General features: G+C 41.2%; 14 protein-coding genes across 27 annotated transcripts; 7 read left to right on the top strand and 7 right to left on the bottom strand.

The window, feature by feature from the left end:
• The first annotated feature begins 712 nt into the window (after positions 1-712).
• On the top strand, positions 713-8506 carry LOC117478194 (delta-like protein 4). The gene is made up of 11 exons (XM_034125140.1): positions 713-1187; positions 1288-1539; positions 2052-2109; positions 2586-2849; positions 3604-3664; positions 4060-4190; positions 4292-4461; positions 4726-4945; positions 6075-6819; positions 6938-7040; positions 7170-8506. Exons 1-11 carry the CDS (start codon positions 1134-1136, stop codon positions 7173-7175), a joined length of 2064 nt encoding a protein of 687 aa, XP_033981031.1. The 5' UTR covers positions 713-1133; the 3' UTR covers positions 7176-8506.
• A 1182-nt stretch (positions 8507-9688) lies between these two features.
• LOC117476636 (glutathione-specific gamma-glutamylcyclotransferase 1-like) lies at positions 9689-11939 on the top strand. The gene is made up of 3 exons (XM_034123319.1): positions 9689-10070; positions 10245-10280; positions 10893-11939. Exons 1-3 carry the CDS (start codon positions 9900-9902, stop codon positions 11310-11312), a joined length of 627 nt encoding a protein of 208 aa, XP_033979210.1. The 5' UTR covers positions 9689-9899; the 3' UTR covers positions 11313-11939.
• A 15346-nt stretch (positions 11940-27285) lies between these two features.
• LOC117477977 (rho-related GTP-binding protein RhoV-like) lies at positions 27286-28372 on the top strand. Its single transcript, XM_034124820.1, has 3 exons — positions 27286-27529; positions 27600-27658; positions 27745-28372. The coding sequence occupies exons 1-3, from the start codon at positions 27370-27372 to the stop codon at positions 28192-28194; spliced, it is 669 nt and encodes a 222-aa protein (XP_033980711.1). The 5' UTR covers positions 27286-27369; the 3' UTR covers positions 28195-28372.
• Positions 28373-29798: 1426 nt separating this feature from the next.
• LOC117485817 (zinc finger FYVE domain-containing protein 1-like) lies at positions 29799-39335 on the top strand. The gene is made up of 11 exons (XM_034134554.1): positions 29799-31242; positions 31332-31836; positions 32650-32864; positions 33106-33212; positions 33316-33424; positions 33540-33637; positions 34132-34249; positions 34379-34549; positions 34779-34959; positions 35048-35161; positions 37162-39335. Exons 1-11 carry the CDS (start codon positions 30733-30735, stop codon positions 37392-37394), a joined length of 2361 nt encoding a protein of 786 aa, XP_033990445.1. The 5' UTR covers positions 29799-30732; the 3' UTR covers positions 37395-39335.
• Positions 39336-39786: 451 nt separating this feature from the next.
• Positions 39787-55862, top strand: LOC117485902 (zinc finger protein DPF3-like). The gene is made up of 11 exons (XM_034134641.1): positions 39787-39897; positions 46571-46731; positions 47205-47312; positions 49573-49700; positions 50147-50242; positions 50455-50515; positions 50912-50953; positions 51443-51586; positions 52258-52371; positions 52475-53243; positions 53776-55862. The coding sequence occupies exons 1-10, from the start codon at positions 39866-39868 to the stop codon at positions 52633-52635; spliced, it is 1047 nt and encodes a 348-aa protein (XP_033990532.1). The 5' UTR covers positions 39787-39865; the 3' UTR covers positions 52636-53243; positions 53776-55862.
• A 2538-nt stretch (positions 55863-58400) lies between these two features.
• Positions 58401-98329, bottom strand: LOC117478213 (regulator of G-protein signaling 6-like). 5 transcript variants are annotated; one of them, XM_034125178.1, is made up of 17 exons: positions 98013-98329; positions 95224-95319; positions 73647-73746; positions 72898-72948; positions 72669-72775; positions 71238-71289; positions 70702-70766; positions 68081-68157; positions 67228-67309; positions 66818-66892; positions 66010-66111; positions 65702-65874; positions 64826-64951; positions 63648-63834; positions 62205-62294; positions 60858-60914; positions 58401-60586 (listed from the first exon to the last, which is right to left on the bottom strand). In XM_034125178.1, exons 2-17 carry the CDS (start codon positions 95305-95307, stop codon positions 60536-60538), a joined length of 1479 nt encoding a protein of 492 aa, XP_033981069.1. In that variant the 5' UTR covers positions 95308-95319; positions 98013-98329; the 3' UTR covers positions 58401-60535. The 5 variants fall into 5 exon arrangements, with proteins under 5 accessions (XP_033981069.1, XP_033981052.1, XP_033981079.1 ...); XM_034125161.1 differs by having other exon boundaries at positions 60858-60917; XM_034125188.1 differs by lacking the exon at positions 60858-60914 and adding an exon at positions 61194-61199.
• A 3640-nt stretch (positions 98330-101969) lies between these two features.
• LOC117471979 (signal-induced proliferation-associated 1-like protein 1) lies at positions 101970-138475 on the bottom strand. 5 transcript variants are annotated; one of them, XM_034117376.1, is made up of 22 exons: positions 138206-138475; positions 121007-122670; positions 120750-120880; positions 119417-119605; positions 119160-119334; positions 117921-118024; positions 117535-117692; positions 111971-112550; positions 110106-110380; positions 109749-110012; positions 109049-109192; positions 108816-108952; positions 108631-108710; positions 107756-108174; positions 106697-106888; positions 105950-106112; positions 105508-105709; positions 105181-105330; positions 104867-104984; positions 104517-104595; positions 103809-103921; positions 101970-103700 (listed from the first exon to the last, which is right to left on the bottom strand). In XM_034117376.1, exons 2-22 carry the CDS (start codon positions 122457-122459, stop codon positions 103679-103681), a joined length of 5148 nt encoding a protein of 1715 aa, XP_033973267.1. In that variant the 5' UTR covers positions 122460-122670; positions 138206-138475; the 3' UTR covers positions 101970-103678. The 5 variants fall into 5 exon arrangements, 4 of the variants coding, with proteins under 4 accessions (XP_033973267.1, XP_033973124.1, XP_033973188.1 ...); XM_034117233.1 differs by having other exon boundaries at positions 101970-103921; positions 138320-138475; XM_034117297.1 differs by having other exon boundaries at positions 101970-103921; positions 105950-106109.
• A 1487-nt stretch (positions 138476-139962) lies between these two features.
• On the bottom strand, positions 139963-141706 carry gpx2 (glutathione peroxidase 2). The gene is made up of 2 exons (XM_034125864.1): positions 141262-141706; positions 139963-140721 (listed from the first exon to the last, which is right to left on the bottom strand). The coding sequence occupies exons 1-2, from the start codon at positions 141481-141483 to the stop codon at positions 140368-140370; spliced, it is 576 nt and encodes a 191-aa protein (XP_033981755.1). The 5' UTR covers positions 141484-141706; the 3' UTR covers positions 139963-140367.
• Positions 141707-142050: 344 nt separating this feature from the next.
• Positions 142051-147379, bottom strand: LOC117478904 (ras-related protein Rab-15-like). The gene is made up of 7 exons (XM_034125850.1): positions 147189-147379; positions 144428-144488; positions 144291-144351; positions 144130-144207; positions 143858-143947; positions 142973-143038; positions 142051-142855 (listed from the first exon to the last, which is right to left on the bottom strand). Exons 1-7 carry the CDS (start codon positions 147310-147312, stop codon positions 142697-142699), a joined length of 639 nt encoding a protein of 212 aa, XP_033981741.1. The 5' UTR covers positions 147313-147379; the 3' UTR covers positions 142051-142696.
• A 1192-nt stretch (positions 147380-148571) lies between these two features.
• On the bottom strand, positions 148572-155329 carry LOC117481798 (protein max-like). The gene is made up of 4 exons (XM_034129731.1): positions 155155-155329; positions 152725-152832; positions 149983-150121; positions 148572-149896 (listed from the first exon to the last, which is right to left on the bottom strand). Exons 1-4 carry the CDS (start codon positions 155188-155190, stop codon positions 149712-149714), a joined length of 468 nt encoding a protein of 155 aa, XP_033985622.1. The 5' UTR covers positions 155191-155329; the 3' UTR covers positions 148572-149711.
• A 1992-nt stretch (positions 155330-157321) lies between these two features.
• On the top strand, positions 157322-167109 carry slc10a1 (solute carrier family 10 member 1). Of its 3 annotated transcripts, none has more exons than XM_034129458.1 (7): positions 157322-157385; positions 163159-163310; positions 164653-165084; positions 165175-165379; positions 165719-165897; positions 166472-166671; positions 166787-167109. In XM_034129458.1, exons 3-7 carry the CDS (start codon positions 164681-164683, stop codon positions 166870-166872), a joined length of 1074 nt encoding a protein of 357 aa, XP_033985349.1. In that variant the 5' UTR covers positions 157322-157385; positions 163159-163310; positions 164653-164680; the 3' UTR covers positions 166873-167109. The 3 variants fall into 3 exon arrangements, with proteins under 3 accessions (XP_033985349.1, XP_033985512.1, XP_033985427.1); XM_034129536.1 differs by having other exon boundaries at positions 157340-157385; positions 163165-163310; XM_034129621.1 differs by lacking the exon at positions 163159-163310 and having other exon boundaries at positions 157330-157385.
• Positions 167110-167199: 90 nt separating this feature from the next.
• LOC117481885 (sushi domain-containing protein 4-like) lies at positions 167200-175651 on the bottom strand. 2 transcript variants are annotated; one of them, XM_034129908.1, is made up of 11 exons: positions 175409-175579; positions 174866-174954; positions 174632-174773; positions 173700-173891; positions 173318-173509; positions 172905-173096; positions 169727-169918; positions 169310-169504; positions 169084-169216; positions 168607-168998; positions 167200-168532 (listed from the first exon to the last, which is right to left on the bottom strand). In XM_034129908.1, the coding sequence occupies exons 3-11, from the start codon at positions 174747-174749 to the stop codon at positions 168507-168509; spliced, it is 1632 nt and encodes a 543-aa protein (XP_033985799.1). In that variant the 5' UTR covers positions 174750-174773; positions 174866-174954; positions 175409-175579; the 3' UTR covers positions 167200-168506. The 2 variants fall into 2 exon arrangements, with proteins under 2 accessions (XP_033985799.1, XP_033985735.1); XM_034129844.1 differs by lacking the exon at positions 174866-174954 and having other exon boundaries at positions 175409-175651.
• Positions 175652-175743: 92 nt separating this feature from the next.
• fsip1 (fibrous sheath interacting protein 1) lies at positions 175744-203841 on the top strand. 2 transcript variants are annotated; one of them, XM_034130106.1, is made up of 10 exons: positions 175744-175971; positions 176049-176106; positions 176198-176367; positions 176477-176558; positions 176646-176735; positions 177371-177510; positions 177716-177835; positions 180882-181043; positions 194017-194169; positions 203341-203841. In XM_034130106.1, the coding sequence occupies exons 1-10, from the start codon at positions 175810-175812 to the stop codon at positions 203446-203448; spliced, it is 1245 nt and encodes a 414-aa protein (XP_033985997.1). In that variant the 5' UTR covers positions 175744-175809; the 3' UTR covers positions 203449-203841. The 2 variants fall into 2 exon arrangements, with proteins under 2 accessions (XP_033985997.1, XP_033985913.1); XM_034130022.1 differs by having other exon boundaries at positions 176477-176735.
• A 9957-nt stretch (positions 203842-213798) lies between these two features.
• On the bottom strand, positions 213799-222464 carry LOC117476612 (thrombospondin-1-like). Of its 2 annotated transcripts, none has more exons than XM_034123287.1 (22): positions 222303-222464; positions 222122-222205; positions 221254-221813; positions 221049-221127; positions 220773-220862; positions 220568-220677; positions 220141-220266; positions 219625-219718; positions 219349-219519; positions 219078-219254; positions 218810-218983; positions 218438-218718; positions 218134-218352; positions 217921-218028; positions 217358-217517; positions 217143-217261; positions 216714-216948; positions 216355-216582; positions 215998-216269; positions 215800-215897; positions 215556-215695; positions 213799-215452 (listed from the first exon to the last, which is right to left on the bottom strand). In XM_034123287.1, the coding sequence occupies exons 2-22, from the start codon at positions 222183-222185 to the stop codon at positions 215445-215447; spliced, it is 3513 nt and encodes a 1170-aa protein (XP_033979178.1). In that variant the 5' UTR covers positions 222186-222205; positions 222303-222464; the 3' UTR covers positions 213799-215444. The 2 variants fall into 2 exon arrangements, with proteins under 2 accessions (XP_033979178.1, XP_033979169.1); XM_034123278.1 differs by having other exon boundaries at positions 219349-219522.
• Between the last annotated feature and the right edge of the window lie 30103 nt (positions 222465-252567).

Here is a 252567-nt window from a genome sequence, read left to right on the forward strand (position 1 = left end):
GCACAGGTGTCCATGTGTGTGCCTGTATACAGTATGCCTGTGTTTGTTTCTAACCTCTAATACATGTTACAAATGATAACTCTCCAAATATTTGTTTTAATCCAAATATTTAAAACATTTAATCAAATGTAATTATGGTATGTAAGACTGTTCTGTAAATATTTCCAAAGAAACATTGCTTTAATGTAAATGTGAAGCCTTATTGGACCTCCAATTTTACGTCATTTACGCACAGATCTTTTGCAGAACGCGGGTTTCTCAGCTGATTTATGAGTGTATTTGCAACAAGAATTTATGATCACACAGCTGAGGAGTTATCTCCCGCTCCTTCCTCTCTATCTAAAATAAACACAAGAAACAACAGAAGAGGCTGAGGCCACACTCCTAAAAGACAGAGTGCAATCATTAATCCCGAAAAAACAGAGTAAACTAAACGTGAATTTCACAAACGTGTTGACCAGAGGTTTTATAATATATTAAAACATAATTATAAACAATTATGTTATAGTTTTGTTTTGCAATTAACTGCATTTATTGTAACTGGATAAACAATCTTCATGCAAAGCGAATACAAAAGCATTTGTTTTTTTCTAGAAACGGTGAGAAAATATCTGCGAAATTACTATGAATGATGATAATCCAAGCAAGGGGAGAAGTAGGTGGATATGAGAGGGGGCGGTGTTTAGTGACTGACAGTGTGAGTAGTGGCACCACTCTGCGGTATATAAACTGGGTCGGACGTCAAACATCCCTCACTGGGAGTCACTATGCGCTGATGCTCCGCCACATGCACGCATCACTGTTGGCAATACAAGCCTCGCATCAGCACAGCAGACTCAAACCACATCTGACCGGCACGATGGATGGTCCACAGAAAGACCGCAGACAGTCTCACTTGTGGATATTGACGTTACTGACAATTGTCTAACATCTAGCACTGGATAACGCGGTCTCTTCCAACTTCTTCTTCTGGCTACGGATTGCTGAGCTGGATCTTGTTCTACGGGCTTTTGAAGAAGGATTTTATTTATTCTAATCTGTATTTGTCATCACGCCATCACCACTTGGAATAGGAGCGTTTTTGTTGGAAGACAAACTGATTTTTTAAGGATACGCACATCAAACTCTAAAGAATGGCCGTTTGGTTCACCGCTGTCCTTACAATAGTTGTAACATTATTCACTCAGGTAGACTGTTATTTTTATTTATCTTTGCAAATTGGGAAACAAATATTTAAGAATGAAAGGTTGCATTGTGTGGTTGTGCTCACTTCTTGTATCCTTTTAGGTTCTGGGATCAGGTGTGTTCGAGTTAGATCTCCATCACTTTCAGAATACTAAAGGTTTGCTGGCCAATGGACTTAGTTGCAGCATGACTGGCTGCACGACTTATTTCAGGGTTTGTTTGAAGAACTTCCAGACGGTGGTGTCTCCTGGAGACTGTATATTTGGCAAAGCCACCACACCTGTTCTGGGCACCGACTCCTTCAGCATCCAGCAGGACGCCAGGCTGCGTCTGCCGCTCAACTTCACCTGGCCGGTAAGAGCCCATGTCCTGCCTTGTGGACTACTAACTTTCAATAAAGGGAAAACCTTTAAACACCAAATATAACGTGATTTTCGTTATGAATTGCATGCATTTAAAAATCCTGCATAATGACATTTAAATATATACTTTGGGGAAATGTATTAAAATGATATGTTATCAGGCTGTGTTATTATCTACATCAAATAAACGCCAAACCACTTTCTGCACCATTGATTATGTCTTCCATTTATATTTTAAATGTCATAGAAAGTCATTTTAATTGTCAAACGCATGCAATTGAAGCCAATCGTTTAAGATTCAATGTTAAGTTGTTTACTGCATATGTGCACTGCGTGTAAAGAGTAGAGGACTGCAACTAAATCATTCATTCTCATATAATTTCATAATGTTGGAACCCAATTACATCAGTATTTAACTGAAACATTCAATAGCTAAGAAAATATGTCTTATTGTTTATAATCAATTATTTTTGGTGACATCTATTTCCTCATTTGTCCCCACAGGGTGCTTTCTCGTTAGTTATTGAAGCCCGGTATTCTCCTGCAGCGGACCTTCCTGGAGGTGAGCAGACCCGCCTGTCCACCACTAGAGGGAGACATGCCCTGTTTAGCCTCAATGCCTTTTACCTACTGTATACCACATTTCATCAATAACCCTCAGTTAACATGCTGCCAAATACATCTGGCATTTCCAGCGTCATGTATACGTGTGTGTTAGGATGCCTTATGAGTCACACGACAATTCTTCACAATCAAATCTCTCCAAACACAATTGCACTTCCCTTGTTTTATTTTTGGCGTGCATGGGAAAGTGTACAGGCTTGAGGCCCTGCCAAAAATCCCATGACAGCCTTTTCCTGGATTTTACACCTTTTTTTTGTTAGGTCCTTCTTATAATGGTCACATGTGAGAGGAAAGGGACATTTCAGTGTGCAGATTGTGTATTGTTTAATCTCTAAATGAAAAATAGTTTTTTCCACTACACAATAAACTGTTTATAAACTGATCTTTATATGTCTGATGTTCTGTTCCTTGCAGATACCACCAAGCCTGAATTCTTGATTAGTTCTTTTTCCATGAAAGGACATTTGGGAATAGGGCCTGAGTGGTCCCCGGATGTGAAGAAGGTGGCGCAGACGGAGCTAAGGTACTCATACCGGTTCATCTGCAATGAACATTACTACGGGGACACTTGTTCCAAAATATGCGCGCCGAGAGACGACCTTTTTGGCCACTACACCTGCAAGCCTGACGGGCAAATAGCCTGTCTACCGGGATGGAAGGGAGAATACTGCCAAGAACGTAAGCAAGAGTAAAGACACCATATGGACACTTTGTTTGTTTGTGATAAAAAGTCAGAAAGCACATTTTAGACGAGGATAACCTAAGCATTGCTACATGAGGGAGTCAAAATAAGTCTACAGGAGGAGATTTTTTTCAGTTAATTTACCTTTTTTATTTTAATATTCCGCAAAATTCGACATAATTAATATAAAATGCAAAGTAACATGACGCCTACATTTAATGTCTAAAATGACCCGTTACGTGATCACAGGTGTGTATTTTTGGATGTGAGGCAGGCAGCCAAACACAGTCTGAGAGCAGCTTTAAGGTGAAATTTGACGACAGAGAGCACTTTCTCTGTGGGCGCGTGCGGTTTAATCCAGGGCGGTGGTCGCCAAGCAGCGCGCGCCGGGGTTAATCGCGGCATTATCGCCCGCCACGCGCCACTAAATTGCGGGCTCTATTGTTGAAGCGGTGTAGGGCAGCAGCTGCAAACGGGGCTCGAACTGCCCACCGAAAACAATGGGGCAGCTGTCCTGCTTTTTTGTTTTGTTGAGAACAAGCATCTGCTGCTGCACTAACCAGCTTTTTAACACCGTAAAATCATAAGAAGTCATTGACACATCACTAGTGTTTTGCATTGAACAGGGCAGGTAACAGGTTTTATTGCGAAAAGATAAAAACAATTCAAAAGTGGTGCAAGTCTAATTAAAACCTTGTCATGAAAGCCAATGAGAAACCTAAATATCTGCCTTTGTTTTGTTTTTCTCAGCAATCTGTCTGGAAGGGTGCAACGAAAATAATGGAAACTGCACATTACCTGGAGAGTGCAAGTGAGTATTTGCTGATTTAGTTATTTATAACATTCTAATACAATATTCATTTATGTTAATTGGAAGCAGAGGATTCACAAACTGCTATATCACATTATTAAACATTTGCAATAACCAAATAAGAGAATAAATGAGCCATGGAATAATTTACGGTGCCTTATTATGCAACAAAACTGTAACATGTATTTGATTTCTAGTATGTATCTCTTTGTCTTTCTGATTTAATTCGTCTCTAAGATTATCTCTAGGATTATGATACAGTGGATAAAAAGATTAGTGTAAATATTGTATTTTGTCATGTCTTTGCTAGAGAGAGAGTGAGACTATGAGGGCAGATTATGACTGATCATTTGTGTGCGAGCCAACGGTCACATCTGTGTTTCATTTGTGAACAGATGCAGAGAGGGCTGGCAGGGACTCTTCTGTGATGTGTGTAAACTCCATCCATCCTGTAAACATGGTACCTGTAAAGAGCCGTGGCAGTGCACCTGCAAGGAGGGCTGGGGAGGAATCTTTTGTGACCAAGGTGTGTAACTGCCTCTTTGTTTTGTACATAAAAGAAGGCTGCCTCCAATGTGGTGCATCTATTTGGTTCCATTAGTAATTGTTCCACCTGTTTGTTTGCAGATCTGAACTACTGCACCCATCACAAACCCTGTGCCAACGGGGCCACGTGCATGAACACGGGTCAGGGCAGCTACACCTGCACCTGCATGCCTGGCTTCAACGGGGTTAACTGTGACTTGCAGGTCAGGGAGTGTGACAGCCAGCCCTGTCGCAACGGAGGCCACTGCCTGGTGAGTCCGGAAGTCTCTCTCTCTCCTTTCCCACAACACAGGCTTTCCTGTTTTTGTTTTTGCCTCACTCTATCTACTAGTCCAGGAGGATGCTATCGATTGTCAAGTCAGTAGATGACCCAGTTCACAGAGCTTGTACTGTAAATAGAACTCCAACTAAGGATAATGGGGTTCGTCGGGGCATTCGTGAACAGGATATGATAAAGAAAACATCTGACAGGGAGCTTTTTGATAAACTGTATATCTTCTTTTTTTTTCCTGCAGGACTCTGAGAATGGCTATAGGTGTGAGTGCCCACAAGGGTTTGAAGGGACACACTGTGAGAACAGGAAACTGACCTGCGCAGATACACCCTGCTTTCACGAGGGCAAATGCAAAGAAAGGGACAATGGAAACACTTACATATGCGACTGTCCAGCAAGCTACACTGGGCTCAACTGTGAGAAGAAAGTGGATAAATGTACCTCCCTGCAATGCACCAATGGTAATACATCCTTCTCTTTACATGAAACATAATTATTTCTGTATCTTTCTGCAAAGAGACAGGCTCATACTCACCTTCTCCGTCCGATCCTTTCGTATAGCACGTTAGCATGTGTTCATTAGTTTGAATAAGACGTACACATATATCACCAAAGGAAACCATACCTAAATATTTCAACATAACTGTAACTAATAACGTTAATTAACTCAACCTTTAGCAGAAGGTAAAGATAAAGATAAATTGCTCGTAAGTTTGCTAATGTCAGCTAGCTATGCTAATATGGTAAGCAACGAACATTAGTGTTAGCTGAAATGATCAGTTTAGGTGTTTTGTATTATTTCCCCTTAAAGTGGACCTATCATGCTATATTTGAATAATATAGTGTAGGACCATACCTATATAAGGCATATTTATACTTTTTTTTTTCAAAATACCAAACAGATCATGCATTTTAGCCATGCCTCATTTTGCTCAATTTGACATTTTTTAGATCTGTTTTAGCAAGGGCTGATTCTGTGAGAACAGCACCACCTACAGGCCTGGCATATGTACTACAGCGTCTCCAGCGCTTTCGAACGGCAATGGCCGTGGCTGTCTCCTCCTGATTGGTGGAGTTGGCCCAATAGCCGTAGCGCCACCGTCCTGACGTCAGGAAAGTGTTCAAATCTGGATCAGTTTTTATCAGATCCGTTGCAGCCCCTTTTTTAGAGATTTGGGTATGGAGGAAAATAGAGAGGGTTGTGTTTTCTGACACTTGGTGAGTTCCCTGGAACACCGGGGACACATATTCATGTATAAAAGACGTACAAAAGTGCATTTTGCATGATAGGTCCCCTTTAAGTCATTATGCTCACAATACGTTAGCCCAGTTGCAGTTATCACGAAACATTAGGTTTTATTGTCAACATTGGACAATGTATTAAATATATGATACAATAGGCTTTCTTAATTATTAAATGTAAGCGTGATTGTAATGTTTACCTTATGTATTGATGAGAAAGAACGGCGTTATGAACACATGTGATTTTACCCCATGGGTTCCAACGGTGAGGTGGGCCTGAGCCTAGAGCTCTGCAGCAGGATGCTATTGGTATAATGCTTCTATAATACTTGTATATCTTCTCCATAGGTGGACACTGTGTGAACCACGGTAACCTCCAATTGTGCAGCTGCCGCTCAGGCTTCTCAGGACTCCGCTGCGAGATCAACATCAACGAGTGTGCCCGGAGCCCGTGTGCAAACGGCTCCACCTGTATTGACGGCATCAACGGCTACACCTGCACCTGCGCCCCCGGGTACACAGGCCGCCACTGTGACAAGCTGACGGACAGCTGTGCCCTTCAACCCTGCCTGAACGGTGGCACCTGCACCACTGGAGCCAAAGGCCAGCCGACCTGTATCTGCCCCGCCCATCACAGCGGCCCCCAGTGCCAGTCCGACGAGGGGCCTTCCCCCAACACCCCCAGCCCCAACAAAGGCTGGGATTCTGGCAACAAGTTGACTTTGGCAGCCATCTGCTTGGGAGTGGTTCTGGTGGCTGTTCTGGTGCTTTTCTGCATGGTAGCAGTAGTCGTTCGTCATGTCAAGAGACAGAAAAGCAGGAAGAAGCAGGACTCTGAGACCATGAACAATCTCTTCAAGGCTGACTTTCAGAAAGAGAACCTCGTCTCTATACCGGAGCTCAAGAACAACAACAAAAAGGTTGATGTGAAGTTGGACAGTACCAAGGAAAAGTTAAATCACAAACACATCAACCACTATCACCAGGACTATAAAACCTCCATGGGGTACAAGGATGAACTGTCCCTTCTGGACAAAGATGAAAACTGTGAAAAGAGAATAGAAGAAAAAAAACATTTGAGTAGAATGTACAGGTGAGTTCACAGTAAGAGCTTTGTGATGTTGAATATATTGATACGAGGATCAGTTCAAGTCAAAATAAGACACTTTGTTTTTGTGCTCAGTAACTAACAAGATCTCTTTGCTCCGCAGGGAAAGACCAGAGTGTAAAATATCAACAATATGTTCTCCCAGAGATTCAATGTACCAGTCTGTCTTTTTGGAAGAGAAAAACGAATGCATCATTGCAACTGAGGTATATTGTTTTTCCTTATATATCTGTATATCTTCAAAGCATAACCCTTATTATTTGCAAGCAATTGCATCTTCATGTGTGTTATTTCAGATGTTCATACTAAGCTCTTTATATCTTCTTATTTTTCAGGTATAATTCACGACGGATATTTTCCACTGTCAACATTGGATTTCTTGTGGACTGTTTACAAATGTGGAGAGACTGGGATTTATTTAACTGCGAGTTGCTGCTCTTGAAAACTTGATAACTGGATGGAGCCGATGTGCTCCTCGAACTCGATAGAACTGAAGCTACTAATCTTCGTGGGAATGTAAAGACTGAAAAGACTATAAATAATGAGCAAACCCGACTTGCGGATGCGCCTTTGATGTTTTCGACACAAACCCTCGTCCGCTCCGTCCAAGTTCATCCAAGGGCAACAGGCCAACGTGTCTATGCCTGCGTGTTGATTAGAGGACTATCTTGATGTACTGCGGTAATTAGCAATCAACAAATCAACTTACTGCCAACAGGCCTGTGGAGGGAGCCAGCCTTTTCCAATTATGTGGCCTGCAATGCGCTATGCAAACAACAATCAGCATTGTGCTTAATCAGAAAGGGACAACAACTACTGAAAACGGTTCATATCAAGGATATTTAAGGTTTAATTGTTTTTTTAATAAAGAATGTATGCAGCCTAGATCACAAAGCCTTATAAATGTGTTTAAAAGCATTGTGCCCCGCCTTATCTTGAGTCCTTTGCACATCAAAATATACATAAAGGATCAAAAGATGCAATATGCTGTTATAGCGCCATGCAGGAAAACTCATGATAAGGCATTGTTCCACCTTATGCAAGATCACCCTTACATGAAGACAAAGAAATACATGAAGTGACTATCGTACCAAGGACGCCTTCAAAGAAAATTACTGAACCAATAATGTTATTTTGTAAGATTAGTATTTCATTAGTTAATTTAAGAATATGAAGCACTAATATTTCTCTTTCTGTGTTTTATAAAATTATTTTGTATATACTGTATATTTATATGTTGAGATTAGAAGTATGAATTGTCTTTAAGTTGATGCCCAGAAAAAAGTTGAATTTATTTTTTAAGTGTTGTTGGTGTTTAATTTGTATTATTTTTGTTATAAAAAGACACAATGAACACATATCTGGTACACTGTTTGTTTGTTGGTCGGGTGCACATTTGGTCAAATAGATCTCCTAATTTAAATGTTGGAATCATCTAGAAATTGTATTTGCTTCAGCCGGTGTGGAAGTGGCTATATTGTCTATAGATTCAATGCTATTTGGCCTTGTAGCATTTCTATTGGTTCCATGTCTATGTCTATGATGTCTGTGTCAGTGTAATGTGGAATCAATGTGCTAGCAATCAATCAGTGGACAGTCATGTCATAGGAAATACTCAAACAAAAATATATATATTTAAAAAAATAAAAAATGTATGTGATAATAAAGAATCTTGTCGTCTTCAAACGGTAACTGCTTCTCTGACCTGCTGCTCTATTTGACTGAGCTTAAAAGGGAGAGGGATGTGAGGAACTCAACAATATGCTTGTGCGGGTGTCAACGGAGAAATCTGCATATGCCCTTTTATTCGGAACACAGCAAACGGGGGCCCCACAGGCAAATTGTGCCAAGCCCCCATGAGGCAGAGCACCAGAACACGCCCTCTATTGACGCTGTTACCTTAAACATCTTCCTTTTTTCTTTTCACATGGATCACAAACAATTAAGTGCACATTTTAATACCTGAATTCAAATGCATCATACATAGGTATAGCTAAAAAGGGCTTCACCTGGGCTCCTGCAGCTGATAATGAAGAAATATATTGTAGCCTACTACCACTTGGTGGCAGTAAGCTGTGTGTAAAGTTAGAAGAAAACAGTCAAGTTCCCATCTTAGCCCAATAAATATCGTACTTGGTGACAGGCAGAGGACAGTATCTCAAGCTGTGTGTGTGTGTGTGTGTGTGTGTGTGTGTGTGTGTGTGTGTGTGTGTGTGTGTGTGTGTGTGTGTGTGTGTGTGTGTGTGTGTGTGTGTGTGTGTGTGTGTGTGTGTGTGTGTGTGTGTGTGTGTGTGTGTGTGTGTGTGTGTGTGTGTGTGTGTGTGTGTGTGTGTGTGTGTTGTGTGTGTGTTGTATATATATAAAAGTGTGTGCTGGTCCTCCTGAGCAGACACCAACACTTAATAAGCTAAAGAAACCACATAACAGTCACAGCTATTTAAAGGTTATGTGATTTCCTTCTGCACTTTCCATTGCTGTTTGACACCCAAGGTACAACTTTTTTTAAAGGAATAAAATAGTCACAATACAGGCTTGTAGGCCTTTGAGCATGATGTAAAAAGGTTTTATCTAAATCTGTCATATCACACGTGCATGTAAAAAGAGAGTCAAAAGAAAATAATCTCTACAAATGTGTTACCAGACCTTAATCGTCAGTTCAAACAGAAACTTGGGAGTTTTCCTAATATTACTTTAACTACTGGATGAGATATATCACCCTGGGTTGTTTTGTTCGAATTAAAATCACACTGATTGGCTTATCCGTTCTCTAAGCCCGCCTCTCCGGTGATTTAATTGGTCCTACCGTCTTGTTATGACGTTCACTGAAAACAAATACACGTGTTTTTACAAGACACTGGAAAAAGGATTTGTACAGAGAAACATACAATTTTTACGCAATTTCAAACCTGTTTTGACGTCATAGTAATACACTCGTGTTTTTCTTGTGAACTGCGGCCGTGGGATATATTGGGATGCATAGGACGAATGAATCAAGAGAGGAAACATCGCAGAGCAGTAACTTGACATACTAGCTCGCACTTTTTATACACAGCCGAACGATAACAATGACACCTCAAGACATTACTAAAGGAAAGAGTAACCTGTGGATATTTGGATATGGCTCCTTAGTGTGGAAACCTGATTTTGTGTACAAGAGTCGTGAAGTTGGCTTCATTCAAGGTTACAAGAGACGCTTCTGGCATGGAGATGATTTTCATCGAGGGGACAAGGAAAAGGTGAGATTTGTACACACATGCATTTAATATTGGAAGCTTTTGCTTTCCTATTGCTTTAATGTGTTCTGATTTTAGTTGTTTATTCATGTTTTTGGGGGGTTCTTTTGCATTACTTTAAGGTATTAAATTGTTTTTATGCTGAGCAATCACTGTCTGTGTCCTTGTTTTCCACAGCCAGGCAGAGTGGCCACATTAGTGAAGGACCATGAGGTAAGTGTCTATGCCTTTATAAAACTGGGTAAAACCATTTCTCTAACCTTTCCTTATGATATTGTATCAAGGTTCAAGGTTCAAGGTTCTTTATTGTCAATCTGACATAGCTACAGAGTAATTATGCAGTTGAAAATCTTATGTCACAGGCTTCTCCAACAATGCAACATAATAACATAACATAATAACAATAAGAGCAAGAGCAATACAAAAATAATAATAGTTATAAAAATGAAATAAAGTTATGATGTGGAATAGTGCAGTATGAGTCTATATACAAGTTATTGGAATGATATATATATATTAGGTATTAGATACATACTACTGAGTAGCAGTTGAATGTTTGAAGTTGTTTCAACAGTTCAATTTTTTAACAGTTATATAACAGTATCGTAATATCATTCACATCATATAGTAATATAACAGTATCGTTATATCATTCACATCAGTTTATACAAAGTACATACTTCTACTACAGTGATTTATTCAATAAAGTTATGTAATGAAACATTGATATAAAGCTGAAATTACTTTCCGTACATAAATGTTCTCTAATTCAACATCAAACTCCATGTGCCATTCATATTCCTCCTCCACTTGTTTTCCCTGCAGGCTTGCACATGGGGAGTGGCCTATGAGGTGACTGACTCCCAAATGGAAGATTCCCTTCAGTATCTGGAAAAGAGAGAGGTTGTGATGGGGGGTTACAAAACAGAGATGGTGGAGTTCATCCCTAAGGAGAAGGGTCACGGTGCTCAGTTGGCCCTCGTCTACATTGCTACTCCTGACAACCCCATGTACCTCGGCCTGGCCTCAGAAGAGGTGATCGCCGCCCGGATTGCCATCTGCAGAGGAAACACGGGCCACAATGTTGAATACCTGTTCCGTCTGGCAGAGTTTATGAGGCTCTACTGTCCCGAGGTAGAAGACGAGCACCTCTTCTCTATTGAGGCTGCTCTTCTGAACATTTTCCATAACTGCGAAGGGATCAGACCTCCAGACCAAAAGTATTTTCTTCACCGAGCTACATAAAAGACACTCCTCATCACAAAAATGACATGGAATTAAAGTCCTGCAACCTCTGTTTTAAGATTTTGGATGCTCTAAGAGGAATACTTGAATTTGTTTTAAATGACGTATACAAAATCCAGAAGAATGTGATGCTTTTTAAACTTAGGGACGACTTCTCACACATGATATATTACACCTTTCTGGTAAAAGGTTCTCAGAAGCAATTCTATACTGTGTACATTTAAAGAAAATATATATTTATTTTTAATTAAAAACACAAAAGTCTGTATGAATGATGTTTTTTCCACGTGACTAAGTTGCCTAGGGTTGTACCCCCCTGCGTCATGCTCCCACATCACATGGCAGAGGAATGTTCATGTACATGTGTGGCCCCCCTCACAGGAAATGCTGACTTTTCCTCAGAGACTTGTTAACTGCACAGATTTAGCTGCTTTCCGATATCTTTTGTGCAATTTAAACGTACGGTATACATTCAGTTACTCATTTATGTGTACAAAATATTACTCTGGATGGTTTGTGGGAATCAGGGCTGTTGTATTTCAACCAGCCAGATAGAAAATGTTTTTCATGGAATTAGAGAACTTTTCTTTTTGTCGCTGCTTTTAATTGAACTATTCATATCTTAAACTGCACTGTAACTTTTATCCATGTATTTTTTCTTTTAATGTTTCTTTTATTATCTTTTCTTTTTAATGACTGTTTTTAAATGCCATTTTCTTAATGTCTTTCATTTTTTGTAAAGCACTTTGAATTGCCTTGTGTTGAAAGGTGCTATATAAATAAACTTGCCTTGCCTTGCCTTGCCTTGCCTTCATCAAGACAAAATTAGGGCCGTGAACCTCTTGAATTCTGTCAGGCACAACGGTTGGGAAGCCAAGAATCCTTAAGCACATTTAACTTGACTTTTTAAAATGTCTCAGAGGCAGCAAATATGCATGCACACATCTAGAATATTTGCATTTGAAAATATGGTAATACCTAAAACCAGGCATTATTACGCACAGCAAATAGTGCACTCAATTAGCCAGGAGAAAGCACAGAGTGTGGATGATTGCCTGCATGCTCTTACAGTATAGACGCTATAGGGGCTCAGCTGGGAGGTGCAGATAGGGTTTCTCTCTCTGTCCGGACTTTGAACACGCTGCAATAATATGTACACATGCCACATGTCAGACTTCTTTATAAAAACAAAAAAGAATGTAGACAAGCTAGCATTTATGCCTATAAACTGCAAAGTTACAGTGTGGCACACTGTTCTGCTTTCCTAGAAATCCTCCCAAAACTAGGTCAAAGGTTTGAGAGAGGGCACAGGAACATACACTTCAGCAACAGCTCAGATGTACAGAACATGTACTGGACTGGAGAAAGACAGAATGTCTCGAGATATTTATATCACTGAAGTGTGTCATTGCATAACCAAAGCTCAGTGTCCAGTGGTCCATTTTAAACAATGATAAAATTGATATGTTGAAAAACAATTGATCGCTTATGCTGTTGCTGAAACACCCCTGAAGAATTGTTTACTATAGCAAAGCACACCATGCTATTTGTGCTGTCTGAGACACAGTATATTGTTTTCCATTAAATGAATGAGATCCTCTAGACAAAGTGGCAGACATCGATGACTCAACAGCACAAATGTATGTCACTGGTTTCTTCCAACATGACTAACTAGTAAATATTGTGCAAAACAAAAATATTTGATGATTCAGTGGTGTTAATCTGCCTCCCAGTACAAACCCTACCTTGTTTGTGCTTTAATCCATTCCTTTGTGTTTGTTTTGGCTTATGAATCACCATTCAATTCACAAATTACCTCACCTTGAATTTTAATAGTACATGATGTTCAGTTATTTTTAATTTAATATGTTTTTGTCTCCTCGCAACAACACCAAAGCTCATCCTGTCCATTCACACATTTTGGTACAAAGACAATATTCAGCGTCGTAACTCCAATGTTTAAATCTTTGTCAGCAGTATAGAAGAAAACGGCAGGGGCAAAAGTTCCTGCCGCTCTTTCAAGGCTGTTTTTATGATGATTGTCTGAAAGGAGAATTGTATTATCTATCTGCAATGAAACATCGGTAACACTTTATATTAAGGTACACAAATTAACCATCAACTAGTTGTTAATTAACATGCATATTAGCAGTATATTGGCTCTTTATTAGTCATTATAAAACACTTATTAATGCCTTATTCTACATGACCATATTCTACAAGTAATAGGCCATTAGTTGAGAGTTTTTCCTCAATAACCCTCTAATTAGTGCTTATTTATTGCAAGTAAGGAAGTTGTTGTACATGAGTTTAGGTCTTAATATGCGCTGCTCAATATGGGCCTAATAAGGCAGTAGTACCACAAGAATAGTAATTCTCCCATAATAACACTTAACAAATATGGGTACCACTTTACAATAAGACTACCCTTATAAAGGATTCATAAAGGGTTTATAATTAGGTTATTAATCATTAAGAACCATTTATAAACCAGATCTAACATAGTTTTCATACATCAACTCAAGCTCACTATTTGGCAAGATGACTAAGCCGGTACCACTTTACATGTACAATAAGAGTTTACGAATAGTTTGTAATTCATTTATTAATTAGGTTGTGAACACTTTATAAATCATGATTAAGCTTTTATAAGACATGAGATAAACAGGGCAACTGTGACCGGTTGCTTCCCAAATAGTGAGCCCACATTTATCTGTACTGCTAAGCCTTATATTGGCTTAGCTTACTTCGTCTTCTTTATCAGCCAGCATCCTTGGTGTCTGTTGATCACCGAGTTGATTCTCGCCAATGTAAGGCTTAGTCATCTTGCCAAATAGTGAGCTTGTGTTGATGTATGAAAACTATGTTAGATCTGGTTTATAAATGGTTCTTAATAATTAATAAAGTGTTTACAACCTAATTCATAACCTAATTATAAACCCTTTATGAATCCTTTATAAGGGTAGTCTTATTGTAAAGTGGTACCCATATTTGTTAAGTGTTATTATGGGAGAATTACTATTCTTGTGGTACTACTGCCTTATTAGGCCCATATTGAGCAGAGCATATTAAGACCTAAACTCATGTACAACAACTTCCTTACTTGCAATAAATAAGCACTAATTAGAGGGTTATTGAGGAAAAACTCTCAACTAATGGCTTATTTCTTGTAGAATATGGTCATGTAGAATAAGGCATTAATAAGTGTTTTATAATGACTAATAAAGAGCCAATATACTGCTAATATGCATGTTAATTAACAACTAGTTGATGGTTAATTTGTGTACCTTAATATAAAGTGTTACCGAAACATCAAATATAAGGCACTAAAGCACCATGATTTACCACTCACTCTGCCTCCACTCACAATATATCAATAAATGCCCCTTACCACAGTTAGGGCTCTTCAGAGACATGAAGAGGAAATATAAAACCCTTCAGGATCACCAGGTTAGAGGAAACTCAGAGAGTGAAAGGAGCCATACATGCCTGCCTTATTGTGTCTATTAGTTGTGCGTCCACAATGAATATACTCTGAAATCACATAAATTAACATATATTCTATTGCCCTCAAATGAGATGTCTTCAATACATATGCACTTTGCTCCTTGTGCAATTTAAACCCCTAATCAATAGTATTACCCTTCCTGGGGTCTTTTACTCTCCAGGAAAGGATGTCAGCCATTATGCTCTGAACAAAACGCACACTAATTATGAGGAACACACACAAAACAACCAAGTGGAGGTTGGGGTCACGTCCTTAGGATGTGTGTTTAGCCTATCACCACCCAGAATAGCAGTCGCACATCCCCAGAAACATTGGTGCTTTGTGTTGCCTCCACCTGCATGCTAATGTGTACCTAGCCTGAACCCTGACCCCTGACCTCGGCTTGGTCATTGGAGGGCTGAAGGTCACCCTGGAAGTATGTTAAAGAGAAAGTGATTGTGCCACTAATGGAGTCCATCCACTTTAGAGCCCCGGCCCTCTCCTATTGGGAGGTTAGCTCTGTCCACTGAGGGTCAGCTGCCCCCCCCCCGATGGGCTGCTGCCAGTGGACACGAGTGCTGCTGTGCGGTCATGGAGGCAGATTCACTTCAAGGGAAGGACTGTCCATTAAAAAAAAGCACAAACAAAGGCTAATGATATGGCAGTAAACCACCTGCCTTCTTTCAACCCTCTTATCAATCAACAAAAAAGAAACAGATACCAATTTCCCATTGTTAATTCTTAACTTTTGTGGCGTGTGCTGCTGCTCATCTTGTTCTATGACGCAAAAGAGAACGAACACAGTTCATCCATCATTGTACAATGATAAACACAATTCTTTAATCCATAAATCATCGCCAATGGTAATTGATATAAAAAGAGTTTCTTCTCATCTGAACAGAACATGACTCACACCCCCTATCTTTTTAATCCAATCTGTTTGGAGCAGGACTGAACCAGGCCTGACTAAATAAAATCTCCTCACAGAGAGCTGACGGACTGCTTCATTATCCTGCGCCATCCCCAAGGAATGGCTCTTTTTATGCTCTAAATTACATTTCCTTGATCTCTTTTTCCACTCAAATCTACCACAGCTAGCTCCACCTGGCCAAGGGGTGTCTGACCCTGAGGGGAAATGGCTTGTTAAATGTTTAAACTTACACAAAATATAATTGTATTCTATGTTAAACTATATGTATGAACATGCAGGGTCCAATTGGTGTCGATGTCACTGCATAGTTAAAATGTTGGATTATGTCCTTTTGTAATATTAAACATTGTTCTCAATGTTTTGGTAGCTGAGAGTCTAAAGACACACTAGCTGAGGCTTGAGCTTCATGCTAACATCAGCATGCTAATATGCTCATAGTGACAATGCAATCATGTTGATGTTTAGCAAGTATAATCTTTATCATGTTTCCCAATCTTTCGCTACAGTTATTTGTACAAAACAATCCATACACTAGTTGTCCAAACATTTCACTTGATCACTCGTTTTTACACTTTTTTTTACCGATTTCAAAATATAATGTTTAAATGTGTTAGCCTCAGAGTTGTCTTTTTCTTTGCACAGAGCAGGGCTGTTTTCCTTTTTTCGAATCTATGTCCTAAGCTATGCTAAACAGATGCTGGCTGTCGCTTCATATTTACAAACATTGCGAGTGATGTGGATATTCTAATCTAAATTTCAGCAATGAAACGTGTTTCCCAAAACGTTCTTGGATGCCAAGGTGTCAAAGTAGAGCAGCTTCCTGAGCCTGTGTGTACTAGCATTCATCATGATTTATCATGTTGGGCAACAGGGTTGAAAATAACCCCATGTGCTATGCTCTTGTTTCAGTTTTACTATGAGACCATCAAAACATTTTGTCCTATGACTATTTATTTTTTTATTAGGGGAAACAGGGATGATAATTCTCTCATGTGCTTAGTGGGTTTTTGTTTCTCTTTTACCATGGGGCTGAGTTTCTGTTTTCACTCAGGGGCTGAGAGGCAGGGTAGTGGGAGGCACCTACATTCCCAACAGGTGGCTCCACCCTCTCCCTACGTCACACACGTCAAACCAAAGGGGCATTAAAACGTACATTTTCGTTAAATAATACGGATAAATATGTGACGCTAACTAGCTAGCTGGATGTGCTGCACTGTTGGTTTACATTACATTACATTACATGTTACTTGTCAGACGCTTTTTTCCAAAGCGACTTACATATTCAATACTGTGGACAATCCCCACAGGAGAAATTTGGGGTGAAGTGTCTTGCCCAGGGACACAACGACATGCTGACTGCAGTGGGGTTTGAACCTGTGACCCCCTGATCCCAACACCAAGGCTTATCCACTGCGCCACACGCCTCCATAAGTTTACACTTATTCTTAATTCAATTCAGAAGTTTACTAAAGTCATACAGAGATCTTGGCTCTGTTATAGATAAGTTATACTTTATACTGTTTATACTTTATATTACATGGGGTGTTTGTGAAAACACCCCATGTAATATAACCCCACATGGGGTGTTTGTGAAAATGGAATTTTGTTGCCTCTGTTAGTACACATTTACTGACATAAACATTTGTACCATCTGTTGTAGACCCAAATAAATAAAATAAAATAAGAACTCATTCTCAAAAAAGATAAACGCCATTCTTAAAATGTATAAACGAACAATAGTTTGATTAATATTGATTAGAGTGCACAATAGAAATAAAATAATTGAGAGAAGAAAAATAGATATGTTATCTATCAAAACCCAGTTAGATTAACATTCATTGGATTGCACACTTAGTTTGTTTGTGTGGAAATGTAGCAAATTAACATTTTAATAGTACTTAATGACTGACTGAATGGAAATGACAATAAATGAAAATGTAAAACGAAAAAAGCGATCATGAAAATGTTTCCAATAAATGAATAAAATAATTTTTGACCACTTTGTTGTTCAGATATATCACATATTTGTAACTAAATTATACATTAATTGAAACAAAACACAGTATAAACTGAGTTGTGAGTCCCGTGAGTTTCATGTGTTTTCTTCACTCCGCTGGGAAACTGCTCTCATGTCAAGAAGCAACAGATCATTGCATGCGCTGCATCGTCCAATCAGTGAGCGATACACAGTAAGGGGGCGGGGCGAGTGTCTGAGGATTTCACCGGAGGATGGTCTGGTGGTTCCTCGATTATCGCTCCTCGATCCTCGATCCTTGGTCCTCCGGCACAAATAAGGCCACTGGGACACTACTCAAGATGGCGCAGACAAATCAACTTCCGGTGAGACCGAGATCGAGGAGCGAGGAAATGAAAAATAACCGAAGAGAGACGCAGCCCCGGTCTACGTGGGCTGCATCCTTCGTGGACCGCGTAGGCTGCGTCCTCCGAAGGATGCAGCCCCCAGTTTTGTGTGGCACATGGAGGGAGCAGGAGGCTCCCAGTGTAAGAACACGTTTTTGGTAAGCTGGTAAGTCGGTTAGCGGCCCGGCTACGTTAGCCTTTGTGTTTTGGCAGGTATTTTTGAGTTTGGTAGCAATAAAGCCTTCAAGAACAGTCAAGAAGTGTATCTTTAGTAGGGTCGCTGTCTTCGCTCCTGGCGATGGTCCCTCCTAACCTTCTTGCCGCCTGGTGGGCCGCCCATTCCTCGACCTCCTCTGCCACCCATCCGGTCCATGGGGGGTCCTTGCCACGATGCCAGGAATTTGTGTTCTGTGGTGGGGACCAGGACAAGCTTAATCCCCGGGCAGGAACTCACGCGGTTGTGTTCCCCTCTTCTCCAGACAATGAGGGGGCCGAAGTTCAATACGGTCCAGGGCTATCCAAAGCTCAATTACAGCAAACCAAGGAACTGGTTCAGCAGAGTTTGGATGTGTTCTCAGTACGACCTGGACGCACAACGATAGTGGAACATCAAATCCACACAGAGCCGGACCAAACGGTCTCCACACCTGCTCCCAATACTGCTAATTGAGAGAGGGTGGAGCCACCTGTTGGGAATGGAGGTGCCTCCCACTACCCTGCCTCTCAGCCCCTTACACATGAAATAAACATTTGTCAAAAGCATATTTGAGCTGACAAGTATTAGAGGAGGAGAGGCAGCAGGCTGTGCATATGCTTCCTGGTCTGCTTTGCAGGAATGCTAGGAGACATCTGAGTCAAATTCAGTTAGGCATCATAAAGATCTTTCACTTCTGCAGATGGCTCAGCATGAGCATCAGCAGGTGCTGAGTGTGTTGTTCGATGTTGGCCTGTTTCACTTTGGCAGCATACATGGTAGCAACCACAGTCGATCTAACATTGTGAAGCCAAATAAAACCTCTTACGGGGTTAACTTTGTGAAGGCGGAACGATTGGGTGAAGCAGGTGGGGGTGTTCTCAGTGCCTCGTGCAGTGCCACAGTGGCATTTGGAAAACTCACAACTGAGGATATGGTGTGCAATCGCCATTTAAAGGGGCCCTATCATGCAAAATGCACTTTTGTACGTCTTTTATACATGAATATGTGTCCCCGGTGTTCCAGGGAACTCACCAAGTGTCAGAAAACACAACCCTCTCTATTTTCCTCCATACCCAAATCTCTAAAAAAGGGGCTGCAACGGATCTGATAAAAACTGATCCAGATTTGAACACTGTCCTGACGTCAGGACGGTCGGCGCGACGGCTATTGGGCCAACTCCACCAATCAGGAGGAGACAGCCACGGCCATTGCCGTTCGAAAGCCCTGGAGACGCTGTAGTACATATGCCAGGCCTGTAAGTGGCGCTGTAGTCTGCCACAAAAGCAGCGAAGAAGACTTCCCGCGCATATGGTTACCATGGTTACCCTTCTGTTTATTCTCCGCTGTGGCTTTTTTTCTCCCTCCCCGAGGCAAGCGTTTGCTCCCGCTGCTTTAATTCAATGCAATCCCTCCCCGTCGAGGCAAGCACTGTAATTCTCTCCGGTTAGTCCACCAGCAGATGACAAACACCCACCTCTCCGCCTCTTCCAAGGAACGAGGGGACCGTGCGGCAGAGTTTCAGTTAGGTTTTCTTTCGCCGGTCAAGATGTCCGTTAAAGTTTAAATCTTCCGGACAAAATTAGAAAAGTGCCGGTCAAAGGTCTTCTTTGTTATTTATTGAGCTTTAAAACAAATGAATAACGACTCTATAGGCCTATAATAACACGGAGGACGGAGATCTATTTTTCTCCCCCTCTTCTGACTTCATCAGAGCACGGCTCCCCTCTCCTGCAGGGGGGCGTGGTCAGCTGCAGCTCACAGAATCAGCCCCGTAGACAGCAAACAGCAAATAGAGCGAAATGAGGCATGGCTAAAATGCATGATCTGTTTGGCATTTTGAAAACAGAAACGTATAAATATACCTTATATAGGTATGGCCCTACAATATATCATTTAAATATAGCATGATAGGTCCACTTTAAAGCAGCATTTTAATTTCCTATTTCTTCATTTGTTACCCCTTTAATCAGTCAGTTTATATTTTTTCTATGACATATTAAATGTAAAGTCAGAAGGGTAAGAGAGTTATTAAACACAATATCCTAACTGTGTACAGCATTAATTAGACTCTGCAGAGAGGAACAGGTTCATGTTTTGGTTAAAACAACACACTGTTTGCATAGCAGTCGGTGAAACAGAATGATTGACAAACTCAAACTTTGCTATGCTTACTTATTGAATGAGGCTACTCTTCTATCAGGATGCCAAAAATAAAATGATTGCGCAACACTTCCCTCTGCAGTAGGAGGCTGCTGAATGGAACAACAAGCGCGTCAAAATACTCTTAGGGAATATTAAAAAGGGTGATGTTTTGTAGATTCAGTGACATTTTTAATCTGTAATTGCTGTACATGCCTCAAAATATGCCCTACATTTTGATAGATTATTTTACACAATTAATTACGCTTAAGGATTAATATTTATAATATAACTAATGTGTTTTAGGCAGGATAAGGCCTTAAGTAGAAGCATCGCAAATGAGGGATAATGCTCTAGACGGCAGACACAAGCTGTAATAGAAGTTAATTAGAAGTTTAAAATGTGAAACTAAAACTGTACTATTTAGTTAGGGACTTTTTAAATGACCTTGTTGGACTTTCCTACCCACGGCTTGATATTTCCGTCCCCAGATGTCCCTGACATTATGAGGAGTCTAAGCTCAGGTACTCACTTTTTCAGCGTGAATCAAAAGGCCCTGGAGGCTTCCTGCCATTTTCCTCTGGAGTGTTTTCCCTCAAAGAACAGGAAAGGCAGCTCTGTTTCCCACACACTCACAGAGGTTGTTGGATATTCACTATGCCATTTTACAGTGAAACAAACAATCATGTCAGAGTCAAGACTGTGTGCTGCAATATCACACAAAAGCAATTATGCTGGTTTGTGTCTTGGGAATAGTGTATTTGCAGTATTGTTATTGTAGTATCTATCTGCTTGTAAGTGTCTTTTAGCACTGATTGTGAGATCAGTTTGTGTTGTTGATTCAACATCTGTGTTCTCACTTAATGTTTTCTTTAATTTGAGTGCTTTCAGACTGTGAAATTGGCCATAGACCTCTTTAATATTCTGCCAACTCTCTTTTTCTGGAACCTATTCATGGACCAAAACAAAAGCCTTTTGTGTAATTAATGAATTAACAATCTCATCCACATAACCATGTAAACTTTTCAAACTCTTTCTTTTTCATTTTCAATCTGAGTCCAAAGTGTTGTCCCTTTGAAAAGATTGTGTTCTCATGTAAATCAGCCAATTGGGACACAGTTTCCTGTTTAAATAGATGGTAATCGGGCTCTATGAGAACATATGCTGCTGTGAGGATTGATGTGGAGCCAATTGAAACTAAAAGAAATGAAAACATAGATTCTTCAAAGGCCAAAGGGTGAGACCTCTGGTGATATTGTTATCAGTTCCCTGTCATGCATCGGATCAAGCATTGAGATGTTCAGGGACTGATGTTGATTTGCTTGTGTATGTGCAATCATCATCATTGGATAGCTTATAAAGAACATGTAATTCAGGTAACCCATCCTTTAAAACACCACCCTTCTCAAGATTGTTACAGCATTACAAACCGTCACCACACCTGCCTGTTCAGAAACAACAAATGACAAATGTTCTTTTTAGGTGTTTCCTCTACACTGAAACTGAAACAGAAACTGTGAAAATCATAACAGAGATATACATACATAAACAAAGCATAAACATAAATCAGTTTAAAAGGATGTACAAAAGTACTTTCTTGGAAAGATATAGTGATAAGTGAAATGTAATTATAAATGTATGTGTAAATGTAATATATATTTTTGTTAATATATATCAAATATAATAGCAGTCATTTATACAGTAGAAATTATTTTATGGAATATCAGCAGTTGAGTAAGGGGTGGGAATTAATACGCATTATTATTTTTGTTAAATATATTTTTGATAAATATCATTGAATATATAAAAATTAAAAGTACTTAGTAAAAGTACTGGGTTTTTTTATCTGTTCAAAATAAAGATGGAATGAAATAAAATAAAATATAATATGTGGAAATCCACACTGGTTACCCATTGTGAAGACACACCTGATTGTGGTTCACTTCAAATTATATTGATAAAAAACAGCTTTGGAAGACTAAGAGTTAGATAAGAATATAGGAGTCCCTCTCATCTAACTCTTGGCAAGAAACAACAAATATTTCTTTACCAAAATGACAAACTGTGCGATAAAACTGTAAATACGATAGTGACGTTATCAGACTGAGTTATAATCTGAATGAGATGCGTCAAATATAACCCAAAGACTTAAATCCAAAGGAACTGTAAACCTATTTCCATTTAATACATATGCTGCCATCTGTCTTTACAAGCCACTAAACAAATGGTTTTAAAATCTTAGGAGTTTTTTTGTTTTCTTATTCATTCATCACTTAATTAAAACAATGAAAGTTGACAGTGACAGTTGGAGTTTTCTTCACCAAGGCAAGGCAAGTTTATTTATATAGCACCTTTCAACACAAGGCAATTCAAGGTGCTTTACAAAAAGCACCAGGCATGTTTATGCAGCCTTTGATCAGATTTGATAGGCAGTGGCATTGCAACATTTACAAACCAAGTAGTGACATACTTTAATTTTAATTAAGAACAGAAATATCAGATATATAGTCCACACTAGTCCTAAATTCAGAAGAACACAGATAAAGCCGCATACACAGAAATAACTGTGAAATTGTGAAATAATCATTAATAACGAGAACTGTTTTTGTTTGTGTCAATGGACCCGTCACTAAGAAGCTTATTGAGAAGATAAGTCTCAGGCCTTTGAAATGTGATTAAATGATTCAATTTATTAATTTAATTTGATTAATGGTCACAGTCACCGGGCAGATCAATTGAAGGTTTGGCTGTTTGGAGCAGGGTTACCATACCGTGGAGCACAGAGGACAAACCCCTGTCAGGATCTCTGGAGGGTAAAGTGGGATTAGTCGCTGCTTCTGCACTCATGCCAGGGTTTAATGGAGCAGGAGTAACTAAATTGACAGGTCTGCTTGCTGGCCAACAAAAGCCCCAAAACACTTAAGCTTTACTTAAAAATTGGGACATGCTGACTTAACCTAAGCTGGTCCAGATCAAAATGATACAATACTGGTTATAATATTAATTCAGATTAACTGTGAATGCACTGATCCAACAAAAAAGGGAAGGCATATACTGTATATCCTCATTCACACAATTACAATGTTTTCACAGACGAAGTTTATGCTTTCCTGCTGGCTACATGTCAAGAATGTGAACAACAGTATGAGGAGGTAGGGTTGGGTACACACAGGTCTGAATTCCCATGAATCACTTCATGCTGTGACCATGAGGTGATAACATTTGAGTTGTCCATGAAAGGATGATAATAATCTAGAGACACATGGTAGGAATCTGATGAACCCCACACATTAACACAATGCTTGGGGCAATAGCAGGACTTTAGCCTCAGACTGGAGAAGCTCAACAATTGGATGGATTGCCAAAAAGATCTAGTATTCATGGTCCACAGAGGATAAACTCTAATGGCCTGGCTATTGTTGTAGTACCACAATGAAGTTAACTTTGTGATTTGTTGGGGAAGTTTCAACAACAATTAGTTATTGTTTTGTTTTTTTAATCAACTAGGCTACATTTATAGTCCCCTCAGGATTAATTATAATGACTCTTGTGGAACCGTCATCAAGACAAAATGTTTTATTTGTACAAATAGTATACTTTTTTTTATCACTAATTTAACTGACATCCCCATGTCCATTATGTTTACTGCTAATGAGCAAATACATGCTAACATGTTAAACTAAGATAATGAACATGGTAAAGATTATACGCTAACTGCTCAACAGGGGAGACATGGGAAACTTTGCTCCTCTTAATAAGATATGAGCTCCCCTAAAGAAATGGACATTTTTGGAGGGTCTCTAAAATATTGACAATATGATATTGTCCCATACATTTTTATGTTTCTGTATGATGCAAAACATGTGTTTTTGTGCATCAGCAGAAGGGTTAAAAGCTCACCAAATTCTAACTGCGTGTCGTCCATGAACACAAGACAAGTTAATCCACTGCAGTCTATGTTTTGTGTCAAATTCAAGCAAGCATGTTTGACATGAAGTTGCAAACAGAGATTATGTTGAATGTATGTGTAGCAAGGGACAGAGTGTCCTGGTCCTGATCCTGAAGTCACACCTTGGAACTGAAGGAGAAGAGAGACAGTGTCTCCATTATGTGAGGTCTCAGTCTGATGGAAGCAGCCATCCTGCTCTAATTCTCACCACTTAAGAGCCTATATCTACTTAAAGAGACATTATGCAGGAAATGTTATGCAAATGGTTGTTTATCGGTTCATCTCTGTGTCAGCCACTTGTTTTCCCCCCCATCTACAGCGTGTGCCATGCTGATCTCTGGCTTAAGGAGGAGCCTAATCTTTTAACACCTATCTAGCAGATTTCTCTATTGTTGTCAGATTCGAGATGGGATAGTACAAATGAGTCAGTCACACTACATTTTGACCATCTATAGAGAATAGTTAAGTGAGACAGCTCATCTTAATGAATATATTTAAATGAATTCAAATGATTCAGTCAAAATGAGTGGAATACATTTTGAAGTGTGCATGTTGGGGTGATCCCTAAGCTGCACACATTGAGAGACCCTTACTAAACAGATTACCTCTATAAATCTATGTCAGGATACATTTCTGCATGTCATGCAAAGGGCAAGAGCGTGCGAATTCAGAACCAACAACATGTTCACAGTACAACATATCAGCACAGTGTTGACATCTGCTGCACAAGGTCAGATAAATGTGAACCTTGCAAAGCGCTGTGCATATACTGTGAGTGCACATCTATGCATTCGTAGCATTGAAGAGAAGCTTACAGGTTGATATGTGATCATAAATGTGGCTGTTACAGGAAATAGACTCTTTGGATGTGGAGATATTTAAAGACTGTTTCCTGTGTTAGACATTTACCTTGGATTAAGGAACAGGAGCATTGTGACTCACAGCTGCCAGAGGTGCAGCATGGGAGTCGAGATTGCGACATGACGTGTGTCGATGAGTGGGGGTGACCAGATGTTGTGCTCCTACCATGGGGAATAAACTCTATCACTCACAGCGCAGGTGGTGGGAAAAAGGGGGAGAGAAAGGGAGAAGGGAACAAGTGAGGGAGAAACAACGGCAAACAGGAAGCTGAGACCTTACAACACAATGCACACAGAGTTTCCTGCAGGCTCAGACAGATAAGGAACAACACTTTGTTTTAAGTTGTATTTTCACCCACAAACGTTTCCCGGTCTCCAAAACCACATCTTATAATGCTCTTGCAATTCATCTGCACTACAGCTGTAATAATGTTGAGTTTGGGTTTTAAATGTGTAGCCTCAAACTATACAGCTGCAGGCCCAACACACTTACACAACGTCTAATTATTTACTACCATTCAGACAATGAGTGCCTAGCTCATAAGGTCAGAGGATTGCTGTGTGATCATGATGTGAAGGCTTGATCAAAAGCATCATCACCAGCATATTTCTTATTTCCATAGCCCTACTGTTCAGCCATGCACCATAAGCAGTGCAAAGCAAATAATGTCAGTACAACTTGAAACAACATAATAATGTCAAACAATGCAAGACATGCAACACTTTGAGTACATTCTAAGGACTTGCACCATCCACATCATGATTCAGTGTGATATTAGCTTTGGATGCCAATGAAGCAGTCTTTGTTGAGCCAAAGACAAACAGAGTCAATGCTCAGATATGACATTCATAACTTTGGTGTGACTTGCAAAGACAGAACAATAATCTACACTTACACACTAGTACCACCATCAAGAGCACCAGTGCATCTTACAATGCCGCACATTATTTTCATTAAGATAGTATAACTATCATAAGTCGTAGTAATATCATAATTTTGCAATGTCATTTTGTGTATTTATGAACCCAATCACCCTGAAAGAGGCAGGATGAAACATGGCACATGAAGTTTCTGCTATAAACTGCAGCTGGTGACAGTCTAACAATGCACCCTCAGCTGTGCCCTTTGCCCCTTTGTCATAGGAGAATAAAGCTGCCTTCAGAAAATGGATTTATAGGTCGAAAACACATGAACAATATGACAAAGTGGCAACCAAGAAAAAATTAAGTGGGATGTGTGATGTGGTAGTGTGAGTGTGATGTGATGAAAAGCTGAACTGACAAAATGTTTACATTGATTATGAAATAAAAACAGTTATTTGGCGAAACATGACATTGCTTTCTCTCTTGAAGACGAGATATTTTGCACATAAAACTACTAATATGTGAAACTAATCGTGAATACAGTCGTCTGTTCAGAGGAAACTGAAAGCAGCATCTAACTTACTTACTTTAGAGTAAATTGGACGCCATCATGCCAAAGCCAATATTGGAGCAACACCGCCCTCTATGGATAAATAATGGTATTGCAGTTAAATATTGAGCACAGTCTGTGGTCAATGTTGTACATTACTGAACGACAGACACTGCGATACGCAAACGCTAATATATAGCACTACTTTTAAAAACATTTAGTCTACTTTTTCCAAGCCTTTTAACTAGAAACTACTCATCACAAATATATATCACACAAGATACACTTTTAAAGTTATGTTTGCTTTATAATATGTTACTCTCCTGCCCCAAGAGTTATCTACGGAGTAGGCTATAGCCTATACTAGCCTATATATTATAGATAGCACTACCAACATAAATTCTCATTATCAGTTGCTGTACTTTCATTACAGTAGGCATTCAAGGTCAAATCAGCTGACTTTTAGCATGATCCGGCCCGTTTAGGTGGGAGTGTCTATGTTAATCACCATCAAACGGAAACGGACAAAGTGCTGGGGAACATCTCATCTGATTGGGCGCCTTTTGTTCTTTCAAATCGAGGTGTCCCCTCTCCTTTATTGTCACCAACGGGCCCCTGGGGGAGAAGACGTCTTTTACAGTAATGCTTCACTCTTACTGTTACTGTCTCTGGACTTTCTAACTGCTTGGATAATGGAGTAGGCTGATACTGCAAAGAAAAATGGCTTGTCAGAGACATGATAAACCCATCAGATTGAGGGATGAGCTGAGCTGCATGCTGGTTGGTGATGGAGCTGTGGGGAAGACAAGCATGGTTATCAGTTACATCTTCAATGGATACAACAGTGATTACCGCCAAACAGCTTTTGATGTTTTCACTGGTGAGTAAAGGCATTTCTTTGAATGTTAATGGTTTTTTGAGTCAGCAATAACACTGATTTCTACTTCCAGGTTTGGTTCATGTAAATGGGATTCCAACTCGCATCAAACTGATAGATACAGCTGGACAGGTAAATGTTCCACACCACTTGTGACTGTGATGTATTTGCCAGAGTTAGTCCTTTTCCTCCTAATGTGTTATTATTTGATCTGACAGGAGGAGTTTGGCCATCTCCGCTCTCTGTGCTATGCCCATGTGGACGTCTTCATCCTCTGCTTCAGCCTGGTCAACCCTGTCTCCTTTGAAAACATCACCTCCAAATGGATCCCTCAGATACGAGCCGGAAACCCGACCTCTCCCATAGTCCTGGTTGGAACTCAGTTAGACCTTTGCACCAATGTGGACGTCCTGGTTCACCTGGACCAGCGAGGCACCAGCCCAGTGCTCTTTAACCGGGCAAGAAGGCTGGCACACAGGATCAGAGCTCTTGACTATCTGGAGTGTTCAGCCCTGACACAACATAACCTCAAAGATGTGTTTGACCGTGCTGTATCTGCTGCCATCAAGCACAAGCACACTGGCAACACATCTAAAAAGCACAGCCTGCTTAAACGTTTAAAGACTTTTTGTGATGGTCGATGGAGGAAAATCTTCAGATTCATCTGATGTGGAATCAAAGAGCGAATTTAATGTGCTCTGCTTGGTGGACACGGTCTGTTTGGGGACTCTTATGACAATTCATGCATTTCTATCTGAATATTTCTCTACAGGATGTGATTTGTGCACTAAAACACATGGAATGAAATGTGATAATCCTATAAAAAAATGTACTGCACAATGAACGTTGTAGATTCTGCTCTTTTTCTGTCTTCCCTTTTGTTTGTTTGATGATTTATTTGTTGTTCATATTTTTGTGTGCTGTGTCAACTGTTTGTAATAAAAGCACTAAGGTGTAACACATCTTTTATTGCCAGTTTCTGTATTTTTTAAGTATGAAGATCCTGCAGTAGAAGCTACTGTCAGGGAAGAAATGGAGGGAAACACAAAGTGTCATTTAAGACAAATGGTCACCTGCTGATGCTTTGAAGAGCTACTTTACGAGACAAAGGCCATTTAAATCCATTCTCTGTCTAAAAAGCTTATGCTGAGACTTGCTTACAATTGCCACACAATTACTTTGAAGCTGCCTTCCACATGGAATGTTTTGGTGATCAGATTTGTTTTATTTTATTGCAGTAATTAAGGTTTGCCAATAAAGGATTGTGATTATAAGGATACAATTCATCCAACTGTAATGCAACAATTTATTATTCCAACGATTATTTTACATTTTGTTTGCATTCATCAACACAAAAGAAAAAAACAACATATTCCCCGCATGCATTATCTTAAATATGGTTGTGCTTTTTGTTTCCATCTTGCAATATTGTTGGTGGTATTTTACTAGGTAGAATCAATATTATGCAATCCATATACGTCCAAGAGGTTAAACTGGTTGTGTGTGCCTAAAGCTAAGACTGGGTGTAAACACACAGACAGCTAAACCCTGCAGACCTACACAATACATTTTATAATCAGGTTTAATAGCAGTCATCATTTTGAAGATCAGTTCTTTGAGTTGAGTAGCAAACAAGTTGGATTTCGGGAGCACATAAAACCCTTTTGGAACATGTGGAAGAAGTACTCAGATCTTATACTTAAGTTAAAGAAGAAGTACCAGTGTAGGAATAAGCAGTTATATGTAAAAGTCCTGCAATCAAAATCTTACATAAGTAAAAGTAGCATCAGAATATAGAACCAACAGTAAATGTACTAATTGTGCATATTTCAGCCCATTTCAGAATAATATATATTACATGTTTCTGTTTCGATTATTGTGCATTAGAGTGTTATTAGGTGCAGTTAATTTTAATTACCTTGTATGCTGCAGAGAAGCTTGTGAATTTACTTCAGGTGTAACTAAAGTCTTATTTAAGTGTTGATTATATTTCACATCATTAATTACAATCTGTACAGTAACTAAAGGTACAACATTAACGTAGAAGGGTAGAAGTACAAAGCAAAATCATTTAAATAATCAAGTCTCTCAAAATTGTACAGTACTTGAGTATATCTACTTAGTTACTTTACACCAAATGTACACAAACATTCGTCTCAGCTGGGTCTGTCTGTAAGAACTACGTTTCCCATCATGCAACAGAGCGTTACCCTACACTGACCCTGTGACTGAAAATAATCTGATCAGCTGATCTGACCTGGCAACAAAATAACGTAGCTAGAGAAATCTGCCAGGGAGGGGGCTGAAGAACAAAACAATGACACTGCTCGGAAGGATCCAAATACAGTAACACTTTTTAAGACTTTTAAACGGAATAGCGCGGATTTCCCTCCCGTCTGAAAGCAAAACAGTCCGCTGATATCCGAGCTTTTGACATCGACTGGTAGTTGTTTTTGTTGATATGTTGTTACAGCTCTGTTGACAGACTGGAGGCTAGCTGCTTGTTTGCACGGCTATAAACTGCTGGGACTAGCTGGCCTTTAAATTACATATTTTCTCTGGAAAAAGTTACAACTATCCGTCGAAACCAACTAGCTGAAAGCTAAGCAACGCTGACGTTTTTGCTGCTTTGGTGCCAAATTATCTACCGAGTTTGCCAGCGAGCTACTGAGGGTCAGTTTCCAGCTAGCCTGTTGTTAGCATCAACATTTGCACATTCATCCTTTCAGGGAGAGCTCATTGTCTCGGTCGCTACTAGCTACCTGTAGGGCCTACATGTTTTTGTATTATTTTATTCGCCAACCTTTATTTTAACTTCTGTTATGCTGCAGCTAAATGCTAACTTTGGTTCATGAACAAGCTAACTATTAGTGGTGAAACCATATCAAGTGTAACTAAAGGACACGGCTGCTTCTGGTCCATTGCCTGACTGTTAGTTGCACTAAATAACATTATTTAAACAAGTGTTTGAAATTCATGCTGCCAAAACAAGTTTGATTTATTGTATTATTGTGTGAAAGTAAGTTGTTACAGTCAGGGAATCACCAGCCTTGTTCCCATGCAGCTGTTTTAAATTGATGTTTTCATTGTTTTTGGTAATTTAAGTTGTCACTTACATTTTTCAATTACTGCTATTGGAAATATCTGATTGTCAAAGCTATTCCAATAAGCACTCTTCTGAATTCAAGTTTAGCTTATAAGAAACGATGAGCGGGCATGGCTCATCTTCAGAAAAGGGAGTTAATACTAGCCTAATATGTCAAGAGAGTTATGTGTGTGGTGGCTCTGAGGAGGCTGCATTTGAGTGTAATGAATGCAAAAGCTTGCAATGTGTCCGTTGTGAGCTCGAGCTCCACAGTCAGGAGCGCCTGAAGAACCATGAGCGTGTTGAAATAGGACCTGGGCATGTCCCTTACTGTGAGAACTGCAAAGGAGGCAATGGAGACAATGGCAAATGCAATAGATCTGTGGTCCGCTGCCAGAACTGCAAAGTTAACTTGTGCCAAGAATGCCAGAAACGCACCCACAGTGGAGGCAACAAGAAGAAACACCAGCTGACATCTTACCCTCCACCACCCAAACCTGCGGAGGTCATCCCTGTCAAGACACCGGCCCCGCCCGCTGTCCAAATAGAAGATGAGGCCAAATCTCAAAGAGCAAAACTCCTGGAGAAGATTTTCAGTTTCCTCTTGGTAGATGAGAATGAGGAAATGCAGGTGAGTTGTGCACACTTGTATAGGAGCCTAATTCAAATACCTTTACTAACAAACATATTTTTAACTTCTTAACTGTTGTTTCTCCAAAGTTAAAAGATGAAGCTTCATTTGTGAAGAGCCTGAGCTGTAACCCTGACCAGCTGCTAAAGGTGGTGTCCATCTTTGGCAACACGGGAGAGGGCAAATCTCACACCCTGAACCACACGTTCTTCACTGGCAGAGAAGTGTTTAAAACTTCTCCCACTCAAGAATCCTGCACAGTGGGTGTGTGGGCGGCATTTGACCCATTCCGTAAAGTAGTAGTCATCGACACAGAGGGGCTGCTGGGGAACAGCTCCAAACAGGGCCAGAGAACCCGACTCTTGCTCAAGGTGCTCGCCATCTCCGACCTCATCATCTACCGCACCCATGCCGACCGTCTCCACGATGACCTGTTCAAGTTTCTCGGCGATGCCTCGGATGCTTACCTGAAGCATTTCACCAAGGAACTGAAGGCCACAACAGCCCGCTGTGGCCTGGATGTCCCTCTGTCCACCTTGGGCCCTGCAGTGGTCATCTTCCATGAGACAGTCCACACTAAGCTGCTTGGCTCAGGTACAAAATCTAAACACTTCTGCTTCTCTAAGGTCCAACTAGTAATGGATGGAGTTACAAATGGTTCCAAATGTATTAGACAACTCAGCCCTAAAGCATAATTTTACTAAAGAACGTCCATTAAACAATACATAGTGACTCTATCACAAAGAATGTAGGTCTGCATCACAGTAAGGGACGAGAGGCTGTGCCTTTTAAAGTAAACTAAGAGCAGATAATTATAGGTAAGCACATGTTTGCCTACAGCCTACCCCAACACCACTGGAGGTATCAATCTGCATTCCAACTTGTCTTCAAATGTGGAAAGCATACTTTTTGGAATCAAAAGAAAACTGCACTCTGTCAAGTTAGGTCAAAAGTGACAGTAGTAGTCACTTCAAAGAAAATGTCAGTTTCTTTTTTGATGCTAAAGTCCAGCTGCTACAACTCATACATTCCTGAAAACCTGTTTCTAATGTGTGAAATTCAATAAATCTAGTCACTGTTTATGAAGGAGAAAAAACACGATTAACATTTCTTGGCTATGGAGTTTCAAGTGCACGTGTTTTGTAGTAAATATTTATTTAACATGAGGGAACACTGATAAGCCTTACAGACTTGGGACAACACAGGTCATGTTTTTGTGTGAGCTTCATATTTGTTATTAGATATATTAACGATGTTTTAACAGTATTGTTCTCTCTTTTACCAGAATAAGGACAGAGAAATGCATCATTTTGAGATCAAGAGATGATGAGTTGTTGTTATATCTGATGTAAATGCTAAGGGATTTTCAACACATCATTCTGATTACACTCTGTGTCTTGTTTTTAGATAAGTCATTGGAGTCAGTAGATCGTCTGCTGTCTGAGCGCTTCAAGAAGCTTTCCCGTTTCCCAGAGGCCTTCAGCTCTGTGCAGTACTGGGGCACGCAGACTCTCACCCCCCCGACTGATTTCCGCGGCCTGCAGAATAAATTGGAGCAGCTCCTTGACAACAACGCCACCCGCTCCCCACGCACCCCCGTGGTGATCTTCAAAGCCCTGCAGGTAGGGCTGTATACAGTTTGGAAAGCAGTCAGCTTCCTGCCTTTTTCAGACTGGCTGGTTGGTGTTGTGAAGCCAGCACTGAACAGAATATAAACAACATTTACTGATAAACTGGTTCCTGAATCAGATAAAAAATAGTTTTGAATCAGAACAGCTAAAGCTCATAAGTCTCAGGTTCTGTTTGTAAAATACTGAACATGTCTGGTCGAGCTAAGATCCGTTGTCCTTGATTTTCCCGCAGGCATTAAGTGAGCGCTTTAATGGGGAAATTACAGGTGAGCTTGTAGCCCACAGCTGCTTCTTTCCCGATGAGTACTTCACCTGCTCCACCCTGTGCCTCAGCTGTGGGTCAGTACCTTCGTCTCTTAACAAGAAACACATTTATAATCTTACCTTCAATCGCTTGGTTTCCAGATTATTAAACATTTTTGACATTTCATTTTTATCCCAGATCTGGCTGCAAGAACAGCATGAACCACTTGGGAGAAGGAGTGTGCCATGAGGCGAAGCATCGCTGTCGTTATACTCTTCAGTATGATAATCGCATTTACACCTGCAAGGTACGCACAGTCGCTCATCACTTAGTATTAATCCTTCTCTCTATACAAATGACAGTGTGTTTCTCTTGTTCCATGACTGATGAGTATAAATACATTTTGTGGTGCATCTCTTTAGGCTTGCTATGAAGGAGGAAAGGAAGTGATTGTTATCCCTAAAACCTCCGCTTCCTCAGACTCTCCATGGTTGGGCCTCGCCAAATACGCCTGGTCTGGGTGAGTATTAGCTGAATGAACAGCAGGGTCATGTGTCACAGGCCAGGGTGAGGTCTTATTACTGTTTACTGAGCACTGGTGACTCATACTCTCACCTAATATCTCATTTTGGTATTGTCTAGGACGGCAGCTAATAATTATTTTCATTATCGATTAATAGACAAGTTGTTTGTTCTATTAAATGTCCACAGATAGTGAGATATTGATCCTAGTTCCCCGAAGTCCAAGGTGATGTCTTTTTAAATGGCTTGTTTTGTTCGTCCAAATCTTAAAGATAGGCAGTTTATTATGATGTCAAACAGAGAAAAGCAGGACATTTCAATATTGGCATGAGAAATTACCTTAACAGATAGTCAATCAGCAAATGTATTAAATTACTAATAATTGTAGATTTACCTTTCACATTATTTTACATGGTCCAAGTAATCCCTCAGATATTTTCCATTAATATTGTCACAAAGATTTGTACATTCATGTCTCTACTCTATGTTTAGGTACGTTATTGAATGTCCCAACTGTGGAGTGATATATCGGAGCCGTCAGTTCTGGTATGGGAACCAGGACCCTGTGGATACAGTGGTCCGCACTGAGATCCAGCATGTATGGCCGGGGGTAAGAGAAACAAGCTCTTTTATTAATTCATCTGATTATATTTTCTTAATTATCTGTCATTCTAGAGACCTAGAGATTTGGGTAGAGGGGACCTTATATCTACTTAAAAACATTGTCTGCTTTTTGCAGTCGGATGGCTTTTTAAAGGACAACAGCAACGCAGCGCAGCGTCTTCTGGATGGAGTCAACCTAGTGGCCCAGTCTGTGTCAGAGCTCAGTGTGAAGCCTGCCAAGGCCGTCACCTCCTGGCTGACGGATCAGATCGCCCCAGCCTACTGGAAACCCAACTCCCTCATCTTGGTGAGTGACACACACAGCCCCACCCTCTGCCGGCCACCACCAACAGCCAAGTCAACACTTTCCTCTCCAGAGCTGTGTTTACTGTCTGTGGCGCTCTGTGACTATTACACAATATATGTTTATGCTGGTCATAAGATAACGCTAAGATAAAAAAAGATTGTGTCCTCTTTCCACGAGCCGTTGGTCAATAACAGCTTCTGTTGTTTTTGTATTTTTTTCCCAATACGAGGTGTGCCATAAGTGTCAAATAGTCTTCCACGACAACGACACCAAGCATCACTGCCGTGCCTGTGGGGAGGGCTTCTGTGACTGCTGCTCCGCCAAAGCTGCCCCCGTCCCTGAGAGAGGCTGGGGTCTCGCCCCCGTCAGAGTCTGTGACGTTTGCTTTGAGCAGAGGGCTTCATACGCAGGTACACACACACTCTCGATAATGTCAAATGTTTTTTGTTTTTCCTCTTTTTTTGTGGCATTTGGGAGAAATATATTTTCTTTATCCAGAGATGCTTGAGAAAGAGCAGGAGGAGGAAGAAGGTGGAACTCTGGCCAGGAAGGTTGGAGAAGCGGTCACCAACACCTTTGGGGTCGTGGTCACTGCTATTGACATCCCACTTGGTGAGTGTTGTCCAAAACAACATCTGAACAGGAGTGTTAGGTAACAGGAAAAAATGACCCAGTAGATGTGAGTGAATGGACACAATGCCCTCTGGTGGCAGAGGCAGTGAGGTCTTGTTTATAGTTTGAACTCTCACAGATGATATGCAGGAGTCTGACTCCTAATAAGGAATATTAGATGCTGTTATGGCTTGGGTGTAGTAGAGCCTGTGCTGTTACCAACATCTCACAGTCCAAACTCAGGCGAATGATTCCCGGCCTGCTTAGTGTGTTCTGTTTCTTCAACTGGAGTTATTAGGCTGAGTGACTGTAATTTAAGCAGGAATTCAAATACTGACATTTGTCTCTACCTTCTTATTCTTTCCAATGAATACAAAAAAATCATGGACTACTTCCACCCACACATGCTCACTACTAAACCTAAAACTGCCTCTGACAATCTCCTCAGGACATGTCAGTGCAGTGCTTCCATGTTCTGTTACCTAATGTTTAATGATAAGTCTTAATCATTAGTGCAAAGGTGAGAGAAATAACCAGTTAACCTGTTTATTCATTACATGTTTAGGTTCATTATATAAGTGTAATGAGGTTTCTTGACCTGACATGCATACAGATTGCTCATCGACACCAATGTGTGGAATGCACTTTGGTTCGGTAACTCTGAGATGTTTTTATGACCTCACATGACACGTTTCTGTAAATATAATCCAATGTGTTTTGGATTTGGAAAACTGGCTTTGATACATGGGAAGAGATTGCAAAGAGTTGGCTAGAATAAATACGGTTCTTACTGAAACACACACCATAAATCATAGCCCTTTTTCCCCCTGCTAGATTGTTTGTTTTGCGCATGTCTTAAACATATTTGGAAAAACTATTTGTTTAATTTGAAACACAAGTTGTAGTTTATTATTGTTATTAAGCTGCCCACTGTAGACCTCTCTTAGTATGTAAAAAGCATATATGAATATAAATGTGCTAACCTGATATCCTGCTGAAAACGTCTCCACCCCAAAAAACCTCAAAGCAAGATCTTCTCCAACCTCAACAAAATACTTTTTTGCCAAATTCAAATATTTTTTACATGTTTCCATGGATACTGCCACCGAAGACAGCCAAGGACTTGAAATTGTGGTGCACTTCATACAGTAGTGAGGAAAAATAAGCATGGAAAAAGAGCTAAAGAAATGCAGTCAACCGTATTTAAATTAGAAAAAGGCCTCTAACTTAAAGGAATAGCCTGACTTCTTTGAGACAAATTCACATTTTATGTGGAGGTTATGAGCCGGATTATTTCTTGGCTGGAAGCAGTTGCCAGGCAACCAGTGGAAGTTCAAGAAAGTTATTGCTACCTGCCATGAAAATACCCTGGAAATAACCCCCCCTCCAAAAATGTAACCTTGCCACTTTTAAACTTCAGTGTTTGTACAGATAAAACAAACAATATATAACTAATAGGCAATATCAGTTTCCTTTCTGCAATGATAACTTGATATCCTCCACAGTGTCGCAGTGTTTTCCATCAGTTTGTCCATATCTGTTCTTCACCAATAGATATAGTGCAGGGCTGTGGTTGAATGGTCATTTTTGGTTATGAAGGTTAGGAAGGTTTCTAACTTAGTGAAATTACCTGGGAGCATCTTAGTCACTGGCATGATAAAAGCTGGTTGAATTTATTATATGCTAAAGCCACTGGCCTTCCCACAATTCCTTGCAGCAGCCTCACTTTTGGCAGGACATGTCGATAACATTCACTGTTGATTAATTACGTAGACTAGTTTGTGTGTGGTTCTCCTTAAACTCAACAGATTTACAGTGTGTAGATCTTCTCAGCAAGAAAGCCAATAGGCATATTTCTCAAAAGGTCGAGCAGTTAAATCTCAGAACTATAAAGTTACAACCATATGTTTTGCAAATGTAAAAGTGTTACCTTATACTATACCTGATCCGTGCTGGTGTACTGTACTGTGTGTGTATTTATGTTACTTGTGACCCTCCAGGCCTAGTGAAAGATGCGGCCCGTCCTGCCTACTGGGTGCCTGACCAGGACATCCTGTCCTGCCACAACTGCCAGCGCGACTTCACTGCCAAGCTGTCCAAGCACCACTGCCGCGCCTGTGGCCAAGGAGTGTGTGACGACTGCTCCCCCGAGCGCCGGGCGGTCCCTTCGCGCGGCTGGGACCACCCTGTGCGCGTGTGTGCCAACTGCAACCAGAAACCTGGAGAACTTTAACAGGGACGGCCTTCCTTCCTCAGACAACCGGAGAGAACCAACCACTCACTCACTCAGCTAGCAGTCTGTCACTGCTGTACCTCCGTTAATCAAATGGTTCTGTCTTACGTCTGTTGAAAGGAAGTTTTTAGGCATATATATATATAAAACTATATAGGACATTTAGCCTCAAGAGTTCCTGTGGCCTTTGTAGAACAGCCAGAACATGTGAGTTACTTGACTGAGTGCGAAATCTGCATTTCCACTCTGATTTATTCACAGAGTGAATATTTGGATTCTTATTGACACAAGTCCCTAACTTTATGTTACACAAGGCTATTTTTCTACTATCAGAAAATGTTACAAAAAAATATATAATTTACAGGATATTAGTTAGTTGAGAACCCTGTGGGGTTGGTGTGATTTTAGTTCCCAGCAATTCTTATTATCGAGCAATGTTTCTCTGATGTCGCACGTGTAATGGTAAGGAGATATTTTATATCCGTGCAGGTATAACTGCAGGTTCCATTGCATGCTGTATTGCAACATTTTAGTTTTTGCACTAAGCCTTTTTCAGCTGTTATAGGCTGTTGCTTACCATGGCCAAAATCCAGATATCCAGATGATCTTGTAGTACCCTAACTGGGCTGAAATCACCCACAGTTGGTCTAGATTGTGGATATCTGGTGTGCCAAAAATCATTCAGGTCACTGTGTCTGTGCTGGTATCATGTTTATATTTTATCATGTAATTTGTGGTTGTATGAAAACATAGAACTATGTTAGAGCGGTGTACATTTTAAGCTTTGAAAATTATTTATGTATTGAAGATAAAAAAACAAAAACAACGTATTAACACTCGACAACATGCATGACAGCCTGAGAGGTCCATGGCCTTTCTACTTGTTCAGAGGATGGTCTCTGAATCCAGCTCACTATGTCTTTTCCCAAGTGGCAATTTAGTGTATCCATAATATGTTGTGAAATGTATGTATATCATGTTCAAATTTGTTCTCTTGACACATTGATTTAAAAAAATGTTTTAATAATATTTACAGTTAGGGTCTGCTTTGGTGTACGGATATTGTTTTGCAGGACTGAAAACTATCTAAATGGGTCCTCAATCCAGTTTTACACTTGCGCCTCCACGTCTGACAACACATTTTTATTTCAGTTTTAGCTCTAATAAGCTTGTTTTTCTGTCATTATACATCCGTTATTGATATTTTGTATGTTATTTTTCCGTTTGACATTAGATACTGTATGGGTATTTATAAACTTTGTAGCAACTGTATGCGAACCACTTTTTCTCCCTATATTGTTTTTGTCTTTATTTTATTGTTTTCAAGCATTACACAGATAAATGTATGCTTTAATGTGGAAATGGTGCGATATTTAGTGACTGAGAGCTTTACATTTGGATGTCATTCAAAGCACAAGGTGATGCCTTTAACACATTTGCTTGTATTCTGTCGTTAAAAATGAGAAAAAAAAGGGTCTTTGTCGATTGTAAGCTTTGTAGATAAAGTGAATTCTTCCTTTGCTCCAACGTGGAACTTTTTGGTTCTGATGAGAAAATGTGTCTGCCTTGTCTGAAAATAGATATATCTGTCTGAATGTTGCATCACACACACACCCTCCTCTGAAATGCAAATATTGCACATAATAGAATAAGAAATACATCATGTCAGATTACTTGTTCTGGAGCTCATTCCCATGCAAAGTTGTGCAGTCTTTTGCTTCAGATGTCCTTTGCAATTTGTGATGTCTCGTTTTTTTAGATTAAGTCGGGTGATATCAACACTTCTGGCATAGAGACAACAACTGAAGCAGGAATGATTGATACATTTTAAATGATTGGAAACAAATTGATGCGATGATATGTGTGAACACTAAACTGATGGAGGATTTGCTTAAGATTAAAGTTGTAGCAGCAACCATCTGTCAAAAACACAATCTTGAATTGCCTCCTTGTCTTTAGTGTGTGTTTGTGTGTTTAAATCTCCCTGTGTCAAACCACTTACTGTACTGTATGTGGGAGGAATAGATCCTGTGCACGCCTATGTATTTAGGAGCCTTGCTTCTACTCCTCTAATGCTGCAGCTTCAGATAAAGTGAGGGAAATTATTTGCTTGGTGCTTATTGATGATGATGCATGATTTATTAATATTTTAATAAATAATTAAACACAAGCTTCCATGTTGATATTCTGTGCCTCTTGCACTGCATGGTGTCAGCATGCCATGAGGGAGTTGCATTTAATATGTATCCATGCTCTCCCTTTAAAAGTGCTGTTGTTCACTTGTGTACAATATTAAATACAAGGGAAAACCCTTTAAAATATTTTTGACAGTTTACCCCATAAAACCACGCCCCATCCGCGTATGCTGCAGATGTATTGGTCCACCATTTCACCCCGAGCTCTGATTGGTTCATTCCCCTAGGTTTCCCTCAGAACTGCAAGACGCCGATATTGCGTTACATTGTAGCAAAATGGCGGCTGTCATTCAGAATCCACTAAAAGCGTAAGTAATTTAGACATTTACGAAATTGTGACTTATTACTTTGTTGCCAACTTGTACAATCGAAGAGTTTGTTCGTGCATGTGTTTTCCAGCCGTGTGCATATGACGGATTTAGCTGTCCAAATTCATTTCTGTGTACTTCTTGCATTGCAAAGTAGCCTCGTATAGTTCTTTTATTACACCAGGTTTTAACATTTAGTCTCAAACATGTGCGTTAGGCTGCCTGACATTTTGTCTGCTCTAGAGGAGCTTTTTCCCCGTACGGCTATGCATTCAACACACGAGAGTGTCGTCTTTCGTGGGCAATACATTTATTTAAAAACTGTCGACAACGTGTCTTTGCTCTGCACCGAATAATTAAAAGCCGATTTTCTTCGTGCTCGTTTGGGCATAGCAGGGGAACATCGTCTGACATTCCGAAAGTCGTTTATACTTTGTGTGAATTGTCGACATGTCAACTTTGGCTCCTCGGAGCGCAGACGTGGTCAGGACCCGGTAAAGCAAGGGAGGAGGCATTTTGTATTTGCATGCTTGCTGGCGAAATGGACAAAAGTGACAGCAATTTGAGTTGGCCGTTACAAAAAGCTAGTCACTCAGTGTCCAAATAGCCTTTGCTATGGTCGTATTTATCCCCCAACTTCACAGAAATGCTCCACCTTTTTCTCCCATTTTCCCTTTGTTCTTCTACTGTTTCCTCAATTCCATTGGCTAACATATTACTGTAAATTAGACACATTATCCTCTTGCTTTTTGTCATTTTTACAAAGTAATATTTTAGCATTTGTTGACACGCACATTCAGCCCTGTTGACGTGACCAAGCGTTCAGCCTGTATTGATGTGCTATCAGCATCACGGCTCTCCGGGACTGTGGAGGTACAGTAGAGCTCCACTGTGCCTTTAAGTGGAGGAGTGCTGGAGATTAGCCTGGTCCAGGATCCTGGGCCCATCTGTCAGAGAGATGCTCCGACAGAGAGGAAGTGTTGGGCACAAGCAGGAGAACCATCTGCTCCTCCATAGAGGTACCCTGGCACCTCCGTGGACTGTAAGCAGGAGCAGTGGACCACACGTCACCCACACTGTTGCCATTGTTGTTGTGACATTGTTACTACATGTAAGGGAAGCATGCATAATTATTTTTTGATACCCGATTGTCCACTTCAAAATATCTATTTGCATTGGACATTTTCTGCTGGGGATATTTCTGCATGCGAGTTAGCTTTTAATAATTTAATAGGCTCAATACAGAGGCCATGGATCCTGTCAACAGACCTTTAGCAAGACAACCTCCGACCTGCACACTCATTGCATTATGCTCTGGATAGTGGCTTCATAAAAAAAAAAAAACAATACACGTTTTTTTAATGCACTTTACATTCAGTGCTTGGCTTGAGTTTTACAACCTCCCTTTTCTGGCACCTGTACAGCTCAGTAAAGCTCTGATAAAGTGCTTAATGTTCATTTTAAATGAATAATATGTCCTTGTAGCTCCTTTTTTAATTCCCTCATCACACATCTTTGTATCTTTCTTTCATAAGAGCAGGGATATTATTGGAAAGTACATTTCCATTATTACCTCGTTGGACTATTTCCTTCTCTTGTGTCCCAACAACGAGCTTCCGCGTGCGTCTTTTCTGTCAAGCTGCTGTTTCATCTCGGAGACGATTTAGCATTCTGATGTGGAATGTCTCCTTGCTATAAACTGTGCTTAATGAAGTGTTTCAATGTGCTATAATTAGCTTCTGTCTCGGGTTTCTGACTTCATTTCACACGTTTGTCAGATTATAATTAGTCACACTTGACACTAATTGGATGTCGCTCCTTTGGACCAGTTTGACCCTTTTTTTGTATTAAGATGATTCACTTTAGGGAAATGAAAGGCTGGGTTGACTTTGTAGAGAGATGAGGAGGATGAAGCTGCGCCGTGCAAGCCTGTGCACGCCTGTGTGAGGTCTGTCCCTCCTGTGAGCAGGGGAGGACAGTAATCTCCAGAATCTGCTGATTAAAATGGAGTCTGGAATATTTGATTAATAAAGAAGCTCATAAAGCTGCTCATTAATTTTTTAGCCACAGCTGGAGTTGGGCACATCTTCCAGCCACAGCTCCTCTGACATTACCTCTGTGAGATCCTTCCCTTCGTTGGAGTTGAGTAGGCTTTGAGTGAGTCAGGCCTGCTGTTTATTGGCACTGCAGTGTGGAGGTGTATGGTCTGGTTTTACTCTTGCCTTCACCCAGACTGAGCTGTTCTGATTGGTGTAATCAGCGGTTGTTGTCAGGATGCAGTCACTCTGTTGGCCCTCCTCCTCCTCCTCCCCCTCTCTTGTTATGTGGTAGCTCTAGCTTCCTGTGAAGGAGCAGTGCACCTGCAAATATAAGAAACCTCCCAGACAAAAGGCTCTGAAGTTGTGTTTTTAGATTAGGTTTCTGGTCTCATTTATTCTTAATGTCATTCAGATCCATTTTAATGTTGACACCGGAGTTTTTGTCATGACTGTCATGATCGCTTTTCCTCTGCAAACTGCTCCCCCTGCAAAACTTTGTCGTCAGATATGCAAAATGAGTGTTGACACATGCTCACATTACGGACGCAGCCGTGTGACACAGCGAACCGTTGACAGGAACACGCTGATAGCGGAGGCCCCACTGGCCACAAGATTTGCTTTTGTTCCTCGCCCTCATGCACACACTCACCTTCTCTACTCGACTGGAAGATATTGGGGATGTGTAGCACATACCTCTGAGGCACCTTCTTAAGCCCTGAAATACACATGTCCTAGTTCAGTTGGACTCCACACAATGTTTCCACTTTTAGGCATTGCTGGACTTCAAAGGATAATTATAGTTTATTTCAGACTTGGTCTTATATTTGTTGTGTCATTTCCATCAGTTTTGGTGGAACTGGATTCTCAAAACTAATTACTAAGATCTTGGGAACAAAGGAAACCAATACAAAAATGTCCAACAGTGTTAGTAATGATCTGCCAAGCAATCAGTCTTTGTTGTTTGTACACAAGATAGCAGATTATCTAAACCAGTGGCTTAAAATGTGGGGGTCTAGTCTCCTCTGCCAGTTAAAAGATACAGTTATGGCGTTAATAAGCATAGCAGCAAAGCAGATATATTTATGCTGCATAATGTCCTTCTAATTATTCCTCTAATTTCCTTAAATCTTAGCTTTTTCCCTTTTGAAATTACTTGATTGCTTTACCTCTTGTGGGTTATCAAAATGTAATGGGATGACAGTTTACAAGTAAATGTTAGATAGGACCATGTTTCGCGACTGAAACATTTTCTGTCTGTTGACCTTCATACGAGCAAGAAGATTGATTATACTATTCATATATTGTAAGCAACATGACTGCCCTGGCTAAGAGCTACTGTCCAACGTCAGAAGCAACTGAAAAAACCCAGAAGGACTTAAACCCAGATCTCAGTGCTATGATAAAGGCAGTAAAACACCCAGTAGTATTTAAGAATGCAGGTTTTGTTACATACTTATCTAGCATAGTAGAAAATAAAACATATTTTCTTATCACTCTCCCTCTTCTGTTTTATTGCCTCCTCTGTCTTACGCATGTTACCTCTTGGCGAAATGATCTCTGGTAGGCAGGGATGCCGTTTACATGTCTAGGGCTTATATTGTGATAGGGAGCTTACAGCCTGGAGGAAGACAGAATTGCATTGTTAAGCGAGGCCTTATAGGAGACCGATTTAAATGCTAATGGTATCATTATTCTGAAGCCATTACATTGTATAATAGACATTCACTTCATAATGATAAGTAAACGCAAATCTATTGCCTTTTTGTGGGGCTAAAAAGGTTGAGAACCACTGATCCAAACCACTGTATTTAAAGGTGAAAATGAAAGTGAGTTCACTTGAAGTGTTGGCTATAATCTGTACAGGAAACGGTGGTCCCACATCTGTCGAGAGTACGATAGGTCAAAGTAAACCAGGAAGCTGTTCTGTAAACCATGATGTTTACAACTGACAGTTAAGTGTAATAATTGAACTGTGTGCCTTTTAGTATTCTCTTCTGAGTAAGGGCTAGTACCTTTTATTATTGTCAGGTTGCCAATGTTTTTTTACACATCTTACTACTTTTTTAGTGATATATTTGTTAGCTCTTAAGTGCCATGAATGTCAAAGGACAGTGAAAAATAGAACCTTCAAAAAATGACAAAATTGGAGAAGTTGTGTGCTGATTGGAGTGGTCTGTGTGTGTGACACAACCCCCCTCCTGTGTCACTGGAGGTGTGGGTCTCGTCACTCATTACAAGTGTGAGAAAGATCTCTCACCATAGCCAGTGCACCTGCTGCTCGGGGCAGCGGGCCCTGATGGAGAGCGTGTCGATGCAGCACCCACCAGAACACTTCCACCACTTATTATGTGTTCTCCCTCACCAGTCCCCTCCGACCCTCCCTGCATGTTTCACATTTAGCCTGCCGTCTTGGTTTGTTTAACTCAAGTAATCTCTGGAGTGTCTTGGTACTCCACAGTGAGTGTACCTATGAAGCATGCACTCGTAGCTGACTTCAGGGAGCATTAAAAGACTCTATTATGCTTTTTGTGCCTTTTCCCCTTTTCTTTAGTGTGTTATAGGTTTTTGTGCATTTAAACCTCAAAGTTCATGCCACTGGGAGTTTCTCTCCCACACACTCCCCTTCCTGAAATGCCTTGATTTTAGTTAGTCTAAGCGGTTGACCAATCAGAGCAGACTGGGCTCTGGTTTCAGACAGAGGGTAAAAACGGTGCTGCAGCATGAGAAAAATAAAGAGCTTTCTGAACATTAGAACATGTAAACATGTCACAGTAGAGACACTAAATACGATTATGAAACCTGAAAATGAGCATAATAGGGCCCCTTCAACAGCTGATCTGCTCCATATCCAGGCATTGCCGTAAAGAAAACCGGTCAGTTTAAGTTACTGTTTGAGACAGCACACATGTTGTACTAGTCTGAGATATGTGTTATTATTACACAGCTGTTTGTTATTATTTTTTATGGGCCAAATACTTATCTTTAAAATAAATCCTCGAGCAAGCTACTGCTAAAGGTGTCAAACCTCTGATCTTGTATTTTCAGCTTTGTGGCCAATCTGTTTTGAGTATATCCCTGTGTGATTCCCCTCGTAAAAATTCCTGTATCTTGAAGGGTGAGAAAAGCTGGTTCATCTCAGAAATAGTGTTTTGCATGCACTAAGAAACACTGTGTGACATCTTTGCAAGACAAAGAGTAATAGTGATATTATCATTTGGTACATACAGCCTCAGTGTGATTGTTACACGAGGAAGGAAAAGTCCCATAGACGTTAGTCATGATCTGATGTTCGCATTTAACCTCCTTTTCTCACCATTTTCCCTTCTCGAACCCAGTTGTTTTTTATTTTTCCGCTTTCCGTCATCTGTTTTTTTCTCTTTCTCACACCTTTCATCTGATCCCTGCCCTCGCTCTGTACCTGTGACTGTTTACTCTTCTCAGTTACACAGACACGAAGCCCTCTCTTTCCCAGAAGCCTCACACACTGTGGCTTTGTCTGAGCCGCCGAGCAGTGGGCTTTTGTGCGGGACAGCATTCCTGACACGGCTGTTCATCTGCTGGACGTTGTCTCATCAAGGGTTAGGGGCAGAGACGGAGGGATCTGGAAGACGCTGACGAATCAGGCTCCCACCTCCTCCACCTCTAGTTTACGATTCCAGGCTCGACTCGCAGACTGCAGCTCATTAGTTTCATTCCAAAATGGCCGTCTTCCTAATGTTGTAATTGAGAACACGTGGAGGAACTTCATTATGCGAGAGAGGTTCATACTAGGAGAACCAGTAGCTTTAATGTGCCCTGTTGCCCCTTTGATATAGCAGCAGACTGGAAATCACATACAAAGTACCTTGCCGTGATTTCAGAGTCGCAGCATTTACCCCCATCTTTGATATAGTCAAATTAGAACCTGCCCTTGTGCTAGGCACTCTGCTGAGATTAATTAAGTAGGCTAATTACCATACTAGGCGTGTGGCAGCGATTGAGGGCTTGAATGTGAAATATCCTCCCCCATTTCACTCTGAATATTAACATTGAAACCCTGAGGGACTGCCAAAATCTCAGTGGCGCTATAAAAAGTGGAACTAAAGTGTGAGAGTCTTAGCTGCTTGTACATCGGAGGAGTAACTTCATATCAGAGCCTGGATTCAGTGTTGTTGTAATAATGTAACTGAGTCAACTCTGCCGTAGCTCAAATCTAAAATCAGATCAGACAAAGAGCCCACAGAGGTAATGTGTTTAACCTCGAGAGCCGGATCTGTGTTGTAACTGGGTTGCATTGTTTTCCCCTTTTCTCAAATTCTTCCCGATGGCAAGCTGGAAGAGGAGAGGGGAGCTCAGCTGTCAGTTTGAGACTCACAATGCACAACGCTGATTAGATGTTTGAGCAGACATTAACAGCATTATTATGGCTGCGAAGAGTTTCTGAGGGATACAAATCTTGTAGCTGCCTCAGCTCACTGATTTAATAATCCGCAGCCAGCAAGAGAACAGGCTATTATCAAGGCATTCATGCATGATACAAAACCTCATCTCCATATCAGAGATTCTGCAAATGTGATCACATTAAGGTAGTCTTCAAGCCAGCTGCCACATCGTGCAGTGTCACTGACCTTTGCTGATAACGTTTCCCTCCTCAGGTTGGGCGACCAGTTCTACAAGGACGCCATCGAGCAGTGCCGCAGCTACAATGCTCGCCTGTGCGCTGAACGCAGCGTCCGCCTGCCATTTCTGGACTCACAAACCGGCGTGGCCCAGAACAACTGCTACATCTGGATGGAGCGACACCACCGCAGCCCCGGTGGGTAAACATACACACACGCACACAGATACTCACAGATACTGTTTAAGTGTTTTAGTCCATTAAGCTTGCAGAATTGCTGTCTGCGTCTACATTATCTAAAGCTATTAACTAAGGTCGCATAACATTATTTTCTTTATTGTGAATCAGTTTTCGTTAATCGGTGAATCATTTAGTTAAAACACTTTCAGAAAAGAGTGAGAAATGCCTTTCATGATTTGAACACATCCCAAGGTGACATTTTCAAACTGCCTTTTTTTTGGTTAACAGTCTAAACCTGAAATATATTCAGTCCAAAAATTATGCAAAACAGATTGGCGAATCATATAATAGTTTTACAGTTACTAATGTTGAGTATATTAATCTCAGAAATGCCTGAAAACCGTTCTTCTTTCACATCTGTAAAGTGTAATCCGGTACTACATCAGATGGTATTTTTATTATCAATGTGTTTTACTGCTTTTACGATACAGGGGTCGCAGCCGGGCAGATGTACACATACCCCGCCCGTTGCTGGAGAAAGAAGAGACGGCTGCACAACGCCACGGACCCCGGCCTGGGCATCTACGGTCTGAAGATCGGTAAGATCCTGCAGCCTCTCCTCCACAGACCACCTGCCCGTTACTTCCTGCTCCCTTTAGTCTCTCCTCCCGCTCGTGCGCCTGCCTTCCCCGTCTCCCACCCACCTGCTTTAGCTCATGTGATTACTGGTGATGATGTGAAATAATCTGGCTAAAAGCATATCACTCTGTCTCAGTGCGCAGTCATTTTTCAGGGGATGAAATGTGGCTGTGTTCACCCCGGCTGGTAAACTTGTTTTGTGAGAAGGAGAACATGTAATTAGATTTACCGCTGCTGGGAACAGCGAGACGGAGTTCGACCACTGCAGACACTATTTAATAAATGTTATGGAATGAAGTTTGGCCATCTCTGGCTGCCACTTGAAACCAATCACTCAACACATCTACCCTCTCCTCTCCATCGTATTTTCTCCTTGACACCTCCCTCGCTGATTGGTTTTGTCCCTTTTTTCCTCTGACAAACTCTTTCATCCCTCCCTGTAGTCTGCCATGCAGTCTGCGAGTGATTTTCTAGCCAATGATCTCAAGTAACTGGCCCATTCTGTGCCTTAAAGCGTGCATACCCACTGGGATGTTACACTACCCTTAGGAATGAACAGGACAAAGGAGAGAATCTCACACAGAAACATGGCGTCGATCAGTAGTTTCTACAAAAACACAGAAATCCATTGTGTATTGACAGAAATCTCAACGATCACAAACTATTTATTTCTGCATTGCATTGTGGAGAATGTTGTTGGGAAGTTGTCAGAAAAAGGAGCAGGCCTACGAAGAGAAACCAAAATGGCATTATGAACCAAGCCTTTGTTTCCCACTGTAGACTATTGTTTTCCTCCGAGCTTACGCTGGACCCCAACACCACCACCATGCTGTCCCTTCCCTTCTCCAGCAACAGTGGAGTGCGCTGTCTGCCAGTGCCCAGCCGAGGGGAAGCGTAACCTGATTTAACCTGGCATCTCTTATCCGCTGTGCAGCTGGCCAGAGGTGGCTGGCACAGGGCCGCAGCCACAGTGTGTCTCGCTGCCTCGGCAGGCTGTCTCACTGATGCTGTGCTAGAGACGGGGGCTGCATGCAGAATCAGCTCGCTGCTGCAGGCTGCTGCCGGCTCTATTTTTAGCCCCCCAGCTCCCATGGGTTGGGAGGGAGGGGAGAAGGGGGGGGGGGGGGGTCTGTCTCGTCGCGGAGAGTTGAAAGTCAACGTGTGCAGACACAATGGTGAGGGGCTGCCGCCGCGTGGTGGAGGCGCCTGTTGATGCGTGTTGTGCATCCTATATCTGCCTCTTACCTATTCAGGCTTCTGTCGCCTCAGCACCTCATGCTTAATATTCTGCTAAAGTCTCTCTCGTGGGCCCAGTGGATGAGATGAAGGGCTGATAGAAAGCTGGAGTCAGGGGGCTTTGAAGTGTGCCCTCTTTTCAAACACCCGCAAAGCGACTGGATGATCATGTAGCCGTCTGCAGAGAAGACATTGTGTAAATAAGATCTGCAGACTGTCAAAGCTGTTGTTTGCTCTGCTTTGTCTGCTCAACCTGCTCGCCTCCTACACTGTTTGTTTGGATCTTCCGCTATAATGTAGGCGGAGATATCTGCATGATGTTTTCAGGTTAAAACGATAAGCCACTTATCTACATTGTACCTCAGAGATTCCTGAGGACAAAGTCAGCCTAGTGTCTGCATAGTGCCACATCATTAAGAGCTCAATGACAATGCATTTTCTTTCAGAAGGAAAAAATACATTTTCAGGAATATCGTGCTCTGTAAATAGTTGTGATGACACATTCTGAGGAGGCAGAGAAAGATGACAGGTACTCGAGCGAACAAAGGCTCCAGCAAATTGCCACATGCTTTTATTAAGTCTAGTGTGAGTGAAAGGGGAGAGACGCATGGAAATATGTTGATTTAAAAAGCTCCTCACACAGGTCAGACACTCTGATGCCTCTTCTCATAATAATAATAATAATAATAATAATAACAATAATAATAACAAGTTCTTGAAGGGATTTTGAGCAATACACACGCTCTACTGCTATGATTATACGCCTGTGGTTATGTATGCCTTAGCAACAGCCATGGCGAGACGCACTATGTTTTCAGTTTGTCCGTCAAACATCCCAAACTCTTAAAGCGATATCTCACGAAATCCTTGAGGGACTTTCTTCAATTCTGGCACAAATATCCAATTAGACTCAGGGGTGAACTGATTGGATTTTGTTAGACTACAAATGCCTCATCAAATGTACCTTTTTTTGTCTCCGTGCAGAAGGCGGCATCATGTCCAAGGACAGCCTGCCCGCCCAGAGCACCACGCTGGAGGCTCTGCTGCGAGGAGGGGGGCTAGAGAAGAGGAACAGCTCTAAGAACGACGAGGACAGCCTGCTGGAGATCCAGGTGGGATACACTCATGTTTAAAGTATGTGCAGTGATATCGCTCAAGTGATTGGGGGGTGACTGGAGTTGCTCCCCAACTGGTTGTCAAGGCAACATGCCCAGTTATTCCGTCTGACTTGCAGGTCTGATTATCTGACAGCTTCAACTTTAAATTCCCATTATTATACTGTAGATAATAATAATAACTTCATCCCAAAAAGGGCAACGAGAACCTCTCATTTAAAATCAGTAGCTCTGTTATTGCCCAACAGCTTTCATATAACAATGTCAAACCAAATGAAAGGACCTTTAAGTTCTGTACGACCTGTGAGCATTGTCAGGAACATCTCAATTATCTTGAGAACTAAACAAATGCTATATTTCTTTCCTGTCGGTTGTTGCTGCTAAGTGTTTTTTTTTTAGCAACCTGGTGCTAATAAACGGTCTTGTCTTTCTCTTTGTCTCAGAGGGTCCTGGAGGCCGACGCAGCAGAAGATGCTTTTAATGAAGATGACGACTTCGAGGTGGACACTCCCAAGAAAAGACATCGGGGCAAAGGAAGAGTAAGTACCCACAATACACTGGGTGTCCTGCGCTTAAATTGACATTGCATTGTAGATTGTTCGTTTAAGAAGAATTGTATTATCTTAAAAAACTATTTTCTTTGCATCAGTGTCTGCTGTATACAAACCTGCGGTGCTGATATCATATGTAGGAAAGCTCTGAACATGCATTTGATTGCAGATAGTGAAAGTATCTGGATGTTTTTCATCAGGGTCGGGGTTCAGGCCGCAAGAAGGCAGAAGTGGATGAAGACAAGCCATACGTCTGTGACAGTAAGTAGAGATGAATTCATAACATCATGAGGTTTGTTGTGGTCTCCTTTTTACTTGTGTTTTACAATATGTGTTATCTGTTCGTCTGCTGATCCAACAGGATTGTAACACAGGATTGAAAAATCTTATATATATATATTTTTAGTTATTAAAAATATCCAATAATGTTACTTGTGTCGCTGTTGTCATAAAGTCGACCCACTGTAACTCAATAGCCAACCGTTTGGAACCTCAGGATGAAGGTGAAGGGTCACTGTGGTCTCATGTAATCCTGTACATGCAAGTTGAATGTGGAAACTCCAGGTAGAGGGTATTGGATGTTTTGCCTCTACTTTAAAGACACATACTCATGCTGTTGTCTTTTCTCCTATCTGCCTTGTGTCTTCTCCGTTTCAGACAGATACAAACAGAAGCAGAACTCAAAGTCTTCGGCCGCAGGTATCTCTTTTCAAAAGTTTATCTGGATATTGGTTTTGTTAGTTTGTTGAGCTGTAGAAACGTTAGTGCTGTGAGGTTTTTCTTTAGCCCCTTGTTATCTTATATTATGTCTGGTCTGGGATTTCAGACATGATAGTTATGGTGTCTGTGTTTGATGATTATTGTAATCAGATCCTATTGTGCTTATTCCATTTGCGGAGTCAGAAGTGGAATAGTTACCATGCTCCTCTGCATTTAGTTGTTTTGCATATTGAAAAACTGCCTGTAGATATTGTTGGTTACGCTACTTCATAAGGTATTCTAAGCTCATCAGACACTTAGTGGGTGTTTAACTATACTTTTGTTAATGTCTCATTATCACTACAGCACATTGACACCTTTATCTTAAATACTAAACCTACATTTAGAAATGCTGTGTAGCAGTTATTTTTAGATGCTGAAATGCAAACGGTTGCAGTAGTGTGACTGAACATCTGCCCTGTGTCGCAGTGTGTGCAAACAAGCGCTATAGGAACCGTACGGGGCTCAGCTACCACTACACCAATTCCCACCTGGCAGAGGAGGGCAGGGCGGGGGAGAGGAGCTCGGTGGCGTCGAAATCCCCCGCTGCACAACAGACTGACAGACACAAACGTAAGGAGTCAAACTGCTGCACCTGATATAAAACTACCTACCGCTCACCATTACATACCATATGTACCATATGTACTGTATGTGTGTCCCATTAGATTACTTCAATCCAAGGCTGTGCTGACTGTCAGTATTGAAATATATAGATACAGTATATATTGCCTAATGCAAGAAGTCAGTGCTGATTGCTCTGTCATATTTAAGTCTGACTCTTCAGTTTTTGGGGGACATTTTGCTTTTTATTTTCTAGATCCTACGAGAAAAAAAAGGCATTTATACAAACTTAGTTAAAGCATGTCCATATAAATAACAAATCAAAAAGATCCAACCGGTAGAATACAGGACAGAAAAATCCATATAGACCTCTCGCATTGGCATACTTAGAAGAAAAGATCATGAATGGTGATATAAAGTTCAGATAAAGGAATATTTTGGATCTAAAGTCGGAGCAACAGGTGCTCCCTTTTTAAATGTCAACACTGAAATTTACATTCTTTGTTAAATGAAAAATGTTGTTTGCACAAAGTTTATATTGAGTTAGTAAGATTCAAAGATGAAAAAGTATTACTTTTGTAAAACAAACAGAACAAAAGTATTGCTGTGAAAAGTTTGACATTGTAAGCAGTACATCGGTGAACATCAACTGTCTAAAACTACATGTTTTTTCCTTGTAGGTCCCAAGGGTCCAAGTGGGACCAGCATTCCCAACAACTACTGTAATAAATGCCAGGGCTCCATCAAGAAAATGGGTAAATCCGGGTCCCCCTACTCAACCTGCCAATGCAAAAGTGAGTACCCCACAGTATGCTGGGAAGAGATGGATACTCTTGCCTCATGATGGCCGCTTGTTATCCGTCCCCTGTGCACTGACTGTGTTCCTCTGTGTGCCAGCTGACCGCGGAGCAGAGAAGGAAGACGGGACTTTCACTGGAGCGGAGGAGCTGTTCGGCACCACCTCGGAGAGCGACACCTCCACCTTTCACGGCTTCGAGGACGACGACCTGGAAGAGCCCGCCACAAACAGCAATGGAATATCAAAGCGACACAGATAGAGAGAACATTTCAGGATTCGAAGAGACACTTTTTTTATATGGATTAACCTCTGGCAAAAACCTGCTGCTTCTTTTTCAATGTTTTTTTGTTTGCAGAAAGCACAAAGTGATCATTTCAGGACAGAAATGCAAGTGGTATTTTATCTACTGAACATTGTTGAATAATTTATGAACACCTTTTTATATATAAATATATATTAACTTTCAAGGCTATGAACGACTGTCAGTGTTTCTGGACAAGTGTCTCCATGCAAAACTGAAGATTTGGAGGGCTCTTTTCCCCCTTCACTGGAGCAGAACACACGTTATGAACAAAAACAAAAAACACTGGAGAATTTGAACAATTGAAAAATGTAAAAGCATAAATGATTTACATTACGTTTGGGGAAATGACTGAATGTCATTGCAGACGCGTACTTGAGCTACTGGGTGTTTTTGAATCAGTCGTGTGACTTTGAAGGTCTCAGCTTTGCTCTAACTCTGGATTAAACTTGTGTGAAAATGAAGGAACCAATAAACGGACTGCTACCGGCCACTGGAGATGTTTGCAGATGAAGAATCCTTTAAAATATAGTCTTACAGATACAGAGGACATCAACATATGAAAGGTAAGCAACTGGGTTGTTTTATCTTGTTAGAAATATAGGAAACTCTGCATGTGTTTGATTAGTGTAAATGATACGTCTAAAAACATTGTTGTATCATTCAGTTGTCTTGTCTCATCATGCTAGCTGCTAAAAAAAAAATGTTCTCCGTCCTGTTGCTTAAAGCTGCTTTAAAGTAGCTCACAGTTTCCTCTTGGTGTTCATTTGTCGTCATGTTGTGACTCCTAACCATTCAGACATAATGTCAAGTTCTCAGTTTTGCTGAGCTGTCGTTATCGTGTTTAACTGTGATTGGCTCTGCTCTTTCAGTGCTATGTAATAATCTTCACACCTGCTGATCTATAATCACCTTCGGCAGCATAACACCTAGGGCGTCAGCTGTGCTTAGTGTTTAGTGCTAACGTTGTCATAGTGAGCATGCTGCCGTTAGCATTTAGCTCAAAGCCCTTTCGTGCTTAGGTGAGAGCTGTTGGTCAAATCTTGTCTAGACATATTAAGTGTGTTTCTTACCCATATTGTCTGTTCTATTCTGCAGGAGCACTCCGCACATTGGCTTGTGGCCCAGAGGCGGGGGTGACCAGTGAAGAAGAGGATTTAACTCTGGAAAAACTAATGAGCCTCGGTGTCCCTTCATATTTGGGCCTAAAATAACTGACTGAATCATGTGAACAGACATCCGGCACTGCTACAGGCCATGTGGCTCAATTAAAGCAACTGCTCCCTTGACCATATGTATCGATCCTTCTGGAAATTTGAAATGCGAGTAGATCCAGCTTCATTTCATCCTTTCCCTGCACTGTGCCGGAGCTCCACTGAGCTACGGGAACACTAAAGGCCCGGCCTCTGGACTGCGGGTGCATCTGGGGCCCAGCCGAGCCCCCCCCCCCCCCCTCTGTGTCTGCCGTGTGATCCGATGTGACACTAAGACGTCATTATCCTCATCACTGTGCCAGCCTGCCGCTCTGCACTGGAAACCAGCTCTGACAGCCATGACCCTCCAACCTGATTGGACCAGTGACCCCCTGACCCCCCCCCCCCCCCCCCCCCCCCCCCCCCCAGCCATAGACATGGTGCTCAAATCCACCACTATTACATGCAGACCTCTGGACTACTGTATTAATACCCTGACATGGACGCTAAGGCTTCTAATCTTTCTGCCTCGGTCTGTTGTTGCTCTATATTTCCTGGGCCTTTTCCAATCTCATTCTCAATCATTTAGCTCCTTTTTATTTTCATCTTTTCTCTGTTGTATAATATTTCTATGTTTTGAACTCTTTAAAGTTTGATTTAGAATGACTTCTGGGGTTTGTTCAGACTGTATTGATACCTCTGTCCTGATCAAGTGCACAATAGCCACAACTACTCAGGCATCTTTCATTTCCTCTGCTGTTGATTGTTCAGCCACTCTGCCCTGATGTATGTGATTGTATTCAGTCGGCATGGAAGGACCGCCACACAAAGATCCCATCGTGATCAACTCCCAGGATGCTGCAGTGTCATGCTATACAACAAATAATCCCAATAACATGCTTCAACTTGACTGCTCTCTACTGATGTTACCTGTCGTCACTCACCATGCAAAACCTCTTTTCTGTGTGATATCAACAGTCTCAGCAGATTGTGACAGCAGTGAGAATCATTCCTCAGATGAATTGAAATACATTATTGTTGCGAGAGAGACATTACTCAGCTCAGATCATAGCGAGTGAAAACTGTAAATCCAAGTTATGTGACATTTCCGTTGAGTGCTTGAGAGCGCCTAATTGCTTTATGACATTTAGAAGGTGCTTGCAGTGCTGTATCAAAAAGCCTTTTAGGTCCCTAGGTTGCACACACTGTGTAAGAGGTCTGTGTCCTTCCAAGTGATTATTCAGTATCGCTGCAATGTTTTAATAGCCGCTCCATTTTTTTAAGCTAACCATTAATCCTATGTGTCCGTTGTGACTTGCGTAAGTGCTCGTGCATTCAAACCATCTTTCTCCACTTCCCTCAGGGACCCTCCACACAACAGTGTATCTCCTCTGGACAAAGACAGGATCTGACATTATCTCTTCTCGTGTCAGTTATGTGGTGTTTCCACAGTTAAAATGGGTCATTGTGTCTTTTTATCTTCCAAAGTCATGCCAGTAAAAGTGAAAGCATGTGTTCATAAATCATAATCTGCTTAATGTTACCTACCGTATATGAACAGGCCGAGTGTGGTGCAGTTCTGAACAAAAGGAGAAGCTCCTAAATGCAAAAGTCAGTGATGTCGGCTTGGAAATACATGTCACCAATCATTGAATAGCCTGTATACCTCGTCAAAGACACAGCAATAGGCCCTGGTGCTCTGGCTGAAGAGGGAGGATCAGGGTGGGAACGGAGCCAAGAGGAGATGAAATGGACATGACTGGGCGTTTGTTTCATCTTCAGCTGTAAATACGAGTCGAAACGGAGAGAATGAAGAAGTCTTTGTTTGTTAAACTATTTTTATTGTTCTGAAAAAATAAAGAATGAATGATAATGCTCTGTGCTGGTTTTCTGAGAAAGACCAAGGGTCATTTAGGAAGTGCAGCTGATAAGCAGAAGAATCCTAGACTGGATCGATAGGTTGGAGTGACCCTCAGAATCTGTGAGCAGACAGAAAGAAAAAAAGCACTTGAGTTTGTGAGAGCTGAGGCACAATCAAGGAGTCCAGCACAGGGGCTCTTATTGATCCGTAGGTGCTGCTTGAGAAGTCACAATTCAGTCGGTAGAAGTAATATATGAGCCATAGTCTGCCTTCAGAGTGAGATATTTACTACAAGCAATTATAGTAAGATCTAATAATATCTAAATGTTAACTGCAGGTATAAAATAGAAAGGTTTGTAGTCTTGAAAATGATTTAAGGGAAGAACTGCTGTCGTGTTATGTGAGCAGATTCTATGAAATATGTCAAATGACTTCATTATAGAGTGGCAGTAACATTTACACAGGAGCAAGAAACCCATAAAGGTCAATGCAACAACCTCCTAAAGAGACTAGCTGTGATTCAACAATAACATATAACAAGCAAGGAACAATATTATGCCAACATATGTACATTCTTTTATGTATGAGTATTTGTATTCAGTATTCACCAGACAGCATATTCTATTCCATTTCTGGATGTATGTGTGACTTATTTTAAATGACATTCTATTCTATATTATGTTTTGTTATGAATTTGTTTATGGCATACTATTTTATGACCTCTTAAAATGCCTTTTTTTATGACATGTGTTATGGGAGACTATAATATGAATGACATTTTTCTAGCATATTTTACTATGATTGTTTGATGGCATCCTAAATTACATTTAATGTTTCTTTTATTTCATACAATGATACCATTTTTTTTACACACTATGCTATGATAATCTTTTTCGACATACTAAGCTAAGAATACCTTTTTCATACACTATACTTTGACATATAACTTTTTTTACGAAATGTTGGACATACTATACTATGGTTTTTTTTACTGATATTTTCTACATACTATACTATGACTTTTTAACTAATATTATTGACATATATACTACCAGTCAAAAGTTTGGACACCTTCTCATTCGAAGTTTTTTATTTATTTTAATTCTTTCTACATTGTAGATTTATACTGAAGACATCAAAACCATAAAAGAACACATATGGAATTATCTACTAAACAAAAAAGTGTCCAGAATATGATTTTATATTTTTCTGGCTACTGCAGAATGCTGTGGTAGTCTTGCTGGTTAAGTGTGACTTGAATTTTGAATAAATCACCAACAGTCACCAGCAAAGCCCCCACACACCCCCACACTTCCTCCTCCATGCGTCACGGTGGGAACCACACATGCAGAAACCATCCGCTCACCTTCTCTGCGTATCACAAAGACACAGCGGTTGGAACCAAACATCTCAAATTTGGACTCATCAGACCAAAGTACAAATTTCCACTGTCTAATGTCCAATCCTTGTGTTTCTTTGCCCAAACAATTCTCTTCTTCTTCTTGTTCATCCTCAGTAGTGGATTCTTTGCAGCAGTTGGACCATGAAGGCCTGATTCAGGCAGTCTACCCTGAACAGTGGATGTTGATATTTGTCTGCTACTTGAGCTCTGTGATCATTTATGTGGGCTCTAATAGGCTGGTAACTCTGATGTATTTATCCTCAGCAGCAGAGGTGTCTCTTGCTCTTCCTTCCCCAGGGGGGTCCTCATGAGAGCCAGTTTCATCATAGCGTTTGATGGTTTTTGCGACTACACTTGAGGATACATTCAAAGTTCTTGACATTTTCCAGATCGACTGGCCTTCTTTTCTTAAAGTGATGATGGACAGTCGTTTCTCTTTACTGAGTTGAGTGGTTCTTGCCATAATATGGATTACAACAGTATTCAAATAGGGATTTCCACTGTGCACTAACCTTACATCTGCACAACACAACTGATGGTCTCAAACACATTCAGAAGGCAAGTCATTCCACACATGGACTCTTGACAAGGCACACGTGTTGATAGAAAACCATTCCAGGCGACGACCTCATGAAGCTGACTGAGAGAAGCAAAGAGTGTGCAAAGCTGTCATCAAGGCCAAAGGGGGCTACTTTGAAGAATCTAAAATAAAAATCATATGCTGGATTTTTTTACACTTTTTTGTTAACTAGATAATTCCATATGTGTTTTTTCATAGTTTTGATGTCTTCAGTATTAATCTACAAAGTAGAAAAAAATAAAAATAAACAAAAACCATTGAATGAGGTGTGCCCAACTGCTATAGACATATAGACATGCTATACTATAACTTTTTTTCTGCTATTTTGGACATACTATACTATGTTGTTTTTCTGATATTTTCAACATACTACACTATGTCGTTTTTTTTCGATATACTATTCTATGACTTTTCTGAAAATCACATTATTTTGACATGCTACATTATGACATTATATAATATTTCGCATTTTCTTTTACATGATAAATATATTTAAATATTTACACATATGTATATACATATTATTTTTATGATTTTCTTTTTACATTAATACTTTAATATTTGTTATGACATACCATTCAGTTTTTGTATTTAGACATACTATTCCATGACATTTTAAATATTTTTGTGACATACAAATATATTTTTAAATACACAGAACAGCCAACACAAACAAAACACAGAGAAGACAGGTCCAGAGTTTTATTATTTGGTACCCATGAATAAACAGCAGGTGCTTGAGTGTTTTAGAGTGCCAGTAGTCATCTTGCTGATTGAGAAACTAAAAGCACAAAATGCCCTGAATATGTTACATGCATAGTAATGTGCCCATATCATAATAAAGTGTGCTTTAGGATAATGAAATTTAGCCAATTTACATCTACAATGCACCCTGTAGTCATTGTGCTTGTGCTGAGAATAACATTTGGTACATCGTCTCTTGATAAGCATTTCTCTCTACCTTATAATCAAGAGGTTATTGGGTTATGATGATTATTAATATGGCCTGTACAGTGCATTGCAACAACTTAAATAGAAAGTAATAAGTGATTCATTCATTCATTCATTCATTCAGCACTGCCACTGCAGCAGTCACTGGCCTCATGGGGGCGCTGTAGGACATCTTCTCAATCAGTTTGCAGCCGTCAGTTGAGCAGTTGCCTTAATGTTCAATGTTTGGAGCCCATTACATGTGCAACATCGTCCCAGATGCATTTCACGGCTTTCATTTTCGTCAACTGAGGAGTGTTGCTCCAGTTGAGGGCTTTTCCTCGACTGTGTGCCTTTGGAGAGTCGCACCATCTTCCCCTATCTTCATTACAGTCCAATAACATGCACCATATTCCCAATAGTCATTTAAACAAAAGATAATTATTAAATGAGTCTCGGCATACATGTTGCCAAACTAAAATGGGCAGGATTAATTGTTTTGACCAAACAAAAGATGAGATATTCATGCATTTAAAAAGCAAAAGAACAAAACTAATATGATCCCATATTGGGAGCAGGCCTGGAATATCTCCATGATTGGAAAACATGTTATAGTGTTGATATCATGATGTCCCTTGATTAACACCGTTGAATTAATACAGTATTGTAACACTCTGTTGCTGGTCCTGTGGTTTACCCACCACTAGATGGACCCATGGCACTGGAAATTGTAAAAACTACACATAGGAGCCCCCAAAACGGACATGGATGACACTTCACTTGTGGCTGTCCACACTACGACTGTGACTAAAGGAAGAGTAAAAGCTCAAATCTCTGCGGTCCACACAACCAGGGGGGCCGTGTTAGTAAGTCAAATGTCTCAGTTATTTACACAGACTTTTGGATTTTGCTTATTCGCCTGTGCAGCCTGAATTTTTTGGAACTTGAAGCCTCGAAATTCATTGACCCAATTTGCCAACTAGTTTAAGTTAATCTTTGCTTTAAGTCTCATTACAAAGCACTGTTGTAGAAACAAGAAATCCTCCACAAAGACATTGGATGAAACATGCAACGGTGCATTGTGAATGCTACATTAAGCCCTTTTGCCAGATTTTGGAATGTAATGAAGCATGGAAAGTTAAACCTTCAAACCTCTATTTTGTAGACATTGTTAAATATCATTTATGGGAAAAAAAACAAGTTTGTATGAACTATGTTCACTATTTAACTGACATTTCATGTGACTTATAAGTAACAGATATAATAGAAATTCTAAGGATATAAAAAGGATATATTTCTTAAAAATAAAAAGTGGTCTCACTTTTTTTTATTGCTGTCTGCCTTGTGAGTAGAGACTTATGCAAAATATTGTAGATTTGTGTTGATGTGCCTCTTTGGCCGCAGCTGTTTTAGGACAACTAAACCAATAATCGATTCATGGCAAATGCTGTGGAAAATAGCTTTTAAATGTTGTTTTTTATCAAAGAATATTGTTTTGACACCACCAATGTGCTTTTAATATCCAAATAAACACGTATATAAAACCAAATGAAAACAATACAAACTGATAAGCTCAGTCAACAAAGAGCCTAACAACCAGTTTGCCATCTAAGTGGTGAGAAGAGGGCAGCCCTAGTCTGAATGTGCTTATACTGTATGCTGCATGCCATGTGGAGTGTTGGCTGAGGTTCCTCTTGTCAGCATTGTCTCTTCTTCAGTGGTTCTGTTTGGGGCCCCCCCCCCCCCCTTCAGGCCCAGTGCTGCACTACCAGTACAGCAGCAGTCCTGGGAGCAGCCCTGTCCAGCCCAGCTTCACTGTCTGTGCCCCGGCCCCTGTGTGGCTGCCCCCCCCCCCGACAGGGTCTGGCTGTGCCCCTCCAGCACAGGCTGTGTCAGGACGACTGCATGAGGCCTGTCAGGCGCTTTCCCGTCAATGACTTGCCCTGAAAAGTCAATTAAAACAAATTGATAGACTGTAAACAGTACTTAATAAATGACAGAAGACATCAACGAAAAGGTGCTTCTTTCTATCTTTTAATGTAAAATGTTTAGTTGCAACCATTCATGTGACTAGCATGTTACGTGTTTCACAAATACACATCCTATCACAGGTATGAACAGCCACACTTGAGTGTATTATGGTTATAAAGTTGCAACAGCCACTGATATTGAGGCAGCCAGTGTGGTTGGTGATATGAACAGCCCCTGACTTACCACACTGCGCGTGAACTTCTCCAGGGAGGTGCGGCGGCCCTGTTCAGTGTCTGCTGGCTGCTGTTGTGGGAGGGGGGGAAGCAGGGTGAGTGTTTGGGTCAGGTTGACGGAGGGGGTCAGGGGGTGATGTAGTTAGTAAGGACAAAAAGGGGCCAGGCATTGCAAAAATGAGGGCCGAGGACAATGTTTGTTTTGGAAATGGAGTGGGGTCAGTGACGGGCCGGCCAAACAGGGGGGTGGGCAGAGAGGCTAGCATGAACAGCTGTGATTTGCTGAAAGCTCCATATTACAATACAACCGTTTGTTTAGCTGCATATGTCTTTTTTTAAATCACACCTTAACCTACAGGAGTTGAAAGAAAATTACATAAGAACAAAATCACCATCACGGTCAACAACTCATACACTGTGCTTTCCTGTCATTTCTATGTACAGTATGTTGCCTAATTTCTATTTACAGCACGACTGTTTTTCCTCTTTTACACAGCAGTGTGCTGTTGGCATATGATGTCATGTTTTTATTGAGACTGTTCTCTTGACATTTTACATAATGTATCCGTTTCCTTGCATCTGGGCACAGCTGATTTCCCTTCTTAGGGCTCTGTTAGTTGTTCCAGCCTAGGATGCAAACTGCTGATTTCCTTTATGAGCTGTCAGATGAAAAAGAAAATGCCCCAGCTACATGTCAGTGTTGAGTGCAATTCTTTGACCTCTTTAAGTCAAATAAACATTATCACTATCTAGATGTGGAAGAACTATTCAGATATTTTACTGAAGTAAAAGTAGCAAGTGTAGAAATGCTTCGTTCGTAGCACAACAAAATGTAATTTAGGTCAGCAAAGTAAGTAGAGACTAAAACGGTCATATAAATGTAGTGGACAGAAAAGTACAATTTATTTCTAAGTTCAGAACTGAGTTACTTAAGGCCCAAGCCGAGAATAGTATGTTGTAACAAATAAGAAATGTATTAAATGAAACAGTCTCCAGGCAGTAGATCTATTTAAATAGATTGAAATGACTGAGTCCTAGAGTCTCTGTTGTTCTTAGCTCATTTAAACCATATGAAGCTTCACTGTGGCATAGACCTGTGATGTGACTGGCTATTTATTTATCATTACACATCTGATTCATACAATTCCACTTTATCCCTCCTTTTGCACATATACTGTAGGAACCAAACAAAAAAAACAGCTCTATAGAGCAGCGATAGAAATTAATTTGGAATGTCTTTCATCATAATGGTAATGAATCACAAATAAATAGTCAAACCAATATGAGAAATGCAATGAGAGTGGCCAACTGTTATAAAAAGAAGCGGTGATGTACAGGGTCAGCGAGTGCAGCTCACCTTCTTTCTGGCTAACAGGAGGTCTTGGTAGATGTTGGATCGCAGAAAGCGTGCATAGCTGTCACTTTTCATTAGCTTGAATATGTGCTCCTGCAATAGAGAGAAAAAGTGATGAGTGTGTGTTGGTCTAGTTCAGGGGTGTCCAAACCTTTTTCACCGAGGGCCACATACAGAAAAATATTCGAAGGGCTGGGCCGCTCACTAGAGGTGAGGTATACTGCCTCATAAGTTAAGTTATAAGTTAGCAAAATCAATCAAAAGTAGGTAAATTATGCTTGATACTTGAATCTGCTTTAAGAAAAATAAACAGCCTACATCCCAGCTCTCCAGAGGGTTTCATTTAATTTGTTAGCAGCTCATCCCTTACAACAGGAGCCCCAGATTGATTATCATAAGAGGAAATAGGAAGGGTATATTTCAAGTTTGTTATGTATATAAGTTATTGGGCTTTTTTCTTATCGACTTAGAACATATTTTCAAATGTAATTGACTGAATTTATTGTAAATCGGGCTTATTAACACATGAACACTACTGTGTAATATATGTTTACAGATATATTTAATAAGTACAATACAAGAAAAGCTCAAGTTGGTAGTTTGGACACCCCTGGTCTAGGATAAAGGGAGCAAAAAAGGAGAAGAATAACAAGAAGTGGAGAGTAATAAAGGAGGTCTGATCATGGAGATGCGATGCATGTGTGCTTCAAAGTCGGTGCACGGCGGGCCTCGTTCACTGGCAGTAATTTCCTGCGGTCCGCGTCACAGCCCACTTCAAACCAGGGGAAACCATGGTGAGCCGAGCGGACAACCTATTCACGGCATTACTCGCCTCATTAGGGCCTGGCACACACACACTCCGTCATTCTTCTTCTCTCTGCGCGCCCTTTCATTCATTCACTTGTGTAACATGAGTGGGGTGGAAGGGTTCAATGTTTCTGCGGGTAAGTGGATGGAGAGGAAAGAAATGGTGTGTAGTGTGGGCGTGTGTTGTAAACAGGGATGATTTAAGGACCTTTTCAAAAGAATGTATACATATATAAAAATGTATATTCATTATTTTTCTTTATGGAGGCCTTTTAAAGTGGAGGAAATAATTATTTGATCCCTTGCCGATTTTGTAAGTTTACATGGTGGAGAGGTTGGGATCTGATTGATTGATTCTGTGGACAGGTGTCTTTTATACAGGGAACAAGTTGATTTTCTTTTTGATTTTGATTGCTCTCACTGTTAAAGTAAGCCTACCATTAATATTATAGACTGTTCATTTCTTTGTAAGTGGGCAAAAATCTGCAAGGGATCAAATAATGATTTCCTCCACTGTAGCGCTAGAGAAGTGTTGGTTGCATCAGGTGTTTCTGTTGTGTATTCAGACAGGTGTGAGTATTTGGGTGAACATGTTTAGTCATGTGCATTCATCCGTGAGGAAGAAACAACTGGGCCCACCTGAGCGTCCTCGTAGCTGTATCGTCCGGGGTCTTTGAGGTTCTGGCTGGTGCGCTCGTAGCTGTGGGAGTCCAGGTTGATAGAGCTGGGCGCTCCCTCCGCCAGGAACTCCTGCCAGATCTCCTGCGCCCTGGAGGACACTTCCTGGAGAGGCCGCCGCTTCAGATCCTGTACCGCCAACCAGAAGCTGCGACCGCATCACATTCATTATTAACTCCCCTCAAGAAATATAAAATATATAAAAGTCCATAAAAGGCACTGGTGGATTTTGTAAAATTCACACTGATGATGACTTTATCTTACTCTCAGTAAAGGTAAATGTAGCGGTATAGTAAAAATGTACCAGTTAAAATGATGATCTATGTAAAATGTGTGTGTCTGCAGTAGAAAAGTACTTATTGGTATTTTTATAATTATTCTTTTTATTATTATTACTAGTCAAATATGATTATATTTTGTAATGCTGCATGAAAATATGTCATTAGAATTTTAGCATTAAGCTAATTTGTAAATTTGATAACAATTGCATATACTTTATTAAAAAGAAAATGTGTAAGAAAATAAATATAATTATAGCTGTCAAAGAATCACATTCATTCCTTGTAGGTATAACGTTATGGAAATGATCATGAAAATACTTAAGTTAGATAGATGGATAGTTAGATAGATAGGTTTTTTATTGATCCCAAATTGGGAAATTATTTGTTTCAGCAGCAAAGTGTACAGGCTTTAAAATCTTCAAATCTTTAGAGGTGGAATAAAGTATCAACATAATAAAATGAACTAGAATACGAATAAAAACAATAAATAGCAGCAAGTATATGTACATATCTACAGTAGAAAGTACATTTTGGCACTTGTGTTCATGGTACTGTAGTTACAAGTTCCTCAAAAACTGAACTTAGATATTTTACTCTCATTCTTCCTTCCGTTCCAACACTGTGTATGCTATTACTTCAATCTGTGCAGCTTCAGGAATTAAGGACTCAAAGTAGTTATCATTAAAAAAAAACATGTTAAATAAGCAGAAAGTTGCCCAAATATAAATTGGATCATCAGATTAAAAGAAACCTGCATCATCATGAGTGTCCCATTACACATACGAGTCTCATGTGACTTGTTAATATCTAAATATTGATTATTGTGGCTGTACTGTATTACAAGGCATGTGAGCTCACCGCAGGTTCTCTGAGCTGAACTCTGACTCGAGGAACTTCAGGAACTGGTCTCGTCCTGCTGGATCTTTCAGCGCCTCCTCCAGAGAAAAGCCCCATTTCTTCACACGCTGCTGGTTGGGGTCACGACTGCTCAGAATAAAACAGATTAGAAAGGAACAGAAAAAATAGGTCATTTTTTTTCACGGTGTGCAGAGAGCAGAGACCAGGAAGTCAGAGCACAGTAAACCTTGGGGAAATGTCAGCATTGGTTCTTATTTGAGAAGAGATAGAAACCGACAGATCAACAAAAGTTCATCATCACCGAGACCTCCGCTCCACCTGACCTCGGGTCTGTTTAAAGCAGGGGTCGGCGGCAACCCCTGGCACCGTAACCAGTGGCACACTAGGAATAAGTGGAATAAGTGTGCAAAATATTAAAATTTTATTTTCGGATCCTGAACGAGACCACAGCCAGAGCGCGTCCCCCTGTTACCTGCAGAAGGAAGCCATGCACGCAACGCAGCCCCGCTCTCTTTAACTCCAGGCGACTTTCTGCCGCTTTCCTCCGTGGTGCAGGGCTGATCGTTTCACCACAGAGGAAAGCACTTCACAAATCTGCTCATCTCTCATCGAAATAATATGCTACAAAAGGGGCGGACTGGCCATCTGTGTGTTCTGGAGAATCACAGAAAGGACGATCGTCCTTATTATTATGCCGTTTAAACTAATTATTTTAATTGGTTTGTTAAATTCGGGATCATGTAAGTTGTGCTGACAGGTCCACACACTGCTTCCCCGCAGCGAGGCTCCCCCCGCCCTCCTGTTGACAGTTCACTTCATATCAAAAAGGTTGCCGACCCCTGGTTTAAAGCATCATCTGCCCACATCCAGCCTCACCTCGCCTCCAGGTCCCAGTAGGACGAGTCGTCACCGATCCAGGGGTTTGAAGGCTCCGTGGCCGACACGAAGGGGTCATATTCCATGAACTGCTCCGTGTAGCTCATCAGACTGTCGGCCACTTTGGAAACCTTCATACAGTGTCTGTCCAGCTGGATGTTCAAGAAGGAAATCTGATGGAGAGGGAGAATAATGAGGGAGCTAAATAAGGTAACAGCTCATCAGTCTGCAGCCCCAAATGTCGTGATGATGGATGGGCGCGGCCGACTGCTGGTAATGACCTCAGGAGAAGGCTCTCACTGATTTACCTCCTTCTGAATGTCCTCTTTGGTGGGCTTCCTGCTCGGCTGGGAGCTGATGTGGACCGGACTCGGCTGGCTCTGGCCGTCATCTGGAACCCCGTAGACCGACTGGAGACAACAAGAGAAGAGACATGTTGTTGTTGTTGCTATGATAAATCATGACAGATCAGGGACTCTGTAATGTAGCTGATGGATGCTAGCTAATAGGTGTGGGAGCAGCTAGCATCATGGCCTCAGTATTGTGTCTGGGGACTGGGGGGTCCCCAGTCCCCAGACACAATACTGATTACAATACTGATTACAATACTGATTAAGAATCATTAGATTGCTTTAGATATAAATATTTACACTTTTAAAAATTAGTAGTACTGTGTGACTTAATGCAAAATCTTTCCAACAGAAAAAAACAAACAAAAATATACTTTGACATTCTTCACAATATATATATATATATATATATATGAATTTAGATGAATGGCATTGTCCCAACACAAAAATGTCATGACATATTTGATCAATTAAATACAAATGTAGTAAAATATGTTTGAATGACTATATACAAATACAATTATCCTTAGGACTCAGCAAAAACTATGCATACCATTTTTGAATTTTTAAGTATTCAGGGGGGGTCAAATTTACAGTAAATGTTATTGAGAGGTCAAATGAATAAAACAAAGTAATGGGAGTTTTGGTGATTAGTCCAAGAAAACTATTGTGGTCATTTTTAGTAAACATTTGCTGATGAAAACCGTGTTTAAGTTAAAAAAAAAATTATACTAAGTTAAAAAGCTAACCCGTCATCGTCTCTTACCTTTTTTACCCTGTGTGGGTTCTTCTCTCTCCGGCACTTGCGGATGTCCATCTCTGTCGTGTTGACACAGCCTGGCTGCGCGAGGCGACAGGAGAAAGAGTGTGTTTCAGGGTCAGATAACAATGTTTCTGCTGCATGCATTATCTGCACCCGTCCTCCTCACACAATATGATGCTCTGTCTCTATTCAGCAATGCTACGCTAACAAAAGGCTTGTATGCAAAGTGACTGGCACCACATCTGATTCTGCTCCCAACGACAAACAGGGCTCTAAGCTGAACCATGTGGAGCTGAATCTGCTGTTTTCAGGCTTTAAATGCTAAAATTGTCTTCCAACATAATAGTCTTTTCTTTGTTCATTTGCATTTTTTACACAGTGTCCTTTTTCTTTTATTCATAGTGCCAACTCACCACTGGCCGATGGACGTCCCAGAATGCCCTCTCCTGGCTGTCCAGGATCTTCCTCTCTGCCTTGTCCTTCTTCCTGTCAATCCTGTCAACAGAGGAAACAGGACACTTAAAAATAGAACATGTTCCTCTGAAATACCAAGTCAAACACAATAAATCAGGCCCCATATTTAAGCCACGTTTATGTAAATACCACTTGCAGGACAGACTAGGGAGGAAAAGTCTAAAGAGTATAGGTTATGAACTGTCTGCTGCCTAACTAAGCAATGTCTGGTTTCGCCTCTGTTGGGCCCGATCTATTACATAACTGACATTTACTGATCGGCCCTCGCCAGATTATGGTTTGCTCCCCAGGCGTAAGGAGAGTTATTGCCTTCCATATCACCCTCACTTGAACTATAGATTTGCCGCTATACAATGACCATTTTTAACACATTTTTCTAGAAGAAGAAGGCTCTTTTCTCACTGAAATGCATGAGATATCAGTGCTGTGTTTACACATGCAAGCCACCAGATGGAAGTCTTGCTAAGAGATAGAAATTAGGCAGAAATGTGTGTGTTTAATTCCATAAGGAGGATGCTTGCTGTATTTAATGCATGAAACCCTGCAGTCAAAGCAGCGCATAAAAACAGTAAATGAAAAAAAGCATTTCCCCTAAGGACAATGCACACTGTGCAAACTGTTTCCATCCCTTGGGGAAATAACAAATAATGCATGCATCCAAAGGTTAGTATGAATGTAAACCTGATGTCACCAACATCTTTTTATATCCTGCTGTAAGTGTGTCATGTTAGCATGCCTCTGACGTCAGGAGGAAATGGGTTTATACCGACATGTACGCTCTCACATACTCACTTGACTTGAGCCTCAGCTTGCATGAAGATAAATTCCCACTTCCTGGCGAAAGCCCTCTGTAGCCGGGCGAGGTTCTCCTGGTGGAACCAATCAGCACAGCGTGAGGGGAGAGGGCTTTTTGAATTCAAGGCCTTAAGATGATTACATTATTTATTCAATGTGATGGCCAGCGCTGACGGCATGGGGCGACTTCTCACTAACGTGTCTCTGAGCGACTGATACTACACACTAATTCAAATGAAAAAAGTGTTCATAGGCACAAATACGCTATTGAGCTAATCATTGTACATTTTAGGAAATATGTCTTTTTCGCTGTCTTTTGGAGAGTTAAATAAGAAGATCGACACCACTTTACCTTCTGTACTGTAAATATGAAGCTACACCGCCAGTTAGCTTAGCATAAAGACTGGAAACAGGAAACAGCTATCCTGATTCTGCTTAAAGTTTCAAAGGAAAATCTGCTTGCTAACACTTTTAAAGCGAATCAACATTTTATATTTCATTAATTTAATCCTTACAGGGGTTAAAGGTCCCATGTCATGCTTTTCCGGTTATTACCCGTCCCCTTGTGTGTTATGAAGGTTTTTATGCATGTAAACGGTCTGCAAAGTCACAAACCCTCAAAGTACACCCTGTAGCGAGTACAACTCTAACACAGAGAAGACGTGTCTATGCTGCTCCAGAACCCCTCGTTGGAGATTTTTCTGTTTGTCATTACTGGTGTCATTTTCTGGTTGCTAACAAACGCCATTGTAACACATAATACACATTAAGGCTGTACGATATATCGTGTCGTGACGATAATCGCGATATGCGCATGCGCGATATTCACATCGCAGCACGTGCGATATTAAGTAGGCAAATTAACTCAAACACGTCATGTTACAATTCTTTTGCTGCTTGCTACAAAAGGAAAACTTGGGCGGCTCTCATGTCAGGGGTACTTGAGTGAGTGACATGCAGGCTCTGAATGCACAGCAAACCACCAATCACAATCAAATCTCCAAAGCAAACGGACCCCGTGATTAAAGGTAAAAACACTGAATAAAGTAGTTTCATGTGTTTCTCCAGGGCAGTTCGGCGCTGCTAACCGAGCTAGCTCAGCTTGTTGCTCTGATAACTTAAGATCCAGACGTCCGTGACTAAAATCCTTCATCAGGTTAAATATAGTTAGAAAAATACCAATTGTATAGCATTAAATTCAAGAAAGGATGGTTTGCGGACAAAAAAAAAATTATTTTCTTCAATTCCTGTATTTTTTCATATCGCAATATATATCGCAGGGGGGAAAAAATCGCAATGTCAGTTTTTCCCATTATCGTGCAGCCCTACTACACATACTATACAGAGATGCTGTATGAGAAAACCAATGTGATTTTGGAACATTGAACAATGTAAATCTATTCTAGTAGACCTCAACAATGGAATTATGTATTAGTAGAAATGGCCATGACATGGGACCTTTAAGTGCTTATTCAGTCAGGTACATTTTTGGAAATCATCTTGAATGTGAGGCGGATTACCAACAAATATTGTGACTCATATTACAAAGTCTTAATTGAGATGCATAGGACATACATGATACATACAGGAGAAAAATAAATAAAAGCTTCACACGCTCTCCACAAATCCATAATATACACCTCCATATGCGGAGGTGTGTGGCGCAGTGGATTGTGCGTAGGTGTTCGGATCAGGGGGTCACAGGTTCAAACCCCACTGCAGTCAGCATGTCGTTGTGTCCCTGGGCAAGACACTTCACCCCAAATTGCTCCTGTGGGGACTGCCCACAGTATTGAGCATGTGAGTCGCTTTAGATAAAAGCGTCCAACAAGTAACATGTAATGTATTATAATGTAATGTAATACACACATCAGAGCTGCATACCAACTCAAAGCTGTCATCAAATCAAATCAAGTTTTATTTATATAGCACATTTTTAAACGATTTTTGGTCGAGCCAAAGTGCTGTACATATAATAAAAATACCCTACAGTAAAGACACTTTACAGCAAATACAAACAGCACAGTTTGTGCAGAATATCAGTATGAGAAAACGACACCCTCATACACTGTACACGGCCTCATTATAAAGGGAAACAAATATTCGGAGTACAAAGTAGCATGATGTTAACAGTGAGAGCAATGAGGCCTGGAGGCATAAAGTGACCTGAATAGGAAGGGAAGGAAGTCTGCTGGACAATAGTTGCACAGTAATTGAGAATATCAAAGTGCGATGGATTGCTATTGTGGATCAGCAGGAGATCAGCAGTGCAGTAATGCCCCTCTTGGGGCTGTATTGATCTGCAAATGCCAAGTAGGTCATAGATATTTGTATTTGGGGCCAATGACTGCATTGAATTCTGTAAAATGGTGCTCCTGCAAAAATAAGAATGACCTTTGACAGATTTGATTTAATGTCTGTGATTCGATAATGGCTTTCTGCAGGGTTGAATTGATGTTGGCCTTTCGAGGCCCCAGAGGATATTGTTACAGCTCTTCTGTTTTTCAGCAAGAAAACAGGAAATTCAGAGTGTCATCAGAGTATGCTCCAGACACTGTAAGAGCACTGAACTGAGAGCTTCCCGGCAATCGCTAAACCAAAAACGAAAGTGTACTTACGGCTTCGTAGTCAGCTAGCTCGAGCCTGGCCTTATTCTGCATGGTGCGCTTGCACAGGTAAATGGCTGGAGGGGAGGAAAGGGAGAGAGAGTGAGACATGAAAAGCCCAACAGAGTTAATCAGATGGGTTATCTGCTTTGTAGCTGCAAAATAAAAAAGGAAAATCTCCAATGGATTTCTTTTTTTACTGTGGTCTCAGCTGTGCGAAGTACCACTAATGAATGTTTGGCTGGAGCAGGCAGCGGCGTGTTGCCTTCGGAAATAACAAGCCTTGAGTAAATGCCATGCAGACAGCCGGAGATGGTCATAGCAGCTCCTTTATTTTGTTTAGTCAATCTTATCCCGCAGGATTCTGTGTAGTGGGGGCTCCTCGAGGGCCAGATACGTTACAGGGAATGGCCCTCTGGATCAATACTCAGAGAGTGTCAACAACAGAACTACAGTGTGAGTTGTGTTTCAGAGAGACAGCTGAAGGCATTAGCGACAACTTACTAGTTTGTCGAAAGACAGAAAAACCGAGAGCGTGTGTGGCTCACCATAGTCTGTGTTCTCCGGCTCCCAGCAGTTTGAAGGCCAGAAGTAAGGAGACTGATGAAAACAGAATCAGAGTTTGTTTATTTACTCAAACAATCCAAATTACATTCTTTACTTGCCATAAGTGCCATAAGATAAACAATAATATTCTCCAATATGAATGTTGGATTCTCAGTCCTCCCACCACCCACGCTCCCTCTGCACTTCCACACGCCAAGTGGAAAGACGCCTCATTGTTTGATGATGATCCTTGACGTCCGTGTGCTGCACATTAACTATCTGGGGAGCAATGGTAGCTATTTTCTCTCTCTCCATATTTAATTGTCTATTGCAACTGATATTACACATTCAAAGTTCATTCCCGATTCTATTAATAATAGATCACTCACATCCAACATGCATTCTTAATAACGGGGCAGAATTAGAAGTTGGTGGTATTCAACCACATATATCATTCCAACTATTACTCATAACGGTAATTAGCCTAAGAGCAGACGCTAACGCTGATAAATGTGCTTGTTTAAGTGTAACGGACAAAAAGGTTAACATGCACTCATCAGCGTTATAATTTGCATAGAGGAGAGAGTTTAACTGTAAGCCTTCACTGCGTGCTCAAAAAAAGCTAATTTGTTATAAACAGAATACAGTTGTCATTAAATCTGGGTCTTCAGCCAGGATAGTATCTATTTATAGACCAGCAAATAAAACATCCCCCGTCACTACGCCTTACAGCCCGGCCACGGATATTAGCCGATGCATTTCGTATGCACCGTGGATTCTTTTTATGTTCTGATGACGTGGGCCTGTTGCATCACGACAACATCAGAGGGAATATTTTTAGCCCCCTCTGAATGAGCCAGTGTGACACACGCTGGCCTCTCTGCTCAGGCACAATAATGGCTTTTAATCCTGAGCAATAGAGGTGAAGATAAATGCATTCAGAGGTATATTGAGTGGGAGGAGTAGGGATGGGGGGGCTGGTGATGGTAAAAAAGTGCAGAGCCATCGTGGAGCAAACTCTGTGCTTTTCCCCATCCCCAGCCTGCCGAGTGTAGCTGGCCAGAATTAAGATCCTAATGTCCCGGTCACAGTATTGAGTCACCGTGGAGCCCGTTAGCCGTCAGAGGGATCTGTCAAAGTTCATGCTGGATAGGATGTAGCAAAATAAAAATAAAAAACACCCCTCTGAGAAGCTGCGCGGCGGCCTGCGGGCCCCGTTCTGCGGCTCACATCCTGCTCTGACGCAGCGTCCAGCAGGGATACACAATATCGACCTTGGTGGGGTGAGTAATAGGCTTAGCAAGGCTTGGTATCATTAGCATCAAGCTATAAACACATCCCTCTTGATTGAACTACCATCATCTGATAATTGGATATTTAAAAAGGCCTCCTTACACATACCAAGGGTTCGCCCACGGTGAGTGTTCCCGTACCTGAAAGCGATAAAGGGTTCCATCATCTTTAAGGGTCAGCACATGGTCAGAGATGGGGAAGATGTAGCCATGGGCAGCGACCAAACTCCCGAGGTGGATGGCTTCAGCTGTTGACATGAGAGAAAAGCACACAGATAGGAGGAAGTGGGGGGGGGTGTTCAAATTGCTTTCCTCTTCAATTGAGCTCTATTGTGATCGCATGTTATGAAACATTTCTCAGCGGGCTTACCTATGTCCTCAATGGAGAGGTTTTTCATCAGCCACGCAACAATGTCCGCTCCTGTATTCAAAGAATCAGTTAGAAGAAGTGACATCACAGTCCTACATGTGCAGTAGTTTCGACAAAAGCAGCAATCCAGAAACACAAATGAGCTTCGAGGAAGTCTTTGTGATCCGTCCCTGTTCAAGGCCGTGAGTGGAAGCTGTCTAAATGTAACATGATGTTCACAGGTTGGTAGTCCTGTCTCTCCCTGCTCCTGGACAGCACAATGTTTGGCCGGTTATCTGTGCTTTGGCAGAGGCTATTGAGCAAGATAGTGCAGCCATCGGGCCGGGGGGAGAAATGCGTAGCAGTGACTCCGAAAAACAACCTTTGGGAGAGCGGGAGCGACCTCGTCGTCCAACACTGGTGACTCATGTCATACACAAGCATACACATACACCAACACATGAAGGAGCACAGGGCATTCACACAGATGGACACAGGCGAGAGGAGAAGGAGAAGTGTGACAAGGGCAGCGTCACACCACAGGCCGTTTCCTCAGTGGCAGCCATTTCAATTAGCCCAAAAAGGTAATATTTGCTTTTCTGATCCTGAACAAAACACACACACACCTACATCAAGCACATCAAGTAAGGCAAACACTAATTTAGGAAGAAATACAAGATACTGCAGCATATGTTGATGTGGTATCACACGCAGCCACATACAGTAAACAGGCAAGTCCAGACACTATCTCTTCACAAACAAGTACTCACCTGACACCACGCTGGGGATCTTGGAGAGGAAGCTTTTGACAGTCCGGATGGCGACACCTCCTGCTTTCTCATCTTGTATTCGTGTAACAATGTCTTCAATCTGTGTGGAGGACAGAGGGAGATTTTTACAACTCATCATAGTGATAGAAGAGAAAAACACTCAATGTAAGGACACTTTTGCTACTGTAGTTTTCAAGGCAAAAATGTGATTCCATACTTCATTAAACTGCATCAACTGACATTTTGTTTTGCAACACGGGGAAAATGATGAAACATGACTGCTTTGATCAAATGGGATTTCAATTAATCAAATCACTTGATAATTTATCCTTCCATTTTCATTTCACATCTATTGTTAATGCTGCATTTTTTAATTAACGTGCATTTTCATCGCTTCCGTTTTTTAAATCAATTTATTTTAATACTTCCATCCTTCATATATATATATATATATATATATATATCTGTATGTTGCTAGCATTGTGCAGCTGCTGTTTGCTGCTCAGGAATGATGCAGTGGCTTCATCAGAGTATTTGTACTGAGAACAGCTTTGTGCCAAGGTTGATGAGCGCAGTGAGAGTAAATACAAAGATAGAGCCTGTAAAACCAAAACAAAGAGCTCGAAGATACTAAACCAGGGTAACTGCATATTTGGAGATTGTTCTTAAATCGCTTGTTGCTATGTATTACATATACTTCAAACCCATAAAGCTGCTATCTGTAAAAAAAAAAGTATTTTGTCCTACATACATATTTGGAGATTGTTCTTCAATGGTTTGTTGCTATGATGGAACTCTTCAGATTTCAAATTTAGGAGACCACTCAGGACAACATACTAGTTTCTTTATCTTTTTTTTACAGATATCAGCTTTATGGTTTTGAAATATATGTAATACAGAGTGGACACCTCACTAGTGAGTCTGGGAATAGACCTGAAGCCATTCTAATACTGGTGAAGATCCAAAACGAGGCCAAACACTTGAATTAAAACATACTGTTATGGTTTTGATAGTAATCTAAAGTGACACCATGTGCACTCTATGAAGCTCAGTCCTTAAATGGGTCACACACTCGCACAGTAATATAGCAACACATTGGGGTGATTTATTTATCTTTAACAAGGGCTTTTATCAGAAGCTTTGGTCAATTGAAAAAGGCTGTCAGAGCTATCCTCCAGAGGCAGGGATAAACATCACACCTCCGACACAGCCAGAGCCTCAAACACATCGCACATCACACATCACACACCTAAAATTAGGCCCAGCTCAGCACTGATCACCAGGGAGAGCACAAGCGAGAAAACAAGACAACATCAAGTCACTCAAAGACATGGACACACATGTACGAGGACATCCATTATTTGTTCATGTCGGTGCGGTTGTTTATAGAGGATAAGCAGTCAAGTCAGGTCCTGTATAGATGTGAGCGGTCAGTGCTCTGCTGTAGAAATCAATCCAAGTCAAAAAGATCCTTATTTTGCACACTTGCAGCCAACAATTCACAGAACAGTCGCTGCTAAGGAGGTTGTGCTGGCTATTAAATTCTTTATGGCTCCCTAAGCATCTGTCTAGTAAGTATTAGGCACACTCAGATGCTCTCACACATACACAATCAAACACACACGCTGCTACAGTATGACAGAGCTGATTAGGTGGATTTCAAGGGTTCATCTCACAGCCTCGGCACACTGAAAATTGTAAAAGGCCTTTTCTCTCATCAGGCTATAAAGCATGTTCCCTCCTTCTCACACCACATTTACAGTTCTTCTCAAGTCACGATCACAGGCGCACCGCATCCCGCTGTGCTCCAGTTCGTGCCACTTCTGGACCCTCTTCTCTCTTTCTTCTTCCCTTTCGCTGTTCATTCATCTTTCAACACTGCATACATACGAGTGAACACCCACCACTGTGGCGGAAAGACAGGCTCTAAAACATTTCATAGTTTTCAAATCGCACCTGTTTACAGTACGCGTTTGCTTTGTTTAAATTGCAAACCATGCTCGTCTCTATGAATGGTTAATGTTGGTTGGGAAGAATTACCTGTCAATTAGTATTTTACCTGTGAAATGTACTTTCTGGGTCTCTTGTCAACTTCATATTCAACCAACTTTTGGATTAAAGGTGGGGTAGGTAAGTTTGAGAAACCGGCTCGAGATACACTTTTTGTTATATTCCATGGAATGCTCTTAACATCCCGATAGCAATGAATATCTTAAGTGCTTTGACAAAAAATCCATTCAAAAATGTCATCTGTGGAAGCCGTAATACTGTAAAAAGCACGACCAATCATTTTAGCCGGCCCGGCTAAAATAACTGGATGGCCTACCTGCCTGTCAGCCTTCCATCGGGGCACACACTTATCTCGTGCCCTCATTGGTCATGTGCGCGTTCGTGTGTGTTGGAGGAGGGGCTCTGTAAGGAAGTGGCAGATTTTTTCCGGCTGTGTATTTTCAAATTCTAGCGCACTCGAGCTGGTTTCTCAAACTTACCTACCCTACCTTTAACTGTAGTCCTGCAACATTCTGTAACATTTACACAAAAAAAATCGACATTAATTTTGTAAAAGTAAGTAAGAAGTTGACGGCACATTTACTAAACCAACTTCACAAAAGGTAATCATCCTCCCAGCAAAGCATTAAATGGATGATTTATACACACGGCCCCATAAATCTACAACAAAGCATCAAGATGCATATGGATTTAATAAGACCCATAATGCAGAGGAGGCAAAGAGCCCTGCGTGGCAAGACAATTACCAATCTCTCACCGTGTCTTGGCATGAATTATTGAACATCCACTATGCAGAATGACTGCCTCAACTCTTTGGCAGAGGAGGGGAGGGAGATCTGCCCTTTGTGTTGTGAACAGAGCCTTGGTATTTCAGGCCTGTTTTCGCCTACATGTGAGCATCAACTGTTTTACATGAGCACAATGAGGGGCGCAACAGATTAGCATGGAAGAACATCACAATCCTGCCTATAAAAGACAAACCTTCCGAGCAAAAAAATATGGCAGAAAATCTTTGAAATCCCCTCGGCTCGGTCCAACTCTGAAGGACTCCTCAAATCCCCTGAGACCCAGCAACATGCAAAGGATTTAGTCATTTTGTTCTCATGCAATAATGGACTTTGGCCTGGGTATGGCACTATGGAAAAGGAGGACTCATTATCTCTCCATAGGATGACAGCCGACAAGAAGTACTTGGCGCAGCTACAGAAAGTGCACATCGTATCTCCTGCATGTACGAGCTAATGGTGTTTGCAGCTTGGTGTGGAGGGCTTTTGGAGGGATGAAAATTGCTGCTAGCATGCGATAACAGCACTTTGCCCCTCGCCACCAAGCTCTATAAATGATTATCAGGAGAACACTTGTGTATCTTGCCACTGTATGTTTGCATTTGCTGCACACGTGTGTACATTTGTACCATTGCATGACTGTGTCTGTGTATCTGTGTGTGTGTGCCGTCCATCTTATCTTTAATGGCTTTGAGGGCAGCAGTAGCACATAATGGTGCGTGTACGAGGGTAGGGACAATGGGAAAAAGCAGCTAGAGGTGAACACCAAAAAATGACGGTCATCAGTTGAGAAAAAAACCATTAAGTACACATTAATGTCAGGACAAGCTTAAGCGCTCTAATGTCTTAATCAAGATCATAGGACAAAAGGACCTAAATGACAGCAACGTTAATCATAAATCAATGAACTGAATGCTACGTGTTAGACTCTGGTATGTAGGCCGGATGTGAGGATACATTCACTTCTCCTACAATGTGAAACCCTGTGCCTCTTTTTCCAGAAATGGCCACAGATGAAGCTATTAAAAACCGGCTTTAGAAATGAGACAGCTGCTGTTTAAAGATGTATCAGGCGGTAATAGCGCCATTAATGATTAAGCAGTCATCAGTGAGGCTCAGGCACACTTGTCACAGTTGAAAGACATTGGGGTCTGTGAGGACACGTGTCCAGGTGACGGGAGAACAAAGAAATGTCTTGTCTGGAGTTACTTATTACCCGTCTGTGAGAGCTGAATGAAGATGGAAGAGTGATGAGGCCTGCAAAGTTTAAAGTCTGCTAAAGTTTGAAGGGCATTGTCAAACACCTAAAGCAGCCAGAATGCATTTACTAGTGTAAAAATAATTTAAACTGTTGTTTTCATTACTGCTTTAAGCATCCTAAGATTCATTTGCGTTTTAAATGTACTCAGAAGCCTTATATTAGTTTCTCATTATAACAGGAAATCCTGGGCTACTCCATATTCAAAGATTAGAACACAAACAACAACACAACCATATTTAAATGTATTAGGATTCATTAGAGGACTGTCTTACATTATGCATAATGCTATTATAAATGGGACAATCCGGCTGGATTTCATTGCTCAGTGGAAACACAGCAGCAGCATCACAAACTGTCCCGAAAAAATAAGATAAATAAAGCGAGCGCAGGATTTCTTCTTTTATTTATATCTGCAGAGAAATTAACATCCCCATTTATCTTAAATAAGTCTCAAATATCACAGTGACATTCAAAATCATTTCCAATTCTGGCACTGTAATCCTCCAGAGTCTGATTAAATATGAATAAATGCTAACTTAGTTAACCTTCAACCATAAATGGAGATACTGTAGTGAATGGTTATTCATCATCTGACCTTAGCGCAGAAACTGTTCATATTCACAGTTTAATGAGTCAGTTAAATCACTCTGAAGGTTTGATCAGTCCAGCTTCATTCCTATCCATATATCTATATTCAAAAAGGTTTTACAAAGGTTTATAGAATTTAAAGAATATTACATATTACATTTATAATGTTTTTGTTTCTAGTAACATATCATATTTATTATTTATGTCAACAAAATGAAAAAAATAAGTGAACCTTGATTCATCCAATGTTCAGATGTATCTTTTGCTGATGTATGCACATATAAGATAATGACTCATTTGCATATTCAAATGTACAATTCCAGAAAACTGGTAACATCTGTTGGTAAATGGTTTTCGTGTAGTGTATCCCATTAAACAAATATACTATATAAGTATATACATCTTTTATTGGCTTTGTTTGAGATGTGGAGAAGCCTCCATCTCCTGAAGCCTGGCTGGATTTAGTACTGTACCTTATTATAACGGTCTGAAGCAACTACTGTGCTTTGTCTCTGTTTCAAATTATGTCAAATGTTTTTACTTATCTCATTTGCCTCAAGTGAATTTCTGTGTCAATTGACTCAAAACCTTAATGAACTTCTTTATATACTTTAATTCTCTTATTATCTCAATTGCCCTTTCCTTTCTTTTTATTAACTCTAATGACAAATAAAAAAACATATAAAAAAATGTACTGATTCAACTTTCTTTCTATAATGACATTTTATTTGTCCAAAGATAACAGACTCAAATAAATGTCAGTTTTATTTCCTAAAACTGTGCATTGCTACATACCAAAAACTCTTTCTTATTCGTTGTTTTAACAAAACACATTTGACTTTGCATTCGTTGACTGTCGCTCTTCAACAGATAACAATAACCTGCTGTTATTTCTAGTTCTTTAAGTCCCTGTCATTGAAAATAAAATGGCATTAACGTTTCTCCTCATTCACTGTCAACCTAATGTACAAAAGAAGACCAGATTCTTCTCAGTTTCTCAATTCTTCTGAACTTATTTTGTCCTCAAGCCACTTTTCTTTGTATTACAAAGGTCACAACATCTTTAAAAGTAATTACATTGAGATTACATGCAGACATTATGTGCTGTTTTCCAGATATTATGAAAGAACTTCTTCAAAGTAAAACCTGTCCCACAGCACTTTCTTTGGGCGCCATATTGACCTCTGTGCCATGCTGTGCCCATAATTAAGCGAGTTCCAGCTGGTGTTGTGGAGCCTTGGGGAACAAGGTGAGAATAAAGCCTGCTGGAGAGAGAAGACCCGCCCCCCTCCTCCACCCAACTGCCACCACCATCCCACTTTCTTAGCATGCCGAGTCATGATGAGGGAGCTGCCTCTCAGCTGGAGCTGACACACGGGGGAGACGACACTGACAGGAGCGACACGGCAGAATGGAAAAGCCTTGCCAACCGAGCGTGATGTTTGAAAACTTATACTGCTCTGGAGACGTGTGAATGAATCACATTTGCACACGCTGACATGCACGTACAGTCATGTGTGCAGCATGGACACAAAGACATAAACACTTGCTCGAAGGCTCTTGGCATTTCCCTTTTTAAAAAAAAACGACTAATCACCTGCTATGTCTAATATTGCATTTCAGTGAGGCATCAACTATGTTCTGAAAGAGATACATCCACTGATCCATCTCTTCTCCAAATTGCCATCTCCACAGGAACGCCCTGCAGGGAAAGGCGTTTCTCGTCTGCAATAAACAACTGTTTTCCCATTATGTCCTGCGGCAGGAAACAAATTGCTTTTACACTCCAGTGGAGCCATTTTCCCTGTTGCCAATACCTTTCATATGTAATCCCAGTCATCATTAGTGGGGATGGATTGTGAATGCACTAATCTTAATTGTTTGAATGTGGGAAAAAAGGAATTAAATTCAATCAAATCTGGGCTCTTTGGGTTGAGTCACTTTTGAGAAAAGCCTGCTGAAGGTTAAATTAATGCCAGAGCGCATCTTTGAATTGTTCTGCTAAATGGCTTCTTCAGGTTTCCGTGAGGAGGAGGTAACACGTTGAGAGCATTAAGAAGCAACATGTGCTTCCTGTCAGTACATATGTGAACACTCCATTTGTAGTGATTAAGTTCACAGGATCACATTAGTCCTGTAAACCAGCCTCACAATTAAATCACAATTTGCAGTCACATTCTTCCCTCAGGTCAGGCTGTGGATTTGTGTTTCATTTAATCACTTACCACGCATTAATAGTAGCTCAAGCTAAAGTGGCCACAACACAGCAGAGACCCTGTCCTAACAAAGACACCCGGAGGTGTACAAAGAGTCCAATTAGCTGCAGCTTCATAGCCCAGCTGGGTGCCCTTTAGGGGAATATGCTGACATCCACAAACTGTGCTGCTTCACTTTGAGCCAACCACACCCATATGTTAGGACGCAGAGCGCTGATGAGTATCCCTTATGGTAACTGGCGTGGGCGAGATGTGGAGATTTCAGGTTGTTTTGCATGTAATCTTAGATTCTCAATTTCCATGGCAACACAGTAGCAAGAGGAGTTAAGCAATTAAAAGTTTGTCAAGTTAGGCTCCGGCACGGGCAAGAAGCCAGCCTGACTAAATTACAATAACAGATCGAGCTCTTCGGACAGGAGGGACAATCTTGTCGTCAGTGCTTTCTGGCAAAATAAAAATTCAAAGGGAGGAATTAATAAGCTGCTTTACGCTTTCCCAAATCAAAGAGAAGATACTTAAAATCAGAGCTTTTGATTTGGCACAGCTCTTGCACGCATAATGCAGATGGGAACGCTGCTTAGCTAAGACGGGCTACACTCAAGAGTATGAGCCTACCCACACACCAGCGTGACTCATCGGGTCACCTTGCTGTTGATGAGACTCGAGGAGGACCAAAAAAAGATCATCTCCTCTCTTGTAAAAGTCTGTTGTTAGATACTCAACGGGTTGCTAAGGGCTTGAGTACCAGGAAAACAGGAGTCTGCTCTGCCTCTGAATAGACAGTCCACTCTAGAACAAAGTGGTCTACGCAGATACAGGGGCTACTTTTGAAAAGAGACATGGTCTGAAATGAAGGGCATCAGCCGCCGCACATTCAAATGCTTTCATCCGCCAGTTTTCTTTGTATTTTACTACATGTCAAAAAATGAACCGCAGCTACAACAAAACCACAAAAGGTTATTGGCTCCGTAGAGACAGAATCACCTGCAGTTCACTCCGAAGTAAGATTTACCTTAGCGATCATTTACAAAAGGGGCAATTTACATGCAGGAAGGCAACTCTCCCTGCAAACACCACCTGCATTTGAAATGCCTGTGGGACCGTAAAGGTCCAGATTCTAATAAGGTTCAGTATCCTTTCAGCCACTACTCTGTAATTAGGGAAGAAAAGCAACGGAAGGCTATTTGCATGTGGAGTAATGAAAAAACAACAGCGAGGGAGAGGTAGGATGACAGCCCAGTGCGGAGAAAGTGAACAGATTGTGCCGGGGAAAAAAGCATCTGCTACTATCCGCCTGACTGTCAGTTTCAAAGTAGTTCTTTCGAAAGGGTTTTCTATCATTTATCAGCTTTCCCCCCCCCCCCAACCTAGTCTCTCAGTCACGGGAGGAATCTGAGTCTCGCCTCTCAGTCACAGCATGTTCGCTGTTATGCAACACAGGGGTAAGCTGCTAGAATGTAAAAGTGGAAATCAGCATTGGTGTGACAGTGTCGGGCGAGTGGCAGTGGATAACATTGTGCTATTCTGAGGGATGTGGGTGAGGATGTTTAGAGCCCCTACAGAGGCCTCAGACTGGGCACAGTCCAGCCTGCTGCTGCCAACTTAGGAGCTCAGAGGCTCAAGGAAGCTACTCTTACACAGCGGTGATCATGAATTTGAGTTTGGTTTAAATCCTTTCCACTTTCTTGATGGATATATCTTCACTCCGGCTTCATATCTGGGACACTGCAGCAGCTAATCGAGTAATATTATCTGCAGGAGATTGGTTTGAGGTGGTAAAACTTCAGGACCATCTGTCTATCTTTGATGTCGGCATCGTCCCCTGACGCGCCACTGCTGCCGGTCCCGTTCCTTAAGGCCTGGTGGTAATTGGGTTACAGAGAGAAGAGAGAGGAGAGAGGAGGCATTATCAAGCCCAGGTTTGCCTCGTCCCTCGCTGGGCTCACAAGCCTGTTCTTGATGTCTGAGACACAGGAGACAAACTCTGTCATTGCAGAGTTGAGTCATCTCAGAGGAGAAGAGAGAGGAGAGCTTTAGAAGTCAACATAACTCCTGCCTTTCAATATTTACACCCCTCGAATCAATGTGTCCTTCTATCGGAGCGTTAATGCATGATATTTGATGGCCTTGAAGCAAACTCCAATGACATGCAGACATCACCCGAGGCGGTTATTTGAGAGGGTGAGACCGTTCTGTAGTCAAATACAAGTGGAAGGCATGCCCATCTGCACTCAGCTCCATCCTTTACAAAGGCAAATGGTTATTTGGCCTGTCATTAGTGATTTGTTGAATGGGTAATGTGTGCACGTGTGTGTAGCATGTAAAGGCCCTTTACAGCCAAATGATGCATCACTTTTTAATCAGCTTAGCCGAGTTTTGATTTGTTTTCCTTTTTCCATGTCATCACTCTCTACATGCCATCTGCTCCTAATTCCTTCTCTCTCTCTCTGGTGATCTCTCGCTTTCTCCCTCAGGAGACAGTATGTTTCAATCCTCTGCACGTTTCATCCGTCAGCTCAAAATGATAGCGTTTTTTTCCCCCAGCTCTGTACTTCATGTGCTCACATGCAGTCGGTGAGTAAGAGAGGCCCTTGACCTTTCAAGATGCATGGATTTCCTGTCATGGCTCCCGGTATAAGAGAGTTTTTTATAGCTCCGCTGTGTATCATTAAGCTCCATCCTCTCCACCCTGTTATCCAACGAGGAACGACTGTCACTCAGCCACTGCTGTAACTCCAGACCTGACGTCCTTATTACCTGTGTTGGTTCTCCCCCGCGAGTGTGGGAATGCTGACAGGCTCTTAGGGGCAAGGAGTGTTACTGGGACAACAGAGGGTCTAAGTGAAAAGGGTTGTTATGAAGGAGAGAGGAGGCGTGGTGGAGGACAGGAGGGGGTCGGGGGGCAGATCTTTGGAAAGCCGAGAGTCTATGTGCGTAATACAGAGCACAAGCAGGATATTTTCTTCTCTTTGAGCGTCATTTCAAAGTCTGGCGATGTGCTATAAAAGCAACTGTGTTCTTGCTGGGTGACAGATTTCCAATGCTGGCAATAAAGCCTTGTTACTTCCAACTCGCAGGTACAGGTAATGAAATTCAGGCGGCTGGGCTGACATGTGGACGGAAAATCTCATCTCGCAATGCCACGGGGCAGCAGGCAGCGCCAAACACCTGCAATGTGCTCTGCTGCCTTCAGTCTGCGGGGGGGGGGGGGGTGACGCCTCTTCCTGAGAGGAACCTGCGCTGGCCTTTGACTCATTGTCATCCAATTGACATCCTCTAATCACCTTTTAATAAAACCAATTGAGGCCTGAGGTGCTCCTTCAATCGCATTAAAGGCAGATGAAATGTGTTGCATAACAGGAAATGTTTCAGAGCTGCATTACCTTAAAGCATGATTGATTGAGCAAATGATAGAATCGATAAGATAGTAAAGCTGAGCGCTGCCGTCTGTGTTTTACGGCATCAAATGCTTAGCCACTGCTGATTGATTATCCATGTCAACAGACCACCATCAGTACCAGCTAATGTATTGCCAGGCAGCGACCACATTTGCTCATAAATCTTGTATTCTTGCACCTCAGGGGAGTCAAAAATTAACCATCTATTATGTCTGCAAAGGCTAGAATTTGCAACTGAAACCATCGCACCCTACTTGAATGATTGAATAAGCTTCCTAGAAAGGGACTGGCCATGCTTTTTGATCTAATATCCGCTCAACATATTTCAAAGCGAAGTGGTGTCCTTTTCTGTTTTCATTTCCGGCTGAATGCTATCTGTGTGTGACAGCTGGATGTCATTTAGCAAGGGGTTTTGAAGGCAATGGGACTTACATCACTATTGTCTAGTTATTTCCTATGGTGAAAGCACTTCTCGGACCAGGGCTTAGGATATTCCAATCGTAACCTATGTATAAAATATCATACAGAAGTGTAAAGAATAATCATTAAAAAAAGAAGGGAACATCTTGCATTTACTGTCTCACCATCACACTGAAGTTTGCTGTTGTAAAACCTAGAAAATGAGGATTGTTTTTGAAAGGCAGGACCCTGATGACCTTGCATGATTGCGATAAAGCTCTAGAAAGCTTTAACATTGATTGCAAAAAAGGCCATGACCTGGTTTGTACAAACATTTGGCAACTGCAGTCTTCCTTGTAATGCAAGTGCATTTATAATGAATAGATACTGATGCGCAAAAAGTTAATGATAAAAACTAAAACCCTTTTTCCTGTCATTGAGCCTGAATGTCCTACTTTAGCTCAAGGAGATCATAGTTTAGCAACAACAGCATTATTTGGCCAGAAGAGAGGATTAAACTTATCACAGTGTGACCCCAAAGCTGATCTGGTGCTTTTCCCAAAAAGAATGTAATAGGACAGCCCTCTTTGAAAATGTAAACACATGACCAGTGTTGAGCAGGGATGCATTACTGAGTGCTATGTGATGGAGGAGTAATCACATGTTTGCCTTATTAGTAATACCACACTGTAAAATGATACTCCTGCACTCAAAATCATACTCAAGTTAAAGTATAAGTATCATCAAAATATAATACTCAAGTAAAACCCATTTGAGATTCATGTATTTCATAATACTATATTAAAATGAACAATGCATCACTTCAATGTTGTAGCTGATTATGGTGGCGACATTTTATTACGTTATTGCTGGGTAGCTTACCCTATAGTAGTCCGGCAGTGGCTCAGTCAGTAGGGACCTGGACTGTGAGCTCTAGGGTCGCTGGTTCAAGCCCCCGACCAGACCTAAATATTGAGTGTGGACTGGTACTTGGAGAGGTCCCAGTTCACCTGGTGCCCTTGAGCAAGGCTGTATTAATAGTCTAAATCTATCATAAGTTACCATATAAATGCAGTGGAGTGAAAAGTAAGATATTTTCCCCCCAAAATGTAATGGATAAGAAGTATTAAAATGCATATCATTCATGAACAAATATCTTAAAATGGTACTTAAGTAAATGTACTTAGTTACATGCCACATCTGCTATCTTATGTGACATTTTATGAGATGGATTGCTTTCTCTGACACTGAACATCTGATGTTGGCACTTCACTGATGATGAACACAGGCATTAAAGTGAGGCTCTCACAGGTTAACAGCAGACGGGTGTAAGCTGTTTGGTGCGGGGGCTGAAGCTCTGCAGGTGCACTGAGAGAATACTATTTTTCTCATAGGTGTACTGAAGAAAAGACATCAGTAATATATGCAATGTTCAGCATTTACAAAGAAGCATGAACCGATGATCCCCAAGCACAGGACAAATAAATATAGCGTTTCCAGGTCGATGCATTTGTTTGAAGTTCTGGCTCTAAAAGATCCAGGCTATATTCAAGCCTGCGCTCCTTACTGGAAACAAATCACACATATATGAATGTGTATGTGGTCCTTCCTTGCTGCCAGCTGTGCCTCCCCCAGCGTGGGAATAACCATGTTATCCCCTTCTCGTGTTACCACCCCACAGCGGCATCACCACCTCTTTGTCTGTGGCCGATGATTATTACAAACTTAAAAAGCTTCACCACTCTCTTCCTACTGTCATTTCCGTTAACGAAGACCAACTTCCAACTAATGCAAATGTAGCGGTGTGAAATTCAAAGCCGGGTGTATCGGATTGTCTTAATTAACTAGTCTCAAGCAACCTGACACGTGTAAGTGGTTGAGAAGGAAGGTGAGATTAATAAAGGTTTCACGCTCTGGTGGAGGATAGAGGATACGTGATTTAGAGGAGTGGAATCTGAACAACACAAACCACATAAACTGCTGATAGAACTCACCGCCAGACTGAAATGTAAATGCAGGTTCAATCTTCAATAAAATGAGCTAAGAAAAGACAAAAGTCCAAGTTCTGAGGTTTCCCTCTCACTTTGATGAAAGTAATCACGGCTTTGTTATGGATTTGTCCTCTCTGCCGTGTGAGTTATTGACAGAGCAATTGGAGTGGAAATGTCGGTACACAGCAAGGACTCCTGCAAGGACGTTGCTATTATTTCCAAGGCGAGGTAGAAGAAAGAGGAAAATGTGCCACTTGATTATCCAACTCACTCACGTAGTGTCAAACAGTCCGGCCTCCATAACGTCACAAATTCAGTATGAAATCTCCTGGCGCACCGGAGGATAACACTGTCACTTTTGACAAATGGCCTGCTTAGAACATTCACGACAGCAGCAGCGGCGGCGGCGGTGACTAAAGCAGACAAACACACAAGGGCATTGCAGTCATTTGTACAATTCATTTCTAAAGGTTGGGGAGTCGTAGTGACAGAGTAAAGCTCAACGATGGTCTCCTAAGAGTCAAGGGGGGGGCTCTGATGTAAAATAAGTGGTTCGGGGGTGCAGGTCCATGCTATGGAGTGGTCTGATCTCTCTCTCTGAGGGCTGTTCAGTTGGACTAGCTGACCGTAGTGATTACCATTGGAGGCCTTGGTGACTCATCCCAGCCTCAGCCTCAGCCCAGAGACAATTACAGCCCCACTCCACACACACACTCCATCATTACCTGTAGTTCAACAGTGCACAGCTGACACTCTCTATCTGTCTACCGCTCATCTGAGTCAGACCTTCTATTCCTATGAACCTATCAGACGGAACAAACGGGGGGGGTTGGCAGATGGGGCCACGATTACCGTACATTTGTTCATCAGCGTATTCTATTTACATTCTTCATTGTGTGACCATATGTACTACTGCTTTGTCTTTGTCAGAGGTAATTAAAAAAACGTTCGAATGTCATGTGTCTTTTGTTTTTCAATTTCCCTTTATATTCTAGAGTAGATAGAGAGAGCGGCCTAATGAGGCATTCAAAGATTAAAAAGTGAAATATCTTGTAATCGGGTAAGTGGCGCACAGCTTTTGTTCTTCAGAGAACCATACTTCCTCATCTGTATTCAGCATATTGAGGACATTTTCTTCACCGGCTGCCCGCCAACACTATGATAAACTGTACCACCAAGAAAAAGAAACTGTCAGCAATGACACAATACTCCTTTTTCTTTGATTAGCAGTGTAGTCAGAGGGAAAATGGGACAAGGGGAGGAACATTTCTAGACAAGATCCCCTGAGGTTTGAACATGTCGGAGTTGCAACAGAAATTGAAGCATGATGAAAATAGAGTTGTAACAGAGGGACATTTGAACAGATATGGCTCTGTTGTAAGATGTAGGCATGTATCTGAAAAGTGTCACTTCCCTAAAGGTGAAACATCTACAATGGGGATATTTGTCTCTGATCATAATTGTATTTCTTTTAAATGTTCCTTTTAAGTTGATGCGAGACAAATGAACCATTTGTCCCTGCATCCTTAATGTCAATCAACTATTATGATGTTATCAGCCTTATGACTCATTCTGAGCATACGCTGCACCCACAAATGATTTAGTTAGTCTTTTTAGTGACCTTTCCTCATCAGCCTTGGATCTTCTAGGTATCTACTAAGCAGATGTCACCTCTGATGTCGGGGTCATATTCAGTGGTTCTCTTTTCTCTGTTGGCAAAATCAATCCAGTCCAATTGTGGCTCAGTGTGAGCAAAGTCCATACATTGTAGGACTGCCCTTTGTGTCCCTTTCGAAACCCAAATGTCAACACGCTGACTTATTTTAACTAACGAACGTACGTTACATAACTTCAATAAGCATGATCTTTTCCTGAACCTAACCAAGTTGTTTTCTTTCAATTCACAACGTTATACACCGCTATGCCTTTCGACTACTTTCAACTTTGTTTAATCTTTAATATTACATTACATTGCATTTAGCGGACGCTTTTATCCAAAGCGACTTACAATAAGTGCATTCGACCAACAAGATACAAACTTGAAGAAAACAGAATCATATAAGTACATCAGGTTTCATAGAGCCAAAACATTTCAAGTGCTACTCAACTGGCTTTAGATAAGCCAGTCCTTTGTTAGTATATAAGTGCTTTGTTAGTCATTTTATTGCTCAAAGTGGAGTCGAAAGAGATGAGTTTTCAGTCTGCGCCGGAAGATGTGTAAACTTTCTGCTGTCCTGATGTCAATGGGGAGCTCATTCCACCATTTTGGAGCCAGGATAGCAAACCGACGTGTTTTTGCTGATGGGAACTTGGGTCCCACTCGCAGTGCGGGTGCAGCGAGCCGTTTGGCCGATGCAGAGTGGAGTGCACGTGCTGGGGTGTAATATCATCATTATATTTGCTTTAATCCCTTTTTTCTCTTCTTGTATTGATTCCCTTTTGACAGGAATTTTCAGAAAGGTGCTGTCTAGCTATATAAATATTGTTACAGTTAATGAATGAATTTAAGAAGTGCAACAACCAAGTGGGACAGTAAAAGCTTGTTCTCCAATTAGACCCAATTACTTATTGTGTGTGTCAGCAGTACCGCAGGGCTACAGTTTGATCAGAAAGTCACTGCTGTCAAATTGTCAGCGTGTCCCCGCAAGGCACCGGGGACAAGCGGCTTTTAACACACTAATGTCAAAGCTGCTTCCGATAACCCAGTAAATTAGTATTTACTGCGCATGATGACACAAGTTTATTCTTGATTAGCATCATCAGCAAACTTGGCACCAGTTTCCTGGATGATATCAGACATCATCCCGAAGATAGCTAATGGAAACTTTATCGGATGTGGAAATCCTCTTAGTAATTATATCCGTGTTTATAGTATTTTCAATCTGCTCGGTAGGAGTGAAGTGATGGTGAGGTTATTCAGAGTACAGTGGGAGGCATTTAAGGCGGACTCCATCCATGGTGAGATTTAAAGCAATCCTTTTCAGCATGCGATAAGTGGCAGGCTCAGAAGAGTTTGGAGGGCATTTAGAAACTGGACACACAGTGGAGGGACAAAGCCACCCATTAACATCACCCAATGCATGCATATGCCCCGTCAGTCTCAATATGAACAGCATGAAACACTGGCTGCATTATTAACAGTGCTCCTTTAAGAGCACACGGTCAGCAATGCCTAAACAGGGAGGCAGACCAGGAGAGGCACTGGCACAGGGAGGACTTTCCTCACTGGAGAAAAGCCTTTTATTTCAGACACAGCGATTCTCCATGGATGAGGTGAATAATCCTGTCAACACAGTGGGAGTGTGGGGCTGCCAAAAACACTGTGAATTATTATCCAATTATGATTTGTATTTCCGTGCACTTCCAGGGTTTTCATGTGTTGGTCCTTGTGCTGAACTGGAAAGAAGAGACAGGCCAACACATTAAAACACACAGGAGTTGGTTATATAAGAGATAGAGCGCTACACTGGTACTGTTGTTTTATCTTATTGACCCAACGAGGAAAAGCAACCCACACTGGCACTTAGCATACAGGCGCACACAGGCTTCAGCGTGACCCTGACAGTTCAGCCCATACCGTATAAAGGCTGCGGTGGTGCAAGTGGAGACGGTGTTGAAACGGTCATACATGATAAAGCACTGGGACAACTGGCCCCTACAGCTGCAGGAGTGCTTATCCAGAGCGTTCGGCTGGACTGCGCTATCTTAAGTGCACACAGGGAATGGCGAGTGGTGGCCCATAGACACCTCGGATGGGAGGTGAGTCTTACAAGGGGAGAGATAGACCCTCCATGGGCCCCAGGGGTGCTTCAGAACGTTAGGAGAGTGCGACTCTTGGGGCGTCAGCAGAAAAACAGCAGGCAGACTTCCTTTTGACCTGCAGAACTGGAGCGATTCAGTCCTCTCGGCCCTTTAGACCCGACCAGCTGTCAGTCCCTGCTGTGGCAGGCGAACGGATGATGTGGGAAGTTGCTGTTAACAGTCATTTCATCTTTTCCTGCCACTCAAGGGAGATGCTGTCCGGTAGTGTGATAGTTGTTATTTCATACATTTTGCCAGTATGTCCATATATCATCCGCACTCTAGGAGAGGAGGCAGCTCTGTCGGCGTCACGTCTTTAAATCATCATAAACCCAACCAGCTGACAGTTCCTGATGTGGACAGCGTGCGAGGTTAAGGTTGGCAGCGACAGTCATTTCTTCTTCTCCCATCACTCAGGCTGTGTAAGGTTCAACATCTATTCAGTCTGAAGGAATGATATGACCATAGGTGTGATAAGTTGTGTCAGTGGCCTCATAGCTTCTGCCAGAAATCACTGTCATCTATCACAGCCCTTTAATGTTAATGCAAAGGTCTGTCCTACTGCTTTAGAAGCTGTATTTAAATAAGGTCTTATAAGCCATGCAATCCATATCCCTTGTATCTTCCACCTTTAGTCCTCCTCTTTTAACCTTTAGTAGCAGATATATGGCTAAAAATACCAAGTGATGATAAAAAATGTGCTGGATATGAATACATTAATGGGGGAAATATGATGTCTCTGCGGACCAGATATTTTTCTAAAGATAGAAAGCTTGAAATGAGATTCAATTATTAATCGAGAAGAAGCAGACGTAAGAGTGAAAAAGGAAATAGTGCGGGGATAAAAAAAAAAAAGACAAAGTAATAAGAGATATTACTAATAAGACTAGCATCTCTACTTTTATCAGCATGCCAACATGCTAATAATAACAACATACCAATGTTGGATCGTATTTTCCCATAGTTTAGCATGTTGGCATGCTAGCATTTGCTAATTCACTTTACATAGAAAGCTCAGGAGGTTGGCCACTGATCAGAGGGCTGTGGGTTCAATGTCCTGCACACATGTTGAAGTGTCCTTGGGCAATTCACTGAAACCCAGATTGCTTAAAACAATTGCTGTGTAAAAACAAGCCATTTACAGTTGACCAATGATAAAGCACAATTGAACCACTCTATCCTACTACCACCATCAATGTAAGAAAGCATCTTGGGTTAGCCAAAGCGTGCAGATTTGATAAGAAAACAACAAGCATGTTCACAGTCACAAACAAATCCTCCCGTACAGCAACCCAAGCAGGACATAACACCTTGAACGTATGAAGTAAGAAAATGCCAGCCACCTTCAGAATATCAAAACAACAGACGCTGCCATCTCAAAATCCTTGACCATGGCTAAAATGTGATATATCTTACAGATTTTGCAAAAATAATTACCAACAGAGAAAATCTAGTGTGTTGAGCCAGAACTTAACACAATTGAAATTGTAAACCAATCTGTACTCTCTGCTAATAGAGTGCTGAAGCTTACAAACACCCAAATTGGCCGATGGCACCAAAAAAGCCTTTGAACCTCTTTGTAGGGTTTATGACTAATATTCACCCACTGATATCTGCTAAGACTTATCTCAATGAAAGTTTGTCTGACTGTACAGCTCATACTGTATTATGGCTGTAATACCAGCCTTCAGGTAGAGTTGACTGCTAAGAATTATCCAGTCAAACATTTAATGACCTGAATAAAAGGAAGAGGGTAAATTCTTATCTCTCCGTGGGTATGACTATGATGTGCTTTGGTCCTTCGGCAACAATTACCTGCGTGTGTCAAAAACCAGGCAACCATCGCTGCACGGAACAACCACATGTCTTGGCCCCCAAGTCATAGAGGGGAAGAGGGGGAAGAGACACACACACACTGAGGAATGCTAGTTGTTATCTATTAATAGTTTGTAAGCTTTAGCCCATAACAGCAGTGACTCTCTTCCGAGCTTAATTGCATTTCCCATTAAAGCAGTGCTACTCATTATGGTTTGAGCATATTTTGTATGTGTCCCTTGGTGCCAATCCAATTCATCTACAAGGCCATGTTTTGTCTGCCAAGCATGCCAACCATAACGAAGAAAAACACAACAACTGGAACAGCATTAAAGCAGCTTTAGGCTTGTGTATGAGTTCCTGTGTGCGTGAGTGCGTGCGTGCATGCGTGTGTGCATTTACATTCTGTGTGCATCCTACCTCTGCCGACCAAAAGTTCTTGAGGCAAAAAGACGTCCTGCAGGTATTGGATTGTTTTGCTTCACTTCCTCTTTTAGTGGGAGTAGAGAGACAAAGCAAGATAGTACTGCCCCCCCCCCCCCCCCCCCCCCCCTCCCTCTCTTCTCCCTGGCTCTCAGCCTCCCTAATGGCATCACATTCACATTCATCTAACTGCCCACACAGTTAACTTCTGCAACAGATATGGCAATAACAGTAAAGGTATTTTAACCCTTTACTCTATACGTTTAATAAAAGGTCCTGCCATCACGTTGAACATTGTTATACCTTGACTACACTTGCCTTTGTGTTCCTTGCAGTGCGCTGCTGATGTCTTCCAGCTGACAGCGGCTCAGGCCCTTGGGATGAAGCTGCCAGTGTTTTCCCAGGCGGCTGAGCATATTGGTGGCCATCTGCCTCTCTGCATGCAGCGCCTTCACACTGCGCCAGCCTGACCACCCACAGAGTCCAGAGGCGAGGGGCGCTCTACCCGCAAAGACCCAGCACCTCTTCAACGTTTGGCCTCTTTTACATCTTAGTGGGCAGCACTGAGGTTAAATATGAGAAACTACACCAAGGCTGTATAACAGGGGTGTCAAACTCAAGGCCCTCAAGAGCTTGCAAAGAATATAATATACACTACAATTGGCGTAATTGTTGAATATTTGCTTTCAATTATTTGCCCTAGACTTCTGCTTTCAGACGTAGTTATTTATGGAGTTATTACCAGAACTGATAACAATCCAATGCAGAGCCAATAATGTAATATAATACATTATTTTATATTTATTATATATTTATATAGTCTTAAAGATACAACCGGCCCTTTGAGTGCAACCATAATGCTGATGTGGCCCGCCATGAAATTGAGTTTGACACCCCTGCTGTATATTAAAGGTAGGGTAGGTAAGTTTGAGAAACCGGCTCGAGATCGCTAGAATACACAACCGGAGAAAATCTGCCACTTCCTTATAGAGCCCCTCCTCCAACACACACAAACGCGCACATGACCAATGAGGGCACGAGATAAGTTTGTGCACAGATGGAAGGCTGACAGGCAGGTAGGCCATCCAGTTATTTTAGCCGGGCCAGCTAAAATGATTGGTCGTGCTTTTTACAGTATTACGGCTTCCACAGATGACATTTTCTTATGGATTTTTTGTCAAAGCACTTAAGATATTCATTGCTATCGGGAAGTTAAGAGCATTCCATGGAATATAACAAAAAGTGTATCTCGAGCCGGTTTCTCAAACTACCTTTAAGGCAAATAGTTGGTGTCAAATAATGATTTCTTCGAAGATGAAAAAAGCTTTTGCTTAACAAGCTACACAGCCTACTCAGCTCTCTCCCTCAAAAGCTTTTGCAAAGCACAAAGGGTCAGGGAACTGCTGTCACTCTGAGAATCATCTGTCTGTTGTCACCGAGTATGACTAAATCATGAAATGATGAATATTTCCTCAGGCAACATCCTGACAAGCAGAAACTAGCCTCTTAAACGCATTGCCTCCAGGCATGTGTAGCGTTACATAATGAAGCTCTGCCATGAAACCTATGAATATACCCAGTTTTACATGCTGTGTGTTCTCTCTGCAGCCTGACAGCTTCTTACAATAGCCTACATGGAGGATAATGACAAAACTGAATAAACAATGAATGAATGTAGAACAGGCACAAAAAACAGACCCACAAGAAGAACAAAAATGACTTTGACAGCAATGTGACGCCTGTCATGAAATCAGAGCTTCAGTGAGAAAAGCCATTTGTCTCATGACGGACATACTTCATATTTGCTTATTGATTATTTTTCCTGGCAGAGACTTTAAGAGCCTGAAAATGCCCACTGCTACCTAACAACTTGAGTATTTACAGTAGGCAAGTGAATTGCTACTGGCAATGCACTTCCACTACATTTCATGCTGCCAACTGCTGACGTGTGACACTCACTTCAGGAGTAGGTGGAGAGACTTATCAAATCTCCTGAGTACAAAGATGGTCCCGACAGTTTTTCTGGGTCAGCTGCAGACTGGAGGTGTTTATTAGAAAGATGAAGGTTTAAAGGTTGTCAACAAGCTATACTCCACGGTGAAACAGAGTTAACGACATGCCTGAAAGAGACATTTTACCACTGACGCATTCGCTGTCAACAATTATTTCACATCCTCTTTTGCCCATCCCTTCACTAATCCGTTTACCTTGCTATATAAACGGACAATGATGAGAAGTAGGATGAAACAACACAATTGGGATCTGTCAACAGCAGCCTGCTTATAGAATATTTGTAAACCATGCTTGGGGATCGCAGTGGATCTGGTGGATTCATTCTAATCAAAAGAAGTTTCTTTTTAAAACTGAGCTGTCAGGGTATACTGGAAGAGAAATAACGAGCTATTCGTAAGTTGAGGAGGAATAACCGCCCCCTCATTGGCCATTCTCAATCCCGACCCTTGAGAACCAACCACTTCCTCCTAGCCGAACATCCACGTAATTAGCCACCAATACGGCTCCCTCTCGCCAATCAAACAGTAGCTATTGGAAGTGAGCGCCATGGGATGAGGTAATTACCCTCGACACTGAAAGGACCTCTCACTGCCCAAACCCTTTACTGAGGGTGAGAGCTTATTAAAACAGTCATTGGCTGGAGTTTTCCAGACTAGTGATGGTACAGCACAGTGGTTGGAATATGTCCTGAAGGACTGAGAGAGAGGAAGCTTGTTTAAATCCGGTTGAAAGAGAGGCTTCCTGACACCTGAGGTAGATACACACTGATGCGGACCAGTGAGCTGTCAGGAGCCTGTCTACGGGTCATTGCGCGCAGCCAATGTTTCTCCATTCATTGAGCCAAATACTGTATCACAAACGCACAGAGCAGCCTTACCTTTCTGTAGACGATCATATTGGGAGAGTCCTCCTCTGGATCGCTGGTGCCCACACCTCCCTGGTCTTTGGAACCCTCCGCCATTTTCACTCAGTCCTGTAGAAGAAATAGATGGAGCACATGAAAACAGCATCCATTGGACGGATGAACACAGAATGACGGTTCGATAAACATCAGTCAGCATTTCTATTTATCCCAGCAACTAAAATTGTTTCAGCTTTTATCATCATGACATTCATCTGCCAGAATGTGTGCTTCTGTCTCGGGAAGGAGACGCCTGTCACAGTCGGGACAGATAAGAGAGCTAAGGCAGGCCGGTGGAGGCTGAATATTAACTAAGCTGCAAAGTCAAATCTTGAACACACAATACAGCAGTGATGCCCAACCAGGAATACTTGTGAGGAGCAGTAACCATGAAATATTGTTGAGTAGCTTGAACTCTAAAATATATAGCTAAAACATATCACATTTTTAAGATAGCTGTAAAACCTGAACACTCAGTTTAAATGTGCTTGCATGGGAAGAGAAGTCTAAAGAGTTAGTAATAGAACAGTTGAAATATGGCTTAAAGTATGGCTAAATACATAGCTATATAACTAAACGGTTAGAATAGATCACTTTAGCAAAAAGTCATCCATGTAGTAAAAATAATTAATTGAGGCAGGTGGATAAAAAGTAATAGTCCAAATGCAAACTTGTCCAGAGTGACAGTTTATTAATGCATCAGAGATTAACCTTGACTGTTTAAAAAGAAATAGGATTTAATTTAAGAAAACAATTTTTAGAAAACGAAAACCACAACAACTGAAAGTGGACCTTGAGCGAGATCTACAAAAACAATCCCTCAATTGATTCAATTTTACAAGGCTTAACACACAACAGTACAGATCAACTCCAATACATAATAGGCTATTTGTTGCTACACCCTTCCACCAAGGTTCATGAGAAAAAGTTGTTTTTTCTTCACAATCAAACCAACGGTATATAGGTAATTATCAACTGTTATGACACTGACTTACTTGTAATGTAATCAGTGTCATAACACCCTATTTAAAATGACCTCAAATGAACACAGGTTGTGAAACACTGCAGAACATGACTGTATCGGCCCAGGGGAGTCGGGATGGCAGTAATTATGTATACAGGCACAGATGTGTGCCGACAACACAGAGTCCATGTGGCTGTGAGGAGATGAGTCATCCCTATTTACCAAAAGAAAAACTGATGTTAACATGAGTGAACCCCAACCCCCTAAATAGTTTAACTGTGGTCAATGCGAGCCACTGTGTTCTTTTTAAACTAAGCATTAGTAAGTGTTGACTCCATTAGCTGCAATCATATGATGGTAACCTCTGACCTGCCTGCACTCCCCACATTAACCCCACCCCAGGCTTCCTGCTCTGAAAGCTGCTGTTAAGGGATTTATTTACAACCCCTACAGTCCCCATCACTTTCCCTTGACTGTCTCCCCTCTGCCTCCCTCCCTCCCTCCCTCAATCTCTCAGGAGATTTAATTCTGCTTAACTAAGGATTTCCATAACCGACGCTGACGACTGGGCTTCAGACGCTTTAGCCCCAGCTACCCTTTGCAACCGAAGAATAAATGGGTTAAACCATTTATGAGTTCTTAAATCGTGCCGAGGAAAGATGGTTGAGGGGGTGGATTACACAGTTCGACACATTGATAATTTTCTCTACTTATAAAACATAAAGTGTGAGTAGATAATGCTGCCAAGAAAGAAATAATCACACGACTCACACTGGGCCTCACTCTTCACAGCTATTTGTGTTTGGGAATGAACCTTGATGAGCTATCGATGCCAGAAAGCACATAGGAAGCAGATAGCAATTTATGACAGGCACACATGAGCGGGCACAGAATGAAACCTTCATACATTAACTGAATTAGTAACACCGCATCTTGCCAAGGGTTGGCTTCTAGCAAGGGATTTGGAGTAGTTGAATTATGTAATTGCAGCCGTACAATGTTACAAGTCTGAACAACCGCAGATAATGGCTGTTTGAGGAGGGGAAATGAAAATGTGTTCAAATTCAGCGCACTACCGGCGTGAACGACATCAGACGTGTAAGGTGGCTTTGTCACCACAGTTGAACACTTTAATATATTAGAGCACGGAGCATGGTGATGCGCATGAGTGAATGAGTAATTATTGGCTCTCTCCTTACTGTTTGTTATTGCCACCAGAAGTGCGGAGGGCAGCACTCCCCATTGGCTAACACGTCTGTGCTCTTTTTAGAGTCTGAGCACATTAGACAGCTCTGTCCGTCTCAGGGGCTGCAAAGAACGGCGGGTGGTACAGATTGCATAGCACTTGCTTAAAGAAAACAATAGCGAGCCTACCCTTGTGGATAGGAAGCTGTAATTCTAGAGAACAACTTCCTCCCAAATGAGCTGCACAAGCATGCATAGCAAACTCCACAGAGAGGCCTGTCCGAGATGTTAATTGAAAGCTTGTGTCAAAGTGGAATGGATGGACAACCAGAGTGCAGTACAGGTGTGTGTGTGTGTGCACATGCACAACCTCAAATCCAAGCAAACACCAATTTACGAGGAGACAAACACAAAAGGACACTGCACACACACACACGTATTCACGGGACAGAACATCCAGCAACAGCTCAAATAAACAAGCAAATAGAGGCTTAGACAGACTGCCAAAGAGTTCACACACCCAGAGCCATGCTGTGATAGTCCCAACACCATGTTCAATCTGCTAGTGCGAGCCAAGTGCAATGCAACATCTGTGACACCTTGAAGCATTCATTACCTTAGATACAAAATAATGCCTGGTCCACTCGGCTCCCCCGGCTGGCTCCCCCTTAGCAACAAGCAGCAGGCAGGTTCATGGTATAATTGGCAGAGGGGAGAAAAGGGGATGAAGAAGACAGGGTGATGAAAGCAGTGAAGCAGCGAGAGAGAGTGAGAGAGAGAGGGAGAGAAGCTGGCCGATCACTGCAGTATTCCTCTATTCCTCCTCCTCTTCTTCCTCTTCTCTCTTCACCAGTCCTGCCTTGCCCCGGCAGTTCAGGAGATCCTCACATGTGTGCACCTCGTTCATCCCCCCTCTCCCTCTGTCTGCATGTGCTCGAGTCAGAGCGAGAGAGTGAGTGTGTGTGAGAGGGAAAGAGAGAGAGATAGAGAGGGAGAGAGGGAGGGAGACGCTGTGCAATAGGGAGGCAGATCAAGTTGGAAAAGGGGGAGGGATGAAGGAATTAGAGAGAATATAAAGAGATGTGTGTGTGTGTGTGTGTGTGTGTGTGTGTGTGTGTGTGTGTGTGTGTGTGAGTGAAAGAGAGCAGTGGATGCAGTGTGTAGAGGAAAGGAGGACAGAGAGATGCACACAGCAGCAGCGCCCACTGATGCTGAAAATGAGAAACATTTCATTACGAGGATATTGAAATTCTAATGTAACAACAAGTTACTGAACACACACAAATGCAGGCTATAAATATAATTTATTCCAAACGCTTTGAGCAAGCAACCTCAGAGATAACGCTTTTTCAATTTCCATTCAAAGCGTTTGTGTTTGAGGCTTGTTTTCTTAAGCAGGCTGTGATCCAAAGTTAGATTTCCACAACTTATGTTTGTATTTCTGAAGCTTTTCTCTTTTTTATCTCCTCACATTATTATATATTCCATTTTTGGGCTGGAGGATGGCAAAAATGCACTCTGTTTCTGTCTCCAGATGTTCCCCTCTCTTCATGGAAACTCTGGAATCAGTCAAGCTTAAATGGCAAACCAGAACGAATGAACCTTTTTTCTTCCACACAATAAATGAGATCCCAGAAGCCCCCGAGGAAGATACTGAAGAAATACATGGCATGGCCAATTTGTGAATGCATGCATGCAGAGAGAACACACACAGACACACACATTCAGATGGTTGTGTTGACAGAACCAGTTCACCAGTTTACAGAGAACCATCCAGCCTGCTTTTTTCCACCATGTGCTCATCTCTCTTTCAGCAGGGAGCCTTTATCAAAGCGAAAAGGTCCCGGCTATGTTAAGCCCCCTCTATATTTCTTTTGAAAATATTTGAGATGCTTCAAATATTCTTCACAAACATCAAAGACCTTGAATGAACAGCTTTTTATCGAGCTAAACAAAAGAAAATCCAATTTTTCTTCAGGCCAAATCTGATGAAGTTTGAAAATTGAAACGACAAAACTGCTGTTCTCAGTAAATGGGGGAAACTAAGGTCACACATATAGTGAGTGGCGGACCTATTAGAGTGGAAATCATTCAACCAGCCCACGGTTCTTACCTCACACATTCCTATCATTTTTTCTGCAGGTAAATTATGTTCTCCCATCCCCCATGTTATTAGAGCGCTGCTATCACAACTACACATATACTTTTCTGTAAATATAGCAACATACCCACCCACACCCATCCCCCCTGATTACAACAAGCCACACACACACACATAACCAACACATAGAGGCCTGCAATCGGCATCTCCTCCTGTCCCATGAGCTGCTCTGGCATTAAGAAGTGCCATCACCAACAAGAGATAGACTGACTGACACTTACAATCTAATCTGCTGTAAGGAGGGCCAGCCCTGCTATAATCTGCATTAATGCTAAATTATTGAGCAGCCTGAACACCACTGCCAGAGAGCCACACGACTGGCCACACACATAAAATATGGGGACATCCATTATTCAGAGATACATAAATGTTTTGTTTTCAAGTTTTAAGTGAAACAAAGTATTCCTCAATGGCATAATTTATTACTTAAAAAAGTATGACCACTTAAAATTGCTTAAATAATGGAAATAGTTTTGCCATTTGTTGTATAAGGCACCTTAAAATATAAAATATACAGAAGTTTGCATCAAAGAGACAATTAAAGAACTTCTATATTTGACTGAACAACGTGCGTGTCGTTTATCAACAGAACACAGAAGGAAAAAAAACTAGACAACCGTTGCTATGATATATTCTAATTTATCATAGCAACACTAACACTGTCCAACTTTTACTGATAGTTACACAGAAAAGGGAACATGAGATAAAAGCTTTTGTTGACCACATGTAATTAATTATGTTAGTAAAATCCGTAACAATATACATGTTTAATTCTTAATGGAATTTTGCTTAAATATTGAACAAATGGTGAACTTTGGGAACTCTCAGATCATGGCCTACAGGAATCCTGCTCTTGCTGATAATAACCCCTTCAAAATTAAACTGCAAAACATGGTTTTACTGCCCTTTAGTAACTTTTAGTCCTACTATTCTCCTGTTGCATGTTCGGTCCAGGAGATGGTAGAGATAACCCAGTCCCAGGTGCAGAAAGTGTCCTGAAGTTCAGCCAAAGCGAATGTGATGCACCAGCAGTCTGAGTTACACAAATCCAGTTGATCTTTTCCCAAGATACTGTCTTATTAATATGAAATCCCCTCGTTTTAGCCATGCTAGCAGCGTGGCTCTGGGGATAGCAATGTCGGTCAGTCAGCTGAAATATCTCATTAACTCTTGGCTGGCCGCCATGATGAAACTACAGCTACAGATCTCCCAGGCCTTTCGAGAATACATTTAATCCGCCATTCTAAGCACAATTTTAAAACTGTCCGACTACCTCAGCACAACTTTTTGGTAGTGCTAACTCGCTAACTTAAGCATGATGACGGTCTGAAAGTTTTGTTCATACATTTGTAACACTGTAGGCCTACACCAAAAAAAATCTCACTCCAAGCTGAACTCAAAGGTTGGCAGCCCTGCTGAAACTAAGATGGCAAACCCTGGCAATATAAAAACAATAAATCATCAGTAGGTTAGCATTGTCATTGTTAGCATGTGGAGGTTACCTTGTAGTTCAAAGTACACCCAGTTAGCATGTATAGACTCTGTGGTGTCAACAGAAGAAATTCTGTAATGAATGAGCTTCATTTTAAGAAGGCCTCCACTCAATTTATGTAACGTCTCAATAATTAGCTTCATCTTGAGTAATGCATTTTGTTACAAAACTCGAGTTTTGTCCACCTAATTTCTTCCATTATAATCACATTAGCAACCGGTAGCCTACCTTCTAAGATTAAATAAAAAATATTCTTGATTTTATTTTTTTACATAGAAAGAGCATAGGCCTACAGTCATAGCCCGCCCTCATAAGATATTCAGATAATTTTGTTGTTAGTAGGCTTCATTTGTGGCTGTCAGTATCATTATCAGTTTCACTAAATAATTTAAGACTGATCCCAGGAATTGTATAGCCTACATATATTTGTACTAAAATAATGTAGGCTATTTGATTTATTTCTCCAAAGCAAGCCATGATGCCATACCAGTGGAAACAGTTAGCTACCAGCACCTCCATAGATTTACATAGTAGGCCTATGGTCATGTGAGATTTATTTTAAGACAGACTACTAAACTTGTGAGCCTATCCTTCATTCTTATTGACCTAAAATCCCAAAACAGCTTTGCAGCAGTTTAGCCATGACATCCCATTTTCTTTGATCCAAAATGGTCCTCCTCTTCACCCTGGTGTCTCCCATGTCATCGTCATCCATCGATCTGTCTGATCGAGACTCATTTCTGTCAGGGTGAAGGCCTTGTGTAATCATGCCTAAGTGGAGAAAGCAGCTTCTCACTGTTAATCACAATAAATCAGCAGGCAACAACCTCCTGTCAAGCCTCTGACAGACATCCATTTACCTCACATGACAGTTAAATTACTTTTCTTGATTTTGACAAACAGTTGACTGTGAGACAAAGTGTAGTTCAACAAAATATCTTTAATAGATATAAACATTTTTTTACACATCACAGCTCAATGGAAACAGAATCACATGCTGTCACACATGTTAAGAATGAAGGTGCAGGGGCGATCTGCTGTGCTCGGGGCCCGGGGACTCATACGTCTGAGTCCGGCTCATCATGGTCTTTGTCCTGTCTTATGTCTCCCCAGTCAATCTTTTATATTGATCCTTTCACTCTCCACTATATCCTAGCCGGTAAAGCAGAAGTACATCAAAAAATAATCTTAAAAAATAAAAATGAAGGTGCAAATTTTGATGAATATCAAATTCTCCTTATATACAGTTGCACAGTATCCAAGTACAAAAGGAACAACTTATGAGGCTTAAATAAGGACTTTGTGTGGCCATCTACAAACCAAATTTAGGTCAGGCTTACGAGCAGATGACGCACTACAGAGAACTCTGTAGCTGAAAGATCAGGATTTGCACAATATCTTAATATGTAATCATATATTTAACAGTACCGATTAAATCTATGGAGAGATTTAAGGATCAGATTGAGGCCTTTTAGCATGCTATGGATGGAGGACATGTTGTCAACACTAGGTGGCACTGTCAATCAATCCACTGCAGAAACTGTAAGGACTTTCAAAAAACATAACAATAATTAGTATTTTGAATAAAAAGTTAGCTTTCTCCATTTGAAAACTCAACCAAAGTATATATATATTTATATATATATTTATTTTCTTGTAATAGACCGACCATAATAAGTTCATGCAGACCTTTTACTGCATATGGCTGATTTTTTTCTTTTCTTGGCCATCTTCTTTGTCATAAATAATCTTTACATATTCTATCAAGGGCAGATGTGAGAAAATAAATGTTAACATCGTATATTTACAATAATCTGAATCAGTGAACTGTCAATCTATATCTTTATGGCACCAATATTTTTACAATATATTTAGTTTTCATAAGCTTTTGACCAGTAGTCCTTTGTAGTTTTACTTGTTTTCAACTTTTTAGAAATAAAAAAATGACACAGCTTTTATTACGCAATATAGATTTGACCTTACAGTGTTTACGGTTGTGTGCTATGCAGAGGGTCTGTCTGTGTCTGCCTAACGACACTGCTACCAAAGGAGCATCATGGGGGACCATACCTCCCATGACCTCATATAGCTTCTTTTCTTTTGGTTAGTAATAAAGAATAATCAGTGTTATCACTGAATTGGGAAAATTAAATGGCAATTAATAAAAAAAACACTTAATTCTTAGAAAGTGTAAACCTCAATCAGAGGAATGTGGGACTATTTTCAGTCAGTCTTGCATGGAGGGAGTATATTTAAAATTGTGTTGGAGCATTTTAATTGGAATTCTGTGCGCTTGTAATTAGGTTAGCTGGGTAGGTAAATGGGGACAGTAACTGTAAATCCCTTTAGGTTAGTTTCGACATATTGCCGTCTCTGACATGCAGGGGTTCCAGCAATCCATTCGATAGCACACAAAGCATTAATTTGTGAAATTCTAAGGAAGGTAGTGCATGCTATTTAAAACAGACGCACAGTAGCACCGCTGCTCCTTTTCTTCTATCCTCCCGTTCTTCCCCCAAAAGTCTTTCACGGTGATTATACCACAGATCCACAAGGCTGAAGACGGTCCATGTTGGCACTGGTTTGTAAAAGCCCGAGAGAAACAGTTTATGTTGCGGGTTTGTATAAGTCATTCTGTTGTGTTTGCAGCACTGAAAAAAAAAACGAGTTTCATTACAGCTTGAGTAGTGGTCAAACTCCTAATGTAGCAGTCTGTAAGCTGTGTACATCAGTTCATGTCGATGGTGTTAAAGACCCACTCTGTGAACTTCTTAAGCTTGGCTGAGGCGCTGTAGGACTCCTCCACAAGACGCTGGTTATCCTCCCTCAGGCTCTGGATCTGAACCTGCAGCGACACCTTGGCATCCTTCTCCTGGAACACACAAAGACATGTTTGAGTAATGTGATTTCAGGATTGAATTACAAAAACAGATACTGGTTCCCTTATAAGAGATTTCATTTCATCAACAATGCTTAAAGTGCAAAAACCGCAAGAAAATAACTTGCATCCCTATTCTATACATATTTATTACAAAACCATGTCTTGAGAGCACCATTATCATGAAAATGTAATAGTCCTCCATCTTGTTTTATAGTAGAGCCGCCTATAGTTTAACAGTTATCTGATAATGTATGTTTAAGCCCCATCTCAATGATTCTTGACATCAAAACAATCAACAAATTGAATATACAGTGGAAACCTCTTATAGTGGAAGCGTCTGTCCGAGTCAAATTGATTACTTTAAGCGTTCGATTAATGTAAGCAATTTCTTTAATCGTTATTTTTTATGCGGCTTTTCATCTAGTTAGCATTACTATATTTATAACATGAGTATTTCAATGTAGTATTAGTATTGCTAGCACTGATTTTTATCGAGCGTTTCTAACGCTTTTCATAAACTGTAGTCATACTGGGTCTGTGTGTTTGTTGTTGGAAGAGCTGTAAATCAGATTGAAAGATGGCTCACCCTATTCAAGTCGTCCTGTAGTGTCTTTACCATTGTCTCCAGCTGACTGACCTTCCCCATCAGGCACGCTGGAGTCTCTCTGTGGAAAAAGGACCATCAGGGCATCAGCTGGAGCCCAAACTAAATCATTAGAGCAGAGTGTTTGTTTGTTGTTTTTAGCCATTTTCAAGTTTCGACATGTGGGTTTACTTTTATTTCTAACACAATAGTTGCTGATTCTACTATTGAGCAGGCAGAGGGAGGAATAATTAGTGACGTCAGCTACAGTAGTGTTTCACTGGAGTGAACTCTGACCATGCTAGTCACCAGTGACTTAAAGCAAACACTGGCCATGACCTGAGGCCCCTTACCCAGGCGAGGGCTGTCTCAGTGGGGCCGCCTGAGGCTCGGCCTGCTGGGGGCTGGTGGCTGCTGCGTTCTCAGCCATGGAGCTCTCCTCCTGGGCTGTTAGGTAGACCAGCCTCTGCTCTGAAGGAAAAAGCAGTTCAAAGATATACTATTAGACTTGTAAAGAGAACAAATACGGACTAACAGCGCCCTCTTCTGGTGAGGATAAAGAAGGCAGTTGCATTTTTTTTGCCACACCTTCTACTGACTAGTAATATAATTCTTGAACCTTTCATTTCAGTTATTTAGAAGAAACAAAAACATGACAGGTGCCTACCCTCAAAAGCTTTGGCGGCATCTACCAGGTGGGCCCAGTCCAGCGGGCTCTCCGCCCCGTTGTCAGGCAGGGGCATGAGGACCGCGTCCTGCAGCTGCTGCCTCTGCTTCTCCTGCTCCAGCTCCGAGAGCTCTGGGGCTGACAGGTCTCCTGGGAAGGAAGAACAGCAGATTAAAACAGTGGACGATTACGGTTACAATAACCAACCTTATCTGACGAGGAAGATGTTTTACTATTCACGTTATTAATGTAGTTCTAACTACAAAACAAAGGTCCTCAGGACAACAAGTCCTACGCTATGATCAGATATAAATACTGGACATTCACCCAGGGATTTGTGTGAGGCTCGCCGGCTTGGTCCTTGGCGAGTGGTGGGTGAGCGAGGTATTGTGGAGCAGCTGAACAGAAGGTCAGTAGGTGTGTCACGCTGTCCGCTGGAGGACGGCTCCCTCTGCCCGCTGTAAATACTCTCATCTGACAGGGTTCTCTGGAGGGAGCGCCGGGTGGGCAGCGGACCCGGAAACAAAGGCTACAGGGGGACGGAAACAAGAGACAGGACTCCAGTAAAACAAAATGAAAATATTTGAATGCAAATGTATAAGGTTAGGGGACTGATTATTGTCCTCTTGAACACAAATGTGTGGATATCTTTCTTGTTTTAAATTTTAATTTAACACCTTTTGTAAACCCCTAACAACTAACCCCTGGTCAATGATAGTTATACTATGTTGTCGGCATGAGTATAGACAATTAGAGCCCTTCTCAGTACCTTCTCTTCACTTGAGGTGGGTGGAGGGCTGTCAAGTGTAATGAGCTTCTTTAAGTCTTCCTCCAGGCTGGACTTGGCGGTGTGCCGCTGGGGCGACTGGGAGCCCCGGAGATTGGCCCTGAGCTGTGGCTGACCCCCCAGCAGACCATCGCTCTGGTGTCTTCTGGAGATAAAACCAAGAGTCAACTCAGAGAGATACCTCTTAAATCCAAATAACATACATTATATAGACAATAAGAGGTGGTGGTGGCCAGGAACACAACAGAGCATGCCTGTGATTAAAAGTCAGCCGTTTTAGTTTCGAGATTGTATGGAAATCTTTGAAGAAGAGCTACAACTACTCTCTGGGATGTTAACATGCCCTTGACAAGACACCACTTAATTGTTTCACCATGCATGAGGTTGTGTGTTGAACAGCTGTACAGTTTAGAAACAGCAGTCACCATCATCCGCAAATGATGCAATAGCCCTTGGGCCAAACAATGACACATGTGCCGCTTTGTACAAATGCAAAAAGGAGCACTTATGTTTAGTCGACCTTCCCTGGGAACCATAAGTGTGTGTTAAAAAAATAAGTTTCAAACCCAACTACACCACACGGTGGCAGTGTTGGTCAAGTTAACAAAAAAGTATTATTAGGTGTGCTGTCAGTGAGACAAAAAAGAACATATTCATTCCTTCTTCCTGCTGCTCTAACATCACCAGCGCGACTCACAACTACCCTGAATGATCCTTTTCCTATCTTACTTGCGCGTGTTGCCAAAGTCCACAGAGTTGACGGTACCCCCGGGTTTCCTCCAGCCAATCAGGTACTTGGAGGTCGCTCCCTGGCGAGGGTAGAAGCTCTTGGTCCCGGGGGATGTGGGTGAGGTGGCCGCAGCACCTGCCTCGTCCTGCCCCTGGTCCATCGGACTCCCTGAGTGGCCAGAACTGAGTGTGCTGGAGAACAAAGCAGGGAGGTGAGACGTGTTATAGGTAGAAAAGGCATCAAAGACCTTTTAAGCTTTATTTCATTTTCAAGCATACAAGCACAAATAGCAGATTGATTAGCTGTAGTATTGTTTCATTGTGGACCTGGTTCAATTAGAATGATTGATGTAGCACCAATAGATGATCACATGGTCACTTTCCTTCTAGTTCAAACAGTCAAACATATTTTAGCAGAACACTATTAGCATATATAAACAGATCATAAAAAGATTCTCCTGAGAAAAATAACCTAACCTGATCCATGTCTTACTTTCTTTGCAGATAGGATCAACTTAGGACTTTTATTCTAAAATATAAAAAATAGGACACAGTGTCCTTGCTCTTTCTCTCCAGCAACTTCAAATAATATATCTCTGTACTTTGACATAAAGGCTTGGATTTTCAAACAGCATGTTTTCGTCTGTGTGCTGGCGCTCATGTGCGTGCACATACTATTAAACAAAGTTGCCAATGTACAGGTCTGCTGGAGCTGAGTTATTTATGGCTGAGTGAAGAGGAGACGGAGGAAAGCTTCCGTTGATTCAAAAGGAAGTGGGATTTAGAAGAGGGGGATCGGTGCTGAGCTCACAGTCTGCATTTCTAGCAACTTCAAGCACTTCCTTTCTATCGTAGACATCGGGAGACAGAGATACATACACGTGCAAAACCACACACACACACCCATTTATTTCTTCTCTCCCTTTGTAAATGCCAAACCGCAGAGCTCCCAGGATATATCTGGACTACAATGAATCACTATCTGTTTAATGAAACATTGATGCAAGAGCACAAATTCCTCAGCTCTCTACAGCTGACTCAAACATTTCAGCAGCACACCTGGAGTGGGATGCGGCATCATTCGGGCTGTAGGAGCCACCATCAGGAGCTGGTGGAAAGGCCGATGCACTCTTCGCCAGGATCTCACTGCCTCCGATGGCGACAAGAGAGTCTGGTGTCGGAGGTGAAGAATTGGTGGCCCCCTGGCTGTCCGCTGGCTCATCCTGCCACAGGCTTTTGTCTTTGGCCCCGAAGGGCCCTGTGGAGGAGGCTGTGCTGCTTTGTGTGGCAGTGAAGGAGGTGGCATCGATGCCGCTGTCGGTGGAGGTGCCCTGCAGATATCCGTTGAGCTCCAGATCGCTCCGCACTCCTGAACGTGAGCCGACTTCATACCACTTCTCGTCGCTGTGTGCCGAGCTGGAGGCGTTGCTGGAGAGCGTGTTGCTGCTCGACTGGCTGGATGAATACGGAGCATCCGGCTTTTAAGAGAAGAAGAATCAAATCAGCAATCTTTATTATATGTATTTAACATTTTCACCCATAAGTATATTGCAAGCTCATTCTGTCAATATTTAATGCAACATAATTCAACTATTTTACCCTAATAAAAGTGCTTCTAAATACTGTTGATGCTATACTGACTGATATGAGAGGTGACTGTCATAAATAATGTAATCATCAGAAATGCATGTGTACAGCTGTCCACTTTCATATAATTACAAACTTGGTTTATAAGTAAACTGCATTCTAAAACTAAAACAGGCACCAACTTGTAAAGTTACCAATTCTTGCATAATGTTGGCCTGTGCTCAACGCAGGTTGTTGACAAATGTTGAAGCTCTCACTCAAAAGCACATGAACAGCAGTCCTCTGTTCCCACAGGGCCATCACATGGTAGAGAGGAGATTACACACAGTATGGTGCGTCCAGCTCACCTTAGTGCTTTTGTTAGGAGACATGTGGCCCTGCTCTGACAACTGGAGTCGAGGATTCACCGCCTTGGAAGCCACGGTATCTGCGGGAAGCAAAGACAAATGAGGACACGTGCATAGACATGTGCTGGCAAAGTGTTAGTCATGTTTCATTTGGTGCTATTGTTAACATGGAATGTGTCTCTTACCTGCACTAGTTTTGTCCCCCTCCCCAGGTCGGGACCATCCCACACCAGAACTAGAGCCCGCTTTCATCCCATTGACCCCTTCACCTGCCATCCGCCGCGCCGATGACCCAGGGGACGGGCAGTTGTTGTTATTACACCTGGAGGGGAGATGAGGAAGGTCACCTATGTTGCCATGTAGTGCAGAAGGCCAATTTAGCATATGTGACTCATGGTGAGGGGGCAGAGGTACTTACCCATCAGGCATTGACTTCTGCCTCCACTGGTTGGAGCTCGTGGTATCTGAGCAGGGGGGGCCGGGAGGGGAGTTTATGTTGTGCATTGTGCGGCCCATCACGATGGAGCAGGCCAGAGCGTAGTTGTCGTTCCCTGGGGAATATCTGTGACCAAGCATAAGTATGTTGTTAAAAACTAAATGCATTGTTTTATCCTTTTATTCAATTTATTTGTCCCCATGCTCCCGTTATCAGTACTATTATTATTATCCAATACTCATTTGTCACTATTAAGCTTGTCGATGTTGTTATCATTATCATATTGTTGTCATTCATACTAATGTTGTTGTTGATGCTATTCTGGGCTTAATTACTAATTTATTATTAAGTCTGGGCTTACTCCTTTAAGGTTTTTAAGGTCCTACTACTATTTACATTCCCTCCCCCAGGATACATGACTATTATATTGTTACTCTTATCATTTTAATTATAATTTTGTCATTTTTTACTCTTTTTTTTTTGTCTAATCTCTCAAACACACACATTTGATTTTGTCTTTTTTTGTGCCTTACTGTCTTCTTTGTATCTGTGACACTGTACTTGTATGCACTTGTCTTGTAACTCCTATATCCCTAAATACATTAAAAAAAAAATGCAGCTACAGAGTCTTGTGTTCAGGGTGTCTGCATGTTTGTAACATCGTCTTTATTTTTTTCGTTACCTTTTTGGGTGGACGGGTCGCCCGTCACTGGACACACTTCGGGGAATAACTGCAGAGTTAATGGCACTGAAGTCTGAAGGCGGGGCTTTGATCAGTGAGCCTGCGCCTGCAGCGCGTGTTTGAGGGCTGGATGAGGTGCGTGGCCACTTGGTGTTGTTGTTGTTGGTGGTGGTGGGGCGAAAGGGGAACTTTAACTCATAGGGCATACCCTCCTTGTGGTTCTTGTAATCCACGAGTGGCATGTGGTAGATTTCTGAGCAGCCTCTGTTGGCACATGAAGGGTACACAGTCAGAATGGGACAGCCTCAAAGCACAAAAACTGCATAAACTTCTAGAAATCATCTAAATCCACTCTACCTGCGCGGGGTGGAGTCCTCATGCGGGGGGATGATGACCACCTTCACAGTGACGGAGGTCCTGAGCAGGTCGATCATCTGCTCGTGAGACAGCGAGGCCACCGACACCTTGCAAATCTCCACCAATCGGCTGCCCTGCCTGAGCCCGGCCTGCCAGGCGTAGCCGTAGGGCTCCACCTCAGCTACGATGCCCTCAAAGTTAACGTGGAAGCCCAGCTGGCCCAGGGCGTTCCGCCGCAGGGTCATCTCTGTGGTCTGACTGCCCTTGGTCAACAGCTACAGAACAGAGTGAAGGAGGGAGTAGAAGACATGAATAATGTATAAAACGATTTCTTTAAAAAAATCTTTAGTCTTTTGCAGGTTAACTAATGTATCTTCTTCAAAGCAACCACATCTTTTAAAGTGCATATGACAGTAGCTTTGATCCCACTCCCGCTAAGGCATATATTTGAGACACATACTATGAATACAAATCATATGACTTTAAATCATTTGGTACACTTCCATGATAATGACTGACTACCATTAGAGAATTTCTATGATTCTAACTGTGAGAAGTTAACTGATCGTAAATATTATTTAGTAAACAGAAGAGTGATTAGTAGCACAGAAGTTCCAGTTAGCTGCAGTGCTGAAGCACTACGGCCCATCCACACAGCGGCTTTGGAAGCTTCTTCCAACGCTTCTGCCCATTCACTTTGAATGGGGTGACGTCACTTTTCGCCGAACTGCATTGTGGGAAGCAGAGCGGAGCTTTCCTGGCGTTTCAGGCTGCAAAAGTTGAGCAATGTTCAACTTTTGAAGCTTCTGAAGCTTTCGGTGGAAGCGTCAGCCAATCAAATCATATGCCAGTACAAGCTCTAGGCAATCAAACCGCTGCTTGTGTGTCAGGGGCGGGAGATTCATGTAATTTGTTGTTGGTCAAACTTCAGACACGCCCGCTGGCAAGCTTTTTCCAAAGCCGCTGTGTGGACGGGCCGTTAGTCATAATGCCAACCAAGGCCACAACCTGCTTTTCAGAGAAGAGTGCGTGCCAGTACTGGTAGCAGATACATTTAATTGCAATGTCAGCTAAATGATTCACATGTCCCATAAAAAAAAACTGCCTTACCTGCCCTGACCTTTGCACTCATTAACACAGGTTACAGGATTTAGAAAGAGCATATATATTTGACTGGTTCAGTCATTGTTATCTGTAGTGGATAAGCCTTGCAGTAGAAGTGCAACATATGATTTAAAGAATCCTATATTGTTGATGTAGAGTGGAAGCATCGATAAGCACCATGATCTTAAAGACACGCCTTTTATTTGGAAATTCCCAGGGCACTTCTGTGTCACCATTTCTGTGCAAGCACACCTCCCTCCAAATCATTCAGAGGGTTTTAACATAAGAAATGTGGCACTTTATATTTAAAAACAAAATGTCTATTTCTATAGGTTTCATACAAATAATAACATTGTTTTCATTTAGCCCGGAAATGAAATTGTTATATCATATTTTTGTTTTTTGTGGGTTGAAATAAAAGTTAAGTGGGCATAGCATATTGTCTCATATTGTTCACAGGCCATATATTTTAAAGTAAATTGTATTGTGGCAGCCTTTGTGATACAAGCAAACATATATAATAGTATTGTTGCCCGAAGAATAGATATAACTTTGTATTGTGATGGAACTTGTGATTTACATCCCTACTCTGCAGATTACTACATTAAATGTGTAATGTGACGATAAATATAGTTTCATATATTTATGAAGACTGCATGTGTTCATTAAAGCTGTGTTGCTCAGTGTAAGCTCCGCTGGCTAACAGCAGATGCTGAGTGCTAATGAAGTGTAGCATCATAAACAGGTAGTGCACCACTGACCTCCAGTCTCTTGACGACTTCTCCAAAGTCTTCTGTGTTGTTATTGATGGAGCGCAGTGAAACACTCTCACCGCGCTCATAGAAGATCTTCATGGAGGCGGGGCTCCCCGTTGACCAACCAATCACATCACGCGTGGCGCAGTTAAACACAACTGCCTTGGCCTCCTGATCCAACAGGATTATGAAGTCATTTGAAATGGCCAACAGGCATTCGCGTTCAGCACCGGCTACCTGGTCCTCAGCGTGGACCTGCCAGGTGACGGCGCCCAGGCTCCGCAGCTCCGCCCCGCTGTAGGGACGCACTTTCTCTCGTCGTTTGTGCGCCAGAGAGATGAAGGGGAACTTCCCTGTTGGTTCTACTGGAGTAGTAGTCACATGACGCTCTGCCAAGTCTCGAAGATACTCCTGCCGTGTCCGTGTTGCCATGGCACCAAACTTATCTGACTTGTGGGCTGCGTTCTCAGCGTTGATGACTTTGCCCAACAGGAAGTCCCTGAAAACAGTGGACTTTGGGAAGGTCACGCCCTTGGGAATTGGTGGGCCAAAGGAGGGAACGTCCTGGGAACGAGTGACAGCCACACTGCAGAAAGTAGAAAATAAAGGCGAAGGGTTTGAGGACACTGCTTCAGTATAAACAAACAATCATCATACCTAGTAAACCCTTTTTTTGTACTTTAAAACTATGTTTTATTTAAATCTGAAATAACTTAATATACAAAACTATAGCAAAAACTGTGCCAAAAAGAGTATTTCCTTTGTTAATGTGAAGAAAAATGCTTCAAAATTAAATAAATAAAATATAAATAACATAATCCACAACAAGAATGTATACATAGAATTAGAGCAGGAGACAAGAAAACAAACAAACACAAACATATATATCTATCTATAAAGGTCAAACAACAGGGAAATAAGTGACATTACAGGATTTAATAGCACGTTGTCTTGTAAATCAGCAAAGTGGAGGCATCTTTTCATAGTCCCCCCTCAGGTATTGTTGTCTTTGACTTGTTTCACTTGTGAGTATAAAAGGAGGGCGTAAAAACCTCTACTGCTCCTATTCCATCTGCACACAATGGTGTTTGATGACTATAAATTAGTGAACAGGTGTAGGTATTGTTGTCTCATACCTGTTGTTCATAAGAAATATTGGCTCAGTGTATTAGAAAATCTAGCAAAAGTACTTTGAAACATAAGGGGATTAATGTACCATTTTGGACAACATGCTTGGGTTATCAAATGTTTATACCCACTCTGGCTGCATACATAGAGCCTATAAATGTACACATACATGCAGTCAGTAGCATATACACTAAAACCTATTAGTGCGTGAAAAACTGAGACATGGTCTTGGATAAGCTGATGTGACAGTCCTGACAAGTCTGCATCCAGTCCATTCAACAGATAACACAGTTATAGCCTTTAGCAGAAATGCAGTAAACTATGCCTCACTACACCCAGCGTATAAATACTATACATCCAATAACATTTGACAAGCGGGCTCCCAGTACTGTCACCCTGCCACTCTCTGCTACATCATGGTATGGAGAAGCGGTGCTGCGGCTGGAGCTAGCACAAACAGCCTACGTTTTCCTAAACAAAGGTCTAGTTACGCAATCCGCTTTGCTGGCCCCGTGTGACTTTGAAGCAGCGGTTGAAAGCAGCAGATTAGCACCCCGCTGGCCCCGGGCCACTTACTCCTCTAATGCTCTGGTCTGGCTCAATATGACCTGAGCATTATCCAAAATCACTCCAGCAGGCAACAGGCTATTAATAACTGGATGACTCAACAAATCATAACATTCTTTTTACTTCTTTATCCTCTGTTAATAAAGACATATTGACATGGTCACAAGATATTAGGACACAGTCTTATGACATGATGACACAAATGTCTTAGCGGGAAATCACGTTTCCAGCTGGTATGTGTGTTAAAGGATCAGTGTTTAAGTTAGCGAATGTGTGACTAGCTAACTATCTGAATTCCATTAAGGTTGCTTTTCAATAATCAAAATCAATGTATCAACTCATCTGTATGATTTTAACAACACATCACATAAAACTGCAAGCATCTACACAAACACCAACATTATAACTTACCTCCTGGTGTCACCAGAAAGCAACCATGTTCTCCAGTATCAGAATTACTGCACAATATCCTTAATCTTTGTTGCAATCAATGTGAAGCGACATACACAATTCCAGAGGTCAATGATAACTAGATTCTGTTCCGTAGCTGCAATCCAACCCTCAACATATAGCACTTGGTGCAGTGTAGCAAATCTTTGTAGCCCGTGTTCTCTTGTCCCGATGAAGATTTCTTTCCGAACTGTCAGGGAAAGGCATCCGTGAAAAGGCTTGTGACAAACAGTCAGGAGTGAAGTTTTAACCTATAGTGCCGAAGGCTGGGAATGTGTGAGTTTCTCTGGGTGGGGTAGGACGTTTTTCCTCAAGGATTCTGTATCCCGCGCCTCTCCATTTCATTATGAAGCGCAACCAGGAGAACCAGCCGTTATCTTTTCCCAAAGTTTAAACGAAATGTCGCCTTAAGCTAAAAGTAAGCTTAATAAAAGGTGTCCAATGGAGTAGCTGGTCAAGAAAAAAGGACCTGAACAAGCAGGGGAAAAGAGAGGTCCAAATAAATTTGCCTAAATTTGACGCGGGTGCGAGCTGAGAAACAGAAGGCTGACTTGTCCGCTCCTGAGATGGAGTCTATGAGCTCTAAAGGACTCTGCTCTCAACAATCCTTCCAGCTCACATGCATGTCCGGGTGAAGAGAGCACTTCATGTGCATGGCGCTAACTCCTTCAGACCATTCCGGCTCACGCTGCCCAAAGGCAAAGTGGCAAGAAGGGAGGGAGGGGGAGAGGAGTACAGAAGAAGGGGGGGGGTCTTGTATTGTATGAGTGTGTGAAGAGTGAGCCTTTCAGTGAATTAGTGTGCACGGGAAGAAGTGCGTGCATGTGTGTGTAACTGTGCAAGTGAGCATGGGAAAGAGGTAAGAAGGAGATACGGGAGTAAGAGACAGCAATTATGTGCGTGAAAGATCTGTGTATGCATAGAACAGAAAGTGTCTGTGTGGTGAGGTAAGGGTGCATGAGTGTGATTGCAACAGAGATCCAGTCTGATCATCACGAGGCTAAGAGTCAGCCAGCCGAGGAGAAGAGGAGGAGGAGGAGGAGACCCATCAGTTGGACAGCTACTGCAGGGCCAATCTATTCCATTTGATCATAATCAAACTAATTTATACTTACGCAGACATACAGAAGCTAGAACATGCACAATCCAGAGAGACAGGACAGCCACGCAACAGGCTTTTATGTTTGACCCATGCCTTCCAGTCAATGCTTTTGTCTTAATGCTTTCTGTAGCTACCTGCATAAAAACAACACCGCTGGTAGCACTGACAGTTGTGGAGCTTTCCCATAAAAAGGGGCCAGTGCCGCACTGAGATGGGAAGACACAACCAGATTTTTATTCAACATTGCTATTGGCTTTGGTCAGTCTGGCCTAGTTCAAATTCTAATGAGTATCCTTAGTATCTAGATATAGTCATATATATTCCTAGCTGGTGGGCTAACCTTAAAGGTGGGGTAGGTAAGTTTGAGAAACCGGCTCGAGATCGCTAGAATTTGAAAATACACAACCGGAGAAAATCTGCCACTTCCTTATAGACAGTGGCGTTTTCTCCCGGAGGCCAAGGGAAGCCAGGCTTCCCCTGTTTTTTCGGATTGTAGTTATAATTTAAATAAATAAATAAAAACACTTTGTTTTGTTTCGATAATTCTCCTTTGCTGTGTGTTGCTGCCGGCCCGTCTCTCCCCCACTCTCATTGAGTATTTTACAAAGAGTGAAACAAACAGCGCCCCTCTAGATGTTATGGTGAAACAGTAGATTGCATTCACTGTTGCGAGAGGAGGCCAGCCGAATCGGGCTTCCCTTGGTGAAAAAAAATGGAGGGATTGACCAATCAGATGAGGCCCACGTGATGCCCCTGCCAACCTGTGATTGGTCAGGGCCATGCCTCTGGCTTCCCTTCAGAGGCGGCTGGCGAGTGGCGATTTGATTGGACACTGCCATCCAATCAAATCACATCAACATCAGTTTTACTACGTACTGTAGTAGCCTACTGTAACTGTCATCACCGCCGTTTGAAATTATCAAGCAAATGAAGCATTATGGAGGGTGGAGATTTGGCGTACTTAATCAAACATAACTTTACTAAACTTCCGCTACAGCAGCAACTAAAAATTAAATCAGATGACTAGTGGAGTACAGAGCTTCATGGCCGCGGAGCGTGTGAAGTGAACGTTGTGATCAGCTGTTTTAGCGCAGGGCTGCTGTACAGACCGACGTTAACAGCAGCCCTGTCTGTGCACACGGAGACCGTCCGGTGATCTAACCGCCTTCTGGAAAAGCTTCACAAGTACGTCGGTACGCAAATGCGCTTTGTGACACAAGTGACGGTACGCATTTCAGATCAGATTGTTACCTGCGTACCAGTTATGTGCACCCCTGCTTATAGAGCCCCTCCTCCAACACACACGAACGCGCACATGACCAATGAGGGCACGAGATAAGTTTGTGCACAGATGGAAGGCTGACAGGCAGGTAGGCCATCCAGTTATTTTAGCCGGGCCGGCTAAAATGATTGGTCGTACTTTTTACAGTATTACGGCTTCCACAGATGAATTTTTTTTATCGATTTTTTTCTTAAGATATTCATTGCTATCGGGATGTTAAGAGCATTCCATGGAATATAACAAAAAGTGTATCTCGAGCCGGTTTCTCAAACTTACCTACCCCACCTTTAAGGAGGACATATTACACTAATTTTCAGGTTCATATTCGTATTTTGTGCCTCTACGGCGACATGTTTACATGCTTTAATGTTCACAAAGCGCTTTATTTTTCTCAAACTGCCTGTGCTGAAGCACCTGTTTTCACCCTGGTCTGAAACCAGAGCCCAGTCTGCTCTGATTGGCCGGCTCTGTTGTGATTGGCCAATCGCTTTGAGATGTCCCATCCCTTAGCCTATCACCTACAATGTGTTGGAGCGCTAGCCAATATAAGCACATAGAGTAACACTATGTTGCAGAAGTAAACAAACGATGGCATTTCAGGCAGGGGGGGGGGGGGGGGAGTGTTTGGGAGAGAAATGTTGGATTTTAGCCTTTGCAGACCATTTGCATGCACAACAACCTATATAACACACTACTAGGGAAGGGAAAACCCAAAAATGCCTAAAAATGCCTCTTTAGACTACATTCTTTGAGATAGTGAGATGAAACGTTTTCATAGCTTTGGTATGTTGTCCGATTTACTAAAAACCTGAATTGATACAGGAAGAGGTTTTGTTCAACCCAAATGCCCCATACACCAGCCCTGCCTTTTTCTTCCTTCCTTCCTTCCTTCCTTTCTTTGACAAACCACATAGCATATACACATTTGCAAAAGAAAAAAAGGCTTGAGCATGTTTTCCTTGTGGTTCCCACACATTTACTGTACACAGTTTTCCTATTACCCAGTAGAGGAATTCCTGCTGGGCTAATAAATAGACCCACCTGTAGCATGTGTTGTCAGAGCAGGGATCGTGCACCCGTACGATGATGAAGACATGTTGAAAGTGAGAGCGAATGGCCTTCGGGGTGAAGGGGTGAGCGCCGGGCTCCTGGAACACGATAGTCACTATGTCGTTTCCTATGTGGCGCTTCCTCAGCAACTATTGAAAGCAACATAGTCTTAATTAGGGACTTGAATCTGAAAGCGTACCAACCATTCTGTGCATTCCATTTAATGACAATAAACAGTTCTTTTTAACAATAAAATAAGAAATCTGATACCAGTCTTAAGTAATAACAGGTGTTCCTCTTAATATATACATATACACCCTCCCTCTGGGTATACCATAACTAATGGTATACCAGAGGAATGGGCTCTCAATCTTTACCTGTTGTTTGTTGTTGGGGGTGTAAGGCAGCAGCGTCGTCACATGGAACATGATCTCATAGTCTTTGTAGGTCGTGTACAGGGAGTGAGTACCGGTGGAATCCGCTGCAGGGAAACATAGCAATACCGTGTTGAGCTCCATTTAACAACTGATGCCATCCATCTGTCTCGCATGTGTATCCTGTGTGTTTCTCTGGTTTCTGGTGCCAGACAGGATGCAATTTCACTGTAGCCCAAACAACTAGACAAAAGTGCATATCGGTGTCAGCCGAGATAAGATGACTGTCAAACCTGAAGCTGACTCTACTGTTTAACACAAGTGTAAGTTGCCTTTCTTTTGTGATATTACACTATCCAGAACAATGGACACTGTCGAAATGTCGAAATAATAACATGTTAATGGCCGGTGGGTAGAATTTAGTGGGGGATCTATTATCAGAATTGGAGAATAATATTCATAACTATGTTTTTATTAGTACTTAATCACATGTAATGAAGAAAGTTTTGTTAGCTTTGAATGAGGTCTACACATACATGTTTCGACAGAAATGTAGAACCGAAAAAACAAACTCTGGCTTTAAATAGAGCCTTTCACTTTTTTACATCAATGCAATTGCTTGTAAAACTGCGGCGACATCAGCCAACCAAAATGTTGTTGCTCCTAAAGTGGTGTTATGGTAAGGATGGGCTATGAGTTCAGCAGAAGGATACTCAGTTAGTTTCAATCTGAAACCACAACACTAGATGCCACCAAATCCTACACACTGTTGCTTTAATTCATTTAACTGGCCAACAAGACCATAAACTGGCAATCATAAACTTCTTAATCTGTTCACCAGACTATGCTGATTGTTAGCCAGGTTCTCTGAAGACTGATGCAGTTATCATCATTCATTCATTAGTACGACTGAGGGACTATTGTTGAAGATACACCAGAGAGACAATTATAGTTAAAAAGAGAGAGGAAAAGAAAAGTAATTTAGGCAAAAAATCAGATCCAGTGCAAGGAAACATTTGACCAAAAGCAAGATTAAGGACCAAAGTTCAAGCACTATAAAGTTATATAAAGCAATATAAAGCTAAAGTGAAACGAACTTATAGCAGGACTTCTAAGGATAAAAAGTTGAAGCCAAGAAAAAGTACATACAGTCTTCTATATGACCAGACATCCACTCAATTACAATAATGTGTTGCTGTAGAAATGCATCACAACCTGGGTCACTAAAGTAAGAAAGCGTACTTTTTGTATCCAGCTGGGCTCGGTACTTTGTGAAGCCCTTGAGGCGGACCTTGTCCCCCAACAGTTGGAGGAACTCTTCCAGGGCGGGGCCAGCCATCTCGTTGTTGTACATCTCCTCCTCGGTGCTCTGGCCCGCTCGGCAGTACATCACCCCCACCTTCACCTGGAAACTCAGCTGAGGGACACAATATTTCACGTGAGGACACAGTACAATGTTGAAACAAGTGTGTTCAAATAACTCTTGTTAATCAGCTCACCATTTGTTCATCCAGTTTCATCAGCTGCTCAGTGACTTTGGGTGTGTTGAGGGCCAGTCTGAGGCACGACAGATCGAGCTCAGGGAGAAGGTACTCCAGCACCTCCTTGACGGGGAGCCCCCGGGTGGTCCCGTGCTTAGAGGTGGAAGGCACTGCATCCTCAAGGATAGAACCTCTAAGAGTGGTCAGCTGAATGGAGGGAGATATAACATAGAGTGTGAGCAGAGGAAAAAAGCAACTTTGGAATCTTTTAGAGATGAAACACTGATAGCAAAACATGCCTGCACAAACAGCAGGAAAAAAACAGACAGGTCCCTGCGTATGTTTTAAGTAATACCACCCGCTCCCTTTACCCTTAAAGAAGGTGACATGGCACAGCAAGAGAATTATGACTCAAAGCCTTGTGTAAACAGAAAGTGGAACTGAGGAAGAAGAGGTGGGAGGGCTCGTACAAGCATTCTGTTTACACAAAGTCTGCATTGTGCTGGGATCTGGGAGTGTACTCAATCACTTCACTATCATAAGCGGCTGGAGAGGGGCTTCGACTCTCTCTCCTACGAGCTTGAGGCTGTGCTGTGCTTTGTTTACAATGGACCTGTGTTCCCCATGTCTGGAAGGTAGGGTAGTGGGCGGGGGTCCTGTGGTACCTCAGTCTAATGTGTGGGGGTTTAATCACATGCACCTGTTTTTACTTAAATCCACAACAAACATCCTCAGGCAAGTGCCTTAAACCTCTGTCTGTGAATGTACGTCCATATAATAAATACCATAACCTAAAATTGAAAAAAGTCAAACATCTCATAACACAAACACAAAAGACTTGGAGCCAACATTGCAACTCAATATGACAGGCTATTTTTACTGATCCACGCAGCGGTTTGAGGTTGTGGCGCACTGACAGGCCTGGGAGGCTGGAAGATGAGCACACATCCTCAGATTTCTTCACACATTGCGGATATTGGAAGACAGCTGAATAGCCCCAGGGTTGGTTGCATAATAAGAAACAAAGACTGAGACTGGTTTTACCTAAGGCTGGACCTCCTACTATGAAGCAGGCATAATAGGATTTGAACTAGGCACTCCTTTAATAGATATAGAAGGTGTATGAACTGGATATAAAATCCAAGCAAGCAACAAATGAAATTAATGTCTTTTCTCACAGTCAACCAAAACAGCCTCCCTAACTTTCCCAAATCTGTGAGTGCAAAACCAAAAATAATTGTCTGCCTCATTAAATCTTTTGGGCAGTTTCCCTCCTCAGCAGGAAGGATTGATGTGATGCGGTGCTGAGGTTGAGGTTAGGGTGTAGGAAGGCTGGGACACTATGGCTAACCTCGCTGGTTCTGAAGATGAGGCGGTAGCTATACTGCTGGCCGTGCTCCTTGTCCTCTTCCAGCTTCTCCCTGCGCAAGCTCACCGCCACTGGACCCAGCGCCTCGTCCATCCCAAAATAGTTCCAGTGCTCTGAGGAGGAGGAGGTAGCAGGGGAAAAGGGCAACATTTAAAAACATCTGTTGGGTAATATCAAACTTTACTGCTTTGAACAACACACTTATGAATACAAAATGAAAGCGGTTGAATTAAACGTACCCCTAAGGTAGAAGAACTTCCTGTAGTAGTAAGCTCCCAGGTCCACATGCTCCACAATGTATTGTTTGCCCTTTTCGCTGAGTGTGCTGGGGCCTTCCTTTGGCCCCTCTAGCACTGCAACTCCAGCATTTGTGCAGTGCGTGCTCACAGATGTTTCGTACACGTTTACTTCCTCGATCAGGGTCCCCGATCCACCGTTACCTGCTCCTGCACCATGATACCCTGGTCCCAATCTGCGCCTCACAATACCATCACCACCTATCTCGTTGCGGAAGCAGGGGCAACTTAACAGCATTTCGTTGCTCTGTTCGTCCCCCGCGTCCAGACCGGGACTGTCTCTGGAACAGAGATCCTCCTGGCTGCCGCTCGGGGAGCTGTAAGGCAGGCTGTGTGTGGACGACAGGGTGGAGGTAGCCGAGGCTACAGCGGCAGCAGATGCCCCCGTGGTGGTGTTTTTCCGCTTGCCTGCAATCTGCCGCAACTGAGTAACTTCGTTGAGGTCAAACAGCATGCTCTGAACATCATAGTGGGCAAAGCCTCTCTGACAAACCCAGGGGGGGCCCATGTCCTCTATCCGACTGTCCTCTGTATCAGATCCCGCTCTGGGGGAGTCGGACTCACCCCGTACATTTCGAAGTTTACGGAATATAGACTCGCCCCCTGTCTCAGATTTAGTCCGTCTCTTTGGGGGTTTATCTCTGGCTTTTGGAGGATTGCCGTCTATGACATCCTCCTGAATATCAACGCTGGTCTGCATGGCCCCCACATTCAGGATGTCCTCCAGTTTCTCTGGAGCGGGGCTACGCTGGTCAACTTTTTCCCCTTGATAGCCCCGAAGCATTTCAAAGAAGCTCTCTCCAGATGCTCCGTGCTGATCTATTGAGGAGGTGCTACCATATTCGCGATGAAGAGGAGAACATTTGGCTCCCGATGATGGACCCCATTCGTCTCCACTGTCACCGCTAGCTTCCATCTCGCTGATAGTCATGTCACTGTTGCTGCGCTGACGGATGCGTCTCTGTCTTCTATGTGCAGGACCCCTGTAGTCTCCGGGCACTAGGTAATGGGTGTCCAGGCTGTAGTTGTTGGACTGGACCTGTGTTCGATTCCTCAACGTATTGTGAATGTTCCGCAGCATTGACGAGTCCTGAGGGCTCATTACAGCACCTAACTTAATGTGACTTTTTCCAACAGAGGGCACACCAGAGTTATCGGGCTCTGTAGCTGACTGCCACATAATCCCTGCAAGGTCTCTCCTCGGGGGCCAGTCAGCCACCCGAGCCCGTACACCCATTTTGGGAACTCCTGTGCCCACAGGGGCATGAACATTGTCTGTGCGGGTTGCCACAGTCCCTCCATTGACCAAACGGAGGTGGCGTGTGTAAAACTCATCACTGGCGGGGACAGAACCCCCAACGGTGCGCTCCATGGGTGGGCCCTTCAGGCTGGTCATTACACCAGTGCAAAAGGCTTAAGGCACTCAGCAGGGAGACATGTCCGCCTCTGGGATGGGATGCTGCTCCCTGACGTCATGAGCAGGTTGATTGTCTGTGTCACCAGGTGAAGAAGCAGAAAAGAAGTGAGGGGGCAAGCCCACCTCTTCAGCATTCAGGCCTGCATACTCTGTCCACACTTGGCATTTGTCTTACTCCGAATAAAGTATCCTGAAAAGAAAAAAGAAAAAAATGTTAGTTCATACAGCAAGGGTTTGGAGAGAAGATAATCACAAACGCATCTGTTTCCTGACTCATACCACTCTTCACTCACACATACAAGACTAGAATTAAGAAGAACTAAGCTCTTGGGTCTTAAAGTGGACCTATCATGCTATATTTGAATCATATATTGTAGGGCCATACCTATATAAGGTATATTTATACGTTTTCTTTTTCAAAATACCAAACAGATCATGCATTTTAGCCATGCCTCATTTCGTTCTATTTTGCTCTCCTCCACCCTGTCTTTGCATGCGCTGCAGCTGACCACGCCCCCCTGCAAAGGAGGGGGCCGAGTTACGAGCGTCGTGTTACCATGCTGTTACCATGCCACGGCAACCTCTCATTCCCCTGATAGGTCAGCTCCTCCGTCCTGACATCAGAGAAATGTTCAAATCTGGATCAGTCTGTATCAGATCCGTTGCAGCCCCGTTTTTAGAGATTTGGGTATGGAGGAAAAGAGAGAGGGTTGTGTTTTCTGACACTTGGTGAGTTCCCTGACACACCGGGGACACATATTCATGTATAAAAGACGTACAAAAGTGCATTTTGCATGATAGGTCCCCTTTAAGTTAAAATGAAGTTGCTGAAAAAAGATCCTTAGTATAGGAAAACCAGACATCTTTTCAATGGATTGGCTGTGATCAATGCCCTCTTCTTGCAATGGGAAAAAGCACAATCGTAACTAAAATCTCACTTCTTAAGTTAAGCATGCACATCTCTATTTTTACTGGTTTACATCAGCGTTTTAGGGCATCTAGTAAAATAACTGTCCATCTTCATACAACAGGGGCATATTTTTGAGAAGTGAAAAAAAAAGTTCAAGCAAATGTATGTATAAAATAAGAAAGATATGTACAGTCGCCTCTTTGCATGCAGCTTTAAACCGCAACATTAGTGAATTGTAATGCAAGTTGCCGTTTTCTCGGTCAAATATCTAAAGCTGCACATCAAAAAGCAAAAGGGGCCCTTTGAAAGTCATCTGAGAAGTGGGTGATGATCCTCTGCCTGACAAATCGGGCCAATTTGGCAGAGAGACACTGGGAGAGATTAAGGCTCCACTCTCAGAAGTCAGCCCTGCCTGGCTGTGGCTGTGATCACATTAGCCTCTAGCAATCAGTGCAGTGTGACCGGCCTACAGCACCACCACCTTCACACTGCATCCAAAACCAAGTTAATGCTAACTAGAACATATTATTTATTTTTGTATTATTATTGGTATGATAAAGAAAACATTTTGCTTTATAAAGTACAATAAGTCAACTGGGTCAAATGTTCCCAAGTCAGTGCAGTTTGTCTGATAATATAAACTTCAATTTATAAATCAGGAAAAAAGTGCAGGTGTAAGTTGTATATGGCATGATTCATGATGCAAAGCACCCCAAGTCAGTGTTTCCTCTAAAAAAAATGTGTTTTCTGACAACAAATCTCTAAACATGTCAATATGACGCAGCAGAGAACCCTTCTGTTAGACCGAAATCGAGCAAACACAAGCAGCATGAAGGATTGGCGTGATTCCTGTTATAGTAAAACAGTGTATCAGTTATATTTCATATGTTCTCCTTTTTGAAGCAGAAACAAAAAGCATTCAAGAACAAGGTCCTCAAGCAATACAAATCATTATAGAGGGTTTGACATTGAGCCTAGCCATCTGATAATAAGCATAGCAAAGACCATCAAAGGAAATGGACAGGGTAATCTTCAGATTCAAACCCAGGATGAAACAGCTCTATGGTTACATGATAGGAAATCTTCAGCTAGAATAAAAAAAGTCAAATAAGATGAAAGAAAATATCGCCACTGTGATCTTTTATCTGCCAAAAAAGAAATGATCCCAACTATACATCCCTCTCATATACAGGCACTCATTCTTTGGGGCATTGGAGTAGAGTACAGTAAGTGTCTAAAGCAGATGAATGAAAACTCATTAACACATTTAAAAAAAAAACTCATTCCTGCCCTACTAACACCATAATTTGTCTGACAGAATGTGAGTGAAAATAGTTGTGAATGTACATTAGACAACAGGTCCAGTCCCAGAGTGCTGGGCCTCATTCCCAGATGCTGAGAAGCGTCCATAGGGACAGACAGAAGAAGAGAAGCACACGTCCCAGTAAACAGGCCGCTAATCTCCTGATGGATAGACCACTGACTTCATGGTCTTGTCAGATTAAAAGGAGTGTGGCATCGTGACTGAGGGAGTGTGTCTTGTAGTTGTTTGCGTGACAGAGAGACTAGGGCTGGGAGATTAAAATTCTGTTCAGCAATGATGCTCTGATTTTGCCTTGTGTTCAAAATCCATCACAACCTGACTATTCTTTACAGTGGTGAGGATCCCTACGAGAGATAGAGATTAAACAGATGATTTATTTATTTTGTAATCTCTGTGGGACTTGTCCAAACAGCCCGAGTCTGTTGACTAAATGAGGTTAACTTCTTGTAATTAGGGCTCTAACCTCACAGCTGGTCTGTCAGGCTGGTTGAGGGATGAGCAAAGCGGTGGTACAGATTCAGACGGAGGGGACACCTCTGAGGTGCTACAAAGTGTTGTTCCGGTTGTAGGGATGAGTCTAGACACAGAGGACTGCGCTCTGAGAGAGTAACATGCCCCTATAAAGACTCAGCCGGCATGTGTTACAGGTGACTCAGAGACGGGGCCTTTCACCGCACATACTACATGAAACTGGAAGACAGACAGCAGTCAGTCAGCAGGACTGTACTGCAATGAATCACAAATATTAACACAGAGTCTTTTTAAATCTGACTCACAGAAAATACAAGCAACTTGTAACTTGCAAAGACCTGAGTCATGATCAAGAAACAGCCTGCGGTGCTAGTAGAGATTATCAAAGCCAGGGCCCTCTGGAGGGAGGGGGGGGGGGTCTCTGTTGCTGAGCTGGCTTGTCTCGCTGTTGTCCTCGAGAGAAAAGGACCGCATGCTGGAGTTGAAAGACTCTTCGTACTGGGTCTCCAAACAGAGATGGAATGAAGTTTCCCAGTAGACTGGGAAAGTGTTTCCAAAGACGAGACAAAAGAGCCGAAGGATTGCCCTACAAGCTTGTAATTACTGCGTACTTGAAGGGGGCTAAGGGTCTGTTTGGCTGACACTATTGGCTCTCAGTCAGGCACCCTACCATTTAGCCCATTGGTTCGTCCTGTCCCCTAATCTTCCCCTGCTATAAGGGCTGACTGGGATGTTGGGCAGCAGGCACAAAGGTCCCTCTGTCCTGGGCGAGACTGGGGCCCCATTCCAACATAGTGAAGTCTTTGAAAATTGCCTGGCACAAGAATTCTAACTGTGGCTGGGTATATGAAGCCTGCCAGGAAATAAATTAGAATCAAGGGGGACTGGAGAAATAGAGATGAAGCAAACACTAATCCAAAATGTGGAAACAAGGGATGCATCAAAGAACGAAGAGGATACATTTGTGATGAGCAAAGGAAGGCGGAGGAAGGTCGCACCTGGCCAGAGAAATAGCAAAAAGGCCTTTAACAAAAAGGAGAAAATGAGTCAGAAACACTCATTGTGGCAACACATATGTAGTGACAGATGACTAAGATATGGGGAAGCAACATGGGAAAAACCTGATGAAAGCTACATAGTGGTTAAAGTCTTCCACAGTGAGCAAGCTTTCCCATAAGGTTCTGCTCCAGTCACACAGAGAATTGAAGCTTCAGAATAGAAAAACTCGGCAGCAATAAAAAAAAAGTCCACTGACTCCTACACAGCTTCATTTCCTGTCAACGATGGAGTTTTACAGGGGTAAGCTGAGGTCTCTACACATCCACTGAGCTGCAACCTAACCACGGCCGCCCATAGGGCACGGATGCACAGGAAGTAAAAAAGCATCTCCGCAGATTCCCTGATTCCCATCTGCGTGGCTCTTTAAAAAAAAGAAATTCAGTCTGCCGCGCCCCCCCCCCCCCCCCGTGCATCTGGCTGAGAACCAAGCACAAACCTGCCCGTCGGATTGAGCAAACCTGAAAACCTGACGCCTTCACAGAAAAACAGGCAGGCTTGCTGGCAGACACACGGTACTAACATCATCCAACCACGAGCCAGAATCCTGGAATTCCACCAATTTCAGTAGAGGAAGTGATGAACGTCTGCGAGTGGGGAGGGAGAAAAAAAAAAGGACATGTTTGGGCAAATTCTTAGAGAAGAGTGCAACACTGACTCTCACAGTGATAGTAAGTTATAAAATACTTTTAAGTCGGCCGTCATTTTACAACCACAGGCTTCTATCTTTGCAGTTGTACTGAGAGCTTTGATCTCTGAGTGAAGTGCAACGCCACATAGAAACGAGAACTTGAACCGACGAATTGTTCAACCGACCACACATGCAATGCAAACACAACGTGTCATTGGAGCACTTCAAAAACCGGTGGCAGTGTATCGACATTCATCATCGCTATTGTTCTGTGATGTGCTGCTGCTCGGCCCTATCTCTGGGCCCCTCGCTATCACTGCAGCACAGCTCACTGAGTAATGGGCATAGCGAACCACTGGCAAAGAGAATTTCACTCACAGCCTTACACAAGAAGACAGGTCTGGAGGAGCGCCAGGATATATTCATTGCCATTATCTCCAGCAGGGTGTCCTCGATCCTTCCTCTCTTCTTATCCAAAAAGTACTTCACAAGGGGTTTCACATTTTACATCGGGGAGACGGCAGGATAAATAGACACTTGAAACACTTGACATAGTTTGTATTTAGAAATGGTCAACCCCATCCTATTTCTAATGTCATTATCTGGGTGGGCCTTGAGTTTGACAATGAAGGCCTTTGTCCAACTCTTAGAGGGCAATTTACCTTAAAAAAAAAAACTAATTGCACTGCTAACAGCTTAGGTGGTCTGCTTGTACAGAGTAAAGAAAGATCATTACTACTTATATGCTAATCTGTTAGCTGCCCAGTCAAGACAGAAATATGAAAGAGTCCACAGTCTTACACAGGTTTGTATTCCATTAAAGTATGTACATCAACAGAAGCTTTACAACTTTATAAATACATTAAGAGCACAGAGACCAAGCCTGAGTAGGTTTAGTGCCTCATATTTGAAGTGGTTTTATAGTTGACTTGTCTTTATTGAGGAGGTTCACATTTAAGCTTGTCAGCTTTAAAAAAAAAAAAATACTATGCATTATAAAGAGGAATGGAGAGGAGGCAGTGGCTGCTGCCTGAAGAGGAATGTTAAACATTCTAATGAGGTGGTAGCCTGGCTGCTGCAGTATTTGGGAGCTGAGGTTTGGAAGTGGAAATCTGCTCTCGGCTGCACTTTCCCTCTCCATGCCTTCTTTGCCCACCTCCAACCTCAGGACTCCATTAGAGAGACAGTGGGCTCCTGATCCACATGGACAGGTACACGCACAGACAAAGGCTCTCGCACACGCATGACAAACCAAAACCCTGAAGATAAAACACCTCTAGAGGAACTAAAATATATACACAAGGCAATTTACCGCATAGGAATAAACCCATGGGACATTAGCTGCTTTCTGATTAAAGTATTTCCGAACTGCTTTTGTTTCAGCAAGCATCAAAGACCGCACTTTCCTGTCCGCTGCCAGCTAACAGACATGCTATTTCTGCAATACCTGTCTTAAACTAAGATGACCTTTTCTAGTAAATCACATGTTTACTTATGATCTATCTGTGTAGAGTGCAAAAAGGCTGCCTAGAACACAATGATCTGTCCAAGCTGTCTCCCTGATCTCTCTTAATATACAATAACATATACATTACTGGCTTGGGTGGGCACCTAATTGTACTCAACTAGTATGTAGCAAGTAGTGTTTGCCATTGGGCAGTAAGTGTGGTGAGGGGTTACAGAATGTTCTCTTTAGCTAACATACAGTTTATGGTTGTGAGTTGTAACCCTCTCAACTATAAATGTTTGTTCTTCACAATGTTTTTCTATGGTGGTGAAAAAAAAAGAAGAAAAAAAAGCTACATTCTCTTATCTTCCATATCTTATCTCGGTTTAAACTTTGCCATACCCCCGTGTCGTAAACTGAAAGTTAAACACAAACTACATTTTAATCATCTCTGGTACACTTCTAGAGTTAAGTAGTGTAGTAGTGGTGTGTGCGTGGATGATAAATGTAGTTAGACACACAGGTCTTTTACTGGTCTGGAATACATGGTTCAAACACCTGTTGATAATTATCAGGTTCATTGTTCAGCAACCAATGGGAATTGTGTGTGTTTAAGTTGGGCTGGACTGATGTAGCACCATAAAGTTGATTGTGGTTAACCTGGCCACGTGTGTTGGCATCGCGCCAGATGCTGATGAATAAAGCCCAAAGTTCGCCCTGTTAACTGCCACTCTGACAATACTCACACCTCAAAGCCCAAATCACTGCCATGTGGGGCTACTGCTACTGTGCAAAAACCTGGAAAGCCCCCTCAGATCATATTTTAAGTAATTATTCACCAAAGATGTTATTTTACCATTAATTAATTACTGTCTTTTCCTAGGAAAAAAATTGTAAATTAACAAATAAATGGAACAACTGCATCCCAGGTACATACTATGGGGAAAGGACAGAGTTGTAGATTAAAAACGAATATATTTCCCTCAAATGATGTCATACGTGTTTGTTTATTTAAATATCTGGTGATATATTAATCAGAAATTGGTTTTGCAACTTTTCTACCGTATACAGAATAATCCTTTGTGAACCCATCATGAAAAACAGACTGCCTAGATTCACTGAAACAGTACTTCAGATATCATAACCAACACAGGCGCTTCAAAAACATTCTTGAGAAATGTAAAATAAAACGTCTTCCTAAATCCTGCTCAACACAGGAAACATACTGGCATCTGTTCCAACACAGGCACGCTGCCAAAGCACACCAGTTCCTCCAGGTGAGAAAGACTTGTGATTTATATGGGAATTTCCGTCTGAGAGAAAGCTTTAGAAAGTGTCCTTCAACTACTCTTTCTACTGACAGCCACTATAAGAGGCTGTAAGGCAACCCCTGCCTTGGCAGTCATGCATTTGATTTTAACAACTGTGAGTTTATTGTCATTATATTGGAATGCTTCCACTTGTTACATTGCTGTAAATATGCAGCCATTATGTTGTTTCACAGCATTTTGCAGTGCACAACTGAGCATCCAGGTCACTTGTTTTAAACCCCAAAGGAATTGGAGCATTTCCCAGCACCGTGCCGGCGTGCTTTGTTAAACGGGGCACTGTGGGCTGGGGTAGAGAGGTGTAGGGGCACTGCATTCCCTCGAATCACCCAACAAAAGGTATGTATGCCCCACTTAATATCTGAAAAGCGATGATCCTATGTGTTACTAAACAAATAATCCCAGCTCAGCATGGGGCTGGCACATGCCTCGAGTGTGTGTTGGAAGGAAGCAGTTTCCATCAGTTGAGGATTAAAATAGAAGGTTTGCGAGAGTAGCAGCAGTATAATTAACAGTGTTGATGCGCGGAGGAGGGCTGAGTGAATAGTTTGTGTGCTTGCCGTCTATAATTCAGCCTCTCCACCAGAAGACGGGGTATGGGGCTCAGCCAGGGGGCCCGCCTAACACTTCTCAAGCCTGCTATTACTTCATTCCCTGATCAAAGGCAATCATGGGAAAAACAAATCAAGAGTTAGCCTGATGTGCTGCTCACACATCAGATGAATCCAGCATGTTCAGATGACTTTTGACTGCTCCACTGGATCGTTGTCACATCACTGCCAGTGACAGCACTAGAGTAATAGAGCTGTGAAACAGTAGGCACATTGGACCAGGGATTAACAGAGTGGGTCATCAAAATGTCAATTAGATCATGGTATTGTGATTCTTGTGCCGGAGATGAGGTGTTTCAGTGTGAAGCATGCACCACTGGCTGCTGGAGGGGAATCAAATGGTGGTCACACACACTGCATGCCAGATAAGCCTGCTGTTTGCATGTGTGTGTACATCAGTGAATATTGGTCACTTGCCCAGTGACAGCGCTAGCCAATACAGCCATTTACTCCTGTGGCCCATGGCTACTAAAATTGGATATAAAAGGAGGCAGTCAATAATATTCCTGAAAATCCTCTGGCTGGGAGCGTCCATCATGGCACGTTGCCCCATTCTACGGGTAAACAAATACCAATGTAAGAATTCCAGTCCTGCCAGTGAGGGCTTCGGGTTAATAAGATACTAATGTTCGCTTCTAGGGATGCTAAACTAGATATATTTCTTCTGACTGATTTCTGAACCTTCTTAACAAATTATTACAGTGGTGTTGTGTTTGAAGTGCATAAAAAGCTGCCCAGCTGTGACAATAACCCAATGAACAATGTTGAATTTATCATGTATTGCCAGCTGCAGTGTATTCGCAAAAACAGGTATCAGAGTTCCCAGTTCACCCGTCTGTAAGAGTTAGCACCCGTGATGTTGCGTGCATTGTCTTGGACACATGCAGTCAGATTTTCTGGAAGTCTCCATCGCATCAATTTAGTTCAGCTTAGAGGTTGTAAGATGTTGATCTGCCTGGCATAATGAGGGGGGTTTGCCCGAGGTAAGCAACAACTCCGAATCAGGCTGATTTAAGGTGGACAAAACCATTTTTCTTCCACTGTTTAAATTATAGCAATAATTGGTCAACATTTGTATTGTCAGTTAGACTTCTCTCTACTGACTTCCTGCTTGCTTTGGCTTGGTGAGCCTCCAGTTCCAAATAGCTTTTATACTTTCTTGCAAGGGTAGTAGTTTTATTTGTAATACTGTATTTTAAACTGCAACCGCAAGGTTTTATTCATGAGGATGTGTATGACGAGGACAGGGCCAGGGTGAGAGGACAACTGTGTATGAGCAGCACGGTCTTCGACAGTGGCCTGACAGATTCTCACGGCGGAGGTGTCAATGTGACAGATGCCTGCGATGTTTGGAAGTCATCCACTGCCTTGTCCGCTCACATCCTCTGCACGATTACACAGGTAGTAGCAAACAAGACAAATCACAAAGGACTACGACAGAATCCTGATTCGTCCAACTTTACCATAATGAAGGGAAGAACATTTTAATGAATGGCAAACCCAGTTTTGCAAGAGAAAATTATAGCTTATGCACTCATGCAACACCAACTTGTATTTGTTTTTAAACACACAGTCCTACTAACTGAAAGCTCAGATCAGATAACAGTCTGGCAGGAGAAAAGAATGAAAACAATGTCAGCAACAAAGGAAAAGATAGCTCACGAGGAACATGAAACCCACAATAGGAGCTCTTTGTGTTGCTGAAATGGCATTTTAAAAATGGAAGACTCTGGGAATGACATGTTGGTTTGCTCTTCCTTTTGACAGGGTTGTCTGGACAGGTTGTGGCATGGCGGTGTTATGAGAGAGGAGCAGTTGTGATGTTTTGATTAGGCAGTTTGGGAAGGGTCAGGACCCTGCTGAGCAAACACCAGAAACATGAGCTTCTTCACTGCAGCAACGGCAGCATTGACCACAGGCTTTAAAAAGGCCCCCAGAGCATGCTATCGAATCTATCATAAGATGCTCTAAAGATCCTTTGGAGTTCATTTTCATCAGTCAAACTCATCTATCAATCGATCAACAAGTACACCTCTGCAGCAGTCAGGGAAAAGCACAACAACTAATTTGATTTTAGAGATTAATAGGGGCAGCCATTACAGGATGCAACTGTACAAGGATTCCCCACAGACAGATCAGTGACATGCAGTAGGAGTATAACTGCTTACAAACAATTAGATCCTTAGCTTGGAGAGAAGCAGTCAAAAGGAGAACACAGCCAGCCATCGTGGAAGGCCAGAGTCAAGGTGAAAGCATGATTAATATCCCTTCACATTGGCCGAATAGCTGCTGCGCTGCCACGAGACATTAATTGTGTGCCTCGTGTACAAGATACCCTACAGTTTTGTTATCAACCCCTCTTTGGTTGGCAAGGATGAAGCGAGAAACGTAGGAATAGGATCTTGCCAGGGATGCAATTTAACAAAGTAACAACATGAGCTGCAGTGCAGGGGACAGGGGAAGAGCTTCGTGTTAGCTGACATGAGGACCAGCCCAGTAAAGAAGGGGGGGGGCAACAAAGGAAGGGCTTATTATCCTCACAGAAAAGCCTCGGGGAGATTCTCTGCCATGTCTCTGGAGAAGCCTAGCTGACTGTGCTGTCCCCTACACCTTGGAGGGCAGCCTAATTCCCCGACTGAGGACTCAGAGCAGCTCAGGTGTGGATCAGTAATCACCATTTTTTGTCAGACATGGTAAATAGTTTCTAAATGTTCAGTTCTGGACTTGGAAATGCTTGACGAGGACACAAAATCCACAACAACAGCGTAGCAAAGTTAAACACGCACGCCACTACGCCGACAGTCATTGATTTTGGCCCGTGTCCAGTGCATAGCCCAGTGCACTTCCAGTCCAATTATAAACAGTCAGGCCGCAGAGTTAATCAATTCATACAGAGTCATTTGGACTGCGATAAGTCAGCTAGTGTTGCATCACAGTGGTGCCCTGCTAAATCACAGTGTGTGCCAGGAAACCACAGTGCAGAGCTGCACAGCGTTTTACTGCTGGCTGCACTGCACTGCACTCACTGGGCACACTCCAGCTCTACATCTGTCATGTGGTTTATCATGCGTCTGAGCCAGGTCCATACAAGCCACATGTCATTAGAAACAGCAGCTAAGGGTTCAGTCTTCTCAACACTTTAGTTTCGAAAGCAAACCCCATCTGATTTTAAAATTCATGACAGCAAAAGGCAGGCAAATTAACATCTGTTCTATTAATCAGACAGTTGTCCCAGTCATTTTCTGTTTTAGTCTTGGTTCATGGATACAGGCTGATGCAGAATACAATTACCACGCCGCCGCCCCCCCCCCCCTTTATCCCCCCTGGCTGGCAATAATCAGGACTCTGCATCTCCTAAAGTCACAGAGGAGGAAAGCATGCAAGTTGTGACTGGAGCTCTCTGTGAGTGTAACACCTGGTTTTTAAGGTCTCTTAAAAATTAGGCAAAAATGCAACATTCAGGGCATAACAGCAAACACCCACTGCTGACTTCTTACTCGTCAGCATTTAAGGAAAGTATGAGAACCATGTCGACAAAAAAAAGGCAACAATACCCCCACCTTACCTCCTCTCTAACAATGACGGTAATCCCTGCTCAGCTAGAGGTGTCACCATATCACATTTTCAATACACGATTATCTAGGCCAAAATAATTCACAATAACAATATTATCTTATCATCATGATATCTATAGAAAATGCATCCTTATCTTTGTGTATTGTGCAAATCTGAAGGAAGAGACTTTAACCAAGCATACAACAAGAAAGTAAGGGAATTTATTTTATTTCGACGATGTTTTCAAAAGTGTAATGTCAACATAATATTAAAATCAGTTATTGTCAATATACGTTGCGACACCCCTAACTAAGCACAAGCCCTTTTATACCAATATTCAACTTCGAGAGCCTCGACATGCATGTATTGCAAATACATGCCGGCTTTTATATTAACAGGACAGCTTTCAGTTTCGAATATGCTTCTAATGTAGCAGAGCTGTAGACAGGGTATCCAGGAATACATCAATGATCCACACAGGAAACAGGCAGCGAGAGAGGAAAGACTGGGAAAGCAGCCATGTTTGTTATTAGCCAGCCCTATCTGCCCTTTGCACCTGGAGCAACAAGGGAAAAAAGACTATGGCGTAATTCATCAGACAATGTTCCGTTAAACACGGTATAGCCTAATCATATCAACATTAATATGGACTTTTTTTCTTTTTGTTAAAGAAGGTAATAATACATGGGCAAATGTACAAGATGCATGGGCAAGCTGTGTGAATAGTGACATTTTTAAACTTCTATTTGTTTAAAAAGTCAAAGTCATAGTGAGGCCTTTGCTTCACAGTGGTTTCATTATTCCCTCCTGGCTTTACTAAGAGAAAGCAGGAACTCGCAGGGTGGAAATGGACTCCCTGAGTCCAAAGCAAAGGATGTGGAATTTTGGAGCAATATGAGGAGGGATTTTTTTGAGTTCCTTGTTTTACTACACATCGCCCGCTGAAGGGGCTCCTCAAAGTAACAAAAACAGTTATAAGCATGCACAGGAATGAGAACAGACCTGTCTATGCATTGAGATCTGTTTTGAGCTCAGCCATGACCAAGCCCTCGCGCATTCCTGCCTGCTTCTCAGATTTCTGTCCACAGGAGGGACAACAGCAAAACCTCTGTGGTTTTTCAATGTGGAATTCTTTTTCCAACGCTGCTGCCCACATAGACTCTGCATGGGGCACGGGCCTGAAACTCTGCTGGATGTTTTGATTCTTCTCCGAGCAGAGTTCAGTAATCTGTTCCAGGGAGAGTGTGCACAAAGACAGTGTAGCAACAGTGCAGACATGTCCAGACAAATGCCGTGCACGTCATCTCCGTGTGGCAGTGGGGATAGCCTGCGGCATCATATCGACATCATTAGAATTCCACATTTCCTTATGGAAAGTTTTTCTTGTTTGTCAAACTTTAAATTTTTTCTTCTTCATCTTCTGATCTCTACGCCATGTCTGACTATTTTGGGTACGTTTAAGGTTTGATTGGAGCAGAAAAGGGGAATTACACAGTGTCTGATGTCTGCATGACTGTGGGTTTGGGTTTTGGGTTGAGAATTGGAAGCAGCGGGACGGGATCGAGTCACAAAGAGGTTGCTTTAGTTTAGTTAGGAGACCCAATTATCAATCAGGTTAAGTCGAGTCAGAGTTAATAGCAACACTTTACACCTGTTTCACTACTGAACTCCCTCAGGAGCCCCCAGAATCCCCGGCATGGATAATTACAGTGTCCGAGCTGCCGTGCATATTTCGGCGATGTAAAAATTCCCCGAACTTTGTGGCAGGTGGGGTGAAAAAGAGGGGGAATTTTCTTTTGTCTGCACGCATTTACTCTGTGACAGTGTGCTGAAAAGGGATTACATCATCACTATTGTAACTTCCGAGCCCTCTGCTCTCATCCATTGGCTGGAATACTGTGGACGGTCCGATCCAGACAAAGAGAGAGCATTCCAACAGTTTAGCAAGCAGGAAACGCAGACCCGTAGTCACACCTCATTACAATCAAACCCATCAACCCCTTCAGTCGCCAGTGAAAAGACACTCACACGGAAAAAGCGCTGGAGGCCATATTACTATCAAGTCATTTGATTTCTGACTATAGGCTGAGTAATACCGGCCAGACACATCACTCATGTTAAAACTGACAACGCTTCTGCTTTTTTTCCTAAGAATATATATATTTCAAGCGATTATTGAAGGTTGTGTCCGAACTCGTGAAGATATTACTCACTCTGGTGTCTGTCACAGAACAAACAAGCATTAGGAAATTGGCCTTGTAGCCGACAATGGCCACGCTGGTGCACCAGATCATCCAGGGTCACATCCGACGGTCTGTTTAGTTTGTTGTCTAGTGTGTCACCAGGACAGGGGTGCGGCTACATCCAATAGTTTGACAAATAATGCATCCTTAAAACTTTGTAAGTGTTACCAAGAAGCAGCACATCACTGTGAAAGACTATGGTCTAAATCTACTTCATACATTAAGTTCTTTAAACCAATAAAGAATAATGAACTTTGAATTTGAGAATCAATCATAACAATAATCTTGTTATTAAATGCATTATAAAATGTTAGCCGTTATTATAAGCATTTCGTGATGGCCACTTAGCATAATTGCAGCCCACACATTCCAGTGTGGCAAATTATAAAGCGGCACAAAGCTCCTCTTGTTGTTGTCTTTTATCTTTGCTCGCACTATTCCCTTCGAGCCAATGCACAAGAGACAATAGAAACATGAGCTGAACTTAGCAACAGGAAGCATCCCTCTGTGCACGTTAGAAAGACTCTACAAGAAATAATAACAATTGGAATTGTTGTGTGATAAGTATGATGCACAAAGTTAAAATAGAAACAGTGTCCTTTAGTATAAACCAGGGGGAGGAATATAAGCGAATAAGAAGCATGGGAAGCTAAAGCTTTTCTCTCATGGAACTATCACGTTTTGAGTTATCATGTAGATGCATTTTGATGAGAGCAAGCACAAAAAATGACTTATCTTGTCAACTGGCTGTTACTTATTTTGGCCTCTTGCACCAAAGTAGTCTCTCTAAATCATTTTTATTAAAGCCCACACAGTCATGTCTTATCTTAACCTTGAATGGTATTTTTGTCAGCAGTATAAAACCCAGACTTGTAGGCCCATTGTGGAAGATTAAAACAGAGCATGCATGCTTTCCCCAAGAGTGATATAAAGCTGCTGCTTTTGCATTAGATTATTTTTGCTACAAGAAATCCCATCAGAGAGAGCAAGAAGCAGTCCAGTGTGAATAATAGCTACGATTTAGACGGGACAAAGCTGAGATTAGAGACTCCCTGGTAAAAAATTGCGGTGGAGTGTATGATCAGTCATGCCCACCGCAGGTCAGCTAAGCCTATTAAGAATGCTAAAAATCCTCAATCCTTGCCAAAAGCTAAACTCCGAAGCTTCCTTTTTTCACCTGACTCATGCCAAGTTTTCCAACTCCAACAAGCTACTGGAGCAGACACTGAAGCCACTGTCTCCCTGCATCTTTGTAACTGGTTTCATACAGCTGATATGTGTATGCTCGTCTTGAACACAGTACAGCATATGTCTGAACTTTGAAAGGTTGGCACACTTCACTGATTGTGACTATTTAAACAAACCTCTGTTTGTGTTGTTGCCCTGCATTGCCAAGTGTTTCCTAATTTGTAATGTTGCCATGACCTGTATTATCTATCTATACCATCACTTTTATACCATGATGAAACCAAAAAGCATGGTTGTGTATATATATGACATAATACATTACTTAATCAGGAAAAAGGGGGTTAGATTTGGTATCATCTGATCAAATTGCCATGGGGGACCATGACTAGTGGACCCCATGTTGTACATATCTAACATTAACATGGTATATTGATTACCTATGCAATCAGATCTGTCTAGTCTATTCCACAACATAATGTACCAAGCAATGCTGTAAACAAATCAGAGCTCTTATTGCCAGGCAGATGAAGCAGGAAATCACCTGCCTGAAACCCCTCCTCATATGGCAAAAACACAGGGTACGACCATGCTGAAAAATGGGGTAGCAGGGGTGGTGACAGTTACACAAGGAGACATGCGATGTAGTGTCACGATGCCACCTGTACATCGTCTCCCCTAAAGCAGTGGGAACAATGCCCTTGACATGCAACGACACCGCAGATACATATGTTGACAGCCCCAGTGATAGAGACGTTTCTTCCCGAGTCCACTACCACCTTTAACGCTTTAGTTTAATGAAAACCCCTGGCACTGATTGCGCACTGGCTCCACACTGCACCTCCACACAGCACAACGATGTGCTTTGTCCACAGACAGCCGACAGATGTTGAGTGTAAGAGAGCACCATGTACCATTAACACAACTAGCACCCTATAAAGCTAGCACCACGTTCCCGACTCACCTTTTCTGCCTCAAGCTTTTGCATGTCACACAACACGAAGCGGGGTTTTCCTCCTTTTGTTTCTAACAAGGTCCTCTAAGTCCGACTCACAAACTGCGCAGCGCTCCTCCTTACCTTCACGGGAAACGTGTTCGCGCCAGTTCAAACCGAAAATGCCCTCCGGTGTCGCCCTCCGAAAGGCAACTTGGAAGTTTGATAGAAAGTTACGGGTTTGCCTCGCTGCGCTATGCAGCTGCTGGAGGGATGAGATCATTCAGGCAGCCTCCCTCTCTCCCCCCTCTCTCTCTCTCTCCTTCGCTCTCTGCCCCCGAGTCTCGCGAGAAGGCTTGGTGGGGAAAGCAAACGTTTCCGTGGCAACAGTGCTCACCTGTAGTGCTCAGACAAAGAAGAGGTTAATGGAGAGCTCTCACTCTGAGTTAAACTTTGCAAGCTATTGCGAGGTTAGTCCAGTTTTTACTCCAACATTTCATAATGTTCTCTCTTGGTCCAGTTACAACCATTAAGTATGGTCAAATTTGAGCAACGTGTATGTGCTTTATTTGCCCCATTTTGGATATTTCCACTGACAATAATGAAATATAACCACACACACTAGGATCTCCGGTGGAGGAACCTCTACGGGTGGCGTCATAGTTTAAAAAAAAAAGTCTATTGTTAATTGGGAACCAGCAAACTTTGACCTATGGCTGTAAATGATCAATCATTAATTTAAAAAGCATTAAACTATCTATGTTTTAGATGAGGTTGCTGCAGTTGCATGACGGGTTATTTGAAAACACAATGCATCCAAATGAAAGGTATAGAGAATACGTTGGAATATGTGTAACATTGGACACATGTGACATGATGGTAAGATTGTTCAACTATATTAGTTTAATGACACTCAATTTTCAAGACTTTTACTAGTGATGTATCGATATGGCATAAACGATCTTTGGTGGTATTATTCTGCAAGCTGTGTGTGCAGGGGAGCAGTGCAGGAGGAGAGGCCCTGGTATTCCTCCTTCAATATTTGCTGCCTCTAATAGCCAACATTACTTACCTGACTGTCAGCCGAGGACCAGGAGGCCTGTGGGATATATATTAATCAAATGTGCCCATGTATCACAACAACACAAATATTTAAATGTGATATGCAAAGACAGTGAGACAGGCTATCTGCAAACATTGTCAGGTGACTGAGTGTTTCACTGTTGTCCCTGCAGCAACCTGCCACATTAGAGCAGAGCCGAGCCTGTGTAGCCTGTAGCTCTGAAATCATCAGCTGATGTGGATGTGAGCGGATGTGCAGAACATCCACAGCTAATCTGTAGACCTTGCAAACAATGCTCACTGTGCATAGGAAATTAAGCTGCAAGAGCTTACAACGTGGCAAGGCTGATGCTCTTCTAGTTGCATGATTTAGGACTCTTGTCTTTTAGTGTCACTGTAAACTGTAAAGCATTCCTGCAGCTGTGTACGCTGGTGTCAGCAAATCTAGCTTGCATCATCGAGTGAATTGGTGGAGAAAGAAGATCTCAACAAATAAAGAAGGAATCAGCAGGCTAGACGGTGCTTTATGCAGGCCTATGATTTTTTTTGACACTGTGCATCATATAGTTCCACATCCTTCCCACTGTATTCCATGCCTCATTAATATGCCCACACAGAGCTGAAAACATCTATTTTTGTCAAAGCATTTGAGGCACATGCCTTCATAGCAGGTGCCTCACTGGTTATATGGTCCAATTAAAAAAAGACATCAGTGAGAGAGGATATAGGTTTGTAATGACTTTATTCCAGTGAAAACAATTTGTGAGAGTATGTGTGTGTGTAGTGAATGTTAATTCATAAAAGCATGACTGAAGTTATCTATTTGTCAGATCAAACCAGTAGCACCATCTGCTGGTTAGGCTAGGACAAGACACAATAGGACATGCCTAATAAAATACCTGGCTATATCATTCCTTTCTCACCCACATGTACTAAAACATTCATTATACATACATCTACATATGTAGAATTGATTCGTCCACTACTCTTAAGCACTTACAAGGCCTCAGGTAATATTCCCATGGATTTTCAGAACATCACCATCATTTAATAAGGCTTAACAGTGTGGAGCTCAGCATATCCGCTTTGAATGTGATGGATGAGAAGTCATTAAGAGGTGGGGGCTATTCTTAGGTCTTGGTTAATCTTAGCAGTCTGTGGATGTCAGGCTCTATGTCAATGGTGGGGAATGTTTTGCTGTATCTTTTGAAGGGCTCTCCCTCTGGCCCGATGAGGAATTTCTCAAAGTTCCAAGAGACGTCCGTCCTGCTGATAGGACTCCAAACCAGAAATTTGGGGTCCTTCATGAGAGAGATGGGGTCGTCATCGGGATAGGGGAGCTTGTCTTTAAGATAGGCAAAAACCGGATGTGTGTTGGTCCCATTGACATCACACTTCTCAAAGATGGTAAAGTTGGGCTGAAAGCCGCCGCCCGGACGCACATGCTGCAGGGAATTCATGATCTCACCATTGCTGCAGTTCTCCTGCAAAACACAAGTGTTCATTTAGGTATTGTCATATTCCATACTGTTGAGGACATGTTGGTCGTAGTTTGCATCTAAATGTGGATGATAACAGGAATCAACTGGATTAAACAGTAAGAATGTACGACAGATGTCTCAAAACAAAAATATGAGCTACAGTTTTCACACTATGCAATAATGTTGTAATTACTTTAATGGTGAATATAATTGGAATCATTCAAATTGGGTAAAGAATGTAATTTTTTTTAACTTTAAACATTAAAAGATTCAGTTTTTATTAATTACAAAAAATATACTTTTTACATTTTGTGAAATTCATGTTTAAAGCCATCTAAAAAAAAGAATATAATACCCAGAAGAGGCACTGAAATAGGGTGTTTTTATTGTTTTTTACAAGTTCACTGATAGGTCTATGACAGGTTCCACATGAATAATGAAACATCATCTGCATATAAAGTCTTTTTTTTATGAGCTTTATGGCCAACCAGTATACAAAGACCAAATATTGTAGGGTCAACCAAACCATGCTGCTCAACTGACCTGATATCCAAACTGGTTGCAGGGGAAACCCAGGACCACCAGCCGATGGGGGTACTTGCTCTGAAGCTGGCTGAGCTCGCTGTAGTCCCGGGTGGTGGTGCCTCAGAGCGAGGCCACATTCTCTATCAGGACCACCCGGCCCCGGAAGACGTTGAAGTCCACCGAGTCCCCCTCCACCGTGGTGGCCTTCAGGTCGTAGAAAGTCTTGGCGATGAACGTCATCTCGACTCCTGTGCTTCCTCACTGAGGCAGATGGGACCTCAACGTGTGACTGTATCCAAACTGCTTGGTCACCTGACTCAGCTAGTACAGAAAGCTGCCTTTCATGGGTGTCAAATGGCTCTGCAGGAAACTGATCTACAGCTGAAATACAATACCCTGACACGTTTTACATAGATGGATGTCAGTTATTGTAAACATCAGTCCATGAAGAAGATTTTGCATGATTTAAAATACAGTAATGTGCGTTATTGTATTTTGGATAAGCTTTGAAACATGTTTCCATTTTAGAATGTTATGAACCCAAATGTGCGGTTAATCATAGGCTTTTTTCAAATGTTATTATTATCCTTAGTTGGTTATTGACAAAAATGGGGAAAAAACATGTATTTTATCATGTATTAGGCTTCAAGGTATCTCTGACGTGTATCAATTTTCTCAATCATCAAAAATGTAACAGGTTTTTTACAGCAGTTGATGAAAAATGTATGAACTTCTCTCCAAGGACCTAACTTCCCTCTCAATCCAAAATGTAGTAACTCAGCAAGACTCAGGTACCCAATCAACTCATGTTAAATATGGCAGTTTTAATTTATTAACTTAGATAGGTTTTTGTTTGCAACATGAGTGGAGTTTCAAGTCTAACAATGGTATAATGACATATCTGTGGCACCAAAGCAGACCCCGAAAAATAATTGAACAAACATGCACTGCACTCGAATAGGTCATTAAACATGGCACTGTCTTCCCTGAGGAAATAAGTCTATCATGTAAAATAATCCACTCTGCTTGGTTTGAGTTTCGAGGTGTAAATAATTAAACTGTGTCCTCTGGCTACCTTGTGTGAGCATGTAGACTCTTTGCAACTTAACAAACTAATTTCTTAAATAAACACATTACCCATTCATTTATAGATGTAAGTGAATAGTGCACCAGAAGGAATAGAGCTTGTGCATTGATAGTTTTAGCTGGATACAGAGCTACATATATGTCCTGTATTTACTCTTCACTGGCTGTTGGGCATAGTGATAATGCAACAGAAAGCGCCCTCTGCTGGTTGCTGCTGCCAACATATGAAAAGTGAAACCAAATGAGCTCCCTCTTGACACACAGGTTACAGTATCTATAAAGAAGGCAGAGAAGAGTCGAGTCATGTCTCAGTCATGAGGAACAATTGTCTTTAGCTATGAGCCATGCTACAGTAATGGCCCTCTTCCTAACAGGCGCAGGTCCTATGAGTGTTGACGTCAGTGCCTTCACTTTCGTTCTCTTCTTCCAAAGCATGATTATCCAGATAATCATCCAGAGCTCCTAACAAGTTGTCCACATCTCTGTGGTGAGCCTGCAGCACCAGCTCTGTCAAACGAGTGAAGGCCTGAAGGAAGAAGGAAGTGAAAAATAAAAACACAAGATATTCAAAAAGAGTGATGCAGGGGATTCCCCCGAAGTATTTGTGCACAGACACTGACAGTTTCCTCACTCAGTGTCCTACCTCACTGATGTTGCTGCTGGTGGAGGCGCTGGTCTCAAAGAACTCCATCCCATAGGTTTCTGCTAGCTTCAATACCCAGGTGGATATGGTTAGAAATGAATACAACAAAAGGTCATTTTATAGGCAATTAAATTAAGCCCCTGGTAAGAGGACCATTATGTTAGTGGGTATTACTGGCCAATCAATATATTGTTAATGAGGACTACATACAAATTAGCTGATGGGCTGCCTCCACTTAATAATAATCTAAATTAAATAAAAACTCACATGTTATGAAGTGGTAATGAAAGCTACGTTAATAAAGAATTCCTGTACCATAGTTTGAAATAATTGCAAAAATAAAAAACTGTTTTAGCTGGCTTTAGAAATGTCTGCCTATTATTTAATCCTGGTCACTGATAATTTAATTGTATTTTATTTGATGCCATTTAACTTAGATCTAATAGAAAAATCTAACTGATTGTCCAAATTTAGATCTATAATGTGATATGGTGAGAATGGTGTTTTTTTATTATTCATCAGGTAAGAAGCTCTGGGGCTAGAGGTTAAATACTTGATATATAGCAAAACACTGTAAACGAACATTACTGGGTAAGAGGATTTTGAGTACCTTAAACATTCTATATGTTTCATGATTGTTTATTAATCAAATCAAATCAAATCAAATCAAAGTTTATTTATAAAGCACATTTAAAAGCGATTTTTGGTCGGGCCAAAGTGCTGTACATGTAATAACTACAATCACATAAAAACACATTTCTACAATCACAATAAAAGACAATAAATTACAACAGATATTTTTAAAAAAAACACAGGGAAAAGTCAGGAGTCTTTAAGTAAGTAATATGCAAAAGATTCAATCAATAGACACATTCCCAATCAAACCTTGCTTCCTTGGTCCTTGGTCACCTGCCTACTGAGCTCCTCATCAGACTTGTTTCCTATCAAGACCCTCTGCACCTTGTCTGGGGCAAACTGCAAAACAACAACAAGACAGAAAGGACAGATAGCACAGAGATAAGGGACTTCATCATCCTGTCACTCACACTAAGCCACTCGGTGTGCAGCGAGCATCAGCAGAGCACCGAGAGGTTAGTTTAAATACTGGGTCACTGTGAAGGGCGAGGGAGTGAAATGAAGAGTACTTATTTCCTTACCTCATCCACATCACCTGCCCACTTCATGAGGTGCTGAAAGGACGACTCGCTAGTGATGTCGTAAACAAAGATGATACCCTGGAGAGAAATGAATGAAGACAGATTAAACAATGAACGCCACAGTAAGGCATGGAGGTAACTTGTTCATGTGGAGGGATCACCTGTGCTCGCCTGTAGTACTGCTTGGTGATGGTCTGATAACGCTCCTGTCCCGCTGTGTCCCTGTACCCAAGACAACAACTAAATCAGCAGAAGATCGCACGATACGCACGGTGTGTCAATGCATTGGATGACTTACCATATCTGTACTCGCACCCTGATTCCATCTAGTTCTAGTGTTTTCATTTTAAAATCGACTCCTACAACAAAAAGAGGGAAATTATGTTTTATGTCACACACAAATGTAATCAACAGCACATAACAGAAGCAAGTTGAATCACTTTAGCAAAGGTAAAAGATTGGTGAGAAATCCTGCTTTCATTTAAAACGCTATTTTAAATGGGCGTTGGTGAGCACTTAAGGAGTGTGGCTCAGAAACACTATTATCCCTAATGAATAGTTTCTCGAGCACTGCAGAGTGACACCTTTTAAATCATTGTGTCTTTACAAGGGGCTTGAAACTGATGATAACTACGAATGTGCTTTTTTCTGCCGGGTAACAGGACAAGAAAGGTAAGAAATGTGACAGAAAGTCAGACAGTATAATGTGTTATCTTCTTAAAGGTCCCCTATTATACTCTTTTTCATCAATATATTATAGGTCTCAGATATATACAAAACATATCTCTGAAGTGTTTGGCTCGAAATACCAAACAGATCATGCATTGTAGCATCCCATAATCCCCTCTGTTTCAGCACTGTTTCAAAAGTGCTGATTCTCTGTCTTTTACTTTAGATGAAAATAAGGTGCCACTCCCCACGCCCCTCTGAGAGATGATTGGTTAAAAAAAACACAATGGTGCTCTAGGAGGAGATTCAGGTGATAAGGTGGGCGGGTGTTCCCTTAGACCACATGTGTCAAACTCAAGGCCCGGGGGCCAAATCAGGCCCTTGGTGGATTTAATTTCGGCCCGCAGGATAATTTTGAATTACTATTAGATCTGGCCCACCAGTATATTGCACGCACACCTTCACTCAATCCTGAGGATTTCCTCAGCTCAGAGCCTGACCCCAAACATTGATGAACTTGCACCCAAGATGAGATGCCAAGTATCTGGCTTGAACTAGCGTCACAGAGCAGCAAACTGAGTTTAATGGATGTTTCCTTCTGCATGTTTGTTTTTTTCTTTGAGGGAAATTGTTTTTTTGAAGCTGTTGTTGGTCTGTGGAAAAATGTAATCATAAGAAATGACTCCGGAAAATCTGCAGATAGAGCCATAAGAAATGAATGCAACTGATTATTTAATGTTTAATGTTGTTTTTATAGGCAATAATTTAAGCTTTGTTAGTTCCAGGTTTAATATGTGCAATAAGTTTTGCAATAAACATTGAACCAGTCCGGCCCTCGACTAGTAGCGATTTCTTTATTTTGGCCCACTGTGTATTTGAGTTTGACACCCCTGCCTTAGACGGTTATTGGCTAATGGTTACACAAGCCAAAAAAACATTATGGCATCACAAACTTTCAGAATCTCTTTACACAGATTTATGTATGAAAGACATGAAAAAGTGGATTTTGAATAATAGGTGACCTTAAAATGAATTGTATATATACAGATTCCATTCTATAAAAATATTGATTTCCATTTTCAGGCCACATAAACACAATATGACATTGGACAGTTTAATTTAGGAGCCTGCTATCAATATAAGACAATATGATTTGCCCATTTAACACAATCAGTTACATATAAACCAACTCACAAAAAGCAACTAAAATAGGTTGTGACAATTGAATTACCAGACACTAAAAGAAGAGTGTCAGCTTGTTTTGCCATCCAAATCCCAGAGGTTTACAGTCAACTGTCCCACTAAACAAAGTAAAGTAGAAAAGCCTTCCAGTAGAGAAGCTTAAACAAATATTTGGCTTTTTTTTAAAAAAACTGTTAATCTACAGCAGTCTTGTCAAAACGGCTGTTTTATTCTTGTGTCCCAGACAGTGAGCCAGGAAAGTGTGCAGATTCATTTCCTGAAACAAATATTTGAAACGCTGACACAAGCTTGTGATTAACACAGTTCCATTGTTGCTTTACGTGTGTGTGCTTATGTAACTGCAAAGCCGTGAATGCAACAGGTCTTTTCAACCTGTGTGTCAGTGTTCCCACAGACTGATGCCTAAGAGAAATAGGGAACAGATGAGGGAGACTAATGTTTACTGATAATCACGACATCATGAGTCTAAAAGAAAGGAGATTTCATGTGCCATACTTTCAAATGTCTGGGTATAATCCCATGTAAAGCTCTCCTGTGACCCAGCTCTCCAGCGTGCAGTTCACAAACCTCTCACCCTGAATTCACTCCACACACACCACTTTCTCTTGCAACAAACTAAAAGCCTACAAAGTAGAGTAAAATACTTGTTTTCTTTTCCTATGAAAACACCCCAAACATTATTCTTCATGTCATTAGTTTATCACACTAATGGGCTTATCAGTGTACAAGTGTCATTTTCTGAATACAAAACAGGATATAATATCAAACACTTTGAGGGCAGAGAGTGCTCTTTTCCTGTGGAAATTCCTTTCTATTGTTTTTGTCACATAACAGCTTTTTTAAGCCTCTCCTGCACCCTTCAGTATCTTTCTTTAGGGGCATATATCGGTTACAAAATGTAAATATTTTATGACTGTTAATGGAGCCTTCATAGCACTGACAGTTTGTTTCATCCAGTTAAAGGGCTAGTATGACCTGAGGCACTTGTTACTAACTTACTATACCACTAGCTAATTAGGCCTGTTTAAACACTTTTAAATAAAGGGAAAATGACAGTTTATTGTTACAAATTGCAGCCTCTCCATTCATTCTGTGACATTTTATCCGGTTTTAACCTGCGGTTAATGCGGACCCATATGATGAGTTTAGAAACAAGGGCGATTGAAAAACTTGTTGGATGTTCTTACCGATGGTGGAAATATGTGAAGGATCAAATTCACTCTCCGTGAACCTGCGCAACATGCACGTCTTCCCGACCCCCGAGTCCCCGAGCATGAGCAGCCTGAACAAGACATCGTACTGTTTAGCCATGACATAAAACTAAAACAGAAGAAAGCATGACTCCTCCATCGAGCTGTGTGCAGTGCAGTGCACTGTGGCTGCGTGCTGCGTTCAGGGACGCTCGGAAAATACCAACTTCTTAAATTGGCAGTGAGAACTCACAACTCATCTCATTTTAAAGAAGCCAGTTGCTTTGTAATATAGAACATTGTAGTTTAGCGACTAGGCTTGGTTTAAAACTATGGGGGAAAAAACGTAGAATAAAAAAATAAAACGTGGATTAAACATAGACGTATAGTTTTATACGTCTATGTTTAATCCACGTTTTTGTTTTTTTATATATATATATATATATATATATATATATATATATATATATATATATATATATATATAAAGGGATTAGCTCCACAGTTGTAATGCATAAGATTAGCTTCTTTTGTTTAGGTCTTCGAACTTCTCGTCCAGTCTCAAAACTGCGTAAAAAACTCATGACATTATGCATTATTTCCTACGGCTCCTGAAGGCAGCATATTACCTGTATCTCTAAAGAAGCCTCCTGTCAACTAGGTCCTAGGAGACATCAATGAGCTAATCCCAAACATCTATATTTGAACTATAATTTATACAGAGCTGTAGACAGGTATTAGCAACACGTAGGTAATGAGACCTAATACACACAACGTCTCTCCACCACCCCCCCCACCCAGAACAATTATACATCAGACAAAAGCCTTTTTCTATTTTGTAAGTGTTTTTGTTGTATTTTCACATTCTCTTTTTTATATTGTTCCTCTACACTAGCAAACATAAAACGTTTGTCAATAATATTCTGTTCTTCCTGGTTGTTAATGTTATTAATTTAGCAAAACCTTTTGTGTGTAAAGTATAAATTATGTGAAATCCAATGTCATTTAATTCCCCAAATTCCATGAAATATTACAAAGAATATTAGCGGTGTCTTCAGTAGTAGACTGAATACAGGCGCAAGTGTTCTGTTGCTCCTAATGTCAATTTAAAATCTGAAACTGCGTATAAAAACTAAGAAATCTGTTTCTTGACACCCCAATTAAAGTATAGTGTTCTAGAAATCTTTTATATCCTCTGATAGTCCACTAAATTATCCTTTTTGATTGCTTCCATTCTATAAGCAGTACGTTAAATATGACTAGACACAGGAATATTTTATAAACTGGGATTGGAAATTAGTTAAACCCCAAACGTGTTTAGCAATTAAGTAAGCTTAATAAGATCATAAGATGATAATTAAAAACATGTTGAGGCACAAATACATCCCAAAAGGATAAAATAGTTTTATTTATAGTCTCATAATAAAGGTATGCCTTAACTTGCAAGACAACCGTTGGCAGTATGTACAACATACCTGTAATTTCCATGGAATGGAACAAACAAATATTGATTACGTACACACTAAGTTACCTCTGCGTAAAGGAAAGAAAAGAAAGATAAACATTCCCAACACAGGCAAATATTTCAAGGGAAGGCTTTTCTTTGCAGAACTGACACCATTAAAGAGTATACAGTGTTATATACTACACACTGAAATGGACTTTCAATAACAAAAATAAAGGTTGCTGCCCTTGCGTAACATTCAGTATCCATTAGGGGATTTTTTTTCATATTGATATTTTATCTGATACTAATAAAAATAGAGGAAAATAAATAGTTGAACCTGTGGGAAATTCATTGAAACAGCAGGTCAACTCATTCATCCTCCTGTGCTCTCTGGGAAAACTCAAGCCAAACGTAAGGGAGATCAGACATGAGGGTAACACATCAATTTCCAAGCATTACTATAAATAGAGGGATTAATTCAATTACACAAACATCTTTTAAAGACAAAAACTTCAGCCACCTACACTGAGTGGAGGGTTGCATCTTTGTATAACAGACTTCTTTTTTTTTCAAAAGCAACTTCACATTCTTTTCTGGAAAAGTTTGATTATTAAAAAGGTAAACTATCCCTAATTACCCATTTCATTAAAGGTTGAAAAGTCTCACACTCTCACAGATTGCAGAGGTTGTCTAAAACAACCGAAAGAGAAAACAAAAACAAATGTATTATAATTTCTTTAGCTTTATCTAAGCCTCATACCTTGTTGTCTCCACATTTGCTTATGAATGGTTATCATGTGGTCTGAAAAAAAGCATATTGTTCTTCAAAACTGCAGAGCTGCCTCACTTTTGGGATTTAAAAGTTGTTGCTGGGCCACGAAACGGAGTGACAGGATGCTTGCCAGGAGGGAAAGGAAGGTAGAAGCGTTTTATACATAACAGCACCGCTCTCACACAGTCTCCACCTCGTCTCCTGGACTGCCGTTTGAAGGCAGGACAGTGTGGACAGGTGAGAGGAGTTGGGGCTGGTGGGCAAAAAGAGTCTGTTTGGAGAACCGGGAAACGACCCGGGTCTAGCTGGGCTCCACGCGCAGCTTCTTTCTGTTGGGAGGCTCGTCCGGCTCTGATTCAGAGCTGGAGTCGGAGCCGCCGTCGAAGGCCGACACCGCGCTGCCTTTCCGGTTTGTGTACATGCTGCTGTCAGAGGAGTAGTTCGTCTGGAGCTGAGTGTTCCCCTTCGCCTTCTCCAGAGCCCGAACTGCAGTAACCAGAGACAGAAAGACACATTAGATCCAGTCGAATACTGTCGTACAAATACACAAACAAAACCGTTCGTCCACGTACCCTGCTGCTCTAACAGTGCATTCTGCTTCTTTAAGTCATCGATGTCTTGCTGGTGGGTATGGTTTTTTCGCCTCATGTACTGGATGTACTCGGTGGCTTTGTCTAGAATCTGTGCTCGGGAAGCCTGTTTGACAGAACTCTGTCAGCAAAAATTCAGAGAGCCGTGGGAAAAGAGCTGCAGTGTCTGTTCAACAGAACAACATTAATTGTGCCAAAACAGTTATACAGTGATCAGTGTTACACATGTATGTTGCAACTGGGGATGGCAGGTTCAGCTCATTTTGCTTTCGATAGCCGACACGCATTAACAAATATTTGTATCGGTTGATTAAAAGAAAAATAATAATAAGGCAAAATTACGTGAAATAGAAAAGGCACTTTACATTTACTCCAGAGCTACATGAATCAATTACATTTGACGCGCTATATCTGTTTAGATGAGCTGAAATTTATTTTGCAATGTTAATTTAACACATCATCTGTAACCACTTTTTAAAAAACATTTGTATTTAAACATTGACATCCCCAGTTGCAATGACTTTTTAATAAGGATAATACAATAAGGATAGAAAAACATGACTATTCCAAAGGGTCAGCAACCTTTTGGCGCTAACAATGACATATTGCAGAATATTTCCTAGCACAAATACACACATTTCCTCCATGATAAAGCACCATCCCAACTGCACAATGAATTATGCCAATGTCTGCTGCACCTGCTAATAATGATTTACTGATAAAATGGACTATACCAACAAATGTCTCTTGGTTACGGTGGGCTAGGTGCTAAAAGGTTATAGAGCTGCTGCCTTCAGTCTGTAATAGTACACTGAGGACATGAGGCAATATTTCAGATCTCAGATTTCATCATTAAGGGGAAACTAGTGTGAGCTTATTTGACACATAGGTGGCTTTGCTGGCAAGCACTTTTCTAAAATAAGCCCCTGATTTACTGTTTGTCCTGTGCATGTTGATATATTTGTTGTATGTATTGTGACTTAATAAGTGTTTTAATCCACCTATGAAGCCAAAAGGCCAATTCACACATTTGTGGATGATAAAGATTGTTTGGTTGATTATTACTTTCTCATTCCTCTATTAAAGCCCTCTAAGAAAGCTGTCCAAGCAGAACACAATAGTATAACATTGACACTTAAGTGTGCAACTGGAATAATGTCTGATTAGGTGGTTGAATATTAAGGACTTGGAATTGCAGGTGATGAGCTGGAAAGTCAGAAACTATGACAATGCAAGATGAAGGAAGCTGTCTTTTCACCCACTGGTCGTCTAGATCAGGGGTTCCCAAACTTTTCAGCCCGCGACCCCCAAAATAACACTGCCAGAGACTGGCGACCCCTGCCAACACCTTCGTCACACATGTTGCCACTTGTGTGTACCATTTTCAGGCGATTTGTAATCTGTTCTAGAAAAACGATGTGTTTTTTAGGATTTCGAGAAGCATATAGAACAAACAATGGATGTATTTTATGAATATTTATCCATGCTGGAAGTGGATTTAGATGTTTTAGGAGTGAGATAGAGATTACTATCTAATATGCATCCAATGAAGCATTGCATGAAGTCTCTTGATGATCAGAGGCTGTTGTTGGGGCTGCATAAAGGTTTTTTATTTTTGTTTTGTAGGCAGACCATGCAGGCCAGCCCGATGGTCACCAAGGTTCATGTTTTAATAGCATTTTTACAAAAAAAGCCCAGGCGAGCCTAACATGTGAAAAAAGGGCTTCGACCTCAGAGAGTTAAACTTGGGCCTGCGGCCATAGTTTTACTGTATTTAGTTTTGAAAATCCACAGCGGAGTTTTGTGTCGTACTACATGCGGTGTATTTTGCATATCTCTCAGTAGCCAACGATCTGTGAGTCTGTTGGCTCGGACATAAACTCCGTAATAAATGTAGTCTACATTTCACAAGAGGTGTAAAACCTGAGAGCATTTTAAATCGCATTTGAACTAAATGCTTATATAATCTGTAGTTGTATTTGTATTGTTGATTTATTGTGTGAACGAGGCAATATAGAGAAGGTTAAGCTGTCATTATTAGGCTGTAATTTGTTATATACTGTTGGAGTGGTAAGCAGGCCTATTGTTTTTGGATATTTGTGGAGTCAGGTTCTGGTGTTTGATTAAGACATGTTGTTGTGGCCTGGGCGGTGCAGATTGGCTCTTATAACAGGTCAGGTGGGGGCAGTTATGAAAAAGCCCCTACCTGTGCATAACAAGTTTACAGGCTGTGAGCGTTAACACATCAGAACTGGCATATTTCACTATGTTCGGTATAAAAAAAACTAATCATTTTGTTAATAATTTTAACTGCAGGTGCGTCTACTTGCGACAACCTCGACTACCCATTCTTCACACTGTCATCCTTTAAGTATAATATCATTCAGTTAGAAATAATTTAACAACATACAAATAGCTTTGTATGTTTATTTATAAATCATTTAACTGCTAGAGTTTCGTATGGCTAATGTGGTTAATCTAGAGAAAACACACCCCCTCCTGACAGTTTCTCATCTGTTTGTGTTCCTATATCTTAGGACATGCAGTTCAGGTTATGCAAATAGTTAGCTAGCCTTAAGGCCGACGAACTGATAGTGACACTGACAAGAAAATCTAAAAGTTGTTTATGAGAACTAGGTTGCTGTGCCCTGAGATAGAGAGCTTACCTTAAAAACAGATTCAACATCTTTTCTGGTAGAGAAAATGCATATATTTTCCTCTCACCTTCTCCCCTTGTAATGCAGGCACAGAATCTCGTAAACCGGAAAAGCTGTCTTTAATGTGGTCCCTGCGTTTGCGCTCCAGCGCGTTGTGATGGGCTCGCTTGTCTGCCTATAAATGGAGAGGCAAAGTGTACAATCAGAACGCAGCTCATATACTCAAAAACTCATAAGATAATACCAAGGAAGTCATTCCCATGTGAGTTTGGATATATATATATCCTTTATTTAACCAGGTAAAAAGACTCATTGAGATTAAAATCTCTTTTCCAAGAGTGACCTGGCCAAGAAGAAAGACAGAGCTATTCAAAAATGTCAATATACAAATGTTTCAGCTTTGAATTGGACTCAAGCAGAATGAGTAGTGGTACAAAACGTGTTATGTGTTCTTATGTTATACTCGTCATCATACAGCAGGGACCTGTGGTGTGAGCATATTGTTTACAGGGAGGGGATGTGTTTACAGAACGTTAACTAAAGATGTGGCATTGTTTAAAGGTTGGAACAGCATACATGGGTCAGTTTTGTCTACCAAATGTCCTTCACGAGAACTACATTTGAACTCCAACGTCTAACTTCTCCCCGCTATTTCAAAAGGACTGAACAGAACCAATATCTTCCAGAGAAAGTCATAAAATGCTTGCTTTTTTGGTGGAGGGGTTTAACTTACCTGATGGCTTTTTGGCAATAGCTTTATAACTTGGCATTGATTTGTGTATCATTAAGGCACCTTGAATGTAAAGAACAATCTTCCAGGTCAAATACAATAAAATGTATACTATTAGGAAGAAACACCATATATATTTAAATGTACATGTGTAGCTGCATGCATGTCATTCATAAGCGCTGCCAATGATTGTGAAAACATAACGTGATCAAATGACCTCTCTTACAGTAAGTTCTGCACTGAGCAACACTAAAACCATATCTTTAATTGTATCAAGGTTTAATCTATCCTGTAACGTTAGAAATGTTGATAAACGTGGGTTTAACAGCATGTTATGTATAGTGTGGCTTTAAGAGGATCCCAAGCTGGAGATCACAGCTTAATCAAAGGGGGGAGGGGAATCCATGGCTGTGAGAAATATGTGACCAGATCGAGAATCTGACACAAAATCATATGCATACTCAATTTAAACCCTATGGCACCTTTATATGCAATTTAAAAGCAGCTGTGTGTAAACCACGGGGCATTTAACTCAGCATGTACATTGTACAGTATGTGCTATGTTGCATTTGGCAAGTATGCTTCAAATGCAGCTTTAAATAATGCAGCAGTGCTTAATTCTCGCATTAGGAAAACACATTTTAAAAAGGCCCAGATATGTGCAGGAACAGAACAGGTGAACTTGGCATGTTGCTAATCGACAACACACGAAAACATCAACACTGTCTCTGGGGTCCTTCTCGCACAGCCGCCGTTTGGGGTGTGTTGCGCCTGTATTCATGCAGTTACGCCGAGGTTGCTTGGAGCGGCCATGATGGACGTTTAAAGACTCGCTAAAAACCTTGAAAGTTACGCTAACTACAATAAACACTCAATTTCCACATCCCTAATTCAACGGTATGGGAGGAAAAACTAAAATTGAAATATAAATCCACTTCAAAAGTAGTTACGTATTGAATTGCATGGGGAACTTTCACTATCTTTGAAGTAATATAATCAACAACAACAACAATTATCATACTACATTTGCTTTCCTCGTCTGCTGAGAATATCCTTAACTGTTGAATTATAGTATTTTAATGTACAGTTGTTTATTAGAGTTCAACTTTTGAGTTAATAAGCAGTTTGGATGTGACCTTTCGTCTAACGTTATGTTCTCTCCAGAACTGCACAGCTAAGAGAATCAACATTATATATGTTTCTATATCTTCTTTGAATTCTGAGCAGACATCTATTGGGATGTACAGCAAACCTATAAACATTACTTGTCGTTGTAAAAAATTAAGGGAAGTGTCAATGCATTACATTACGTATAACAGTGGAGGTAAACAACACATAAAATACACATTTGATCACATTTTCCATTAAATGATGTGTAATATAATATGTGCACGTAAGTCCTTTTTGGCCGCTCCCAGCACCTGTACCGTAATTGCACTATTATATAAGCAACCAGATCTAAACGATGGCTGGCTTAACTGGTTTCGCAAACGACAACTCACTTGACCGCAGTAAAACCACGGAACATATTCACCAGACTCACTGCTCGACTTTATGTTACAAGCCAGCGAGTCAGTTGCTACTGAAAAAACACTTCTTGTAAAAAAGATCACCTCCTATTAGTCTTAAAATCCAGTAATAAATATGAAACCCAGCAAGCTAACTAGCTAGCTAGCTCAATCAGATATCGTAGGTTGGCAGGAATGTTAAAGTTGCTGTTGGCTAACAAATTGGCTAGCTACTTCTCGAGGAAACTAAACCACATACATCGCTGTCGACGTCGATGTCATCGTTTTCGCTCATTCTTCGGTGAACTGGTACGAAAAAAGAAAGCAAGCAGCTGTCAAAACAAAGTGCAGCGACAACTGGAGGCAAATAATAAAATCTAGCACGGAGCTTTCCTACAGCAGAGACATGACGATCAACGGTTTCTTTACACGTGATTCGCCTACACATGGACTGAAAAACATAAACAGCGCAGGCGCATCAAAGCAAGGCCTTCTGGGAAATGAAGTAATTTGACCACTCACAGCCCGGCTAGCGCTCTCGCTGCTTCTGGCATAATAACTACATTTCCCATAAGACAACGGGTTTAGACTCTCCCACCAAAATATACCGTTATCTCCTACAAGTTGCAAGCACAGCAGCCTCAGGACCTTCGGTGTTATTACTCAAATTCATGCACATATATTTGCTGTATTGTAATTATAACAATTGGAAAATGCATTTCGTGAAATTGTCCCAAGTGAATCAGTGATGACGAAACATATAAAAGTATATTTGATGTGACATGCTCCTGAAATATCTGTCATGCAAACACGATTCTCTGGTATTAGCAGCAAAATGCATGTTGTTAAAGTGTGATGGTCATTGAAAACAGGGCAGTGTGTTACAATAACTAAGCTCTTCTTGCAGCATATGATTTTGAGGCCAGATGGTGGCCTGGCTCACTATGGCTGCCCTCCCCCACCCACCATTCATGGCTTTACACTTGCCTCCATAGGACCTTTAAATAGCTTCTGCAGCAAGTCATCACTGCATATAAACCTGCTGCAGCACCCAATACATGTACTTATGAATGTATTATCAGGAATTATTTGTCTAATTTGAATAGGAAAGAGAGGAACATGGGCTGTGTTATGTCCTTTTAAATTACATGATAACACATACACTTTCTCATGTAATATTTAGACACCATGTCGGGGCCTTTGACCTTTACTGTCATGACTTTCTCACCTGTGCAACGGAAAAAGTCCATCAATCCAGCAGTAAAAAAAAATAGTTGTGTTTTTGCACACAGAATACAATCTGTATTACATGTAATGATGATGTCTAAAAATACATCTTAATAAATTAAATAAATTGGGAGAACCAGGGATTTCTTGTGTGTTTCCTCACACAATTAGGTTTTCCAAATGCTGTCCACAAGTTTTAATGTGTCAATAGGGTTATGGAACTATCACAGACATACTGCATATCGGAATACTTTGATTGTCTTTTACACAATTGATTCACCTGAATGGGAAAAACTTTTAGATGGTGATATTCAACATAATGCTTGGATCAGTTACATCTGATCTTTCTAGGATTTTCTAGGAATACTAGGATTCAAATGTATAGCTGTAAATTATATTTATCCTCATAATTTAATATTCTCAGTTGGCTTTTTATCAGATGTAAAATATTTATAAATACTTGCTTTGATTGTCCTTAATGCCTCCTTAAACCTCAAACAACATCATGATATATTCCTATGACTATCAGTTATCTGGTTTTGTTGCATAATATTGTTTAACCAGACATCTATGCATGTGGAAGCAGCAAGTTAACATAGCTAAAGCTCATGATCCTGTAAGAGACTCCATTGCATGTTAGCACGTGAGGTGCATTAAGATTTAAGAAATGGCCCCTTCAGTTTAGACACATGCTTCAGAGATTAAGCCAACAACATTTTAGCCTGCTCAGCTGTGCAAGTTGTAATTAAAAGTTCTTGGTGTACAAAGCACCCAAGTGTCACAATAAAAAGGGGCCCCTTTTGAAAAGACTGACAACTCTGCCAGGCAAACTGTGTCTGCCCCGTTGCGTAATAATAATTGGGGGTCTGTTTACACATTTGAGGCCAAATGCATAAAGTGCATTTTTAGAGGTACAGAAGCAAGTCTATTCTGGCCAAAGTTTCCCAAAGTGCCCTGAAAAACTGGTACCAACTCCTGATGTGTTGGGCATGACTTCCAGTAATCTGCTTAAAAGCTGGATACATTAGAATTCTGTGTAACATGTGAGAATAAAAGCAGCGGTGCGAGGAGTTGAACTAGGTTCGGATGGTTTGCTTCTGGAGTTGAACGTGTTTACACCGACCATGTTGCCATGAGCCCATGTGACAGCGAGGGGAGGGCACAGGGGCCAAAAGGAGTTAGGCACAAGAATGTGAGGAGGAGAGATGGAAACCACAGTGAGAGTGAGCACAGCTAAATTACCGAAGCTGGCTTGAAATTAAGGTAAGAAAATTATCCGCTATTTCTTATCTATTGTCATTATTACATTATTGCTTTTCAAAAGGTAAGACTGCAACTATGGTATTCTTAAATTATCAGCAGTCATTTTTATGAAAAGACCAAAATAGAACAAATTAATTATAAAGTATTCTGTATAACAGCCTGCTAACCAACTGTTAGAAACATTAAGATGCATGTTATTTTCCAAAGTTTACACTTAAAACGCAGGTCATATATGCACCATCAATTAAATCAATTGAAGTTAATATACGTACATGTTTGTTGTTGTTCTGACTTTGTATAGATATCGCTTTGGATAAAAGCATCAGCTAAATGTAATGTTATGTATGTACTGTGTTAGGCTGCAAAGACGATACCTGAACAACTTAATTGTTAGATTTCTTTCACATAAAGAAATGTATTGATTATAAGGAAAATATAAAATGATGCAATTGATTTTAAATGATCTGTAATTGATTTAGAGACATGTTAAAAGCCTGAAGCTGAGGTCGCAGTTACACAATCAAATAACATCAATCATTTAAGAACAAAACAGTGATTTCAATTAGAGAAAAAGTTCGGAGTAGTCTGACATGTCTTGTGAGTGTACAGTGTGGACGAAACAACAAGATTATAAACATATACACAATGATAAATGGCTGAGGGATGGCACAATACTCAGCAGTAGTACAGGAGGTGGACATAATGTCAGATTACACAGACTTCAGTTGTAACTTGTAATCGTTTTTGGGGTTTACCTAAAGTATGTTTAAATTAGAAGACCATGTGTGTTTTTACTTCTTTTGCTGTGTGGTTTAGTCATTAAGAGATATATTTATAAAATGCATCATACATACAAAAAAAAAAAAAAAATCAAGATGCATAGTCGTTTTCTTCCACAAAAAAAGTTAAATTATCTTGCTAAAAATCCAGAATAAGCTGATTTGTTTAACTAAAAACATATACGGGTAGGATATAACATTTCTTAACACCAGTGTCAGCTGCATTCTGGACCGCAACTGGCTTCCCAACCATCTGTGATGAAAAAAAAAACATAATAATAATAATAATTAAAGCTGCAAGCAGCATTGAGCGGGTCTTCGACGCTCCGCAGGCTGTTGTCCGCACGTCGAGGTGCGTGTGTAGGTGTCTCGAGGACTCGGCCGTTGGCAAACGTGGGAAGTTTCAGGCCGATCGGACAACGTACATGGGAGTTACAGCAGTATCATAAACATTGTGTTTGATGGCGAGTGATCAGTCGCCATGGCAACGGAATTTGATGACACCCCATAATACGCCTAGATGTGTTGAGGGCTGCATCGTTATCAAACCTGTGACGTTTTGGGCCGTTTGGAGCATGTTAACTGGAGTTATGAGAAAACCGTGTTTCACGGCGACCATGTTGTTACCATAGCAACGACATTTGACGAAATCTCAAAACTGACACATATATGTGTGTCGAGGGCTTGACGGTTAGCACACATGGGAAATTTGAACACTTTTTACCATTTACACAGGAGTTATAGCAATATCGTACTTAACGGCGAGGGATGCGTTGCCATGGCAACAGCTTTTGAGGAAAACTCACTATTGTCATATTGATGTGTTGAGGGCCGGACCATTAACTGTCATCTGAAGTCTGGTGCAGTTTGGACCATTTTCCATCGAGTTATGACAACACTGTGTTTCATGGCGAGGGATCTGTCACCATGGCAACGGCATATGATGACATCCCATAATTGGCGTACAGCTGTTCAGGGCTAGGGTTAAGGACAAAGGAGCCTCATTCACTTTACATTGGGGTTGTTTGCGTGGTGCAGACACGTAAATGTAGCAAAGTTCGTGATTCCACCACGCACTGCGGTGTTAAGGAGTCGTGGTGGAGTCACGCATTCTGGTGAGACCAGGTTGGTCTTGCCACATGGCCTTCCCTTGCATAATCTCAAATATTTTGTATTTGTATTTAAGCTACCAACGTGTAACAGAACCATGTCATGTTTGTTGTTCTCTGACACAAAACATCATGTTGAATCAGTCAATAACAAGATCATTGCCATTGGCATGATGACTTCTGGTTTGGAACACAAAGTTCTGTAAGTAAGTTTCACTTCTTTCGGCTGCTAAACCTTAACTTGTTTTTCACTTATCATCTTGTGTAATCTTTATCTTGTGTTATTTCAAGCTTTTAATTCAGATTGACATGTATGGTATGGGTGTTAGTGTCCCAACAATTCTGTATCTTGTGTAAGTGTATCTGATTATTGCAACACAGCAGCTGCAAGAGAACTATCGATTTTTAGCCGTGTGATTCCATGGATTGTTTATTTTGTTATAACAAAGGTCAAATGTTTCTCAGCAGAAAGTTAACCATCCAGTTCAGCAGTTGATATGGGAGCACCAAAAACTGAAGTTCAGGAAAGAGCCAACGCAAAATACTTCTCCGCTCATGTCTTCTGCTTTAATTCCCCACAGCTTCCAATAAATAGTTTAAAAAGTTGTTTAGAATGAGTTTGATGCTTTAAACCAAAGTGTTAATGACTGAAAACCCTGGTTAACATTCAGTCATGTGATTTTTTAAAAAAAACAAACAGTTATCAGAATCAGAATCAGAATATAATTATCATACCAGTATATGCACTTGGCTACCAAAACATGAATAGAGTGTGGTTAAAGTATGTGTGTGATGTCATGTCAATAACAACAGAGTGAAAAGGGTCAGGGTTGGGACAAATGTAATTTCCCCTTGTGGATTTATAAAGTATTTCTTAAATCTTTAGTCTTAATCCTAAACAATTGAAAACTCTTTGCTAAGGAAAGGTAGGGAAAGCTTGTGTTCAAATATTCAAAAAGGTCAAGGAGAAAAATGAGCCATCACAATACTGCAGATAGCTGCATGTCCAAAGAAAGTTGCCATTGAACAAAAAGTAAATAAATAATTAAATTACGATGGTTTGTGTAGTTATAGTACTCAGATCCTTGACTTACTGTGATTAAAAGTATCAAACATCAATGCAAAGATACTTTTTTTAATGAGTAATATGAGCAATTATTTCCTGTGTTCAAAATCCTACTTAAGTAAAAGTACAGGAGTCTTCATAAAGTATCATATGCTGTCTTGTACCTTGGTGGTACTAAAGAATATGTGTTGTGTTTCTACTTGAATCTCTTTTTATATCCAAATCTTCTATGTACATAAATGTTTTTTTCTGTCTTTGTGAAGAAGTTTGGTCCAAAACCTGTTTGTTTTTGTGTGCTGTATGCAAACATAAAAAGGGGAAACTAACATCACCCTTTTCAAAGTTAGATCTAAACATCAGAGCTAGAGATGCTATGAGATACAAGACCACAGAGATGTGTTTAGCTATGATATTGTGATACAATCATGGCGCATCTGCCCCTGAGGTGTGAAAGCATTTAAAGACAATGGTGACCTGATACAGTATCTACTACAGCTGTCGAATGTGTTTGAATGGACTTCTAAGAACTCAGTTTGATTATTTTTCATTATTAACTTCTAGATGATGACCACAGTGTTATCCAATCTTGTTTATAGTGCTTTATTGAACAGGGAATGGGGGCCAAGATTGTATCAAGAGACTTTAAGCCCCCTCACTGTCCCTGTTGATCCAAAGTGGCGGGACTGCAGGGCCCATTATCTAACAAACATGATAAGCTCCACTGTGCAAGTCACCACAGTAGCTGATTGGTTGGGATATTTCATTTCATTTTTATTTGTCCCGCTCATGGTACGCATAGCCAAATGTACAATAATTGCCAACAAAACATGTCTCTACACACCATTGAGCGAAAAGGAGCAGGGAGAAGAATAAAATCTTATATGACCTGCCCCTTTCTAAAAAAAACAAAAAATAAATACAAATAGATGGTCTGCCCTTCATAATAAAAAAAAATGTTCACAGCCACACATAAGAGTACACCCTCATCTGAGTCCTACTGGAGAAGAAGGTGGAAAGCGGCGCCTAATAATAATAATAATAATAACAATAACAATAACAATAACAATTACAATTAAAGCTGCAAGCAGCGTTGAGCGGGTCTTCGACGCTCCGCAGGCTGTTGTCCGCACGTCGACGTGTGTGTCTAGGTGTCTCAAGGACTCGGCCGTTGGCAAACGTGGGAAGTTTCAGGCCGATCAGACAACGTACATGGGAGTTACAGCAGTATCATAAACATTGTGTTTGATGGCGAGTGATCTGTCGCCATGGCAACGGAATTTGATGACACCCCATAATACGCCTAGATGTGTTGAGGGCTGCATCGTTATCAAACCTGTGACGTTTTGGGCCGTTTGGAGCATGTTAACTGGAGTTATGAGAAAACCGTGTTTCACGGCGACCATGTTGTTACCATAGCAACGACATTTGACGAAATCTCAAAACTGACACATATATGTGTGTCGAGGGCTTGACGGTTAGCACACATGGGAAATTTGAACACTTTTTTACCATTTGCACAGGAGTTATAGCAATATCGTGCTTAACGGCGAGGGATGCGTTGCCATGGCAACAGCTTTTGAGGAAAACTCACTATTGTCATATTGAGGTGTTGAGGGCCGGACCATTAACTGTCATCTGAAGTCTGGTGCAGTTTGGACCATTTTCCATCGAGTTATGACAACACTGTGTTTCATGGCGAGGGATCTGTCACCATGGCAACGGCATATGATGACATCCCATAATTGGCGTAGAGCTGTTCAGGGCCGGACCATTAGCCATCATCTGAAGTCTGGTGCCGGTGATATAAAAGTGAAGATTGGGGGACGATGGGACCGTGTCCATTGGAGTTACAGCGACACCGTGTTTTATGGTGAGGGATGCGTTGCCATGGAAACGGCATATGATGACATCCCATAATTGGCGTAGAGCTGTTGAGGGCCGGACCATTAGCCATCATCTGAAGTGTGGTGCAGTTTGGACCATTTTCCATTGACTTAAGACAACATTGTGTTTTATGGCGAGGGAACGATGGGACCGTGTCCATTGGAGTTACAGCGACACCGTGTTTTATGGCGAGGGATTCGTTGCCATGGTAACGCCATATTAAGTAACATCAAATTTGACGTAGAGCTGTTCAGGGCCGCAGTGTTAACCATCATGTGAAGTTTGGTGGCGTTCTGAGTATGTCAGTTGGCGTTATGACATCATCGTGTTCCATGGCGAGGGATGGCCCGAGCATCGAGCGAACGCGAACTTTGGGGCCAAATCACGGCTACGCCGTGCGAAAGAAAAAGACTTCCGTGATAACTTTGAATTGCCCATGTCTCGAGACGCTACCCGACGAATTTCGAGAACGTACGTCGGCATCATCTCTGCTCTCGCCTTCACCCTGGTGCCTTGTGCCATTGGCATAGCCATAAACCACTACAAACCCAAATACTCACCGTTCATCAAGAAAGTGAGACTGAAATTTGAAAGCAAACATTTTGGACTTGTCATATCGGGAAAACCAGCATGCACAATACCAGAAAACTGAACCATTGTTTTATTTTATACACCTGTGCTTTTACAACTGTAAAACATAATGAAAAAGGCCACGTTTCCATGAAAAGTCATCATGGCATTGGTGTAGTTTTTGGTACAAATAAACAGGAAGTCCTTTAACGCTGAAAGCAGACCTTGAAGCCTCCAGATAATGTTTGCCACATTTGGAATTAGGCAGGAACAGAACATTCAGTACATTTCATGTTGCGATTCATTAACTGACCCTTGTAACATGTTGTTGCTTTCTCCTCCGGCTGGTCTCGGCATCCTGACAGTTGCAGCTGTCCTATTGTTCGGTCTGTCTTATTTCGCCATCAAAGACGGTGCTCGTCCTCACACCGGATGTGCTGGCCGTGGCGGCTCTGATGCCTCTGATTGGATTTACGCTGGGATATGTGATGTCTAGGATATGCAGACTAAGTCCAAAGTAAGTGAAAACACTCTATAATTGGGTTGCTTTCATTGTTTTGTCGTACGGATAAAGTCCCTGGGAGAAGATAGATTTCGTGCGGAGGACGAAAAACGCGATAAATCGCGTTTTTCTGACGCGAAATTCAAAATGGCCGGCTTCCTGTACGTTATTTTATACCCCTCCAAGAGGCTTTTTGGTTTGTCTCCGCACCCTAGATATGCGTAGCGAGTTTCGTTCGTTTACGTGAAAGTTAAAGTGGGGGGAGTTTACGTTAAAAACGGAAGTGGGCGTGGCCTATGCAATTTTTTACGCAAAGTTCCGGAACCAATTACACATCTGAAGTTGCACCACTTCTGACGCGCGTGCAACATTTGGTGAGTTTAGGGTGAACATAGGGTCTTCGCCGACCTAGGTCTCAGACCCTAATAAATAAACATAATATCAGATCACACGTTGTAACGCTACTTATAATAGTTTTTTGGGTTTACCTAAAGTATGTTTAAGTTGGAAGACCATTTGTATTTTTACTTTTGCTGTGTTGCTTAGTCATTAAGAGATAGATTAATACAAATAAATCATACATAGATACATGAAAACAATAACGACTTGAGATGCATTCGTTTCTTTCCACAAAATTGTTAAATTATCGATATCTTTCACTAAAAACATATATGGGTAGGATATAACATTTCTTAACACCAGTGTCAGCTGCATACTGAACCGCAACTGGCTTCCCAACCATCTGTGATGACAAAAAACATACCGGTACATGCTGAGATTCAAGGGGAGCAAAGAGAAACTTTCCCTCAACGAGTCAATGTGGAAACAGCATCTGATGTCAGACTCTGCACGTTCATCATACTGCAAAGTACACGTCAACCATTCAAATGAAGCAGTACACATGATGTTTTTACATATGCAGGTGTAAACTCTGGCTCCTTTTACTTTTTTGCTGATTAATGGTATGCTGGACTTTGACTGAACTCTAAAAGCTGCTGCTGTCCTGGCTTCACATTGGTGATATTATGCATTCCTGTTATTGTATTATCAATCAACACTAATCAAGTATTTGATGTCATTTGCCCGAGTTTTTAAAATTCCCTTGTAGACTACTAAAAGAATGCAATCCAATTCAAGTTGGGCTTGGAATAAAGCAAGTAGGCTGGAAAACTGTGTGGATAAACCCAACTAAACTCAATAAATAGCAGGTTAAATATGAGTAATACTCAATTTATTCTCAAATGAATACTGAAATAAAATGCTAGATGCTGAATTTATGTGTATTGACGTCTAATGAATGCAAAAACAAACTGTATTGCCTTAGCTGGTAATGTATTTAACTTGCTTTGTGTGCCAGGTGAGAGCCGCAGCCCAGCCGTGTTGGGATGAGCACCAAAATGAACGCCACATTACTCTACAAGGGAATAACTGACATTTACAATGAGGCAAACATCTCTGGCAATGGAAGTGTGATGGGTGTCTTGAACATCCCCCCTTCTCTAGACAAAGTCATCGACATCTTCGTGGTCGGCATGCTCTTCATCCTCATGATATCTCTTGGCTGTACGATGGAGATTTCCAAAATGAAGACCCATCTCTTTAAGCCAAAAGGAGTATCCATTGCTCTGCTGGCCCAGTTCGGCATCATGCCCCTGACTGCTTTCTCTCTAGCCAAAATCCTGCAGATGGAACCCATCAAGGCTGTGACTGTGCTAATCTGCGGCTGCTGTCCAGGGGGAAGCCTGTCCAACATTTTCTCCCTGGCTATGAAGGGTGACATGAACCTCAGGTGAACCCTCATTCATGTTTTGATTCCAGGTAACAACATTGAAGGCAGGCCAGCCTAACAAAGCTTCTTCTCTCTCTGACACCTCCCCAGCATCGTGATGACCACCTGCTCCTGCATCGCTGCTCTGGGTATGATGCCGTTGCTGCTCTATATCTACTGCCAAGGTTTTGACGGTCTGGAAGATGCCGTACCGTACGTCGGCATCATCTCTGCTCTCGCCTTCACCCTGGTGCCTTGTGCCATTGGCATAGCCATAAACCACTACAAACCCAAATACTCACCGTTCATCAAGAAAGTGAGACTGAAATTTGAAAGCAAACATTTTGGACTTGTCATATCGGGAAAACCAGCATGCACAATACCAGAAAACTGAACCATTGTTTTATTTTATACACCTGTGCTTTTACAACTGTAAAACATAATGAAAAAGGCCACGTTTCCATGAAAAGTCATCATGGCATTGGTGTAGTTTTTGGTACAAATAAACAGGAAGTCCTTTAACGCTGAAAGCAGACCTTGAAGCCTCCAGATAATGTTTGCCACATTTGGAATTAGGCAGGAACAGAACATTCAGTACATTTCATGTTGCGATTCATTAACTGACCCTTGTAACATGTTGTTGCTTTCTCCTCAGGCTGGTCTCGGCATCCTGACAGTTGCAGCTGTCCTATTGTTCGGTCTGTCTTTTTTCGCCATCAAAGACTTTGTATGGCTCGTCCTCACACCCGATGTGCTGGCCGTGGCGGCTCTGATGCCTCTGATTGGATTTACGCTGGGATATGTGATGTCTAGGATATGCAGACTAAGTCCAAAGTAAGTGAAAACACTCTATAATTGGGTTGCTTTCATTGTTTTGTATGATGTGAGGGGATAATTGGTTGTATACTTGATTAAAAACACACAATAGAAACAAATAAAGGTTGTTTGCAACCCTTTGGTTTAATCTTAAGGGCCTGATCAATAGCTATATAGTGAATATAATTACTATAAACACTATTATACAAGTTTATACAATATGATGCTCCAACAGAGGAAACTGTAAAAAGTATAGTTATAACAGTAAAAGGCTACTTACACATTTATGCATCAGTGTTAATTAATAAATAGGTAATAGTCAAACCTTCACAAGAGCCGTCTTTTACTTTTGATACTGTAAGTTAATTAAGCAAAAAAATACCTATGTCATTTTAATTAAGGATCTAAATCCCGTCTCAAAGTTTTATTTGAAACCAACCTAGTGTTAAAATAAGTGAAGAAAAACTAGATAAAAAATCTAAATCTGGGAAAAATCATATTATTACAAGACATGTCAATACAATTGGTGCATTGAGTATGAAATTGAAACAGTCACATGTAAACTAATGCCAAGTGACTCACCTCTCTTTAGATGCAGCAGGACAGTCTCCATGGAAACAGGGTGTCAAAACATCCAGCTGTGCACTACCATCCTTAAAGTGGCCTTTTCCCCAGAGGTCATAGGACCCATGTTTCTCTTCCCGCTGGTATACTACATATTCCAGGGTGCGGAGGCCCTGCTGCTGACCCTCTGCTTCAGATGTTACCGAGCATTCAAGCCACGGGCCGAGGGTGACTGTCACAGCTATCCCAGTGTTTTTGTACAGCTGTGTCCAGCACAGACATTTGGAGCTATTGGTGTTTTGAATTAACACTATTAAAATGTAAATGTTCCTTTCTTACACAGACGGTGACGATGTTAAACAAAAGGGAGGTGAAGCGGCCACAAATCACCACCTAGTGCTGGACGAGGAGCCGAATCCTACCAAGTGAAGACTCCATAACATGTTCTACACTCAGGCCTGTGATAGGGAAGACTGGGGAAACAAGGGAGACTAATACTCTTAATACAGTCTACTTAATCAATTCTATAAAATGGTGACTATATGTACTGCTTAATATGCCATGATTTATAAAAAATACATTTTGTATTTATATTTTTGTACTTAAAATATGTGCAAATTTTATGACTTACAATTTGACAATAAATGAATATGTGGATAAAATATATTGATGTGTCATGTGGTCTTTTGAGACTGTATGTACGTAATTGAATACTTCAATTAATGCAGACCAAATGAAAAAGAAGGATAAAGGCAATTTGAACATCTCAAATAATATTTAATCAAAATAATTGTATGGTATATACAGAGTAAATTTAACTTAATACATTTTACATATATTAAAATTACCATCTTCACAGAAACACACAAAAAAAAAATGAATTCCTCAGTCCAAAAGTAAATGTAATGGACAGTCAAACCAAGTGAACACTAACATTACACTGATCTGTACACTTACTCACTCACGTGTAGGAGCGTCCAAATAACATTAACAGTGTCACTCAGAACATGTCTGCAGAAGAATCAAAACTAAAGCGGCAAAGTGATAAGACTTTCTCCAAGAGCTGTGAAAGCATTAAAAAGAAGCCATGGCTGATCAACAGCGTTGTGGACACAAATAAATAAATACACATCTTAAATTTCCCGTTTACACTCAAAACAGGAATTCACAAGCAGCCTGAATAAATTAAGAGAATAATATTTTCTGGTGTAGAAGTGATGTGTCTGACAAAGCCACACATAATATCACTAAGCTGTGGAGGCATTTAACTGACATTCATGTTACAAATTCCTTATTTTTACAGAATCCTGTGCATAGAAGTGGAAAGCTAAGGCCATTGGGGGCAAGAGTTGGAGTATGAAGAGAATACGTCTGAAAGCTTTGCGAGAGTGAAATGTACTTAATGCAGGCCTGGGAAAAAAAGTGTTTGCCCTCAATCCAATGAAAAATGCAGCTGAGCAAACTCTTGGGGGGACAAGTTACCTTAAACTGTACAGTGACATGTGGAAGGACATGAATAATAACACCTTAAGTAATACTTTCTAATCACAAAAACCTTGTGAAGACAATGCTGTGAAAGTAAATGACTTGGACAATAATCTTGATTTCCTTCTTTCATGCATCTTCACTGATTCTGGTGTGAAATGTGGGTAAAGAAAAGTAACAGTGAACAAACACTGAAGAGATTATTAGCTCTCAAACTGAGTTCCCCCACTAAACTGAAATACAACAGGCATTAAGTTCAACAGCCTGTAAGACACACTGTCTTCCTTTTTTTCCTTTCTGTTTTTGTTCTACGTTTTCAAACGGAGCTTCAGACATTAGACATACATACATAGATAAGGAATTCTTATGAAAAATGTAAGCATGTATGTACATGTGAATCCCTTCTCTCTTCTCCTTTGGGATGGACCGAGGAACTACTCTGAGTGACCCACAGCTTCACTCAGAGCCTCGTCTGTGTTGACAGCTGTGTTGACAAACTCTCAAGAGTTACCCGCTCACCAGTGCAGGTCAGTAGCAACGCTGGTTTCCTCGAGTAAGTAAAAAGGCTGTTGCATTCTTCAGGCCTCCTTCAGCAATGGCATATCTGTAGACAAAAGACCATTATTAGCAAAGAGGGGGTTTTAGGTAAGTAAGAAGTGTGTTTGAATTGGGCTTCACCATCAGAGTAGTCCATCTCAGAGTCCAGAGACAGGTTGTGATGGTCGCTGCCTGCAGACGGCCTTCTTTGAGAGTATGATGGAGCTGCAGCACCTGCGTGCTCCAGAACCCAGGTGGAGGATGAGGGTGAAGGTGACGAGGAAGACGAGGACAGCGGCACAGGGTGGACCACGGCCATCTCTGACTGCTGCTGTTTGAGGGAAGAAGGCCGAGAGGGGCCAGCCTCTGGCGCTGTGGCGTGCTGACCCTCAGACAGCACTATCTGGACTCGAGACTCGGAGCTGAGGGACGTGGCTCCACAAGTATTCACAGCCTCATCGTACGAGGGCAGAGTCACCTGGACTCCTTCCACCATGATGGACACGGGCTGTCCGGACACTCCCTGATCCCGTCTAGGTGTGAAGGATAAGAAGATAGTTAGTTACCACTAGTTTCTTGAGTGTAAAGTGCTTTTCCGTATTTTGAGGGCAGACTCACCGATGGAGGGATTTTAGTTTTGGCTGCAGAAGAACAAACAGCACCACCAGGAGCAGTATTAGGGCCACTGAGCTGGCTGTGGAGGCCACTATGGACAGGGCGGGCATCCCCAATGGTAAAGTTGGGTTGTGGTCTGTGAAACACATAACAGTTGACACAGTTATGTGTACAGAAGTTAATTTAATTATTTATGTAATTTTCAAAAACGTGTAATTTATTTGTGTACCTTGCTCCATGAGGCAGCTGAGCTTCATTTGGCTGTCCCATTCTCCATACTGACAGGTAAGGTATTTATAGTCTCCCTTCAGGACATAGCCTTCCTCACAGAAATACTCAATCACAGTGCCCTGAGAAAGTCTTTGGCATGGGGCGGGGTGGCAGGTGTAGCCCCCATTCGCTGGCTGAAATGGAGGCTGACAAACTGTCGGCAGAGGAGAAAGGAAACAATAAATACATAAACTCCACTGCTGTATGTTATTTTACTTGAATTCTGTTAACATGCAAGGGACTACGTTGTTGTTTAAACTGTTTTATTAATGTGGAGTTCCCTAAGTCTCCCTCCTGGTGCCTCTTTAGTTCAACCGCTCCCACTAGCTTACATTATTTAAAAACGACTTCATATCTTCTGGAGGTCTGTCTTTACCGTCACTGCGTATACAGCGGGGAGGTTCAGAGGACCAGTGTCCCAGTGCAGAGCAGGTGAGAAAGCTGGGTCCGTCGGGCAGGTAACCGGGGTCGCAGCTGTACTCCAGTACGGTGCCCACAGGGAACGAGCTTCTGTTGGTTTCTGTCAGATTAGTGGACCCGTGCTGCACCGTAGAGGGCCTTATACAACCTTAAAAAGGGGTAAACAAATACAGTTAAAAGCTGAATTTACAACAAAAAAACCATATACAGGCTTTGTCTATAAAAGCACTTAAAAGGACGTATCAGCTATTTGCGCTAATAGCTGATACGCGTCAGCTAATCTATCTATACCTTGTGCTATGTGAGGCAGCTGCTCGACATTAGTTTGCCCCATTTCCAATACTGACAATAACGGAATTTATAGTAGGCTTCAGATTATAACCTTCATCACATAAATACTGAATCCCAGTGCCATGAGGTAGCCTTCCACAAGTGAGCTCCTGTTCTCTGGTTGATATTGAGTGTGGCATACTGTAGATTACAAAAAAACACATAAACTCAGATGCTGTATCTTGTTTCGCTACGTGTCATCTTAGTGCATCTGTTTGTAATAAAACTTGCTTTGTCTCCATCCAAGGGTATTCGGAGTATTCAACAATCTGGGCAGCGCATTGATCATAATTTGTCTGTTTTTGTTATTGCAGTTGCTGGATGTTGATTTAAGAAGAAAGAAGTGTTTCTCTGATCTCTTGTGGAGTTGGTTTGTATGATCAGAGCCCCGATATGTCTCCGACTGCATTTACAGGAAAGCACTCATGTTGTTTTTGATATAAACAAACTGTTTGTGTTACGAACACAGAACGCTGAAATACATAGGGAAAATGCTTACACTAGGTTAGAACATTAAATGGAAAAATACACAGAATACATAAATATTAGGGCTGTCAAGTTAACGCGTTAATAACGCAAACATTTTTTAACGCCACTAATTATTTTAACGTGCGATTAACGCATGTGTATTTGTCCTCGGCCCACCCAGTAGTTTCAGAGCCCAAAGGCTTGACGTTGTTGTTGTTAGTTGGATGGTGGGAGAGGGGGGGGGGGGGGGGGGGGGGTGCTGCTAGTGAACTGTCAACGGGGGGGAAGCCTCGCTGCGGGGAAACGGCGGACCTCTGTCGGCGCAACTTCGATGACGCCGTTTAAAAACATAATAAAGTAAGGGCGGTGCCGGCCGTCAGCGAACCGAGCCGGCCGTCAACGGTATTTGACGACCGGCCGTTCTGTGGTTCTCCAGATTCTACAGACGGCCAGTCCGCCCCTGCTGACAGCCCCGCTCCTGCCGCTCGCTTGCGGCAGACCACGCTTGAACGTTTTCCGGGGAGACGCCTGGACAACAACAGCGATAGCTAAATGGGTGGTGTTGTAGATATTTAAACCTCGTCAATACTGTAAAGATGTACAATGAGAGTAATCAATAATAAACTGGTGAAAGCAAACAGAGTTGACTTAGTAGTTCTTTATACACGCTTGTAGGTACAGGTCATGCAAAATACAAAGTGGTTTGCAGGAGTGGACACAGGGGCAAATGTGTGTGTGTGTTTTATAGAGGACTGTTGCTGTGCAGAGAAGATGACTGTTATCTTACAATGCTCTCATAGGGTGGTGGCGAAGTCCATAGGGACTTGGCTTGGCAACTGGAAGGTCACCAGTTCAAGTCCCGGAAAGACCAAGTGCTACCGACTGTCCCAGCTATGGGCAAAATAGCAGGGGCAGATGGGGCTCATAGCCATGGAAGGCAACCCATCTAGGAGAAGGACACTCTGAACTAAAACCAGGACTGAGAGGAGTTGCGCCCCCCAGTCCTTAATCAGCATAGTAAAGCCAACCATGAAGAGGAGGGCTCGTCTGAGGACTAGAGAGAGATAGGGAGAGCCACATTCCACAGGTACGACCTTGGCAGGAAGCTACTGTGTGATAGAACAGGTCGAGTTGACCAAACAGTTTCTCAGCATAATATCATCATTTGGGTTTACCATATAGAGTAATATAAGAAATTGCCACTTAACATTGTGGAGGACGAGGGGCTGCGTTAGATCATTCGGATCGTGTCGACTGCACATCACACAGCACATTATTTTGACCCACAGTGGGAACTTCAGTCTCATGCTTTGACTGTTATGAAGACAGAGGAGCGGCATTTCACCGACAACTGTAAACAGGCTAGTCTGTTTGAGCAACTGGCTCAGTGCAGAGAAGTACACAAGTTTGGGAGAGAGTGGGAGAGAGGTTCCAGGTTGTTGTATTGAAAATATTCAGGAGAATATTTGTCATTGTTCCAATGATAATAAACAAACATTTGCATAAAGCATATTTGTCCACTCATATGTTGTACTTCTAACTAGCCACAAAAAGCGTGACCACATCACCCCAATTCTAGCCTCACTACACTGGCTTCCAATTCGGTTCCAAATTGATTTTAAACTCCTTTTATTTGTTTTTAAAGCACTAAATGGGCTGGCTCCGGCCTATATAGCCGAACTCCTCCATCGCTACACCACAGCCAGAGCTTTAAGGTCTGCTGACCAGCTGCTGCTGGTAGTGCCCAAGACCAGGCTCAAAACCTGAGGGCACCGAGCCTTCGCAGCAGCTGGCCCTAGGCTCTGGAACACTCTGCCCCTCCATGTGAGGTCAGCCCAGACCCTAGGGTTTTTTAAATCAACACTAAAGACACACTTCTTCTCCCTGGCCTTCTAGTCAGAGCGGAGCACGACTCCTGACATTTCCCTGTGTTTGATTTTTATATTTGCTGTTGTAATTTATTGTCTTCTGTTTTGCGATTGTAGTAATGTGTTATTTATTTTTTGCATGTACAGCACTTTGGCTCGACCAAAAATCGTTTTAAAATGTGCTTTATAAATAAAACCTGATTTGATTGATAAGAGTATTAAAAACTTGAAAAATATTCCTCTAAGGTACATCTAGAACAGATAAAAAACGTGCGATTAATTTGCGATTAACTATGGACATCATGCGATTAATCGCGATTAAATATTTTAATCGACTGACAGCCCTAATAAATATATATTTTTTAAACAAATAAAAAATCTCAAACTATTTACTAAAACGACATGTTGTAAACAGGTTTGAAGGGTGGTGAAAATGCAGACTGTATTAAAAAGGGGGTTTGTTTTTACCATCACTTCTTATACAGCGAGGAGGTTCAGAGGACCAGTGTCCCAGTTTGGAGCAGGCGAGGATGCTGGATCCGACCGGCAAGTAACCGGGGTCACAGCTGTACCGCAGTACTGTGCCCACAGGGAACAAACTCCTATTGGAGTCTGTCAGATTAGTTGAGCCATGCTGCACTGTGGAGGGTCTTACACAACCTTAAAAAGGGGACAAATAACAGTTAAGATCTCTAATTAGCTTAAATATATTTTGTATACAGCACATTTGTTACAAACTGGTAAAGTTAAAACTAAGTTTAGCTTTTTTAATTTGTTATGATCTATGGCATTACAACTTGCGCATTACAGATATTTTTGAGAATACTTCTAGAAAAATTAATTGATCTTATTGATATATCTCAGGTTGAGGACTGACCAACCTTGGCTCACACAACTGATCTGCATGGGGCCGTCCCACTGTCCGTCCTGGCAGGTCAGGTAGTTATAGTCTCCACTGAGAAAAAAGCCATCGTCACAGAAGAACTCAATCACAGTGCCGTGGGAAAACATACGGCAGGGCGCTGGGTGGCAGGTGTAGCCCCCATGTTCGGGTTTGAAGAGGGGTAGACATGCTGATGGAGGAAAAGAAAACTTAACAAATAAAGCAGCAACAAGTGCATGGTGTTGTTTATCTGTAACCATAAATCATTACACATAATTTACAGAGAGAGAAGATTTTAAATGAGGTTAGCTGCTCACATCAGAGACATTCTACGTTACTTTGCAGACTGGACAAAGACTGAGGTAGACTAAATAACTTACCACCACTGCGTATACAGTGAGGAGGGTCAGAGGTCCAGCGTCCGACTGTGCTGCAGGTGAGGATGCTGGGTCCGTCTGGCAGGTAACCAGGGTCACAGCTGTACTGCAGTACTGTGCCCACAGGGAAGGAGCCCCTGTTGGTTTCTGTGAGGTTTACCCAGCTGTTCTGGACCATATAGGGCCTCACACATCCTGGGAAGAAAAGACAAAACAAATTAGAAATTCTGTGAAACTGCGCAGGTTTTCAGCAGAATGAATACAATAAATATTTTGAGCCGTGTTTCATTTCATTTCAAACCTTTATTTAACCAGATGGTCCCATTGAGATCATAGATCTCTTTTTCAAGGGAGACCTGTGTTTGATACATGTTACCCAGTGAAGCCACCAGTAAGTTACACACAATATGACCTATAATAACCATATGTACTACAAGGGCATGGCACCACATGTGTCCAGAAAATGTCGAAGCTCTAATTCTACCTATTACCGTACATAAATTGCAATATTGTATGGTTTGGCAGTGTCATGGCTAATCCCATCCTCTTAAATCGGGACATCTGTACTAAATTATTATATCTTAACTTAGTAAATTATCCGTAACAATAATAATAATGCAAATATCACTGACATCATAATGGATGGTTTAGTGCTTTTTTATTAGGTCTGTAGTATTACTGAAAAATAAATCTGCTTGGATAAACTATCAAATGTTGAAAACAATGTTAGGAAACAGTCACTACGGTATCCCCTGTGCAGTATGACATGCAATACATCCCATCTTTGTCAGGATTGTTTGATTTTCAACCATTTTGTCTTATAAATAACAAAGCTGAATAATATTATTAATATTCGTAAAAGAAAGGTTAACGTACAGATACAATCTAAAATGCTTAACATTGTATGAGTGTTCAACCATCATTGTGCTCCTTACCTGACCCTTGCCCAGTGGACACTGCAGTCAATACCAGCAGCAACAAGAAGAACCGTTTAGTGGATGAGGTGTGGGCCCACAAGGCAACTGATGTTGACTGTATCATTCCATCGCACATCTTTCCCCGCTGAGTCAACTCAACCTGGTATGATCAAAACATATTGTAAGCACAAAAAGGCTATACATATTATGATGAAAAAGCAATCACCCAGAGCCTTGACCACATGCTGTCACCTGGCTGGCGCAGGTACTCTGCAGAGCTTGGACAGCTTCCAGCGAAATGGGTGTGATTTTGGTACAATGACAGCACTGAGAAAAAAAGCCTAGCAAAAACCATTTAGCAAGTTAGCGTTTTAATTGCGAAACCCATGCCAGTTGCTCCCTTTAATACCGTTAATTATCTAAACGAAGCGACGTTTTTCGCTAACCATGTCACCCACACATCAAATATAACCCTGTTCCTGAATGGTTCTATCGCAGCAGCTACACACCCATTTTCGGTGCTTCCTTGTTAGCCTTAATAGCTACGTTTGATAACGTTACAGGGAGCCAGGCCAAAACAAAATAAACCACTGTTATACACCGAGTGTACAATGTGGAGTATACTTAGCTAGCAACTAGCAAATGTGCAGACACCTATCGAATATGTATATTCAACGAAGCACATCACAGCTGGTTCGATTGTTAGGCTAGCTGCCTTGGACAATCAATATTAGCCTTCAAAGCTGGCTAACGCTAGTAAGACATAAAAAGGGCTCGTTGTTTAGCGTTACCTACCACAAAAAGACGGCCTCGAGTCCTCTACCTTCGCGTTCTCACACTGTATACATTTATTAACACTATCTCAGCTTCATTGACGACATTTGACGTTACTAATTAAACGAAGATATCATTTAATAATCGAGCGCAGCGGTGCAGCTACAGCTAACCCCTAGCTAGCTCCCTACTAGCTAGCTTGTTACCCGCTACGCTAGCTAGCAGCATCGATTGAAGCATCAGCTTGGCTGCCTCAATTCCGTCCGGCAGCCATAGTAACAAATGCATATTTCCATAGTTACAACATCCGGTACTGTTTGCGTCCGTAGTTACCAAAACACAAGCAGACAAGTTGTTTTACTTAGGCAAAAGCAATTTAATAATATATATATTTTTGACGTTTTACTTCTTGAAATCGCACCATGGAAATCATCAAAGGTACTTTGGATGACATTTCTCGACCTGCATCGAGTGAGCAGACAGGCAGCCGTGTGTCAAGCATGTCATTGTCTCATGGTGACAGAATTGGTACAACTACTCCATTTGCTCTGGTTGTTTTGACTAACGATGCTGCTGATGTTCAGGTAATTGAGTAAAAAGTGATACATTCATGGTTATTGAATTTGATAGAATTAGATTTCAAATAACGTTTACCCTGTAGATCCAGAGCCGTTATGAAGAAAGTTTAATCAACTCCTCATCCAGAGGTCTGGACAAAGGTAATTACATTTTTTCCTAATGAAGAACTACACTGTTTTTTTTGTATGGTCCCATTACTCAACACTCTTTATAATATTTGTGCAATATTAGGCCAGTGTCCCCTTGAAGTTTCCGATGAAGAAAAAGAAAATCCCCGACTACAGAGGGCCTTTGAGGAAATGAAACGACTTGATGAAATACTTTCTGCAAAGATCTGCATTGAAAAAGAAGTCAAGCGTCAAAGGAAAGAGCTTCAAGCTAAACTCTGGCAAGAGCTCATGGTAGACAGTGTTTGCATTCGCTCCATAAACATTACCAATTCTGTTTTTTTTAACCTAAAAATTGATCACTCATATCAAGTATGGTATAATCTAACACTTTTTCCTGCAGCAGAATAATCGTGAAGGTCACTCTGAATGTGCCCAAGAAGCCATGAACACAAGGTTGTTTTTGGCTCTGGAAGCACCCACTGGTAAGCAAAGGCATGAGTATACAGATCCTCATAGATCAGATGCAGTCACTGTGAGACATCTGAAATGTATTTTTTTTTATCTTACAGTAACAGAAGGGGAGGACAACTTTGTGCCTGTGTTTGAAACTCAAGTTCCTGACGGGGAGCAAAGCCAAGATAGCCAATACTTGGAACAAAGTGAGTTAATAAGAATCGAACATGAAATCAAAAGCAGAAGGCCTTTTTCCATGTTATGATCTCTGTTGTATTACCTATATTGGGCACATGATGGCGCCCTTAGTTTGGGAAACTAAGCTGTTTGTTTTTTCTTTCAAAGTAGACTGTGGCAGATGGCAGTGCACTAACTCAATTTGCCAGTGGTCAATGCATAATACTTTACCCACTATGCAACTCATGAACAATTTCCTGATCAAGATCTTGTGGCTTTTGGTGATATCGATTCCCCAGGGAAAATAAAAAACACCTTTCCCCCCCAAAAAACAGCAGATATAAACCTGATGTTTTTTCTCTGCCTAAATGCTGACATTTAGAATGATTGTCCACTTGTTATTAAACAGGCTTAAACCTCTTACACTTTAGTTCAAGCATGGTTTCACACCCACTATGCTGCCTTGCGGAGCTAGCATTCAATTAGTACCTATTCATATGTCACCATTTCGATATATTTGGGAAGCTGCAAACTACAATCATGTGGATCAGATGATGGAATAAAACTCCATTGTTTAAAAATGACTAATAGTAATTCCGTGATTTCTATCTGAATTGGCTGAAATAAAAACCTTTGGAATCTAATGTGTGGCATTGCCTGACAGGTGAAAGGAGGCCAGACAGCTCAACAGACTTATTTGAACAAGACCGTGAGGAGACCGGGGAAGAGCAATTTGAAGGCAGCCACTGTGGAGCTTCCAAAGGCAAGAGAAAACAGAAGGACTTTGTGAAGAGAAACATTGAGGTATGTAAAAGTTCACATTGGGCCAAATGCAGTGCTGGGGTAAATCGCATGACTTAGAGCAAGTACCTTAACCGTTTGTTTTCCCAATGAGTCAATTATTTTTCTCTCAAGAGAAAGAATGGAAGCATAGTAGGGCACCACAGCAATAAATACAAATGTTTATTATGAACTGATTCCATTCTCTTTTTCCCCCCAAATCCTCTAGTTAGTAAGTGGTGAGGGGGACCAAGTGCTTTTGACTCAGGCAGAGATCGAGCGTCTGGCCGAGCTCCTTGGAGAAGTAGAGGAAGATGAAGAGGAGAGTGCCAGAGGTGCAGACAGCGAGGTAGGGTGACATGAAGCCCTAACATACATCATGTGCTGCCAGATGAGTCTCTTTTTTAAGTTCCTTAATACTTCCCCCTCATGTCTTATGCGAGAAGCAGATGATACAATCCACTGCTTCTGTTTATACCAACATTTTGATCTAATATAACATTTTAAATTAATTATTTGAAGAACCAAATGTTCATTTCAGTCCACAACCTTTTTAAACAATTTCAGTTAAGGTTTTTTTTATTTTATCTGTGTTAGAATCTAACATTCCGCTTTTCAAATGCTGTTTTTAACACAGTGTAACTTTGGAGCAGCACGAAGAGTACCATTGGTCAGGCGTTCATGTTTTAATGGTTGCTTGGCAGCTCGGCAGCCTCTGGGCAGAAGATCCTGACTCCTCAATGCAGTTCAGATTACAAACCAGATGTCAAGTGGCATATGAAGTTCAAATGGAATGCTGCATGTCATAGATGAATTTTGTTATCACATTTTCATAACAATTCCCCCTATGGTGTTTCTGTGAAACCAGAAGCCAGGATCTTTCATATAGCCCTAATATAAGCTACAGTTACACTCATTAAGAGGGTGTGCTGATAGAGTTCACAGACTGAGGCCTCTTGTTTTCTTTCATGATTCATCTGAGGGCCCGTGCCACCTGGAGCAGTAGACTATTTCCCTGTGAACCCACCTACACCATTCTCACTTCAAATGTTTTTTTATTTTAAGTTTTCATTTAATTTAACAGCCCTTTTGGCAGGCAGTTTGAAGTCAAATGAGATAGAGCCTGTAGGGAACGAGAGAGAACGTACTTACCTTTCACATACGGTTCCATTTAGCCTGACCCCGACAGTTCTACATCCGTGGGACAGCTTGCCAGAGTTTGTCTTTTTTGTGTCTTGCTGCTCTATTTATGATGTTTGTCTTGACTTTCAGAACAATACTGCAGTAATTGTGGTGTCAGATACCAAACTGAGGGGAGCGCAGATGCTCTGGGTTCTTTTATTGGCTGGAGGAAGGCTTCCTGTTATTGCAAGGCGTGCTATCATGACTGGTGAAAACGGAGCGAGCACATTATTTATGTCAACAGGACTCTGGCAGTGATGCATCTTCTATTCTGTGGACTTCACTTATATTTTAGCCAAGACACATCAACCACTTGCTGCTGCTTACTGTTTGTCTAACACACTTTTTTTTATGTTACCAACTCTTGTTCTAACAAGTTCCACTGTTTTCTGTTGCTCTGGTAACTCGAGGCGGCAAATCAGTAGCTGTCACTTGATGGAGAACATTAGTGGATGTAATCTCAAAAGGAATCAAAGGAAGCTTTGACATGGGTAACACACTTATTTAATTGCTGTCAAGAGTTGATGAGAAGATTGATCCACTCTTGAGAGTTTTATGAAAACATCAAGATCATCCAAGGGACAATAAGCTTACTGTAGCCTTGCATAAAGAAAGGGAACAGCTAACCTGGCTCTGTCTGAAAGTAACACAATCCTTCTAATATAGCAATTCCAAAACTCAGTAATTACCAATATATTAGAGGCTTATTAAATCTGTAAAAATAACAAGTTATTGTTTGGCAGGCGGACCCAGGCTAGCTGTCCTCTCTGCTTCCAGACTTATTGCTAATCTAAGAAAACCGGCTGCTGGCTATAGCTTCATATTCATCCCATAAACAAGTGTCTTTAATGTTCTCATGTAACTCTTAGTGAGAAAAAAAAGTAAGCATATGTCCTTAAATGTCAAATAAAAAATGTTTTCCACCAAGAACGTTATGTTCTCGGTTCAGTTTGTTCGTAGGTTTGCTTTTGTCCATTGTCAGAAATATTAAGGACCAAATCCATGCCGAAATATTATGGCACTTGGTGGAACGGTGTAGCAATCGACCAAAAAAACATGCCATGTTTGAGTCACAAAACAGATACAACATTATACCTTACTTATGGAAACTACGTTGGTTGATGTCTGTACTCTACGAATGCCCTTCTAGTTTTAGATGGATTTATTTGTTGCGATTGTGGCATTCTATCATTCTGTCCTTTACAGTTTTATATTAAAAGTCCCCTATTATACTGTTTTTCATCAATATATTATAGGTCTCAGATATATACAAAACATGTCTCTGAAGTGTTTGGCTCGAAATACCAAAAAGATCATGCATTGTAGCATCCCATAATCCCCTCTGTTTCAGCCCTGTTTCAAAAGTGCTGATTCTCTGTCTGTTACTTTAGATGAAAATAAGGTGCCACTATTTGGTTAAAAAGAAAAACAATGGTGCTCTAGGAGGAGATTCAGGTGATAAGCTGGGGGGATGTTACCTTGGTAGCTTATTGGCTAATGGTTACACAAGCCAAAAAACATTATGACATCATAAAGTGGCCAACAATCTGATCAGCTCATTTTCAGACAGGTTTTTATATAAATGGATCAGGACAAAAAGTGAGTGAATCTTTTTTCCTGAACCTTTCAGAATCTCTTTACACAGAGGGGACACATGTTTATGTGTAAAAGACATGAACAAGTGGATTTTGCATATTAGGTGACCTTTAATCTAACAAAGGACAACCTGAGGCCTGACTGAAGTTGAGATTGAGGTTTTCTGACACATCCAAGTAAACCACTGCAATGGTTCAAATCTCCACCAGAATATATCTTGCAAATTGTTGATCTCATTTGTTAATTCTTGGCTCTGTGTGGTGCTCAGCCCAGTTGATAGAACCTTCTGTTTGCCGTCTTCAACTTATTGCAAGATTTTATCATCACTAGGCTGTGATGTGCTCACCAGAGACCCACTGTGTCCCAAAGGACTTCAGGAGTTTCCACTGAGGGGAAAAGTTTGGACTTTTATTAGAAGAGTGTTCAGAAGCATGTTCCCCATCAAGAAGTGTATACCAAGTGCCAGATCAGACTTGTAACTCTTTCCCATTTTACACATCACTGTCACAAAGTTGCCAAATAAGCAATAGATATTTGTCAGTACCCTACTTCACTACATAAAGCAGACTTAAAACCCTATGGGCCATGACTGATTTCAGCAATAATTTCCTTTCCAGGGGGATATGTGGGCCGTGTCCGTTTCGACGGGCCAGGGTTACATCCCTGAGCCCTCTGACCTGGAGCAGCTGATTGACATTGACTCCAAAATGCGCCTTCTCCTTCCTGTCGAAGAATTTGCCTCAATGAACAGCTCGTACAGAAACCTGACCATGTCCCAGGTATGTATCCGACTGCACTACTGTCTTCATTATTAGTTTATATCGTTTATTTAGAAATCGAAATGCCATTGAGAATGCGCTGTGGCAAGGTTGTTAAGTCTTTTGCAAGGTCAGCTCTGTATGGCTTGGATGGCAACCTCTTGTAAAATCGTTTGATATTGACCCTCAGGGAGTTACTCCCTTATTTGTCAGTGGGAAAAAACAGTATTGTGTAAGCTGCTGTAATTTGGAGCTGAGGGTTGCCTCACTTTTCCATCCTCTTTTTTCCATATAAAGTTTATATAAAGCTTCTTGTGCATGATTTGCTCCTTGTAAATGTAATGTAAAGCTTTTGCTTTGACCATTGTTTTATTATTGTCATTTTCCATATGAGCAATGGCAATTTGTATACATTTAGGCATTTCTAATATCATTTTGATACCAGATTTTTTGCCCATAAAGAATATTTTTTGATGCTGGGATTTCTATTATTTGGTTGATCTGAGTTATACGTATATATTTATACAGTCCGAGTTAAGTAACCAACTCATAAGTTTAGACTATGATCTGATCACGACCACATCAGACGGTGGAGAACCAACTTGATATCTATAACTGTAAAGATTTTCCATGCCTGGGTCCTGGGTTCGGGCCGGCTCCTAGACGTGAGCTCAGAACCGTATCTAACTGCATTTTAAAGGCCAGATGGCGTGCTCATCATTTGCATAACCTGCCAGTGGAAAATTGTGTTTTTGGAATCATTAAAACTTTACAATGCAGTTTTGCGAACTCAGGTGCCATTTTCACTATCACTACTGGATGTAGACAAGGAAAAACGGCAGTACATCAATCCTGGTGCTGGAACAGTAAATGATCTTTGTCATGTCTGGAATATGGCCGGTCTAATTACTTTCCCTACATTTGATGTGAAGTGAATCTTTGGCCTAATGAAATAGTACAAAGACTGTTATATGCCTAAGCAGCTGGATGTGTTACTTTATGAAACCTACTTCACCTCCCTTCCCACACTTTAATCCTCTTGTCTGGTTAAAAGAGTTTAGGGAAAGTCAAATTCCCCATCATCCATCCATCATCTGCTCTGCATTAGTGCTGAAATGGCTAATGCATGCATTCCATGATATAAATACGACAACTGTTTTGTCACTAAAGTAATTATTAGCAGCTTCAACTTCATATGATGAAAAATGTAATGTAGTGTTTTCTTGAAATGTAAAGTGAGAGATGGGTAAACCTCACACCTGGAGGACTTATAAATAAGCTTTTCCACTAGCCTTCTTTAATCCTGCCTCACTGGTGTGGCATATATTAGAGATACTCTGCACTGACAATAAATCTCTTTCAGAGCCAGCCATTCATTCCACATCAGTGCCTGTAAATCTTAAAGGTGGCCATAAAAGGAAATATGCTTTTATTTTTGCGGTTACCTTTCAACTTTGCAGTAGCTCGAACCAGTCAGATGTCCTAACTGAAACCATTTGGACGAAAAATCAGGAACCTGCGTGTTTGCTTGCTACAGGGAAGCATCTAAAGCACAAAAGAGATCAGCATATCTTAACGCCATTGAACCCCCCTCCATAATATTAAATCACAACCCAGATGTCCAGTTTGCTGTTCTCTCTGGTTTTCTGTGCACTGTAGACCCGTCACTTACTATATGGATGAAGGAGTTATTCACCTCTCTTCTCCATTCAGCACTCGCTCAAAGGATCAGTCATGGCTTGAATCTGTGATCTCAGAACTTGGCGGGATCTTTTCCCAAAAAGCTATGATTGATATTTTGAGCAGTCTGTGCATTCCTTGCAGTCCTCTTTGAAAGTATCCTCTCTGCTTGTGCGGGTAGAGGCAGCCTCGTGAGGCCTGGCACCAGCCGGGATACTGCCACAGAGGAGAGTCAGGCCCCCCCAGCACAACCTAATTACATAGCTGGTGAGGGCAGAGGAGTGCCAGAGTAAAAGAGGAATAAGGCCTTGCCTTTCATCTAGAGATATACAGAAATGCTCACTACATAGATATGACAGACTGCTGTTTACTGGGTAGAAAGAACAATAACTTACATATTGCAGCCAATCATTTTTCTAAAAAGGGGGGGTCATCTCTGCATTAAATGTTCATTTTGACACCTTTGTTGTCTAAAAACTGCTAAATGGCTGGGCCAAAAATGCCAAATTTAAGGCTGCAAAACAAACCGATTGTTGACATTACGGTGACCATTTCCACTTCCCATATACAGTCTAATATTATACTGACTGACTGAATGATAAGGCACAGAGAAATCCATGTCATACTGCCCCGAAACATAGAATCAGTATTTGTGAAAGCACAGTATCACTCATTACATTACCACGAGGTGAGTCACGGTGAAAGTCTGGATTAGACAAAGCCTTGTTTTCTTTGCCTCAGGTCATACTTGATGAAAAGGTCAGGTAGATCCTCCTTGAACGATCTGAATGGAATCAAAACTCTATTTGAACAGTGTTTTCATTGGACCACTGCTTTGGCATTCCTCATTTTTTCCCCCATTTTCTCAAGGCTTCAGCTGAAATAGCCTTTCTGTCATTAAAAACATCTGTTTGCACATAGGATTAACGTACAGTACCGTACAGCCTTCCTACTGTACCACTGTGGGAATGCCTGCCCCACCCACAGTCTGATCTCCCAGAAGAGGGGGATTCTGTCATAGAAATCAGCTGGTTTTGGGTGTTGGGTGTCATTGGGGTGTAATTGTGTGTGTTTCACAGATCAGAACTAGGCTATTCTCTCAAATGTGTTTTTCTTTGCAAGTGTGGTTACAATGAAAATGTGTCAATGGCATTATACAATATGGTTTTCTGTCACTGTCGCACTACATTTGAAAGCAACTGAACTCTTCTAATCAGCAGGGCTTCAACTTCTTCTGTGTCTGCATAGTAACAGCCCAGCTGTGTTTTTGTTGTGTATCAGTGGCTATATTTTGATGTATAGATGAGGTCATTTAGTCACATTGTGTGGTTGCTGATGAGCACCCATGATTTTAACTACAACCAATGTTAAGTGAGAGAGCAGAGTTTTGGGCAGAGAACGCCCTTTCGACCAACACAATGCGGTCGGCAGAAAGTTAGCAAATTTATCTTATTTAGTCCGGGTCATATAATTAAATGGCAGCGGAAAAGCTTTGGTCACGTTATGTTCCTCTAAAATGTAGGTTAGTGCCTATTTGATATCATCAAGAGAAGGCTGTGTTAGAATCCAAGATAGGCAGTCAGGATACAAGCTAACCTTAACATATTCATCAGGTTCAAAAGTTTGATGAAGAGAAACAAAACAGAACTAGAAAGTAGAAGAAAAAAAAGAAGCCGTGTCAGTTTTAACAAAAAAAAAGGTTTCTTTTTAGTAGCGATGACAGCAGGAAGACAAAAAGAACTTATGCTCTTTGCTATAAGGAAGACACTGTCCTCACTGGAATATGATGTTCATGTCCCTACTGAAATATTGGAAATATGATAATTCACAACAGAAATGGATCTGAGAAGTTTGGCTCCAGCACTTGGTAACCAACTTGCCAGTGAATTGATGTGGGTTTTTTTCAAGAGTGCATTACCGTGAAAAAGTTGGAATTCAAATATATGCTGGTAGTTTAATATCATCCTTGCAGCCTTTGTGGCTCACATATTTTTGCAGTAGTCTGGCTTTACAGCTGCATGGTGAGAACTAAGATGTCAGGTTTGTCATGTGGCATGCTTGCTGTTTTTCACAAGGTTAACTTGGCTGAGAAGAATTGACTCCACACCCTTCCCCACCCTATAATTCCCATGAGACCCAGTTTATTGTCATCTTATAAATGCCTCTCCCATTGGTGTTATCCACAGAAGCAGTAAGTGGTTCTAAGACATTTATTTTCCTGTTATGGTTGAAATCTAACTTCCAACTGTTAGATTTCACCCATTATGACACTAGTAGATTATTCAGTCAAAAATAATCTGCTAACAATAAAATATGCTTAAAGTATTCGCTAATATTCTGCCTCTATGATCCAAAATATGTAACATTCAAGCCTTTTAGAATACTATCACAACCCATTATTATTTGTAAAAGAATGCATGTTGTTGCAAGTTGTCAGCAGTGCTCAGTTCCATATTTGATCTCTCATTACAAAAGCATCGCCTCATTGTGCAAGACTTTTGGAAGCTGAATTGTTGGTCAAATAGTGTGCCTGACGAACAGCATGTGTCACTCAGACACAAGAAGTTCAAAAAACAACTTATGAGGCAAAGATGGTTTTTCCCTCCAGATGCTTCCGATAAATATTTATCATGGCGTGCTTCTTAAGCTCTTTGTTCACATTTATTTGATCTGTGTCATTATTTGGCGAACCCTTAAATGACCTTATTTTAGCAAAGAGAGGTTGTGTGGAGATGACCAGATGAGTTTCTCTTAACCATAGTAAAAGCAATAGACTGTGGAGAATTTACTATCATTTGGAGGAATCACAGATGCAAGACTTTCCAAACCCAAGCAGTGAAAACTTCAAACATACCGAAAACATTTTCAACCTTTGATTGCTCTTTGCATTCTGCTTAGATACTGAGAACACACAGGTGGTGTGGAAATGTAAACCCACAATCACATTCAACATGTTTTTTTGATTGAAATGTGATTGCTCCAGACCACCCTCAGTCCAGATGAAGTGAATCTTCTAATACTTCAGGAATGTTTAGCAATCATCAAGTTATCAAACTCTGACCTACTCTGATGTAAAATCATGAACTCTGGAGGAGGAAAAAAGAAAGAGATACAAACAAATTCCATATCTGGGACATTTTCTAAGATGGTGGAAAGAACCTTCACGTTGTCTTTTATGAAGCAGTATTAGACCGATTTTAGGCGAAAGAATAACAGTGTTAAAAGAGTTAAGTGGTACAGGATACAAATGATTTGCACTACCTTGCACAAAGCATGCAGGTAAGTATATAATGTCTATGGCAGACGTTACAGCAGTGTTACAGCACCTTTGTCTCAGAACTTTGCAGATGTTCAGAGGTCATAGCTGGGCAAAATGTCAGTCTGAGAGGTGGAGAAAGAAATACGGCAAAAAGAAAGAAGTTGTGATCTCTCAGCTTTAGCTTCCGAACAGCTTACCGCTGAGCTCTCACAGGGAGTGCTCGTGGCGAGGCATGTGGACAGGCCTTGGCAGGAAGCCTGGGTCCACGTGGCACAGCTAGAGCTCTCCTATACTTCAGATTTGCAGAGAATAAGAGAGGAGAGAGAAACAGAGGAAAAGAGGGGAGCGTGTTGTTCTGAACAACACCAGACATCTGGGCCTGGCTCTCCTTCATCATAACATCAGTGTCCCTCTGCAATGCGTAGACAAGGGTCATTAACAAGACATACTGTCCGCAAAATAAGGGAGGGATATTTTCCAGTCAATAGGAATCAGTTTCTGAAAAGTCAGTCTGTCAATCAGTTACCAATAATATCATAAAGTACACAACAGCCCTTCATTTGTGATGTTTGTAATGTTCCTGTTGATTCGAGCAGTCGACTGCACTTCATTTTATTGTAAATTACATTTTGTTCTCTGTTAAAAGTGGATTTTCAAAGAAATGCATTCCATAATACTGCACTTCCACTAAATATAAAATGACCACAACGAATTGTAATTTAATCAATACCTCAGTTAAAAACTATAAAAGAAAAAGAAATAATAAAATGGATGTTTTATTGGATTCTATTAAGTTACCAAATAAGATAGTGAATAACAACATGCTGTTTTCATCATTTGCGTAGCCTGTTTTTTAATGATTGGATGACTTAATGAAACCAGCAGACATTTATCAATACAACAAAGGCCGCCAAAGTCAAGACCAATGAGACATTTTGTAGCTATACTTATAATAAAACAAGCTGCTGTTTGAAATTGGCTAGCGTCCACATCACAAGGAAAAACCCATTAAGCGTTTTTCCTTTTGTTTGAATTGTGCAACTCTTTGCATCATGTTTGCAAAAATGTCTTTCTTTCCCTTCAGCTTGTCAATTTATATTTGTTTTTAGCTACTTGAAGTTATAAAGACCTGGTTGAAAATGACACATGTTGTATGAATTACTTTGGAGTGTGTAGTAGCGTTCATAATTGAACTGTACTGTATACACTTCCTTGGATAAGCTGTCTTAGAGCATGCTGCCTCTGTTTAGCTCGTCCTGTGTGAACAAGTTCATCAAACTCTTTCAGAGGTTTTTGCTCTGGGTCAGGCAGTCCACCCAAACACCTCATGTAAGAGGGAGGCTGGAGTACAGCTTTTTGCCATAATTATACACATAAGTATTGTCGCTAGGCTAGGTTTTTAAAGTAGTGAGTCCCGGGAACATTTGAGAATATAACATTTGTTTTTTTTTACCCACAAGCTGATCTTCTAATACGAGGTCTGAAAACTAAATGTGTTATAATACAAAAAATGAATAAAATCTGAAATGATGTAAACACATCCATGAAACCTGAATAAGGCAGTGGTAAAAAACCTACACTCAGAGTTTTGGGGTTGAAATGAAATGGCACAAATCGATGCCTTAAGGGCATTCACACACGGTGCTCTGAACAAATCAGTGTTGGCGATTGTGCAGAGAAGAAATTACTGTAAAAATTGTCTGGTGTTATCAGAATCAGAATCAGAATACCTTTATTAGTCCCACAGAGGGGAAATGTACATTGTTACAGCAGAAAAAGAGACACAGACAGCTTAATGTTACATGCATTAAAAAGTACTAAGTTAAAAAAAAAAATTATGATATAATAAAAAATATAATAAAAAAAAGGTTACACAATTTACAAAATACACATCCTGTAACAGTTCTTGGGATTTAGTAGCCAGGTATATATTGCACCAGGCACGTGCACACAGACATCAAAGTGGGCTTGAGCCCCTGCCCTTTTTTTCTCCCTTTTTAAAATAAATAAATAAATGAAATAAATACTGCTGTTTGCGCACAGTTTCCCTTTCCTAAAATATATTGATTGAATACAAAAATAAAAATATCAGGTCGGGAGATTAGACTGTGAAGTTCCGATGCTCTCTCTACCCTCCCTCCCTCCACGTCTCGCGCACAGCGGTGTGGACATCGGCAGTCACTTCAGATAACGTCATCACAATCGTCACATTGATATGCAAATTAGGCGTTAAAATAGGCCTAATTAAAATGCGCTCATTTGCATGCAGTTACCAAGGCATTGCAGGTGAAAAGGATAAAACAAAAAACAAACAAAAAAACATATCACCTCACAACTTCCCCAGATAGTTACTTACGTCAAGTCAGTATTTTCTCCTGAAATGTTATGTTTAAATGCAGATTAGCTTTAAATCTATAGATGAATTCAGACATGGTACAACGAACACCATTTATGTGTTTTTTGGAAGTTTTCTTTCCATTAGAGTGAAAGAAAACATGGAAGCAAAATAGACCAAAATAACAAAATGTATAGTACATGAAAAAAGGATATTTTTGCCTGTAATGTCCTTAAACAGTAACTTCATAATTTTGATTGTTGGCTGCTCATTTAATAACTATTAATTTGACTAGTTTGTTGTCTGCTCGTGTGCGTATAGTGAATACTAAAGAAGACCATTGTCTCTGTGTTAGCTGATTATTTTGTAGAATTCTGTTGAGTATTAAACAATTGCGTGAGTGTGAGGGTATTCAAATAAATTGGTCAGTAAGTCAGAGATGTGCAACTATATTTAACTTTTTGTTTTAAAACATTTATTATAAATGATTATGGGAAGTGCCCTTTTTCTCACTTGAGCTCCCGCTCCCCAAAATGTCTGTGCACGTATATATGTATTGAACAGTTATTAACGGCATATATATATATTGCACATATGCTGTAGCACATATTGCACATAGTTGGTTGGTATTTAACAGCAAGGGGTGTTATAGTCTGTGTTGTTGTGTGTGTGTGGGGGGGGGGGGGGGGTCTACTAGGGGCTGTGCTGGTTGTATAGTCTGACCGCTGCAGGAAGGAAGGACCTGCGGTATCTCTCCGTGAGACAGCGGGGGTGCAGCAGCCTGTTGCTGAAGGAGCTGCACAGTGAGGACAGGGTGTCCTGGTGGGGGTGGGACACATTGGTGCTGGGAGACAGGAGAATGGCATCCAAGCTGTCCTCCCTGCTGGATGCCATTCTCCTGTCTCCCACCACCTCCACAATGTACAGTGTCCTACAGTGTCCACCCCCCCCCCCCCCCCCTCCCCTCCCCTCCCCTCCCCTCCCACACACACTACTGAATTGAATAACGCCTTGGATTATCAGAAACAAACAAATGTGATGTGAATGCGTCACACGCGTACCTCACAACATCACAGACACATTGCAGAAGGACACTTATATAAGAGTTACCTAATTGCTGGTTTTCATTACTTGTCTTGTTTTCCTGATGTATCTGAGAATACATCTGCCTGAAAGTATCCAGCTGTTATAATTATCAAATCGCACCACAGATACAACCACATGTTGGATGATCATTTAATAATTGAGCAGAGAAAACATTTCCCTTCAACTTTATTCTTTTGGAAATCAGCAGATCATCAATCAACAATCAAAACGTTGCAGATGTGTCAAACAACCACTTAATAAGATCATTCTATTTAGTGGTTGTCATTGTTAATGTATTCCTGCAGAGAATCCAATCAAAGAATGTATCACAAGATGTGAACAACAACTTAATCAAATGCATGCTTGATTAAACTTATCTGATCTAAACAGTCTTCCAATGATGGCTTTGCTCACAGCAATTGGCAAATCATTCCTGTTCTCTTATTGTGGGCAAGTAAGTCAGATCCTGAGGTGAAACAAGGACAGCTCTTCGGGCGTTGTCATATCACGAATGAATGACCTTTTCCTATTTTTCTTAACATTCATGGCGCACTTGGCAGTCAGCGTAATAGCAACAATGATGCCTTTTACATCAACTCGTGGCACTAATGCAAACTCAAAGTCTAAAGCTTACACTTAATATTTCATCACTAGAATGGCGTAGTTTTGTCTCAAAAAGGTCATTAGGTTTGACAAGTTTTTCCATCTGGAAGAAAACAAAGTCTAGATCTTTGTGGCCTCCCAGCGGTCTTGTGAAACAGATAGAAGGTAATGGGATCATTGCCTTAAACATCATGTCAAGTGGCAACTCTGAGGAGAGCCAATTACCAGCGTTTTGCTGATGTTCAGATAAGCTTAACCTTGGTCTCTGCTGGAAGTCACTCTGTGTAACCTCATTCAGAGTCAAAGGTATCGCACATTCAACAAGAGGAAGCTCAAGAAACTGCAATTTATTGGGACAATCACTGAAGTCTGTAAAGGCCAAGAAACATTATTCCCTAGTATGCTCCAAGAAGTGAATCATTACTACAATGTGACTGTTTATCCTTGCCAATGCCTTGATCTAAATGTGTTTCATTCATTTATTATTACTGATTAATTATTTTTATATTTAGGAACACTGTGAACAAAGTACTGCAATTAATAACTTGTAAGCTACAAGTCTTCAGTGAAAAAAGAAAATGAACCCCGTGTCAGGTTAACGCTTATGAGCTCATACAGCTTTCAATTGTCAGTTGTCAAAGCAAGTATACACGAACATAGCAGTATTATAGGGTTGCCAAGAATATCACATCTGTTTTATCTTGGCATTTCATTTCAAGCATTGGAACCAATATGTGCTGCAGATCAACCTTGCATGAAACTTTTATAACAAAGTATTATTTGCTGTGGCAGCAGGGATGGCAATATTGGTAGTTTTGCCTCTTTGGTCCAAACTGAAAGCGCCTCCAATATAAAGGATTTTATTGTTTTCTTTTTAAAGTGGACCTATCATGCTTGTTAGGGAATAATTCTTCTAGATATCTAACCTTTTGCTCTGTGACGTTTTATGATCTACTCTGACGTCTGTTATCTCCTTTAAGGAAAGGCCTTGGTGCCATATGTGTTGTTGTCACCAGTTTGTGACCGGTCAACTTGTCTGGCACGAAGGGTAATTGTTGTGAGAACGCTGAGGCACTTCTTTATCGGTGTTTGTGGACTCTAAGATGTGAAATCTTCGAGGCCATGAGTGTCGGACGCAGGTGGCTCAGTGTTCCCAGCTGTTTAGTCTACTCCTTCAGAGATGTTGATTTCTCTCTGTGAACCCGTTAAAAGGTCTAACATAGAGAGAGGCTCTTCAGAATTGACGTGGCAACTCTACCGTGTAGTCAGAACCTCTGACTCTTTGATTTGTGATGTGAATCCTCTGGCCGAATACTCTGAATAAACCCATCAGTGTTTGACATCAAAAGCTCCAACTCTCACCGTGTCTCCTTCCTGAGTCGGTGACTCCCAATGCATTGCTACACAGAAGTTTCCCCCACAATGCTATATTTGAATAATATAGTGTAGGACCATACCTATATAAGGCATATTTATACTTTTTTTTTTTCAAAATACCAAACAGATCATGCATTTTAGCCATGCCTCATTTCGCTCAATTTGCACTTTTTTAGCTCTGTTTTTGCAAGGGCAGATTCTGTGAGAACAGCACCATCTACAGGCCTGGCATATGTACTACAGCGTCTCCAGCGCTTTCGAACGGCAATGGCCGTGGCTGTCTCCTCCTGATTGGTGGAGTTGGCCCAATAGCCGTAGCGCCACTTCTGTGACGTCATAGAAGTGTTCAAATCTTGATCAGTCTGTATCAGATCCGTTGCAGCCCCTTTTTTTAGAGATTTGGGTATGGAGGAAAATAGAGAGGGTTGTGTTTTCTGACACTTGGTGAGTTCCCTGGAACACCGGGGGACACATATTCATGTATAAAAGACGTACAAAAGTGCATTTTGCATGATAGGTCCCCTTTAAAATATTTTACGAAGATTCTGCTGTTTTTATTTTAGTTCTTGATCTTTTCAATAGCCTCTATGTCATGTGACAGTGACCCCAAATCAATGAGGCATTTCATTCCTACCCTGGGCTATATTTTAGGCCACCTTTTATTTTATATTAATATTGTATTGAACATTTAGAAAGTTTATAGTAATTCTTTTAGCATAATTCCACATACATAGCAGCTTAGCATGGAGGTTTTGAAAATAACATGGGTTTTGTGGCATTCAAACAGTAATTTATTGATGGTCCCGAAGTGAAGCCCTGTGGTCCAGAGTGAGTGCTCGGATGTGAGCTAACCAGCCAATGACTGCTGACAGTCTGTGAAACTGAGTAAGAAGACTCTGCTGGATCTGGAGGGAAAATCTGTAGAATTTCCAACCTAAAACTAACTTCACCACGCTCTTCCTTTGCTGTAATTAGGGTCAAATCAGTGAGGTTTATACAAAGAGCATGTGGACTTTCCCCTCACACTCACCAGAACTCACGGGGTGTTCATTTAGCCACAGAGAATTGGTTTAGTAAGAAAATATGTGACATGCCAAATTCATTCAAACATTGGTCAGTGATATCTTTATCACTGCTTAGCCCTGAAGACAATTTTAAAGTTTGCCATCTATTGTTTTTAAAAGTAGGGCAGCTGTCGTTTCCAAATTAAATAAACGGTTTCTCCCAAAGATTTGGGCTTTTTAGAAACGTGCATTTAGTGGTGTGAGGACGGTGGTAAAGCTAGACTTTAATTTTTATTTTTCCTGGTTGGAACGCCGCGTTTTTCATTCTGGCGCACGACAGGAGTCTGATCCCGATGTGGTCCTGTCTTTTGTAGTCTGGATGAGGGAATCCTAACTGAAGGGCTTGAATAACGACCACTTGAAAGAGTCTTTCCCCCTATTATTTCCCTAAAAGGAAGACAGAGGGCATGGTAGGTGAGGCCACACGCAGTAAGGACACATCTTCTTTTTGTTGCCAAGGTTTAAATATTAAAAGATAAGCCTAAAGTCTGTGTAAATGCAACATGTGGCATTAGTGGAGTAGGCATGTCTGTTTTTCTTATTAACAAGGGCTGAAGCATTTATTTAGGCAGCTTCCTCCCAACATACTGGCTCCAGTTAACCAAACTCACCCCTACCCTGGTTTAACTAAGATTACATCCCATCATAAACATGTCATAATAGATTTAGTAAATCAGAGCTTTTAGCTGGGTGCCGCCGTCTCCGATAACCTACTATTTTTGCTGTACGCAAGTCGATTTTGAGATGTGGACATTTTATGAAATATCCGTCATTTCCACATTATCAGATCATGCATACGCCTGCCTGGCATCCAGACTAACCAAGAGTGATGGGGATTCCAACCACATGGCGCTGGGCCTGACACTCCAAAAGAGCCATGCGGTTGGCAGCATCCTCCCAGACCCAACCATCTTTTCAATCTAGTTGCTGCTTTTATAGAGTATCTGTATATTTTTAGAGGAAGAATTGTGACTGTACCACAGGTCGCTCACTGGTCAGGTTCGACAGTGTTGTCCTTTTTGCCATGTTTTTCCATCATTAGGATGTGAACATTTGACGTATCCTTTTAGATTTGCAACAATAATGCACCTTTTCCATCAGCTGCTGTTCATCATACTAAGTCTGCAGAGTTATTCCTTCTTCAAGGCCTCTCAATTATCAGCTGTCTGTGGAAGGCCCTCCACTGCAGGACTCTCCCATTTCGTTCTGACCCAGTTTCAAAGTTTGCCTTGGATGCAGTCTTCATTTTGTAAACCCAGTGCACCAAAGCCAAAAATGTGTGATTTATGTTGGACCCCATATGAACTGGAGCTGTAGTCGAGGTATTTGGCTTTCTCGTGTCTTATAACGTGCTTGTGAAATCAGTAAAAAAACAGGAAAGAAGATTGTTGTTCATCGTTAAAACACAACAATGATGGTATATGGACTTGAATTGATCGTGATGAACTGTCATATGATTTTGATTGCTATTTAAAAGTTTCCTAGAACAAACTGCAAGTGAAGCTCCAGGAGAGAATCCTATAAGCCCGTCTACATGTGATATTAGATGTTTGTTCCCTTTGAGAACCAGTCGTGTCTGTTATGTGTCAGGGCCGTGGCTCAGAGGTTGGCTGGAAGTGTGATGGGGACCCGCAGCCAGGAGAGAAGGCCCTGCAGGATATAAAGGAGAGGAGAGGGCAGGAGAGGAGGCTCCAAGAGATCCAACAGCAGCTGGAGATCCTGGGCCAGGGCCAACATATGACTGTGAGTTCAAAGCAGCTACATTCACACACACACACACACACACACACACACACACACACACACACACACACACACACACACACACACACACACACACACACACACACACACACACACACACACACACACACACACACACACACACACACACACACACACACACACACACACACACACACACACACACACACACACACACACACACACACACACACACACACACACACACACACACACACACACACACACACACACACACACACACACACACACACACACACACACACACACACACACACACACACACACACACACACACACACACACACAGTTTGTGTTTGTTGTTATGACATGTGTGTGACAAATTATTACAAGTGCACAGCCCATTGTGTCATTCTCACAGGGGGAAGATAAAAGGAAATGAAATATTTGCAGGCCCATACTTTTCCTCCACTTTTCTTCTCTCTTATTGAACCAATAAATTCAACTCTTGTTTTGTTTCAAATGCACGGTTTGGTTTACATTTGTTTTTAGAGAGGAGATAAATATCTTTCTCTGCTTTGCACAAGGTCTGATATGAGGGCGAGGACGGTCGTATACTCCACTGATAGCCTTTTGTTCTCCACGGTGTTTCATTGCTTTCTATCATTCTTTTCTGAGATTGGATGTCCGCCCTCTGCAGTGTTCCCTAGAAACCATTGAGTTCAGTCTGCTTTAAGGAGCCTCTGCAGAGTTACAGCCACAGAAGTCTTGTTCTTTCCCCCCATAGTCTGTAGCTAAAGACACAACACAAGAATGTCCCGAGAACAAAAGCTGGATAGCTCTAATTTCTGCTTTCTCTGACATTTATGACTTTATATTTTGTGCGAAAGAGAGGAAAACATTTGAGATTGGTTCGACTTTGTCATTGTACCAATGGCGTAGCTTCTCCCCGTCATGCACAACTAAGAACATGTTTGCTTTTTCACAGTGCTGCTACAAATTTAAATGCGTTATGCTTAAGTTCACCAACACATCAGTTCTCCCAGCAATGAACCGCAACATGATGCATATATTCCTAATATAAACATAAAAGATGCTTACAAAGAGTGTGGTAATAAAAACTTTAAGTGGCAGCCACACCCTACATCAAACAAGGCACCATGCCAGGCAACAAAACCTATTCCTGGCCCAACTATGGAGATTTGTTTTGCGTTAATTAAGCCTAGCTCTGTTTGAGGAAGCCGTTCTCTCATTATGATCACAAAACATCAAAACCACCAGTGTCATAACCTATACAGTGAGCTGGTGTCTCACTGTATTTAAAACTGTCACTCAATGATTGAACCCAGCGAGGGACTGCAATGTAAACAGCACACTCGCTGTGTGTATTTCTTTGTGCCACCGGGCTTGTTTTGCAGTTGGAAAATATTTATTCGTACAGGATTTGTCTGGGAGGGCATTCTTGAACAGTTTCACACAGCCGCAGTTTAGTCATAAAGTTGATTTGTGTAACGTCCGTAACTCAAATGTCTTCTCACAGACTATTAGTACCTGACGTTTGTACAATCTGTACAGACTTTGTGGATAGTTCCCCGATGTATTTTAAGAGCATTATTACTAAGAAAAGATCAGTTTTTGAATTGAATAAGAAGAGGTTCTTATCTTCTATCTTTTTAAAAGACCAATGACAGTCCCATTCCATTAAATTATTTGAACATTTACAAAAAAAAGAATAATACAAGCTTGCCCTGAGAATGCTATTTGTTTTTTTCAAGAAGTAGTGTCTACTTGCAGTCGGTGATGACAAAAGTCCAGAATTTGTTAGAAATAAGTCAAAGAAAATGTTTACGTAAACACACAAGCATATATTGGATATGCGATTTTTTTCCCTCCAAATTGAAAGTATGCAGCTCTATGTTTAGTCTGGCCTGCTGCTGGAGTGTAGCACCTACAGTAAAAATGGAAAATGTTAAAAGGTTGGTCTTATACACTGTAACAGTGACCACAGACTCTCTGTTCTAACTCAGTTTAATTGATTCCAGCGTATGATGTTAAGATTTCAAGTGTTTGTCTCGAGATCTACCTGATTTACCTTTCAGCAGTGATTTATTAAAACAAACGCTTTGGTTGGATTCAGATCTAAGAGCTGCTATTCTGTGCGTCATACCGGCTTTTCCTTTCTCTCAATCCAAACAAAACTCTCATTCCAGTGAAATCATCTCCTTGCCAAATAATCTCTTCTCTCACTGTTAATAATATTTGCCTGAGCAGAAAGGCCTTAGATATATGTGTTAAGACTTACTCCTCTCTTTAAATAAACAGAACACATTTCCAGAAAAAAAGAGATCACTACGGTTATGTTCAACTGGTAAAGCTAAACTGTGATACTTAACAGCTGATCCGGTGCTACTTTTCCTGAACCCTCATTTGGCTAAACTCCTGGATCCGCTGCTAAAGGAAGGACAACCCAACATTTACAGTAAGGCCGGATGGTTCCAACAGGGCACTCCTTGCTAACATCATTAATCATGCACTCTTTGTCAGTGCACTTTCCCTAGTACATGGGAAATACACAGTATTTTAAGCTATCATTTTTTTCACTGACTTCTTCAAAAATATCTTGGCAATGTTTGAACCCTTAAGGTCTGCTTGGATGATATTTTAAAAACAATAATAAGCACAGTAAATAATAAACAACTATTATATCCTTGTTTAATACAAAATGTTAACATTAAACTTTGTAAAGACATTGACAGCCATAATTGGTCAAAGTCTACATTTGTTGGGTTCAGGTCAGGTTTACCATAAAAGAGAAACCCTGAAGAAAAGAGATCTTTCTCTCTCAGCTTCTCCCCCCCTCTTCTCTGCTCTTCATCCCACCTTTGGCTACTGGCTTTTAGTTTTTGGCTTGTCACACTGTCTTCTCTTGTTTGCCACTTTATGATCTCCTGAAATAGAGACAGTATTGTGTATGGCTCTATACAAGTCTCTACGTTTATTGTGTCACTGTGTGGTAGAGACCAAGAAGTGTTTCCACACATGGCCATAGATGTTTATTTTATTAGAAAGATGGTATTGTGATATGCGGTAACTATGACCCCCCCCCCCTCTATACACGGCTATAAGAATCATCTGTCCATTGATAAAATGTTAGACTTACCTACAAGCTGCGCTTAACTTAGCAAACTATCATGTTGTATCGCCAGAGCTAAGGCTGTTCATAACCTGAACAAACACAATTTTTTATCGTTGGTTTTCATTTAGCGTCTCAATCACAACAGCACAGTACCGTGTTACGGCCCGTCCACACGGCAGCGTGCGTTGCTTCAACGGAGACGCTTCCCATTCACTTTGAATGGGGTGATGTCAGGCTTTGCCGAACTGCATTGTGGTTCCGTCACGTCGCTTTGCCTCCGTTGCTCGCTTCAAAAGTTGAGAAAAGTTAAACTTTTCAAGCTTCGACGGAAGCGTCAGCCAATCAAATCATATGCCAGTAGAAGCACTAGCCAATGAAACCGGGAGCTTGTGTGTTCGGGGCGGGAGATTAATGTGATTGGTTGTTGGTCGCATGCCAGACGCGCCCACCGGCAAGCTTCAACGCACGCTGCCGTGTGGACGTACCGTAAGTCACATCCATATTTGTATGTGAAATGAAGGGTTGACGTTTGAATATTGGAATTCAGCCAGGAATATTATAGATTGGCATTAATATGAAATGTCTCGGGCAAATTATAATCTCTATTATCCGCATTATCTTTCATTTGACAAATTGTGTTTTTGTTTTCTAACCTTGATGCATTTAAGGTGATGAGATCAGTATACTAGAGGAGAAAGTGTTGCACACTTGCCTTGTGAGTTGGTCTCAACATCTGAAGTGTAATGAATAGAATTCCTTCCTACACTGGTGGAAAACTGACCCTATTGGTCTCTGGCCGATAAAGTGAGGTATGTGACTGATGTCAGTGACCTTGAAAGCTGAGCAGCCCACACTTGTGGTAAGCCTGCTCTGCACCTTGTACAGGAGCCAATGGGGAGCTGTACAGAGGTGGTCCATTGAAACACAGTTCTGGCTTTGTCAGAATCGTCTCCAAGTGGGAAACTGATATAGAACAGTGAGCAGGAACCTTGATCTTTTACGGAAGGTCAGAGGTTTACCCACCCTACCATTGGCTGTTGGGAGAAGAACAGGACCCCTTCCTGTATAGAGGGCAAACGGAGCACTAAACTCACAGGCAACATTGGTGCCATTCAGGTCCAGAAAGGGAAGAGGAGTGACAAATTACAGTGTTAAAGTCAGAATGGCTGCACTGTAAAGAGTTGCTAAATAGGTCAGTGACCGAGGTTTTCCCTAACACTTACTCTCTCTGCACATGGCTGTGTGTGGATACAGGCCAGACTGAGACTGATACAATAAGCCCGCAGGGTCTGGACAGCAGGTGGGAAAGTTACAGCATGGGGAGCCGTTTGAGACGTCTGGAGCTATTATGCTGGCATTCTGACAATAACCAGACATATCGTGCTTATGGATTTAGTTGACCCCAACTTTATCTTTTCCAAGACTCACTGATTTCAGTGATTGAGTCAGTTCAAAACCGATGTGCCTGGGGCAAAAGCTGTTCTGATCTTTGTAAAATCGTGATAATAGTAGTATATTATTTAATAATGTGTCAGGGTCATGAGCAGCCACGTCAAATCTGTTTCCTCAATGATGCATTGTTGTTCCGATTCAATCGATCAGAATGTACTCAACTCTGAGCAGCAGGGAAGCATTGCAGAAATATTAGGGGGGAAACGTTGAATATGCAGCAGTGTTCGAATGCACTAAAACAAATACAAATTATAAAACTGTTTTATCCTCATGAACAGGCATCGCTTTCTGCTAATTTAATACGTCCCATACATCCGTAATAACTCATTGTTATTTATATCTTAGTAAGTATTAGGTAAGTTTGTGTATGTATAACATTGGCGCTAGTGTTCTGTTTTTCCATAAAGCTGTCAGAGGCCCCTAACTTTCCTCAACGAGAGTTGTCAGTGTTATGCAAGTCTATAGATTCTCCACCTCCAGCTTGTATTTCACACTTTAATGCCAGAGGATGTATGTTTGGGAGTAGCACCAAACCAGCCCCAAGTGTAACAGCTCACAAAGCTACACACTTTCCTACCCCCCTATACAAAAAAAACCTTTGTGTATGCATGTGTTTACATTTTCTCTTGAAGTGCGTTTGCATGCACGAAAGCCACTTACGGAACGTCCACACGGCAGTGCTTCAACGGAGACGCTTCCCATTCACATTGAATCGGGTGACGTCACGCTTTGCCGAACTGCATTGTGGTTCCGTCGCTTTGCCTCCGTTGCTCGCTTCGAAAGTTGAGAAAAGTTCAACTTTTCAAGCGTCGACGGAAGCGCCAGCCAATCAAATCATATGCCAGTACAAGCTCTAGCCAATCAAACCACGTGCTTGTGTGTCCGGGGCGGGAGATTAATGTGATTGGTTGTTGGTCGCACGCCAGACACGCCCACCGGCAAGCTTCAACGCGACGCTGCCGCGTGTACGTACCGTTGGGGCAGCTTAAAAACAGAAGCTTTTCCAGTTCTGGTAAAAGTTGTATCTTTTCCTGCTCTACTCATCTGTTTCCTTGGAATTAGCCTGATGATAATGTTGTGATGACAAATTTACAACAAGGTTCAACATTGTCTCAGAGATAAAAGGGTACTCTCTGGAATCACTTCAATCAAACATCATATGCTTGCTTTGGACAGCTTCCCCGTTTCCACAGCCCTTTACTGTAATACAAAGGGTGTCCATTAGGAAGCTGAATCCCAGGACTGTCAAGAGCAGAAATAGCTGAAACACATTGTTAAACTGACTCATTAAAGAGAAGACAGACAGAAAAAGCACATCTGCGACCTCCAAGACACCCTTGGCCTCCCTAGATTTAAGGGCACCTGAGGTCAACCACTTTAAGAGTCGCAGCATTGTGTCACGGCAGTTAAAAAAACATTTTCTTTCATTTATCTCTGTTGGAGAGGCTAAGAGACAGAGTGGCTGAGATCAGCCTGCCCTGCACCGACGCCCAAAAACAGTGTATTAGCTCATAGTAGTTTATTTCAAAACTGCATTTTGAATACTTTAATATAAAATTAATAATGACACATTAAGGTAAATATGATTGCTCTTAAAAATGTATACAAGGAAACCCTATAAGCCATGGTTGCAGGTAAAATAAAATTGGTACCTTTCACAGCAAACATAAACCCTGTATTTGGCAGGCGCTAATTTAATTCCTTTGTAACATCATATCATGTTTGTTAAATGAATACAAAAGATAATGTTATTTAGCTCTTTCACTCCGCTTCGTGTCTATTTGCTAAGGTAACTATTTATAAACTTGAGATTGAAGAGGTCGTGAAGTGGTGTGAGGCGCACAACCTGGTGTTAAATGTTAAAAAAACAAAGGAAATGATCTTTGACCCCAAGTCAGTAGGTGATCACAGCCCAGTCCTTATCAACAGGGAGGGAGTTGAGCAGGTTACAAGTTTTAAATATTTAGGGATTTATTTTGATGCTCAGTTAGGCTGGGCCCATCAGGTGGATCAGGTATGCTCAAAGATAAGCCAGCGCCTGCATTTTCTGCGTAGGCTCAGGGTTCATGGAGTGGATACATGTATCATGTTAATGTTCTACAGGGCAGCAATTGAGCCTATTGTTCGTTATGGCATCACAACATGGTTTGGTAACTTGTCAGTTAAATCTAAATCACAACTCCAGAGCTTGATAAAAAGGGCTGGAAAAATAATTGGCATGCTTCCACCATCCTCTCTTCAGGAGATATTTGAGGAGATGGTGAGAAAGCAAGGCCGTAAAATCACATGCGACCCCAAACACATCCTGTATAGAGAGTTTGAGTTGCTGCCCTCGAGGGCAGAAGGTATAGATTACCAAACTGTAAATTGAACCGGTATAAGTTTTCCTTTATTCCACTGTCAATCAAGCTGCTGAACAGTCAGAAACAATTGTGATTATGCTGTGTTAGGAGTTGTTGGGAGGTGCAATGTTTACAGTGTAGTATGTGCAATCGAGAAGGTTAAATAGGGAAAGTGCAATATGTGTAAATAGGTATGGATACAATAGGGATATGTGCAATTTGACGGACACTATGCATAGGTGCAATAGGGAAAGTGCAATATTTGATTTGTGTATGAATGCAGTAGGGAAAAGTGCAATAGTTGATTATGTATGAATGCAATAGGGAAAGTGCAATATTTGATTTATGTATGTGCAATAGGGAAAGTTCTGTACCTGTATGTTTCTTGTTTGTTTCTTTGCCATGTGATATGTGATCTCTGTTCTGTATCTATCACTGATTGTCCTAAATGTGTTATGTTTATTATCTTGATGCCCAAGACAAATTTCTCCTAAGGGAGACAATAAAGCTCTATCTAAAAAAAACTTAGCACAGCTGCAGCAGGCAGCAGTTTTACATACCCAGCAAGAACCCATAATTGTCAATTAGCAGCTAGAGAGCCAGATATCTCCCTCAGGAGTTGTTGACCAAAACAGAGCTAAACTACACTTGGAAACATAGTTTGCCAACACTAATGTACAGGTACTGTAGAAGAACCACACAGCACGTTTTCCCAACTTTGCATCGACTTACTTCAGTATCTGATATTGTGACATGCCTAACCGGAAACCAAAACAGAAAATTAAATTAAATGTGATATTCAGGGGTTCTCATTATAGATACTGCCACTGAGTTGTGTGTAACAATTTGGCCACAATTTAGAACATTGACTGAACACGGTCCAGGCTTGTACACGTACGTGTGTGCACATGATCAGGATGGTAACACCTCCTCAAATTAGGCCTGGAAAAATCTTGGCTAGACCTTTCTCCAGCCCTGGCACGAGAAAGGCCAAGTCAAGAGATAGGTCTGGACAAGACAAAATAACTGGAATAGGACATCTCTTCCTTAAGGCCAGGGACATTCTGTTCAGTGATGACAGCTAGAAACACGAATGCACATGCTGAGAGAACGATTATGATTGGACTCGGTGATTCCTGGATACGTGTTTAGGTATAATGCTCATGTCATGAGTGAATATGGGTTGATGATTCTGGAACAAACTCACTGTTGGGTTGCAGCTGTCTAAACAAAGTAAAGCATTCATATACCAAGAGATGCCAACTCTCAATAAGCATGTGTTTACAGATGAATTATTCATGTCTAACTTGTTATTATGGAAAAGGAATTTAAGTTTACAAACCGATAATAATTAGATATAACAGTTGCATCTGCCAGATAATACATCAGTCACACTACATGGATAGATATTGACATTTATTCAAATAGTGAAATTCTTTCCCCCTCGTTACCTACTTTAAGAAGTTTGGCTTTTTCTCCTTGAACTCACATACTCTCCCTTAGAAAAACAAAAGTTATTTCTAAATGGAAGTGTTTTTCCCCAAACGGCTTCCAACTAGGCACAAGGGAGGAGCGAGGAAATAGATACTATGAACTGCCACTGTTATTACAGGTCATGCATTCATACACATTGTCTGTATATGTCAAGAACTGAGTTTTATATCTCGCTAAAATATTTCCGTAATTGGAACAAATTTAAGGAGGATTGATGAAAGATAATGACATTTATTATGAAAGATATTCTATTGTCACTTCTGTAATAATATATGACCCTGATGCTGCCAGAGGTCTGCTGCATGTGTCTGATTGGTCATAAAAGAACAGTGCGCTGTTTGCAGATTTAGTTTTTTTTACCTTAGCATGAAACACTTGATATAACTAAAGGACAAGTTAAACAAGAAAGTAGAAAGAAAGGGAGATGATAGAAAACTATTGCTGCTAAAAAGTTAGCAATGATTGAGAGTCAGACCTAAGCATTTCTGATGTGTGTATCTCACACTGCACTGTAACTTTTATTCATGTATCTTTGCTTTTAAATGAGTGTTTTTAAATGCCATTTTATATCGTTGCTTTTAAATGTGTTTTTAAATGTCATTTCATAATATGTTTCTTAATGCTCTTAATGTCATTCATTTTTGTAAAGCACTTTGAATTGCCTTGTGTTGAAATGTGCTATATAAATAAACTTGCCTTGCCTTGCCTTAGGATCTAAAATCATATATTTTTTAAATCACACATTATGTTTGTGTCTTTTTGCAGAATGAGTCATCGGACCTTATTGAGGAGCAGTTGCTTAGTCTGCTGGATGAATGTGAGCTGACAGACAGCTGGACCCAGGATCTTGAGACAAACGCAACAACTGATTGAGACTCAAACAATCTGTATGTTCCAATACCCAAACTAACTATGGAGTATGACACAAACAAATGTAGTATGTCCATTGTCCACAATATATAAAAAGTAAAAAGCAGTAAGCCAAAAAGTCAGCATGATTTTCTCACTATGTTGACCCACAATTCTTGGAAGCTGCAGTACTTATTAAAAGTGCTTTTTAAAGCATGCGATTTTTAATGCAGCCAAAGATGCTAACAACTGGAAGCCTTACAATCAGAACGCCTATCAAGATGCATCTACCTGGGACAGCACTATCCGGCTACTAGAGCGTTTATGAGATAAACATTACTGGATCTAAACATATTTAACAACAAATTCCTAACCCTATCACAACTGATATTCTGAATTTACAAACATCTGAGTGAAATTGTAGCTTTTCTAATTATGTAAATATAACTAACCAGTCTTATATTTGTTTCAATGTTCTACTCTAGAGCCTAATAGAGTGGTGCAGGGATGACGTATTTACCCGGAAGTAAGCTGCGCATGGGTTCCCTCGACAAAAAAGCAATGGGATTTCTCCATAGGATTTTGGAAAATAGCTCGAAATAAGGTTTGTGGAAAACAAACCTGTTTGATAAATGCACGTTTTGTTCAGCCAGATAATATCCACATGTCTACCCTACTTTTATAATTTTCTAATCATAAATCTAATCGCCAGAAGCAAAATGCTAACGTTATGCTATAAACGAACTACAGCAGGGTCGCACGACTTCAACGTCACACCAACTTAAGATCGATATTCAAAAATATTTAAAAAAAATTCAAGTTGTAGCGTTTGTTTTAACAGTTTGCAGGGGCACACAAACTTAGCGGGAGTGTTTACGTGTTCGGCGTAATGGTGTACAACGTCCTCGACAACTTCTGTAGTCCTATTCAGCCACTTGTTAACAACCATCGTTTTTCAGACGTGTAAACTCTTCAAAAATCACCAGTGGGGTCACTGCTGATGTATTTAATGTCGGGGAACAAAACGTAATTTGTCTCTTAAATTTGTTTCAACCACAGACCTTATTTCGAGCTATTTTCCAAAATCCTATGGAGAAATCCCATTGACTCTGAGACGAGGGAACCCGTAGTGGTAAAATGCTAACTCACTTCCGGGTTTTAGGACTCGTCACTGCACCACTCTATAGCTGTACTGTATATTTCTGATGTGTAAAATAGACTTTTAAACTATGGTTCTGGTCTAATTTATGATTAGTACTTTCACAATATATAAAACAATTACTGCGTTATGATATAGTAGCTACAAATTGAAAACGACACTGACAAAACGCCACATCCAAAATCTAAAACATTTGTAAAAGCTAGGGATGCTCCGATCGCCAATTTTGGGGCCGATCGCCGATCGAGTGGGTGGGGGCTATGGGGATCTTCCATTTAAAGTGATGTTTAAAACTCAGTTAATGGGGCTCATTCACTGGCGCTTCCACAAACAACAACCAACATAGTTATTACATTCAAATGAAGTACATTATTCAAGTTTACATTAACTTTGGATAATACACGGGAGAAATGAGCGGAAGCGCTCTCTTTTCCTCTCTCCCTCTCTCTCTCTCCTGACAGCCTGTCAGTATCCGTCTCATGCAGCTCACTGATCCAGTAATGAGTGACCCGACAGTGAAGAATAAACATATTTATAACTAGTTTAGCTTGTTCCAGAGGTAGATAAAATAGCTAAGTGTGTTAGGTCTAACTCTTATGGCGCATTTCCATTGGAGGACCTATCCCGGCTTAGTACGGTATGGTTAGGCCTTGTTAGGCCTTGTTAGGCCAGGCTCACTTTATGCTGTGTTTCCATTACAGTTAAGAACTGGGGTAGTAACTATAGTAACGCAGTGTAGGCGGGGCGATCGGCTGTTCGGCGGGCGGAGCGACGCTGCGTAAAACTGCCGTGACGTCATCTTCAATGTGAACCACAAAACCATAACATCAGCTGTTAGCAGTTAGCAGTTAGCACTCAGAGCTCACAGCTCCTCATATCTGTTCAGAAACTAGACAAAAGTTAAACAAGTACAAACCACAGACTGCCTGTGTCATGGCGAATACAGTCGCTGCTTTAATTATGTTTGTAGGCCGTTGTTGTGAGTGTGGACGGAGCATATACAACGTTAGCTTAGCCTGATCGATCCGATCTCCATTCAGAAAACACGCATTTTAAAAGGTTTTTCAACTGCCGTCTTGTCTGCAGACCGGTATCAGTATTTTGTTACTTCGGCATCATTTTGAAACGTGTATTACAATTAAATCACGGTAAAATATGTTCATTTTGTTGTAGTTGTAGCCCCCTTGCCAGCGATTCTCTCTGACCATTCAGCAGTCGAGAGTGTTTAAGTCACTAGTTTAGCATATTCAGCCCGGTTGTTGTAAGAACCTCGATTTTGGAGGGCCAGAAAAAAGGTGAAAAAGTAGCCCTGAGCCGGAACTAGCCCTAGTGGAAAAGCAAAAAAAAATGGGCTGGGTTTGGCACGGCCCGCTTAAACCGTGCTACGTGCTGCAGTGGAAAAGCGCCATTAGTGTGTGTTTCGCTCCGCTCACCGGTCCGTCACAGCGGGCGGAGCTGCAGGATTTCTGCTTCACACACGTTGCATACCGCTATTTACCTACCTTAAAATACTGCCAGACCGGTGAAGCCATTTTGGCGAGCTTGTTTTGCCGCGCACTGAGAAAAGTGTCATGTATTTTACGTACGTATGTGATCGGCTCTCCTGATCGGCCTTTATAGAGAGCACCGATCGATCGGCAGAGAGTGAATATCGGCCGATAGCGATCGGCGGCCGATCGATCGGAGCATCCCTAGTAAAAGCAGAACATGGAACTTAAAATTAATTGTTTTCAGTAAATATATCTGACTATGTGAATGCAAAGCAGCGAAGGATGTGGAAAAAACTCGATAAATATAACAGGAGTCATCTGGAATTAACCAATATAAAGATGGATTGATCACAAGCCACCAAACAAAGGTGAGCAACTTCATTTATTTTTGCCAGCCAATTTCTGAGGCATAAAGTCACCCAGCAGCAATGTGACAGACTGACAGAGAGCATGTCAAGACACATGGAAGCTGTAAAACAAGTTTACTCCAGCAAATATTTATTACAAATATATTTCTAGATTAAACTCTAGTATTGTTGCGTTTTAGATTTAATATGAACATGTTTTCTCTGCATTATTAGAGGTCTGAAAACTGCATTTTCAGCAAACAAGTTCTCTAAATAAAAATATGTTTAATTTATCTTTTAAGTGGGAGAAAAACTAACAAACTGATAATTTTGCAGTGGTATACCACTTAATAATAATAATAATACATTATATTTATATAGCGCTTTTCTACAACTTAAAGACGCTTTACCTAAGGGGGGGTTACTCTTTTTCCATAAAAGTGCACTAAAGAAACATTTAACCATGCACCTTCAATTAACCCTATCAAACAAACATACACATAAATACTGTTGGGCTCACACCAATGGGCGTGAGGCCACAGATATCATGAAGGCCGCTGAACATGACAATCCATAAAACAGTGTTACTCACCCCTAGGAGTCTTGCTTATCACAGGCTGCAACTCACTTCGGTTAAATGAAATCCTTGCGTCCCTCACTTGCGTCGTTTCCCTGCGTTTAGTCCCTCCCACCAGGGAAGCATGGAGAGACGCAAGGAAACCACGAGAAGCAGGGAAATGAGTTTTAAGAGCAATGGGACGTCCTTTCCTCCGGAGCGTCACGTGAAGCGACGTCCGTTTGTCATGACTCCGCACAGCTGATCGTCTGACAGCAGCCAGCTCTCTCCCCGTTATTTTCACAAACACCCCCGCCACACATTTACCGACACAAACATTTGTATCATCTGTTGTAGACCCAGTGGCGGCGCCAGGGTATGGCTGGGGTAGGCTACAGCCATACCAAGAAATGGCTTAGCCACACCTTAGCCCCACCATGAAAAGTGATGCAAATTCAATTAAATAATAAGCGAAATGCTAAATGTTGAGAACACGGATTGCGAAAATACACGGGTCGTGTCCACAGCACACAAACTGATCCTGCTGTAACAACAAGTGCACGTTACTGATGCAATATGGTTGAGACCATTCGGGCCTATGCTATAAGAGGGGTGCAAGGAATAGTCTAAGTAGTGGGGGAGTTTTATACACTAAAGGTGTGGAAATTCTCTGGCGTTATAATATCAGCGCGGCCGCGGTCAGATCGAAATGCCTCCGAATGCAATTTGAATAGACCTACAGCCAATCAGAGCAACGCAACGTTGGATCTGCGTCATGCCTTATTGATTGAGATCAATCGAAACCGCCATTCATTATCCCCATTGGATCTTCAACGTGTACTATCATACGTCACGTTCACAGTGATCCCTTTTTATTTACTACAAGACAAATGTGCCGTTTTATTTCATACAGTTCCATTTTTAATGAGACAGGGAAATAATCTAAACCTCACGCGTGGCGTTTCACTGTCAAGGGGGGCGATATAGCGTGTATGTAATTACATTGCAAATACTGATTTGAGCACCACCACTGTATGGGTTAGCCCTGATTGATTGATTGATTGAAAAGTTTATTAACAGCTTGTATATTGGGTACAGTACAGTACAGCTCAAAACATACAATTGTTAAGGGGATGCAGACCAGAGAAAGACTTTCGTCTTGTTTACATCAGGGTCCCCCATTTCCAATTCATCATATCATTTAAGACATATAAGACATATTTGACATACAGATGGCTTATTTACAATTTACATACAGGTGGTTTTTTACATACAGATGGCTTATTTACAATTTTCATTTTAGATTTCGTTCTAATACATCCTAACCGGACATTTAAGACATACCAAGTCTACAGATATACAGTTAGTAACAGAGTCTAAAATGCGAGTATATACATAGATGGGGGGGGGAAGCTGTCCATTGTACGACAGGTTGAGATTTGTACCATTACCGGGGCCAGTTTTGCAATGCTTTCCCCCGAAGGTGCTCTTTAAGAGAGGTTTTGAAGGTAAGTATAGTTTTACTTTCCTTTACAGTTGTGGGAAGAGCGTTCCACCTTGATGTGGCATAATTGCGATATGTGTATTCCCCTTTTTTTGTGCCAAATCTGGGTTTTACATGATTTGTGGAGCTCCCTCTGGTGTTATGATCATGGTATTCCTTGACCTTTGGGAAGAATTTTGACATGTACATGGGTACCATAGAGGTGTAGTGGATCTTGTAGACCAGGCCCATTGCAAGTAGCTGTACTCTGTCGTCTACTCTAAGCCATCCTAGGTTGTCAAAGTGGGCAGAGGTGAGGTGGGTTCTAGATGAAAGGTCAAGCAGTAGTCTGACCAGTTTATTTTGCGATGTTTGAAGTTTTATTTTTAGCGCCTTGGAGGTGCTATGGTACCATGACGTGCAAGCATAGTCATAGTACCCTTGAATGAGTGCTCCTGCCAGAGTTTTCAGGGTGTTTTTGTTTACCAGAGAGGAGATCCGGTATAGGAATCTAGTTCTTTGATTGACTTTTTTTATTACATTGGATGCCATTTTGTCACAGGAGAGGTTTGCCTCAAGAATAGATCCTAGGTATGTAATTTCCTTCTTACTTGTGACAATAATGTCACCCACTGCAACTGAGAAGTCGTCGGATTTGCTGAGATTATGTTTCGAACCGAAGAGAATGGACTCTGTTTTACCCAGGTGTAATGATAATTTATTATCGGCGAGCCAGGTGCAGATTCTGCCGAGCTCGGAGCTGAGGGATTTTTCAACCTGCAATCTGCTCCTGTCAGAGACCAGCAGGGCTGAGTCGTCCGCGAACAGGAACAAGTTGCAGTCACATGCTGATGACATGTCATTTGCATAAATTAGGAACAGTAACGGACCTAATATGCTTCCTTGTGGAACACCACAGCTCACTGGGAGGGGGGGGGACAGAGTACCGTTTACCTCCACCATCTGTTCTCTCCATTGCCCTACCATAGATTACCCAACAAAAATGCTCTGGCGCCGCCACTGTGTAGACCCAAATAAATACAATAAAATAAGAACTCATTCTATAGTTCGATTAATATTGATTAGAGTGCACAATAGAAATAAAATAATTGAGAGAAGAAAAAGAGATATGTTATCTATCAAAACCCAGTTAGATTAACATTCATTGGACTGCACACGTTGTTTGTTTGTGTGGATATGTAGCAAATTAACATTTTAATAGCACTTAATGACTGACTGAATGGAAATGACAATAAATGAAAATGTAAAACGAAAAAAGCGATCATGAAAATGTTTCCAATAAATGAATAAAATGATTTTTGACCACTTTGTTGTTCAGATATATCACATATTTGTAACTAAATGATGCATTCATTGAAACAAAACACGGTATAAACTGAGTTGTGAGTCCCGTGAGTTTCATGTGTTTTCTTCACTCCACTGGGAAACTGCTCTCATGTCAAGAAGCAACAGATCAGTGCATGCGCTGCATCGTCCAATCAGTGAGCGATACACAGTAAGGGGGCGGGGCGAGTATCTGAGGATTTCACCGGAGGATGGTCTGGTGGTTCCTGGATTATCGCTCCTCCGTTATCGCTCCTCGATCCTCGATCCTCTGGCACAAATAAGGCCACTGGGACGCTACTCAAGATGGCGCAGACAAATCAACTTCCGGTGATACAGAGAACGAGGAGCGAGGAAATGAAAAATAACCGAAGTGAGACGCAGCCACAGGGTGTTTCTCAATGTCGAGGACGCTTGCTTGGTAGCACATGTCTTCCGAGTCACTTGCTTGAGAAGCGAGGCAAGAATCCTTCCTAGCCTCGGAAGACGAAGAATTGTGGAACAGGCTAACAGGTGTGCAGGTGTGCGTCATATGCGAGGCCCCGCCTTAAATGGAGCACGATTTCTGCCAAAGATTTGGAAATTGGTCCGTGCGCAAAGCATTGTAGGGATTTTAAGACCGCGGAGTCTACACATGTGCAGCCTCGAAATTTCCCGCTACGAAGTACGCCGGCCTCGGTAGAATTCCAAGTATGCTGGACATTGGAACAGTCCTTCGGCGGCACTCGATGACGTAGTATGCTTGAAATAGTGGCTGGAGCAGCCTTCCTCGACATTGAGAAACACCCAGTCTCTATTCCAGGAATGGCGGCTCCTTATATTCATTAATTGACTATTGATGAAGAAAGTATGTCGTCCATTGTCGCTGGGTGTGCGGCTGAGCTTTGCAGTTGTGGGTCGGATGAAATACAAAATAGTGCTAGCTCAAGATTAGCATCAGAGCTAATAAAGTCCGGTTACAGGTGCTAGGTAGCAGCTGCTGTTAGCTTAGCCAAAACCTTATACCAAAACACGACATTTATCTTAAATTAACAGCGACTGTAACTCACTATGTTTAGCCACTTTATTATCACTCTTTTAATCGCATTTATAGTAATAACGTCGTCACACCGAGAGATGGCCAGGCAGCATAGCACTAATGATGCTCTCACACACACCTGTTACTCCCGCCCCCAGCCAATCAGCAACTAAGCAGTATGTCTGACTTCTAAGAGTTAGCCAGGGGTCGGCAACCTTTTTGATATGACTGAAAAAAATTATTTTATCAGTGTGCCGACGATCGTGAACTGTCAACAGGAGGGCGGGGGGAGCCTCGCTGCGGGGAAGCAGTGTGTGGACCTGTCAGCGCAACTTACATGATGCCGAATTTAACAAACAAATTTAAATAATTGGTTTAAACGGCATCATAATAAGGACGATCGTCCGTTCTGTGATTCTCCAGAACACACAGATGGCCAGTCCGCCCCTTTTGTAGCATGTTATTTCGATGAGAGATGAGCAGATCGCCACTGGGCTTTCAACTAAAGACACAGCCACGCAAAAACTGCGGTATTTGTACAGCTCCTTATGGGTACTGCAATTTGTGAAGTGCTTTCCTCTGTGGTGAAACGATCAGCCCTGCACCACGGAGGAAAGCGGCAGAAAGTCGCCTGGAGTTAAAGAAAGCGGGGCTGCGTTGCGTGCATGGCTTCCTTCTGCAGGTAACGGGGAGACGCGCTCTGGCGGCGGTCTCGTTCAGGATCCGAAAATAAAATTTAAATATTTTGCACACTTATTCCACTTATTCCTGGTGTGCCACTGGTTACGGTGCCGCGTGCCAATGGTGACACGCGTGCCAGGGGTTGCCGACCCCTGAGTTAGACTGTAACAAACAACAATATTAGATGTCAAATTAAGCAGGCTTTTTTATATCTTATGTCATTGAAACATAAAACATGGGTAGGCATAGATAATGGTAGAAATCTGTCCAAAATATTCTGGTATACAGTGATAAAACAAATAACAGATTGATCCTTCTCCAGTTCACAGAAGGAAAGCTTTAACACCTCACCATGTTCTCTGCACCCTCGGTGTAAGTGTAAACAATGTACTTTTAAAAGAGACTTCTTCCATGTGTAAATAGTTACAGACATTTAAACACCATTACGTATTTCATAAATACCCACATAGAACCAAGAAAATTGCCTAGTTTAATAAAAACTAAATTACCCAGGAGGTTACATTTAATACATTGTCCATGATGTGTCACAACTGGAAAAAAATAAGTTTTAACTTTTGGCATAATGAATGAGCTGTTATTTTTCAAATCTTAATTGGGCTCCATGTTTTCAATATGCAGCTGGATTGTCTCCCATTGTTTTTATCTGTGTTTATGGCCCTGCATGAGGAAACAGAAGCAGCAGGGCCACCCTTTGTATTAACCAAAGTACCAAAGATTAGAACAGTAAATTGCTGTCATTAAATCTAATAACCGGGTACAGTGGCCACAGGATGTTCTACTCCACCAATAAACAAGTACACACACTATATTGTATTAACTTTAAGACCTCTCCTATAAAATACAAGATATCTCTGTTGGTAATGTGTGGTTGTTAATGAGGACAGAGAAATGATGTGTGCTCCACAGGAGTGACGGTAGGATCCACTTTAGCATTCCTTTCATTCCTGCCTCTATAGGTGATCTGCTTCAGAGTGGGCCAGATTAGTAGGATCCTCTTAACCCTGTGTGGCCTTACCAGCTTCATTTTCATTTAAAAAAACAGGATTCCACCTGAGATGACCAACTTCAAGAGTGATGCTTTTTGGTTTGTTTGGAAGATTTATTGAGCTTTTGACACGGTTGTCCAAGCTTGCACAGTGTCTGCACCTGGCTGACCTCAGCCTTGCCTTTCTCTGTCCCAGGACTAGACACCTAAAGGCCTGTTCGCCTCTCTCTTCACCTAGCTCACACATTCTGACCCCTTCTAAACGACAGGAATTATCTCACATTCCACTGGACTAAAAATATGTTGGCCAGGTGAGCCTCCAAGGTCAAATCCCTACAAGGGCCCTGGTATCAGTGAGACCTGTATATCTTTACCAAGATCTCAACAGACACCTCAGCACAGGTCCAAGAGCACACGCAAGCACTTTCCAGACTGACACCACTTGATTATACTCATAGTACCATGCTTTTCTTATAACCATTTAATAGATACACATGTAGCATATGTATCAGTTTGTCCTTTTACTAAAACCATTTATGTAATTGACACAAGATATCTTCAATAGGGACAATATGCTGCTCATTTGGGGTAATGGAAACACAGTGAGCTCAGTGTGGTAAGAATGAGGTCACTTCTAATGTAAAGAGAACCACGGCATTCTGAGACTGTCTGGGTTTTCTGGCACGACCCTCACTGGTGCCTTAGATTACAGCTCTTTCCAGGCCCTGTTAAACATCTAAATTAGCAGTCAGAGTTCTGCTTGCTGATGATATACCCTTGCATAACAGTCAGCGAGTGGTACTGTAAACCCAGTCCACGGATACCTCATCTGCTTTGATACGTTTTATTAGGACACTTTAAATGCACATTGTTGCTGGCAAGAGTAAAGAACAGCCATAAGTTTTCATCCCCAAAGACAGTGAATTTATCACTTAAGAGTGCAAAATTCCATATGTCTGAATCTCACATGGAGTGTTGTCGTTTGAAGGTGTAAGGCGAGCTTGTGTCATGTGTAATCAGATCTCTATGGATGAGCTGTGTAAGTGGGCTATACTTCATGTTGGATTTTCCTGCTGTTGACTCCCAAGGATACTCCCTTTCTCCAAGGCTTCAGCAGACTCAATAATGGATTCCAGTTGCTCGACACAGCATGGCTTCACTTCTCTTACTTTTCTGGGGAGAAGACCTTTATCAAAGTCTGAATTAAAAAAATCACTGAGAAAGACGTTCTTGAGTTTTGAGACAATTCAACTGAATGTTTGCCAAAAAAGAAAGAAACTGTGCAAGATCTTCTTTTTATCCTGAAGTGTTTATTGTTCACTTGACATTACAAAATACAGGTAGGAGTATAAACAGCACTTTGGGTAGAAACTATAGTACAAAGTTTATAGAAAAGCTTCACTAATAATAAAAAAAAAACATACAAAAAACGAAAATAACAAAGACATCCTCATGTCAGTGTGCAAATATGTTTATACAGACAGAAACGCTTCCATATGAGGCTCCGCTTCTAGATAAATTATTTAAATAGCATATATCTACACAAATGAAATAACCTCCACATAAAACAAACAAAATAATTTATCAAAACAAATGCACAGGAAATACACATAGCAAAACATAGTCAAGAAAACATTTCTTTAATCCTTTACGATCCTGCTTGGGCTTCTACAAAAATATCTTATATACAGCATATGAATGATACTAAAGTCTTGCTTAAAAAAGAAAAGAAAAAAGAAGCCAACCAATTTATACTCTGTTGCTAAGACAAATGATTCTTGTCTATCGCTGACCTAAATACAAAAGGAATTAATGAGGTAATATTTGTACATAAAGGGTTTCCTTTGATTTGACCTTGTCAGAAATGTACACACAAGCTCAGGCACACCAGTCATGCACACTGTGCAGCATCATTACATTTTTTACTTTTATCGGCCAAATGAACCGCCTAATCTTTCCAGAGGCAGATATTTTATTTAAAAAAGGCAAAATGTAAGGATGCAGAGATGAATGAGAATTAAAGCCTTTAAAATGTGTAATCATACAAACTTACTATGGTTTACTCATGGCAGGAAATAGACTGGCCCTCTCTGTTTACGTCCCTTGACACATTCAATACAAATTTGAGGTATTACCATAATATTAGCTAATTATTGCTATTCCAAAGCAGTGGTCAGTGCCCCTGCTTTGGGGCCCTGTGCTGTCCTGAATTGTGTGCTCTCATCGTTTCTTCTTGTGGTCTTTCCTGAGAAGATTAATATTTCGGGCCAGACCTAAACCATGACACCTGATATACACAGGTCTGCGAGAGGGTGGGTCGTTGATATAAATCGAAATAAACAATTGACGTGGTTGTCTTCATAACTATGCTTCTTGGGTGGCACACATGCACAAATGCACAACATCATTCACTCTCTTTGATAGTAACAGTCAGTCCATACTGTCCATGGTCCCTCAACAGTTCCTTCAAGGGGTATATAAAACCCCGCCTAAGAAAGTCCTCCTACTGCTCTCTTTTCATACTGAAAAAGCATCTTTGAGTCCACAGCAGATGTATATTAATGCTCAATAATAATAATACTTAAAAAAAAATAAAACATGGAACACGCTTCCCTTTGGTCCCTCATCCACAGAGGAAAACCTCCAACCGTTCAGGTGTGCAAAGCAATAACATCTAGGCCCCCCCTTCAATGCTGACCATAGCAACAAAGTGAGAGGGCCAATTTCTTCTGAGCAGAGCTGCGCTCACAATTTTAAGTTTGGTGCAGAATCATCATTGTACTTTCATTTGGCTTATAGTCCTGAGGTCAGTTTACCTCACATTAGCTCACTTGTTGATCATTCCTCCAATGTGCAGTTTCCAAAATAAAAAAAGTTGACGAGATATCAATCCAGGTTTTGTACTATATCTTCATTCTGAGTAGTCTGAAGTCCAATTATGTGTCTGAAAGAAATTAAACAAAGAAAACATGTTACAATTAGGTGTCTAAGTCTAAGGTGATGTGAACACTCTTTTTTAAATTGTCAAACCAGGTTTATGTGCTTACCTCTGCACTCGTATTTGAGATCTGAGAAGTAAACCATCTCCTGAGAGAAGACGTACAAGCCTAGTCGCCCACCAGCATATGTTTTGTCGTAGATGTTTCCAGAATCAGCCATGATTCTCTTGCCTTCGTACATGACCACTCTGTTGGAGAAAATGTAATCACATGAGCCCATTGCGAATTCTAATATATATGATACAGATTTGTAATTGAATGAAAGGGCATTCTCCTGAGGCATTGAACTCACCTTATCAGTCCAGTCTTGGGTCTGTGGGTCAGATGCCATCTGTAGGCGGTGAAGTCTTTCCAGCCGATGTTCTTTGGGTCGTGCCACAGAGTACGCACCTGAAATGGATGAATTGTAATGGTTAAAATGAGAAAAGCTTCAAACATTAGATAAGCGTCAAACGATGTTTCCAACCTAAGTCAATCAATGTTCTCTCACCTGTCCTGCGGTGTCTCCGGTGTGCCACAGGGCGTTCCTCAGATGCTCACCAGGCCCGGTGGTAGAGTTGACCACTTGGATTGTCAGGCCAGAGTAGCCTTGAGCTCTTGTGGGGGTGTGGGACCAGTAGGTCTGTGTGACCTGTTTCCACATCACTGTGTAGAAGCGTGAGCTGGACTGGTAGCCAAACACGAACCCAGCATAGTCATCATCTCTTTCTGTGTTGATGAAGAATGTTCCACTGAAGTCCACCGCGCTGAACTCATCAAAACCTGAATCAAGATCAAAGACGGGTTAGCAATTGTTCGGTATTTCTTTGTGTCCATGCAGTGAGATGTCTGTCTGTGTATAACATACCAACAGCAATGCCAGGGTCGCAGTTGACAGTCTGCACCAACTCCTTGCCCTGATGCCGGACCACCCAGTTAGGGTCAATCTGTGAGGTGCCCTTGGGGTCCAGAGGAACCATTTGGAATCTGCGGAAGTCTGTTTCACTAATGGCAAAGTTCTCAGGGCACACGTCATGGATGTCCAGAACATTGTCTTGGTCAAAATCGTCTTTGCAAATATCACCCCGGCCATCACCTGAGAGGAAAACATGGACATGGTAATCACAAAGATGGACGAGGAGCTACAAACAATTAGCTATTTGTCAGATAAATAGCACCAATGTTTCAAAATACCACATGTGAGACAACATTGGGAGACTAACTCACCATCAGAGTCCAGCTGATCAGGGTTAAATGCCAGCCTACAGTTGTCTTTGTCATCAGGGATGCCGTCGTTGTCATCGTCATGGTCGCATGCGTCACCCTTGCCGTCCTTGTCGTGGTCTGCCTGGTTGGCATTGGCTATATAGGGGCAGTTGTCCAAGTTGTTCTGGTGACCGTCCTCGTCAATGTCCTGGTTGTTGTCGCACTTGTCTCCAATGAGATCTGAGTCAGAGTCGATCTGTGGGAGAACGGCATTCCTTTATGATGAGATTTCCCACTCACAATACAGACCCTTGTCCTCACTTCAAATAAATCCTGTAACTGTTTTTTTGTGCCAGATTCAATATGAGAGGTGCTACTGATTTAAATGTAGCCCCTTGTTAAAGCAGATCAATATATGTTACCAATGATGGCTTGTAAAGGAAAAATTACCTGATCAGGGTTGTGCTCCAGAGGGCAGTTGTCACAATGGTCTCCCACCCGGTCCCTGTCGGTATCTCTCTGGTCCTCGTTGTAAACATATGGGCAGTTGTCGTCCTCGTTCAGAATGCCTGTTTAATCAAATTATACAGATCTTAGTAACAACTTTTTACACAAAGTTAAGCCATGAAAAGAAACTTGCATATAATTTGTAGAAAAGCACTTACCATCGCCATCAATGTCAATAGCACAGGCATCACCCTCTCCATTGTTGTCAGTGTCGGTTTGGTCAGTGTTCGCCTCGTGCACACAGTTGTCACAGCTGTCGCCAATGTCATCTCTGTCTGCGTCATACTGTCCGGGGTTGTACACTTTTGGGCAGTTATCCTAAATGTTTAGAGAAATATCAAATTGCAATTAAATTACTTGAATGGGTCCTTCTCATATAAATTATATTTATAGGAACAAAACTGCTTTCCATGGCTTGTTTTTCCTCCAACTTGTGCTGGAATGTGATATTCCACTGCAAGCAAGCTGGTAATTTTTTACCACAGCATTTTTCTTGCCCAACTTTCCAAATCCACACTAAGAATTATGGGCAACAGGCCACCTCATCTTCAATTCTGGCTTTGTACTTTGCTACATGTTTTCCACTCTCTGGTGAAAGCACAAAAACATAGAGACTTAACATTCCTACTACCCAAAGGAAAGATGGCTGCTGCTGATTGCTATGTTTGGTCTCTGAGGAAAGCGCACTTTGGGGTTAAAATAAACTGATGTCATGACTCACCCTATCATCGGGGATCCTATCATTGTCATCATCATTGTCACATTCATCACCCAGACCATCTTTGTCATGATCTTCCTGTCCAGAGTTGGGGAGGTTGGGGCAGTTATCCTACAAAGGAACAAAGGAGTGGTTAAGGATGGAATCATCACAATAATAGAGTGAAGATGGGTAAAAATAGCATTTTGTATTTCTGCCCTTGTGGGGTCTGGCTACCTTCTTGCAGTGGTAGGTGGCGTTCTCCACACAACGCAGGTCAGTATTGGGCCATCCATCAAGATCACTGTCCTCTCCGCAAATTCTGCCATTTCCGGCGTAACCTGGCCTGCACTCGCAGCGGAACATGGTCTCGGAGAAGACGCCCAAGTAAATGCAGTTTGCATTTTTATGGCAGTCGTGGCTACCATCTTGGCAAGGGTTACGGGGTTTGCAAACCTAAAGAAAATAACAGGGAATTTAAAAAAATGGCAAACAGCTAGCCTATTAGCTACACGCACAGAGAGCAAGTTATTGTACCAACCTGTTTCTTAGCAGTTGCCTGTTCCACTCCTCTTCCAAAAGGCTGGGGACCGGAGAAGCGGGCGGGGCAGGGCAGACAGTTATAACCAGGCTGAGTGTTTTCACAGCGATGGACTCCGTTATGTGTGTGGCAAGCATCAGAGACTGCTTTACACTCATCAATGTCTTTGCAAGCGACGCCATTCCCAGTATAGCCAAGAGGACATTTGCCGCACTTGAAAGAGCCGTCGGGGAAGCTGGTGCACTTTGCGCCAGGAAAGCATGGGCTGGAGAGGCAACCATCTGCAGAGGAAAAGACATTGAATGTTAAAAGGGCAATCTGTTATGAATAATGACATATTTATTTAACATTAGTAACATCCTAAATCCTTACCAATTGGGCAGGCCTTTTTGTTGCACAGTTGGGAACCAGTAGCATCACCAACACACTCCTTTCCTCCATATTGGGCAATGGGATCATTGCAGAGACGTTTGCGGGTCTGAAACCCTCCACCACAGGTAACACTGCAGGTGTCCCAAATTGACCACGGTCCCCAACCTCCATCAACTTAAAAGATTCATAAAAACAACATTCAGTATCCTCCCTTGAATTAGGACACATTACAGTTCCGTATATACTTTGATACTGAAATTTAACTCACTAGGACAGGGGGACTTTTGGCAGATTTCTGTTTGACGTCCATCTCCCTGGCAGTCCATGCCACCCATCTGGGGTGTGGGGGAGTTGCAGAGGCGTATCCGGGTGATGACCCCCTCCCCGCAGGTCACAGAGCACGAAGACCAGGGTGACCAGAAGCTCCAACCACCATCCTGTTTGACTGTGAGCAACGCATACACAATTAATTCATCATGATCTCAAACAGAGAATATTTTATATCACAATGGCTGTGGGAAGAATGCAGAGTGACTTACAGCGTTTGTCACATTCCTGGGGGTAGCAGTCACGGGTCTGGACAGAGGTGCCCTCACAGTTGTTGTTGATGCGGTCACAGGAACGTCCGCGCTGCTGGATGCCCCGACCACAAGTCACAGAACAATGTGTCCAGTCAGACCAGGGGGACCAATCATCCTCTGCTTCGTCGCCTGCTTTGTAAGGGAAGACATAAAGTTACCTTGGGATAAGATTTTTGCGAATGAATTAAACAACATTTGGGTAAAGGTTACGAGCTGATTTAAAAATAGGCTTACGGTCACAGCGAGGGCAGCACTCTCCGTCGGGCACGGTGGCATTGGCGCATGGGAGCAGAGGGCAGGAGATTTTGCGACACACAGTAGCAGAGTTCTGGATAGAGGAAGAGTTGAATTAGTACAAGAATAATGAGTGAGCTCACTGGTTGACTGGCTACAAAAAACAGGCTTTGCTGGGGCTAATCCAAACCTAATTGCTATGTTTCCCAATGGAGTGATCTTTATCACTGACATGACACTTCTGTTGTGGTGATATAAAACATAATCCTCACCAACACTCTCACACTAACACTCAACTAATTACACAACCTTCACTAGCCTCTTGCTGCTTTGTTGCTAGTGGAGTTAAGTGTTGATGACATTTAGACAGTAGCGATTTGGCTCTAAAGGGAGGTGCTAACATAAACACCATAATCACTTCATTACCCCTGGGATAAAGGAACACAACAACGTCATTCCTCGACTGATTTTTGACTTGTTTAAGTGTTGCATTCCAGCAGGTGTGATGACACTTACCTGGCAGGTGCACTCGGTGCAGCCATCCACAGTCCATTCTTCTTTGTCATTGTGCACGATGCCGTTGTGGATGCAAATGCCACTGCGGATTTTCATTTGGTTTCTGATGAGATTGCTTTCGTCAGACTAAAGGAAAAGAGAGAGAGAGAGTTGCTCAGGATGGAAAACTTCCCTCGCCAAAGTTCCAATACAAATGAATCACCGAGCGACACCGTGATTATGACATTGCTTGAAACTAGTGGAGCAGTGCAAATGCAAACGACGGCCAAACATATTTGTGTATTCACATGGGTCTCATTAAGAACTTGGCCAGGGACTGCCATTACAGCGACAAGTGGCTACACACTGGGAACGTGTTAAATGGAAGTGGAGGGGAAGATGGAGATAGGGGTAAAGAAGGACTAAATGACAACCTGATGGCCCTTACCACTTTGCGCAGATCGAAGGTCAGCTGTTTCACAACCAAACCGAGTCCCTTGAGCTCCTTAAACATGCCGGTGATGTCGTCACAAGAGAAGCCGCAGACAGACTGCACATCTGAAGGAAAGAAGAGTCCAATAAATGACTTCACTTCTTAAAGATTACAACTGAGGAAAAGAGAGGGGACACAGTAAGGGGAGGAGAGGTCTCACCTTTGGCTTTGTGCCCGGTGTAATCAGTCCTAATGGCAGGGCTGGAGCCGTTGACTGGGTTTTCCAGGGTCATGACATCAGTTAAAGTAGCTGTAGGGGGGGAAAGTGAGGTTAGACACATTCATTTCTGTTGACTGAAGCACAATTAGTTGGCCAATTTGTATCATTATATACATTTCCTTATTATGCACTTGAATAGCAATCACTATTATATATATATATATATATATATATATATATATATTTCAATATATCTGATCTATTTTCAAGACTTACCTCCATTCTGGCATCCCTTATTTCTCAGTATGGCATCAATAGTGGTTCCAAAGACAAAGCGCACATTTTGAAGCACTCCCTGAGGGGACAATACATTCCAGTTAAGAGAAATATAATTTTAATAACCCTATAATTTCTTACATTACTTATTCTGTAAGCCCAATATATCATTTTCATCATTGAGCTAAAACATTGTGCAACTTACCATAAATCTGTCCCTTACAGCTCCTTTTCCAATCCTGAGCTTGGCAATGTCTGCCACCTCCGGGGTCAGCACTTGAGAGATTGGCAAATCCATCTCTGATATATTGATCTCCACACAGCCGACAAAAAGCTGCACCCGGTCATCCTGAACAAACAGGGTGATGTTCTTCCATTGTCCGGTGGCCAAATCTGCATCCTCGATGGACACAACCTGCTGCTGGGTCACGGTGGAGTAGACCACATCCAGAGTGTTGGCCTTCCCGTTGGAGATGATCTCAAATACAGGTCCAGATCCATCGTTCTTCTCGATGGTCAAAAGGCTTCCCCTGGTTTTCTTGAACTGCTTCAGGTTGACCAGGAGGAGGAAGCCCCTCTCAGCCTGGATGGAGTCGAGGAGGTCCCTGAGGGAGCTGTCGGGGACTTGGGGGATCAGGTCTGGGTTGAGGACTTTGTATGCAGGGCTGTAGGGATCTGCACCTTTCACTATACTCACTCCATTGTGTCTCTTGCTTACCCGGGCCAGATCAAATAAGTCATACACACTGTTATCATCTGGGCTCTCTGCAGTCAAAGAAAAGAAAAAAAAGCATTGTTACATTTTTCATCAGTGTGCATGAAAACGTTTGAAAAAAAAACAGAGAAACCCCAAAGTCACAAGGGAAGAAATATTTACTATAATCCAACAAAACCTTACAAAAATACAGATTTCTTATTATATTTTTGATTTATGTATATGTTAATATAAGATATTAAGGTAAGTATCATAATTTCAGTTAAAGTCCCTGCAGTAATGACTAGTGTAAATATGGGATTACTTAACGTTTTTACAGGTGAAAAAAAACTATTAAATTCACGTTTTCCATCCTCACCTGCCAATCTGGCGCTTTCACAGCTCCAAAGCATCAACAGCAAGAAGATGCCACACAGCATCATGTCGATATCTCAAGTGATCCCTATTGAAACCAAGAATACCAAACACGCCGTTAAGGGACACATCTAGGCTGCATCATCATCAATAAATAATGATAATAATGAAAATAGTCTACAAACCTTAAAAAGGAAAATTCTCTCTGAAAATAGTCAATACAAAAGTCCTTGATTGTCCGATTATGTATCCCGTTTTTCTTCCTTCAAGTCTCTTATAAGCTTTTCGTTTTTTGTAGAGGTCTCTCTGTGAGCTCCTGTCCGGGATTTATTCCGTTGCTTGGATTTATTCTACTGACTTATCCTCAGATACTGCTGCTATTTAAACATGTTGAAGACATTCCTGGAATCCGCCTGGACCAATGGGATAACTGCAGGAGAAAAAATAGGGACGGACTTATTTTCTTACCTCACAGCCAGTCAGAGTAACATCCGCGACGCACACACTCAGGGGAAAAATGCATTCCTGAGCCCTGTTTCCATCACCGGACAAAAATCTCATACACGCTCCACAGCCAAGTCTTGGTCGTTTCCGGTCAAATAATGAAAGTCTACTGATTCGTCTAGCAGTCTTAATTTTATAAAGCTGTCATTTTATACAAAATAAGAAATAATATATAGGCCAATAGATTCCTTTTTAATATGATCCAAAGTGAGTTGGCCAATTATTTCGTTAGACAAAACCACTTATGAGTGGATTTAAAAGTCATATAAAAGATTCAATTATATTCCATAACCCTAAAGTTATGTGTTATTTCCAGCTCATATTTAGCCTTTAACATACTTTTTACTGGTTTAATATGGTGTGTTTTTAATAAATGCTTTTCCTAGTCTGGCCGCCAGGGGACTCATTGAGTAATGAATGCAATGAAATGGTCTTCATATGTGAGTTAAGATGAGGGATGCATGGGTCTGGGTTCCTGTATAATAGTAAAGTGTAGAAAGGGTGGGGGAATACAACGACATATACATGCCCACACCAAGTTTTTTTTAAGCTTGAAATATAATTATACAGTAAAAAAAAATACAAAATACATAAACTACATTGCTGTGTTGTGGCTGTGTTATAAGAAAGAAAGCAAATAGGTGGAATAACCTCAAAAAGTGAGTGGGAAATAATGAATTTTATTGAGTGTGTGCGTTGAAGATCATGGATATATCCAAACATCTAATCCATATTATCATTGTATTTTAATGTTAAATACAGAAAGCCAAAGATATGACATGAATGAGAAGCCTTCCTATAAAATGATGTGCTTTTGTTTAAAACCCTTGGTTAGAGCCCCTACTAAAGGGTCACAGGGCAAATGTAAGGCAGTGTGACATGATTAATGTGGTAGAAAAAAGGACAAAATGTTCTCCTGTCTAAACTTTTATTTGCAAATAATTGGACACTTTATACCTATTTGTAACTTTAATATTTAATTTAATGAAACCATATGGGATGCATATTTTGACTGGCTCTGAGAAGGGGCCATGGTTAAAAGGATTTGGAAACACTTTTTTTCGAAATTTTAAGCTGAAAGTGAACTACTAATGTGGCAAAGAGCATGAAATGTTGTACCTGAAAACAGGTTAGTACGTGTTAAAAAAATGAAAACACTCAAGTACTCTTAACTAAAAAGAAATCGAAACGGTACACAATTCATTTACTTTGTTACTCTCCACCACTTTTTATTCAATTCAATTGAACTGTGTATTTCCTTGTATTTTAAAATTCTCATGAACTCAAACATTTGCTCAGATTCTGTCAAATCATGACATCACCAGACAGATGAGGTCTAATATTTACTGCTGAGCATTTAACCTATCACCTCTCTTTCTCCTTTCCAAAACCACTCCTCATTACAGACTTGTGTCACGTCAGCCCCATGACCAAACATGCATTTGGGCTTTTTTTTCTAACTTTTTGAATCACGTCAGAAAGCAAACTTGTGGATAAAGAAGGAAGTTAAAAAAGAGTGTGAGTGTGTAACAGAGACAAAAGACTTATGGAAAACAGGGAAGGGAAGCCCAGAGGCGCCTACGTGCTTTGACGACTTTCCCTCTCAAATCCAGGGACTGTCTAAAAATAGTTTGGATATATGGACCTCAGACTTTTTTCGAGACTCAACATCTGGATACCTGTTGTACAGCCAGTGTACACATACCACAGGAACTCTGATTTTGTTATGATCTCTGTGTGACATAAAGGATTTACAGCGTGTAGAGCTCACCTTGGTGAACCAAAGGCCTGCAGGAAGTCACGAGGCAGTAATGATGCTTTACTGCTCCAACTGTCCTTCATATGGAAAATGGCTTCATGGCTGTGAAATGGGATGAAGGTGGGATCAGAATCTTTGGTTTCATGGGAAAAGTTTTTGAGATATCATAGGAAGGTGTGACTGGTCACATCGCAGTGGGCGTGACCGTGAGCTCACAGCGTGGGTGGTGTTACTGACAAGACTGTGTTGGAGGTGCAGAGACTTGCCAAGCTCTGATGAATACCCACTGCAGTGAGCCAAAACTACAGCAGAGAAAGATAGCAAGTGTTTACTCTAAGTGTATTCCCTGGTGTTAGTTTCCAACTGGGGGCGCTTATACGCTTGTCAGTGAGTGGGAGAGCTCGTTTGTGTTTAATCGCAGAATTTCTCTGCTCCTTCCTGCATGGGCTTGAGATAAAACACTTAATACTAACAGAAAAGGATTACATCATGTAGTTTAGTGTGTTTACAGGATAGGATGTCCCAGAATATGGAAAATAGGAACTTCATAATTCATTTATAAAATTAATTTCTGTCTGTCATAGCTCAAACATCTTTTATATTGAATGTTTTAAACACAAAAAATGTGGATGCTTGTTTATAGATTAATTTAGATTGGAGCACCGACAAAAACTTGAAAATAGAAGGGCTGTTATAAGTAAAACATAATGTGGGTATCCCCCCTGTGATGTATCTGCTCAAAAATGTAATGGGTTCTTTCCTGGCAAATGCTACACCATTCCACCAAGTTACATGCAAATAATGTCAGTATTTCTTCCGTATTCCTGATGATAAACAGACAAACAAACCAAGAAACCACACGGAAAACATAACCTCTAAGTTACAAAGCTACCTTGGTAATGCAAACCAATAGAATAGCAGAAAGAAAGAGATTTACATTTTCATAAACACCTTCACAGAGGCATATATTTTTGCATAATAAGATAAGCTAACTGTCTTCTGGCAGTCAATTAATATGTATTGCACAGACAAAGTGTTATCAATATTATCATCTAACTCTCGACAAGAAAGCAAACAAACATTTCCAAAGATGTCAAACTGTTTCTCTAACTCCAGATCTTCAGGCGATCTTCAACATGCTCAGGCACAAACAGATTTGATAGACCTGATATTTCTAATATGAAAATAGGGCACCCCGGGGCACATTCAGAGATAATTCTGAATGATGTGGACTGATACAAAGAAAATGCGTTGCCAAATAGGCTAGTTACGGCAACAGGTGTTCAAAACATCTAAACCCCATCTAAAAGGAGTGATACCGACAATAAGGATCAACAAAGAAGGAACTCTATGGCAACGTTAGATTAAAGTTAATATTGCCCTGTATTAAACATTGCGATTTACTTCGCCTCAGGCTTCAGATGGTTGAAACAGCTGGATGATCGACAATTGTAGGGTAGTAGGCTGAGACACTCACCAAAATATGGGGTTATAGAAGGGGATTTTGCATGTGTCAGCTCAAGGACACAAAGTAATCAGGCACTTAAGTGCTTAAGGAATTAAATCAAACTAAGCCTCAGCGCTGTTAGTGGTAAGGATGGTAGCTCTTTTGAGTGCTTAACAATTGTTATGGGCACTTAAGCGACAAAAGCAAATCTCATGAAAAAATAGAATTACACTGAAATAACAGAAAGTGAGAAAGAGAGATTTTTAAGTTTTCTAAATGCTAAATCTGTGCTATTTTGTGGGCTGTTTCTAGTTAATTTCTTCACTCCTAACTAAGCCAAAATGTATTTTTCCATATTTAAAACTGCATCAGTCTTGTGTTTATGACAGCATGGTAACAGCACGCTGAACTGGAACAACATCTGAGGATGGGCAGTTTATAGGAATGATATGACGCAGCAACGCAGTGTTATCTTACAGACAGGTTAAGACTTTCTCCTGAGTTTTACCATCAATTGCAATGACTAATACATCAAATATGTAAAGCCTGTGCCACCAGTAACCTGGATAGGCTCCATTGTGATGTCCCCTGCAGCTGTAGTTTCTAACAGCAGAATAGCATGTGTATTACCAAAGAAAGGTGTGTATGAAAGAGTAGCATGTATTAACCATTTTTATTTGACAAGTGGGCCTTGTTTAAACTCATCATTCTTATCTGCCACAAATTAGCCCCGGGGGAGAGCAAGCTTGGGTAAGTCATGTTTTTTTGGGAGCAAAGGTGGAAAGAGTGAGTAAGAGGCATATATGGCTACTAGTCACGGACAGAACAACATGAGTCACTAAACAATCAGAAGGTCACCAGCAAAGTTCATAACTGATCACTGATCATGTTTTATTTTGGGAAAACTGCTGTTTTGTGTTAAAGTCACTGACAATAATCCATGAATCCAGTATGGCCAGGACTATATTGAACTTTGTGTGCGACATTCTTTACTAACAGTAACAAAATCCAATCTCCCAGCGTGGCTGAATGCTCTTCCAAGGGAATTTGGGAATCAAAAGATATCATTTGTGAAAGAGAAGCCGTGTGTTGCCAGATTAAACACTTTTTCTATTCTTTCAGCTGTTTTGTGTACGGCGCATGCCAGATGTCTAAAATGACTTGGACCTGTTGTAAATCATTGATCGTAATCCGCACTTGGCCTCGGAGGGATAAAAGAGGGAAATATGGATATTACCGGTGGCTTTGGAGCTGGCGTAGCATGGTGAAAAATGATGTCCTGTGAAACAGCATTAAAAGAACCTATATGGTAAAATATAATCTCGAAAGATGTTCCGTGTAGAAATATGTTCCAATATTTTGCACTTATGCACCATCAATCAATCATGTTTGATATCTTAAGCTACATATACAAAGAACATTGGATTTCAGTTTCAGGGAATGCTAAAAACAGCCACTGCAAAGAATCCAAATGGGATCACATTTTCTTTTCACTTGTGGTGGCTTTCAGTTAGACCATGCTTGGATGTTGTCATGGTAGAAAATGATTAATTGGTAGCAGTAAGTCTGCTCGATTCCGGCAAGTGATGTCAGAGTCTGATTATGTTGGACAGGCGCTCTGAAAGCTGGTCTTCTCTTAGTGTTTACGGACTGACACCAAGTCATCCATGGGGCTCCTCGCATGCCAGTTGTACAAGCACAGAGGAGGGCTGCTGCTCTTCTGAATGATGCCGGTAAATGCTCTCTACGGTTCTGCGACATTTCTCCATGTAAATGCACACCTTTGACTGATGAGCTGACAGACCACACGCCACTCTAATGTAAAAAAACTGTACGCAGGAATGTTAAAGGTCTTTTAAAAAGCGGCAGGAGCAAGTGTTTGTTTTGTGAAAGAACTGAGGCTTATCACACTTCAGTTCCTGATGACCACACAAGTGGATAATGACTTTTAGCGTAGTGTTTCTAAATGGTTCGACAAGTACCGCTATTACTTAATCCACTTTAAGAAAATACCAGGTAAGAGCGAGAGGCAACTGTATTCTTAGCAATGATTTAAGAAAACGTTGTGCTCATGGTTATAGAGTAAAGGGGGTCAATCAGTTTATAAAGATGCTAACGTGTAAGCAAACAGTTGCCTATTACATCCAACAGACATGGAACAACATTCATCTGGAGTCATATTTCTGACCCCCCAACAAATGTGAGTGAACTTTCAACCTCTTTTTTGGTCTCCACCAACTTCTTCTGTATCTTGCTGTTAAGTGGCAACATCACAATACTCACTAGCTAATTGCTAACTTTGACAGGCTATCAAGTGAAGAGGCTCAAGGTTTTATCTTGATAAAAGTTTAGTGTTTGAACTCTTGTTTCATCACGGGGAGACATGAAGATTCAGTCGCAGGAAGCTGGTGACGTAACATTTAATTGTCAAAAAAATGTTGTGATGCAAAAATGGAAATATTCAGCTGCAAGTCGTAATTATAGACTGGTCGTAATTGGTACTTTCTTCAGCACAGTACAGTAAAGTATGTTCAGTTTAGTCACTAAGATTCTTTTATCTGTAATCATGAATTATTTGGAAGACATCCGGTCTATTGCAAAACAGATTTCACTTAGAATAGTGTCTTGTATCATTGCTCTATTTTGTTTAAGGAGGACAATCTGAGCATTTGAATTATTTCCTGATTCATGTGGATTTTCAACACTCCTACATAGTTATACTGTAAGTCTGTTGTCACTGTGGGAATGTAAGAGGGAAGAGATCCACTTCAAACCCTTCTCACACAGCACCATCAGAGCCCGGCTCTCCCACAATTCCAAAGAAAAAGGAAATAGCTCACTGATATTGTGCACTGGGCTATACAAAACAAATTAAAGTTAATGGCACTAATTCATTCTCCTACACACACATTTACAGTTTAGTTTGCTATGAGCCCCTGTTTTCTTTGGCTGTCTTCTAAAATTCCACACCGATTTTTAGGAAGTATACTCCCTCCATGTCGACCCTGAAGGATATTAAACTCATAGTAAAACAGCCTTTAGTGATGGCAGCCAGGTGAGGCCAAAATTCTCTGTGCTGCCACCTTTTCAAAAACTAAACAGCTATTATTAACACAACACTACACAGTCAGTACAGTCAGCCGCTTTGCATCTTTCCCATGAGCTAGTGATGATGCACATGGTCTAATTCTGTCAAAACAACTTCATGGAGTTAAGTAGGGAGTCCTGCTGCTCAATGCTGCCTTGGCGTAACGTTAAACAGCCCAAGTCTTTTTTATTTGGCTCTTTACAGGAGTGCTGAGCCTGTGCAAACTAAACTGATTGACCCTTGACCTATTTATTCATAGACCTGATAGAAAAATACAAGCTGAAAAGCAAATATGTAAAAAAGAACATCCAGTACTTCTTTTGCCCAACTGAAACAATGTGTCAGTCTAACGTCATGCAGTGCAGACAAACTTTGTTCAAACCCTCAGACATTTGTTTTAAATTCAAGTGGAGCGGAGATCCCAAAGTCCCAAAATACCAAACACGGGAAAATATACTGGAAATGTGAGTATTAAAGTATGCGGAAGTCGAAATGACGACGTATATTCGTATATTTCCATTAGATGGGTGAGGCCATAAACACTGGGTTTGAATATTTCACTCATCGTGAACATCATAGCTTGAGTATATGGAAAGAACAAAGTATAAAGATGTCCGAGTATTGAAACAGAAATGTGCTTTAACTTAACTTTTTGTAAAAATTAGGGTAGGTTAAAGGTGGGGTAGGTAAGTTTGAGAAACCGGCTCGAGATACACTTTTTGTTATATTCCATGGAATGCTCTTAACATCCCGATAGCAATGAATATCTTAAGTGCTTTGACAAAAAATCCATAAAAAAATGTCATCTGTGAAAGCCGTAATACTGTAAAAAGCACGACCAATCATTTTAGCCGGCCCGGCTAAAATGATTGGATGGCCTACCTGCCTGTCAGCCTTCCATCTGTGCACAAACTTATCTCATGCCCTCATTGGTCATGTGCGCGTTCGTGTGTGTTGGAGGAGGGGCTCTATAAGGAAGTGGCAGATTTGTTCCGGCTGTGTATTTTCAAATTCTAGCGCATTCGAGCTGGTTTCTCCAAAATTACCTACCCGACCTTTAAGTCTGAACCCAACATATTGTCACAAATCTACTAAGTGCTCTTCTTTCTTCACATGGTAGTTGCTAACTTTTTCAGTCTACTGAATGGTGGATGAGTGGTATAATAGAAGTCTTGCTTCAGCTGGAAATGTTGTTGACGTTTGATCAACAATTGCAAAAATCTCTCTGCAGGTTCAGGTGATAGTGTGTGCCTTCATCACTTAATGACCATTCAGTATTTTTTCTATTGTTATCACCAACATTTCGATCAGTACAGCTTTAAAGGAAACTTAGGTGAAATAAAAATGGTGAAGTGGCTTCAACGAGTATCTCTTTCAAGTTATGCAGAGGTGGAAGAAGTACTCAGATCTTATACTTAAAGTAGAAATACCAGAGTGTAGGAATATTCTGTTACAAGTAAATGTCCTGCATTCAAAATGTTACTCAAGTTAAAGTACAAAAGTATTACCATAAAAATGTACTTAAAGAACCAAAAGTACTCGTTATGCAGATTGGCACATTTCAGAATAATATATATGATACGTTTTGATAATAATTATTGAGCATTCAAGTTTATCAAAGCTGGTAAAGGTGCAGCTAGTTTGAATGACTTTGTATACTGCAGGGTAGCTTTTGAATGTACTCCAGGTAACTAAAGTCTGATTTAAGTGTTGATTATAATTACCATCATCAATCCAAATCTGTAAAGTAACTAAAGGTATTACAAATATTAGGTATTACACAATTGACCTCTGAATTGTAGTGGAGAAGAAGTACAAAGTAGCATAACATGGAAATACTCAAGTAAAGTATGAGTACCTCAAAGTTGTACTTGAGCACAGTACTTGAGTAAATGTACTTAGTTACTTTCCACCTCTGACGTTATTATATGCCACAACGTTTCTAGCAACAGGTTCATCCTTCATGCTCTTTTAGCAACATATATTTACGATGTTGTGCCTGAGCACCAGTGGCATCCCATATGTTAGGACTTACACACGTGTGCTTGAAGATAACAGGGTGTGAAGGTCAGGTTCAGGGCATGCTTTGAAAATCTTCATCGCTCATGTACAATACGGGCATTTCGTTTTTTTAATTTTAGCGCAAAGATCATAGACGATGTCCCACTGAGGCATGTTAGAGACATGAAACTCTTCATCCTCAATGCAATGGGGGACTTTTGGAATGAAATGTAACATTTACGTTCCTTTAACAGATGATTATTGTTGTGTACACAAGCCACTGATTCAAATGACTGATTTATGATGCAAAAGCTGCCCTATCTTTGGAATTCTTTACCTACTTGCAGATGTTTTTGCTGAGCAGAACCAGCTGGGATTTGAATATTTTCCAGTAGCTTTATTGCACACATTCGTCATAGGTTATGGGTCTGTATAGGTTATACACTTCTGCATGAGTGTCCCAGCTTGCACTGCATGACCGGGTGGGAGATGGGAGCAACTTTAAAGCTCTATTAAAACATAATGCCAATGCCAATTCTGTGGCATTTACTTGGAGGTTTTTTCTCCATTTGGCATCACTTTAAGGTCTGTAAACGTACCATGCAGTATTTACAGCTGATTCAAAACAGTTGGCTGTGTAAGTGTCCACGGTGTTCTGGGAAGTGTGCCATCGAAAGCCATTCCACTGCTCTTCTCCTGGAAACAAATCGACAGTCTGTCAGGGTCACAGTGAAAAGAAAACCTAATTAATAGCAGCATTTGATTCGATCATCTTCTCTGTGCTTGATAAAGACGGTTGTATTTACTTGCCACTTGTGCTGCTTCTTCCAGTCAAAGGCCAGCTGTCTGCCAAGTGTCACATGAGAAGTTTCACCAAGTTTAACACCAAAAAGTTTCTTCTATGGCAAGGAATTACACAACATTCACAAATGGACCCTCACTCGAGATGTACGTGACATGATCAAAAGATGTTCTTTTCCATTTACCTCCTATTTTTTTCCATTATTCCCTTACTTAGGGAATCTTTAAATTGCCTCTGTATTTTTGAATAAACTTGGCAAAGCCAGTTCAGTCTCTGAGCCTCACCAAAGCTCCTTTCAGAGTCTGGAAATGCTGCCTAAGAATGTACCAAAACACAGATATATTCTTGGCTTTTCCCCCCCTCAATTGAATCTGTTACTATTCAGTCTGCAAGGGCCTCTAACAGCTTGGAGAGTAGTTAAAGGGAGTGCTGACTACTGTTTTAGTCCTTACATCTTGATAATCTATCACTGCACCTTCCCTAGTGTTCGTCCTGGAGCTGCGGGTTTTTTTTGAAAGCTGAAGGTTTTCATCCGTAGGCCTAACGTACACATAGAGATGAGTTATTGCAGCTTCTTGAAAGGTTTCATTTTATTTTTGGCCCAGCGTGGTTCAGCTTGTGTTACTGTAGAACACTGATAAGGGAGAAACAACCTGCAGACAATTTAACATGACTCAAACACATTGAGCCAAATGGGTTGAGTAAAATGTGTAAATGATGGTCTTAACACATCTTACATCGTTACAATCAGCTTAAGTCAATATGCGTGTGATAATGCCAAGTGCAACTGGTGAACTGCTCACGCAACAACTCATCTAAACATGAGTCCCGTTCAGTAGCAGCCGTGGGGCACAAGCTTAGCCTCTGTTGTCTTGGTTGCTCAGGAGGGCTCTTAAACAGACCACACCTGATGATTTTTGGTGGTTTAACATCACTGAACCACCACACTATATTCAAAATACAGCGGTGCAATAAATATAGAGCTTAGCACAGATATTGGGTCATCAATCAAAATTATATTTCTTTGAGTTTGTTTCCTTCGGTGTCTTGTTGCCAAAATATCTATTTTTCATATATCCTGGCGTGAATCCATTTAGCAGGGTAAATATATTCCCGACACAATCGACAGGTGCTACTTAAGACCATGACGTTGTAAAACGTTTCCCAGTCAAGTGTCTCATTGGATTGCTGTTCTCTGGCTGTTCTCAACTACATGGCTATAAAAGTACATTTGAAGCATGAATTATAGGTTCTTGTTGTTGTACATCAAGTCAGTGAGGCCACTAGGTGGATTGCCTGCAATCTGGGCAACATGCATGTTGTGAAAAGATATCAAGTCCAAAGTCCAACAGAGGTCTCAGAGGGAATGTGCATCACTTCCAGTCATTCGTAATACGGGACACGCCAGCAGAGGCAGATGTTCACTGAAAGGCTCACAGCTCTGATTTATGTACATAATGTACAAAACATCACAGATTAGTATGTTGAGGTTTTTCTTTTGATAAATGGGACTTAAAACAGAAGAAATAGAAGAAATAGGGGAAATAATTTCCCCTCCAGTACTAGGTCCATTCTATACGTCGTCAGTTACTTGAAAAAAACAAATTATACTAGTAGCCAACAGCAGGTTGAGAATATGCACAAATCCACAAAGTGAGGAAATCAGGTCAGAATGAAACTGCTTTCCTTTCATCTAAACGTGTGGCTTTGGCCTGTATTGACGTTACCCATCTGTGCATTGCTGTGGCACTTTTGTTAACAGGGCCTGTACCCTCCGGGTCTTGTGTTGGGCTAAATCAGTGTGAGTTCAGCCAACACAAGACCCAACACCGGGAGTCACAGTGGGCTGATAGAGAGGTGGGTCTAACCTGTGAAAAGGCAAAAAGTCGGTAATCCCCTGCTATAAATCTATTAGTGTTATGGCTGAAGCAATTTGCTAAATGCTAACTGAAGCTACGTCAGTCCGGTTAACCAGTTTTCCTAATTTCTTTAGTTTTGAATGTAATCTTTATTCTCTGGACAAATCCTGCACTATACTGAGTCACCTTCCCTCTAGAGATGCAGTTCAGTTCAATAAGCAAACACATTTCAGTAGATATCTCTCCAATCCCATACATAAACGTCTTTGACATACAGTAACATTAACACTGTCACCTCCCTGCATTCAATTGGTAATGTCATTATTTGTTTGTTATACAATTGTAGCCATATATTACCAATTGCACCTTCAAGGTCAATGTTATAACACATTTTCAATAGCTTAATTTCGAATCACAACAACAAAGCATTTATTCAGTTTTTTCGGGGATTAAAAACTAAATGTTGCACCAAGAGTCATTTCACACGTACATGTTTAGAGGTGTTCAATTCTCACTCCATGTGTTTGCCACATGTGTAGTGCATTTCCCCAATAATCGGTCAATAAATACCTTCATGAAATCTTTCCAGCTTTCGGATCATAATTGTGTGTGGTGGTGAGGTAGGGGCATTGGAAACAAACACGTCACACAAGTGTGCTATAAAAAGAGAAGAGAACATAAGTACGTGCTGAACTCCTAACCAGAGTTACTAGAACAAGCAAGAATCTGAGGAATTTTCCACACGATTTCGGCACTCTGATAAAAAAACTGGTCATTTCTCAGAAAAAGGGGGAATGAAATATCGGCCCATCACCCTTAGGAGTGCCGGGAACCCCTTCCCCCCCCCTTCTTTCCTCTTTCCATGCCTCACAAATGTGGAGGTTCCCTCCACTGGTTATAACTCTTGCTGTCATGTCTGCGCATTTACGGTAAAGCTGAAGCATGCCGGAGCTATGCCTCTGGGGACGAAATGGAGACTCCACGTGGCCGTTATTAAGTGAGTCGAGGGTGTTAGTCTGGATGCCTCGAGACAAAAAGGCTTCCCCTGAAGAAAAAGAAGAAGAAGGGGGGTTTATTCACCAAGTTAGGAGTATTGTTATCTCAGCAGTGCTTTTGCAGCTACAGTATAGAAAAAGTACAGCTCATAGAAAGTAATCAATTCCATACAATTCGTGCTACTTGAAGCACTGCAGTTCAGATCATCTCTGATGATGTGCCAACAACAAATGTTCGGAAGCATATTTAGCCATGTGATTTGTTCTGCACATGGGGAAAACACTACGACCAGTCACCAGAAAGCTGCATGCAACACTTTCCTATTAGGAGCTTTGGCTGCTAATGCAATGTAAACATGAATCCAATTTAAAGTCAGTGAACAGAGAGTTTAAGTGCATTTATTCCACTAAATCTTGCTGCAGGTTGACGCACAGGAATCCGTGTCTTTTTCTTTTAGTGAAAGGTAACAGATAGAGCTACTAAACAAAAACACATGTTGGGACACATTCCTCCATTTGCCCCCTGACTTCCTGCTGGTTTTAAAAGGCTTATTCCACGTGATTATTCAGGCTTATTAGCTACAGTATATGTTACTGTACCTCTTTGTTTTATGGCTCTGTCAGATCACTATTAGCGAATATAAGTTTTCTGTCTCAGTGTTCTCTACCAGTGTGTTTTAATCTACTTTGCAGCATGGGTCCTTGGTGCAAGTTCATGGTACAGATCCATATCCAAAGGTCTAAAGTGAATTTCTTTAACAGATGATTGCAGGCGGAAGAGAAAACTCCATCTTGAGCTTTAAGAAAATGGCAAGGGATGAGTATTGTTCCAAATCCTCACAAAGGTCAAAGCGTCTTCCATCAGAGTCCTCTGAATGCTGATGAAGACGAACTGCTAAATCAATCAGAAATTGCCCCGCACTGAAGCCTTTTTGTTTCACTGACAACTTTACTTACACAGCACTGATTGCACAAGAAGTGTGCCAGGAAAGAAATGTCAACTCCTGTGTCACTTTATTAGGGATATTTCCTCTGAAATGTCAGCTTAATATTGATACTCCCATCAACAAGGCTCAGAGGCTTTCCACACTACACACCAGAACCAACATCACAGCTCCAGAATAAGTAAGAGATACCGAGCCCTGTGTGGCTAAAGGAAACACTGCTGCCATGCAGTGGTGCCAATCGTGTGTTCAGAGACATCTGGGCCTGTGAGTATTGGCCCTGTGAGGGGGGGTTTGTCATCTGCTGAAAGGGGATGTGGCACGAGCCAACTGCTGATAGATGAGACTTTTAATATGACATGATACAGAGCAGTTTCTTCAATAGAGCCATTCTCAAGCTCACAAATGTATTCATATCCAGCTACCACTTCTCTACAGTCGGCATTGTGTTTGATACTCCATGGGAGGTCCTTCACAGCAGCAGGCATGTGCCAATGTGAATGTGCTGTGTCAGGGAAAGTGGAGACATAGAAGCTAAGTGTTTTGCTTCCTTCAGGTTGCAGATGCTCAAGTCTTGAGACTGACACTTTCCTGTGTTTCTCCCATTGGGAGGCATAGGGGTGCTGGGCCTGCTGGGCCGCAGCAATGAGCATGTACTGGGCCCCCTGCTGAGATATAGTTTTCCAGACTCTGCAGGAGGCACACACTCGGCCAAGAAAAGCTACTGGTAGGGCTTAGATCAGGGGTGTCAAACTCAAGGCCCGGGGGCCAAATCCGGCCCGCCACTTCATTTTATGTGGCCCACAAGAATATAATCAGTTTATTATAAGGTTACGTGCCGCTTTACAGGAGCACGTTGCCCATAAACTACATGTCCCACAATGCATCTCATTTTGTGAGATGCGCACTGAAGAGACTTGCAATTACTTGCAATTATTTGCCCCAGACTTCTACTTTCAGTCGTAGTTAATTATGAAGTGATTACCCTATCCGATAATAATCCAATGCAGAGGAAATATTGTAATATAATACATTATTTTATATATATATTATATATATATTTATCTATGTATATTTATATAGTCTTAAAGTTACCACCGGCCCTTTGAGTGCAACCATAATTCCAATGTGGCCCGCGATGAAATTGAGTTTGACACCCCTGGCTTAGATGCAGACAAATCCAAAGGCCCCATATTTCACTTTTCATTCATTTGTTTCCATATTGACACTGTCATGTGATCTATACATATTTATTTTAAAGATGGTAATAAACTTTAATTGGGTCTTTCCTGATTGAATAATAAAGTCATACACACCTAATTGAAACACCTTGAGATTGAGAGTCAGTGTCCTCAAAAGGCCCCCGTTCTTACCGGTGTCCTGACCCATGAATACATTGACCAAGTTGTGCCAACGTCAAGAAGTCAATGTATCATGAAGGATTAGTTCATAATAACATTAATCTTAGTAATGACAACAGAGCCCAATTAGTTTCCATAAATCACTGTAACCTAATTATATATTTTCATAATATTTGACTAAAGTTTGCTGTCTTGGCTGATGCATCTGTATTTATTACAATTAAAACTGACCATTTGACTACCACTGGGGTATTTGAAACTGTTGAGTTAATGGGTTACCAGGGCTACAACAAAGCTGTAAACTACCCTAAATATATGTGAACTTTAAAATGTCCATCAAGGAAAATTCAAGCCAGACCTTTGATGGAGCCATGTTGTGACTTTCCAGAGACTACAGCTCTTGACCTGGTGGTTTTATGTGATGACCATGAAAAACTACTGACAGAGCAATTCAGAACATTTACAAAAGGACGGCAATCAACACAAGAGCCATGTGTTTATAGGAAACAGCAACAAAGAGAAGAGAGGAAGAGGACACATCTTCCTTACGGGGATTAATGGTTCTGAAGATGAAATTTTATCTCGGCATTTGAAAATGCAACATTGACATTTGAAGTGTTGGAAAACCCCAACCAGTTTAAGCTCTAAATAATGCTCTGGCAGACCTGACCTAAAACAAAAATCAAACTTAGATTACTTAGAGCTTTGTCAGCGGCCTTTATAATGTTGTCTCTATTTGCCTTAAGACCAGTTGGACTGTAGTGAAGACATGTTCCACTCTTTTTCCAAACAAACCAAGATCATATCACTGACAGCTCATTAGAAGAAATCTAGAGAAAGAATGTGGTAAAGGTCTGTCGGTCACAGCAGTAGTAATGGCAAGATCTCCCAGCAAATGATTTAAAATATAACATAGTTTAGTGGGTTAGCATGCCAACATTTGGTAATTAAGATGTAATACTAAGTACAGCTGAGGCTGTTACGTTATTCATCTGCTGGGATAAAATCATAAACAACATTTTGGACACATTTAAATGTACCCAACGATGTATTCATATAAAAAGAAAGGGGGGGTTATAATAATACATCCTGATGTCACGGCAATCCATCCAATACACATTTTATTCAAAAGAACAAATAAACGGGGGTAACCAAAGTCAGTGCCTCCTCTTAAGACTCATACAAAATAATATGAAGTTATAATTAGAAGCACACATTAAGATTTGTTTTGTCTGTTCCAAAGTGGTGGACCGTTTTTAACTGGATTAAACAAAAAAGAAAGAAAAAATACTACATTTCCTTTTGTTATCAGACGGCATTATATAACTCCTCTCATTGCATTCTCTAAACAAATAGCAACTTTAATTACCCCGTTAACTTTAGCTCCTAGTGAAGCACCAGCAGTAAAGAGGTTGACAGCGAAATCACTCACAGTGTTGAGTACGAAGCCATGACAGCAGAGTGTTTTAATGGAGGGCAGTTTTTATAGACCTCCCTCCCCCCCGGCTGAAGGATTTATGAGAATCCCATTTTCCTCCTCAGGGGTTCTCATGTGTCGCCGCCAGCGCCACAGCCTCAGCCGTCTGCACAGCAGCGCTCTACTGTACGCCTCAGCAATGCAAACAACCTCAGGATAGGTGTGTAGTACGTGTGTAGTACGTGTGTAGTACTTGTGTAGTACGTGTGTAGTACATGTGTGTGTGCCTGCTGGTGCTTTCAGCTGAAGGGTTGGGAAGTTGGTGAGGATTTACAACAACGAGTTCTTGTAGAATGTTAACCTGTTGTTTGAACTGTTGAGTTTAACTAGTCAATAAAGTTTGACCTTTTGAATAAGGGTTCCGTCCTATATATCTGTCGGAAGAGATCTATACATCCATGTTTAATCCTTTAAAAATGACTGATTATAATAGTTGTGACTGTATTTACTGTAAGTTGATTTGTTTTATTAATATTCATTTAATTAAAACATATCATTATATATAATTAAAATTGTTATATCAGCCCATGGAAAATGTAATTATCATGTGTTTTTTACAACAATTTGTGTACATTTATTTTTATGAGCTTTTTAAACATTTGGATAGGACAGTGAAGATGAATCTCTGCAGCTGTGGTCTGAGTAACGCTCAGAGTATTTCAGCAGACTTGGCGCCAACACCTCCTTTGTAGCAAGCGTTCACTGAGTCACCTCCGTGTAATGCTGGTTTCACTGAGTGTAAAAGGGAATTTGAGCAAAGGTACACTTATCTGTCTCACTTCTTTGTTGACTGGTCAAATGGCATGCAGTCTGACTCTGTAGAAAGTGCACGCTTGACAGACCATCCGGCTGTCTGATGGGTGTAGATAACATGTGAGGTCTTCCAGAGCGGCCCACCACGGAGGCGGAGCTGCTCAGGTTCACCTCCAGCTGGCGAACAAGTTTGCCAGAATGTAAGGATGAAACATGCTTTGTCGTCCGACACATAAAATCCGCTACTTTTTTAAAACAGTTAAATCTCCCTTTACAAAGGATCAAAAAGACAGTTGTAGCCATGCAAGAAAGACGTTCTAAACGGCTGAGTGTTAGGGTTTACATGTTTAGTCATATCATAACGTACAAGTATAACGGTATGTAGGAAGATGTTTGGAAAAAAACTTGCAATCTAAACGTATAGTAGATTAAGTTTCAAGAAAAACCCATCTGAATATAAGTTTGTGTCATCGGCATAAATGGATATTATAAGTTCTAATACTTGGAAATGTTCTTGAGTCATTATAAATAGGCTTGAACAGCTGTCTCAACATGGATAGCAATGTATATATGTAATGTTTCTATTTGGTGTAAATACAAAATACTGCAACATTACTGCTGTGCCTAAACTCCAGTTTTTGAGAGTTTTACAATAGGTTAGGTTTTACGTGCAGATATAACTTTGTGAACACACATTTAACCTTTGAAGAGAGTGGAAGCATGCAAGAGACCCTGTGAGTTGTTAGATTTTTGTTATTTGAGTATAGAGTTAGATGCATTGCAAACTAAACAGTGTCACGTATGTTTTAAAAAAATACTGAAGCAGCAGTCATTTATTTTTCTACTTAATCTCAGCCGAAAGAAAGTTTTCCACTAAATACAAGAGTATTTTGTGTCATTGAGAAACGTAGTGAAGAGGAAACCTCTGTCAACAAGAGTACTTTATAAAATAAAGGGACCTGAACACAAATAACCTTTGGGTCTTCCAGAGGCAGAGCAACATTGTGCGTGTGCTGTGTACACGGATCATGTCGGACTTATCCTGGATCTAGGAGACAGTCAGGAATGTCAGCTATCCCGAACCACCAGGGCCTGATGAAGGCATCAAACTGCAAATAAATGTCCATCACATTTCACTTTCTGACCAGGTTTCTTTCAACACCAACCAATACGTTCGACAGATGACTTTGACGAGGTCTTTTTTTTGGCAAATATACTGAGCTAGCTATCTGACAAAATAAAATGGTAACAACAAGACTGCTGTCGTAGGAGATGGTTAAAAGAATTTAACTAGCGATGTAATCTGTGACAAAAAAAGAGTCTTAAGTGAGCATAACTGGAAAATGTTGTTCATAGCTTTGAGGTGTTTGAGGGATTTACAGAGGACAATGTGGCTCATTTTCAATCATAATATTATTAAGACAATTTGGGGATTTTGGTCAAGAATGAGTGATGTTTTAATATTATATTTTCATAAAAACATCACTCACCCCAATATGGGTGTGTAAAGGACTTCACACCCATATTGGGATGGGTGTGTCCTTAAGTGTAGAGGGATTTTATTGTAGTTCTCAGATGTAATGATTGTAATGAAAGCTGGACAGGCTCCTGCTAAAGTGCCACTCAAACTGATGGATTACAAACAGCCCTAGAAACAATGTGTTGTGCTGAAATGATGGCACAGACTGTGTGTCATTGTCTTATGAAATGACTGGTGATATTCAGTATTTTTTCTTCAACAAAACTGACACTGGCCTTTTCCTACAAATAGGTATAGCCTGTTTGGCCGAAGCCCCCACAGTATCTCACTACAATCACTACAAAAATCTATAAAAAAACATCAATGAGGTTAAAAAAATAAACTACATTGCCCTTGTACTTTATCTTTTTTTTGTGTAAACCCCTGTCCTTTAATACTCACTAGTCCAGCAGTTGTACAATAATAGACGACTGAAAACATGGGATTTGTTGTCAATCAGAACACAATATAGAATCAGACCAGCATTGTCCTTTAAGATGAGGAGATTCTGAGTATCTTAAGTGGCTTTTGTAAACAATCCTGCATTACAAAAAATAACTGTGGCCGTCATTGCTGACTATTTGGGTTTATATTTAGAAAGAATACTGAAGGATAAAAACAGACAGTGGATAATATTTAGTGTTATTAATGAGTGAATGGATATTTTAGAAAAAGTTATGGAAACATAAGCTTCATCCCATTAACTTGGATGGTATATCTGGGCCATGAATTGCAAGAATGCATGAAAACCTATAATTCAGTAAATATTTTGGTCAGGGAATATGGAAGTGTTCACCACACTCAGTAATTTTCCGTTATTATTGCCACACACAAGCTTTTATCTGATTTTACTCTACACTTCTCTCTGTGTAATGTAGGCTCACTCCTGGTTCAAAGAAGTTTCCGTTTGTGCATTGCAGAAACAAACAGTGATGCATTACATCTTTCTACTGTACATTTATCAACAATTGCACATGTCATAACAAGTCGTTTCCAAGCTGGAAATGCCCTTCCCAGTGGGAGCACTCTTTATCTGGAATTCAGATTTGAAAGTGCTGACGCAGCAGCAGTTTTATAGTTCCTCATACTGTAGTTGTGTTCTGTGCCTTTCCAGAGAATTTAGAACAATTGCGCACCTGAATGGGTAGGAATTGATAGTCTTAAGTTTTGGATTTGACAAAGATTTCGTGTTTTTCCTCAGCCCAAATGAGTCCAAATGAGTTAAAGCTAAACGTGAGTGCATTATGTTTCCGATCTAGCTCCTTGTTTGAGATCCCATGGCGTGACTCTTCTCAATCTGCACTGACCGGCTGAAGCTGCAGAATGCTTCTGGCCTGAGGGATCAGCGAGGAGACTGACCCCTGAGATCTGAGGAGACGGTATAAACACACACAAGAACTTGACCTGTGAGCATTAGCTGAACGCTTAGAAATGCTGACACAGCTCCAGGGGTGAATTTATCTGCTGAGAGACAGCATTGTGCTCCTCATCTGCAAAACAGTTCAACACTGGGGAGGCAGCGCTGGAAGCAGATCAAGTGATTATTGACTTAAGCACTTGGATGAATTCTTGCAGGGCTCGTCTTCTACTGTAAATCAGGACTCGAGTCCCTGGACTGAGAGTTATGGCGGTTTAGTTTGACTGAATGATAAAAAAAAAGCAGCCATTTGTCCAGTGGTTCGGGAAATGTGATAATTAGTCTTAAACTAACAAACACGACAACCATGGGAAAAGTCAAAGGAATGTGTTGGAGATTTCTTGGGAAAAATGAAGAAAACTGTGAAGACACCGGTCTGCATCACCCCAGTAAAGGATATTTCCAGGGAGACCAGCTCCCATTCAGGGCAGCTTGTCACAGTTCCAAAGTCCAGAGGAAACAGGTTCAGGCGAGTCCAGACTATCAACACATGAACTCTCAAGGCGGTGTTGGCGAGTTGATGGCAAAGGGCTATTTTGGGTTGATGAGGGGAGGGAATAGTTGCCTGACAACCAGAACAAAGATAAAGGTGCTAATGAAGAGTAAAAGACACATTGCATGAAGGTACACATTAACAAGCCAAGGGGGAAATGTTTACAAGGAAACATAATGAGGTAAAGGTTAAGATAAATGACGCAAACATGTCGTTTTATTTGATTTCTGGATTGGGTGCTTTAAATAGAGTTGGTGATAATGTTGTTTATTTTCAGCAACAACTGGCAAACTCAGTGTGTGAGGAATCATCAGTAAGTTCTGCTGGGGTCGCGCCATACTGCTGATAAGAGACTGACACAAGACTGTTCGGAGGTATGTGTTTACATTTTATGCTTTGAACTGACATGTTGTAAAACCAAATCCTTCTATTAACTATCTGGAAGAAACCTGACTTGAGAAACCCAGTCTTGGAATTCTATTTTAATTATAAAACGATCAAAGTCAGGTCTGCTGGGAAGCAAAACCACAGCAAATAAACGATTAAAGAACTTGTTCGGACATGAATGGAAGACATTAATCAGGTGGCATGACTCCCAATGAATGGTAATGTTGCTCCATATCTGCTGGAGGGAAAAGTATGAAACAATATACAAAGAAGTCGTGTGAGAGTTGTGTGTACAGCTTGTTTTGGATCAGGATTGGCCTCCAAACTATATCTGATGTCATAAAGTTGTGTTCATACCTGCACGTCTCAGATTTAAGGTGAGCCTTTTATCTATTGTATGGTAGAAAGTATTAATCAATACTTTGTGTAGCCTATCCAAGTAATTTTTTCTAGTACGTGTAAACCTACCTGGTAATAAACCTGTTTCTGATTCTGATTAGGTCGCATTCACACCTTCTTGGTGCGCACTAGTCGCAAGTTTGTTACATTGTTTCATTTTTCAGAAGGTTCGGTTTGCGTTCACACAGGGTCCAGTTGTTTAGTTCACATCAGAGGTCTCGGACTGCGTTCACACCAACCCAAACGAACCGCACCAAGGGGTTAGAGCCTCCAGGGTTCCATTCAACCATACTAAACAAGGCTGGTGTGAACGCGACCTTAGTGACAACCACCATTCCTCAACAAGCAACCAATAAGTCAGTCAGGTGACACAAAGGTGAAATGTATGCTTAATTGGGACCGTATCTTTTGGTTTTTACACGAGAAAATAATGCTGTGACTAACTTCTTGGTTTGGCAAGTAAACATGTGGTTCTTCCACAACTGATAAAAACCTTTTCTGAGCTTTTCTATGAAAAACATACGACAACCACCATCAAACGTTCCAGAGTAAATCTGCTGGGGGTCTTTGAAATACTATAGCAATGAGAGAAGACACTGTACCCCGTGTACCCTTGTCTCCTCTCCATATATTTTAACTGTCGACAGAGGCCAAGTGCTAGCTACTGATATCTGATGCAGCTTTTATCTCACAACTGTAGTTGTAGAATGAAGGAAATAACACATTGAGGGGATGTGATGCTCATCATAAGGCTGTGGTTAGACAAGAAAAAGACATGGTTGTTCCTTTTGATTTAAACAAAGCAGATGTCTCACTAAGATCTATGCTCACTTCCTTCCTCAGAGAGCTATAATTTATTTAACGTCTAAAAGCAAATGACAACCTCCTGGACTCTACTTCAATAAAAAAAAGTGAGATTACCGTTTTAAAAAGGTGTAAACAAGTGAGTTCAGATGTGGCATGTTGAAAAACGTTTAGATTCTATATTGCACTTGTAGCAGAATATCATCTTTCCTCATTGTTTTGACCAGATATGCTTCTGCATATGTTCCAAGAATAATATTAAATATAGTATATCATTACTTTTTTATTCTCAATGACAACAAAGCATGGTTTTATACAATGTTAATGCCATTCACGTTTATTTCTGCCGTGGATTGTCTGGGAAAAGACTGGTAGCCTATAGGCCTGAAACAGCTGGACATGTGGTTATATTGGAAACAGATGTAGCCTGGAATGTCCACCACATGGAAAAGCTGATTGTGCCTATACCTTCTACAGTAATAGAGGACCAACAGCCAAAAAGTCTACTCAACCAAGCTAAAGAAAAAAAAAACTCCTGGAAAGTTGTGGGATTAACAAGCAGCCTCCTGCGTCCAGTTTTCTCTTGCGGTTTTGTTGACCTCGTGGGTCGTCTAAGCATGAATTTTACATTGAGGCAAAGTATTTATTTGTGTCAGACACAAAGTAAGAACATGACACAGCAAGAATTTACACATTCTCTGTTTTCCACAAATACAATTCCATATGGTGTCCGTCTACACTGCAAACCATCTACAGCTCAAATAATTGTAGGACTGCCATGAGGCGTTTTACACTTTGTTTCTGCCTTTATTCCCATCATTTCATTTACCGTACCACTGAGTTTATGACAAAGTGATCTAGTGTTTTCCAAAGTGAGCGCATGGAGACAGCAGGGGCAATAAATAAAAATGTAAACTCAAGAAGAATTTACTGTACCTGTGTTCTTGAAAAGGCTAAAAGTGTCCTTTATATTCCAGGAAACATCGCACTATTTGTGAACTTTCCCGCAAATTGAATATAAACATAATTTAAACACGCATGTGGAGGGCATATGTGTCAAGGAAGTGCCAAAGTGTGGTTTTATCAAGGCAAAACACTAAGCAGACTTCACTTCAACTTCAGGTATGATACAGTTTGAATCACTCAGCTCTGCAGCGGGAGGACTCAGACCCCCCCCCCCCCCCCCCTCCTCTAGCGGTGAGAGCCACCACAACGGCCTATTTTACACTGCGAGCACCTAGCCAGGCTCGCTAAATGTCAATCGCATCTGGAAGCGCAACAGAACATTTTTACCTCGGGGCTCAGTAGCTTAACAGAGGGGGATATTTATTGTGATTTGAACATGCAATCATGGAAAACTTGCAAGCATACCTCTTCACAAACCTCTCTGTAGACATTAGACAACCAACTTCCTTCTGCTAAACCACTTAGTGCTCCGATAGCTTCGCTGCCTTTGTTTGGATTTCGCTCTCGAGACTCAGAGAAAGAGATATCCATACCACAAATGCTGGGCATGAGCCCGCTAATGATTCTGACTTGCGCTTGGCCTCACGAGGGAGTTCATATTTCCAACACAACTTCCTCGGCAGGCCAGAAGAACTCTGTGAATTGTGACCGCTGACTCACTCTCAAACACTCTCAAGCTTTTATGACTGTGACAATAGCATCTTAGATGAATTACAAAGTGATCTGCAGGCTGCACGGCAAAGAGTAAAGCTGCAATCTGACGGCTTTGAGAAGGTTACTGATTACATCATGTCTTTGAAAGCATCCAGCAACATAACTGTGGTGAGTCTGAGGAGCTCATTAATAAACAGTGGCCAGGTTGACTCCAACACGTCATGTCTGAGGTTCACAGATTATCTCACAGTGGCTGTTAGTGAGATTGATTTCAGTCACCACTAAGTCTTAGAGTTGCACCACATGTGGAGTGGACCTGCCCCCCAACTAGATGAGGGAAATATGGATTGTTCTCCATCTGCAGTCTCAATAATATCACAAGACAAAAGAGGAAAACACATCAATAGACGTACGATGGCTCCTTATCAGTTATTCCATTCCTTAGTAAAAAAAACAACATGTGCTTTATTGATCAGCCCGTTCACTGAGGACAACATGTTACCTTGTGTGTTGTTCTATTTTCAGCAGTCATTTCAGCTGAACTATAGCATATATCAGTGATATCAAGAAACTGCAGTGCTCAATATCTGTGTGATTTGCCCCCTTAGTAACTTCAGCATTCTGTATGTTACTCTGTGATTTGGTCATTCTGGTCCCTTTGGTACTCTGTGATTTTTTTTTCAAATCATGAAACTGAAAGAAAAAAACCCAAGCTAGCAACCAAGTCTCCAAAAAACTGCTTAATCTAGTGAGAAAGTTGCCAAATTAGCAACAATGGCATCCTGTTCCTTCGAGTCTCTGTCCAAAGCCACTCCCCCAAATGATCACAATAACTGTAAACATATCATAATTAAGGTAAAAAGCAAACATGACTATTGTTAGTAGCTAGCAGCTTGTCGATGACGGCTTGAATCTCATAGTAGTTTATTTTCTGCCTGTACTGATCAAATGTTTGCAGGAAAACTGAATAAGATCCAGAGACTCCAGCAGTCACTGTGGCCTGTACTGTATATTCCAGTTCAAATTAAAACCAGATTGACAAAGTATTGGGATTAAACTCTATTTTCACCCCGGGCAAAATGTATATCATTCCGGGAAGAAAAATAGACTATATGGCTTTTACAGTATGTGACTCAATGACATCACAAATGAGGCTCATGTGAAAGGTGTTGCACATAGTGACAAACCTAAAGAGAGTTAACACCTGACACTCCCGTTTCCATCAGACCTTCTCATAATGTTTCCGCACTTTTTTTGGTTTACGACCTGCAACTATTTTTATTTTATTTTTTTCTCACCGGTCTTATCGACCCAGTTTGGAGCTGTAGCGACTAGCTTGTGAATGCAATCGAGCGCAAGGGCGTAAGCTTGACTCAAAATGTTTAGCAGCAGACATTTTATTGCTGCATATGGTCTTGATAAGATGTAAAGTCATACAGTTACTGGACATGCAAAACTCTTTGAATCTAAAGGCTGAGCATGCGTGTTGTGTTCGGCTTTTCGAGGAATTCTGAGGCAAAAAATGGATTGCTCCTTTAATAAAGGTAAAACAAAACGTGATGTGATGTGCTTTTAAATGAATACCAACTAAATGAATTGGCTGTATTATTCTTAAAAATACTGTTAAAATGAAATATTGCCCTCTGTCATAAGAGTTTAATAAGTATTGATTAATAACTATAGTTATCGCATAATGATGTCATAACGTTTGGGGGGTGTAACCCGAGTGGTTTGAGTGTGTATGAACAGGCCTGTGGTTTGGTCTTTTCCCCTGAGGATGACTGCATTCATTATATTAACAATTAGTAGACGACAGGACAGCCAAAAACACATCAGAATTTGATAAAATGTTCCACTAATCAACACCCAAATAATTTGCTGTCTATAAGTGTTCATTGTTAACAGACACAACAGGGAAAGTCAATATAAGAACACCACAGAAGCTCAATTATGCTCCTTAACAAAGAGACTTTCCAGTGCTTTTCACCATGAAATGGTCCTGTTATGTCATGTAAATGCCCCTGGCACTGGTTTCACTTCTCACAGTCATAAAAAAGACATAAAGAATGGCTTCTGAAAATGATCTAATTAGATGTCTGGAGCAACATGTTTTATTTACTTACTTTACTAACTGGCAAAGATGAACAGCTGGTTATGGATGTTTGATAATAGCAGACAGAGCCTAGGGCGGTATTCTTTGCATTCTAGGAAACAATAAACTCGTATCTTTAAAACACTTAGTTAATCCCCTCGTTTTCTCCTGTGGTGAATTTAAAAATAACAGAACAACATACTGAAACTTAATTTAGGAGCCTTCAAGGTAAAGTTTTATAGGTCAAATAAGCTTTTTCACTTTCCTTCCATTAATTACATAAGAAGATGAACAGCACTTTCCTTTACATTTAGTTAATATAGAGCTACAGCTAGCACCCCATCAGCAACTTTAAAGGTCAGTTGCAAACTTTTACAGATATAAACATTTCATATTTTTTCAAAATGTAAGTGTTTTAAAAATAACCTTTAAAGTTATGTGTGGCATTTGTCTCTGTATATTAAAGGGGCCCCATTGTGCTTTTTATGATTTCCCCATGTAACTCTTCTATAGGCTATCACTCCAACACATTGTACGTGATAGGCTAAGGGGTGGGACATCTCTAAGCGGTTGAACAATCACAACAGACCTGGCCAGCTGACCAATCAGAGCAGACTGGGCTCTGGTTTCAGACAGAGGGTGAAAAGAGGTGTTGCAGCACAGGCAGTATGAGAAAAATAGAGAGTTTTTCTTGTCCTAGTAGAGGCACAAAATACAATTTAGAACCTGAAAATGAGGATAAAAGGCCCCCTTTGAAGAGCCACTGCCCTTCAATACTCCATGAAGGATTTTATTTGGCAAACTGTCACTAAACTTTACCGTTAAGGACATCAGATCAATATGATGGACAGTGGGCCTGTTTGATGGCAGTTCCATACCCGATAACCTTATATTTCAGAGCGAGTCAAGCACAGCGGCTTCTGTCTCTGAAAAGGAATACATTTTTTCAAGGATCCACATTTATCACAGTGAGTGAATCAAATAAATGCATTGGGTTATTGTGTTAAAACTAATGTTGCAATAATGAACCCTGTCTCCAGAGTGTGCCCTCATGTGACACTGAACCAAAGGAAAGAGATACAATGCAACATGCCATAGTGATTTTTATTGGAGTTATTTTGATGGATGATAAATAAAAGTGCTGTGTTACTGAAATAGAACTGTCTCTGCGGTTACTCAATATTCCACACGAAATGTTGACCTTTCAAAGCCAAAACAAAGTCTGCAATACATTTTGGAAAAACAGTCTGTTCAGTAGCAGGAGATGTAACCTCAAAGGACCAGACACTGCATTTTGATATTAATCATAGACATTGATACACATGCTCTAATAGCTTTTGCAGATTGTTGAAAAGCTTGAAAGTCTTACTTTATTGTATGACATTCAGAACAACTCGTACTCTTTGAAAATTGAAATGATTTACTCTCCCTACCACGCAAAGGGACAAATAACTCATGCAAAGCTCATCTTCATTGTAGCAAAGTTATCATAGAGAAGCAAGTTTGTAGCAGATCTAGTTACGGTAATGTCAGTCAGTCGGTCAGTCAATAACTTTGGTCCATGTACATTTGGTACAGATATCTGGGGTCCCATGTATACATCCTACTGACCATGGTGATCCCCTGACTTTGTATCTATTGCCACCAGCAGGTTCAAATATTGTGAAATATCTAAACAAATATTGGATCAATTACTATGTAATTTGGTACAAACATTTAAAGTGGACCTATCATGCTATATTTGAATAATATATTGTAGGGCCATACCTATATAAGGTATATTTATACGTTTTCTTTTTCAAAATACCAAACAGATCATGCATTTTAGCCATGCCTCATTTCGCTCTATTTTGCTCTCCTCCACCCTGTCTTTGCATGCGCTGCAGCTGACCACGCCCCCCTGCAAAGGAGGGGGCCGAGTTACGAGCGTCGTGTTACCATGCTGTTACCATGCCACGGCAACCTCTCATTCCCCTGATAGGTCAGCTCCTCCGTCCTGACGTCAGAGGAATGTTCAAATCTGTATCAGTCTGTATCAGATCTGTTGCAGCCCCGTTTTTAGAGATTTGGGTATGGAGGAAAAGAGAGAGGGTTGTGTTTTCTGACACTTGGTGAGTTCCCTGGAACACCGGGGACACATATTCATGTATAAAAGACGTAAAAAAGTGCATTTTGCATGATAGGTCCCCTTTAAGATCCCTTTAGAAAGAAACGTAATTGTGACTTTTCCTGCATAACACCATCATCAAGTATGCAGACGACACAACGGTGATCGGCCTCATCCACAACGACGATGAGACGGCCTACAGGGAGGAGGTTCAGCATCTGACCGAGTGGTGTGCTGACAATAACCTGGCCCTTAACACAACAAAAACTAAACAACTCATTTTGGACTTCAGGAAATCGAAAGGCAACACACACACTCCCATCCACATAAATGGAACGGCGGTGGAGCGTGTGTCTAGCTTCAAGTTCCTGGGGGTCCACATATCCGATGACCTCTCATGGTCCAACAACACCACCAGCTTAGTAAAGAAGGCTCACCAGCGTCTCTTCTTCCTGAGGAGACTAAAGAAAGATCACCTCTCTCCTCAGATTCTGGTGAACTTTTACCGCTGCACCATTGAGAGCATCCTGACCAGCTGTATCACAGCCTGGTATGGGAACTGCACAATGCTCAACAGGAAGGCATTGCAGAGGGTGACGGAAATCGGCCAACGCATAATCGGTGTCCCACTCCCTGCCATCGAGGACATCCAGGGGATACGGTGTTTGCAGAGGGCGCACAACATCTTCAAAGACAACTCTCATCCTGCAAACCATCTGTTTGTCCTCCTACCCTCTGGGAGGCGCCTCAGGAGCCTCCGGTCCAAGACCAGCAGGTTCAGGGTCAGCTTCTTCCCCAGGGCTGTTACCCTGCTGAACTCTGCTCCCTGATAGACTCAAGCCCACACCCACCACCCACCTGTTTATATATTTTACTGTCAATGCCGTTTACACTGTATATATTCATCTGTTTATAGCCTATTTATAATTATTCTATTTATAATAATTCCATGTATAATTATTCTTATTATGTAGACTCCTGCACTGCTATTTTGCACTTCTGGTCAGATGCCTAACTCACATTTCGTCACTAGTACATGTACTACGTAATGACAATAAAGTTGAATCTGAATCTGAATCTGAATAACACCAGAAAAGCAATTACATTCCCTAACATCTAAGCTGATTTTATCATCACTTATTTACCATGCAATCATGGTAAAATGTGTATAAATATATCAACTAGAAATTATGGTTGTGCGACATTACAGCTGTCAGTTTTGAAGCAAAAATAATGTTGATAGGTAAGTTGAATCTTAAACAACTGCTCACTGTAAAGTAAATATTAAGTGTCCATTGATAAAAATGATGAATGAGTCAATGAGTGTTTTTGGGCCGCAAAAGTCATGGTAAATGATACTTCAGTGTTTCTTCTCTAAAAATGTATAAAAGAAAGAATATTTAATGTGTATAAACTGGGTAAAATAATTTGGAAATCAATTTAATTTGCCCACAAATAGCATCTTGGCTCTCAGATAGCATACCCTCTTTGACATTTATTAGCATCCCACACACCAGGAATTAAAATACGGCCCATCTTTAAAGTCAAGGCGTTTAACAACACTAGCGTTTATTTATTTTTTATAATTATAGAAATCTATTTCCATAAATACATCGTAAAACCAAATTCAACTTCCATGTTGAAGCAAAGCTTTGTAGTCACAGTCTCTCCCTCTTCTGAATCAGTGATGGTATGTTTACTAATAGTTCATCAGCCTTTGTGTTATTCATTGGGTTGAAACATCGGACTTTCCTGTTTTAAACTTTGCACCATTTCCTGGGTGGCCGAATGGTATAGTCATCTGGACAAATGGAATAATTATTTGGGTGTCTGTGCGCTCCTGTGGTTTGTGCATAGAAGCAGGTATGACTATAATGGTATCTGTGGCAGGAATGCTGTGGCTAACCACAGCTATGAATGGAGAGAAGCTTCACATAAACACAGTTGCCTAAGTTTTGATCCAGCTTAAGATAATTTAAACAAAACAGTTTTCACACTGTATATATCATGTCAGGTTTTCACATTCAGCTTTGAGTCAACTGTCTGACTTTCCAAAGTTTAAAGGAACACCCTCAAATGATTCACAAACAGCAGCCTGAAGAAGAGACGTTTTTAGACTGATGTGTCAGTTCTTTGGATTTCAATTTAATTTTGAAAATGATGTTTCTACTCAATCATCCTTAGCTGAACATTATGTATGTGCATTCTGTGACAACATGAGCTACCATTCAAACTGACTGTATGAAAATAGTACCACCAGTTTTGAAGGACCCACCAGAGAGTAACAGTGAATTACAGTACTTCTAGCTCATTTATCACAGCCTGCCAGTGTTCAGACTTCAACTGGAGAGGCTGTTGAGATTGCGGCCAGGTTTCTTCTCAAGAAGAAACATGCTGCCAACAAAGACAGCCACAGCTGGAGAGGAAAATAAAGCCTCTTTCTTTAACAGGAAATCTGCTGCCTTGACGTGGTGTTACATTTTTCTGCATTTATTTCCAAAAACCAGTTGCCTCTTCAGACTTAATGAACGTCACATCCCACACTGAAAGCTTTACTTTAACAGTATGAATGGCCAACTTATGAGGAGATGTATTCCAGTGAAATAAACTGTATAATGAATT

This window comes from Trematomus bernacchii, unplaced genomic scaffold (assembly GCF_902827165.1).
Source record: "Trematomus bernacchii unplaced genomic scaffold, fTreBer1.1, whole genome shotgun sequence".
NCBI classification, from domain to species: domain Eukaryota; kingdom Metazoa; phylum Chordata; class Actinopteri; order Perciformes; family Nototheniidae; genus Trematomus; species Trematomus bernacchii.

Bases quoted from the DNA above. Each gene is read 5' to 3' on its own strand.
- LOC117478904 (XM_034125850.1), bottom strand. From the start codon at position 147,312: ATGGCTAAACAGTACGATGTCTTGTTCAGGCTGCTCATGCTCGGGGAC. The intron at 144,489-147,188 runs GTAAGAACATCC...TTTTTGTTGTAG, and splicing joins TTCACATATTTCCACCATCG to GAGTCGATTTTAAAATGAAA. The intron at 144,208-144,290 runs GTGATCCCTCCA...ATTTCTCTCCAG, and splicing joins AGTACTACAGGCGAGCACAG to GGTATCATCTTTGTTTACGA.
- LOC117471979 (XM_034117233.1), bottom strand. From the start codon at position 122,459: ATGACCAGCCTGAAGGGCCCACCCATGGAGCGCACCGTTGGGGGTTCT. The intron at 106,113-106,696 runs GTAAGATAGGAA...TTTTATCTCCAG, and splicing joins GACTTTGGCAACACGCGCAA to AAGACACCAGAGCGATGGTC. The intron at 105,331-105,507 runs GTGAATGTCCAG...CTTCCTTCCCAG, and splicing joins AGCCTCACACAAATCCCTGG to GAGACCTGTCAGCCCCAGAG.
- LOC117481885 (XM_034129844.1), bottom strand. From the start codon at position 174,749: ATGTGCGATGGAATGATACAGTCAACATCAGTTGCCTTGTGGGCCCAC. The intron at 168,999-169,083 runs GTGAGTCTGCCC...CTTCACACCTAG, and splicing joins AAACTAAAATCCCTCCATCG to ACGGGATCAGGGAGTGTCCG. The intron at 168,533-168,606 runs GTGAAGCCCAAT...TTTTGTCTACAG, and splicing joins TGAGATGGACTACTCTGATG to ATATGCCATTGCTGAAGGAG.
- LOC117481798 (XM_034129731.1), bottom strand. From the start codon at position 155,190: ATGAGCGAAAACGATGACATCGACGTCGACAGCGAT. The intron at 152,833-155,154 runs GTATGTGGTTTA...CTCCATTTATAG, and splicing joins ACATCGACGTCGACAGCGAT to GCAGACAAGCGAGCCCATCA. The intron at 150,122-152,724 runs GTGAGAGGAAAA...TTTTGCTGACAG, and splicing joins CTGCATTACAAGGGGAGAAG to AGTTCTGTCAAACAGGCTTC.
- LOC117478213 (XM_034125161.1), bottom strand. From the start codon at position 95,307: ATGGCGGAGGGTTCCAAAGACCAGGGAGGTGTGGGCACCAGCGATCCA. The intron at 65,875-66,009 runs GTAAATCAGTGA...CCTCTCCATCAG, and splicing joins AAGAGGACATTCAGAAGGAG to ATTTCCTTCTTGAACATCCA. The intron at 63,835-64,825 runs GTGAGCTCACAT...ATGCGGTCGCAG, and splicing joins TTCAGCTCAGAGAACCTGCG to CTTCTGGTTGGCGGTACAGG.
- LOC117478194 (XM_034125140.1), top strand. From the start codon at position 1,134: ATGGCCGTTTGGTTCACCGCTGTCCTTACAATAGTTGTAACATTATTC. The intron at 1,188-1,287 runs GTAGACTGTTAT...GTATCCTTTTAG, and splicing joins TTGTAACATTATTCACTCAG to GTTCTGGGATCAGGTGTGTT. The intron at 2,110-2,585 runs GTGAGCAGACCC...TGTTCCTTGCAG, and splicing joins TGCAGCGGACCTTCCTGGAG to ATACCACCAAGCCTGAATTC.
- LOC117476636 (XM_034123319.1), top strand. From the start codon at position 9,900: ATGACACCTCAAGACATTACTAAAGGAAAGAGTAACCTGTGGATATTT. The intron at 10,071-10,244 runs GTGAGATTTGTA...TGTTTTCCACAG, and splicing joins ATCGAGGGGACAAGGAAAAG to CCAGGCAGAGTGGCCACATT. The intron at 10,281-10,892 runs GTAAGTGTCTAT...TTTTCCCTGCAG, and splicing joins CATTAGTGAAGGACCATGAG to GCTTGCACATGGGGAGTGGC.
- slc10a1 (XM_034129458.1), top strand. From the start codon at position 164,681: ATGAGCACCAAAATGAACGCCACATTACTCTACAAGGGAATAACTGAC. The intron at 165,898-166,471 runs GTAAGTGAAAAC...ACCTCTCTTTAG, and splicing joins ATATGCAGACTAAGTCCAAA to ATGCAGCAGGACAGTCTCCA. The intron at 166,672-166,786 runs GTGACTGTCACA...TTTCTTACACAG, and splicing joins ATTCAAGCCACGGGCCGAGG to ACGGTGACGATGTTAAACAA.
- LOC117485817 (XM_034134554.1), top strand. From the start codon at position 30,733: ATGAGCGGGCATGGCTCATCTTCAGAAAAGGGAGTTAATACTAGCCTA. The intron at 33,425-33,539 runs GTACGCACAGTC...GCATCTCTTTAG, and splicing joins ATCGCATTTACACCTGCAAG to GCTTGCTATGAAGGAGGAAA. The intron at 34,250-34,378 runs GTAAGAGAAACA...TGCTTTTTGCAG, and splicing joins TCCAGCATGTATGGCCGGGG to TCGGATGGCTTTTTAAAGGA.
- LOC117477977 (XM_034124820.1), top strand. From the start codon at position 27,370: ATGGCTTGTCAGAGACATGATAAACCCATCAGATTGAGGGATGAGCTG. The intron at 27,530-27,599 runs GTGAGTAAAGGC...TTCTACTTCCAG, and splicing joins AGCTTTTGATGTTTTCACTG to GTTTGGTTCATGTAAATGGG. The intron at 27,659-27,744 runs GTAAATGTTCCA...TTGATCTGACAG, and splicing joins TGATAGATACAGCTGGACAG to GAGGAGTTTGGCCATCTCCG.
- LOC117485902 (XM_034134641.1), top strand. From the start codon at position 39,866: ATGGCGGCTGTCATTCAGAATCCACTAAAAGC. The intron at 46,732-47,204 runs GTGGGTAAACAT...TTTACGATACAG, and splicing joins GCGACACCACCGCAGCCCCG to GGGTCGCAGCCGGGCAGATG. The intron at 50,243-50,454 runs GTAAGTACCCAC...GTTTTTCATCAG, and splicing joins GACATCGGGGCAAAGGAAGA to GGTCGGGGTTCAGGCCGCAA.
- LOC117476612 (XM_034123278.1), bottom strand. From the start codon at position 222,185: ATGATGCTGTGTGGCATCTTCTTGCTGTTGATGCTTTGGAGCTGTGAA. The intron at 220,267-220,567 runs GTAAGGGCCATC...CTTTTCCTTTAG, and splicing joins CCTTCGATCTGCGCAAAGTG to TCTGACGAAAGCAATCTCAT. The intron at 219,255-219,348 runs GTAAGTCACTCT...CGTTGCTCACAG, and splicing joins CCAGGAATGTGACAAACGCT to TCAAACAGGATGGTGGTTGG.
- fsip1 (XM_034130022.1), top strand. From the start codon at position 175,810: ATGGAAATCATCAAAGGTACTTTGGATGACATTTCTCGACCTGCATCG. The intron at 181,044-194,016 runs GTATGTATCCGA...GTTATGTGTCAG, and splicing joins GAAACCTGACCATGTCCCAG to GGCCGTGGCTCAGAGGTTGG. The intron at 194,170-203,340 runs GTGAGTTCAAAG...GTCTTTTTGCAG, and splicing joins GCCAGGGCCAACATATGACT to AATGAGTCATCGGACCTTAT.